Source organism: Meriones unguiculatus, chromosome 8 (genome assembly GCF_030254825.1).
Source record: "Meriones unguiculatus strain TT.TT164.6M chromosome 8, Bangor_MerUng_6.1, whole genome shotgun sequence".
Classification (NCBI taxonomy): domain Eukaryota; kingdom Metazoa; phylum Chordata; class Mammalia; order Rodentia; family Muridae; genus Meriones; species Meriones unguiculatus.
In genome coordinates, this window is record NC_083356.1 from 121,480,221 (window position 1) to 121,691,444 (window position 211,224).

The 211,224-nt window shown below is 42.6% G+C and overlaps 2 protein-coding genes and 1 long non-coding RNA gene across 3 annotated transcripts; 2 read left to right on the top strand and 1 right to left on the bottom strand.

Annotated features, from left to right (window-relative positions):
- The first annotated feature begins 5,447 nt into the window (after nucleotides 1-5,447).
- Tlk1 (tousled like kinase 1) lies at nucleotides 5,448-113,247 on the top strand. The gene is made up of 20 exons (XM_021639229.2): nucleotides 5,448-5,593; nucleotides 39,912-40,030; nucleotides 53,167-53,238; nucleotides 67,101-67,176; nucleotides 70,672-70,718; nucleotides 72,360-72,455; nucleotides 74,998-75,087; nucleotides 76,238-76,330; nucleotides 80,943-81,053; nucleotides 81,330-81,466; nucleotides 84,449-84,637; nucleotides 87,325-87,391; nucleotides 99,277-99,374; nucleotides 101,665-101,746; nucleotides 104,018-104,199; nucleotides 104,387-104,556; nucleotides 104,938-105,073; nucleotides 107,677-107,788; nucleotides 108,852-108,959; nucleotides 111,467-113,247. Exons 1-20 carry the CDS (start codon nucleotides 5,452-5,454, stop codon nucleotides 111,641-111,643), a joined length of 2,304 nt encoding a protein of 767 aa, XP_021494904.1. The 5' UTR covers nucleotides 5,448-5,451; the 3' UTR covers nucleotides 111,644-113,247.
- Nucleotides 113,248-132,589: 19,342 nt separating this feature from the next.
- Gorasp2 (golgi reassembly stacking protein 2) lies at nucleotides 132,590-164,224 on the bottom strand. The gene is made up of 10 exons (XM_021639223.2): nucleotides 163,976-164,224; nucleotides 146,694-146,774; nucleotides 145,207-145,410; nucleotides 144,492-144,578; nucleotides 143,659-143,789; nucleotides 140,424-140,556; nucleotides 139,367-139,490; nucleotides 135,709-135,795; nucleotides 135,037-135,156; nucleotides 132,590-133,664 (listed from the first exon to the last, which is right to left on the bottom strand). Exons 1-10 carry the CDS (start codon nucleotides 164,036-164,038, stop codon nucleotides 133,330-133,332), a joined length of 1,365 nt encoding a protein of 454 aa, XP_021494898.1. The 5' UTR covers nucleotides 164,039-164,224; the 3' UTR covers nucleotides 132,590-133,329.
- A 5,524-nt stretch (nucleotides 164,225-169,748) lies between these two features.
- LOC132656072 (uncharacterized) lies at nucleotides 169,749-175,409 on the top strand. The gene is made up of 3 exons (XR_009594019.1): nucleotides 169,749-169,928; nucleotides 171,701-171,949; nucleotides 172,726-175,409. It is a non-coding gene; the product is annotated as an uncharacterized LOC132656072 (long non-coding RNA).
- The last annotated feature ends 35,815 nt before the right edge of the window (nucleotides 175,410-211,224 follow it).

Consider the following 211,224-nt stretch of genomic DNA (forward strand, 5'->3'; position numbering starts at 1 on the left):
TAATTTATGGACTCAAAGGGGCTGGTACTGCCAGATTTAGTCAATGAAAGCCCAGGATATTCAGTTAAATTCAAGTATCAAAGAATCAAGATTCTTTTTTTTTTTGAATTATGATCATTTATTACAATTTATTCAATTTGTATCCCCCTCCCTCCTCTCCTACCAATCCCACCCTCCCTCCCTCTTCTTCCCCTATGTCCCTCCCCTAGTCCACTGATAGGGGAGGTTTTCTTCCCCTTCTATCTGACCCTAGCATATCAGGACTGGTTTCATAGTCTTCCTCTGTGGTCTGGCAAGGCTGCTCCCCCTCCCCCCAGGGACATGCTCAGAGAGTCAGCCACTGAGTTCATTCCAGAGACAGCCCCTGCTCCAAGTTACTAAGAAACCCACTTGGAAGACTGAGCTGCCATGGGCTATATCTGAGCAGGGGGTCTAGGCAAACTCCATGCATGGTCCTTGGTTGGTATCTGTCTCTGCAGGACCCCTGGGCCCAGATTTTTTTTGGCTCTGTTAGTCTCCTTGCACAGCTCCTGTTCCCTAGAATCATAATTCTTAATGTAAGGATGTTTCATGCAAAATTTATATTTTTATAAATGAAATCAATCTGACTTATTTTTGCCTGTTTCCTTCCTTCCTTCTCTCCTTCCTTCCTTTCTTCCTCTCTTTCTTTCTTTCTTTTTGCTTTTTGTTTTGAGATAGGTTCTATTTCTATAGCCCTGGCTGTCTTGGAACTCACTGTGTAGACCAGGCTGGCTCAAACTCACAGAGATTCACCTACCTCTGCCTCCCTAGTGCTTCTGTGAACTTTACCAAACTACAAATATTAGTCAGTGACAGTGACTGAGGGATGATAAAACACTTCTCTTCCTTCCTCTGATGGATGGTCAACCCAGATGATTATGAGGTTAGCCCAGAGGCTCAAGGGCTTGCTGACTAGTTATGTATACAACACATTGGCTCAACTGATATTTATCACTAAGTATGTGCTAGGCTGGTGCCAGATTCCAGAAATATAATTGTAAACCTGACAGCCAGGGTCCTTACCCTCACTGAGTTTTAGGCACAGGGGTGGGAGTAGGGGGGAAGAAGTCAGAGGACCATGAAGAATATTCTGAGGGATCAGTAGTCTGTTGGCTGATAGCTTAAGAACCAGCTCTGATGGGGAGAGGAAGCTGGTTTGTGGGTTTTGTTTACTTTGCAGGTAGGAATATCCGCCCCCCCCTGCCCCATAGCTGATTTAAAGCTGCAGTTCTGACACCATTGAACACTTAGATGGGAATTGAGGCGCACATTCCGTGCTCAGGGTGATAGGAACCTGCTCCAGCATCCCACTGAATGAAGTACTTACAAACGACATCTCCATTCAGGGTCTGGTTCATTTGTTGCTGGTTTGGGGAAAAGGATTCAGGTGGCATAGAAATCGATTTTTTTGAAATTTAAATTGAAAAGGAATCAACTATTAGGAGGTATGAAATGTGTTATTATTATGGCTTTTTTTTTTTTTAAGACAGGGTTTCTCTGTGTAGCCCTGGCTATCCTGGATCCTGGAACTCACTCTGCAGACCAGGCTGGCCTCAACCTCAGAGATCCTCCCGCCTCCGCCTCCTAAGTGCTGGGGTTAAAGGCATGTGCCACCACCGCCCAGAAAAAAGAAAAAAAATTACATCAATAGTATTGAATCTTTTAAAAATAATTATACTTCCAAATACAAATGGAAGAGTCTAATAGGCATAGCTGAAAATTAGTCAGTCTATAAATGAAGACTCAGGTCTCTGACCTTCCCTCAGGACACCCTTGGAGACCTGTCCTCCTTTGCTTCCTCACCTTTTTATTGAGCCTCATAAACCCATGGTTTCACAAGATTGACAGAACCCTTGGCCTGGGCCAGATTCTCTTCTAGAGGCTTCAGAATTCAGCCAGTGTCCAGGACACGGGACCTCCTTCTACCTCCTCCCTGTTCTTTCTGGGACGGGTTCCTGCCTTCTCTTAAATGCTATGCTGACACTAGTGTTTACAAGCTGGCTTTCTTTCTAGGAATATTTCAGTCAGGAAGACTGCCCCCTACCCCCCAAATCCTAACCCTATCAGTGATGTGTTTCTGCTGTTGAGATCTCTCTTCCAACCCTCAGTGGCGATGTCCTCTTCAGTCCGAATTTGGACTCTTCTGACATCTCTGTATTTTTCCTGTCATGCAATCTATTTACCGTGGCCATTCAGCAGACTTTTCTGAATGCCTATGTGTTGACACATGTGTAAGGTACATGAATGGTGAAATCTAGCTGGCATAATTATTTTAAATGATTACACACACACACACACACACACACACACACAAACATTTGCAAGACAGATTCTTGATATATGAGCCAGCTGACCTTGGATTCTTGACCCTCCTGGCTCGGCTGCCAAGGAGCTGGGGGTTAAGCGGGCACCAACTGTACACAGCTTATGAAACTACCTGTTTATATTTTTATCTAGAGACATTTTATGCTTAGGTTACTTAAAAGTCATTTAATGAACTTTTCCTGAATAGAAAACCATACAATTTGTTGCACACAATTTGGGGGAAGGACAGAGGCAGAGACAGCAATGGTATAACCCACAGCCTACCCTAGTCATTAACTTTTTGAGGTACAGCCTTCTAGCCATTTTTTTTCTTGGTATAAACTTATAAATAGAATTCATATCCACTTTTTACTCACTATTACACAGTATGAATATTCTATCATTGCCCTTTGGTGTTTTTTTTAAGGACATGAGTTTAGATGATGAATGGCATTACATTTTGAAGTGAAGGCAGCTTTTCTGATTAGCCACTTATTATTGGTGATGTTGGTGAGTGTTATCTTCGTCATAAGCTACAAGAAGGCAAGGACGGAATAAGTAATTGTCCTTCTCAGGCAGCAGCCACAAGCAAAATAAAACTGGAATAACCTGCTTATGTATGTGCTGTGTTCCTTTGGTCACCATTAAACAAAACGAAACAAACACCCCCCATCCTCTCCCTTCCCCCCCCCCCCCCACTGCATAAAACCCAACTCGGCTGGCAACAAGGCCAGTGTTGGCTCTGGACAATGTTGTCAGGAAGGAATCTGTATCCAGTCTACTCAAAGCAATCCTCCTGCCTCAGCCATCCAAGTGCTGAGATTAAAGATGTGAGCCACCTTGCCTGTCTGCCTTGGGGATTATTTACAGTTTATGAGGATTTGAACTCTGAATTAAAGTCCTGGGGTTGGTAGAAGTCTCCCAGTGACCCTAACCTTATTGTTATAGATGGGAAAGAAAGAAGGATTTTTTGTTTCTACTTGCTGACATTAATGTCAGGTCTCTTCACTTCTTTCGTGTCCTGTGTTCTTTATGATACAATCTGCAGCCTAAGCTTACTCTTAAAATATAGAAAGAGGGGCTGGGATAGATGTGTTTGCCTAGCACATGTGAAGCTTGATCCCCAGCATACAAAGATCAAGCAAACAGAAAGAGCATACCTCTGTTTACCCATCATATAAGGTCATAGCTATGTAACCAAGAAAACGGATGGTGTGTGTCCATGCAAAGACTTGTGCATGAGTGTTCTTGGAAGTGTTAACAGTGGAAGGTATGAAGTGTGATAATATTCATACAAGAGAATGTAACCACGTGGCTATTAAAAGAATTCTGTTCAGAGAAACCAGACAGAATAAACACTGTGCAGGTAATCTCAAATTCAAGAAAATTCAAAATACTCTGTAGCACAGAGTTCTGAGGGGGATGTTAGTGGAGCCGGGAGGAACCTCAAAAGGGTAGGTGGAAGAGGGGTGGGAAGGCAACAGATGCGCACCACTTCAGAGCTCTATGCACCATACAGCGTGAACCAAAGGCCTGCACTCTACACCGAGGCCATTCTACTTCAATAACGTTGTTCAGTTTGCGACAGCTCTTAGGTTTCCAAAGCAGAACGTGGCTGAGAACACAAGAATCTGAAGCCCAGCGCCAGTCCAGTGACTTCTGGAGATAAGTGACAACCAAGGCGCTATTCTGGGGTGATAGTTTATCTGAAGAAAACATTACTATGAGAAATGCAAAGTCATAAAAATAAAAAATAGAAATGACATTTTTGTCCCCCCTGGTAATCATGTCATTTCCTTATGCCCGCACGGTTGCTCTGTAGCGTAATCTTTTTAGTGTTCTATTCAATTTGGTTGTTTAAAAGAGAGCAATAACCTTGTATTTTTTTTCCTGGACTACTAGACTGTTCTTTTATGAACAAGATGGCCAGCCGCTGGTGTGTGTACATGGGTGTGCAGAAAGCTACGTTTTATCTATAAATTTTAGCAAACGCTGTAATTTGTTTTGGGAATTCGTCGTCAATACTCAACAGCGGCACCAGAGAACTGGAAATTTCTAGAAACCATGCCTTCTTCAAGATGAACGCTAGAGTTTTTTGTTTTTTTTGTTTTTTTTTTTTTAACATGAACTCAGTAGTTAAATTTTTCTACTTCGATTTTCCACTTCTGTGAAAACAAAGAACAGCTCTCCCCCACACATGGGGCTACCCCACCGGCAGGCTTTCTCAATTCCTTCGGTAGATTGTTTTTAAGGAAAGTTTTCTCTCCTTAGGTCTTTTATTCCGTGACGACTCCTGTTTTGCAGACGGGTGAGCGCACGCTGGCTCTTTTTCTCTCTCTCTTTTTTTTTCCCTCCCCCGATGGGCAAGAGGCAACTCTCAACTTTTCAGTTCCATTTTGAGACTCCGGAGCAGGGACGGCGAAAGCAGAGGCGGCTCGGGCAGCCTGGGTGTGGGGCGCGCGCCGGGGCGGGCGCGCCGCGGCGAGGTGGGGGAGGCAGGTGGCAGCGGGGGCGCGCCTCCCTCCGGCCGGCCCCGCGCACGCGCCCCGCCGCCCGGCGCCGCGGGTCCCTTGCCTCCCCGCGCGCTCGCGCCCCGCCCGCCCCCGCCCCGCCCGCCCGCCCGGGCTGGGCCCTCCCCCCGCGCCTCCCTCCCCCGCCGGCCCCGCGGCCGCCGCCGCCGCTACCGGAGGCGCAGGAGCCTCGCGATAGTGTTGGCCCTGGCGGCGCGTGACGCCGCCGCCGCCGCCGCCGCCCGTAACTGATGCGGAGGCCACCCCGCCGCCTCCGCCGCCGCCACCCACCGCCCGCCGCCGCCCGGGCGACGCCGGGGCCCGACGCACTGCAGAGGTGCCGGCAGGTTCCGCCCGCGGAAGTGGCCTCGGCCGGCGCGGCCCGCGCTCCGCCCGCGCCCCGGCCCCGGCCCCGCGGCCCCGGCCCCTCGCCTCCCCTCGGCGCTGCCCTCCCCGCCTGCCCTCCGCCCGGCGCGCTCCCCCGGCGGCGCGGCGCTCGCCTCCCAGCCCTCGCGCCCGCGCTCGCCCTCAGCGCGGCCCCCGCCATGACGGAGGCGGGTGCCGGTGCCGCCGCCGTCGTCGCAGGGGGGGAGTCGGGCTCCCAGAAAGTAGCTTGATGAGTGTCCAAAGTAGCAGTGGAAGTTTGGAGGGGCCGCCATCTTGGTCCCGGCTCTCCACGTCTCCAACCCCGGGCTCGGCGGCGGCGGCGGCCAGGTCCCTGCTGAATCACACGCCGCCATCCGGGAGGCCCAGGGAAGGTAAGCGCCGCCGCGCCCTCCCCCCTCCCTCCCGCGGGCTCCCTCGGCCCGCGCGGACCCCGGGCTGGGGTCGGGGGGTGGGTGGCGGTTCGCGGGCCGGAGGCCTGCCCCGGCCCGCTCGGCCTCCCGGCCTCGGGGCTCGGCCGCCCGCGCCCCGGCGCTGCAGCCTGGGCGCGCGAGCCCCCTCCCCTCGCCCGCCCTCCTCCCCCGGAGGCGGTCCCCGCGCCGCCGGCCGGGCCGCCCGGGCCCCGGGAGGATGCCCCTCGGCCGCCGCCGGAATGCTCGGGGCCGCCCGGGACCCGACTCGGATCCCCAGCGCGGCCCCCGAGAGCGATCCCAGCGGCAGGGCGACTCGCGGGCAAGGCTGCCCGAGCCACCCCTCCAGATGGTTGCAACTTTCCTCCCTCCCTCCCTTCCTTCCCTCCCCGGCGGCTCCTGCGCGTTCGTGCGGTCTGCCCGCGGGTTGCGAGTAGGCTCGTGTTCTTCCCCGCCGGCGGTTGTGGGTTTTGTTTTTTTTTGTGTGTGTGGGAAATTCCTGCGGGAAGGTTTCTGCTAAACACGCACCCGAGATCGGTTACAATTGTTTTCTAAGTTTTCTGGCTTCCTGCAGGCAAGTGTTCTACCAGCAGATGTAGCAGTCACACAGCTAGTAAGGCATCGAGTGCTTTTTGACTAAAAATTTGAACTTGCTGCATTTAACTTTAACTATACTACGTAAAATGGGATTTTTGGAAGAGCAGATGTGCATCGGATCTATTTTAACGCGCTTTTGTCTGGAAAATGCGGAGCCGTATTCGTTAGCTGTTGGTAAATGGGTTGTTGGGTCTCAGTTGTCTCTCAGGGAGATTATCGGCACCTTTAAAAAAAAAAAGAAGAAAACGTTTGGAAGTCCAGCAGTCTAGTGAATGTCGTAAAGAAATTCAGAGCTTCGGTTCATGCAGGAGTCGTTAGGATTAATGTATTTTGAAAATATGTCCATATTTATTATCCGGAACCTCGGTAATTGCTAATCAAATGTTTCATGCCCGGATCCAGTGGTTCAGGCAATAGCATTCTTTGTCATTTTGTTCCCGTGAGCATGTGTGAAAGTGACAATAGGCTCAAAGATTGACATGAATATGCGCTAGAAAATTGATGGGAAGGTATGATTTATGGCATCCATTAAACATGTCGACTGCATCGACAGACATTTTCCCCTTTCAGCCCACCCTGACACTGATTTTTCATCAGTAGAAGATAAAAGCCTATTTATTGAATGACTTACATTTAATACATCTGAGTTTTTCTTTCTGCACTTGAAAATTCATAAGATGTTTATGTGCATGTATAAACTTGAAAATTTGTAGGTAGATGGTTTAAAGTATGTTTTGTAAATAGGGCAGTTGGTGCTTGTAGCATATTTCCACTCTAGTTTCATTAAGATGCCTAATGATAGTCTGAGTTTCGAAAGACTGTCTTGGTTTCTAAAGTGCCATACCTTTGAAAAAATAATTCCCCATTCATTTCTCGAGTGTTTATTGAGCCATTACTATGAGCCAGAACCTTTATGAGGTAATCTGCTAAGGGCAAGGTGTTGGTGTAACAGTTGACATCTGTTATCAGTCCTGGGAATTTGGCAGCCACCAAATTCAGATGGACTTTCTGAGGAAGATCAGCTCTAGCTAAACTTCTCATCATATGTGTGCTGATCTGCACAGTTCCTGACGTTGACAAATTCTGAGTGGTTGGAATAATTTAACTCAAAGTTCCAAATAGCCAGAACACTCTACCCCCAGCAGTTTTGTTTACGGTTTTTGTGTTTTGTTGTTTGTTGTTGTTGTTGACCTAAGGTAGAGTGTCTCAGTTAAGACTTGAAGTTGTGGGATGTGGTTTTGTGAAAGTTATGTTTGACATCAAATTTTCCTTCCTTCCCTCCGGCCTTCCCTGTTGGACCTTACATAAAGTGGGTGAGTGCTCTGCTGAAGGACTACACCCCAGCCCTTATAAGGTCATTGTGGGACATTTTTTATTTATTAACCACCATGTAATTAAAAGTGTTAATCCCACCCTCTATTCTTTTTGGCTCCATGTTCTTGGGTTTTACCAGTGTCAGCAGGAATTATTTATAGGAAGCCCCAAGGATTAAGATGGAAATGTTTATCATTGAGTGGAGTCTCAGTTTTGATATAAGTGTTTAGTTCCTTTTGCAGGTATATATGTTAATATGCTGCATAAATTAAGTCAGAACTTTTGACTTCAGAGATGTTAGTGGAACTTGAATGTTGAGGGAATATATCAAGAAGAGTACAGTTTTGCTTCTTGAAAACCTCAACTAAATTAACTTGAAATTACAGAACGTGAAGTTCATAAGGTACTTAGGTACATGTATATTTGTGAACTCTGTCAGTTTTTTTTTTTTTTTAGACAGTTTCTTTGTATAGCCTTGTAGACCATGCTGGCCTTGAACTCACAGCTGTCTGCCTGCCTCTGCCTCCCTGAGTGCTGGGTTATAGTCATGTGCCATCATGCCCATCTCAGTTATTTAATTTTTAAATCTTTATGTGAGTGTTTTCTCTGTGTTTATGTATGTGCCACATGTATACCTATTGCTGAGGAGGTCAGAAGAGGGTCTTGGATCCCTTGGAACTGGAGTAACAGACGGTTGTGAGCTGCCATGTAGGTGCTATGTAAGAGCAGCAAGTGTTTGCAACTACTGAGCCATATCTCTTCCTTCCTCCCCACCCCCCTCAATTGGACATGGTGGGATACCTTTAATCCCAGCAGTCTGGCAGTAGAGGCAAGAAATCTTTGAGTCGACATACAGAGTCCGACACAGCCATGTAGAGAGAACCTGTCCCAAAAGACAACAAAAGAAAGATACATATTTCAAGGAAAGGTCAATTTGTTGAAATCTGGTAGCTGGGTTGTGTGCCAGCTAAATAAGCAGATTGAGTTTTATTCCTTGCCTTTTGCATGTTAACATACGGTTACTTTTTGAATTTATTATTGCTATGAATCAAATAATTGATTATTGACAGTACCCTTTCTTCCTCACCAGTCTTACTAGTTCTGAGTAACTTTACTTTCTTGTGAATAGTGCAAATGTTAGTGATGGACAGCACCACAGAGCAGCTAATTTCCGTGTTTGCATGAAGGGTTTAAATTGAGGTGTCTGAGTACCTGTAGGGACCTGTTAAGAATAAGATGTGGGCTTGCAATTCCCTGAAACCGCCAGCTAGATGAGGGCAGCCGTGTTTATCTTTTAGGGTTCTAGCTCAAGAGCTAGTATATATTGGAGCCATAGAAAAGAAAACCCAGGATAGAGGGCTGGAAATCAGAGATGCTATGCTTTTATAAACTTTTTGGTCTCAGCATGCCTTTATTCTGTTTAACATTACTAAGGATCCCAAATACATATTTTGTTTTGTTTTTTTGAGACAGGGTTTCTCTGTATAGCTCTGGCAGTCCTGGACTTACTCTATTAGACCAGACTGGCCTCGAACTCATAGAGATCTGCCTGCCTCTGCTTCTAAAGTGCTAGGATTAAAGGCCTGTGCCACCACTGCCTGGCTCCAAATAGATTATTTTAGTAATAATAATTACTGTATGATAATTACATAATAAGAATTATTATTAATGGCTGTATTTGCAATATTAAAACTGGGAATTTCAAAAGTTTTGATTAATTTTAAATATAAGCCAGTTACATGTTAAGTGAAATTTTGGTGAAAAAAAATACGATCTGAAATGAAAAAAATTAGCATAGCTAGTGGTTTTGTTCTGTATTTTTGCGTGATTTTTTTTGGCTCACTAGAAGAACAGCTGGATTTTGCTTCTGCTTTATATCTGTTGTGATATGTTTTGATTGAGGTGTATACAGTACTTAGCCTTTTCAGAATGACTTTTCTGATAATACACCAAAAATCTACACGTGGCAGATTTTTTAAAAAGATTACTGGCAATGTGGAAGTACTCTGTACTCCAGAAGTGTCTGTGAGAAGCCTCAGAAAGTCAGTGGGTCATGTATTCAGCCCATGATAACTTAGGAGGGAGAAATATGGGAGACATATATTTCAAAAACCATTAACAGAAAATAGATTCATTCTCCTAGTCTAGAAAGAACAGAGGTAATTCAGCAGGTGAAATCGTTGAAGGTAAATTTTGGACAAGAACACAAGACCTGTGTAGCTGCTAAGCCGCCAGTCTTGTCCAACAAGGGGAAGAAGTGCTAACCCTGAAGAATGTGATGTAGACTGCGGAGATAGTGGGGGTGCAGGCTCTTAGATTGGTGCTCTTGCGTTTAACAAGTTAGGGTTCCATCCAATTTAAAAATACAAACATTCTGGCATTCTCTCTTCTTTAAGGATCCCTAATTATAGTTAAGCAGTACTTATATCCCCATGAATGTTTGGGGTGTTCTCAAGGCAGTAGTAAGAAACTATTGTTGGTTTTATTATTCTTCTACATTTTGTTGTGATTTTCCTCTGAGGGTTTTCTGGAGTCAACAGGATCAGTCTTGTTGAAATGTTGCTAAGTTCCTTGTAAAATATAATAAGCTCTGAAGACATTTAGAGAACTGAGTACTGCTAATGGAACAGTTTAGTAAAGTGTAATACCCTGAGCCCAGGATTTTAGAATACTTTCGGGGGCCAGTTTTCAATTTTGAAAGAGAAATTAGCAGTATAGTTGAGTCTTTTGTTCGTATGATTGCTTATATGATTTTAAAAGTAATATGCTTAAGCTGTTTAATGCTTGTGAAAATGAGGAAACATGGAAGAAAATGTTTAAATTAATCTCTCTTGAATTAAACAATATACATTAAATATAACCTGAATATAAAATAAAATCAAGAATTTTAATTTTATATTCTGAGGGTTCTGCTTGTAATATTACTATTTACAACAGTTCATTTTTTAATTTTACATGGAACGTAATTCTCTCTGTATGTTGGATGTTTAGGCATTGGGAAGTCAGGCATACTTCTCACATTTTAACACTATGTCTGTGTGTGGTTGTGTATGTGAATGTTTGCTCATTGAAGAGGTGGGGGGCAGGCTTGCACACATCTGTGCGTACAAAAGCCAGGGTGTCCAATTTGTGAGAGTTAACAGTTACTGGCCTTTACCTACTATGTTACCTGGGTTCTGGGAGCACGCTAGTCCTAATTGTGTAACCTGTGAGCCATCTCTTCAGCCCCTCCTACCATTGCTGAGGTCAATTAAGTAACTGTAATGACACCTCCAGCTTGAGACTTCACTTAAAATCCATTTCCTTTTTGTTACTGTTATTGGAGACAGGGTTTCCCTGGTAGCTCTGGCTGTCCTGGAACTCTTTGTAGAGCAGGCTGACCTTCAGCTCACAGAGATCCTCCTGCCTCTGCTCTTGAGCACTGGCATTAAAAGCTTGCACCACCATGTCCTGCTAAGGTCTGTTTTGTTTTGTTCTTTTCTATTTTTTTTTTTTTTCCTTCAAGACAGGGTTTCTCTGTGTAGCCCTGGCTGTCCTGGACTCGCTTAGTCTAGGCTGGCCTCCAATCTACAGAGGTTTGCCTGCTTCTGCCTCCCAAGTGCTGGGATTACAGGTGTGTGCCACTGTGTCTGAATGATAAGTCTTCTTTTAAAAAATAATTTCTATGTTGAAACACTTTGGAATATACTAAAAGTTACTTAAATATATTCTGTGTACGTAAATATATTCATCTGTGTACGTAAATGTGTAAGGAAGACAATGAGTTGGTTGCTTCTCAGCAAGTATTTCTGGAATGTACCTCAGCCTGACCTTTGGTTTGCCTCTAGGTAAGAGGGTGGCATGGATAGAAATAAAATAATTAAATTTTGCCTATGCTATTTCTCCCTATACTAATTCATTTAATCTCTTAACACAGAGTTCTGTTCAATTGCTCTTCGTTTTACAGGTGAGAACACTAAAGCAGAAAAGTAAAGGTATGTGCCCTGTCTGGCCTGCTAACCAATGTGATTACCAGGCTAGGATTCAAAATAAGGCTTTGGGGTATAATCACTAAGTATAGTGCCTAAAAGGAAATTTGGTTTTGATTAATTTCTTTAGCTCTTTTTTTCTCTCCCATTTTTAATACAAAATCTTTTTGAGGTTCGTTCAGTTTACAAATAAACCTTTGTTAATTTTGACTTATATACATGCATGAAGATATGATCCAACAACCCACCCTCCCGAGTTTAGAAAGCTGTACTAGCTGTACATGCTATTTTTTAGAAAGATAAATTTAGAGCACTCATGGAAAATGCTAGAAGTACATTAATAGAAAAATCTCTTCGTGTTTGATAATCTAATTTGGAGTTCAATTTATCTTAATATTTTGGCCTTAATAAACCTCAGGGGTTGTAGCAGATAAACATTTGAACAAAGCATTTTCCTTGTAAAGGAAGAGGCACAATCCCCTTGTGCAGGCTGTGTGTGACCTGGTGGCTGAGGCTCTGGACAAAGCCATAATGCTTTTTGGCAGATCTTTGACTTTTGCTAATATTCAATATGGGCGGAGAAAGCTTTACATGTAGTCTGGGCTAGCTATGCAGCCTTTTTTTTTTTTTTTTTTTTAATTGTAGCTTTAATTCTAATTTTGCTTTAAAAATTCTTTGGCAAATCTAATGAGAGGTTGAATGGGTTGATAGAAAGCGAAAGTCTAGGGTAGAAATATCTACTGAGCAAATCCAGGAGGTAGGTGAATTTAGAATAAAGTCTTCCCAATGTAGCTTCATCCTTAGGTCTGATATTTGGTGACTTTGAGGAAGGCAAATCATTCTTTTGCTTAAATAAATGTTATATTCTCCAGACTCATTACAAAGCCAAATAGATAGTTTTCATAAATGACTTACAGTGTTTTGTCATGTTATGTGGATAGGTACAGATTTCTAAACTGTACCTTTCCTTAGAAACTAATTAACTGGAGAGAACACCAAGCTGCCTTTCACTTCAAATTCTGAAGGCCTGTCTGAGAAGTGTTGGTAGGAAGTGTGTAATTCCATGGTTTCCACTCACAGTGTGCGTGCCTCCCTTTTGATGATAAATGTAGTGCCACTGGGGAAGGGCAGAGAGGGTCATGGGAGGCTAATAATAACCATCCTGTCTTAGGAGACCGGAGGTATGTGGGCTTTTTTTGTTTCGTTTTTCATGAGTAGTGTGTATCACTGAAAATGCTTTTTTTCCCCTGCAAAGAAGTGTTTTGCTAAACATCGCTGTAATCAGTCAAGTTTGTATACTTTTAAAAATGACTTAATTTAACTAAAGATATCAATGCTTCTCAGTGTATTGGGCTCTTGGTAAATCAGAACTCATTTACTTCTGACAGCCAAAGAAAGTGAATACCATTAATATCCCTGTTTACAGATGAGGAGGTATGTACAGAGGTTCAGAGAAATGGAGGAATGTCTTAGTACACAGAAGTTTAGCAGAGCGAAGACTCAATCTGGACTACACTGAAATGCCTGGTCTTAGTGGTTACCTGTCTGAAAGTGAACTGTTTCTCCCAAGCTAGTGTGTTAGCAATTGTGTTTTAGTGACTAGTTTTGTTTTGAGATATGGTTTCACCATGTAGCTCTTGACTGGTCTGGAACTTGCTAAGTAGATGAGTCTGGTCTTGAACTCAGAGATCTGCCTGCCTCTACCTCCAGAGCCTTGTGATTAGAGTTGTGTGCCTCATGGTTTTTGTTTTTGTCTTTGTTTTAGAGGCTGGCTTTCATTTTGAGGTCTTTTGTGCTTTAGCATTTAAGTACTGGGATTAAAGGCATATGCCACATTCCCAGCTTAGTCATGATTTTTAAAAAAATACTTGTGTTCACAACAACATCTTTATTCATACAACTGGGAATTGTGTCTGGAGGAGTGTGGAGTGACTTGAGAATCAACTAGATCCAAGATCTCAGATATTATTGTGTCTCTCTGTTTCCATTTCTGGATTTTCTAGCTTCTTGCTTCTGGAATTCCAAGCATTTACCTGTAGATTAGCAACCACAAGTGAAAGACAACATTTTCTTTGAAATATACACATGTCAAATTTTGGTTACTGCTCATCTACTTGAATTGCCAATTCCTTAACTCTCTTGGGACCCAGGAGGCATGATATAGGAATAGTAGCCAGTAAGGTTTTGGATAGGGTAAGAGAGCTATAGCAGGCAGTCTCTTGAGATTACATGAAAGGAGTGAGGTGCAGTTTTCCTGAGGAAAAGATGATGATAACAACAACTAATATAGGGGCTTATTTGATTACTTCTTTTTATCTTAATTGTTTTTTTGTAGCTATTTTAAAGACATCGATATAATGATAGTAAAGCTTTAAAAATTTTTAGAAGACTAGATTCAAACCATCAGTGGGTTTTGGTAAATTGCTGTGATGATTTGGTAAATTACCAAAATCTTGTCTTTTTGGTTTTGGTTTTTGTGTTTTAGCTCCTGTGGCAGCATCTCATACAAACACAGTATGAGATGGACCTGTGTTTATAAGCTAGGGTAGGGTTCAGCCCTTCCAAGAACACCAGGCTTAAGTATTAATGTGTGCCTTGCACTTAACCAGAATTGCCCACTCAAGACTGTACAAGTTTATAATCTTTATCAGTGCTTTGTTAGAGTTGCTTCAGGTATTTCTAACTGTCAGTTTAACTAAGTTTTATAATTTTAAAGGTTAATAAGTGGCAACATACTGCAAACTCTCAGGCACTCCTGCTCTTCTCAGTATTCCTACTCGAGCATCATAGTTGTGGCCTTGACGTAATCAAGGCAGTTGACGAGTATATACGGCCCCTTACGATTGGGCTGCCTGGTCTTCTGTCAGTGTTTGTATGGGACTCACATGGCCCAAGGAATACATTTCTTAGTGCATTCCCTATGTTAAGTAGTATATGACTGTATCTATTTTTTGAACCTTGATACTATGTGTAAAAAGTATTTTCACATAGAAAGTTAATGTAAGATAATGGTTTTAAACATATAATTTGTGTTGAATCCCGTACCAGTTACTGTAGTCTCTTAATTTCACTAATCTATAGATTTCCTCCATGCATCTCCCTCGGTCCCTTCCCTCTAGGCAGAGTCTAGCTTAGTAGTCCAGTCCAGCCTCAAGTTCATGATTTGTACCTCAGCTTCCCAAGTATTAGGATTATAGATGTGCACCAGCCATGCCTAGCAGTCCCTGTTGTGTTTTTTTTTTTTTAATGGTGTGAGAATTGATCCCATTTGAAACATGGTTATGCTATTTATTACTAAGCTCTAGAGCAATAACCTTTAAAGCACAAGGAGGGCTTCTGCTGTCACTTACTCACACTTGCACCAACAGATGCTTGATTAGATCTTTAGTTTTGTAGGCAGTATGATGGGGTTAGGTGTGTTTTCCCATTAGTTCTTACATGTGTGATCTTGGGCATATCGCTATACTGTTGTTGGTGGGAATATTTATTTTGTTTATTTTATTTGTGTGTGTGTGTGTGTGTGTGTGTGTGTGTGTGTGTGTGGAGTTAAGCCAGCACCCTTTACAAGGTAATTAGTAATCCCCTAGAACAGGTACTTTTATGCACATTAGAATTTAGACACAGGTGAAAAATCTTTGAACCTAGTATCTGTACACATTTTCTGTTTCTCTTTTTATCAGACTGCTTGCATTACTTATAATTCACTTGGTGTCCCCCTCTTGTCTGGTCACTACGACCGAGGTGGTCTGTGTAGCTCTTGTAGGCTTCACACTGCACAGCCTGCCTTGACATACCTCATGTCCATTGAGTCTCTGTTGCTTCCCTGCTTTGATGCTGCAATGAATTCTGCCTCTGGAGATGAGGTCTCTCCTGGAAAAAAGGGAGGGAGAGAACGAGGGAGTGTGTGTGTGTATGTGTGTGTGTGTGTGTATGTGTATCTTGTCTAGAGAACAACTTTCCATCTTGTTGAGGGAGGGTCTCTCTTGTTTCCCCTGGGCAAGTGCTCATTGAATTCCAGGCTGTTTGGCCCCTGAGCTTCTGGGCCAGTCTCTTGTCACTGACTCCCATAATGCCGACATTACAGATACATATCATTGACTCTGACTTTTTATGTAGGTTCCAGGGCTTGAACATAGGTCATTAGGTTTGTGTAATGAGCACTTTTATCTGAAGAGCCAAATATTTTTTGAAAAAATGCATTCAGCAAGTAGTTTTTAAACTGGAGCCTAGTTCTGAGAATAAGATGCATCAAAGTCAGGTCTGTCCTTGAAGAACTTGTGTGCATCTGTTGAGGGAGACTGACTTGCAAAGCCTTTAAATGGTAGGCTGGATAATCTGTGCGTTACCAGCTTTGACTTTTGTTGTGAACAGGAATTAGTGTGTAATTGTAGGATATGCTATAGCAAGCTGTTAAATTCATCGATCATTTGGTTGCTTGAAATAAACTTAAGCAAAAGAGATGAGTAGGATTTGGGACAGTTGGGAATTGAAGAGGCACAGCTCCTTTCCAGTGAGGCAAGTTAAGTTCTGTAAAACTGAGTCGGGAGGAAGTAACTGAACTTCTGGCACAGAGGTCTGAACAAATGCCCCTTAGAGAAGGGAGGTTTAACTGTTGTTAAACAGTATGTTGTTTCAGCTGCTAGACCTGGATCACTAGTGAGATTGGACTTAATTGATGTTTGTATCAAAATCCTCTTGTCAGTTTTTCTTAACATCTGTATTTCAGACGTTAGAATAAATGGTGTTGATGTCACCCCTTGCTACATCAGATGGAAACAGTTCTTTTTTATTTTCCAATGTACAAAGCTTTATGCCTTTATTGAACTCAGCTCCAATTTTTCTTTGACATTTTTAAGTTGTTGGTCTCTAAAGTTCAAATACTCGTACTGTAATTCAATTCATTTTGTTTTTAAAGTTATGTAGTGTGTTACCTTTCAGATAAAGCATAACCTTACAGAAATGCTCACAAAGTAATGCTCAGTGAGTCGTTACAGACCCTGACCTGTGTAACTGCTACTCACAGAAGAAATAAAAGCCAACCATCACGAGGTACAGCCTTCTCTGTACTGTTCTGACATAGTTAAGTTCATATTTGTATGAACTTCATATAATAACACTCCCATAGTATACAATTCAAGTCCAGCTGGTTAACACCAGGATTTGTAGGATTTATCTGTGTAAGTCTGATACTCATGTTTATTCCTCAAGTACTTGCTTGAGAAATTATGATTTTATGTACTCTGTATAGTTCTTTACTATTATTAATAGTGTTCCTTCTTTTAGGAAGATGTGTATTTGTGGTGCTGGTGGGCAAATGTGCATGCTAAGCAAAGTAGGCGCTGCTGAACTGAGGCTGCAGCTCCCTGAATAATGTCCTTTGTTTGTTTGTTGTTTGTTTGTTTGTTTGTTTTGGTCTTTTTGAGACAGGGTTTCTGTGTTTTGTAGCCTGGGCTTTCCTGGAATTTGGTCTGTAAATTTGGGCTTGGCCTCAGAATTAGAGAACCTGCCTCTGCCTCTGCCTCCCGAGTGCTGGAATCAAAGGTGTGTGCTAGCACAGCCTGGCTTTCTAATTGTGTTTTAAGACATGCATATCCGTTCTCTTGGTGTACTATTAATGTCTGTTTAATACATACTTACCAGCAAAGTTACTGGATTATAGACTCTGTTTGCCTTTAGAAGGTTCTGCTAGCTTTCTAAAATGTTCCACATTCGCATGAATAGTGTATGAGATTTCCCACTGTTCAGCATCCCTACCAACAACTGGGATTACCAGTGTGATTCACTTTAACAATTTGATGGATGTGGAGTGGTGTTTCTTTGTGGTTTTAATTTTCATTTAAAACATTTTTATTATTAAACAGACTTTATTTTTAGAGCAGTTTGAGCATAGGTACAAAGATTTCCCAGACACCTGCTTTTCCCAGCACACGTGACGTCCTCTCCCGTTCTCTTAAGTCACATCAGAGCGGCATGTTTTTGCAGTTGCTGACCCTCCCCAGGCTTGTAATTACTGCTCACAATACATTACATTTTTTAGATGTGGAAGGGTGCCACTTTTTCATGAAGTTTATTAGACTCTTGGGTATCTCTTACAGAGTGTAGATTTGTTATTTTTACTGTGGTTTCTTTTCCCGTTTTCATTTTGTGTGGCGTGCATATATGTGTGTATATGTTCTTGCATTATGTGGGGGTACATGAAGAGGGTATAGTTGGGGGGAATCATTCTCTTCCATCTTAACAATTGAGACCTCTTAGTAAAATCTGGAACTCTCAGTATAGCTGGTTTTACTAGCCAGCCTATTATGGGAATCCCGTCTCCAGGGGTCTTCCAAAGCTGGAATTGCAGGTTAGCTACTGGGGATCTGACTCCATTGCTCATGCTTACCCATTGATGACTTCCAGCATCCTAACCAGTGAGCCATCTCTCCACTCTGTGTTGGTCTTTCTATTTGAATAGGACAGCAGCTGTAACTTCAGGGCTAGTTCACTCATCCAGTGTGTTTGTTGGAGACCCTTGGCTTGAATTTTGAATGTGTGTATGCATGTAGGAATTATATTTCGAAGAACTCTTTAAAAAATATTCTTTGACAGTTTCATACATATTTGGAGTATATCCTCCCAACTCCCTCTCTAACTCAGTCTAAGAACTCATTTAAAATTTTTACTTTCATGTATATTTACTTTATATGTTTAAATATTTACGTGTGTACATACATACAGCAAATTTGTGAAGGTCAGAGGACAGCTTGTGTTAATAGGTTTTCTCTTTCTATCCATGTGGGTTCCCTTGGTTAAATCAGGTTATCAGGCTTGGTGGCAGGGCACCTTAATATACTGAACCAGGAAACATATCCCTGCAATTTGTCCTTTGTGTTTTTTAAAAATGTTTTTAATGTAGCCATTTGTAGCATTTAAGATTTCTTCATTGTATTGATTTGATTTGTGTAACAAATTCTGGTAATGTTCTCTTTTTGTTTTAATTCATCTCTATTTTCTCTGATTTCTTTTGACCCATTGGCTATTTTAGAGTCTGTTAGTTTCCAGATGATTGTGAATTCCCCATAGTGCTTTTTTTGTAACTGTTTTTTAAATTTCTACTGTGGTTGTAGAACATCTTTTCAATTTGTTGATGTTTATAGAATATATGGTCTGTAGTATTTGTCCTGGTGGTTTTGTGAACTTGACACAAATTGGGGTCATCTGAGGAGAGAGAACTTCAGTTGAGAAAATGCCTCCTTAGGATGGCCTGTGGGCAAGCCTGTAGGTTATTTTCTTGCTTAATGATTGATGTAGAAGGGCTTAGCCACTGTGGGCAGTGCTGTCCCGAGGCTGGTGGTCCTGAGGCGTAGAAGGAAGTTGCCTCTCTTCCAGCTGAGGTTTCCCTCTTTCTGGTCTGCCATGTTGTGAGGAGTCCCAGCCACAAACTCCCACCACTGTAAGCTCCACCATGCCTTGTCTGTCATGATGGACCATTTTAAAACCAACAGCCAAAATAAATCATTCTCTGCCCCTCTCTCACCTCCCTAGACAGTGTCTCTCTGTATAGCCCTGGCTATCCTGGAACTCACCATGTAGACCAGGCTGGCCTCAACTCACAGAGATCAACCTTCTTCTGCCTTCTGAATTGTTAAAGGGATTAAAAGGTGTGCTTCTCTTTTCCCAGCTTCATTGCTCTCTAAGTTACTTGTCAAATATTTGGTGACAGTTATGAGGAAAGTAATACATACTCCTTTGTTGGTTTTTCTGCACATTTGCTTGTTAATTATTGAAATTATTGAAAGTCCGGTATTGCAGTCTCCTAGTTATTGCTGTTGGAGTTTCCATTTCTCCTTTTAATGTTTGGGTTTTACTCTGTTTTGGGGGTTCATTGTAAGGTGGACTCATGTTAATTACGGAGTCTTCCAGCTGGAACTACTGTTTAATTGCTGTGTTTCGTGCCTTTAACATTGAGCTATTGTGAAGAGCTGTATGATCTGATAATTGTGCATTCTGATTGTTCGAAATGTATGCCTCTTCCATTCAGTTACTTCTATCCTGTTTGTGTCTTTGAGTATAAAGTGTCTTTTGTAGACAGCATTTTAGTTGGGTCTTGTTCTTTTTAATCTATTCACATTTAGAGTTATTTACATGCTTTGGTTTATGTTTATTTTACTTTTTTATTTTTTGCTTGTGTGACTTTTTTGTTCTTAATTATTTTCTTTACTATTACTTTATTAGCATTAAATTAATGCTAATAACTTAAAGATATTCTTTAGTGATCTCTCTAGGATTTATATTGAACATTGTAGTGTTATTAGAACCTTTAACTGTGTCTGTTCTCCCATATTTGTTATACGTATTAACCCTAACGTGCATGGTTACAATTATTCATAGAGCCTTAATGCTTTTTAAAGAAATTAGGGTAAGAAAAGAATACACATTCATATTTGTAATTTTTTGTACTAGGTTTATTACTTAACATTTTTACTTACATTCATTTCTTTGAATATTTGAATTTATTATCAGTATTCTTTGAATGTTGAAATTATTATTCTGTATTATTTCCATACTTCAACATAGTTTGTTCTTATATTGCTTTTGTTTGTTCAGGTGTTTCTGAGGGAGCCTTATGTGATTTAGGCTGTCTTGAACTCATGGTATAGCTAAGAAAACTCTGAACTGATCTTTCTGCCTCTGTGTCTTCCAAGTGATAGGATTACAGGCATGTGCTACCATGCCTGGCTTACTATGTTTTTATATGTGATAGATCTGACAACATAATTGTGTGTGTGTGTGTGTGTGTGTGTGTGTGTGTGCACATTTGCTGTTTTAACTCAGATGATGAAGTTATACTTCTACTTGGCCTATGTAATTAACCTTCCCTGGCACTCTTGCTTTTTTTCTTTTTTCTTTCTTTTTTTTTCAAAACAGGGTTTCTCTTCGTAGCCGTGGCCAGGCTGGCCTCGAACTCAGAGATCCGCCTGCCTCTGCCTCCCAGAGCGCTGGGATTACAGGTGTGTGCCACCGTGCCCTGCTGCACTCCTGCTTTTTCATGGCAGTTTTGAGTTACCCTCTGTGTAGCAAGGACAGGCTCTCATTTCTCTGCCAGCTCCAGCTCACTGCTCACTCTCTCTAAGAAATTTTAAATTCCAATTATTTTGTAGTTAAGCTTCAGAAATCTAGTTTTAAAATAATTTTGTTTTCATTTCTCTTTTTCATGTGAGGAAGTAATGTTATAAAAGCTTTTTTTTTTAAATTCTTAAAACCATGGTTTCTTTCCTTTGAATATCATGGCTGCTTTGAACCCTCTTTAATCCAATACTGGGCCATCTCACCATTGAGTAGGGCTTACGCTTTCCTTTTTCTTTGAATGTTCTTGTATTGGCAATTGAACGCTGAGTTTTGAAGACTCTGTTTCTCTCTCAGCCCTGGGACTGTTGCTGTTTACCTGCCCATCTGCTGAAGTGCTTGGCTGGAGTGGTTACCCAGACTTTGTCTTCTGTGCGGAGCACAGCCTGTGACGTTGCTTCTCAGAGGGTGCTGTTCTGGATGTGCAGTCTCCATAATGGAGAGATGGCTACTGCGCTGGCCCTGCTCTGTTTGAGCAGCTCTTGATTTCTCCCTTTGGTTTTTAGCTAGGTTACTTTTGTTGCTGGATTGCTCAGCTGTCAGCTCTGCTAATTACTCCGCTTTTCATCAACATCTTAGAGCTTAAATTGCTCCAGTCTGACCCAATTAAAGTTAGGCATTTCGGCAGAAGCCAAACACTGCCAGGCTTTTATATTATAGCTGGGCTTACCTCAAGAGGACTTTTTACTACCTCTTTGCAGAGACTTAACTACAGTTCTCTTGTTAAACTGACAGCTGTTCTTGAGTTTGACATTTTGCTGCTGCTGTCATTGAACTGCCAGTTTCTTTTTACCTGTTCACTCTAAAGCTCTCTACAGTTTGTTTTGTTTTTTTGTTTTTAACAATTTCCTTAGGAATGAACTTCCCCAGTTTGTTTGAAAAAGAGGGCGCCCACATGTGGCACTGCAGTGTCTTCTGGTTTTGTGCATCACCACCTCAAACCTGTGCCTACCTTTAGTGAAGCTGGGAGTGGAAGCAGCAGAAGTGCCACTGCCCACTTAGGAGTAGGGCACCGATGGTAACCCCTGTTCTTCTCAGCCTAGCTCTCAAGAAAAAACAAACCTCTGTCCTGCCAGTGAGTGTCTGGAGCCCAGGGTTGTTGCTCTGTGCTCTGCTGTATCTGAAGTAGAACTTCTGCCTTCCAAATGGGGATTGGTTAAATAAAGGAGCCCCATTCATTCTTCTGTTCCTTGCCTACGTGGACTTTACAATGGGAAGCTGGCCAGCAGGGGCAAAGTGGAAAAAGATTCCAGCAGCCTTCCCCTCCTACAGGGGAACTGTGCTGGGGACCTTCCTAGTGTAGGACTTAGCACTGAGTCAAAAGGAAGGAACAGAGTTGGCTTATAGGAAGTGTGTCACAGATGCTTTTTCATTTCACCTTCTCAAACAGAATTTTGTCACAGTTCTATGACATTTTAGAGGAGAGTTGATTTACTGAGTTTCTGAAGTCTCATCTTTGTGTCTTCATCTATGTTGTTGTGATTAACTTTTGTGTGTTGTGATGTAGGAGTTGGTTTTATTTCCATAAGCCTATCCTGTTACACCAGCTCCTTTTTCATCCTGCTGTTTTTCATAGTGCTACCTGTTTTATACATGAAATGTCTGTACCTGGCTGTTGCTGTGAACTGTGTCATTTGTTCTTTTGTGAGTACCATGTCTTCATGTAGTGTCTTAATACACTTGATGGCTAATAAAACAATCTTACCTGCTTTTTGGTCTGCAGAATTCTGAAGCTACTGCCTGTTTTTGTTCTCTGATGATTCAGTTGAATATAAATCTAGATATGCTGCAGAGGGATTTTATAGTTGTTACAGAATAATTGACTTTAAAAAGTAATATGATGAAGCTGAAAAGGAAAGCAGAGTTGAGATGCAACACAGAGTTCAGAGAAAGCTGTCTTCTTTCCCTCTTGCTAATGTTTAGTTTTGAAACAGGGCCTTCCTTTATAGCTGAGACTGGTCTCAAGCTGATTCGGGAAGATGTAACTCTGAACTAGAAATGCAGGTGGCCCATAGAAGATGTGTGGCCAGACTCTGCTACTTTGTGGGTTTTGTCTTTCTTTCACCCTTCTCCACCCCTTTTCTTTCACTCCTTCAACTCCCAAATACTAGATAAGAGAGAAAAAAGGATAGAGAGGAGAGGAAAGAGAACTTTGAATAAAGAGATCCCTGGAAACGGGTGACATTATGGTTAGACTGCTGATTAGAGGCTTTGCGCTCCTTGGGGCAAGTTTGACCTTTACCACCAGGATATCTGATTTCTTGTTGTTGTTTGTTCTTTGGGCATGATTGTTTAATAGACCGTGACCATTAGCAACCAACAACCAGACAACAACCCACCCTGCATCTTGGGGCCCTAACATTTATATACTCTCTGAAAAGTCTCCAGAATTTCAAACATCACACAAAATCAGAAACTGCTGCCGGCAAAATCATGTCCCCAATAGAGCACGAGGCAAATCACAGTCAACTGCTGCAAAGCAGCCCCATATCTCCACTCCTGGGATTAAAGCAAAAACATATTCTTATAATATTTCTGTTTTTTAAAGAAACCAAAATTCTAAAATTCTCAGTATAAAGAAAAGTCCAACTCCCAGTTGATGTATGGAAATGGAGTCCTTGGGCCTATGAGCTGAGTTATGGCAGCATTCTGAGTTTGGAAGGACATGCCCCTCTGTAATCATTACTTTTGGTACTGTTGGAATGCCTGTCAGAATACTGTTGTAATCAGAATACCTGACAGGAACAGCTTATGAAAGGAAACAGTTTGGTGCAGGGTTCAGAACATTGTAGTCTGTCATGGCAGGGTGGCTGCACATTGGCTGATAAGAGACATGGCAGCAGCTTTCCACCAGGTGGGCCTAAACACGCCACAGCTTTCAGTTGGAGACTGAGCACATGAGCTTTAGGGGCCTATTTTAAATTCACCCTGTAACATCTCTGTGGCAGCTTAACAGAGATACAGCCTAGTTGCCATTGATACCATATTTGTGAACCTGTAAGCAGAACATTGTGATAACTTAAAATTGTGGCAATAGAAAATTTGTATGGACTTCTGATTTTCTTCAGGATTGTATTGGTTAATTTTGGCTCTTGGAAATTATACAAAAAACAAAAACAGAAAAACATGAACCTATTTGAGATTACATACTAAATTTACAGACCATTTTTAAAAATAATGAGTATTCCAAGTCATATATAAATGCATATCCCATTTCTGTTAATAATTTATAATTTCTCCATAATGATCACATAATTATTGTTATGCTTGTAGGTGTTTTATGCCTTTCAATGTGATTATAAGTTATATCTTCTTTGACATTATTTTTAGTTTATTGCTGATAATGTAGAAACAGTATTTTTTGTTGACTTCATAACTAGTAGCTTTGCTTATAATTCTTTTACTCCCAAGCTCATTTGCATTTATGTCAGATTATATGGGGGCTGTGAAGGGTGATCATTTCATCTTTTGCAGTTTGTAGTCTTTGTTATTCTAGATTTATGTCATTGACTCAGTGTTGAGCCTATGTGTTGTAATGGACCCATTATCTTGTATTTCACCATTTTTTTAGTATTTTGCAATTTAATGTTTTGGTGGTTTTGGTCTGTCCTTTAGATGAAGGAAATTCCTTTGTGTTCCTAATTTATGGCTCTTGTTTAAATAATGAGTGTTTTCATTAAAAGCTTCTGCACCTCTGTAAATGTTTTTTTATTTCCTCAGATGAGGGGATGAGATGAGAACCGTTCCCAAGCCCTTCTAGGTCTTTCTGAACTCTCGGGGGCTAGTTGAACTCAGCTTTTCTGGCCTAAACGCCTCTCCAAGCTGACTGATTGAAACTGGTTTCTCTTGGCTTTTGACTGAATTGCCCTGCCTGGCCTAAAACCAATTCTGCAATATGTTTTAATCTCTGGCTCCTTCTCATTTGCTGGTTTGTTCTGTCTTCACCTGTGTCTAGCTTGTTCCCTCTGCAACCTGTCTCTGTCAGATTGTCCCAGTAAGAAACTCTTGCTAAAAACTCCCCTTCTCTGCACTGCACTCCTTGCACTGCACTCCTTGCACTGCTCCTAAGTAGCCTCTCTTTCCTGTCTGTTCTCCTGAGAGTTGGGTGTAGCCCATCTCTGACTCATTCTGTCAAATCTTTCTCTGATCTGTCACTTTGTCAGCCCCTCAATTAGATGTCACTTTCAAATGTGGCTGCTTACTTCTATAAACTTAATTTACCTTCATTGTTGGGATTAAAGGTGTGGACTAAGGGCGTGTCTGAATTCTAGCCAGATCATGCTGGAATTCATAGCATGTCTGCATTCCAGCTGGATAACATAGACCTAGAAGGTCTTTGAATGTGATCCCTTGCCAGAGCAGCCATGTTGCTGGATTAAAGTTTCTCTACACATCTATTTAGATAAATAACTTTTTCTAAGTCTTTCAGATGATGTCATATGAGGTTGGGATAAGTATGTATGTATGTGTGTGTCGCTGTGAAAAATATCTGAGAGAAACATCGTAAAGAAGATTTATTTTGGTTCATGGTTGCAGAACATGCAACCTGGTATGGTATGATGGGGAATCACGAGAGAACCCACTCTCCTTTTTCCCTCCTTTTCATCCAAGCCCCAGCCTCTAGGATGATGCCACCAATATTCTGGTGGGTTTTCCTCTTGGTACTTAGTACTCTCAGGATAGGAGTCCTTTTCTTAACTCTTAGGCACTTTTCAACCTACTCAAGCTGACAAGATTAACCCCTTTGGCATGGAATTGCTATTGCTCATTATAAAACCTACTTTGCATTCCTGAACCAGCATACTTTTGAAATTATTACTACTTATCTGCAAATTGCTGCATAGTTTTCTTATTTTTTTTTGTTAGGGATTTTTATACCTATATTCATGAAGTAGATTTGCAATTTCCTTTTATATAAATTTCTATGTCAGATTTTGTGTTATGGTAACACTTTGGGGGGCGGTAGTTCAAGACAGGGTTTTTCTGTGTAGCCTTGGCTCCCTTGGAACTCTTGGCTCTCTTTAGACCAGACTGGCCTAAAACTCAGAGATCTGCGTGCCTCTGCCTCTCAAGTGCTGGGATTACAGGTGTGTGCCACCACTGCCCGATTGTAACACTTTCTCCATAAAAATGAATTGAGAAATAAATTTTGCTTTTACCATTATTGCAGAGTCTATGAACAGCATTCTATTTTCCTTTAGTTTTGATAGTTTATTGGCCTAGCCCTCCAGGTCTGGACATTCTCTGGAGATGTTAAAAATAATGCTGTCACTTTCTCTTAATGTCTTTAGACTCTTGGAAGTTTTATTTTTTTGTGTCAATTTTTATTCACAAAAAAGTGTATATTTAGGAATTTCTGCTTTTTTTTTTTAAGGAAAATTGAAATGTGTCTATAAAATTGTAGCTGTTCCTCGTGTTTTCTTGAAGTTGTGTGTACTTGCTATCTGTGTCTGGTTTCTTTCCTCGAGTATACTGTTAGCAGCTCTTAGTCTCACTCAGGAATCCATGTTCAGCTCTGTTCATTATTCCTCCTTGGTTTTCTGTTTGAGTTTCATTCTAGCTTTGGTTGAAAAGTACAATTTTCATTGCATTTTGTCTTTTTCTGAGAAGATTGTTTTCTTCCATTTTAAAATGTAACTTTTGGGGCCCACAAAATGACTCGAAAAGCCTGAGTTTGATCCCTAGGACGGAGGAAAGAACCAGTTTCTGCAAATTGTCTTGTGACTTCCACATGTGCACTGTGGCACACTTTCTCCCTCTCCAAATACAGAAATGTAAAAAATTTTTAGAAACAGAATACAGCTCTTGACATGGGCTTTGGCTGGGGTCATGGGGCAGAATCAGCAAATGCAGATCAGGGCCCTCACATGAGTGATTGCTGTTCTTCCTGTGGGGAATGGCATGTTCACACAGTCATCCACATCATGTAGCCTCGGACACACGGTGCTGGGGATGCTTCAGAAGTGCGATGGACTGACTCAGTCATGGCTTTACCATGCACAGGCTATGGTGCCCATGGTCCAGCCTGCGTTCCTGCTCTTTGTGCTCCTCGTGAAGCCAGGACCTAAAAGCTAGTTGTGGTTTTTATCCTCTCCCTTCTTTGAAGCCCTTTGGCTTAATTTGCTGCTCTTTTTCTAGACTCTGGTAAATGTTCAGCTCTTGGTTTTCTGAATGCCTCCTCTCATATTTGGGGTTTATAAAGTTCTTGAATTGTGGGTTTAATGCCTCCCACAAAACACAGTTGACTTTTAAAAGAAACTTTTTTTTTCTTTACAATTTATTCATTATATATCCAGTTGACTCTTAAGCTCTGTACTTCAGCGTTGTTCTTTCTCAGATTTTGATGTGCTAGGTGGGTGGGTGTTGTGTTGTGTTGTGTTGTGTTGTTCTGGGTGGGTAGATGTTGTGTGCTGGGTGGGTAGGTGTTGTGTTGTGCTGGTGGGTAGGTGTTAGTGGGTTTGTGTGTGTTGCATTTTATTCATTTGAAAACATTCTGTAATTTCCATTTATTTTTAATAAAATATTTTCATTAATTATTTGAGAATTTCATATAATGTATTTTGATAGTATCCCCCCACATTTTCTGTCTGTCTGTCTGTCTCTCTTGGTTTTTTGAGATAGGGTTTCCCTGTGTAGGCTTGGCTGGCCTGGACTTGATCTCTTGACCACAGGTCCGCCTTCCTCTGCCTTCCCAAGTGCTCCTATTACAGGCGTGCACCACCACACCCGGCTCATACACTTTTTCTCTTAATTCCCCCAGTCCCTTCCCACTCTTTGTGTCATCTTTTGTTGTTTAGATAACATCAATTCCAATTGGTACTGCCCATAAACTAATGGGAGGGGGGGGTCATCCACTGAAGTGTGGTTGGCCTGGCAGGGTCCATACTCTTTTAAAAAATGATTCTTCCTTTTCCGGAAGCCATCCATAGCTGCTCAGTTAGGCGGAGGCTCATGAGCCTCTCGGCCCCTCCATGCTAGATGTTGACTGACCTGATTTTCATCCAGGTCTTGTGCAGGCAACTGCAGCTGCTGTGAGCTCATGAGTGCAGTGGTCCTGTCAAGTCCAGAAGATGTTTGCTTGGGCTCTCCCAGACCTTCCGCTCTTAGTCTTACTTTCCCTTCCCTCAGGAGGGACAGGCTTTTTTTTTGGGGGGGGGGTTGTTTTTGCCTTTTTGTGTTACGTGCGTGTGCATGTGTGATAGGGTCTCATTTGTGGCTAGGCGCCTCACTGACACTGCACTGTGACCAGTTGTGAGTTTCTTCATTTCCCACTCTCCGCTGCACAAAGACACTTCTGATGAGGCCTGAGAGCTGCACTAATATATGGGTATGGAGAGAGAAATTTAGAAGCCAGCTTGCTACACTGTCCATTTAGCAGAGTTAACAACAGTAGGCTCATCTCTGGGGCCTGAGCTCTCCAAGTATGGGAGAGCTCAGACTTACAGTACCAGGGAGGTAGTTCTTCCTCGGGAGTGGGCTTTAAATCCAGCCAGAAAGCTGTATTTTCTTGGGGGGGGGGTTGTCTCCAGGACACCTGAATAACAGCTTGAGAGGTGGTGTCCCACACTTGACCCTGAGCATTTTATTTGGCAATCCATGGCTTTTTGGGAGAAATGTCCCCTGTGTAGACTCCACTTGAACTTTCTTATATAAAAACACACACTTGCGCGCACACACATGCACACCACCCCTACACACGTGCGCAAACTCCCCTGCCTATCTGCCTCACTTACAAAATGATTCTTCAGTGTCTGGGACCCGGAAGCTGACTCTCATGCCTCCTTGGTGAGTAGATTGGTCTACTTTACCTAAAATCTCTAGAGTATTATTAATACACAAGTTAGTTTTCAAATTTGAGTAATTTTTTTTTATCACTTCCTTTTTTTATTTTTTGTTTAGGTTGCCTTTAGGTTGGACCGGTTGTCCAGACCGGTCAGCTTGTCACTGCTTAGCTATCTGGAATTGTAGGATTAATTTGAGGTAGAGATGCTTTTTCCTTTAATATCTTGACATAATTTGTGAAGTCTTTTTGGGGGCAATCACGTTATGCCAATAAAGTTACTTTGTGAATAGTCCTTCCTTTGTGGGTCAGTTATAATGACGCTGATTATGGTGAACATAATGCTGAAGACATGGAACGCATCACACCACCTTCTTAAAATAGCAGTCAATTCGGTCATTGTCTAAAGGTCCTGAGCTTTTAGAAGCGTTTGAAAATGAATATGATACATTACAGTCCTTATTTCTAGTGTTCTGAGCCTTTTCCATCACTTAAGAAAATACAAAAGTAATACATACTTTTCATAAAAGTGTTTATTAGTTGTCTCTGTTTGCTGGTTTTGAGATTGAACCCAGAGCTTCATATTTTTATCAGTTCTCAGAGGGAATAGAGAGAGAGAGAGAGAGACAGACAGACAGACAGACAGAGGGAGGGACAGAATATGTTTACTGTCTTAGAGATTGAATCCAGGGTGTTATGCCCGCTTGGCATATACACACCACCTCAGTAAATCTTCACCCTGTTGCACATTTTAATTAATCATACTTTTCTAAATTTGTGTAAAGTAAAAATGACTTTTAGGCCTAAAGTTTTTGGATTTAGTAGTTAGTGTAAAGTCTGTATTTATTAGGAGAAGCCTAAGAGCTTAATAACTGATCTTTTATTTTAAAGACCGTGGATTACCTCACTTTCTACAGGCAGCATCCTTAGCTATTAGGACTTGGTGGTGAATGCACCTGGAATTCCAGCATGGCAGCAGAGGCAGTGTTAGGAAGATTGCTGCAGGTTCAAGGCCAGCTTGGCTTACATAGCAAGTAAGCTATGTAGCAGTCCAGCCAGCTAGATAGCAGGACTCAGTCTCAAACAATAGCAGAAGCCCTCTGTTGAGCTTTACCTTCATAATCTGAGTGGCTAGCATCAGGAGAATCGGCTGGGCCTAGTGGTAGAGGCTGGTCATCCCAGTTACTCAGTAAAGTCAAGGCCAGCTTGAGCACTTGGTGAGACTCTGACTTAAATAGTAAAAAGAGCCAGGAGCATAGCTTGGTAGGTGGACTCTTGCCCATCATTTGGGAGCCTGGGTTCAATCCCATCCAAGCAGAAGAAAGAAAAGGAAACAAATACTGTAGAGTGAGGGAATAACCCCTTAGGCACTGCTTATGGGAATCTAATAAATAGTTCAGCTCTTGTGGAAACAGCATGGAATTTCCTTTAAAAACAAAACAGAACTAGAACTGCCATATGATCTGCTAGAGCACTTGATTACACACTTGAGGGAGTAAAAAGGTCAGCATGTAATTGATACCTACACACCCAGGTTTATCAGTGACAGTATTCACAACAGATAGAATACTTTAGGATCAGCCTGAGTGTCTACCAGTTGATGGATGGACAAAGAAGGTATGCCATATAAACACAGTAGACTTTAATTTCACCATAACGAATGCAATTATGTTATTTGAAAGATATAGATTGATCTTGATATTGATATTGATATATCAATAGATAGCATCTAGATAGCATCATATGAAGAAAAATGAACATTTTCTTTTATATACTCCAGATTAAAATGCCTACAGACAAATCTGAATAAGAGACGTGAAAGTAGGGACCCTTGAGGAGTAGTTTGGGATGTAGTAAGAGGATATAGAATGGTATATAAGCAAAATATATGATATACATGTGTGAAAATTTCGTAGTGCAACATTTTTGGTATGCTAATTTAAAACAGTCAGTTGTACTTGTACCTACATCTTGGTGATTAAAGTAAAATAAAAGGCTACTTTAAAAACTAAAACTGTGACTTTATTTTTCAAAAAGGTACTGTATTGAATCAGTGTTTTTGATAGTTAATTTATTTCTGATCATCATCCCTTACTTTGGAATTAGATATGAGTTTTCAAACCTTTGTGGGGTGGAGGAGGTGAGAATCATAGCCATAGTCTTGTGTGTGTTGTACCACTGAACTGCACCTTGGATCCTGAAACAGCTTTGTTTTGTCTCTCTCTTTTCTCTGTTTCTCTCTCGTTCTTTCTCACCTCTTTCTTTCCTTTCTTCTCTCTTTCTCTCTTTTCCTTTTCTTTCCTTCTTTCTTCCTTCTTTCTCTCTCTTTCTTTTCTTGAAGTTCTCCATTAACTCAGGCAGTGTAGCCTCAAACTTTATAGGTTTCCCAGGAGGACCCTCCTATTTCAGCTCCCGAATGCTAGAATTACAGGTATGCGCCACTATGCCCATTTTATGTGGTGTTGGGGGAGAATTCAGAACCTCATGCATGCTAGGCAAGCACTCAATTAGTTGAGCACATCTCTAGACCAAACTAGGTTTTTTTGTTTGTTTGTTTTTGTTTTTGAGGAGCAACTGCTCTTTGTGTTACAGTGTGAGTAGAGCCATAGGTAGCAGAAAAATGGGTTTGCCATGTAAAAAAATGAAATCTCATTTATGGACATGGGAATTTGAGATTTATACATGAAACAAAATAGTTGATCTCCTTCCAAGGCTATTAGTGAGTAGGTATTTGTCTTTTCATAGATACAGTAAAGTCAAGAACCAAAATTGCTAACCTCTTTTTGGTATAACAGTGCAAGTACAAGTGCAGGTGTTAATTGTATTAAAACATTTAATTGTAGTGAGAAATATATGATATACAGTTTACTGTCTGTATTATTTCTAGGTTTAGTACTGATGAGTATATGTGGTTTTATTGTTGAACAGCTATTTCCAGATTGTTTTTATCTTGCGAAGCTGTATCTCTGCCGTTAAACCCATGACTGCTCATTCTCCCCTAGCCCCAGCCCCTAGCACTCACTGCACTATTATCCTCCTTTTGGCTTATTTTATGTAGTGTAATGTCTTCAAAGGTTTGTCATATTGCAGCACATGTCAATTTCCCATTTGTTAGGTTGTTGTCCTACAGTATCTTTATTCATCGATCTACCAAAGATATTTATGATGTTTCCACCTCTTACAGTAGTGCTATTTATTGTGAGGTATACTGTAACAGAATCTTTATAAGCTTTGACCAGCATTTAGTTCCTTAGCTCACGTCCTAACCAATCCCAATCTGTTTTTTTCTTGTGAGTTAAACTTGTTTGATTCTGTGTGTACCTGGTATTTATCTTTCTTTGCCTGGCCTGTGTCACTTAGCAGATGTCTTAGGTAGGTTTGTTCATGCTTGCCTGTTGAAAAGGATTTTTCTAAAAGGCTAAACAGTGTATCTGTTGAGGGATACTTAGGTTGATTCTGTGACTTGTCTGTTGTGGACAGTGTTGCAGTAAAAATGGGAATGGAAATGGGTCTGACGTTGGTTTCTGTTCATTTGCATACATACGTGTGGAATTGCATACTCCACACGGCAGTGAAACAGTGCTCCAGTCCTACCTCAGCTCTGTACGCTGCACTCTGCTGTGTCCACGCCTTTTCTTACCATCTCGCGCTCTTTGCTGATGACGATTGCGACTGCCATAGTGCAGACTTCTGAATGTCTGTCCTTACTGCTGGATAAGCAAGTCCTGACAGCGACACTCACCATCATTCTTATTTTCACCTCTAAAGCAAACCAAATTCAGGATCTCTAACAAAAGAAATCTTGCTGAGGAGAGGCCCAGGTTGGAAAGTGTTTGCCTTACAAGCTTGAAGTCTTGAGTTTGGACACCTGTTACTCACATAAGAAGCCAGCTGCAGAACTGCACATGTGTAATCCAGGGCTGGGGGCTGGAGACAGCAGGATTCTTGGGGATTCCTGGTGACCAGTTAGCCACCCAGCCAGATTCAGGGAGGGATCCTATCTCACCCACCCCAGATGGAGAAACAGCGATGCTGAGTACCATGTCTGAGAGCACACAGATACCAATACTAAGTTCATCGTGTAGTGTGGTTTGTGTTTGTTTGGGGGGTTGTGTTTTTGGTGAAGAATTGCTACTCTTATTTTCTCGTTTAAAACATTCAGGCTTTATTTTCCAAAAGTGTAAAGCTTGCTTTTTTTTGGGGGGGGGGTATTGGATTTTAGGAACTTGATAAGTTTTTAAATATATGATTGCTAGTTATGAAAAATAAGCTCAAACTGGGAATTGGATAAGAATTTTTATGCACGTTCTTTCATTTAGCAGTAGTTATCACATAATGAACCTTTTTTTCACTTTAAAGTTATAAATATCAGGAATTACTATAATGCATAATCTGTATTGTTGGATAACGAAGGGGAAAGAAAGAGTGAGAGAAAAATAAGTCAGAATGCACACTCTGGTTTTCATTGGTTGCTAGGGCTTACAGGTGGGGTTTAACTTGAATTAATGTGCATTTTGCATTTTTGTCGGCAATTCTGTATTCTTTATTAAGGTTAAGGGTCCATAGAGAACAAAATAAAATTGCTTGTTTTTAAAATAAAAATACATAACTCTTTTGCTCATAGCAAACAAGTTGGCATTGTGAAATAAATCTTGTCAAGAAAGTATGACAATTTGAAAGAGAAATATTTTTAAATGATTGTATAGGTATGCCTATACCTCTGAGGAATGGGACCTAGGAGATGATCTTGGGGGGGGGCTTTTTATATTTTTATTGTTTAATAAGTAACTTAGTTTAAAAGTAAGGAAAGACACAGAAGCAGAAAAAAAATCGCTGAGTGTGTGAAGATAAGGTCCAGCTGACTTTTCAGTCTGTTTCTACTGACTCTGTGTTTGGAGAGTATTCCTTCTCCCAGCACAATTGTACACTCCTCTTTGTCTCTATTTCTCCACTCTTTCTGTCATACATACACACAGACTTCTTCTAGAGTCTTCTTTTGGAATAAAGGTGTTCTTGGTTGAGTGTCTATAACCTTTAACAGATGGCCATATACTATAACCTCTTTTTCACTTTCCTTGTTTCTAAAATGGGACTGTGTTAATATCAAAATAAGATCTAGTATAAACGTGTATCTGTATATTCATGTTTGAATGCGTAAGAGAGGAAATTAAAATTGTAAGCCTGAGGCTAGCGAAAAAGGATCTTGGTTAATTATCTTACATGACATTAGAGATATTAAGCATTAAAATCTATGCTATTCTACCCACTAGGATTTCAGACCCCAGGGAAAAAGCTGGAAGGAGCATACATTATAAGGAAAAATTATGAGTGTATTGTATGTGCTGGTATACACCTGTATGTTAGCATGTGCATAGGTGCATTTTATTGAATGAACCCTAAGTGACAGGTTTAGTTCAAAATACAAACTTGTTTTACTGTAGCATATCTATAAATTTTGTTTGGTTATGTTTCTATTAAATCTAAGAATGCTGAAACCGGGGAGTAAGGAATCTGACCAAGCCTACACAGTGTTAAGAGTGTGTGTTGTGTGTGCCATGGCACATGTGGAGGTCAAACGACGACTTCCAGTCTAGGTTCTTGCTCTATCTACTATTTCAGGCTTCTGGAGCTCCCAACTCAGGTCTTCAGGCCTGGCTCTCAAGTGCTCAACTACCTCCTCAGCCCCTCTGTGACTTTAGTTTTTGATGAAAGAAAGATTAGTCACCAGACATTTTTATATTAATAAGGGATGAAATTTAAATTAGTTTTTAAAAGTCATATCTAGAGAAGCAGAAATCCAGTGTATTGCCTCTGACTCAATCTGTGGAGTTAGGTCTCAGCATATCTTAATCTTTTCCTGTGAAGGGTACAAGAACAGTGTTTAAAGTGATAGAGCGTTTTTACTCAGAGTGCGTCTAGAGGAGACTGTCTTCTCACTATGGGCTTATATAATTGAACATAAACAATAGATTCAGTGGCTGTTAAGACTTTATCATTTGGTTAAATTCTTGCTTTATGTGTGTGTAATCTCTCTTTCCCTCCCTCCCTCCCTCTCTCTTTCTCCGTCTCTTTCTCCCTCTGTGCGTGTGTGCGTAGGTAGGGGGTAGGTATATATGGCTCAGAGATAGTTTACTAGAACAGAATTAAGTGAACAAACAGACTTTGCTTGTATAAAATGTGACATTTCTAGGAGATACAGCTCTCAATAAACTGTCTGATCTGGCTCTAACAATCTTTTCAATCCCCCTTTTCCAGAATGTTCGCCAAGTCTTAGGCAAGGGAGTATGTTGTAGAGGGATCAGTTATGGCTTTCTATAATGATCTGATGCCTGTTACAAAGAGAAGGGCTTATTTATTATGTATTTCTTTTGGACAGATGAGAACCACACTTCTCTGGTTAGACCCTGGCAAATGTTTTAAGACACTAGTCAGAATTAACCCTGAAGTATTAAAAAAAATTGTTACTTCATTCTTGTTTCTATACTTTGAAGTGCATTAAGATGAGCAAAAGGAGATAACTTAAATGCAATATTTTATTAAACTGATTTCTTATTTTTATTCTGGTTTTCCTTTTTATTAAATGTCCTCAGCCTTATCAGGCATTATGTGAAAAACATTGATAGAAGAAAAACTTAAGTATAAATGATCATATCAGGCTGATCTTAATAATCTGAAAGTTTTCAGATCTAACAATCAGAAAAATCAGAAAGTTAACAATCTGGAATGAATTACTAGTTTTTGGACTTCAGGAAGTTTGAAGTTTTAAAGTGACGGTAATATGTCAAAGACATGCTTTCTAAATATTTTGATTTTATTTTGACTGTTGAAGACTAGGTAACAAAAAAATCACGCGTTGAAAGTGGTATTATTGTAAGTTATGCTGCTTGACCATAGTGCACCCTCCGTGGTATACCTTCAATGCCATTCTGGGACGCCATGCTTCGCGATAGCTGGTGATCATGGGGTGAAAGACACAGGCAGAGAGGAGAGAGGGGCACAGCGCAGTGCTCGGCAGGTCAAGTTATGTGCTTCACTTCTGTTCTCGGAGTCTGTTTTGATTCTGTATAATGCTGTTGATCTCTCTTTTGGGTAGTCTCAGCTCTTGCTGTTTTTACAATTTGGAGTTTCCAACTATAAATCTGAGAAATAGGCTAGTAAAAATGATGGTATGCCGCATAGCATAGCTAGAGAATGTTCTTTTTGTTGGTGGTGCCTTTTTTCAGACAGGGTCTTGCCGGGTAGCTCAGGCTGGCTTTGAACTTGGGATCCTCTTGCCTTGATCTCTAGAATTGTAGATTACTAGCAGGTACTACTAGGCTATTCCTTAAGAACTATTAATGGCAGCCGGGCGTGGTGGTGCACGCCTTTAATCCCATCCCTCAGGAAGGAAGAGGCAGGCATGTCTGGGTTCTAGGCCAGCTTGATCTACAAAGTGAGTCTAGGACAGCCAAGGCTATACGGAGAAAACCTATCTCGAAAACAAGCAAAAACAAACAAGTTAATGTCTTTAGTATGTTCTATAATTTTTTACAAAGTATAAACACTTACTATATGGGAAATAACTTAATGAATTGTGGCATTGTTACTTTTTCTTTCAACGTTTTTACCCTTGTAATTGAATACTGAACACTTGAGTGTTATTGACAGCTTGGATTAGATTGAAGTCTTTGAAATGTGCTCTCAGATAGTTGTCAGCAAACTCTGTATTTCTGTATTTTAAATATGCTTTAAAGGATCAAAAGAAGGACAGTACTGAAACTTCAGTTTCGTTGTCTACAGATAGTGTTAAATCTTCCCAAAATTTATGACTGTTTCTTTTTGTGTTACAGTGGCAAAGATGAGTAGTTGTGACAGAGACCATACATTGTAATTCTCATAACTTTATATTGCTCTTAGATTGTAAATTTTAGTGATATAGTTATAGTGTGACAGCATGCTGAGTGCTATGGCTGTTGTTGGTCTGTTATTTGTTTTCTTTATTACTAGTTCATGTCCATCAAAACAAGAGAAAATGGATGTTGAGTGATGTGTGTGTTTGCGTGTACACACAGATCCCTGTTAGCACATATGTTCTGGAACTAAAGCCCAAGTGTTGTACACGTTAAATATGTACTCTACCATGGAACTACACCCTTACATTTTCCTTATTATGCAGTAACAGTAAAATTGGGATAGAATAATATATGTTGGCATCACCAGAGTAAACATACTGCAGCATTCCCAGCTTCTGGGTTTATAATTGGAAATTTTGAAATGAAGTATCCTATCATGGCATCATCATTTCCTCCTAAAAATAAAAATGGAAAAAAAAAAGTGAAGTTACCATTAAAACAAGTTTCCAATGGACTCATTTGCTAGCTGAGCAGAGTCATTTACTGATGTTGAGTTAATTAAATTCTTGGATCACGGAAGTCAAAAACGGTATGTCCAGAGACTTGTTTAAAACTCTTAGCTTTTTGGCAAGAATAATTGATTTTTACGTGTAAGGACCTCTGGGGTGGCTTTGGTAGTCAATGAAAAAGCTCAGTTTATAGTGGCTCCTGGCTCTCCAGGGGCTGGCAGGTGTTATTGATGCTTCTCAGGTATTTGCTAGAGAACTCAAGTTTAAAGTTGCAGAACAATTAACCTTGTGAATGTTCTTTGTGGAGCACTTAGAGACAAGTGTTTTCAAAGTTGAGGGAACACATAGGCAACAAAGGAAGTGCAACTTACCAAGCTGTGCTACAGTGGATAGTGTTAAGTATGCACGGAACAGAAAAATTTCTGCAGATTCACAAAACTGATAAAAACTGTCAGATGTTCAAAGCCTATGGTTGCTCAGTGTGTTAAGCATCAGCAAGTCCTTTGCAGAAAATGTGACTCACTATAGTGAATGCCATTCACTATCATGGAGTTAAACTAGCGTTGTTTCCACAAATGCTTGTGAAGAGCAAAAGCCAAGTATCCTGACTGGCTTGGTGATGGTAAAGTATTTTGTTTGTTTTTACAGTTGTTTAAAGGCTGAAATTGAAGTTTTTATGGTCAAAGATGGTCAGTTACTATTATCAAATATGGTTTACTTTTGAAAGTTGTTTTTTCTTCAGATTTAATTGAATGTTATTTTAAATGAAAATAACATTAAATTAGATGATAAAATAATGCATACATGCCAGACATGGTGGCACACGCCTTTAATCCTACGCTCAGGAGGCAGAGGCAGGTGAGTTCAAGGCCAGCCTAGTCTACAGAGTGAGTTCCAGACAGCTAAGGCTACACAGAGAAACCCTGTCTCAAATAAACCAACCAACCAAGTAGGTATATCTACCTAAGATAGATAAAACAGTGCACATTTAGTGACGTGTGTTGCACTTTGATACACTCTGAGTGCCATCAAAGAAGGCAGATGTTCAGTCCTGCACAGATCTACTGGGTATAGTTTCAGCCCTCTTGAGAGCCTTGTGGCCTCCATGGGCACCTTCATGCATGTGGTGCACACGCATACACTCAGGTACATGTACGCAGAAAGTGAAAACAAATAAGATCTAAGAATGTGATTGATAGTGAAAACATAAAATCCTAAGTGAAGCTCGTGGGCTTCAGAGTGGCCATTCTAACCATAGAAGCTTATTACTAGTATAGCTAGGGCCTGGGTGAGTGAACATTAATCTAGCTGGATCATATTTTTATTTATGAGTTTATTACAACAAAGTTTTGTTTTTCGAGACAGGGTTTCTTAACAGTCCTGGATGTCCTGCACTCTCTTTGTAGATTAGGCTGGTCTCAAACTCACCTGACTCTGCCTCCAGAGTGCTGGGATTAAATGGGTGTGCCACCATGCCTGGCAAACAGTGATTTTTATGTTAGAAGCTTAATTTCTTTAAAAAAAAAAAAAGATAAATACATAGAAACTCATTTCAGATCAGTATTTATGGGTGAATGTTCGCAAGAAATCTTGGGAATAGGAGACCCTAGTAAGTGGTGTAATCTGTTTCCCCAGAGAGTCCATTCTTATCAGCAGATGAGTATTTTCCAATGGGTATTTGAGTTTTGTCCATGAAGCTTGTGGAAACCTTTTCTCTTGTTATGTAAATGTGTATATGATTTTGCCTGTTGGCCTACAGAAATTGAAATACTTAGAGGATTTCTCTCTTTAAATGAAAAAATGTTGCAAATCTTTGGGTGACAGTGTAGCTTCTCAGATATAGAGTGCTCACAGGGCCTTATTAAAATGCAAGGTCTGGACTGCAGAGGGACCACTCTTAGCAGAGCCGGTTTCATGTGAGCTAACAAGTCTCTGGTGTTGTAGGTGGATTTTCAGGCACTGCCAGTGCACTCGTAAAACACCTGTTCTGTGCCAGAATCTGTGCTGGGGCACTCCCATATATTCCATCTTTAAAAAGTCTTTGAAAGGGTTAGAAACTAAGGAAGCGAGGCAGCATGGGGTGCCTGTTTTGGTTTAATGACTCCCTCCCCTTGTGCATATTAACTTATGGTAAGGTTTAGGTCCTAGAAGAACCTACACATACGCAAAAACAGTGGGAAATAAAGTAGCTAGTTACTCCCTGGCTGGTCCTGAACTAAGGCGAGCCTGTTGTCTTCCTAAGTGCTGGTGCATTAGCAAACAGGTATTAGAGCAAAGGAGAGTATGGAAAATGCAGATGCTTTAGAAACATTTTCTCCTAGTCTTCTACTTCTCTTTTCATCTGAAATGTCTTTTATACTAACAGACCTTTAAAAGTTTGATAATGTCCAATTCATTAGTTTTTAAAAATTAAAATGTTTTAATTGTAATACATATTATAACATAAATTTCTTCCTTTTTTCAAAGTACTAAGGATTGGATCTAAGGCTCAAGTATGCTAGGCAAATGCTCCCTTTGTAGTTCACTTCTGACTCACAACTAATATTGTGTCCTTCCCACCTCTTATTAGACTAGAATTGGCATTGTAAGGGATTCTTCAGTTTTTGAGATGACGTATATGACCCCATGCTACCTTGAGCTCTCTGTGTAGCCTAGGCTAGCCTTGAACTCATGACCTTTCTGCCTTAGCCTCCTTAATGTTAGGTTTGTATGTATGTGCCATACCTGGCTTAGATAGGATCTTATTACTCTGCTACAGTAGGCCATCGTTTCATGGAACATCTTTATGTAATGTGCCTGTGTACTGAATTGGGTGTATTGTGGTCTGTGGTCAAAACTATAAATCTATTATAAGATGTTTTATTAAATGGGGTGCACCTTTTAAAAATTATAGTTTGCGTGTGTGTATTTTAAGACAGGGTTTCTCTGTGTAGCTTTGACTGTCCTGGACTTACTTTGTAGACCAGGCTGGCCTTTAACTCTGAGCAATCTTCCTGCCTCTGTCTTTCTGAGTGCTGGGATCAAAGGCATGCACCACCACGCCTGGCTAAGTCATAGTTCCTTAATCTGTTTATTGCGTTCGTTTGTAAATTTTATATTGTAAACTCACTTTGTGTAATGTGTGTGTGTGCAGGTGCATATACACATGTGTATGTGTTGCTTTTGTCTTAATAGGTGCAATGGATGAGCTTCACAGTCTGGATCCAAGAAGGCAGGAATTATTGGAAGCGAGATTTACTGGAGTTGCAACTGGGAGCACGGGGAGTACAGGGAGTTGCAGTGTTGGTGCGAAAGTAAGTAAAATTTTAATCTCATTTAAAGTCTTTTCTTTGTGTTAAGTGGTCAAGAACATATTTAATAGGGCTGTTGAGCTGTCTTGACCACCAGAGTTCAAGCCCCAGGACTCTCATGTTGGAAGGAGAAAACCCAAGTCTTACATCTTGTCCATTGGCCACCATAATGTGTGCACCCCCCCAATATAAAACATCTTTTGTGCAGGAGCTATATATATATATTATATTAGCATATATATGCTAATGAGAAACATTACTCTTTAAGGTTTTTATAATGCGTAGAAGAAAAATTAGTATTTAGAAACTTGATTTCTTTTTATTTGCTGTGCAGAAGATTTCTATAGTAATGCAGTTGTGTTCAGTAAATCTTGCTGTTATTTTTTGAGCAAAATGTCCTTGCCTATACTCTGCTGAAGCAGTTTCTAATGTGAGGTCTTACATGAAATTCTTCACTCCGTTTTGAATTGATTTTTGCATAGAGAGGGAGGAATCATGTTTCCTCATTAAATTTGAATATACATTCTTTCTCTCCAACATACATTTTTAGCACCTTTGTTGAAAATCACATGGCTGTACCTGTGTGGGCTTCTGTGTTCTGTTTCATTGATCTGTGCATGTTAGTCTCAGTAGCATATTGCATCTGTTAACAGGTCTGTAGTATAATTTGAAATTGGATATTGTGATACCTCCAGCCTTTTTTTTTTCTTTTCCCCTTCTTTCCTGCTTAGAGTGTCTTTGGCTACCTGATGTCATATTTTCAAATGAGTTGTAGGATTTTTTTTCCTCTTTCTGTGAAGAATGTGCTTGTCTTTTGATGGAGGATTATGAGGAATATATAGATTATGTTTTGGTAACATAGCATTTTCACACTATTATGCTAGTCCTTGAGCTCTGTTTTGTATTGTCACCAGTTTTTCTTTAATGTTTTCATTGTGGATTTCTTTCACCTCCTTGGTTAGGTCTGTCTATCTATCATTTATCTACCTATCAGCATATACACATGTTTAAAATTTTTACACCATGTTATCTCATCATGAATTTTACTGTGTTCTTGATTTCCTTCTTAGTGTTTGTTGTTGATATATTAAAAAGCTACTGGTTTGTATGTAGGACATATGTCCTGATACTTTGCTAAAAGTCTATCAAAAGTAAGAGCTTTCTGGAGGCTTTGGAGTCGGACCTGTTATCTCTAAAAGGAGTGATTTGAGTAAGTTCCTTGCCGACTCAGGACTTCTTTGTTTCTTGCTCTTGTTTTATAATTGGCTAATAATTCAACTACCATATTGAATAAGTGCAGTGGTGGAAACCTGTCTTGTTACTGATTTTAGAGGAAAGACTCCGTTTTTTCCGTATTAGTGTAATGTCTTAGAATCAGCCGTTACAATGTTGCAGTATGACCCCCTTTGCTGTTAGTTTCAGCATTGTTCATGAAAGGATGTTGAACTTTGTCCAAAGAACTTTTCCACATCTGTTGAGACTGCTGTGATTTCCGTCCCTGGGTCTATTCAAAGCTGCATTACCTATTCTGATGTGTGTGTGTTAAATCATCTTTTATTCTTCTCATGGTAATTTCATGTTTGTTATTTTGAGAAACTACCGTACTGTTTTCCAGCTGTTTTTTAAATCCTCATCAGCAGTGTACAAGGAGTATGGTTTCTCTATCCTTGTCAGTACTTGGTTATTATCTCTCTTAGTATAGCATTCTGGTTGGTGTATAAAGCAATACCGTATAACTTCTCCTTGTTGACAACTTAGTTCTCTGCTGATCTATGCTTTTTTCCTCAACCACACTTCAGTGTATTTTTGTGGTACATTTTAAAAGTGAAGTTTTGGTAGGAATTACAGATGAATATTTAGGTTAGTTTAAGTATTGCAGTCTTAGTAAGTTATCTAGTCTATGGCATAAATGTCCTTACATTGTTTAGGTATCTTGTTTTCTTTTAATGATGTTTTGTGGCTTTTGGTGTGTGTGTGTGTGTGTGTGTGTATACCACTTGCATTTGTTTAAATTTCTGATTTTCTCCTTCTTTTTCACAGTAGTATTTATTAAAGGTATTCAGTTTTGTTTTGTTTCTCTTTTAATGGAATTATCCTCTTCACTTTATTTTTCAGGTGTTTATTGCTGTTGAATAAAAAGTACAGTTGAATTTTGTGCATGGCTCTTGTGTCCTGTAACCTGGTTGAACATACTTATTAGCTCTGCTAGTTTTACCAACAACAATAAGCTTAGAGTTACTCAGTGTTCCCATGTACATGATACTGTAGGCAGAAGAGCAACTCATGCCACTTGTCAGATGTTCCAAGAGGCCCTGGGATTGACATCCATCACCATAGGTTTAGCCAAAAGAAAAAGTTCAGTTCCTATTTCCTCGTCAGTGTGGTTGAGTCACTGATGGCCCAGTGTTCTCCTGCTTGATTAAACATGACAGCTACTACATCTACCCCACAGACCCTCTCTTAAGAAAGAGTAGCAGCATGAACTATGTCTTAGAGTACAGCTGCTGTTTTATTTTACTGTTGAGTTATTCCCATAGGGAGAGAGAATTTGGAATGTGTGTGCACTTAGGATGTCATTTTCCTAGCTTGCTGGGTTTTCTGAAAGGCACATCTGATTGCGTGCCGAATTTCTCAGAAACGTAAATGGTTTCACGTAGTTTTTGAGTTTTGATTCCTGCCTTATCTTGTGGACCAATTTTATGCTTCTCCTCTCCGTTTTTCATCACACTTATACTTTTATCTAGTCTAACAAACTGATGTCTTCAGCAGGTTTTTCCTGTCTTTTTTTTTTTTTTTTAACATGCAGTTGACCTTGTTCCACATGGCCATGACCAGTTCTGATATCAGACTCGGCACTGTCTTAGATGAGGCAGTGTCCTGAGTGTTCCTCTGACTGCCTGATTGCCTAATCACAAATGTGCTGTATCTGAGCTTACTTTATTATGTGACATTTTAATTGTTTATTTTCTACTAGACTAATAAAATGTTGAGGACAAAGACTTGTGTATCTTAGTTTAGGGGATGAAATAACTTGAGTTCAAAGCAGGCCAGGTGTGGTGGTACTTGGGGAGGCAGAGGCAGGCAGGTCTCTTGTGACTTCCAGGCCAGCCTGGTCTATAAAGCAGTCCAGGACAGCCAAGGCTACAAAGAGAAACCCTGTCTCATTCGAAACAGGGCTGGAGATGGCTGAGTGGTTAAGTGGTTACTGTCTGCCTCCAGAGTATCTGCGTTTGATTCCTAGCACAGCACACATGGAGGCTCATAACAGTCTATAGCTCTAGTCCTAGGGGCTCTGATGCCCTCTTCTGTTTCCTGTGGGCAGGCATGCAAGTGATGCACAGTCATACATGCAGGCAAAACATACCTACATCTAAAATAAAATTTAAAAACATTTGACTTAAAAAATAGAAGTAAAAATGGTATGCCTGGTTCTAATCTGGTTTTGGGAATGATGGAGATTAAGTTTATTTAAAGTAGTTTGTTTTGAGTTTTTCTTTCCTTGTGGTGGACATTAAAGTGACGGCGTCATACATGCTAGACGAGCACTCTGCCACTGAGCTGTACGCCCATCCCGAGAAGATTTGTTTTAAGACTTGAATTGATTCCAAAAGTATTTGAATAGTACCTGGACTTAGCACAGGATCATGCAGCCTTCTAAGCTTATTCTTTATTATTCTCTTACCGGTAGCCAGAGCTAGCAAGGTTTCTGGAAGTGAAATAGAGCTAGTATTTGGTTTACTAATAATATTCTTTACCTGTAAGCTGATGGTATCAGATAAGAATAAAAACCAAAGTTATCTATTTAATATGTGTGTATAGGGAAGTCAGGGTCTAACACATGCTAGGCAAGCTGTCTACATTTAAACTGTCTGCCCAGCATTCTCAGTATATATTTTAAATTATTCATTATGGCCAGGTGATGGTGGTGCACACCTTTATTCTCAGCACATGGAAGGCAGAGGCAGGTGGATCTCTGTGAGTTTGAAGCCAGCCTGGTCTACAGAGTGAGCTCCAAGTCAGCCAGGGCTACGCAGAGAAACCCTGTCCCTAAACAAACAAACAAACAAACAAACAAAAAAAGTGTTTGTTATGTGTAATGTTTCATTTAGTGTTCTTAGTCTGCAGACAGAATTATATACCTGCCTCAGATATTTTAGTCATTCTAATAAGCCAGAGAAGAGCAGGCGTAGTGAGTAACTTGGTTATGTAGGCCTATTTGGTTTTACACATTAATCATCTATCTAGTTCATGGGAGTTAATAGAGTTGTTAGAATATTTTGTAAATTAAACCTACATTTCAAAAATTCTGTTAAAATATGAAATGTTCTAACTAAATCCATTAGCATAGTTGATGGATTTTTTTTTTCTTCCTTTCTTATTTTATTGTTGTTGTTTTGAGACAGAGTTTTTTCCTTTATAGGCTGTCCTTGAACTAGTTTTGTAGACCAGGCTGACCTTAAACTCTTAGATTGCTTGCCTTTGCCTCCCAGGTGCTGGGGTTAAAGGTGTATACCACTATGCCCAGCAACTGAAAGATATTTTAAAGTAGTATGTCAATGAACTGAAGACATCTAAGGAAATGGGAGCATTTCAGCAGATTTTTTCTTACATTTATAGGCGCAGACTGAAATCTAAGCTTCTACATTTACTATTTAAAATTAATTGAAAACTAACAGGACTAGCGCAATAATAGATGAATAATTTGGTAGCTCGCAGAGCTAAGAACAGAAAAATGACAGTGCCTATTGAAACTGCAGATAGGAACTGAAGCCCAGTACATTTTACAAGTTAATGCTAGTCAGAACACCTGGCTAAGATGGACAGGTCATCTTGATGAATTGGTGATTTCATTTTCTTTTTAGTCTACTTCAAATTTTTTGCTAAGCCATTTTGAAGTATTTACATTTTATACCAATCATTGGATTTTATTTACAAAAAAAGAAGGTAGTTTTAGCTGTCTTGAGGGGAAGAGGTTTGGTAGACTGTGGGACAATTCACAGAATTGTTCCGAGGCTGAGAAGATGAGTCTTGGACAGAAGGCAGGGCAACTCTGGTCACCTTGGTCCAAAAGCTTTTCTGATTGTGGTGTCCTTCCAGGGTCCCAGCCCCTGAAGTAACCCCTTCACCTCCACCCTGTGCTTACATCGTTCTAAGATCTCAAGCTCTAGGGCAGCAGTTCTCAATCCTATGGTTCGCCCCTTGGGTAAACCTCTATCTCCAAAAATCTTTACATTATGATTTGTAATAGTAGCAAAATTAGAGTTATGAACTAACAATGAAAATAATTTTATGGTTGGGGTCACCACAACATGAAGAACTGTATGTTAACGGGTCACAGTGTTAGGAAAGTTGAGAACCTCTGTTCTAGGAGGAAGAGTTATCACACGGCTTTTGCATTTTCTCTTTTAACTATAGGTATGGGTCAGAAATATATATAAGAAGGATCTTCTTTAGAATGTCTGTGTACTTAGGTTAATTTATAGGCCTACCAAAAATAGAAGGCAGCATAAAACAAAACAACCTTTGATGCTTGTTTGACCCCAAATCAGAGTGGAGGCTGAGTACGAAGATAGGAAGTGTTAATTGTGTTTTATGTCATAAGATTTAAGTTTTGAACTAAAAAATTGAGACAGTGCTTTTTAGGGAAGCAAGAAATGTTTATATTGGATTAGCATGGTTGATGGGGGCATCTGTTGGTGAGGTACAGCATTGCATTCAGTTCTTACACTTACGTGAGCGGGGGCGTGGGCGCATATGCATTCCCCCTCCCCCCGAATTTTCATATGGTCTGTATAGCAGTAGTGGAATTTGGATAACTTTCCGTACAGGGCCAAGTAGTAAATATGAATTCTGCCATGAATGCTTTACTTTGTCATTGTTGCAGTCAAAGAGACAGAGACAAAATGTCATTCACTGTGTGTGACTGATTATATTACAGTGAAACTTTGTTAAAATAGGTGGTAGGTTATGGTTTGATAATCCCTAGTTTCTAGCAGATCAGACCAGTAGAACTTTGTGGAATAGGATGATGGTCCTTTTTAATATTTCTATGGCCTAATTTATGCTTACTGTCTACATAAGGACTTAATAAGTAATTTTCCTTCCTTCCTTCCTTCCTTCCTTCCTTCCTTCCTTCCTTCCTTCCTTCCTTCCTTCCTTCCTTCCTTTCTTTCCTGTGCTGTGCTGTGGTGTGGTGTGGTGTGGTGTGGTGTGGTGTGGTGTGGTGTGGTGTGGTGTGGTGTGGTGTGGTGTGGTGTGGTGTGGTGTGGTGTGTATGTGGGGAGGCCAGAAGACAGCTTTGGAAGTTGATCTTTCTTGGTACTCACATGTGGACTTAAAATGTGGAGGCATTTAAATGAGGAAGCTAATTTTTAAAATTTAGTTTTAGTGGTCTCAGTTTAAAAATTGTCTTCTAGTTTAAGCATTCTTCAAAGTCTTGACAGGATTACCACTGAAAGCATTACAGAATTACACATCAGTAGCTGTCATGGAAATGCAAATCAGAACTGTGATGGGATATCATTTCACCCTAATCAGAATGGCTATAGCCAGAAAAGTGGAAATAACATGCTGGCAGTGATGGGAACAAAAAGAAATTCTTAGTCCCTGCCTGTGAGAATGTAAATTAGGATGGTCATTATGGAGAACCATCTTCAGAAAAACTAAGTCTGTAGGATGGACTAGCTGTCTTGCTTCTAGAATATACCCAAAGGAAATGAAGTCAGTATACCAGAGATATCTGAATGCTGATGTTTATTATAACACTAATAACTACTGTAGTAAATCAACTAAGATATGCATTGATTGAATAATACACACACACACACACACAAGAACTTTTTTCAATGATAAAATGAAATCCCAGGGCTGGAGAGATGGCTCAGTGGTTAACAACCTTACATACTCTTCCAGAGGACCCCAATTCAATTCCTAGCACTCACATGGCAGTTCACAATCATGTGTAACTCTAGTCCAAAAAGATCTAACACCATCTTCTGGACTCTGTGGGGACTGCACACATGTTCAAAGTCATACATTCAGCAAATACTCATCCATGTAAAATGAAAGTAAATGCCAGGACTGCGATGGCTCAGTGAGCAGTGGCTGCTTTTTCGGAGGGCCCAGGTGGGCTGCCAGCATCTACATGTGTCCCACAGCTTCCTGTAACTCTGGTTTCAGAGAATGTGATGCGTTCTTTTGTACACTTGGGTGCACATATGACAAGCTGGCACACACATACACACAAAAATAAAAATAAGTAGGCATCCAAAAAGATAAACATTTGCCATTTGTGCCAAAACTGGCAGAACTAGAGGACATTGTTAGGTGAAATAAGCCAGATGCAGAGGAACAAGTATTGCATGTTCTCTGTGCTATGTGGAAACAAGAATTGATCTCAAAGAAGAATTACTAAAAGGAAGAAAAGAGGGAGAGTGAGTAATGGTAAGCTGGGAAGGAAAGGAGTCGTAGGTTCTGATATCCTCTCGTGCAGGAAGGCTGACTCTGATTTGTAGCATCTGATTTGTACTTTGTATGGAACTGTGAGAAAGGAGCCACAACAGGTGATCAGGAATTGGAAGTAACTCCCCTGCACTGGCCTGTATGGAGATACTGCTTTGTGCCCATAACTTTGTTAATAACATTAAGTCAAAATTAAATATGTAAGTAACTTTAAAAAGGTTCCTTGCAGAAAGGAGTTACATTGGAGTTGGGAAAATATTCTTTTTACAGTGTAACAGAATTATTTTCCCTTGATTAGTTGTGGAACAATAATGCACTTAGACTGTCATACTGTTTCAAATATTCTGTATAGAGAACTTACAGGTTGCTTCTGTTGAGTAGCAGAATATATGGTTGTTTAATAAAATGTTTTAAAGATAGCTGCAATCTAATTTTTAAAACCAAAGAACAAAAGTATTAAGTAAACTACTTCCTGGCACAGGGCACTGTTGAATATACAGAAAAAAAAATGCATATTAGTTTGGGTGCAGAAGGTAAAGTTAAGAATACTTAGGAAGAAATTGTTAGTTTTACTACCCAAGGAATCTGTGCTAAGATTCTTAACATTTAAATAATTGACCTTAAATAGGAATATCTAGAACCAAATGCTATGGCCACATCTGTAATCCAAGCATCTGAGAGGCGAAGGCAGTATAATTTTCCATTATAATCAACATAGTGGTGACGGAGCCGCTGAAATCAATAGCGACTCAAAACTAGTCCTCCTAGTACATAGGGAATGACTCAGTGTGTTTGCTTACACAGCCTACTTGGTTGCATGACTCAGCTCAGTCATGTTACCGCCATAAAGGCTATACTCTGCTGCAGAAGAAAATCCCAAAGAAGTGACAGATGAGGATACGCGGGTCATGTCACGTGTATGTCTTTCCAAAATTAGCAATATTTTTACAGATCAACAAATGAAAAGTAAAATTTTAAAAGATATTCTGTACAAGAACATGAAAATTATAAGGTACTTCAGAATAAATCTGACAAGAGAAACTTGACAGTTTCACCAAGGGCTACAAAGTGCAGAGAAAAGGTGGCCGAGTGAATGAGGGCTGTAGTTCTTATGAGTGGGAAGACTCCACCTGATAATGATGTCACTTCTTCGTAACTTTTCCTGTAGATCAGTGCAATGTTGGTTAAAAATTGCAGTATCTGAGGGAAGGTAAAAATGAATAAACTTGCAAAATGTGTATGAGAATGTAAAGGTAAAGACGCCGCGGCATGGTAACCTGGCTTGTGAATTCGAGGCGGCCAGGCTGCGTGACTTACCAAGGTCGCAGTTAAGGGCAGCGCTGAGCTAGGGGAGTTGTACTGTTAGATGCGGAGGAGTGTGGCAGGTCAAGCCCCTTGTGCTACTAACACCATTGTGGAAGTTACCCAAACAATCAGTCCAGCAACAGAGCCATTACAGACTGACTTTGTGTTGTCGAAGGCAAGGACTTAACTCTTAAATCACCCAGTCTGCTCCCTTACAGAAATAAATACGCAGCCCGACCTCATCTAATTTTGTTAGTATTAGTACTTTAATTTATGGTTAAATTGCTGTTTCAGTGCATATATTTTTCAACTATTCCTAGCTGAACCTGTTGGCTCCATTACTGTATTTTCTTTGTAAAGCTTTTGTTTTCTCCACAGCTAACAGTTATTTATTGGGTTAGTGTAATCCATGTACTTCTCAGCAGAGAGGTGCAGGCATCATTTAAAAATACTAATTATTTTTCCCTTCTTTCCCCTTGTTCTGTAAGTCTCTCCCCTGAAGTATTTCATTCATTTTTTCTTAGGCTATTTGCTCTGTTCCTGGGATGTGTTTTCCTAGACTCTCTCTTCTAACCCTGAGTATTTGTTTCTGTTTGCTTTGTGTTTGAGCTCCTGCTCCCTATATCCGACATCTTAGTCTTGGGGTATGTCTTTGTTTTGGTAGGGCATATTTTCCACTTACTTCCTTTGGAAAGGGACATGGGGAATGTTTTCAGACTGTGCTTATTTTCCTCCTGTGATTTTTTTTTTTTTTTTTGTCATTATCTGGGAATAGAATTCTAGGTTGGAAATTTCTCAAATTTGAAGCATTGTTCTATTGTCTTTTAGCTTTCCATGTTATTGCTTATTACTCTGGTACAATTCTGATTTCTGATCCTTGTGAATGAATTGCTTCTCTGAAGCATTTCAGGATGTTGTATTTATCTCTAGCACTTAGTCTTCATAACATGAACCTTGAGCTTGCTTGGTTCAGCAGAAGCAGCCTTCCATTTTAAAGGTTTATTTGCTTTAAAAAATAAACTTGTTTTTAATTATGCATGTTGTGTGGATTCTTATAGAGGCCAAAAGATGGCATTGGCTCCTCTGGACCTGGAGTTACAGGAGGTTGTTAGTTACCCCAACATGTGTGCTGGGAACTAAACTCAGATCTTCCGCAAGAGCCGTGCATGCCACTGAGCCGTCTCTTCAGCCCTTCTTTCTAACTTAAAATTCATGCTTTCCAGTTTTAGAAAAGGTTGGTTCATCGTCATTTTCATCACAGTCATCATCATAATCATTGTGGTCATCCTTCCCTTCCTCCTTTTCCTCCATCATACAGATCAGGTACTAACTAGAGGCATGGGTGCAATTTACATGCAAAATTTTTAATTTTATCTTTGTGGTTCTTTATTTTCTACATAGTTCTCCTTCCTTCATAGCCTCTGTTGTGTCCAGAAATCATTTTTTCTAACCAATGAAGTTACAGCTTTTGATCCAACTTGTAGTTGCTCTGGGGCAGTTCTTATGTCCAAATTCAGGACAGTATTATTTTCATTTGAATCTGTATCTATAGTCTGCTGAGAATCTGTTGCTCTTTAGGACAGTGCAGATGGTACAAACACAATATCCCACAATTGTTTATGTATGTATTCTTTATCAGTAAACAAATCATACTCTATTGCTTCCCCTCAGTGCTCAGAGGGTCAGTTTTTCATTGTGGTTGTCTGAGCAGGTAGTTCCTGATTGTATTCAGTGTCTTAAAACTCACTTGCAATGGTGGTGGTGATGGTGGTGGTGGTGGTGATGGTGGTGGTGGTGCACGCCTTTAGTCCCAGAGGCAGAGGTGGCAGATCTCTGAGCTCCAGGCCAGCCTGGTCTACAGAGTGAGTTCCCAGACAGCCAAGGTTACACAGAAAAACCTTGTCTCAAAAAACAAAAACAAGCAAAATCACCTTCACTGGATATAGAATGTACTCATAATTGCTTTTCTTCAGTGTTTTCTTCTGGCATAAAACACATAAAACCTTTGGAAAACTTGGCATTCTTCTGAGTTGATATTCATAGGTATGTGTTATGTCTTCCTAATCGACTATAAATTAAAATATTGTCAGGAAATACCCCTTAAATTATAATTTTTATTATTTTCTCCTTTTACTAGTCTTTTAAGTACTTTCCTTTCTCTCTGTTAAATTGCCAGTGCTTCCCTAGTTGTTTTCTCTCGGTCTTTTTATTTGGTCCATGAGTTGGCTCTGTGGGTAAAAGTACTTGTTGCCAAGCCCAACAACCTACATTCAATCCCTGGTACCCTCGGGGTAGGCAGAGAGTCCTTGACCTTTACATATCACTGCCACACACACACACAGGCGAAGCAAATAAACCTAATAAATAGAAGTCCTTTTTATTGTATTCCGTGTGATTTCAAAACATCCTTGTGACCTTAGGGCTTTCTTAAAGCACCATATACTGTGGTGATTGCATGTTCCTTACTGATAATATTTTTGAACCTTCCCTGAGTTCTGTCACTTTTTCATGTTTAAAGAACAGATTGTAGTGTTCTTCCTTCTTAAACCATTTTTGTAATGCTGTTGTTTCACTTTGAAATAGTGGGTTTTCACCTATTTTGTGGGTATTTTTGTTAATTTGGGCCCTTATTGCACCTTGTAGTAACCTTATATGATTGATTCACTTTGTTTGCTTTTTGAGAACTCAGGTGGCCTGAACAATAAGGTGGTTCAGCATGGCTTTTCCCCCAGGGTTCCCTTCCTCTGCTGCTGGTTTTTAGGTTTATTCCAAAACTGAGGCATTTCCTATCTTTTTTTTCTAGTCTCTGCATTCAGAAATTTGTGTGTGTTTACAAATGTGAGTTCAGGTGTGTATGTTTGTGGAGAGATCAGTGCCAGTGTCGTCCTCAGTCACTACACACCTTTAAACATTTTTGTTTTTAATACTGTTTGGATATTTTGCCTGCATGTATGTCTGTTCATCGCTTGCATGCCTGGTTCCTGCAAGGACCAGAAGAATGAGCCAGATCCTTCGGAATTGGAGTTACAGATGGTTCTGAATTACTGTGTGGATGCTGGGAATTAAACGTGGGACATCCGGCTAATGCCTGAGTCATCTCTCTAGCCTCCCACCTATTGTTCAGACCACACTCTCAGTGAACCTGGAATGCCTTTGTTTGAATAGACTGCTTGGCCAGCAAGCCCCAGGGATGCTCCTGTGTCTGCCTTAGTAGTGTTGAGGTGTCAGGTGTGTGCTGCACTGTGTCTAGAGGTTATGTAGGTGTTGGGATTGAATTCAGGTCCTCATACTTACACAAGCAGTTTGCCAACTGAGCCGTCTCAAAAACTCCTTGAATCTTAATCATGTCAGCTGCCATTCCATGTTGATAGCTTTAAACAGTGTTCATAACATGCAGTAACTCAGAGTTGTCACCAGAAATTTGTTTATAAATAATTAGGCCAGTTTGTAACTTTTTTGTTTGTTGGCTTTTGTTTTTTCAAGACAAGGTTTCTCTGTGTAGCCTTGGCTGTCCTGGACTTGCTTTGTGGACCAGGCTAGCCTGGAGCTCACAGAGATCTATCTGAGTCTGCCTCTGGAATGCTGGGATCACTGGCAGGCAACACCACCCCCAGTTGCCACTTTGTAACTTAACAGTAAGATTTGTGGCTAGTCTTAGGAATGAGAGGGAAATCTGAGGATCAGTTAGTTTGCATTTGTGTGGCAACCTGTCATCATCCTCTGGTCAGAATTCCTGTGAGGATGGATTCAAGACACTGACCCTGCTACAGGAGTTCACAAAATGCTAAGCATTGTAGAAGCATGCTGGAAGGGGGGCAGATAATCAGCCTACCAATAGAAAGCTTTTATCTGTTCGTCATTGTCCAGAAAGTGGGGACACTTGAGCAAAGCAGTTAAGACTGTCAAAGTAGTTAAGAGTTTAATTAAATCAAAACAGAACAACAAGGCACAGAGTGTGATTCTTATAATGCCAGAGATGATGGATGATGCCTTACATTGGCTGTTATGTGTGAGACACGGAATGTGATTGTTGTGACTGAGGCATATGGATGATGCTTTCCTTACATTGGCAGGCGACTTTATTCATCCTGTATCCTAGCCATAGCCCAGTTTCTTTGCTTTTGAAATGATGTTGTAAAAAAGTCACCAATACAAGTAAGATGCTGAAACAGCACAATTTTGGTAGCTTGACAAATCATTCTAGACATTTGTAGCATTGAGAGCATGGTATTTGTTACATTTACCTTGCTTGCCTGTCTTCCTTGATTAGAGAAATCATACTTGATTTTCATATGTATAAAGATTGATTTTATACCTTATAGTATGTTTCTTTAAAATCCCTCCTAATTTTCACCTTTAAAAATCTTTCACAGGCTTCAACAAACAATGAAAGTTCTAATCACAGTTTTGGAAGCTTAGGATCTCTAAGTGACAAAGAGTCAGAGGTAAGTAATTTTATTTTAAATGTGCTGGGAAAATAAAAACTGGAATTGTCTTTTAAATGAGTGTCCCTCCCTCCCCCTAACAACCCTGGTACTGAAGGTTAATATTTTAAAGTTTTCTTTTAGAACTTTTTCATGTAGTGTTTCCCCAACCCCGGGTGGGGCTGATAGGGAGTGGGGGTGGCCTTAATGAAGCAAACATTTAGATTAAGGATTATATTTGCCATTAGACTATAGTTTTTTGATTCTGCAGCTTAATTTGCACATGAATAATATGAAGGCATTGTCAAAAGAAGACCAGCCATTTACAGTTTATACAGTGAAGATGGGTTTGCAATATGCTGCGTTTCATAGTTAAAATTATTATTTTAGAACTTACCATCTTAGTTTCATCTTTATGAGGGTTTGTGTACTTTTCTAGTTTTAAAAATACATCTTTCTTCTTTGTAGACTTTCTTGTGGAGTCAAGCTGATGGTTTTCATTTTGCATATTTTTTTAAATGATAAATCCCCTCACTAGTACCAATTTACTGACCTCACCAAGAAAGTAGGTGGTATTTAGAAGTGGACATTTGGGTCCACGGTATGGTCCATTCTGTGCATGATATACTCAATGGCGTCTCTGAAAATGGTGGACACGAATGTGTTTGGGTTTAGCACTCGTGTTTTGGTACAATGACTTTTTGTGAGTCTAGCCTTTCTCTTCCTGGGTTATACAGTTCTGTCCATTAATTTTAACCACTTTGTGTATGTATGCGTGCATGTACATGTTTGTGTTTCCCTGTCGATGTAACACGTTTGTACTTGGTTCCTTTAGTCTTTTCTGCCAATAGGCCGTTAACACTCAGAAATTCTTACTGCGTTTGGCTTCCTTGTTCCATGCAGAGAGAAACTCGCAGGCGGCATCTTTGTAGCTGTGTGTTGTTGAGAGAGCTAAGAACCTGTAGGGAGGCAGTTTTGTGCAGTTGTACAGGCAACCCTGCACTCCACAGGAGTGTGGCATAGGGTTCTCACTCATCAGGCTTTCCCTTCCACAGAGACAACTGGCAGGCAGCTGAAAGGACTGTGCAAGTGACGGGACTTTATCTCCAGTAGGTTCCCTTGAGGTAAGCGTTAGTTGCCCCTGTAGCTTCAGTGGCCGCAGGTTAGTTTTTCAGATTAGCACATGTGTACTACGACCTTTAAAATAGCTTAGTCCTAACCCAGGTTGAGTTGAAACAAAATAAAACAACTTATCAAGAATATTTTTACTTTATTTCTTCTGGACTTTGGAATATTCTTGATATTTTTCGTAGATGAGTGTATTCAGTAATCTTACATGTTCTTTCATAATCTTGTGTTATGAAGAGCAATAAAGTAACTTTAGATGTATTTCCTTTCTGTTATATGTTTGTTTGGTTCTTTAATAGCAAAGTACAGTAAAAGTTAGGTTCCCTATATAAGATCTTCATAGGAAATAAAGTATTTTTGTGTTTCTTTAATTACCAGTCACAATGCAGATTATAGATCAAATATTTAGATTCTTTTAGAGGAATTAATCTATTAATAAAAATTTTCTTTAAAGAATTCCATGGCTGCCAGGCCATGATAGCACACACCTTTAATCCCAGCACTTGGGAGGCAGAGTCAGGCGGATCTCTGTGAGCTCGAGGCTAGCCTGGTCTATAGAGAGTGTTCCAGGATAGCCAGGGCTACATAGAGAAACCCTGTCTCAGAGTGGGGGTTGGGGATGGGGAATTCCATTGCTATATTTTTAATTGCATTTTAACTAGCTGTATTACTTGTACAGAAATTTATTTGCATAGACGTTTTGACATTTGGGGCAGCATTAGAAAATCTTGAAAAATTACTTGGCTTTTGCTGTCCTGTGCTCTGTGTGGGATTTTTACAAACTGATAGTTAAGCCTAGTGGCATAGTATTTTGACATTTCTTCAGATTGTACATATTCTCTAATAGTCAAAGAAGTGACTTTCATTATTTGTTCTACATTTCCTTGTCAGAGTTGCTTATCTGGAATACAAATCTCAGGTTTTATCTCTATAGCAGGAACCTTAATTAATTTCCTTGAGATGAAATTTTATACATACCAAATACTGATGTTCCTAGGTCATGATTGAAGGTCCTGGGCGTAGGTGATTGTGAGGTAGAAGAATTCTTCTGCATTAAATACCCGGAGTAGTAAAATGCAGGGAATATCCCCGTCTCTCAGCATCACTTGCCTTTTTGGTAACCTGCTTCCTGTACTGCTGGGCTACAATCCCAGCACCGTAATCCATTTAAAAGCAGTAGTGTTTATTTCTGCAAGCAGATAGTACTACTAGCAGGTTTGTTTGTGTTTTTTTTTAATTAGCTGTCCTCTCACCTAACAATACCCTAACCTCAGTTATTTTAGCTTTTCCTTCTGGTGTTTACTTACAAATTTGGATAGAAATGTGTGCATATCCTGCTTTGGTTTACCAGTTGAATATTATCTGTTTTTTTAGTGGTTAGGATTTTAATTCACTCTTTCCTAAATTGTTTTCTGTTCACATACCCAGAATCATATTTTCTGTCTTATTACTGTTAAAACTGGAAAGTACCTCATAGTCAATATTAGATTGATTGAATATACTTTAATTTATACTATTCATTTCAGTTCATCTATGTGTTATTTAATATGCATATAGGATTTATTTTTAGATGTATGATGCAGAATAAAAACCTTTTGTGGGGGCTAGGGAGATGGCTCAGTGGCTAAAGCACTGGCTGTGTAATGATGAGGATCCAAATTCAAATCCCTAGGAGCCACATAAAATCCAGATGTGGTATCATGTGCCTGCAGTCCCAGTGTTCCTGTGGTGAGATGGGAGTTGGAGAGAGGGTAAACCTCAGAAGCATAAACAAGGTGGGAGGTGAGGACTGACTCCCAGGCTGTCCCCTGACCTCCACAAGTGTGTATGTGCTGACATTCTCACACACGTAACCACCCCCCCCCAAAAAAAAAAACCTTTCGTGGGGGTTGGAAAGTTGCACATTAGTAAAGTGCACTGTGCAAAAATCCGGAGTTTGAATTCTCAGTACCCACATAAAAAATGGGCATGGTAGCATGTCTTTAACCCGTATGCTCAGAGACAGATCCAGGGAGTTTGCTAACTATCTAGTCTAACCAATCAGTGAGCTCCAGGTTCAGGGAGAGACCTCATCTCAAAAAATAAGGTAAAGAATGAAGAAGACAACTGGCATTGACTTCTGACCCCTCTCTGTACTTTTACACCTGCCTGCACATGTACCCACACACATGTCACACACAAATACTTTGCTCTTTGTAGGGTGGGTACTTGTTAGTAAGGTTCTGGGTTTCCTTTCATCCACATCATCCTAGGTCTATTAAACAAGCTTCAGAAGTCCAATGTCAGCGTTTATTGTGTATCAGTTGTCTGCTCATTTAGCCTGACCATGGAATATGAGAATGAATATGATTTCTCTGCCTTCAAATGAAATTAGCATTTGGGAGGAGGCAAACATACATTTAAATACTGTTTTGTGAGCAGTGTGAGTACAAGGTACTAGGGGAGCACAGGTGGGCAACCTTCAATTCTGCCTACTTGTAAGGGCACCTAAGAGTACCAGAGGTGGTTTTTTGGTTTTTTTTTTTTTTTTACCAAGCAGCCTAACATTTAATGGTTTGGACACTTCTAGTATGGAATCCTGGCAGACAGGAACCACATTTTAGAGACCCTGGAATTTCACAGTGAGGAATTTGGAGGTTAGGTTATGGGAGAACCAACCTGGAAGTGGGAGAAACAAACAGAAAGTAAAGAATAGACAGACCCCTCTGCTCTCAAGGCGGAGGGTGGGATCTGAGGGAGATGAGACTTGAACCCGGGGAGATGACTGCAGCAGTGCAGCCTTCTTCATAAACTGTCACTCTGCGGCTTGAGGAATGAGCTGCAGTGCTGGACTTCAGACTCTCTCCCTTTGCCCCCAGATCCTTCGAGTTTGCTGGAAGCTACTCACTGTCACCACCCAGGGCATTTTTTTTTTTTCTTTTTTTAAACTTTAATGTGTAGTGAGTCCCCAGATGCTTAGGGCAATAGTTCTGCAGCATTTGTTTTGGTTTTATAGGCTCTTGCATCCTACTAGACTTAAAAAAGAATGAGTAGAATTTGATATTGAGAAAGAGAAGGGAAGGGAAGGAACTTGGGGTGATTTAAAGTGAGGTGGATGTTTCTGCAGGCAGCTAACTAGAGCTGAATACCTACAAGTGTGTGGCATGGGTGTTAATAGAGGCTTAGGTACAGACAACCACATCTTAAAGTGTAGCCTGAGGGCTCCTGCTTCCTTAAATGTGCTTCAGGGAGGCTTTTTGTCAGTGTGCTAACACATTACTTTCTTTTTCTTTAATTTTCTTAGAGTTTATAGACTATGTGACACATGGTGGTGACATCACACTGGCAATTTATGCATTATGTATTTGGATGTCTTGGTGTGACAGAACTCTTGAAATGATAAATTCTGATATTTGTATCTCACCCAAATGGGTTTGGGTTTACTAGCTGTTTTCTTATTACTGTGGTAGAAGTAAAGAAGGGCTTTGCCTCAACCTGCACATCTTAGGGTTTGGCTTGTCAGGAGAGGTGGAAAATGAAGACAATGACAGAGGAAAGTTGGGATCGGGTGGGCTGTGTGTTTTGTTGGAGATATACCAGAATCAGCCCAGAAAACTGAGCACGTTTATTTTATACATCTGAATGGAAGAGGCAGGTTTATTGGATGTGGGTGATGGAGGAGGTGGGGTTATTGCATAGGACTGAAGAGGCAAGTTTAGTTAATCTTAGGGCTGTCTGTGGGGAAGCAGGCTTAGGCTGTGTCACATTTTGTACACATACTATCACCATCTGCACATGGATCAGGATTGGGGTCATTGACATACTCATTCAAATGTGGGACTGTCATTAGTTATCATTTCCATAAAAGTGGGAAGGGCATGTTTATCAGCCTCCTGGGGTGGTGTTCTTTCCCCAGGCTTCTCAGTTTCAGTACCCAGGTTACCCTTGGGAGTATTCTTGGAGACTCTGCTATACTCTTTTTATTCAATGTTGATTTCTTCACACTTTGAAATAATAGTTTTTTAGGCACTTATTTAGCAAGAAAACAAAAATTTGTTAATTATTACCTTTTATAAAGTGTGTGATATGGCTGGTTTACTGTTCACAGGCAGAAAAAACTTCTAAGTTGATTGAATACAAAACTAATTGGAAGAGAAAAGTAAGATTGTTTTAATTGAAAGTTCAGCCTCATATAGTATTTGATATATTCTAGTAGGTGATCAGGAAATGCTTCTTGAAAGAACAAGTAAACGTCCCTGTCAGCCCATCTCCTTCACGAAAGATCTTCATCCCTCTTTGTCAGCACATCTGTGCCATTTATCTCAGCGTTTAAACGAGACCAGTGTGTTACGTTCATCTAAAGAATCCACTTTTAGGTCTCAAGATTGAGCTCTACTGCTCTTCCATATTAAGCATCCCAACAAACTTCTGAAATGTAGTTTACAGCTATCAGTATTTGCCGATTTAGGAATTTAAAAAAAAAATTGTAAGACCAAGATGCACAGGTACATAGTTCATAAATGATCAGTAAAAGCCATCCTGTCTTTACAGCCTCTGAAATGCTCCTGTTAAGTTCATGAGTGAGTGGGAGCTCAGTGCCAGCTATAAATGATTCTTAGACTCGTACCAGGGTGAGGTTTGTGAGGCTTGGCTTTTTATACTGGGTAGTTAGGGGGGCCAGAGGAGATTGTCCTGTACGGTCAATAAGGGTATTTGCAGAGTCTCTTCAGCTCGTTTGCACTGTGGTAGCCAGAATGCCTTCAGGTATTGCCAAGTACTGTTTGAGAGTGGGAGGGAAATTTCTTTTGATAAAGGTCTACTCACTACTCACAGAGGTGAAGGAATTTAAAGCATGTGAACCATGGAGGTGAATCAGAACTATCTAAAATTTAAATCACCAGTTGTGCAAACAAGCTCACAGAGTGTCACTTGTCCATAGCCACAGACATATGAATTAATGATAAAAATTCTAATTCAAAAACCTGTCTCATTGTAAGATGATGTTCTCAACTGTAGGAGCGTGGGGAGCTGCGTCCTGATAGCTAAGGGAGGGTGGAGCTTACCTTAGCATAATCACCCTAATTAGTCTTCTGAAAACATGGTATTTTAGAGTACAGAATCTTTGGCTTTGAGATAATTTGTAGCAGTTGTCAGATATGCCAGCCCAAGTAACATCTAGAATAAGAGCACTCACAGGTGTTAATTTCAGACACGTGACTCTTAGGTTTTAAGGGCTTTGATCTCAGGCTGCTATTGCTGAGAATTTTGTTTTCAATATTCTTTAAAGATACTAGAAAAATGCATTTCATGGCAGCAAAATATAATGAATATTTTACTAATGTTCCTTATTTCTCATTTTCTAAAATAATTGAGTAACCATGACAACCTGTTGCCCAGTGAACTTGCTGTGGCCTGATTAGTTTTCTGTTATATGGCACAATTTTTGCGCTAATTATACCAGAAGATTATAAGCAGTAGTAAGAGTAGTAGTAGTGGTGGTGGTGGTGGTGGTGGTATTTTACTTTATGTATATCGTGTTTTGCCTTTATCTGTAATCTGTGCACCAAGGACATGCCTGGTGCTGTGAGAGGCCAGAAAAGGATATTAGATACCCTGAAATTGGAGTTCCTTATGGTTGTGAGCCAGTATGTGGGGGCTGGACATGATCTTGGGTCCTCTGCAAGAGCAGCTTGTACTCGTAGTTGTTGAACCATCTCTTTAGCCTAGGAGTAGTATTCTTAATTTTAGAGACTATGAAATGCATATCACAAAAGAAATTCATAATTTACTTAGTTTAATAGATAGCCTGATGTTTCTCCAGTGACACAACATAATCACTCCCAGAGTTTTTAAGGTGTTTTCTAGAAATAGTTAAGTTTGGAATGGAGACTGTTTAGAAATAAAAGCTTTGTAAATTATTGAAAATCATTGTCAGTAGATACATAGTAGAACTATTAAAAATAAGACTGAGCCAGGTACGGTGGCACATTTCTGTAATCCCAGCACTCAGAGAGGCAGAGGCAGGTGGATCTCTGAGTCTGAGGCCAGCCTTGTCAGAAAACGACAGGACAACCAAGGATACACAGAGAAACCCTGTCTTGAAGCAAACAAACAAAAGAAGGATCTGTCTCTCTCTCTCTCTCTCTCTCTCTCTCTCATATACACACACTCACAAGATAAATGAAATGTGCTGTAGAGAAAATACAGTGGTGTGTGTGTGAATGAGAATTGAAGTTAAGAGTAACTTAACTTGGAAAAATCTACTCCTGAGATGTACACCTGTCTAGTTTTTCATTGTGTACAGATCTTGAAATGTGGTAATTAATATTGTTAAGTATAGGTTGATACTGCCTTTGAAATTAAATTATCAATTGTGCATAGTCTACATTTGATCTTAGTCAAAGGCTGAGAAGCAGTTCATACTCTCTTACACATCATTTACACTTAAAAATATCACAGAGTGGGTCTGATGGCTCACTGGTTAAGAACACTTGATACTTTTGAGAAGACCCAGGTTCAGTTCCCAGCACCCACATGATAGCTCACATTATCAGCAATTCCAGTTCCTGAGGATCTGGCCTCTACATGATACATGCAAGAAACCACCCAGAAAGTAAATACATAAAGAAAAAAAAATTTTTTTAGAGAAATAATGTGTTTGTGATGTGTGTATGTGTAGAACTAGGAACTTATGCTTAAGGTGTTGACTGTGTGTGCAAGACAGTTACCATTTCCTGTGTATCACAATGGGACAAAATTGAAGCCACTGTTCTGAATTTTGCTATTGTAATTACTCTCGTAATATCAAGACTTCAGGGTAAATTATCTCAAGTTATTGCTTCCCAAACTCACCCAACTCATCTCTCACAAAACTGTTCTTCATCTATGGCTGTTTGATTCTGCTTTTGTGGCCTGAAAGCTGCTGACAAGATAATTTGAATAAAGAAGAAAGTTCAACTTGATTCTAATTTTATGGTGCGTTCTACTAAGCAGAGTCTTAAAGGGAAAGCCAGAGAAAAGAAAATGTCAGTAAACAGTTATGCTGCATAACAAAAAGAAAATGGCACACTAAATTACCAAATCACTCTTCACTAATACTGGAAACTTAGTCTGTTCTTTTTAACACAGGAATTCAGTTTCAAGTGGTCCAGGTAAAGGGTTGGGTTAGAGTGAGGCCAGCAAGTAGTGTGGCTGTGAGAACTCGAGTAAAGTAACCTTTCAGCGTAGACTTTCTTTTGGTGGTTGGGGTGCTAGGCGTGTATGAGGAAAGCGAAGTGTTCAGGATCTTAAGAAAACATCTGTTGTCTTTTTAGTTGAATAGTTACCCTTCTTGCTGGAGCTCTCCCACTTCAACACCATGACGTATCACCTGATGGAAACAGGGTAGCATAAATAGATTGCACTCAGAGTTGCTCATCCGTTCGTTTACAAGATTCCAAAACATTGTATTTATAAACTTTCACAGTAGATTTTTGGAGTTAGCAGTGTATCAGAGATTTCCTTTGAGGGGGTCAAAGTTTCATGCAAAGATTTCTAGATAATAGTTAATTATAAAGTTTTGTTTCTTTTTCAAAGATGGAATATTCAAGTTCTAGTTCATTAGTAGCTGAAACTATCTTTGAATTAGAATGTCTGTATTTCATGATAGGTTTTTTTTAAAATGTAAGTAAAATACAAGGAAGCAAGAAAAAATTTTATAATAGAATTTGCTGTATTCTAATAAATGTCTTAAAGTTTAGAGAAAAAAAATACCTTTTAGGAAATATTTAACATGTATGGATGCTCTGTTTGCATGTATGTCTGTATGCCACATGTGAATGTGATGCCTGCAAAGGTGAGAAGAGGATGTCACGTCAGATAGCTGTGAGCCTTCATGGGTGCTGGGAACTGAATCCTGGTCCTCTGAAAGAGCAGCCAGTGCTTTTAATACTGAGAGATTATATACAGAGAAACAGATCTCATATACAGGGCACCAGATCTCATTATAGATTCTGTGAGCCACCATGTGGGTGCTGGGAATTGAACTGAGGACCTCTGGAAGAGCAGCCAGTGCTCTTAATCTCTGAGCCACCTCTCTAGCTCAGGTTAAGAGATTTCTCCAGCCATGAAAACAGAATATCTTACAAATTTGACATTCTTGGGGAGGGGACATTAGTTTGCATTGACTTTTTTTTTTTTTAAGGATCTAGGTTTTGATATGTGCCATCATAAAGATATTTCTCAGTCATTATCCTGTCTCAATGTAGTTTAACAAATTCTGCCCCAAAATGTAGTTAAGAATTGAACACTGGGTGTGGTGCTGGGTGGCTTAATGGTTACGAGCCCTTGTTGCTCTTGTAGAGGACCCTAGTTCAGTTTTCCGTATCTGTACAGTAGCTTACAATAATCTATAATTCCAGTTCCAGGGAATCGAATTCAGTCTGTGACCTCTGCAGGCAACAGGCATGCACATGGTGCACATACGTACATGCAAGCAAAACACCCACACACATAAACAAAAATGAAAAAAAAGATGGAATGCTATTCGCAGCAACTGTGGGCAAAAGTGGTTCATGACATCGTCCTTGAATTTGGAGTGGATATGAATCATTTAGACAGGCGATGAATTGTACTTTTGAGGCAGTTGTTGGCTTGAGGAATATTTCACTAACGATAGTTAATATTAGTATAACTTTTTGTGTGTTTTAAAGTGTTTCTAATTTCTTAAATAATTTAATTGGAAAGAAAATTAAATGTAGCCCTGTTAGCTATAGTGATTTTATTACGACTTTATCTGCCTGTTTAGCTAGGCTTCGTGGCCTATAGCTAAGAGAGAGAAAAACTGTATTATCTACCTTCTTTCTGTTGATGCGCTGTATCTTCACACACGGTAATTCCTTGTATGATGTATTTATGCTTATAATTCTAACAGTCTTTCTCATCTGAGGCTTGTAGATAGATATTTATATGTAATATAAATTATAGATGATTATATAATTATTGTATATGTAACTATGATTTATGCCCCTCATTTTGCTACAGCACTAGGATTATTTTTTCTTACCTTAAACTTTATTTGCATTGAAGAAAGACAATTTCATCTTTAGCATAAACCAAGAAATCACATGGTTAGCTATAAAACCTTTATTTAATAAACTTTAACCTGGGCTGGAGAGGCGGCTCAGAGTTCAAGAGCACTGGCTGCTTAAATTCCAGAGGTCCTGAGTTCAATTCCCAGTATTCACATGGTGGCTTACATGCATCTATGAGATCTGGTGGTACATGCAGGAAGAACACTGCATACATAATACATAGATAGGTAGGTAGGTAGATAGATAGATAGATAAGTCTTTAAAGAAGCCAAACACTAACCTACAAATGAAAGAGTAGCACCCATTAATTATATCACCTCTAGTGTGCTTTAAAGTTTGTCTATGTTTTTCAAACAGATTTTTAACTGCTAGAAAACGCTATGTAAGTTTATACATATCAGTTGAAATGCCAGAGTAATGGCTCTCAAACCTGGCATTTGTAAAGCTAAGCTATTTTTACCAGCACTAGTCTTTTCTTCATTTTCTCCTAGCCACTGTTCTACTGTCTATTGGAATTCTTGGGCTTTTTATAATCATGTATTATTTTCACCTCGTTCTATAACCAATCCAACTTTACCTTCTCTGTCAATCTTTTCTGAGGTCAGCTACAGTGGTGTTATTTGAGAAAGGTAGAAAAGGAAAGAAAATAAGCAGCATATTAAGCAAGAGCAATAATAAATTTGAAAAGTTCTATAGAGTATTTGATCAATGCAAATTTACATGTTATGTAAATACACAGGTGGTGTCATTGATGTCTTTGGATTGCTTCAAGGAAACCGTGGGGTGTGAGAGTAGTTTTAAAAGTCACAATCTGCTTCTTCAAAGGAGAGCTGATAGAATCAATATATTAAAGTAAGATGCACACATTTGCAGTTGTGGGTAGCATAAGATGGAGCTCTGTAGGTTAGAGCTCAGCTATCTTCTCCTTCAATAATTACTCAGCACAGTCTTATTCCCTTCAGACATCTGAGGAACAGTTTGAAAATTGCAGATAATAATATTCTGAACTTTGTCAGTGATGAGCCACTGTAGTGTTTAAATATGTGTGGAGTTTTGCACATTTTGCGCTCATTCTAAATCCTCAAACAGGCCTATGTACACATGAATGACTTGGAATTGACAGTGGTAGACTTCATTGAGGATTTTTATTTTGTTAAATATCAATATTACTCAGATTACTTATATTTAAACCCAACTATTCTATGCACATTTGCATTAAGGTTGTTGGCCTAAACTGTAGGTTCTGTGACTAAGTATTAATATATATATATATATATAGCTAAGTGTGCCCATAAATAGAACATGTTTTGTACATCCTACAAATTAACTTGTAAACGTATTAGGGCAGAAGCTGCTAATCCTTTTACATTATGACGCATTTTGAAACTGTGTGGACAGGGGATGATAAATACAGTACTTGTTGATATAAAAAGAATTGATGTCAGCTGGGCATGGTTCCACACGCCTGTGATCCTAGCACTTGGGTAGGCAGAGGCAGGCAGATCTCTGTGAGTTGGAGGCTAGCCTGGTCTACAAAGCAAGTCCAGGACAGCCAGGGCTACACAGTGAGACCCTGTCGCAAAAAACAAAAACAGAACAACAACAACAACAAGAATTAATGACAGTATGTGTGCTGACGTCATGGTGTGCCAGTGCTGTGTTGCCAGTTCCCACGCTCCTACAAAACTGACAGTACTGCATTTAGGGCTGGTAAGAAAAATGGACTTGTGGCATAACACGATAGTAATTACAGTCCGTGATGGATCAAGAGTTTCTCAGTCTATTCAGAAACCCATGATCTTGGTCTGTTAAGCTATTACATTCCATACAACTCCCAAGTGTGTTCTCACGAGGGACATGGCAGGAGGTTAGAGGCCTGCGTTCAGTAGCAACATATAACCTAAGTGTACGTGGCTCCTGTCTGTCTTTCACTCACTTACTTCATACAATCCTTCTGGATCTTACCACTTGTTTCCAATCTCTTGTACATTATAGTTTAAAAGTTTTTACACGTGTCTATTTTTTTTCTCTTGTCATTTTTCAAGCGCCCATTTCATGAGATAAACCTCTTGGTTTTCCTGTGTACTGTAATCACAAGAACACTCCTCCGCCTCCTTTAAAGGAATTGACCCTTTCCCCCCAAAGCCTTTACTAAGTACTACTTTCTGTCTTTAAAAAAAGCAAAACAAAACAAAACAAAACAAATAACCTTTCAATAGTCTAAGATGCTTATTGCGTGAACTGTATAATGAATGTTTTCTCAAACATATTTGTGAATTTGTACATAATATACCACAATCCCACCCCAGCCCTTTTGTGATAGCCAGAGTATATTGTTTGCCCTCACGAAATCTTTGTCCCCTAGTTCTCAGACTAGTGTTCCTTGGAGTGAGCCATTTAACACTGTACTTTCTAACTAAAAAAAGGCTGATTCTAATATTACTTTTAGGATTAAATTTTTATGATTTTTGTTGTTTTTAGTCAAAATCTAAAGCTAGAATTCAAATAGAACCTTGGTGTGCTTTAAACTTAGCATAACATTAACCTTCTCTGAAAATTTGTATTTTCTTGGGTGTTAGGTGTATCTGTTATAGGTTAGGTTAGGTGAGGTGGCACATACCTTTAATCCCAGCACTCAAGAGGTAGAGACAGGAGGATCACTGTAAGTTTAAGACCAATCAGGTCTACATAGAAAGTTTCAGGACAAATAAGGTTATGCATTGAGCATCCCCTCCCCCAATACTTATCTGTTGACATAGATTGTTGGAAGGAATATGAACAAATTATTTATTGGGGACTTGCTTTTATTTTAATACAAGGTTAAGATTCTTTATAAAGATGTTGACAAAAGTGTTAGTTTATGTAGTACTTGAAATAAAAGTAGATTGACAGGATTTCCTTAAAAATCTATGGTTTATAAAATAAAAAACTTATAGGTGGTGCATGACAGTTAAATATGCAGTAATGTGTTCAAATACCTGTAGTTAATTCAGTTAATTTTTGATCCAGGTCAATGTAGCATGTTGAGTAGAGGAAATTGAAAGAACATTTGGACTTTGAGATTGCACTAAATTAAATTCCGTTTTGACTCTAGCTTTATAGCACTAGTAGCGCACACCTCACACAAGTAGTCATTCATAGTAATAACTACATGCTGGCCTATAGTGAAGGGGCGAGGGGGAGGGAAGATGGCTCTTTGTCTTTAAGAATTCAGAGCGAGAGCTTGCTGTGGTGGTGCAAGCAGGTGGATGTCTGCCTGTCTCCCCGCTAAACATAATCTATGAGTGTGCTTACCATAATTGTTCTTGAGTAGAATTGCTAGGCATTCAGGTAAATGGTCTCTTAGTTTGAGTTAGATATATCAGTTTGTGTTTTGTCTCTATTTTCTTATCGAAGCTTACTTATGGACTAAGTATGTATGAATAATAAAAAAACAGGAAAAGTTAAATTTTTCTCTCTTCTGCACTTAAGAGTATCAGGGACTAATTATTCTCAGACTTCTCACTTTTTCTTAAGCCAGATTCTGTAAATGTGAGTTTAGTTATATCTTCTAAATAAATTGCATGTCAGTGATTACATTTGCATCCTGTGGGCACTGTTGAATGTTTTATTTGTCCTCAAAAGTAAAAATGATTTTTATATTGACAGTAATAATTTTGCATATTTAAGAACATAATTTAAAATGTGTCAACTTATTTTCCTTAGACACCAGAGAAGAAACAATCTGAGTCATCCAGGGGAAGAAAGAGAAAAGCAGAAAATCAGAATGAAAGTAGTCAGGGTAAGCAGACTCCGTCTTTCTTCAGAGACTGTGCACACTTACAACTCACTACTCTGATTTTTAACTAATTAGGATGGTAACTGTTGAATAAGTGGCGTTGTGGTTTGCAGATTTTGTATCTGGTATGTATTCTCTGTATTTATGATGGCTTAGGACTGTACTTCTCATAGAAATAGTAAAAACTCGAAACTACAGGCCTTTGTACTGTGTCGTTAGCTCACGGTTAGTGGTTGTGAGCTTTGGCACTTCCATGTTGATTTGGGTGTAAGAGTCTGGTAAGCATTTCTTTATCTCCTTTTATTTTTCCTTTTTCATATTAAATACAATATTAAAATGGCTTCTTTAAAAAAATACAAGCTTTACATTTAACTTTAAAACAAGCAATCTGTTCTCTTTTAAAAAATTTTAAGAATAGATTCTAATTAAAGCATCTGTGTTTTATAATGCTCATTTTTCATTCTTGTATATATAAACTTGTGATATAAACTTAAGTTATTTTGTTAGACTATACATGATCTCTAAAATTGTGTGTGTGTGTGTGTGTGTGGTGCTTGTGCATGTGTGTTTGCAGGTGAGTGTGTCTGTTCATGTGTACAGGGGCCAGATTCCTCTGTCACTTTCTGCCTATTTCTTTGAGGTAGGGTCTCTCCTTGAACCTAAGGCTCATTTTTCTTGATTGGGCTGGAAGCCAGCAAGCCCCAGCAATCCTCCTGTTCCCACCCTGCTTGGAGCTGGAATTTGTAAGGGGCCTGGTTTGTTATGTGGGTGCTGAGACCCATCAGTTCTAGGACTTAACTTGATCATGTAGTAAGCACTTTTAGTCACTGAGCCAACACTCTGGCCCAGAAGACATGGTTTCATATCACAAACTGATATTATTTGATTTGGGCCCTGAAAAGATAGATAGAAACTTGGGCCCCTCGGTCATTTGTATTGGTGATTTTATGCATAGGAATTGCATGTTTTGGGGCCAGTCTTTAGGCTTATGAGCTGCCTTGCCATTCTACACATGGCACTGGAGTCAAAGGGTGTTTGTTGTTTGCAGCAGTTGTCTTGGGCCTCTTTAAGGTGTGTGGTATGTTGGATCTCAGCTTTCAGTTGCTCCGTTTTGTCTTGGAATAGGCCCTCCAGCCTGTGGCTAGGGAACATGTAACTTCATTGTAAAGGAACATTAACTCATTTCAGCAACAGACTCAGAAAGTAAACTTCCAAATAGGGTGAGGCGTCTGCGTTGGTTTAGCTATCTTGTCTTTAAGAACTAGTGTAAAACATTGAGGTGGCCATTGAGATTGCTTAGTTAAAGACACTTGCCACCATGCCTGATGACTTGAGCTCAGTCCTTGGCGCTTACATGATAGAACAAGAGAACCAAGTCCTGCAAGTGACCTCTGACCTCCACATGTATACTGCGTGCCACTCCTTACCCCTCACACTTCCAGACACTAAGTACATTGAATAAGAGTGCAGGCCTTTTAAGTGTCTGGTCTGCTGCCCACAAAAATGCCTGGTGTTCTTGGTGAAGATGGTTGTCTAAATTGGATCTCCTCATTTTTTCCTCACTGAGCATTTGCTTTAGAATGACCCTGGCTTATTTTCTCTTCCACCCCACCCTTCTGTGAAGTGAGTTTCAAGCCCAGAGGCAAACCTACCATGTCACCTCATGACTGTTAAGTCGTGTTTCCATTCCATAAGCAGTGATATATAATAGAAGTGCTGTATAATAGAAGTGCTGTTGCTTTAGGAAATCAGACCGCCTCTGAAACCAACAGTGGGGTAACTTTCTCCTTGACAATAATGGACCTTGGAGGAGTGGTTCTTGGTTAAAATCAACTTCTGATGAGGGAAATACCAATCGGGAGTGCAGCTAGATAGGAGCAGGCTCCTCCTGAAATGAGATGTCATATATATGGGAAAGGATATAATGTATGCATATAAATTTGGGCTCTAGTAGAGAAAAAGAATTAGGGAAATAACTTCTAGGTAGGCAACACACATCTTTTCTTCACTAACAGATAGTGTCTCTTCCAAATCTTCAGGGATGTTATCAGAGACACAAAGAGCATCTGTTTAGGATAAAGACTGACTGCTAAATCAATTGATATGAAAGTGTTGGTCACAGTTCTGGATAGCATTTGTTGTCCTGAGTCCTCACAGTGTCTGGCCCTCAAGATGTGTTTGTTGTGCTGATAAGAGAGCTCCGTTGATAAACTCTCTTTGTAGACCAGGCTGCTTTACAGAGATCCTCTTGCCTCTGACTGCCCAAGTGCTGGGATTAAAGGCATGTGACACCACCACCACCACCACCAGGCATAAAAGACTTATTATTAAGAAAGGTAGTATTTTCACACCTTTAATCCCAGCACTTGGGAGGCAGAGGCAGGAGGATTTCTAAGTTTGACGCCAACTTAGAAATCTACAGAGTGAATTCCAGGACACCTAGGGCTGCACAGAGAAATCCTTTCTTCAAGGGGAGAAAAAAAAAATCCTTTAAAACTAATGGAAACTCGGGCTGGAGAGATGGCTCAGGTTAAGAGCACTGGCTGTTCTTCCAAAGGTCCCAAGTTCAATTCCCAGCAACCACATGGCTCCTAACCATCTGTAATGAAATCTGGTGTTCTTTTCTGGCCTGCAGGCATACATGCAGGCAGACTACTTTGAAAATAATAAATGAATCTTAGAAAAAGAAAAAAAAAGTGTAAGGAATGGTGTGACCTGTGATGACCCTACTTATCAATATGGTTATAAGAACAGCTTTTAAAATGTGGACTTTTAAAACATACATCCTGTTAATTTACAACAAACACATTTTAGATGAAGTGAGACCCTAACTCAAAAAAGAAAAAATGAAAAGAAAAATCAAAACATATTTTACAAAATAATATGACAATAACTATGTTGTCTGTCCAGCAGACTAAATTTGTGTTTGTATCAATCAAAGCTGGTTTTCATCATCGTTATTAATAAAGTGTGGCTTAGTTTGTCAAATACAAACTAATTTGTCTTTTCGGTTTATTGATTTTTAATAAGGAATATTAGTAATGTTTTGAAGATTAAGTTCCATTTGCTGAGGGTGTGGCCATGCTGCTCAGTGGTAGAGTACCCTTAGCATAACTGAAGCCCTGGGTTCAGTCCCCAGCAATCTCTCTCCAACAAGGAAAGGAGAAGGTGGGAGGATAGAGAAGGGAAGAGGGGTGTGAGAGAAGGAAGCAGGGAGTCCTTAATGTTATTTGTCTGAGTTTTCAGGAAGTGCCACACTTCCATAAATTGGTATGTATCTATTAAACTGTGGTTTGATGAGGTTTTATAAATGTTTAAAGACTTAGTATTTTTAATACTCTTACCTTATTTAAATGCCATACACTTTTAAACTAAATAGTTTTTATATGCTTTTAATTAAATAACTTGTGTTTTAATTTGACACTTTTCTCTTTTTGATGTAATAAACGGTAATAACGACTGTCTTTTAAATCTATGCATTTCAAAAATATATTTTAGGAAAAAGTATTGGAGGACGTGGCCACAAGATTAGTGACTATTTTGAGGTAAGTTTGTTAAGAATTATTTCTAGTTCCTAATTCAGTAAAGTTGTTCTGCAAGTTGATAATCTTTTCTTTGAAGCACAAGGTCAGCTTTTGAGAAGAATATTAGTATTTCTTTCCTCGGAACATTGAAACATGAGAAAATTTCAGAGCACTTTCTTACATTCTTACTTAAGTGAGTCATACTGTAGGTAAACTTAGCTCTAGTGTTCTCTTTGCAGATGGAGAAACTAAAGACAAGTAAAGTAGCTGCCCAGATGATAGAATAAATTGGAGTAACAGAGTAGAACCTGTGATCTTACTATGTCATTTCAACATGGGCTTTATCATCTAATGGCAACATTAGATGAACCCTATGGGTAGAGGTTAAAAGGTTAAGAGGCCCTGAGAAAAAAAAAAGTTATGTTTTTAGTCTTTCTTAATCTAGACTATTTCCTTGATTCTGCATACTTTAGGTTTCCAGTTCCTATTTGAAAGTACTGATTTGCTTGTTAAAACAACAAATGTTACTACTTCAGTAGAAAAACCTGTCTTCACTATTGAGTGAGAGCAGAATTGGCTGATTAAGACAACAGATAAGTTCGGACAGCACATATCTCCAGAAATTTGTTTATTTGTTTTGTGGGAGAGGGAGTAGTGTTTTTGTTTGTTTGTTTGTTTTGGAGGTTAAAAGAATCTAGTGTAAAACTGTTTCTAGCCCCAAATTATCAACTGCTCTTTAGTTGAGTTGAACCACTCAAGGTGAATATCATAAAGAACTTGTAGGGGTGAAATCAAATAATCATAGGCTCTTGAATGCTATTGTGTGCTGGATGATAAGCTAAACACTAGATAAATTGAGTAAAGAAAAATCCTTGGGTTGCAAGAAGTTGTTTCGTGAACACACTAGCCAGTTCCCATTTCTGCCATTCATATCAAACTTAAGTTAAAATTATAAAAGATGGCATAGACAGTAAAGTCTGCCCCAAGAGGAACCGTGCAGCAGTCAACTGTCTATTTCTTCTGTTCTCGCCTCAGAAGCCTGAGCTAGGGAGAAAGCCCTGTGGGCAGGCTGCTGGCTTTAGTGTGCAATGGAGGCATGCACTTCATGAGAAGGAATGGCGTTTGTCCTATATAATCATTTTATGTAATGCACTGAATATTTGGATATCATAACAGATCCTGTGAATAATGATTCTAAGATGGTCATGTTCACAGAAACCACATAAAAATTTTTACATTTCTTGGGATTAGAGACTTTTTGGTTTCCTTTAAATAATAATTTAAATAATTTTCCTTTAAATAATAATAGGGAAACTTTGCTGATCTTTTGAGGAACCAGATAAATATGTTCATTTTGGGGGTGATTTATTTGTCTTTGACACAGTAACAAGTTGTAGCCAGAAGATAAAAGTAGTGAGTTGTCATTGTTATATCATGTAGTCTTAGGTTTTATATAGCTGACCTTGCTCTTGCTTTTTCTGGACCCACTTAAATGACTGATTTTATCTGAAGCAAAGTATAATTAGGTCTGGAGATATAGACCATCTGTGTGAGGCTCTGGGTTCACGCTCCTGCACTAGAAATAAAGTAAGATATATTTGAGTTAATTCCTTAGTGCCAAGTCTAAAATAGTGACTGTGCTTTCCTATTTCTTTTTCTCAGTACCAAGGTGGAAATGGCTCGAGTCCAGTAAGAGGCATACCTCCTGCAATCCGTTCTCCACAAAACTCACACTCACATTCCACTCCTTCCTCATCTGTAAGCTTTTACTATTCAAGGTTTTAATGCATTGTCTTTGTCTTGGAGGTTATATATATTGAATAACTTATAATGTATTCTTTTTGTTGGTACTGCTTTTGTTTGTTTGTTTGTTTGTGTTCGAGACAGGGTTTATCTGTGTAGCCTTGGCTTTGTAGACCAGGCTGGCCTTGAACTCACAGAGATCCTCCTACCTCTGCCTCTTTGAGTGCTGAGGTTGCAGGTGTGAGCCACTGCACCTGGCTTGTTGACACTTTCCTATAGTCAAATTTGTGTTTTAAAAAGGAGATCACGGGGGCTGGAGAGATGGCTCAGAGGTTAAGAGCACTGGTTGCTCTTCCAGAGGTTTTGAGTTCAATTCCCGGCAACCACATGATGTCTCACAACCATCTACAATGAGATTTGGTACCCTCTTCTGGCTTGCATGCATACATTCAGGCAAAATACTGTATACATAATAAATAAATCTTAAAAAAAAAAAAGGAGATCACTTCAGTGACAGTTGAATCTTCTTTAATGATCTGATTCTTCTGGAACTTTTATTTTTGAAAATGAGTGTCTTGGCCAGGCATTGTGTTGCATGCCTGTTATCCCAGCACTTAAAAGAGAGGGAAATATGAGTAAGATTTCAAGGTCAGGGCTAGAGAGATGTCTTCTTGGTTAAGAAAGCACTGTCTGTGGCTGTTCTTCTAGAAGACTAAGATTTGATTCCTCACAAACATCTCTAACTCCAGTACCAGGGCATCTGAAAACACTTTCTGGCTTCCGTAGGTAGAGAGAGAGATAAAAATTTTAAAATCAAGAAACTTAGAGTCATAGCTATACAGAGAGTTGGGCTGTCCTGGGCTACTTGGGAGCCTGTCTCAGAATTTTAAGAAATGAGTTTTAAGCTGAAGCTTTCCTAGATTAATTGATTGTATGTATTCAAGAAGTGTTATTAAAAAAAAACAAAAACCTTGTAGAGCCTGTGGAGTAAGGTAAATACTATAGCATCTCTATATTCAGTTACTAATTTCTGATTTTTAACTTTGTTATTGATTACATTTAACATGAAAATAATCATGAATCATTTAGAGCAATTCTTTTTTTAATTAATTATTTATTCACATTACATCCTAATTGTAGCCCTTCTCCTTCCCTTTTCACCCTAAAAAATTATAATTTATTGACATCCCAGTTGTAGCTCCCTCCCTCATCTCCCAGTCCCATCCCTCCTCCTTCTCCCCTATCCTCCTCCCCTATTCCTCAAAAAGGGGGAATCCTCCTCCTGTACCATCTGACCCCAGCCTATCAAGTCTCATTAGGATTGCCTGCATCCTCTGTAGCCTGGCAAGCCTCCCCCAACCCCTACCACCACCAGGGGGAAGTGATCAAAGAGCAGGCAACAGAGTCCATGTCAGAGACAGCCCCTACTCCCCTTACTAGGGAACCCACTTGCAGACTGACCTACCTGTTGGGTACATCTGAGCAGGGGTTCTAGGTCCTCTCCATATGTGGTCCTGGCTTGGTCCATCTGTGGACGTTGACTATTTAGCTAGAACAATAACATTGGCTTTCAGTATTTGAAAACAAATTATAAGTTGGTAAAAACCAGACTTTCTCTTACTTGTTTAAGCACCCTTTCATTATTTCCTATATCTTCTACTCATTGTCTGTTAGACTTGCCTAGTTATGTCTTACTCATTTTGTTGCTTGGGATACAATACATTGCCATTTGGGAAGGAAGGCTTAAGACTCAACTGTGAAAGCGGATGCAGCATTGATGCAGTGTTGCCATCCACTGTTTTCAGATTTAAACCATGAAACTCGTTAATGAATAAAATTTTAAAGTACTTATAACCATGTATTATGATTCTAGTACTAAAATGTCCGTATTCAGACTTAAGATTCCTTCCTCTCTCCTTCCCTCCCTCTTCTCCCCTTCACTCTCCCTTTCTTTCTCTGTCTCTCCCTCATCTTGTTCTCTCTTTCCCTCTCCCTTCCTTTCTCTCCAGCTGTCTCTTCAGGGTCTCTATATGCCTAGCCTGGGAGCTACCTGGGATTATACACATGAGCTACTGTGTTTCAGTGATTTCTTCTTTTAGTCAGGATAATATTTTTAATACTTTTGTTCCAGGCCATACTTTGTTTATAAAGCACTAAGCTTTTATGGATCTGAGTAATCCCCTTTAGGTCAAGGAATGTAAGGCTGTTCACACTGGCTCTCATACAGGAGATTCTCAAGAATGCTTGTTGAATAAATGATGACCAAGAGTTTTAAAAAGGTATTACAAGATAAATATCTTCAGAAAGCCAGGTGTGGTAGTGCATGCCTTTAAATCCCAGTACTCAGGAGCCAGAGGCAGGCAGATCTCAGTGAGTTTGGGACCAGCCTGCTCTACATATTAAGTTCCAGGACTGCCAAAACTGTTGTACAGAGAGACACTATTTCAGCACCCCATCCCACCCCAAAAAAGAAAAGAAATCTTCAGAAATGTTAGGTAATTGTTGCTGAGTAGAAATGTCTTTTTCCCTGAGGTAGAAATTTTACCATATTTTTCAGGTTCGACCGAATAGTCCTTCTCCTACTGCATTAGCTTTTGGGGACCACCCTGCTGTACAACCAAAGCAGTTATCCTTTAAGATCATTCAGGTAAGTGATAGTTTTACAATTTTGCTATGACAGTTAGGAAACTTCTGACCATGTTTATATTAACAATTAAAATATTTATGGTTTGTTTTAGATAGAATTGTAAAGTAAAATTAAACGTAAGAGCTGACTAAACCAAGCATTTGTAGGTAGGAGGAACTGAAGCATTCATCTTACCATGAGCCTGCAAATGTCTCAGGCAATAAAATAACCAGAGCGGGCACCACATGTCAGTTTTGCTTACTGAAGGGCTTTGAACCTGCATCCAAGTACACATGTATAGTGGATGTCTTCATGATGTTGCTGTGTTGGTTGTAAGTGAATACCATAGAAGACATCTTAGTGTCTATGTTTATACCATTTAGAAAAAAATAACATCTTGGACATAGTAATTTCATTATTATTACTATTAACATTCAGTTTTATGAATTTTAAACATATCACACTTTGGGGGAGGTTTTTATTTTTTGTTTCTGCTTTGCTTTTGGTGCTGAGGATTGAATTTGGGCCCCAGTGCAAGTAATAGGCAGATACTCTGCCACGAAACTGTACACCTAGTCCTAGTTGTTTGTTTGTTCTTTCGTTCATTCATTCATTCATTTTACATGGGGCAGTTTCTGACTAATGCCTTTTCAGACTTGAGATTAGAGAGTTGATGTGTTGATTGAGCACCTTGCCTCCACAACTATATTTCCTTTAGACTTCCTGGGTCACACATAAAGTGCTCTTGTGCATGTATCAAAACTTTCTCTGAGCTGACGGTGGTGCCGCATTGTTCTTTTAATCCCAGCACCCTGGAGGCAGAGGCAGGTAGATCTCTTGAGTTCAAGGCTAGCCTGATCAAAACATATCCATCATATAAATATGAGCAGTTTTTACTTGTCAGGTATAAACAGATTAAAAACTGGTTTTACAAAGATACACTGGAGTAATGTATATGTGAAACATCTGTGTATGCACTTTAATAAATTTTACACAAAATTTTCAGCATTTACACTTCAGAAGCTTAAAATTACACTAAGATATCTGGGGATGTCTTTTTACATACCACAGACTATTGTTTTTGGTTGTTTGAAATTGGTAAAATATGCCTTCACGTTTATGCTTAATAGTGTATATGATAGAGTTAATAAAATATCTTTCTTTCATTTAGACTGATCTTACAATGCTGAAATTGGCAGCATTAGAAAGTAATAAAAATCAGGACCTGGAAAAAAAGGAAGGTCGGATAGATGATTTGCTCAGGGTAAGTAATATGTCATGGAGAGGAAATTATGCAACTTATTTTGGCAGCAGTGAAACTATTGAGAAAATACTAAATATGACAAAGTGTTCTGTATTTCAAAACTAAACTTTTCTACTACTAAATGGATGTGATTGAAATCCACCTTATGGGCTAGAAAGATGGCTCAACTGTTTGCCTCTGCAATCACCTCTACACCTATATACAGATACACACACTAACTAAAGCACAAACAAATGTTGAAAATACCCACTTTATAGTCAACATACTTTATTAGTTCTATGAGTGTGAATTTAGAAATTGTTGAAGAGATAGAAGTAGGTTTGTAAATTTTCTTTGATCATCTACCTCCAGACAGATACTCACTTACTGTTAAATAGTTTATTGCTCTCTGCCTGACATTTGATACCACTGAGGAAGGACTTACTACCATAGTCCTGTGAGATTTTTAATGAAACCTTTATTTTAAAAAATAAATTCAGGGATTGGTGAGTTTGCTCAGTGGTGGCTCTGGTGGCACACACCTGTAATGTTAATGCCCTGGGAGGCAGAAGCAGGCAGATCTCTGTGAGATCGAACCCAGCCTTTGTAAACCAGCTTTTGTAAACCAGTCCAGGACAGCCAAAGCTACACACAAAGAAACCTTGTCTCCAGGGGGAAAAAAAAAAAAGAAATAAATAAAGAGAACGCTTGCTGCTTACACAGAGCCCTTGGTTTGGGTTCCCAGAATCCACCTGGTAGCTCACAACTCTCTGTAACTCCAGCTGCAAGGATTTGAAGCACGCTGGCCACCGTGGGCACCTCATGCATGTGCACCGATATACATGCCAGCAATATGCGTACATATACACACTTACACAGAAAATAAAGCTGTAAGGTATTTGGCAAGTGACTTTGCAAATAAAGGTGCTTGCTATGCAAGCCTGAAGACCTAAGTTTTATCTCCAGAACTTACATAAAGGTGGAAGGAGAGAACTGACTTCACAAAGTTGTGATTTGCACACAAACACGAAGGCACATGCATTCACGCACTCATACACATACATTGTGCACATACACAATAAAATCTAAAAGCAGACCCAAAAGTATACTTAGAGTAAGGCATAAGGCAGGTTTTCTTGTCCTTTGCCACTCATTAGGATCACAGAAGTACTAATGTTGAACCCTACCAGTGTGGAGTTCTGATTAAATTGACATGATGTAGCTTGGATGTTGATAATTTTAAAAGCTTCTATCAACTGTTGTGATTTAAACCAGCACTCAGAGCCAGTGGCTTAAAAAATTAATAAAACCAACATCCATCATGCCATTGTACCTTTGGAACATTGCTGTCACATCTCTTACTGCTGACCACTCTCCTGGCATCAGTCATACATCATCATTCCTCTGTGCTTCTTTGTAGTTATGTTGGATATGTGTGTGTGTATTTTGTGTGTGCATGTTCATGTGTGTGCGTGTGTCCCCACCTGCTTTGAGATAGGGTCTTTCATCGGCCCAAAGCCCAGCAGTTAGACTAGACGAGCTGGCTGCTGGCTGTATTCTTCTCTAGTGCTGGGACTACAAGCCCCTACTATGCGTTCTGGGGATCAAACTCAGATCCTTGGACTTGCATGCTCTTTAATGACTGAGCCATCTTCCCAGCCACTGTGTAGACTTTCTTTTTAACAAATTCTTACTTGTTAAAATTGTCATATATGGATCCTTTGCTCTTTGTTTTTACTGAACATTATATGTGAGAAACACACCCACACTGGTAAATATAACTAGATGTTACTTTTCATTGCTGTGATAAAATGCCTGAGCAAATCAGCCTACAGGAAGATTTATTTTGGCTCACAGTTTTTACAGATTTTAGTCTGTGGTCTCTGGGCTTCAGTTTTCGGGCCCAGAGAAGATAGGGGCATCATAGTATGAGGACCTGGGGCATCATAGTATGGGCCCTTGGTAAGATAGGGGCATCATAGTATGAGGACCTGGGGCAAATCAGCACGTACCAGAACAGAGCAGTATTACTTCACAACAGCCAGGAAACAAAAACAGGAGGGTCAGATAACAGACACACATTTCAAATTTAGCTTCCAGTGGCCGTGTACTTCCTTTACCAGCCTACTGTTAAAGGTTTGCTCGTCTGTAAGTTTATCAAATGGTTAATCCTCGGATGAAGTAAAAGCCCTTTGATTCCATCATGGCACAAGCTCCCATTAGCTGTCAGCCATCCCTTGAGTGCTTGAGCCTCTGGGGTGATTTTATAGATCCAGCCACCACGCTGCGGTTTGCTTCTCCCTGTTCCTGAACTAAGGCACTAAGGAAGCATCCTTCAGCTCTGGGCTGAGGCTTTGTCTCTGACTCTTCTAATACAAAGAATTCTGCCAAGCATTTGTCAGTACGTGGCTCCTAGGACAAATGCAGGATTTTGCTGTTGTGAGCATAGGAAACAGGAATAGACGAGAGCACAGGGTGTGGGCATCCTGTACATTATGACACCAGAATTTAATGTAACAACTGTTGCTTATTGTGTGCCAGGCCCTCAAATACTCTTCTTCCTGAGGGCTGATGAACAGCTGTAATGTGGCATCTTGTGTTTTTGTTACACATTTCTGTTGACTGGCTGGTGTTCAGCATCTTTTAAAAAACATTTTTAAAAATAATTAGTAGATATTTGTCTTGTTTTCTGTGAAATAAGTAAAGATATAGGGTCTCATCATAGCTTAGCTGAGGCTGGCCTTGAATTCCAGATCCACCTATATCCCCAGTGCTAGAATTAGATAGAGGGGTGTGCGTGTGTTGGTGATCAAACCTAGGACCGCACACATGCTAGGCAAGTGCTATACCACTGAACTATCCTTAGCCATTTTTTCACTTTTTATTAGACTGGTTCTTTCTTATTTTTTGGTTTTTAGTTTTTTTTTGTATGTTGGATTCTTCTACTTTCTGAGATGTCTTTTCATTACATCATGCTGTCTTTTGATGATTAATTTTGTTTTTACATATTAAGTGCCTTAGACTTATACTTTGTATATACTAAATTATCAAATATACCAAAGAACTGATTATAAGATATTCTTCAGGGCTGGAGAGATGGCTCAGAGGTTAAGAGCACTGGCTGTTCTTCCAGAGGTCCTGAGTTCAATTCCCAGCAACCACATGGTGGCTCACAACCATCTGTAATGAGATCTGGTGCCCTCCTCTGATATGCAGGCATACATGCAGACAGAATATTGTATACATAATAAATAAAAATAAATCTTAAAAAAAATATATATATATGTGTATATATATATATATATATATATTCTCCAATGAAGAATAAACCATGTGTTTGAACAGAGCAAGGAAGGATGTATATGGGTGGTTGAAGGAAGAAGGGGGAAGGGAGAAATGTAACTATAATCTCATTTTTTTTAAGTAAAAATAATTTTTTTGATCATTTGGTATAATTTGGTGATCTCACTAAAATTAGTTTGTGGTATAGTGTGGAACAGGGATTTCTTCCTATATAGCCAGTTATCCACTTGAATTAAAAAGTTAATTCCTATACTTCAGGCTCCACCATTAAATCTTATTTCTAGGTGCAGTGCACCTACTTCTGTCCTGTGTCTTGTTTTGTTTTGTGTATTACTAAATCAGCCCTGAAACACTATTTAGCATTTAGCAGCGTCTTTGTTAGTAGCACAGTATAAACAGCAGCACTTCACATGAGATAGAAATGTGTTTTGGAAAAGAACAAAAGTGACAGCAACCTAGATATAATTGCCCAACAGTTTCAAGAGACCTTGGCTTCTTTAGCAGTTTGCTTTTTGTCTTTAGTGCATGACTTCCATCTTAAAGGTCACCTCTGGGTCCAAAATAAAAATAGTCACAATCACAGTGTCTGTGTTCTAAGCAGAGACCAGGAAAAAGAGAACTACAAAAAGTACAATTCTGTGTGCAGCCTTTTTGAATATTTACTGAATTTACTTACTTTTCTTTTTAAGAGAAGCTGGTAACTAGTCTTTTAGCTAGGTACGTATGATTTCAGAATTAAAATTTTATTTCCATTATTATAAAAGAAGGAGATTAGAGAGATTGTAATTACTGTGGCTTTATATTAAGGCTTTTTCTTTGTTTTGTTTTGGTGAGACAGGGTTTTCTTATGTAGCCTTGGCTATCCTGGAACTCATTCTGTAGACCAGGTTGGTCTTGAACTCAAGATCAAACTGCCTCTGCCAACCAAGTGCTGGGATTAAAGCTGTGTGCCACCACCACCTGGCTATATTAAATCTTGAAATGTAGTGTGAAAGACGAAATTTACATTCCCTCTTAAATGTGTTATACATACAATACATACCACATTTTATTTTTAGCTGAAGTACATTATACTTGCTCATTTAGAAATAAGGGAACTGAACTTAGATTCAGATTATGTAGCCAAAACTATATACCTTGGAATATACATGTAAATATCTAGAATGTGTGTATAAATTTTCTGTGTTTTTACTATGTAGTTAAATTAATGTTTAGTGGTAAATAACTTTTGGTATTTTTCTTACCTAGATAACTTATTCAAAATGCTAAAACCATTGCTAAGATATTCATACACTGAGTCTAGACCTTTCATTTTCTACTCATGTTGTAGGCCAACTGTGATCTCAGGCGGCAAATAGATGATCAACAAAAATTACTTGAAAAATACAAGGAACGATTAAATAAGTGTATATCAATGAGCAAGAAGCTTCTTATTGAAAAGGTGAGTCATTACCAAATTTCCCTTTTCCCCAGTAGCTTGCTTTGCCTTGCATGCTTTTATAGTTTGAATAAATAGCTTGCCGGTGATGGCACATGCCTTCAATCACTGCACTGGGGTTGCAGAGACAGGTGGATCTCTTGAGTTCAGGGCCAGCCTGGGCTACAGAGTGAGTTCCAGGACACCCAGGGCTACACAGAGAAACCCTGTCTCGAAAATTTTTTCACAAGGCGGGGGGATTTTGAATGAATATAATTGATGATTTTTCCTCATTTTCAGAGTACACAAGAAAAATTGTCAAGCAGAGAGAAGAGTATGCAAGATCGGTTACGCCTTGGGCACTTTACAACAGTTAGACATGGCGCTTCTTTTACAGAACAATGGACAGATGGTTTTGCATTTCAAAATCTTGTGAAGTTAGTAATGGTTACATTTTAAAGTTTTTATTTTTAAATATGTGTACATATTTGTGTACTCGTGTGTATGTGTGCACACGTGTGTATGTGCGTTATTCTTACTAGAAGAGAAATTTTATGAGTGCCTGTGTTTCCTGGAATTCTTTTTTGGGATTCTCTGTGTGTAACTTTTGCTCTCTTGGACTCAATTTGTAGACCAGGCTGGCCTCGAACTCACGAAGATGTGCCTGCCTCTGCCTCTCTGAGTCCTGGGACTACAGGCATGTACTACCATGCCTACCTCCTGGAATTCTTTTTTTTTTTTTTTTCTTTCTCCTTTTTAAATTTTATCTGTCTGTCTGTCTTTCTATCTCAATTTATTCACTTTGTATCCCGCCTGTAGCCCTCCCCATCTCCTCCAAGTTCCACCTATCCTCCCTCTTCTTTCCCAATGCCGTTCCCTAGTCTCCTGATAGGGGAGGACCTCCTTCCCTTCTCTCTGACCCTAGGCTGTCAGATAGTCTCATCAAGGCTGGCTGCATCATCTTCCTGTGTGGCCTGGTAAGGCTGCAACTCCCAGGGGGAGGTGATCAGAGAACCTGCCACTGAGTCCATGTCAGAGATGGCCCCTGCTGGAATTCATTTTTAATGAGCCTTGCTGTGTTACTAAAGTTGGCCTTGAATTCCTGAACTTAACTGGTCCTGCATGTTGGGACTGCAGGTACACACCACCATGTCCACCTTTTTAAAAACTCTTGTGTCCTTCCCCTACCTTAAGTATTAAAAAAAATCAGCACTACCTGATTTTTTTTTGCCTCAGCACAGTACCTCACACATTAGTTGACCTGAACATACAGCTTTAGGGTTTCAGTGGTAAACTTTAAAACAAAGAAATTGTCAGTACTTTTGGTTTTTGTTTTGTTTGTTTGTTTTTAAGTTCATATGGTGATAGGTAAGGGAGTGTTGGCTGTGTGGCTGGGAAGAGACCAGATCCTAGCTTTTGTTTTTTGCCTTGAAACATTTTAAATACCTAGAGAGTAGGAGTGTCAGTGTCTGCCTAGCTTTCCAGGAGCACAGCCTGTTTCACATAGTATCAAATTAGTGTTACTGTTTCACACACGTAATCACAAAGTGGCCTTGTCTTGTCCCCTGGTTTATTAAGCTTTTGCTGGAGACAGCTGTGCTAGGTACTAGCTTATCAGGGTGAAAGACAAAGTCTCTGCAAAGCTAATGAGTTTGAGGGTTAGTTCTGTCTGTTAAAAGTTAGAATGTAGTATATGTGATCAGAATTGAGATACTAAGTAACTTAATAATACAGAAATAATATTTGGAAAAAGATAAATTATTGACAGTTAAGATGGACAGATATTCAATAGGGAGAGATATTGTTTATACTTGATAAAATGCTGAATGCAAAAGTAGCAAGAAATGGGTTTGAGATGAAAACCATAATTTTTAATATTTTGTGAGCAAGAATCTCTGCTACTAAACTCAACCCTGACTGTCATACAGTTATGTAAATTATTAAGGTATAAATTATTAAGGGCTGGAGAAGATAACTCGGTAGTTAAGAGCACTGGCTGCTCTTCCAGAGGACCCAGGTTCAATTCCCAGCACTCACATGGCCACTCATAACCATCTTTAATTCCAGTCCCAGTGCATCAGTGTTCTCTTTTGGCTCCAGCAGGCACCAAGAATGCACATGACACACAGACATACATACAGGCAAAGTACCCATACACATAAAATAAAAATAGTGGAAAAATAATTTAAGAAATAAAACATTAATTATGGCAGTAGTTGCATTTTCTCATAGAAATTATTTGCGTATTCTGTCACTGATAAGAACTGATTGAGGACCTGTGCTGTTACACGATGTTTACATTCATTGTTAAAACCCAGAGTGCTTAGAAAATGAGAAGAGAAATGAATAAATGAAAAGTTAGGAACGTGTTAGTGAATAATTTCTGAACCCGCTTGTGATCCCTGAATAAGCATTAACTTTTTATTTGCTCTAGGCTCTTTAGGTGTACTCATAGCTGCTCTTCTAGAGTACATTTAAAGTTCAGTTTTAATTGTTTCTGTTTGTGGTTCTGGGGGTCTGACTGAACAGCCCACACATACTGGACAAGTGCCCCACTACCGTGCTGTATCCCTGGCCTTCAGGTTGGCTGTTCATTGAGTCAGGGTACAGATCATTCCTTCATCCAGATTTTCTATTTTGGTTCTTGATATTTTTCACTCTTATCTTAGCTCTGCTGCCTCACTAAGGCCACAGAAAAAGAATGTGAAGAATGAATACTTCAGCCACAAAGTCAGCTGTGGGGTCCCTGTTTGAAGGGTGGACTGGGGCAGACCATTTAGCTTGCTCTGAATCTCAGTAATATGACCATGTAGAGCTGCACCATTTTTTTCCTGACACGATAGGAGACCTCAAGGGAACATGGTTACTGTCAGAATGAACATACTATGTAGTAGGTTTACAGGTTCCTCTGTTGGTATTGGGATGCCCATCAGGGAAAAGCACTAGCCCCAAGCCTGATGAGCTGAGGATCTGAGAGCCAGGGTTTGATTCCCAGCATGCAGATGGTGGCTCACAACCTATTTTGCAACTGCCATTCTAGGGCAACCGATACCGTCATCTGACCTCTAGGGGCACCAGACACTCTGGTGATGCTCGTAGGTACACACAGGCAGCACACTCAGCTGGTTCTGGTGGTGCACACTTTTAATTTCAGCACTCGGGAGGCAGAGGCAGGTAGGTCTCTGTGAGTTCTAGACCAGCCAAGGCTACACAGTAAGATACTGTCTAAACTACAAATAAATAAACCACTCATACACATTAAATGATTTAAGTAAATATTTAAAAATTTTAAAAAGAGTGGGACCAAAAGAATACAGACTTATATTATGAAATTGTTTCTTATGGTGTATTTTTTTTTCACGTTTTAATTGTGGAAAGTAATGGGAGATTACTATGGCCTTTTTTATTCATTTACACAGGCAACAAGAATGGGTGAATCAACAAAGGGAAGATATTGAACGGCAGAGGAAGCTTCTAGCCAAACGCAAACCTCCCACAGCTAATAATTCTCAGGCGCCTGCTACCAATTCTGAACCCAAACAAAGGAAAACCAAGGCGGTCAACGGAGCGGAGAATGATCCCTTCGTTAGGCCAAACTTACCACAACTGTAAGCCTCTTTTAAATTTCTTGCATACATCGTTAGCAGTGAGCAGGAGTGCTAATAATGATGTTATACGTAATTAATACTCAAAAGCAAAAATAGTCAGGAAAGATGTTAATTGAAAAGGTGAGTGGGTTCTACCCCTCTTGTGTATGGGACTCAGTTGGCTGTATCAGTCTAATGTTCAAATTAATGTACCTTTTAAGTACTGTTGGTGTTGTTTATTTTCTGAACCTATAAACCCAGTTCACAGGTAGTTAACAGATATTTGTTCCTTTTCTGCTTTCTGATTTTTCTGTGTCAATTATTCTTTGTAATTCAACAGACAGAGATGCTTAAAATAGTTACATGCTTATAGAAAATTTGGTAAGTTGTCCAAAAATGTGAGTGAAGATGTAGGTAACCTTTTTTAGTGTAGATGCATTGTCGTTTCCTCTGTTTAAAGACAGTGCTTGGACCCTCACCCTGCCATGTCAGGACTTCTGAAAGCAGTGTGCAAAGCAAAGTGCTCATTACATTACAAACATCAGTGCCATTTGGCCACACACTTGCTCTTGTCTTGAGGTTTAGGAACAGCTCATTTAAAGACTGTGTGAAATGAGACCTGTGGGATGTTGTGCTTCAGCAGTGTGGAGCCCAGAGGCCTCCTCCACATGCATATTGTCTTGTGTTTTCACACTAGTTTCCCCCAATCTCTTCCTTGCTAGTCATTCATCTTTGTCTTCCCTTTCTCTCCCCTCTACTCCATTTTTGTTGCGTTCTTTGCTTTCCTCTTTATCGCCCTATGTTGACTGGCTGATCTTTAATTTCTGGGCTCAGGTGGACCTCTTGCTTCAGGCTTCCAAAAATCTTGACACTACATGTACAGACCACCATGCCCAGCTTCTCCAAAATCCATCTCAAGGGACCTGAGAGATGGCTCAGAGTATTGTTAAGAGTTAAGATGGTTAAGAGTATTGTCTGCACTTCTGAGTTCAATTCCCAGCAATCACTTGGTAGCTCACTACCATCTATATTGGGATCCAATGCTCTCTTCTGGCGTGCAGGTCCTCATGCAGATAACATTCATATGCATAAAAATAAATAATTTAAAAAAAAATCTTTTAAAAAATTCATCTCAAAATCACTTCTTCAAGTCATTCCTAATTTTCTTCTACAATTAGTACACTAGACTGTTGGCTTAAAAAAAAAACAAGCAGGGGCTGACATGAACTCAGTAGCAGGCTCTTTGATCACTTCTGGGGGTGGGGGTGGGGGCGCACGGCCTTGCCAGGCCACAGAGGAAGACAGTGCAGCCAGTCCTGATGAGAGGTGATGGGCTAGGGTCAGCTAGAAGGGGAAGAGGTCCTCCCCTATCAGTGGACTAGGGGAGGGGCATGGGAGAGAAGAGGGAGGGTGGGTGGGACTGGGAGAAGGGGGGGTCACAGCCGGGATACAGAGTGAATAAATTGTAATAAATAATAAATTAAAAAAAACCAACAGGACCTATTAGCAACAGAGTAGCTATCTTAAAAGCTTTGGCTTTTAACTCTATCCCTAAAGACTAGTCCTTTCATTGTCTGAAGATGTGGTCCTTTAACTGTTCTGTCGACACCTAGACTTTCAACTGTGCCCCTATAAACACCTGCCCCTTTAAGTTCTGCAGCAGTATTTTTTATAGTTCTTCACATAAAAATCTATTTTGTTTTGCTTTGTTTTTTCCCCTGAGACAGGGTTTCTCTGTGTAGCCTTAGCTGTCCTCAACCCACTTTGTAGACCAGGCTGGCCTCAAACTCAGATCCACCTGCCTCTGTGTCTACAAGTGCTAGGATTACAGGCACGTGCAACCATGCCTGACTCACATAAAAGTCATTAACTTCCGGATTTAAATTTATTCCTAGATCTTCTCTTTGGCTTCTGTTGAATGCTGTTGAAATTGTCAGTCCCCTATGGCTGTTTGTTTCTAGAAACAAGCATGTGTAGAAACTATGACTTCTATTTGTTGTCTCATACCTTAGAGCATTGCAGAATTTATTTAATGGGCTTTTATCCTTATGCTTTTCTTTGTTTTTTTTGTTTGTTTTTAATATGTAGAATCATGTCATCTGTTAAGATATTTTTAATTCTTTCTGTACGGTTAGGACACAAATTCTAGTCTCCAGGTCCCTTCCTGATCTGGCTTCCACTTGATGGTCTTCTTTTTCTTCCTTTTGCATACTAAGAACATTCTAAGGACCTTTGCACTTGCTGTAACCTGTGTCTGAGATGCCCTCCCCATGGCTAATAACCAGAGCAAACGAAATAGTCATTATCATGCCATCTTTTGTTTTTTCTTCGTAGTACATGCTATTTAAAAATTTTTCCCATTGAATTGTTTCTTTTTCTACCTTTTTTTATCCTTGCTGCTGATTGTAAGCTCAAAACAGAATATAAGAAGAAACTGTCTTCCTTTCTGTACATATGTCCTTAGATTCCATAGCATCACTTGATTAATGACACCTGTTGTATAGTAGTTAATTACTCCAGCCCAAAATGTTAAATCTATGCTGAAGAGTATCTTAAAGGGGTTTTGTGACTTCTATTATTTTACGCTTTAGTTTATCAGTATTTCAAGTTCAGTATTTGTTTTTTTTTTAATCATGTTTTGTTGGTTTTTAATTTTAAAAAGTACTAAGCATTAATCTCAATATAAAATTAAATTTCACTTTTGACAGGCTGACTCTGGCAGAATATCATGAACAAGAGGAAATTTTCAAGCTTAGACTAGGACATCTCAAAAAGGTACGTTGCAGCCCATGATGCTTTTCTAGTTTGTTACCAAGACTGTGGAGAATTGCATTCATTTCTTTGACTTAATTCTTAATTCATTCAATAGTAATTTTTAAATGTTTTTATTAAAATATATGAATAGGAAATTTTATAACCAGTTGATCCAGTATGATGTGATAAAACTGAGAAAAATGGTTGCTATGTGTTAAGTTTTTGTTTTTGTATCACTTTACACTTGTTTATAAGTTTTGAAACTATAATTCTGTTGTTTTTATAGCTCTAATTTTGATGCAGCTCATTTCCAAATATAGTAGAGATCTTTTTTCTCTTCAAAATGAAGTTTTGAACAGACTGAAAATTTTCTTCCATTCAGCCTTTTATTTTACTTGTTACATATCAGTTGTTTGACTTTTTAAATAGGATGACGTATAGATACAGTTGAACTAAGTGAAGAAAGTGTCTATGAAGTCATCTCTGGGAGTTGGGTGGGCCGGACCGTGGTAGATGCAGCTGCTGGTGAACTACATACTCAGCCCTGTTTGACACATTACCTGTATGCCACTTGGTTAGAGCATGCAGAAAACTCAGAAAGCATCAGCCTAAACTATGAATCAGTGAGTCCCAAAATGATTTATGTTGGCCCTCTTTTGTTTCCCTGATGTCCTTCTACTCTGTTGTGATGGTTCAGTTTCCCCATGTTCTTTGAGATAAATAGACAGCTGCAGTCTTGTCCAAAGCAGACAGAACTGCAGATAGAATTGTAGCAATAGTACAACCATTAATGAACTGTGAGGTACAGCTGAGTCACAAGTATTTTTATGTCCATCTACGCTGTTTTGATAAAAGGAGGAATGTTTGATTCCTCATATAAAAATTCACCAAGGGCAAGTAAAATAGATCAGCAGGTAAAGGTGCCTGGAAACCCAAGGTCTGCATGATGGGAGAAGCAGAATGATTCCATCCACCTGTCCTTTGACCTCCACATTTGTGCTGTGGCATGTATGGTTTATGCACAAAGGAACACACAACTAAAAATAAAATTCCATAAGCATTTTAATGCCTTAGTTGAAACATAGGTGTTTTTTGGTGAGCCCTTGATAATAAAGGGCTACTGTGGTATGGTTGCTTATTCTGTGGCTGAGGAAATGCTTAGTCACAGTGCTGCTGAGGCTGTGTGTTAATACTTAGCTACTGGTGAGTGGATGCTGCTGTGCTACTGAAGGTGCACTTAGAGCTGTGTCTGGAGGTCACTGGTCACACATGTGGTGGTACATTTAAATTACCCTTCACATGACATTTTCTATCTGCCTTATTCAGCTAAAACTAAAACTTAACAGCAGTTAAAGTCAGCATTACTGTATGTGGGTTGTTTTTGTTGTTGTCCTTTTTTAATAAACTTTTGAAAGCTTTCAGGTTTACATTTTGGCAGTTGATTTTTGAGTTTAAAGTTTTCTTGGTACTTTGAAAATATTTGCTGTCTATGACCAATGCTTAAAGTCTACCTCCATGTCTCATTACTACCATAATAATTTTCTGTGCATTTTCCCAATTTATATATCAGATTTGCTGAATCTTAGATTTCTAGCATCTTCTATTCAACCAGTTCCCAACATGACCCCCACCCCCTTATTTCTCTGCGATGAAGTATTTTGGGAGAAAGTGTCAATTCACAGTACTGAAAGACTTAAGTATTTACAGCTCTTAGGGACTGTTTTGGGTGAGAAGAATGATAGTGTTTATAAAGGCAGTTGCTGGCAATTCATAGAGATAATAAAACTGAGCAAGTAATGTCACCTTAGAGAGCAACTAAATAGGAGCTGCCTGCTTAAAACGGGGTATTTATGCTTTAGTTATTCCATTAGAAATAAGCACGAACTTGATTTGTATTAAAAATAGGTTCCTAAGCACAGCTAGAAAGTAGGTCATTCTGGTGTGTGTGTGTGAGAGAGAGAGAGAGACAGAGACAGATAGAGTGTGTGAGACCAACAAACAGAGACTCAACATACAAAGGGTGGTCTTGGTTCAAGAGAAAATTTTGTTTTATTGGTTCCCAAGCTCCTGGATTTGGTGCTGGTAGAGCAAACCTCAACTGTGAATATTTAGCTTTTGCCATAGGCTGGGCTGTTCTGGTAGTGAGTACTTGAAGTTTGTGGGATCTACTAAGTAAATAGCAGATCAGATAAGGGTGTAGATTTGGAGCCGGGCATGTTAGAGTAGCAAAGATCTCTCTCGGATCCCTCCTCCTGCTGCCCTTCTCTTTTCTTCCTCTCTCTCCCAGAAATAAACTCTTAACGTAAAGTAGAATTATTATATTAGCCGTAAATTATAAGCATATTTCTTGTTAAGGAATCCAACACCATAAGAATTTAGAATAGAAACAGCATTTTAAGTGTAAAATTGATACTTTGTGTTGTAGTTCATAATTTGTTCATATGCATTTCATATTTAATGGTAATTAAAGAGGTAAACAATATAGAGAAGCTTATTTACTATTAAATGAATCATTTTCAGCTTATATCTATGCAACTCTAGAGTCTTAGAAAATAAAATTTTAAAGTGTGATAAAGTCAATAGGAACCTTTAAAAGTATGTGGCTTAAAGTGAATAAATCAAATTTGCCACCAAAACTTTACTTAAGTGCCAAGTATTGTCTTCTAGGATTATGAAGGTCACTCTGTATTATCTCACGGTATATCAAGAATTCTTAAGCCAGGCACAGCGGCACACTCCTGTATCCCTAGAACATAGGCAACTGCAGTGGGAGGAGTCACCAAGCACCCTCTACACAGTGAGGGTGTGTAGACCCACTTGTGTCTCAAAAAAACAAAACAACCCCTCCTCCAAAAAAAAAAAAAAGCCAAAATGCTGTGTATGAGGCCTGGGTTCCAGCCTCAGTAATGTGCACAAAAGGTTTTTAAATATTTATGATAAGAATTGAGTTTTCAGGAGTCTACGCAGTCATTGCTCTCATGTTCATATGTCGTTCATTTTACTCTGTCTGATGCAGGCATGATTCTCAGGCCTCAATGGAATTGCACATACTATGTTCTTTCTTGCCTCTTTCTTTCTTTCTCTCTCTCTCTCTCTTTTATGACATTGTAATAACTTGCCCTTCCTCCCTCCTTCGTTCCCATTCACACTCCTCCTCTCTCTCTACCAAGCCCTGGTTGTCCTGAACTACCATGTAGACCAGGCTGGCCTTGAACTCAGGATCTGCCCATCTCTGCCTCCCGAGTGCTGGAATTACAGGTGTGCACTGCTGCACCCAGTTGTAATAACTCTCAAGTGAGCATCAGCTTTAGCTTTCTGAATGACGCGTGCTTTAAATGGATTAACTCAGGCAGTGGACAACAAGCCAGCTAGCTTCTCCTTGCCTCTGTTTCAGTGGCTATTTTCATATACTGTTCTAGATTCTTTTTTAATGTGTTGTAGACATATAACAAGTAGATTATGTGTGTTGAGAAGAGTGAACTCACAGGTAGTTTTTGTTGTCTGCATCTTAGAATAGAGTGAGTTTGCTTGTCCCTTTGTTCTGGGGAAATGTGCTGTTTCAGTTTGTCACAGAGAAGAACACTTTTGTTGTTTTTCACATTCTTTCTCTTTCACAGATCCTTCCTTTGAAATTAAACTAGAAAAGTGTTTTCTTTTTTGTTATTAACTGATATATTTTTCACTCTAAATCTATTTCAAAGGTTATTAAAGAAACCTCCTCCTTTCCCCTTCAAGTACAAACACTTTGAAATAAGTTTAAATTGTTTTTAATCAATTTATTTATTTTTATGTGTTTGAGGATTTTGCCTGTACTTCTGTACACCATGTCTGTGCAGAGCCCTAGGAGGCTAGCAGGTCATTGTGTCCCTGGTCGACAGTTACGAGTTGTCACTTGAGAGCCGAGATTGAGCCCAAGTCCTCTGGAAGAGATGCCAGTCCCCCTAACCACTGAGCCACCACTCCAGCCCCAGATTTTTTATTCCTTTCCCCCTCCACTGTATGTGCATGCATTCATGCATGCATGATGTGTGTTCATGCGTGGGTGTGGGTGTGGGTGTGATCACGAGAGGAGGTCAGAAGATGGCTTTTAAGAGTGGTTTTTCTCCATTTGCCATTTGAGTCCTGAAAGCAAACAGAGGCAGACTGAGACTGGTGCTTTACCTGGTGAGCTGTCTTTTCTGCCCTCAAGTAACTTTCTAATAATATCTTAAGATCACATAGAACAGAACTGTATAGTTAAAATATATGAAGACTACATTTTTTCTGAAATGATTTCAAGGGAAAGTACTCATTTTTGCTACCAGTAAATATGTAAACTACCTATAGCTAGTGCGTGCTAAAACCTTGTTACAAAGAATAACTTTCTGTTTTCAAAAAGGCAACTAGAGGCCAGGGAGAGAGCCCAGTAGGTAAGATGCGCAGTACATGATCATGAGCTGAGGGAGGTCTGGGCTCAGCAGTACATCTGTACTCCCAGGTGGGCCCTTCGAGTTCCCAAGCCACCAGCATAGCTGAGTTGGTGAACTCTAGGCTCAGTGAGAGACCCTGTCTCAAACACTTAGGTGGGTTGTGGAGAGATGGCCCAGAAGGCAACATTGTTCACTATGCCAGTGTGAAGAGCCGAGTTCAGTACCCCAAACCCCCACATAAAGGTAGAAGGAGTGATCTAGTTCTACAGTCACCTCCAGACACACGCCCCTTCACCCAGTGTCTCTCTCTCTCACTTAAATATTAGACAGTAAAGCTGAAAGTGATTGAAAAAGACCCAAGTGTCAGCCTCTGACTTATGTTAGCACAGACGTGCACCTGCACACATGTACACACACGGCAAAGTAACAACTCACCATAAAATTTTCTCTGCCCCATGTGAAATCTAGGGATTTAGGAGTGTCATCAAACCACTAACTTGTTGCTCCTGTGTTGATACTAGCCTTTGCTAGCTCTCATGATGGATAAACATTTTTTTCTCTGACTTACAAAGCTCTTGTAGGCTGTTTGTAGAATCAGATAGTTTTTCTGGAATTGAAGATGCCTGTGTTTTCAGTGAAATAACCAGACAATGAAAAAGTTCTGTAAACTGTCTCTCTATTCATAGTATTTAAAAATGTTTTAGAAATTATAGGACCCTAGACTGATAAGGAAATAGAAATTGAAGTTCTCGGGAACAGTTACTGTGTCTTGACACTGCTGTTAGGTTTATAAGGTGAACAGTGTGTGAATATAATTCCTCTTTGTTCTCTAGTTTCTGTTGTGTGTTTTGAGACAGAGCCTCACTGTATTCTCTGGCTGGCCTGGAACTCACAGACTTTTGTCTACCTCTACCTGCCAAGTACTGGAGCTACAGATGTGCGGTAGCACAGCTGCTGCTCTTATTTTCAAATTGATATTTTCAGTATGTGATTATTTGAAGAGAATGCTAGAAAGTTTGATGTATCAATATCAGACACTAAACAGTAAAGTAGGGTTTGGGGAATGAGTGTGTGTGTGTGTGTGAGAGAGAGAGAGAGAGAGAGAGAGAGATTTATAAGACTTTGTTTAGGTGCCAGGAGTTTTATTGGTGAAACATAACCAGTTTGTAGGCAAGAATCATCAGCAGACACAAAGGTATCAGCCTGAAGCAATCAGATAAGCAATTGACAGTCATCTCAATCTCTACTGAAACGGGATCACGTCCAGCATGGCACCTGACACCATTTCTTTCTTTCTTTCTCCTCTGCTCCTTGCGATGTGGCATTCATCTCTCCTTGTGCCTCGTTCTGAAGAGATAGCAGTGTAGCAACAACTGCCACTGACATCCTGTTCTCTGACCGATATTGGCACCTGCAAAGAGAAACAAGCAGTGACAGGCAGCAGCAGCATCAGTACTAACCTCCATGGTGAACTCTTTACAGGCTGAGAACAAGCTCACAGCTCTTTCTCACTCCTCACACGGGAACATGCAGCCAGTTGAAACGGACAAGACTGGATTGCCTACAAGCCTTTTGAACAGTGGAGCATGCAGGGCGGTGGTTTTAGGTGAATTGACCCCACATGCTTTGGTATCTCTTCTGGCCTTTTTAGAATACCTAATATCATCCAAGTTATCAAATCCTTAGTATGAGCACAGAAATGAATTCTGTGACATTTCTTGTCATTTTAGTTTTGAATGAAAATAATGACCAGTATGACATTAGACAGCTTAATCTTTAGTCCTGTTTGTTCACCTCTGCATTTGTGGCCATAAACAAAAGAAGTCTTGAAAATTCTGTCAGTTAAGGCCAACCACAAGCACACTATGTTTCTGTAGCCGTGATGTGGGAGGAGGAGTTTTCAGGGGAATGTTGGTGCAAGTGTGCTGTGCTTGACGAAGTCACATTTAAGCTTAGGAAGAATGTCAGGAGGTGTCTAGCTTCTTGCTGTGTATGGGCAAGAAAGGTACCAAGAAGCATGTTGTAATTCTTCAGTTGACATTTTGTCCTTACTGCTGCTTCCTACTTAAAAATGAGAAGGTTGTGAAGGATGGCTGTTGATCTCTAGCATGGAACCAGCTAGAGATGGAAGCTCTCTGTTTTATGGTCACCTCCATCTGTCCAGAGACTTGGAACAGTCTGGCTTTTGTAATCAGAGCCCTAACTTGGCAGTAGATAATAGTCACTTACCAAAATGAAAATTTGGAGAAAAAGTTTTCTTTCCTTAGTATTTAATACTAATTTACTTGTTGAAGCAATAGGATTTAAACATTTTGTAGGGCTGGGGATGTCCTTACTTGGTAGTGTTTGCCCAGCACACAAGTTCAGGAATGGTAGGGAGTGCTTATTATCCAAGGAGGATCAGGCGGTCAGGGTCGTCCTTTGCTACACAGCGACTTCCAAGCCAGCCTAAGTGTGCAATGCTCTTATCTCAAAGAAAAAGAAAAATAGAAAAGTTGTTGCTGCTATTTAACATTGCAAATCAAGTTTCTCTCACTAAGAGCAGAGTTGTTTAATCTAGAAATTACTGTTTCAAAAGGAGTACGATTTCTTAGCCACTGACCATTTGTAGTCAAAACTATAAATCTATGCCATTTACATGTGCATACACCATGAGTGTCTTAAGGCTGACTCCTTCCCACTGTTGAGTAGAAAGTTAAATCTTTTTATACTGTTTTTGTTTAAAAAAAAAAAAAAACAGTATGTGATCCACCCATATCCTGAAAAAGGTTCAGCAGAAGTAGAAAAGTAGAAAGGACTACACTGTACTCACGGCCTGCTAGGCAGTGACAGCACCCAGGTCAGTATTTAAGGGATTTTGCCCTTATAATACACAGCAATATAGAAGAATAATACTAAATATTATACTTTCAACTTGCCAGTCATTGGGATTCTTACATTTATTTGCAGCAGTTTAGACAGGATTTGCTTTGTTTATGTAAGATGGAGAAACCTATAGAGGAGCAAACCTGTCTTGTAGCATTCATGTCCCAGTTAAAAGTTTCAGTGTGCATATATATATATATATATGTATATATATACATTTGAAGGGAGAGTGAAACACACACTCCACACTCCTACACACACTTCTGTTTTAGGAGGAAGTGAAGTGAGGGAGGAGGAAGACATCGATAAACATTAACAGTATTGGTTGGAGGTGAAGTAGCTAAGGTAAACACACCTCAGAAAGATACCTTTTGTTTTTTCAGTGATGGCAGATGTCCTGATTTCAAATAGGAAATAGAATGGAAAGAAGATGTGTGTAGTTAGAGAAGAAAGTAGACATGAATTCCAGAGCTTTGTGTCTTCTTCCTCCTTTGCTGTCTACACAGTCACACTCAAGTATGACAGTTGAGATAAAGTCAGATGTGCTCTGTATTGGTAATAGCTGGCTGTTGGTTCATATTTCCCCATATCTACATAGTAAGGATACATTTGAAGTAAATTGATTCCATTTCTCCCTCTCTCTCCCTCTCTCTCTCTCTGTGTGTGTGTGTGTGTAATTAAAGAAGTCATGAATTAAAAGGGCTAGGACAGGGGTTGGGGGCAAGAGACTGGAGGGAACATGGCGGAACTCATGAAGCAGGGGATAGTGTGTTGTCAGAAGAGACCAACTCTGAACAAGACTCATTTTTCTGCTGAAGGTATATTGAGAGACAAAATGTTTGGATGAAGTGGCCATTGGACTTGACATGAATTAAAAATATTGGAAAGTAGTATTTTTGAGGGTCATATAATGAGGCAGTATTGAGATCTGCTTTTTAATGACCTTTTGTGATGAATATCAGAATATAAAAAGGTGTTTTAAGGTAGTATGAACCATTGTGGTATATGTTGTTAATTTTTTTTTTTTTTTTTGGCTTAGGAGCCATGTCCTTTTATTTTGTGTTTAATCACCAAATCACCACTCTTTAATGCAATCTGTTCTTACTGACGTTCCTTTCACTCTATAACTGCCTATAGAGACCATTTCATTTCCAGAAATATCTTTGTTTCAAGAGTCTTTCTGCTTTAAATGACTGGTTCGCTATAGTGGTTGATCAAAAATAACAACTTTGTGCATTTATTTTTGAGATAGGATCACATTATGCAGCCTTGGCTGGCCTGAAGCTTGCTCTGTAGTTCGGGCTGGCCTTGAACTCAGAGATCTGCCTATTTCTGCCTCTGTAGTGCTCTGACTAAGGTGTGTGCCACCGTGCCCAGTGAAATGTAGTAGTTGGTTAGGTTCTCTTATTCTAGTAACTAGACCTGTTTGGTTTGGTTTTTGGGAGTTTGAGGATACCTTTCTATGGTGATTAATTGTGAACTCAGATCATCCTCACTTCTGAACCCACTGAAAAAGACTAATGTCCTAGAACAGGCCTTTGGAAGCTATCTGACAGAAGATAATGGTTGTTGAGAATCCTGGAACCATAATACAGCTGGGCCACACCCTTTCTTACGAGAAGAGGTTATTGGACAGTATTGCCTCTAGCATTTGCTTAAACAGCGGCTCTCAGCCTGTGGGTCATGACCCCGCACGGATACTCTGCAGATCAGATATTTACTTCACCATTCATAACAGTAGCAAAGTTGCAGTTCTGAAGTAACAATGAAACAACTTTATGGTTAGGGTCACCACGTCATGAGAAACTGTGTTAAAGGGCTGCAGCATTTGGGAGGTTGGGAACTACTGGCTTCAGAAATGTTTATACTTTGTTGGGCTGCCACAGCCAAGTACCAGACTGGTAGCTTGAGCAACGAAAATGTGTTTTCTTAGTTCTGGAGTGTAGATCAGGGATTGGTGGTGTTTTGTTTTAGTAAGGACTCTCTTTCTAGTTACCACATGGTCTGGGGTATGGATCTTGTTAGGCAGTGATCTCATTTCATAAGCACAGTATGAAACACCACCTTCCTGCCTTCCTCCTAACCCTGATGTGTGCCAAAGACCCAGATAGAATATTAGGAAGTAAGGCCTCTGTGTATGAATTTGAGGGAAACATAAATATTTACTCTATAACAATATACTTTTTCTCAGTGAAATTTGGGGAGAAATTATTAAAGTTGCACAATTGTATTTCCCCTAGAATATGTCCGTTGTTTTGAGGTTTAAGAATTACTAAGTTACCACATGGGAGGTGGAAATATAGTTCAGGCTTCTTTTAGAAACTTTACAGTGTTGGTTACTTCTATTGTCTGAAGACCCGCAGACTATAAAACAAGTGGTAATATGCTCGCCAGTCTCCATGACTCTTGTAATTCTGTAGTTAAGACTAAGCTTCTGGGGCTGGGGAGACGGCTCAGTGGTTAAGAGCACTGGCTGCTCTTCCAGAGGACTTGGGCTCAATTCCCAGCACCCACATGGTGGCTCACAACTGGCTGCTACTCAAGTTTCAGGGGATCCGATGCTTGCTTCTAGCCTTTTCAGGCACCAGGCATGCTTGTGGTACACAGATAGGCATGTGGACAAAACAACCATACACATAAATAAAAAGTTAAAAAAAAAAAACTAAATTTCTGGAAATATACTACTGAAATTGTATCCCAATGTAACAATTCCAAGTAAAATTGCAGCAGGTATTCCAATTGCTATTCTGATAGGCTTAATGTATTTTATCAGACCCTTTGAACTTTTCCTAGCCTTCTAAACGCTAGTCATGTGAAGAGGACAGTCAACCTCTTCTACGGTCTGGAGTTAAAAGAGCTTTACCATTTACCTATCTAAAGGGCTAGTTTTTTTTCTACCTTATGACAAAATTAAGACAACCGTATTACATATTTATTGTTCTAAAGCTTTTAAATTCAGTTTTTGTTTGTACATTGAGTCTTTCATGAATGATGTTGCTCTTAGCACTTGGGATATTTGGAGTGCCGGAGTCCTAAAGCAGAAGATTAAGTTTGAAGCCATTCTAAAATACATAATAAGAGCCTGTCACATAACACACTAAAAAAACATAATAACACACATAAAATAAAATATGACTGAAGCTGTGGCTTCAATGATGATATTCACTGATGAATATCACTGAAGAAAGCCTAAAGGCTAGGAGTGTAGCTCAGTGTTAAAATGCCTGCCTGTCAACCTGTGTTCCCTCCAGCACCAACAGAAAAGACTGATTGAAATAGAAAAACCTTTCAAAAACTCTAGATTGATACTAATTTATATTTATCTTGATAGTTTACATTTGTCATAAAATACCTAATCTGTATCATCTATCTCTGTGAAAACTAGCGATTGAATTACATTGAAGAATAGCAAATGTTCAGGGTGTGGTCAGGTTTCTAGCCTGTTGAATCCAACATTCCAGAGGCCTAAGAAAGGATGCTAATTCAGAGGTGGGAGCTTAGTGAGGGCTTCTTAAAACAACTGAACACACACACACACAGGGAGAGAGGGGCCGAGGAGGGAAGAAGAAAAAGATGCAACTTTCATAGTCACATGGAGTTTAAACATATTTAGATTTAATTTTTTAAAGTCTATGGCATTGTGGGGGGTTAAGTCAGAAGACAACTTGTGACAGTTTTACACAGGCCCCCCCAGGATGATAAGGTCACCAGGCCCTGGATCTAATTTTTTTTTTTTTATGTGTCACTATTTGATTTTGTTCAGAAGATATTTTTAGATTAAGGGTTCTCTCTACGCTGATTATCAATCTGTCATCTATCTATCTGTCTGTCTGTCTGTCTGCTTCTCCCCTGTCTTTCTATAAATATCTCAGACTACACTCAAATTCATAATCATCATTGCCCTAGTCTCTCATATGCTGGAATTATAGATGTGCACCATCACTTCCTAGTCAGAGGTGCTGTGAATGCCAGGGGAGAAGTAAAGGAGCCCACGGAGTAGAGGAAGTGCAACTGTAATATTCAGTAATTACTTCCAGTTTATGCTCTGTACAACAGATTAGTAATTATAGGACATGCATAATATACTGCCATAATTTGTGTTTGTTTACTCAACAAAGACTCTTATTCAAAATATTTTTTAAATTGGACATTTCTAGAAAATTCTATCAAATTTGACACATTTGTATCTGTCCGTAAAGATTATAGGGATTTATCCAAAGAGTGTATATGTATTCCAGATTTTATAAGGTTCTAGCAGCTGCCTTCTTCCCTAATGATTATAGAAATACCTTCATTTGCTTTGTGCTAGTAATTTATTCTCTTAAGTTAAGATTTGGGAACCCATTTGTGTGATGAGCCAGCTTCATACTGCCTTACAGTCAGTCACTCAGGATACAGAATAAATTTGGGCATTTATTAGGTGCACTTGTTGGGTAGAGGGTGGGTCCCCCAATAGGCCTTTTGCTCATCAGTCTCTGAGGCACTGAGAGACCACGCTGGTCTTCTATCTCAGTTGCATTTTGTAATACACTGTTGTTCTTGTCACTGTGAAAATGGATAAAATATTTTACATGGGAAAATGTTTTTATATCATAAACAGAGCTTGTTATAGTTTCTTCTTTTCATCTTCAGGAAGAGGCTGAAATCCAGGCAGAACTGGAACGTTTGGAAAGAGTAAGGAATCTTCACATACGAGAGCTCAAGAGAATAAACAATGAGGACAATTCACAGTAAGTCATCACAGCTGTACCTGACAGGAGTCGTCCTTCCCCTCCACAAAGAAAGAACATAAACATTTTCCTATCTACCAGCTTGGATGCCTGTGTGATCTGCTTCGCAGACACCTTTCCACCCCAGCTCATCCTCCCACCTGAAATACTCCTTTCTGAATATCTGAACCAATTCTGCCTGAACAGAGAGCTCTGTGTTTCACCTCACTTCCCTGTCATTGTCTTTCTTTAATTTTCCATGGTGATTATCAGTATCTGGGATTATAGTTTATTTTTTAGTTATTTATTACCTGTCTCCTCCCCCTAACTTGCAAGCTTCTTGAGCAAGATTATTTTGATCTCCTTGTATCATCAAACCTAGGACAGTGTCTGTTACATGGTAGGCACCTCATAAATATTTCTTGGCTTGTCAAAATTAATGTTATAGGAATCAAGGAAAATTGTTTAAGTTATGTATCTAGGATCACACACTATAAGGAGAAATGGAAAAGAACTACAAATTGTAGTCTCTGATTTAAATCTAATTATCAGAATGAGTACTGTAAGTGGTACATAGAAAAATAAGCTGTGCCAGGCTAGATAGACTTCTACCACTGAGTCTACCACGAGGCCAGGAATGATGGCATGTACCTTTAATCCTAGCATTTGGGGAGGAGAGGCAGGCAGAGCTCTGTGAGTTCAAAGCCAGCCTGGTCTACAAAGTGAGCCAAGGCTGCACAGAGAAACCGTGTCTCAAATAAAACGCAAAACAAAACAACAACAAAAAGATCCCAAGTTTACCAGATCTACATTTATTAGTGTGTAGGAGAGAAATGTATCTGTCAGTGCTTGATCTTTAAGGCTAGCAATGTAATTTAAAGTTTCGTGACTTAATATATATTTTCTCATGTGAAAAGGGAATGCCTTGCTTAGAGAAAGGCCTTTTTGTGATCATCTGTCAATGTGTAATTCGTAAACACAGATCTTTTAGCATGTGAGAGAAATTAAATAGTAGAGAACACCCTAAATTCTACCAGAGCAAAACAAATAGAATAAAATTAATTTAAAATTAACTTACTTTGAAAATTAAGTACAGTATTTGTGCCTATGGCTTAAAAATATAAGAAAGCAAATTGTTACAGTTTTACAGTGTACCTAGTCTAAGCAAAAATCTCTTTGTTTTCTACAGTTTTTCAGGAGAAACTTAAACATTCAGCTGATTTTCAGTAAAATTGTACAAATGCGGTATATTATGCTGGTATTTTAAAGCTGTTGCTGTCAGAGTGTGCATTTTGGAAACTGTTTTCTACGAAGCCCTTCCATGAGTCACCGTTACATGTGTGCAGACAGTGCTCAGTCTGGCTTTTCTGTGTAGCAGCAGGGCTCTCAATGTGACACAGAAGCAGTGGCAGGCTTTGCTTCCTAGGAGCAGGTGAAGACTAAACAAATGACCTTATGTAACTTAGTATGTAGCAGGTGCGATACACATTAGTAACTGTAGGGCACTTTACTTGAGAATGATTGTTATAAGTAAGTCCAGAGACACTAGGATCTAACCAGGAACAAAGACCAGTTAAAAATACAATTTTCTTTTCAAATACAAGTCAGCACTATACAATCTTGATCACTCATTACTCTTCCTTTCATTCTCTCTCTCTTTCTCTCCCTCCCTTCTTCCTTCTTTCCTTTCTTCTTACCTCTTTTTGGTTTTTGTTTGTTTTTTTGAGACAGGGTTTCTCTGTGTAGCCTTGAATGTCCTAGACTCGCGTTGTAGACCAGGCTGGCCTAGAAGTCACTCTGGGATTCCGTCGGGCAGCACCACGCCTGTCTTCATTACTCTCATTATAAAAGTGTGTTTTTGCCATAGAAGTGGTTTATGGGGAATAAGTGTTTCCCATCACATAATTGATTAGAGTGCTGTGTTGGCTAGCTATTGTAGTGTCACTTTGTAAGTTTTGAAGCTTAACATAGGTCGATATTATGTAGAAAGACTGAGTGAATAGAAGCCAGCAGCTGCTGGTTGGTATTTGAAATCAACAGCAAACTAACTGAAATAGACATAGCTAGGAGTAGAGTCAAGAGTGGCATTAAGCGTACTCCTGTGATCCCAGCACTCAGGGATGCAGAAGCAAGTGGATCTCTGTGAGTTCAAGGCTGGTGAGTCTAAGACAGCCAGGGCTACACAGAGAAACCCTGTCTCCCAAAACCAAACTAAACCAAACAAACAAACAAAAAGAATGGGCATTAATGTATACAGAACTTCATGTATTCCTTTAATGTTCCTGAATAGTTTTTTCCCTGCCCTTTTAAGGTTCAAAGATCATCCAACGTTAAATGAAAGATACTTACTGCTTCATCTGCTTGGAAGAGGAGGCTTTAGTGAGGTCTATAAGGTACTGCTCTTTGTTCTTCATGCCGATGGAGGGGGAGGCTTTTCTTTTCTGGTTTTAGACTGACTTTTATTCTTAGTCTCATTAGAAAAAAAAACAGCTTATTGTGGGTTTTGTTGACTTATCTCCAGGGCCTAGGCTGTGTTCTTGCAGGTACACCGTCCTCGTGTGGTCCTCTCAGCCATTCTAACTGAATGTAAGACAGGCTGCAAGAGCGTGCTGTCACCCACACTAAGTCTCCCTCTTCTCAGCTGCCTGGTTCCTCTGTTGGGTTGATCTCACATTTTTATAATTTTGTCATTAAGACTTTTCTCTTTATTCTAGTTTTCCTCTTGCTGTGATAGACATCATGACCAAAAGAAGTTGGGGGGCGGGCAGTTATTTTACACGTCACATGTCACAGTCCTACCCTGAAGGAAATGAAAGCAGGAACTCAAGACAGGCACTGGAAGCAGAGCTGTGGAGGAGTGCTGCTTACTGGCTTGGATCCCCTGGGCTGCACTCACCCTTTTACACAGCCCAAGACCACACGCTCAGGGGTGACCCTGCCCACTGGGCAGTTGATCAAGTCCATCTCCAGTGCGAGTCCCTCAGATAACTTTGGGCTCTGTTGGACTGACAGTGAAGCTAACTAGCAAAGAGTTTCTCTCTGCGTAAGCTAGGAAGGTAGGGGCCCTGGAGACCTTTTTTAATAAACGTGTAAATTACTCAGTGCTTTTTAAAGGGGCATCTTTGCTTGTAAGTCACAATGAAACAAACTGTTAGGCTTTCTTCAACAGCATTTGGTGTTTAAAACATTTATGGGGCCCGGAGAGATGGCTCCACAGTAAGGTCAGGACCTGAGTTCAGTCTCAAACACACTTGTTGGAGAGCTCGCATCTGCCTGAAAGTAACTCCAGCTCAGAGTGATCTGATACCTCAGGCCACTGCAGGCACCTGAACTTGTTTACATAGAAATAAATGTTTATATACTTATCAATTAGCTCACATGGAGGTCAAAATTATGTGAAACTTAAGTACCAGTCACATTCCTGTTCTTGAGCAGTATTTTGAGGGGTGGAGGAGAGACAGTTGGGGAAACTGAATGCAGACTGTATGCCAGATTAGATTAGGAAATATTATTGATATAGTTAGATGTGATGATATGTGCAGGGGTTTTTAAGACCTTATCTTTTAGAGATAAACATTGAAGAATTACCTTTTTTTTTTTTTTTTAACATTACAGGGGGAGTAAGTCAGGTGGCTACAGGTAGTTGATAATAGAGCACGAGCATAACACCCTGGGTTTAGAGTCACACACTGTCTCACCCTAAGGGGATGCTAACATGGTAGAGGGGACAGATGAAATACTAACATTTTTTAACTGGATGATGGGTGCATAAACATTCATTAAGCTCTTTCTCCTGAGTATAAATTGAGCAGTTTCATAATGAAAGAAGTTTTATTCAGTAGTTGAAAAATTATTAAGAACCTACTAATTGGGGCTGGAGTAAAGGCTGAGTGTTACGAGCATTGGTTGTTCTTTCAGAGGACACAGGTTAGATTTCCAGTTCCCACATGGACAGCTCACAGCCATCTGTGACTTCTGTTTCAGTTGTCCTCATACCATCTCTGTCTTCTGCAGCCACTACATGGAGAAGTCACAGATAACAGGGGCAAACACCCATACACACCAAATAAAAACAACTTTAACATAAAAAAAGAAGCTGGGCACTGTGGCACACACCCGTAATTCTAACACTTGGGGAGGTAGAGGCAGGCGGATCTCTGTGAGCTTGAGGACAGCCAAGGCTACACAGAAAAACTCTGTCTCGAAAAACAAACAAACAAAAAATAATAATAATATAATAAAGAACCTATTAATTTTCACAAAAGTAAAAAGCAAGGAGTTGCTAAGAAAAGATATTTAAAAGAATGCTTTTTTCCTCCAACACAGAGAAAACCATCATAGCTGCTTGTGTTACTAGTTGTTCCCTGCAGAACTGCATGTGTAAAGGAGCAGGCTCAGATTAAAAAGAATGTTAGTGTCAAAACTGCTTTATTGTGATTCAAAATATTAGCATTTAAAGAACTTGAATGTGAAAGTTCACATTGAGTTTTGTTTTTTCTGCTTCATCGCAATGATATTTCTATCTTATTTCTTTTAAGTAGTATATTGTTGAACTGTATGTAGTCTTAGAGATGATCACTAGTTATTGCAAAAATTATCACCAAAAAATAAGTCTTTGTAGGGTTTGATTGAGTGCCTTGTAATGGTTTTGCCTTGAATTGTAGGCTTTTGACTTATATGAGCAAAGATACGCTGCTGTGAAGATCCACCAGCTTAATAAAAGCTGGAGAGACGAGAAAAAAGAGAACTACCACAAACATGCCTGTAGAGAGTATCGAATACACAAAGAACTGGACCACCCCAGAATAGTTAAACTCTATGATTACTTCTCCTTGGATACAGATACGTAAGTAAACAAAGATTCCACTCTTAAGAATACTGGTTTTGTTTCTGATCCTGTGGTGGTGGTGGTGGTGGTGCAGATATTCTCATCTATCTGTCTTTGGATTTTCAGTTGTGGATAGTGATTTTCCCCTTTGCCAGAGTAGGTTTCAGGTGGTGCGGGCTCCTGCTGACTGTCCCTTCCTGTGTAGGTTCTGTACAGTGCTGGAGTACTGTGAGGGCAATGACCTGGACTTCTACCTGAAGCAGCACAAGCTGATGTCTGAGAAGGAAGCTCGGTCTATCGTGATGCAGATTGTGAATGCCTTGCGGTATCTCAATGAAATCAAACCTCCTATAATACATTACGACCTGAAGCCAGGTATTTCAGGAAATGTGTTGTATGGGACTGGGTTTCTGTGGGGAGGGGGAGGGGAGAGGTAGAGATTGTGTTTGCTTTTTTGCTTGATTTTTGTAACAGTGTTTCACTATATAGCCTGGGCAGAGGAATTTAGAGGGCATGCTTTCTGAGTGCTAGGATTAAAGGCATGTACCGTAATAACCAGTCCCCAAATACACATTTATTTACTAAACACTACTCTTTTTTATAAAAATTATCTTTTCGCTCATGGATATGGTGTGTGTCCGTGCATGCATCAGCTCTTTACCTAGTTCCACTTAAAATTTCCATGTTTTTTTTTGATCATTTTTCCTCTGCATGCCTGCATATGCATTACTAAAAATAATTCTATTTTGGTTTTAGGAAATATCCTTCTAGTTGATGGAACAGCATGTGGAGAAATCAAAATCACTGACTTTGGTCTGTCCAAGATTATGGATGATGATAGCTATGGTGTTGATGGAATGGACCTGACTTCTCAAGGGGCAGGCACTTACTGGTAAATGGATTAGTAAACACAGCACGCCCACAATCAGTCCCCAGTGTTTTATGAACATTTTATTTTCAGATCTTCTCTCAGATTATTGTGTCGAAGGCATTCATACTAACGCTTGGAATTGAGAGAGAGTCTTGTGGCTAGTATTCTCTTCTCTGCATCACTTACTACAAAGATGGAAAACTGCAAAAAGAGTGGCTCAGCACCCACATGTGACTTTAACGTGTATCAGCCTGGAACTTCTAGTGTGGAACAGAATTGATGAGGTTTCTTCTAGGACGTTGAGTGATGCTTCTGATCTGAATAAGTACTTGCGTGGGTGCAGTGTCCTGACTGTCACAAGAACAACTGTGAGCCTCAGACCTTGTCTATAGAGGTTTTGTGATTAAAGTCTTTATAGCAGATACAGAGTTTTTTAGTTTTAGATTATAGATAAACTCAGCGTATTTGTAGTCTTTACACTTAATTCTCAAAGATCTCCTTATGTAGCTATAAATCTAGATGGAACTAATTCCTGGATACAAAAGTCATCCTGAATTTCTCCAGGTGTCTTAGTTAGGGTCACTATTGCTGTCATAAAACACCATGACCGAAAAACGGAAGGAAAGGGTTTGTTTGGCTTACATTTTCCTATCACTGTTCATCACTGAGGAAAGTCAGGGCAAGAACCCAAACTCTGGTGACTTGAGCTTGCATCGGGTTGACGTCAGTTTGACATAAAACTAACCAGGACACTGGGTGTTTACAAAATCCACGGCAGTGAATTGTCAAACTTACTGTCAAGTTATAGACTAACATTTTCAAAATTAACCCAGTCCTCAAAATAAATGAGATTAGCAAGAAGGTAGATTTTATCAGAAGAGATCTACATACTACTCGATTGAACAGGATTGTAGATACCTCAGCAGTGACTGCTGAGGCCCAGGGCAGTCCTCACTGAGTTTGCTCAATCCCATGCTGACCATTCCCCTGAGCTGGTCAGATCCATGCTGAGTTTATCTTCCTGAAGAAGAATTAGTCATATTTGTGGAATATCTACAAGTCACGTGAAAGTATTGCCTAAATGTGGTATGTGCAAAGGAAGGATGAAGTTATTGCTTTCACAGTGTAGAAAATTGTCGCTCAAAATTTTAATCTCTGAAAAAAGTTCATAATCCCAATCGGAAGTTGTTTAGACTTGTTATGAACAAAGCTGTCTTTACAACAAAATTTTTATTTACCTATAGTAAACAAAAAGCGTTCCTTCTCTGTAGAACACTCAGCATTGGTTTCTCTGTCGCAGTGACGTCACTGTTATGGACAGTGGGAGGAAATGGCCCTCTTACACGGGGACCTGAGTCAGAAAATCTTGTTTTAGGGACTGTGTAGGACTGTGTCATGATGCTCTTATGTAGAGACATAGGACTTATTTCTAGGCCATATGGGGTACACACTGTTAATCCCAGCCCTTGAAGGTAGAAGTAGAGATCTCTGTAGTTGTCAGCCAGCCTACGGTGTACAGAATCAGTTCTAGGCCAACCAAGGCTATGTAGTCAGACCTGTTTCACCAACAGTAACAAAGATATTTGGGGACTGGGATGATTCTTTTAGAACATACATTATTGCTTTTATAAAATACTTCTCATCTCTAGAAACAATTTTTGTCAATATCTCATAGGAAAAATGATATTGACAACATTATTATTCCTCCCCCCACTTACTGTTGTCCAGTGCAGTCAAATTTGTCACCTACACAATTGCTGTCCTCAGGGTGGAGAGATGCCTGTTCCTTTCAGCCATACATATAGACATCTTTTGGCGTAGTGTACAACTGAATATTACATGAGGCATGGTTAACTAACTATATTATTTGTTATTACGATTTTTAATTAAAGTTTTGAGTTGAGATGCTTGCATCTCTGATTTTTACCTTTCATATATCAAAATACGAATTTATAAACAACAATTTTAAATTTTAAAAATTAGTCTTTGAATACTTGGTGTTTTTCACACCCTGACTGGTAGTGCAAGGAGAGCTGAGTGCTTCTGCAGGTGGAGCACACCAGTCTCCCCTGCACAGGGAAGGAAGCCATGTTCTCATGGCGGCAACAGAGAAAGCTCACGTGCAGAGGTGAGTGAGTTGGCCTTGACTAACCAGTTTCGGGGAAGAAAGGGAATAATAATGATTGCAGATTTTGAAATCTATATTGTGGATTGGAATAGTTCTGATGTTACAATAAGAGATAGGATATCCTGTTTCACTGGGATAGGTAAGGCTTTGGCTTAAACAAAAGATCTCTGGTATGATGTGTATTTTAGAACAGCCTGCAGTTTAAACTGGCCGAGGAGAGTGGAAGAGTTGGTAGGAGAGTGTTTCTTCTGCTCTTAGAAACTTACTCAGATCATACTGTCATGATCTCTAATGATAATGTTTACTTTAGATCGAAATATGTGTTCTTACAAAGTTGTATTGTGGTTCTGGAGTGAAATGAATGAAAACTTGAACTGATGGTTTTTACATAACTGAGGTTATGTATAAATAAAATAAACATTCTAAGATTTAGAAGGTTTTACACTAAATATTACATCCTTTTTCTCCCCCCCCGCCTCCCCCCCATTACTTACAGGTATTTACCTCCTGAGTGCTTTGTAGTTGGAAAAGAACCACCGAAGATCTCCAACAAGGTTGATGTGTGGTCAGTTGGAGTCATCTTCTTCCAGTGTCTGTATGGGAGAAAAGTAAGTTGTGTCACACCAGCTTCAGCTGTGTGGAAAGAAGTTAAGATGAAGGGTTTTTTTGACATGGTAACTTAGACTCAGTTTAGATACTTCCAAGGCAAGGCACGTATCTTGACTGTTTCCTGGATCAGAATGATCTTGACAGTTGATTGGTTCATCTTTCCTTTTCCTTAGCCTTTCCCTTTCCCAAACATTTTCTGTTGGCAGCTCTGGAGTTAAGCACTTTGCAGTGTCTTTCATTCCTTACACTTTCTCTTAACCCCCACTACCCTGCAAACATACAGCCTGTGTACCATTTCCTCCTATAACTCCTCAGAGAATACCATCAAACTATTTTTCCCAAATCATAAATGCAGGTTGTCATGGATAATGTCTAGTTTACATCCCACCCAGTCTCCATCACTGTGAGACAGCGGTGGAAGAACCGGTCTAGAAATGTGCAGCATAGAAAAACTGTCTTTTTCTGCATTCTGTTGCTGAGATTAACATCCTGACCAAAAGCAACTTAGGCAGGGAGGAATGTACAGGTTGGTTTGCGGGCTACAGTCCACCACCAAGGGAAGCTGGGGTAGAAACCAAAGCAGGAGGTCATGGAGGAGCACTTCTCTGGCTTGTTCAGTTTACCCAGCTCTTTCTGTTTACCCAAGGACCACCTGGCCAGGGTTAGCCCTCTCAAACCAGTTATCAATTAATCAAATGTCCCATAGACATACCCATAGGCTAGCCTAATGGAGGCAGCTCCTCGGTTGAAGTTCCCAAAAGCTATAGCTTGTGATAAGTTGCTAAAAACAGACTAGTCTAGATTCCAAACCCAGGTCTCCTGACTCCAAATCTAGATCCCTTCTCTCCTTCATTGCAGGGCTTATCTGCTGAGAACTGACTGAATAGGCTTTTCCAGCCTGCTTATAGCTATTATCGTGTTTCTGAGAGACCACATTCCCAACTTCCCAGTAACTGAGGACAAGATGTTAAAATAAAAATTATTTTTGTGGTGGGCTCAGTGGTGGTTCTTTGTTTTATATATTTATTTCAATATTTTATTCTTTTTTTTTTTTTTTTAAAGCCATTTGGTCACAATCAATCTCAACAAGACATTCTTCAGGAAAACACAATACTAAAAGCCACAGAAGTCCAGTTCCCTGTAAAACCAGTTGTAAGCAGTGAAGCCAAGGTATTAATCTCATAATGTTTTGTGGAGTGTATGGGCTGTGTTTCCAGTGTGGTCAGTGCTTCGCTAGCCACAATGGCAGGAATGGCTGCTGCAACATGGCTGCTGATCTGCTCTGGAAATGAGCTGCTTCGGCCTTCGGATATGCTGTTCTTCCTCTTTAAGCACTCAAACATGCTTCCTGAGTTCTGTGTGCACAGCAGCTTGCTTTGCTTTGAAAATTAGGGAGAAACCACAACATCTGAACCCTTCATTACTTGTAGGTCTTACTCAGTTTGCCCATCTTATGCTGAGATACTTACGTATATAAAAAGAGGGACTAACGAGATGGCTCAGTGGTTAGGGCACTGGCTGCTCTTCCAGAGGACCCCATCTATTCCCAGCAACTTCACACATTACTGCTGCCTGCGTAACTCCAGTCCTAGGGGATCTGACATCCTGTCTCTACTAGGACACACATGCTTCACTGACATTCACGCAGACAAATACTCATACAAATAAAATAGGAAATTTTGAAAAATAAAAGTATAATAAGAAAGAATAGGTGTAATAGCTACTATTTTTATTTATTATTATTATTATTTTAGTTTTTTAGTTTGGTTTTTTGAGACAAGGATTCTCTGTGTCCTGAATCACTTTGTAGACCAGGCTGGCCTTGAACTCAGAGATCTGCCTGCCTCTGCTGGGATTACAGCTGGGCACCACCGTGCCCAACTCAGCAATGTCTTGTGCTTTTATGCACACTTACTTTTGTGAAGTGAGAAATCAGCCACAGCATGGCAAAAACACCTTGCTTAGAGTCTTGTGCCAAGCACAGCTCTCCTACCAACAGCAGCTATCACAGCTTGTTCTCTGTGCTGTGGTGCACTTAGTTCAGGAGAGTCCACATTCTCAGAAACCCATTCCTAATCTGGGTGTGTCTCCTTGGTGAGAGCCTGAGACCTAGAGCTCATTCAGAAGAAGCCTTCTGTGACCCTGACTACCTGTGCTTCCAGCGGCTTTCCTTCATATGTGAGCATCCCGGTGAAACCACAGAATGCTGTACTTCAGGCCAAGAAACACTGAGCTGTGATCTCAGTGAGGCAGAGGCAGATGGAGCTCTGAATTTGAGGCCAGCCTGATTTTCATTGCAAGTTCTAGTCCAGCCTGCATAGTGAGATTGTGTCTCAAATAATAATCATAAATTGGTCAGGAGGCACCATGTAGTAGTCTGTACCTGTTTTTACGTTGTATAAGCACTACAAGGTGTTTGCAGTCAGTGCTGCCTTTAAAATTAAAGATGCTGACCTCCTGAACTCACATTTCATTGGAAATTACCCTTAAATCTTTATTGGTTTGTTTTTTTATTGTGTTTTCTTAGTTTTTTGGGTTTTTGTTTGTTTGTTTGTTTCTGTTTTTGTTTTTGTTTCTTTTGTTTTGGTTTTTTGAGACAAGGTCTTTGTGTAGACCAGGCTGGCCTCAAACTCAGAGAATTGCCCGCCTCTTCTGGGATTAATTTATGGGTTTGTGTTGCCACAACTGGTTTTGTTTTGTTTTGTTTTGTTTGAGACAGGGTCTCGCTCTAGTCCAGGCCAGCCTTAAATATAACCAAAGCTGGTCCCCTCACAGCAATCTTCCTGTTTTAGGCTCCAAAGGGCTGGCATTTCAGGTGTGAACCTCATTACTTGGTAGTTAGAATAATTTGATAATTTAAATAATAATTTAATAAGCATATTATATACTTAAATGTACATATATTTTAACATAATGGTTTTGGGGTGTGAGGGTTGGTTTGTGGGCTTTTGTTGTTTGTTGATTTTTGAGACAAGGTCTCACTGTACCTCTGGCTGGCCTAGAACTCACTCTGTAGACCAGCTTTCTTTTTAAAAATAAAGATGCAGAGTTGATCTAGGAAATAGAAACCCTAACTGGAGTGCTATGTTCATCTCACCTTCACCTAAAGACAGTCATGCTAAATAAGAAGAAGAAATTAAGGCTCCTTACAATTTGGCCAAACAAAATGATAACAAAATGAAATTAGAGTCAGAATATTGTTTCACAAAAGAAAAAAACGCAAAAGAAATCTTAAACTTTTTTTAGAGGCTAGAAACATGACTCAGTGTTTAAGCACACTGGCTGCTCTTCCAGAGGACCTGGGTCCAGTTCCCAACCCCCACATGGCAGCTGTCGTAACTCCAGTTCTAGGGGATCTGACACCCTCTCACAGACAGACATGCAGGCAAAACATCAGGGCACATGAAATAAAAATAAATTAAAAATAAAGAATTGTGTAAGCAGAAATGGAACTTTCAAGCAATAATAATTGAGTCTATAATGTGGCACCAGTGAGTAACAGTGGAGGGTTCAAATTGGAGTGAAAATATCATCATACCCCAAAAAGTTCTTAAGGTTTGAACTTCATATAAAGTGTGTTCTGTTTATGGTCTTAACTGTGTCCTCGCTTCTGTAGGAGTTGGGTTGGTATTTAGAAGGTAGAAGATCATTTGTGTTGCCCTCTCTGTCTTTTGAAGGCCTTCATAAGACGCTGTTTGGCTTACCGAAAAGAAGATCGATTTGATGTACACCAGCTGGCAAATGACCCATACCTTCTGCCACACATGAGAAGATCAAATTCTTCAGGAAACCTACACATGTCTGGGCTGGCAGCAGCTCCCACACCTCCTTCTTCAAACATAATTACTTATTGACTCTCCTCCAACAGTGGCATGATTTCTTTGATTGGCTTCCAGATGCCTACTTGAATTTGAGTGCATTTGAGTGTTTTTGTTTTTGTTTTTCCACGGGACATGGTTAAGAAGCGTTTGTGAACTAAAACTCTCCCTGGAGTCACTTGTGTGAGAGTGGATCATGGACAGTGGCTGAGTGCGCACTCCTCATGCTCCTGGAGCAGCATGAAACAGGAACACCATGTTACACTAGAAGGAGGACACTGTAAATAACGTTTATAATACCTAAATATATTTGATTGTTACCAGAGAGTTCTAATATGAAGGGTAGTTTTTCATTATTTAAGAACACATGGAAAAATTATGAGACATTTCTAAGACGGGAGCTACAGTGCCTGGTACAGCGTCAGCACTCGGCAGCTGATCTGCAGAAACCAAAGCAAGAACGGAGTGACAGCGGCCGGTGTGTTTTATAACAGAATGTGAGAATTAGGGTTTTGGACAGTTACAGACTTTGTCATTTGCCTATTCTGGCTTTTACCAAGTTGTACCTCGAATCACAAATCCGTGGTCCGCCGCGCCCCCATCCCCCCTTAACTGGTTGTGTTAAAGGGAGAGCTGTCATTTCTGGACACTTTACACCTTTAACACACAGAGCTGCCTATTTCAAATCAGTTCAAGTTACTAAATTATAGTATTTCCAGGGCTTTCAGTGTTTTAGAATTAACAGGCATTTTTCTTTTGTTTCCAGGCCTTGTTCATTAAAATAGGAGACTGTGTGTAACCAAAAGCAGGCCAGTTCTATGCAGGATGATGATAAATTCCCTTCTGGCTCTATTGTAAATTACTGTACAGATGTCATATTACAATTACTGAGTTTCAGCAGCTTATTCTTGTACAAATGTTTAAAAATACGGCTTTTCTAATTGGATATTGTATTTTTTTTAAGTCTTCTTGAAGGCGCTTTAATTGCTGCTAAATGATATTGCTTTTTTGCTAAAAAAAAAAATTGAATGACCTCCTTGAAGGCACAAGTTGACTGTACATCATAGAGAGATATTAAAAGCAGGCATTCATTAACAATCAAGGCATGTGAAATGATCCATGTTGGGCATATTGAGTTCTTTAAATCAGTCTTTTAGGTTCTAGAGCTGTGGAGCACATAGATACTAGATTTATAAATTGTTCATGGTTATTCTACATTTCTAGAAAGCTCTTAGCATCAAGGTGGGATCACGGTCCCATAGAATGTTTCTTGTGGTTTGTACAGATTTGTTAAAATGTGAACATTTTCTAACTGCCTTGTGTAGTAGAAACCAATATTTTTCAGGATGCTGTATTTCATTCTTGTAGGGAATTTTTTTCTTTATTGTCACAGTCGTAATGCTGAGACTTCCATGTGAGTTGTCCACGGTGCAGAAAACAGGCTTTCCCTACCAAACGCCCTTTAGCGTGTACAGCTGAACTGTGGCTCTTACTTGATGTTGCAAGCCATTTTGTTTTTTGTTCTTTGTTTTGTTGTTTTTTTTCCCATTGTACATAGACAACATTGTTTGTTTAAGATGCTGCTGGAATTATAGAGAATGTAGCCAAACAGTAATAAACAATGACAGTTAAAATGTAAAGACTATGAAAATTACATTCAAAGAGAGTTTTCAAGATGTAGGGTACTAACTTAGCTCTTTACTGCCAAAGTTGGTGAGCAGTTTTCTTAAGCGTACTCAAGTATGAAGTGTCATCAGGGCGCATCCTGGAGGCAGCTCACAACCATCAGGAGCACTTTCGGGGTGGGGCTGACTCCTTTGTGGATTAGGATAGGAACCCCTGAGGGCGCTGACACGGTCACTGTGCTCTGGCAGTCACTGAGTGCTTGCAGTTGCTGCCTGTCAGTTTAAAGTTGGACAGCTGAGCGTGTGCTGGCTGAGTGGGACGGGGTCCGATATCAACACATTTTCGAGTGAGTGAGGGGAACCGAGTGTCAGACCCTAAAGGAAGCGAGGCGGGGAGATCTGACTGTGAGGCCAGGTTGAGCTCTAGAAAGACCAGACCACATCTGAAAAACACCAGGAAGGAAAGGGAAGAGAGGAGGAAAACAGAAGGAAATTGTTTCCTTGAGTTCATTTCAGAATCAAGAGGTGTGTGTTGAGGCGGAGGCTGTTGAGATGGCTCACCGAGCCTGTTGACCTGAGTGCTGGAAGGAGAGAATCGCTACACACTAATGTTTAGAAAAAATGTAAGTAAAAGTGTATTGAGATGAATCAGCTTACCCATGTCTTTCAGGTTTTTCCAAACACTTGGGCTAAATGAACCACTTCGCAAGGAAGTGGTGCTTATGGTTAAATAATTTCCATGTTGCTCCGGCAGGTTCAACTCATTTGTTTTAAGGTTTTAGTTGTTTCCTTGTCTTCTGGAGCCAGCACTGACTGCAGGTCAAGCCTGGAGTTGGCGCCCTTGAAAGTCGCCGTACAGGTCGGGGGTGTAGTTCATTGGTAGGGCACTGTACTTAGCTCATGTAGGGTCAGTCCTCAGAATCCCCTCCCCCAAAATGAAACAATAAACACATTGGCTTTAGTAACGCGACTGTTGAGAGGAATGAAGTGCGGAAGCTGTTAGGACGGCGGGGAAGTTGGGGCAGGGCACGTGTGGTTTTTCCTTGTGGTCACCCTCGTTTTCCTATGAAAGAACTTGCGTTCAAATGTGAACAAACTCTTCTGCAAATACCTCATTAGAGGGAGCCAAAATGGTGGGGTCTCAACAAAACATCACTGTATTGTCCAGCTTTTGGTGTTTGCCTTGACCTATTAAATGCACTGTTGATGACTGTTTTGGTGGAAATGTACCTAGCTTATGTTGCTAGTTTAATGATTTAATTACGTTGCTCTCTATGTGTGTGAGATCTTTTTCTAGTTCCACTTTAAATTTCCACGGTTTTTTGATCATTCTTTTTCCTCTGAATACACTAAATTTCAGTGTTCTGAATACTTAACCTAATTCCAAAACTGCTTTGGCAGCTGGTTTCTAAATTGAATTCTTGGATTTTAGTCTGTTCTGTGGTAGTTTCAGGGTGTGCAGCTTGTCCGTTTCAATCTGAGTTGGCTTTCCCATCCAAAACACATCTCCAGTTATTACCTCCCTCCCCCATCCATGTATTCATTTTATTTATCTAGGGTCTGGTTATGTAGCCCAAGCTGGCCTCAAAGTTGACGGCAGTCCTCTTGCCTCGGCCTCCAGAATACTGGGATTTTAGGTGTCTGTTACTTCATCCTGTTTGAAGAAATGTTTTTCAGTAGGAAACATTTGAGTGTGTATAAACCAAATTCAAAATTTGTTTTCATAAAGCCATACCAAAAATTGGCAGGAAGTTTCAGACTAGCAGGGGTTGTGGCCTTCGCCCGAGTCCCCTTGCGCCTTCAGCTCTAGGGTGTGGATGCCTGCACAGGCAGCACTGTCTAGAGGCAACCAAACAGCTAAGTCTTCGCCATTCGGAAGCACAGCGTTGACAGCTGTTGTCTGGGTTCCCCGTCTCCTGCAGAGCTGTGTGGAGTAGAGTTCACTGTGCTCAGAACGGTGCCCAGACGGAGCTTTTTAAAGCTCACCCATCATCTGCTTTCACCGAATGCATAAAAAGCAGTCCACTCAGGTTCCTGTGACAGTTCCAGTTCCTTCAAGAAAAAAGTTGCTTCTCAAGAAAGAGATAATTAGGTTACCAGAGAAAAGAAGGTGAGCAAACATAGGGATTTGAAAGTGACGGGGAAAAAGCAGTTTGGAGGGAAAATAAGCAGTGCCACAGAAGGAGTGGGCCTTGTCAGTTTCGCTGTTCTCGCAGAAGCACCTTGTGCTCTTTAGCTGTCTGCGGAACAGCCGGTGAATTAAGACAGGAGGAGGATCTGCTCTCCAAAAGAAGAAGCCGACGTGACAGCCACGTGTTGAGTGATGCTCAGGTGGGAAGGACAGAAGTTGGGCATAGTGACCCCTGCCTGCAACCTCGGTATCAGGGAGGTGTGGAGGGAGGGGTGTGAGTTGGAGGCCAGGGCCAGCCTGAGCCATAAAGACTGTCCTGGAGGGAGGGAGGGAGGGAGGGAGGGAGGGAGGGAGGGAGGGAGGGAGGAATGGGTGGAGATGATAGACGCAGACATCTATCAGGAACATTGTGAGTTGAAGGCCTGGTTCATGAAGACTGGGAAGAGGGAGGGAGGAGAGAGAATGTCCTTTTGAGGACATTGTTGGTGGCAGTGATCAGGCTCTCCTGCAGACCAGCGCTGTCCCTGCTGTGTTCCCTTGCCTCATGCAGCCACCCATGAGTAGGACCTGTGTGCCCTCCCCAGAGAGGCTTCCCTTCCCATGGAGGAGCAGCTCTAGCTTCTCCCTTCCCACTAGTCTCTTAGCAAGAACTCTGGAACTCTGGAGTGACTCAGTCGGTCGCTCCCTCAAAAGGAAAAGCCCTGGAACTTTGGAGAAGCTTCATCAGTGTGTGCCTCCAAGTCGTAGAACTGGAGCCCATACCACACTCCAGGTGCTCAAGCACAGCCTTCCAAGCAGATCCTGGCCACTGAATGACAGTTTCAAGTGTGTGTACGCTTCAAGGCCCTTAGACTGTTGGGGAAAGCCGTAAGCCTTGGGCCAAACATTGCAAGCCCAGCAGCCTGAGTTAAATGCCTGGTGTTTGCGAGTGTGTTAATACATCCATTCCGCAAGGGACACCCAGGTCTTCTGTAGGACAGGGTAGCCATCAAATTAGACACCAAAGCTGCCAAAAACTGAATGTGCTAACTGTTGGCAGTTGTGTTTTAGGTGTTTCAAATTTTATTTTGTCTAGTAATGAGCATACCTAATTTTTAAATAACTAGGACTAGGATGGTGCCAGGGTGGGGATGGAGGGGTGTCTCCAATTTGGAAGTCCGCTCTGACTTTGCCTTCCATGTTAGTCTATTCTATGATCATAAGTCACTAACCACTATGGGAGGCTTCTGTATCTGTAAAATGTCTACTCGCCCCTGCCTGCCATGAACCCAGCACAGTGAGTTAGCACAGGACCTGAGGATGCGGGAGTACACAAGAGAGGGTTAGAGATTCCCTGATCCCCCATGGAAACCATTGGGAGGCCCCAAGAAGAGATAGGAGTCTGGGCAGCAGCCAGCACCTGCTTTTCCTGTGTCTGTGAACCTGGATCCGGGCATGACTTGAGTTGTAGGCCTGCCTGTGGCTGGCCTCCCCTGCCTGAACACACTCATCAGGAGGCCAAGCACATTCCTGGGGGCACAGCTGGACTCCCCAGACCAATGCTGCTCCCCACTCTGTGCCCTATGGATCTCAAGCCACCACGGACGCTAACACGGTGGCCTTTGGACTAATGCACAATTTTAACTCTCCAGTAGGGATGTGTTTTTCTTCAATTTGCAAAGCTTACCCAGCAGCGGTTTCAACTGAGTCTTTAAAAGAAACTTCGAAGGAACACCGCCCAGAATTATCAGATCGTGCACATCAGATACAGAATTCCCCAGTAGTGATCAGGTTAAGGAATTTAAACAGCATGGAAAGATTATCCTGTGTGTGTATGGAATCAACAGCGGTTTACCTTCAGACATACTTATCTTTGGCTCTGGCCAGCAATGTGTGTGTTTCTGTTTCTTGGAGAGGTTTTGTCTTTGAGGGGGAAAGAACTATGCTAAAGTGTAATGTATATTTTGCTGGCTTTAATTCTAAAGGAAGGCCTTAACTTCTAGTATTAAAGAGGCTGATTCGTAAGGGTGACTTAGAGAAAATAACGGGCTTTCTGGTGTCATGTATGAAACATGCTCATTCTGCCAAATGACCACAGAATGGCTTGTGGCATTTCTAGCTCCGTGGAGCTCACTGTCTCCATTTAACTCCCACATTTCCAGAAGAGACCATCCTTGCAGATGAAAGCGCTTAGGAGAGGCCTCGGTCCTGCGCTGGTTAGGGGGGGTGGGTGAACGCGCCTGCATTCATTTAGTGGCCTGGCACAGGAGACACAAGTAGCAGCGGTCTCGTGTTGAACGTGTAACTTGAGACCTCACAGGGCTTCCTTGCTTGCATCTCAGGCCAGCCATGTTGGCAATAGAACTTCTCCCTTCTGGTTTGGAGAGGTTGGGTGAAACCACGATGGAAACATTGCTCCACTCGTTTGCCGTTACCACAGGATTAAAAGTCAAAGCCAAGCAGGGCTCTGGTCTCTATAAGAAACTGTACTTCCTGCATGCCTTACCCCTTCCTTAATGCACAGGGTACACTTCAGAAGAAAACAAAACAAAACAAACAGTGACAACAGGAGTGTCAGCATGTGACTGTCCCCTGTACCATCAAATGTCGGGGTTTTTCCTCCCCACCCTACACCCCCAGTTTTGAGTTTTATGATGTTATTTTTTCCATTGAATCAAATGGTGTATTTGGATAGGATAAGCTAGAGTTCCAAGTCCCCTCACCGCCCACGAGAAAAGCTTGGTTTTCATTCCATGCAAAGGCATACTTCGGCCTGGTAAGCCTCCTGGCGACTCTCCAAGCCAGCTGTCCTTGGTGCGGGCCCTGGCTGAAGGAAGGATACTTGTGTTCATCACACTTGCTCATTTGGCCGTTCTGTTCACACGCGCTCAGCCACTGGCGAGGAGGAGCAGCCAGGGAGGCCACCTGAGCTCTCAGGGCTCTAACTGGATAGTTCCTGACTACAGTGGAGTCGTAGGGCCCCAAACAGCTTCATGCTGCCGCCGGCTCAGCTTCAGTAGCTTGACACAGAACCTGGTTCCGCATGTAAGCTGTACTTTGAAAAGTCAGATGTCTACGGAGTCTCCGGTACACAGGGTCACAGCCTCCCAGATTTGGGGCACTCGGAGCACGAGGCACTCAGCTGAACGCCTGACCTGGAGGACCCTGGCGCCATCAGTTACAGCAATTGTACACGTTAGGACGCGACAGTGCGCTCTCTCGGCACTGACTCTCGGCTCCGCTGGGATGTGCCCCTCCCTCTGCCATTTGTGTTTGCGGCCTTAGAGCTTCTAGGACTCCGTGAACACAGGATGGGCTGTTATGAGCTTGGCATCCCTTCCCGCTGCGAACATGAAGTTGCTCCTTCTGTGTTTTGATGTCCAGTTACCTCCATGCTAACACATCACTTAGCCTCTCTAGTGACCGCAAATTCAGGAGGACCTTCTCCTTCAGCTTTCACACAAGGAACATTGTGTGGCATGTTTCGTAATGTTCCCTCCATCAAGGCCCAAACAGATCCCCCAACTCCTGGAGACCCGAGCCTAAGAGTGGGATAAACTGAAACCGCCACCCAGATTCCTGCCACATCCTTCAAGAAAGGATTCACGGGAACAAGACGCTGAACTTTAACTGTGTCTGAGGGTCTGGACTAGACCACAGCAAGCTAGAGCTACACCATCTTATAGGTTTGAATGGGGAGAAATGTAGGTCTAGCCTCAGAGAGTAGGTCTAGTCTCATAGTGTGGCAGCAAGAGCGGAGCAGAGCTGGGCCTGGGGACCCCAAAGCTTACCTGACCAAATGACCACACTCTGTGGGCATCTTTTTTCCTTTCTATATAAAAGTATGTTCTCAGAAGTGTTCAAATGTCAGCCTTATCGTCGTCTTTGTCTTGAGCAGCCTTAAGATTCCTGACACAGTTTAGAAACCTTTGAAGTGACATAATGCTGGCCAACACTTCATGATTCATGATGGTGGGGGGAAAATCATCTGATTTTTTTTTTTTTTTCAGAAGAACGATTCTCTTGGAAAATCTAAAGGATCCATTTCTGTTTGCTACCCATCTTTTTGTGGACCCCTGACCCTCCGTTGGGAGGTGAATGAAAAAACTCAGCTGAGATGTCAGAGGCAGAATCCCCGTGGGGTCGTCCTGACAGTTAACCGGGACAGTCACCCCCGCAGGGAGGACAGAGGAGGCTGAAGTCTCTCCGCAGCCTCCCTTGTCTCTTTATGCCTCTGCTTCGTCTAGAGTCGTGGTGCCACACGAAGCCTGAGTGGCACTGGCCCTCTCTGCCCTCTCACCACTTGGAGCTGCGTGCACAGCAGTTCACTGACAGACAACAGCAAACCCAAACGTGGCCCCTGCAATGGGGCCCACGGCGGTCACACAGCAGCCACTGGGCCTCAACTGCTGCTTCTGCCTTGAGGACCAAAGGACACCTGCAGGAGGAGCCTCACCGCTGCAGGCCTTCTGGCCAGAGACTGCCCGCCTGTGGCAGATGAGCAGCATTCACCAGCCTCTTGTGATTTCCACATAGCTCATTGCCCAAGTCAGAAAAGCCTACGAGGTTCTCCAAACCTTCTCTGTCTCTACAAAAGACAAGGTCGGCAGGGCCAGATGGTCTAAGCACCTTAGCCCGGCATTCAAGGCCTTGCAGGACAGTATTCTGCCCGATTCCATCCGCAGCGGTACCCAGCCACGGCCCCTCTCCATCCGCGAAGGGTGTGTCGCCCCAAAACCGCACGTGCTACTTCCCTGCCTGTCTTGAAAGACTCTCTTCCCTCTTCCTGCACCCGAGAGGACGCCCGCCTATCTGTAAACCTCCAGTGGACTGCCTGCACAGACTGTCCCTTACCCATCGCGGGGGCAGAAACTGCTAATTGGCTGGGCGCGGGATGCTCGCCATCGCCTGGCGTCCCAGCGCAGGCGCGGGCAGCGAAGCGGGATGCTGCACCAGATTGGGTCCCGGCCACGCTCCTCACAGATTGGACCCTTTCGGGCGTGTATCCCGGGGCTCCCCGCAACCTCCCCCGAGCCCAGCGACCGTGCTGGAAAGAGCCAGGGAGCCAGAGCACTCCTTCCTCCTTTGCTAGCCACGCCCTGGGCCCTGCAGGGCCGGCCCGTAGACCCCGCGGCCTCCGACGGGGCGCAGCTTTTCCAAGTTCGCAGCGCCACCTGGTGACCGGCAGTGCTCACTGCGGCGCCTTGTTGGGACAGAGCCGAGGCTTGGTCCAGCACAGATCTACATGGATGGATTCAAACTCGCACCTGGATTCAAAGCTTCCCCGCCTGTGAAACTGCAGCCTTCCTAGCCTCGGTTTGAGAATCCTGAGAAGGAAGCCTTGAGGAGAGGCCTGCTGTTTCCGAGGAAAGCGCTTGGGGGCCTGCTCTCAGATTATCACGTCTCTAAATGTGCTCCCTTTTCTCACTAAAATAGTCAAAAAAATAGTTTATCAACATATATTTAAAATATGTGTATTAAACTAGAAAAAAATAGTTTTATTCCATGCACCACAGTTGGTAACACATCCATAGAACCAAGTCTAAAGCCAATGGGCGGGCTCTGTCTCTCCCTCCCTCTTCTCTCTTGCTTGCTCTCTCCGTATCTCTGTCTCTCTGTCCCTCTCTCCTTTCTCTCTTCCTTCTCCCCTTCTCTCTCCATGTCGTCCTCTTCCTCCCTCCCACCTTACCTAGTAAAGACATGAATTTGAAAACACAAACCTCCTTTTTTCACCTTTTATACCTTTTAATATTTGGTTACTCCCCAAAAGAACCAGCCTCAGCAGAGCCCACGGTGATGTGCCTGCTATCAGACCCAGTGAGCTCCAAGCTCCATACTTGGTTCAGAGGAACCTGTCTCGTGCTTTAATTTAGCCTCTAACCAAGCAGATGGCGTTTGTTGTAACACATCCACCCCTTCCTGCCACGGAAGCGCCTGGAGCTGGCCACCAGACTTAAATGAAGCCATGTTACAGGTGTGTGCCTACTGCTCCTGACAGTTAACAGCTTTTCTCCCGAGAACAAGGCCCAAACCATGCTTAGACACAATGAGTACTCCTGCCACCGGGGCCTGTCCCTAGCACAGCTGTTGGCACCAGACAGGGACAGTCTAGCGAGGAATGCTAAACTGATTCCCAAACCTGCCAGCATTGCAGATCCAGCAGCGCAGACGTGTTGGGGAGGCAGCTGCCTCCATGTCTGGCCAACCACAGGCAACCACAGGACCTTAAGATGGGAGAGGGTGACCACCCACAGCCTCTCCAGAAAATACAGCTTCAGAGAGCTAAGGTGGAATCCAGCTTTTCCAGACTTTAAGTGACCATTTCCCCAATGCATACAGTAGCACCACTTCCGCACATCTGTAATTCCAGCGCGGCAGAGGTGGAGGCAGGAGGATCAGAAATTCACCACCACCCTCCGCTACACAGCAAGTTCAAGGGTGGCCTGGGCTACCTGAGACCCTGTTTCAACAATAACAATATCATTATACAGGGATACAGAAGAGAAGAAATGAGATGTCCCTGTAACCTACCCCCCAGTTATCCTAAGTCAAAGGCTTTTTGAAGATGCTTGCCCTGAGCCTCAGGCAGACTTCTTTGTGTTTGCGTGTGCCTATGTGAGCATGCGCACATACATGGGGCCCCACAGGACAGCATTGGCTGTTCTTCACGTGCTGACCGCCTGGTTTTTGAGACAATCCTCTAGCAATCAGCAGGTAGGAGAGGCTGGCTGGCCACCGAGGCTCCACCTGTCACCTGTCTTTGCCTCTCTGGTGCTGAGATTACAAGCACCTGCTACCACGCCTGGCTTTTTTTTTGGGGGGGGGAGGGCTGGAGACAGGGTCTGACTACATGGCCCTACATGGCCTTGCTATGTAAGTGGAACTTGCTAAGTAAAGCAAACTGGCCTCAAACTCACAGAGATGCTCCTTCTGCCTCCAGAGTTCTGGGATTAAAAGTGTGCACCACTATGCCTGGCTATGCCTTTCCTTCTTTTTTTCTTTCTTTCTTTCTCTCTCTCTCTCTCTCTCCTTTCTTTTTTCATGGGTTTCGGGAGTATCAAACTTCATCCTGCTTGCAAGGCAGGCACTGAACCAACTAAACCATCAGCCCTTGTGAGAAGGTGTTTTCTCATCATTCGCTTCTCCCCTGGCACCTGGGAGAAGCCCCCCCCCCCCCCGCCTCCACCCTTCCTCTGGCCTGTCACTCCAGAGTTGGAATAATTCCTTATGCTGCTGCTTCCCTGGTCTTCTACTTAGTCACTTGGTTTGATTTTTCAAGAGGCCAATCTTAGCATTCTGGCGTATCCGCAAGGCTACCATTGGCAGCTAAGCAGTACCTTGGTGGCACTGTTACCCAAGTACCTAACAGTACCTTGGCGGTACTTACCTAAGCTCGTGTTGCAAAGGTCTGCAGCAGAGCTGAAAGGCCTGCTGGTGCTCAGGAAGCAGAGGGCTCCGGGGAAGAGAGAGACACCCTCCTTCTTGAGAGGCGGCATAAAGGATAGGATCGTGCTCTGGGAGAAAATGCTTTGCTGAATTGTTAAAGTACGCTGTGTGTGGAGCTGCTGAAGCACAGTTTCCTTGGAAAAGTCCACAGGTGCCCTCATAGGGCCCGGGAGAACCAAAATGGACTTTCAGAGGAGCGGTTGCAGGCCCCCTGCAGAGACTGCGGAAGCATCATCTGAGTCCAACCCAACCCGAGTGAGTGGAGAGCCTCCATAGGGGCTCCTGATAATCCTGGTGTGTCTTCCTCTTCATATGTCACTCGGGATAGTGTTTTGTGGGTGTAGGGGTGGCTGCATGCTCCATGCAATGGTGGTGAGACAGGCAAAAAGTCTGAACCACCGGAGAGTGGATCAGCCCAAGGTGACTAAGGGGATTATAAAATCTAACAGGGTGTCTGGGCCTTCTTGTGATAGCAGGTTAAATAATACTGCCGTAATAATTATAGGACTAATAAGAAATGTTAGTTAGCCCGCTGCCCATTTATTTTCAACAACTGAAGTTGCTAATGGTTGTGAGCCACCATGTGGGTGCTGAGAATCGAACTCCTGCCCTTTGCAAAAGCAGCAAGTGTTCTTAACCAGCGAGCATCTCTCCAGGCCCGGGGAAGACTTTTAAACAAGGACAAAAAGCGCTTCTTCCGGCTGGACTCGGGAAGCTGTGGATATGGGAGTGTGCGCTGTCAGCCTGAGCGCAGGGGAAGCCGAAAAACTAAGCAATACAACTTCTCATCCCTGCATGGTCTTCGGGGACTCGGTCCCTGCTGGACTGGTTCACAGAGCTTTATCACCGGCTAAGGTCCCCGTGAATATCAGGGATTGGAGGACCACAGAGGACAGACAGGCTGAGGGAACCAAGCACGAGGGCGGCTTGGATTCCCAGTTCACCAGGCCTGACTGATTCAGCAGGGACCTTGGATCTGGTAAAGGGCTTCCGAAGCTTTACTGAACCCCCGGAGGGCTTGTGAGCTATAGAAGAAAGGAGAGGTTCTAGAAAGCCTGTGTGATTTAGACAGACGTGTAAATGAGCTTTGTAAAATGTTAAATCGAAGGGAGTTGAAAGGACGAAGCAGACCAAGGTGTCTATCTGGGTACTCAAAGGCAGATGTATTGTGGCTCTTAGGGACCTCAGCGCTGGGAGGCCTTATGGCCCGAGCAACAGAAGAAAGAGATGACAAAGCAGCGCAACTGAACAATACTCAGCTTGATTGGTGATGGGCAGTTGTTGCCAGAGCATGCAGTGTGTATTTCTCCTCTGCGTGTAGTGGGGGAGGGAGACTGTTCAACTTGAGGTCCTTTTGGCGGCCAGGTGTGGCTGATGGCAGTGGGACCAGGGCCATGATGCTGGCTGGGGGCCTGTCAAAAACCAAGGAGCTGGCTGCCAAAAGTTCCCCGCCCCATGATGGCCACCTGACTCTACCTTAGTCAGTTGCTTCATGCGTGCTCCTGGGGTCTGTATTCACTGGCCTCAGTGTGTCCTCCTTAAGGAGTTTAAACAAAGGCCCTGTGTGAGGCTGAAAGGGACTTCCAGGAGCCATAAGGCTATTGGCTGAAATTCCCAGTGTGCCCATTGCTGTGACAGTGGCATAACTGTTAGGGTGAGACTGAGTGCTTTCTGGTTGGATTTAAGGCCCTCTTCGCAGGACAGAATTCACAGCCGATGTTGTAAGCCAGGGCAAAACCTGTGGTTGAAGTCTAGTGGGGAGCTAACTGCTATCATTTTGTTAAAAAGAGGTGATGTGCACATCAGATTGTCTTCTAAATGTTGCTTTTCATATCTGCAAATAACTACTCTGCCCCAGCCCCTCACGGAGGGAGACCTAAGGGCTGGTACGCTCTTTGAGACTCACCTGGTTAAACTCCTCTAAACAAGAGACTGTTACTGTGGCACGGTGGCTAATACTTAGTCATAAAAGGAAGGAAAAAAGCCAAACAAGCATTTATGTTGCCTTTCCCAGGCCTCAGACAACACTGCAGAAAAGGGAGCAGAAAGAATGTAAGGGGTGGAGTGTGTAGCTATTGCCACACAAATTAAAACACTCATAGGTATCAGGAAGTAAACAAAAGCTGTTAGGATTGAGGAAGCTTCTAAGATCTAGACAATCCACAGGGGCCGCTCCTGAGGGACCACCCGGGAATGAGAAAAACAACTGTGATTATTTGAATTGAAGCCAGGTGCAGATAGCTCTTGACGGGCAGGGTGAACTGTTCTGAGAAAAACCATAAGCAACCAGCTGGAAACTATCTACAACCAGCTGGAAACCATCTTCATGCTATTCTTGCTGACCAATCAACGTACACAGCAAAAGTGGTCTGATTTTCAGGTATAAAAACCCTGTGCTTTGCATGTTCAGGGTCATCTCCTGTCTTTGGAGGGGCGGCCCTATCGAGATAGTAATAAACTTCTTGCTTTTGCATCAAGTTGTGGTCTGTGAGTGTTCCTGGGAAGGGTGCGATCCTGAGCTCCTGAGCATTGAGACTCCAGGTCTTACGCTCCAAGATTATGAAGACAGGTAACAGTGGCTGAGGCGAGGGGGACTGAGCCACCAAACTTCCTGCAACAGAGTAGCGTCCTATGGATTCATCCTCTGTGAGTGGTCACCCACACATGTGCCTGTGAGTCACGCTGACCATCACACACACAGGGGCATCCTAGACTGTCTTAGCTAGTCTAGTCGGTGGTATACGTAAGTTGGCCTTGAACTCCTGATCTTCCTGCCTCTATTTCCCATGTTCTGGGACTACAGGAACGTTTCTCCTCACCTGTGCTGCTGTCCGCAAAGCCCAAGCTCCATTCATGACAGCCAATGAGCTCAAAGATGTCAGGCTTCTGACCTGTGGCCTCTGCCACACTTCCCTGGCAATGCCGCCTCACTGTCCTTCCCAGTGCTTCTCCCGCAAGTGCTTTGCATTCCTCAAACACTGACAAATGGGTCCACTGCGTGTGTGGGTCCCCACGGACTTCCCTAGTGACTCTACGTGGTGATGGTGCTGCAGGTAAAAGATAACTAAAGGTTCTGTTTCCCAGCCTCCTCCAGTTACATTCGGCCACTCAGCTCCTTGTCAGCTGAACCTGTCATAATGCGGTGGGAAACTTCTCTGATCCTGAAAGGATAAGAACGCCCATCTTGGCTGAGTAAGTTCTAGTGGCTGGGTTTCCACCTGCCATCTGACACCATGCCATGACCTTGGGGATGGAAACACATGCAGAGGAAAGAGACAGGATCTCTCTGTGTAGCCCTGCCTGTCCTGGAACTTGTTCTGTAGACCAGGCTGGCTACAAACCCAGTGGCTGCCTCTGCCTCCTATGGAAGCCAAAATGAAGTTGGTAGGCAAAAAGGAGTGCCTATTCTGAGTATGAGCATCAGCCTCTGGTAATTAGAGTTTTACCCCTGGTCTTGGCAAACATGGGCCTTATCTAAAGCTCAGTTTCTCAGAGACTGACCTCAACATTTCTTACAGTGGGGAGTTAATTTATTAACTTGATAATAAATTCTGTGCAACCACGGAAACCAGATAGTAAAGTTTCTGTAACCTTGAGTAAATCCCCGGACTCTTTGCTAAGTGATGCTGTTACTGTGAGATAATTGCTTGTAATCTTTTGCTATGTAAACGCTGTTTAAAGGCTCAAGAAATGGCACCTTGATCAGAATCTTTACTTGGTGTCCTCCTTGTATTAAAGTGTCGCTGCAGGCCAGCGACAGATGGTGCTGAAACCCAGGAACCTGAGACCGAGGACATGCTGAAGCCAGTGAATACGGACCCCAGGAGCACGGGTGAAGCAACTGACTAAGGTAGAGACAGGTGGCCGTCATGGGGCAGGGAAGTAGTAGGATGGGATTTATCAAATCCCTAAAATGCTTTTTCACATTCTTTTTGGGACACTTTTTTCTTCCCTACTTCTTTCAAGTGAGCTCTGACGGAGTCCATAGACTCCTTAGTACTTTCATCTGATTTTTCTGCCTTAAGAGCTTATTTATCAAAGCCCATAATGCAGAAGTTGTAGGTCTAGCTTCTTTTTTTTTTTTTTTAACTTTGCCCCAACTCAGTCCCACATAGCTAAATTTAAACTTCCGCTTTCTGGAAACCAGGGGTAATAATAGTCTACCTGGTCCAAAAAGTCTTGCAAAGTTTTTATTTTAAAATGTATGCCTTGTGTCCTGAGGATTGCCATAGATTTGCTTTTAGTATCCCTTCCATTAATTTTAGAGAACCCATGAAATGTTACCAATGGAGAGTATTGCCACAGGGCATGGCAAATAGTCCTACTTTATGTCAACAATTTGTAGCTAATGCTATTATTCCAGTACAGAAAAAATGGCCTTCTATTTATATCATTCACTATATGGATGATAGTTCCTGTAGCTCAAGATGTTATGGCTTGCTATATACAGATCTATCTGAGGCTCTGTTCTAAGCAGCATTAGAAATTGTGCCAGAGAAGGTACAAACTAGAGATCATTATAGTTATTTAGGTTTTAATTTATTTCCTCTGGCTATTAAACATCAAAAAGTACAAATTAGAAAAGATAATTTAAAGACCCTTAATGACTTTCAGAAATTATTGGGAGATATAAATTGGCTTAGGCCATATCTAAAATTAACCACTGGGCAACTTATGCTATTGTTTAATATTCTTAAAGGGGATGCAGCTCCAACCTCCCCTTGAAAATTGACTTCAGAGGCTCGAGATGCATTATTAATAGTGGAAAAAGCTTTAGAAAATCAATTCGTAACATATTGGGATCCAGATACTCCTCTCCTGTTACTTATATTTCAATCACAGCTCCAACAGGGTTATTATGGCAATCTAATCCTCTATTGTGGATCCACTTGTCAGCTAGTCCCAATAAAGTAATTTTGCCTTATTATGAGGCCATTGCCCAAGTCATTGTGTTGGGATGCACCCAGGCAAGGGCTTACTTTGGAATTAAGCCTTCCAAGACTATTATACCATATACTAAAGCCCAGACTGATTGGCTTTATGCTAATTCAGATGAATGGTTGCTTTCTTTGGCCAGATTTACATGACAACTAGATAACTATTACCTTTCCAATAAGATTATTCAATTTTTTACTTTACGTAGTGTTGTTTTTCCTACCACAGCTAAAAATAAACCTTTAAAAAACGCTTTTCCATTTTTTCTGATGGTAATGCTAAAGGAAAAGCTAGTTATACTGTTAATGGACAAAAAGCTATTTTTCAAGTTCCAGGGTTATCCGCTCAACTTGCAGAATTGGTGGCTATTCATGCAGTTTTACAGTATTTTTCTGAGCCTTTTAATTTGTTTACTGATAGTGCTTATATTGCTCAAACTATTCCTAAGCTTGAAACAGCAAGCCAGAGTCTTTCTACCACTTGGGCTAGACAAATGTTTGCTCAGATTCAAGCACTTATTCAGGCCCGTCATAATCCTTTTGCTATTATTCATGTTAGAGCCCATTCTGGCCTCCCTGGACCTCTTGGTCTAGGCAACCAGACTATTGATGAAGCCTTAGTAGCCTTGGCTCAAGAAACACCCATACAAAAAGCTTAATTGGCTCATGAATTGCATCATCTTAATAGTCAAGTCATTCCTTACATTTAACTTATGGCCTTACCAAAGAACAAGCCAGAGAAATTGTTAAAAAATATAACAATTGTGATGTCTTCCGCTGGGTACCTCATCTTGTGGTTAACCCCTGTGGGCTGACACCAGGTCAGCTATGGCAGATGGATGTGACCCATATTATGGAATTTGGAAAATTAAAATTTATTCATGTAATTATTGATACCTGTACAGGATTTATCTGTTACCTTGCATTCTGGAGAACCTGCACACCACGCTATAGATCATTGTCTGGCCACCTTCACCATTCTTGGCGTGCCACACCACATTAAGACTGACAATGGGCCAGCTTATACCAGCAAGCCCTTTCACATTTTTTGTAAAAAATTAAATACTAAACATGTAACGGGTACCCCTTACAATCCTGTGCACCAAGGCATGGTTGAACGTGCCCATGCCACCATTAAGATGTATTTACAAAAGACAAAAAAGGGGGGATTATGTCCTCCTTGTTCACCCAGGGCTCAATTAAATCATGTACTTTTTATTTTGAATTTTTTAACCTTGGACAAACATGGTAACTCTGCGGCTGAACGTTTTTGGCACCCTGAAACGGCATGCCATTATGCCATGGTTAAATGGAGGGACACCTTGAATAAATACATGACATGGACCCGACCCCGTTTTGACTTGGGACAAGGATATGTTTGTGTTTTTTCGCAGGTTGAAGATGCTGCTCAATGGCTGCTGGAGAGACTGGTGCAACAAGTGGATTACATCAAGGAACAAGCTCATTCCCCGAGTGACAATATTGCTGATTCTGTTGCAGCTGAGTCATCCAGTGAAGGCTGAGTGAAACCTTTGGGCTTTAGTACCCAATCCCCCTGTGCGTGTTAGTGCACCCTTATTTCCTGCCTTATAGTCTAGCAATGACAGCTTAGGTTTGCCTTTTTCTTCTGTGGATACTTCTACGGATATTTCTGGGTTTTATAATTTTACTGATTCAGTTTAAGCTTGCTGGTTCATTCATTGGGCCTTCTTATGTTAAGCTTTACCTTACTTGTGTTCAACTTTGCTATGGAAGACATGCCAATATTTATCGGCTAAAGCCAGATTTCAGGAAATGACTTAATACTGACCTTCGAGTTGCCGCCGGCTATTTTAATTTAAGTGATCAGCCTGCTTCAGTAGAGTTACCTAGGTGCCCCGAAGGGAGTATTTATCCTACCTCATCAGCCCTTGCAGGCATTGAATAAACCCGGATTATGGGTCAGACAACACACTAATCTATCGGCCTCTGCCAACGGCATACCTACGAAATATCCATGGGCAATGGGCCCACATCACTTACGTGGAAAGTCGAGTTGCATGGATATTAGATCTCTCTGCTTTTTGAATATGACCATTGTAGAAAATTGTACTATGCATTTTAATGCTACTACAGGCAAATCTTTGTCAGTAACTCCAGATGTTAAGCTTACTCTTTCTCCTGCTAAGGTTTAAAACTACCTGTTTTCTTTTTACTAGTTAATAGTCCATTGGTATCTGCAGAAATTTTTTCTATAGTCTCTTGCAGAATTTCTTCCTGTGCAGGTGTTGTGGATACCTGCTAGCTTGTGGATACCAGTTGTTTCCCCAGATCATTATCACAGGGTTGGACTTACGACTGTTACTAGGTTTAAAAGGGATTTTGGTATTACCACGGCTATTACAGCAGCTATTCTAGCAGCCCTTGCAGGAGGAGTTACGGCTGCAGTGGCTTTCTCAGAATACCATTACCGATGCAGCATCGAATCAGTTAATATCACAGCTACTGCTTATCAAACTTAATTGCTTGTTAATAATAATTTTCATCAGGCCATTTTGGTTTTGCAACAACAAATAGATTTGTTGTCTGAAGAAGTTGAAGTAGTAAAAAGCATGACTACATATTCCTGTGATCCTCGTTATGGTGAATTCTGTCTTAACCCTTTTCCTGTACCAACATGTCCTTAGCTAGACAACAACTTTCCACTCTTATTAAGAGCCAATGGGTCTCAAAGTATGTACAATTATCTGCTCAGCTTGCTAATGATCTTACTAAGTTACAGGAAATTGTTGTGGAGCCATTGGATATAGACTCTTCCTTCCTAACATGTGTCTGCGAACATTTAAAGAAGCTACTTGATCCATCATGGATTTTCATTTATGCATGTTTGGCTGGTCTGGTACTATTCATCTTTGTAATTGCCAGATGACACCACGCACAAAATCCTTTTGGCCATTGAACAGCAGCATGCTGTTAATCCCCTGCCCCAAGTAGGGGCTTGGCTTGTCCAGCTCAAACATCAGCTTTAGCCTCTCCTTTCCTGTGCTTGGGCCAGTTAGTCAATGATGGGTACACACGGATCCAATGGATATCAGCCTAAGACAGGAAATCCCCCTATAAGCAGAATTCTCCCATGACAGGTAAGAATTCATTCGAATTTGTCCACCTAAGACAGGCATGGTCCTTTTATTTTTAATTTGAAAGGGAGGAACTGTGGCAGCCAAAATGAAGTTGGTAGCCAAAAAGGAGTGCCTATTGCTGTTTGGTGCTAAGTCTGAGCAGCAGCCTCTGGTAATTAAGAGTTTTAACCCCTGGCCTTGGCAAACATGGCCTTTATCTAAAGCTGTTTCTCAGAGACTAACCTCAACATTCCTTACAATGGGGAGTTCTGTCCCTGATAACTAGTAATTCTGTGCAACCATGGAAACCAGATAGTAAAGTTTGTGTAACCTTGAGTAAATCCCCAGACTCTTTGCTAAGTGATGCTGTTACTCTGAGGTAATTGCTTGTAATCTTTTGCTATGTAAGCGCTGTTTAAAGGCTCAAGAAATGGCACCTTGATCAGAATCTTGACTTGGTGTCCTCCTTGTGTTGCCCTGCTCTTTTTCCCCCAGTCCTCACTTAGGTGGTATTCAAGTGTCGCTGCAGGCCAGTGACAGCCTCCCAAAGATTGAAGTGCACCACCACCAATGCCTGGCTAGAAACTTACCTGAATGGGAGAAAGGAACTGTATTGTTTTAATCTCTGTACTCTGAGAATCTCTTAGGTAACACAACCTAATCCAATGTTCTTTCTCATTAGAGATCCTTTCTCTTGAGATCCTTAGCATTTGCTCACAGGATTCTGTGTCCCCAACCCCTATCAGGTGCTGTCATATAGCCCCACCATTGTGACTATAGCACTTAAGCTGGGGCCCCACAAGCTTCCTTGCTGGCTTGTCACAGGGGTGAGTGGCACACCACCCATGAGTCTTAAATCTATGCTTTTAGAACCTAATATAGGTCTACCACGGCCTACAAATTACTGGAACTAAGGCAGTGGCCAAGCATGTACCCAGCATGCTCCCTGCTCTGGGTTTAATCCCCAATACCAATTAGGAGGCTGATGTTTCCCTGAAGAGAATACTCAAATTTTCTATTTCAAGTAGTCACTGGGCCACTCTGGGCCAGCACCCCCTACCCCATGGGTGCTGAGTCCTCCCCCAGAGTCTGGGGCTTCATATACTTTAACAGACATCTTCCCCAAAAAGATGGTCCAGGACTATCCTTTCCAAACGATAGCTTAACTCACTAAGGTTAAAGACCACGTCACTGGAGAAACTGCTGTTTAATCATTTTATACAGCGTGAAAACTGCTCACTTGCTTTGACTGTCTTAACAGCTACTGTATTTTTCTTTAATGTGTGCAAGAGTGTACAGACCAGAGGTCTATGTCAGATGTCCTCCTTAGTCACTCTCCACATTGTTTTTTTTTTTTTTTTTTTTTTTTTTTTTTGAGACAGGGTTTCTCACTGAACTGGAGTTTGCCAATTGGGCTCACAAGCTGCCAGAGAGCTTCAGGGATGCCCAGCGCTTGGGACTGCCGGAGCCTTCAACACTCAACTTGAGGCCTACATGCAGATCTAGCAATGCATCCTGGGAGAGGTTTTTGGTTGTATCAGCAACAGCCACTGCTCAGGGTGAGTGTCTTTATACTAGTACCAGATCGACAGCCAAGGAACCACTTCAATCTTATTTCCAATAGGGGGCTATCGGGCACACATCACCCAGGAAAGCATTCCACTTGATTTCGCATCTCCTGGAAACTGAGAAGCTCACACCGTAAGCTGACTGCAGAGATGTGAGGCACATGTGAAGTATACGTGTGTCCTTTAGATATAACACAAGGAGAAGGTGAAGGGACTGAAATTTATTGCTGTCTGCTCCCCCAGGGTGGCTGCCCAGTGCAGCTTCCTTTATCCTTCTCAAATGCCATCTTACTGCAGGCATCTAAAGCAACAGCAGCAGCTACAAAATGGTGTCTGAGTAATTCTGAGTTCAAAACAAGATCTGTGTACAGGCAGAATAAAAAGATGTTCAGTTAACAGTGTGCTGTGCAACCGGAACAAAACATCCTCAGCTGAGAGCTCTGTGCAAACCTTACTAGAGAAGCGACTCACAGAGACCAACGGTAAATTCTTGTTTCCTTTTGCAGCTTAGTGGGGTGGTCTGTTCTTGCAAATGACTTACAAAGTACAAGAACTGTTGTATGTGGGCACTAGGCATAAGAGATTTCATTTCCTTACACAAGGCGTAGCAGTGGGACAGGGAACCTGGTGGACACCCTGCCATCTCTTGCCCAAAGATGTACATCCAAGAATGGCAGTAGATGCCTGGCAGCAAGCCACCCATAACAACTTTTTGGCTGTTAGAATACAAGCACATTCTCACATCCCCTCCCTGGCTGTGAGTCCCCAACTTGGTGAGAGACAAGGCCTCGGCCTCTTGCGTAGTTTCCCCTTAGAATTATGTACAGGACGCCTACAGATATGGTACAAACTAGTTATGAAATCAATGGTAGTTTGCGATTCCAGACATGATCCCGTGGTTAAATAAATAGACCACGTCGGTTCTGAAGATTGGTTCCAAGTTAAGAAGACTCGGAAGCATTTGCATCCATAGCTGCAGAAACGGGCTTCTCGGTGGCTGGGGTGGAGTCGCTGACTATGTCCTCAACAGTGGTGGGGACCTTGGAAGCAGGGGACATCACATCCACAGTGAGTGAGGAGGCGTCTGCCTTTGCAGTAGTCATGACAGGGTCAGAAGGTGGGCCCGTGGCAGGGAGGGAAGACAGCGGCTCTCCTGCGCTGGCTGCAGAAGAACCCTCTGGAACCAAAGGGAATGGCGGGAGAAACTCGGACGGCATGGGGAGAGGTGCAATGCCAGGTAAGTTTCGGGGAGGCAAGGAGGGGAGAGACGGCAGACCTAGGGCAGAAACAGCAGAGGTCACATAGCCTCCCAGCAACCAGTGCGCTGCTATCAAGCACCTCTAGTTGGCCCTCGTTAAGAACCCGGAGCTGAGGGAGGACCACACAGCCACCTCTGCTGGCCTCTAAGCTGGAAGCCAGGGCCAAAAGCTTCCCACTTCCAAGCTCACGTGCCTCAGCTCTGCACTTAGGGTACCTGCTGAATGGAGAACAGATCCTTCCAGAAGGATGGAAAGCAGCACCATGGCCTTCAAGGGAGCTGGCTGTATGTGAGGTACAGATTCCTGCTTCCAGGCAAGATGCTGCCTCTTGTTAGCTAGCAGGAAGGAGCCACGGAGGAGCAGCGAGGGCCACCTCACGGAAGCTGCCCTGCACCTGGGGAGGCCCTGAGACCAATAACTATTTATGCTGGTTTTGATGGGTTATTCTGGAGATTTTCAAAGCAGAGAGAGCAAAGGTAGGCTGACTGTACAGTGTATGTCAGGTACTGCTGGCTGGAAAAACTGTTCCTACTCTTGGAGGCTTACTGCATTTAAGGACAGGGTACCAATGATATGGGCACCAGGGAAAAGCAGCAGTGAAGTGTGGTAAACATAGCTGGGGTTTTGCAGGGTCACTTGTTCTTCAGCCCTGGCACTGAAGATGAGTTGAGCTGATTGTAAAAATTGCAAATCTGCCAGAAATGTGACAATGACAACTAATATTCAGTATAGGATGATCACTACAGTGACAAATGGGCAGTCACCAAGTCATCAGACTTGGGTGCTGCTGTTTCCTGCTCACCTGGGCATAAGATCTGAGAGCCACCTGCTAACAGCTACTCCTCTCCGTTGCTACTATAAAGGCAGCTTCAACAATGGAGAACACTTAGCTGGCATGGGTGTAGACCTGTGATTCTAGCACCTGAGCCTCTGAGACAGTAGGTTAATGCATTTGAGACAGGCCATCCACACAGTGAGACCCCAGTTTTGGAAAAATAAAAAATAACGGGACTGGACTGCATGGAGCAGGTGCCAGCATTCTCCATGGCTGCATCTTCTAAACAGGAAACAGAAGGAGGGAATTCGTGCATCTCAAGTAGGTGACTCATGCCATGTAAATTCAGTGCATGGGGCCACTCCACTGTACTCTCTGACAGCCTGTCTGGGCCAAACCTGTCAGGGTGTTGAGAGAGAAAGGTAGGAGGCAGCAGGCTGAGCCATAGACTTCTTTCTGTCCTCTTCTTCACAGAAAAGATGAGTGCTGATTACAAGTAGCTGGCTCCTGTCACACTGATTTGCTCTTTCTGGAAAAGACTGAACTGGAGGCCTCACTTTCCTGAACACAGTTTTTATTAGCAATGTCCTAGGAGGGTAAGGCATGCAACATACCCGGGTTCCCGAGCTCCGGCAAGCTGACCCCTGGCATGATGTGTGGAGCAGGGAGGCTGAAGTTGGAGAGGCTGGGGAGGTTGGGGAGGCTAGGCAGCCCTGCTGGCAAAGGCATCAGACCTGAGCAGAGGGAGAGACAGCACAAGGCAGATCACTCACCTGGGAAGGAGACAAAAGTACTCCCTCCTTCAAAATCCCAACAGCAGGGTTCACTTCATGTACGGTGACGTCATATCAGAATGCCGTAGGCAACAACTCAATCTCAGAGCATGTTCTTGTATCTAACCAATCAGGCTGTGAAACCAAGGAATGCTCCCAAGACCCTGGCCCAGAGTGATTGTGCCCAGTGGTCCACACACACTAATTACTGAAGTTACATAGCATTGTCATCAGGTCGACAGCCGCACTTGGTTGGCACTGGAAACACTAAGGAGAATCCACACAGGTTCCACATTTGGCCTTCTCAGCCAGGCAGCCACAACAGCCACCAGGAAGTTCTACATGCGCACAGGTGGGAGGGGAGACAGGGGGACTGCCAGGCTGAGCAGCGCCTGTTTCCTGGCCTGCTGAGGGCAGCACCCGTTCTGTCCCAGAGCTGTGCAGTGATAATATGAGACAAAGGATGTGAGAAGCAAATAGCATTACTAAACAAGTGTCTGGCCTGCTACTTACTTGGTAACGTGGTAGCTGGGTTCATTGGTGGCACGGAAGCAAGGGACTGGTTAACCGGCGGAGGCAACAATGGTACAGTTGGTACACCTAAAACAGAACAAACCAACTCTACTGCCAGAAAAGGAAGAGACCGTATGCAGGAGGACACTGTTCAGCTCTTTACCACGGCCAGCTCCCAACCCTTGGCTACAGCCTGTGCTATGTACCCCCTCAGAGCTGACCCACCAATGTCTGGCCCTGACCGACATCTTAGCTGCAGCCTGGTGAGGGGTGAGAAAGCTGTGCAGCCACTCCCACATAAGCTCACTGGACAAGAAGTCTGCTACTGGCCTAAGATGGGATAGACTGAGGGTGGGCTCGCCATGCAAACGGGACTGCTGGAGAGCCTCATGCCCTAGAAACAGTGGAACCTGGTCTGTGAACGAGAACACTGAGAAATGTCTCAGCAGACAAAGAAGACCTGGATTTCCTGAGGTAAAGAAAATGACTAGGTTCTTTAACCTTAGGCTCCCACACAGTCAACCCATTCTCACAATTTATCCCACAGCAGCAACAAAGGCTTGTGGCAGCGCCCTCCATGTCCAAGGATCGGCAGGCTGCCGCCTGCTGCAGGCTGTCCGCTGGCGTCACCTTGCTCAAGGGGAAGGTCTTCTGCTGTCGCAACAGCAGTAATCCACACGGACACCCCTAACTGAAAATCCGAGATAACCCCAAAGACGAAGCTTTCTTTTTGAGAGCCAATGTTCCTCTTTGAGTGGAAAATTCCACACCTGACCCGTGTAAAGGATGGAGGTCAAAACACAGGCACACTGGAAATACAGTACAGAATGATCTTCAAGCTACATGCGTGTATTTGAAACAAATCAAAACTCATGTCTGGACTTAGGTTCTAACTGTAGGGTGTCTCATAACACCTGCTGCTTCAGTGCTCCAGGCAGAGGTACTCAAGCCATTATGCTGAGTACCGAATTAGGCTTCTGTGATACAGAGATGTTTAAACAGGTGGGAGGAGTGCGCTGTTCCTGAAAGGATGAGCCAACTGTACGCAACTATCTTATGTACTTATGTATAAAGTGTTTTCCTGAAGAAACTGAGGCACACAAAAGAGGACAGAGGGGTCGGGAGGGGAGAGAGAAACAGAAAACAATAAAACAAAGCCTAGCCATAGCACTGGCAAGAGTTCTACGAACTTAGAACTGCTTAAGTCCAGTATGGGAAACGTCGTTCTTTCCTGGACATAGGTATAGCATCGCTATTTTGATATTGCTGTCACAAATCTTGGCTTTAAGAAAATGAAAACAGGTTGGAGGGATAGCTCAATGGTGACGAGCACTTGTTGCCATTGCAGAGGACCTTGGTTCGGTTCCCAGGAACCACATGGTGGCTCACAACCATCTGTAACTCCAATTCCAGGGATCTGATGTCTTCTCTGACTTCCAAGAGCATAGGGATCATGTGTCCTGCACATACACACGAAGGCAAAACATTTGTACATATTTAAAAATGAAGGAAATAAAATAGGGGGGGATTTGCTTCAAATTCTATTTCCAAATAAAACCTTTTACATTCTATTTCATTTCTTTTAAAGGGTAAATCATTCTTTGTATCAAAACAACACGGGCTGAATGTGAGCCAGAAGTTGTGGCCGGGCTATGACTGGGCTCCTGGGAGCTCCAACAACTGATAGGTTTGGAGAAGAGTGTTCTTTGCTGTTATCAGATTTTTTTTTTAATTGTATCTATTTTACATGTATGAGTGTTTTGCCTGCATAGATATCTGTCTACCTTATGTGTATACTGTCCTCAGAAAGCAGAAGATTGTGTTGGATACCCTGGAAGTTACAGACAGTTGTGATCTGCCATGTGGGTGCTGGAAATTGGACTTCAGTCCTCTGGAGGAGCAGCCAGTGCCCTTAACTACTGAGCCTTCTCTCCAGCCCCTACCAGGTTTAAAAAGGAGCTGGGTGACTGGCTGGTGAGTTCATGTTTTCTAGCTAGAGGGCACCACTGTCTGCTTCAAACTGTTTTTGAACCCAAGGCCTTATCAGTGGGAAGAAACAGAAAGCACAGCCTTTTAGAGGAGGAAACACAAAACAAGTCAAAACTACGGCTTGTAAGTGGCAATAGACTTTCTGTAGAAAATCAAGCAAGGAAGTGGGGACAGGGCAGACGAGAGGTGTGTACCAAAAAAGCCAGAGTAACACCATTAATATTCTAAAAATTTCCTAAAATGTCTACAGAAAACTAAAAAAACAAAAGCACCGACCAACACACTTTGCTATGTGCACAGTTACTATGTAGAGTTCTCTGAGAACAAGAAGTCAAGATGGAAAACACATCTACAGGAAACTGCTTCTGACATGTCACTGTGTTAACACTTTAGTCTCTGAAATTCACGTGCTCAACAGTGAAAACTTTAGTAGTGTCTTTTTAAATTGACCTGATGGTTTGTGTACAAGCATCGCTTCATTCGTTTGATAAGGGAGGAGTCCAAATGAAGAGTCAATTTCTCCTGAAGTCATTCTCAGGAGGGTAGAGGTGCTTGGCCACAGGCAGCCCCACCTACCAAATCTACTCAGGAATGAACTAGGTCATCTGAAGGGTGTAGGAAGTCAGTGTAGCATTAGAGAAGAACCCCATTTAAAGAGATGGAGCAGACCCCCCACAGCTGTGACTGGGATTGTGTCTGGTGACACGGACATCTGACTGCATTCAGGAGAGCCACCTGCCTGTGGTAATGACTACACACCCTCTCAGAAGCAGAAATGATTCTGAAAAGTGGCAGAATTTAAACTAAGGTGACCAGACATCATACCTTCCCCATCACTGCTTCTTGATGAGAAGTGTAATCTGCAACAAAGTGGGACTAAGAATTCTGAATACAAAGAGCTAAATGAGCTAAAACAGCAAAAAGAGATGTATTTCATAAGTAAGTCTGTATTTCCTAAGTTTGGTTAGTGCTTACAGACTACAATACAGTCACTATATAATGAACTTTAGACACTATGAAGAGGAGAAACCAGAAAACAGGAGATGGGAAACTGAAAACAAGCTGTCAGGATCGAGTGACTCCACGGATCAGCACACAACAGAAATGTGATCTCATACCAACTCAAGAGACTTGCACACCAGGGTCCAGGCTGCCTCATTCAGGAAGCCAAATGGAAACACCTGACAGCTCTCAACTAGTGAGTGGGATAGGAACTGTGACGCGCCATACTGTAAAGCATGATTCAGTGAATACAAGGAATGAACTGCTAATATATACGGCACTAGCCACGATCCTTAACAACGTTACACTAGGAACACACAGTCGTCACAAGACCTAAATATTATAGGAACCGTCCTCACTGGGCGGCAAGATCAGTCGCTGCCTCTCAGCAGTCAGAAAGTAGGGTGTGACTAGAATCGAGTGGAGGGTTGCTCTGGGACCTGGGGGCAATAAAAAAGTCCAAGTTTACTGAGGTGCTGGTTGGATAACCCTGCAAATAACTGAGATCCACTTAAAGTGCGTGAGTTGAATGGCATGGAAATTCTCTCTTCATAAAGCTGTTAAAGACAACATTAAACCACAACAAAAGATGTGCGTGGAGTGGTACAAGGTGTGAAGGCTGCTCAGGGAGCATGCTCTGTATCCCTGCACTGAGAACAGGACATACCTGTACTGAGAACACTGCTGCCGGCTGGTGGGGCTGAGCTAACGCAAAGTCCAGACAGACTCTGCTCAATTCCTGCAGTTCCCGGTGCTGACAGCGACGGGGGACTAACTGAGGACAGCTGGACCTAGAAAAAAAAAGGGGGGGTGTTGGGGGAGAGAATTACTTATAACTTAGTTGAGAAAGCAGTTGGAAATCTTAACACCAGGGTTCTCCAGCTTTCTAGCCTCCTCCATGTATTCCTTCCTCTCTCACTGCCATCTCTCTCTCTCAGGAATCTGGTATCTAGCACCCCAGAGTCCCTGTATTCACAGTGTCACTTCTGATACTCTCAAGACTGCATTCTACCCTGTCCCCGGCTGCCACATGACACGCTGGTTTTCACATACTAACCTGTCTGGGTAGTAGGCACCAATTAGTGGGTGGAAGAATGGAAACATGGAACTACCTGGGCTCTGGCCCTGGGCCTTGCAGGCATGGGGAGCAAGAGGAGGAGGAATTTCTCAGCAGCCTCTTTCTCCAGAATTGGGGAAGGCTGAACTGAGACAGTACGGAGATGGCAACAAGAGCAGCAAGCAGATGCAGAAGACCTGAGTGTGGGTCCCTACATCCACACTGGACAAAAATAACTCCAACTCCTTGGACACACACACACCACCACCAAGAAAAAAAAAACAACAAAAACCAAACCTAGCCCTGCCTTTACATTTTCTTTTCTGGTGTGTCATTTTTATGTGGCCATGTAGACAGAAGTAACCACCTGGGCTATCTTCCTAAGATACCATTAAAAACCCTGCAAGCCCACACAACCCCTTGACAATTTTTGTCACCTTCCACTGCGCTCAGCTGCCCTCTGTGCTAATGCTCTCACATCTATCACCTAGTTAGTCCTGTGTTCTCTCAAGGCCAGCAGCACACCTGACCTCCCTCCAGGTGTAGAGAACCTCTCAAATTCAACACGATGCTAAGGGGTATCCCATCACTGCCAGCCTCAACTGCAGCCACCAACACTGACCGTGTGTCCACACACAGAAATGACCATGCAGTAAAATGACCTTACCTCCGTAAACCCATCCTTAAGTGGAGTAACGGGTGTACCAGTCATCTGTCCTGGAAGGGAAATCTTCTTTCCTTCTTCAAAGGGGCGTGTAGGTATTCGGTGCAAGTAGCCATAGCCAATGCCACATCCAAGGCTAAAAAAAATTTTTCTTATTGTTAAAAAATACAACTTTGAAACATATAAGCCCATGCATTTTTCTCTCCTCCTTTACTTTGAGACATGGTCTCATGCGGTCTCCTGATCCTAATGTCTTTACCTGTATTTCCATTCCTTTAAATACTGCCATCTTCCCCGAGGTCCCTGGCATCCACTCCAGACACTACTCTTAGTTCCTGTTTTCCCTCAAACATTTACCACCATTCAACACATGGCCTGTCTGCTGTTTACTAACGGCCTCCCTCAAAACACTAAGGCCTGTAGAAACAGTCTTTGCTTTTTATCGCCTCAACCGTTCCCGGCACTAGGCAGACATCTAAGAATTAGCTGCTGCATCAATCGCACCGCGCCTGCCCACTGAAGAGCTCTGAACGCATCTACATGGTATCATTTGAAGAGTACAGCACAGACCATATATATATATATATATATATATATATATATATATATATATGATGGTAATTTCTTCTCATTTTTCTTGCCGCTGCCATCAGAGGTAACTTTCTGTTAACTCAATTCTTCCTCTTCCTGTAGGGAATCCCTGCTGTCTGTGTGCAGTGCTCCTGGCCTATTAAGCAGTGCTCTATTCTGCCCGATCCATCAATGCGACTCATGGCCAAAGCCCGCTGATTAACCTCTGCCCAGAGCTAAAAATCTTGGAAGTAACATAAAAACTAAAAAACAGGTTCACTGTTTCATCAGTGGAACGCTAGAGATGCTTGACGTTCTGCTTCTTCCACACCTGGGTCTTTGCCTGTCTCTTGATGACATGAGCTAATCCATATGAATGTATACTTACTATGGTAAGTGCTGTTTCCCACACTTTGCAGCCAATCAATGCTTGCTTACATAGTATCACAGTTCAACAGCTCAGAGTAAGCCAAGTCTTGACCATTGATTTAAGGTTTTGACAACTTAAGGTTCCAGTCTATGTTTCCACCATGATCTCTATTTCCAAAGCTCCTGGCACTTGGAGAGCTGCCGTGCATGGACACCTCTATCTCTCTCCCGTCATGGTATACGTGTCACCTCTGTGGGCCCCTCAACTCCCAAAAGCTGCTGGAGTGGGCCCTGGCCAACTTCAGCTCTTCCTTATCCCAATCTGATTGTCACAGTGATGCTTTACAGTTCAAAATTACACTTCCATTTTTCTTATCATCAAAGCTATAATTTCTCTCAAATTTAGAAGAAAGATTAAGTCATTTATATTGGTCAATGATAGCCTTTTGGGCATAATCACATTTGAAAAGCAAGGTTTTTATGTTTTTTGTTTTGTTTTTGTTTTTTGCTGGAGGACAGCATTTGGATGGGAGCAAGAGGGTATGTAGCTCAAGTTGGTCTTGAACTCACAATTCTGCCATGTCAGCTTTCTGAGCACTGGGTGGGCACCACCACACTGGCTTACACAGTGCCTGCTGGTCAAAATAACTAGGTAATGACAGAGAAAGAGCTTGCAGAAACAGCAAGATCTGCTGCAAATTCAAGAGAGGCTTGAAATGAAGAGCGGCTGAGAAGACACAGTCAGCTTCTGAGGAGGGGGGGGAAGAGGCAGGGCACACTTGAGAAAGCGGCCGACAGGAACTGTCTAAAGAGATACCCAGAAATGGTACTAAACTACACAAAAGACAGTCTGCTAAGGAAAGGAATGGCTGTGTGAATGGACAGGGGACAGTCAGTGTCACTAAAGATGAAAGAATAAGCAATGTCCTTTTCTGCGAGCCTCACTGCCCACAAAACTGTTTCCTTTTCCTGGCTTTTGCCCCATGCCCATCAAGTACTCTTTGGTTCTAATCTGATGCTGAGCATCCTCCTGTGACGGTCAGCTCTAACTGTCAGCTTGAGTCTCAGTGAGCCTCTGTGCAGATCAGGCTGGCAGTGTGGGTCTCTGGGGATTGTTAACTGTGCATTAGACCTGTCCGCTGCAGGTGACCTACGTTTCCTTGGTTTGGGTCCCTGGTGCATGTAAGAGCAGCAAAGCACTGAGCATATCACATCATCTTCTCGCTATGGCTGTGCTGTGCCTCGATGTCGCAAGCTCCTGCTACTGTGACGTCTCTAGAGTCATGGGCTGTAACCCGAACTTGTGAGATAAAATAACTGCTCTATCCCCATAAGGTGCTCTTTGCCAGGATATTTTATCCCAGCAAGAGAAGGAAAAGTATAAAACTCCAGGAGAAAGGCCCTTTTGTGTTGTGAAACAAAAATTTGGCACCCAAATGGACACAGCGGCTTCTTTGCACATTTATTTATATGCAGTAACCCTTCTAAAGTGGATTTAAAAAAAAAAATTTTTTTTTGAGGCAGAGTGTCTTACGTTGTCCAGGATGATCCTGAACGTATGATACTTCTGCTTCTACTTCCTGAATGCTGTGATTAAAGCACTGTGTGCAATGTCTGGTTTTTGCAGTGCTGGGGATCAAAGCCAGAGCTTTGTGCTCCTTAGGCAAGCAATAGCAACTGAGCTGCACCCGAGCCGCTGAGGTAGATCAATTAATTATGAATGCCTAGAGAAGATCTTATTTCTGGGCGTTTGGAGGCCTGAACGGTAGACAATGACCACGTCCTGCCGCAGACAGGCCAGACGCCTCACAGACACTCCTCTCACTTTTCGTGACTTGCAACAACTTAGAATTCCGAGGTTCACTCAAGAACCTTGGGTAGCGAACTACAAATACTGTGAGGACAGAGAGCCCTCCACGCAGCAAGGAGACCACACAGATCCAGCGGAGGCGGAGCATGTGCAGTTTAACTCTGCCTAGGATTTTCTGTAATCACGATTCACACTTGATAATCTGTCAGATTAGAAAGGCAGTTAGCTCTTAGGCCAGAGACAGCAAAGCAAAGCAAAACAAATGTGCTATAAAATAGGTGCTATTCTCCCTAGTCATGTACTTTAAAAAACTGAATTATTAATTTGACTACTCTACATCAATTCTTTTTTCAGAGTTTTAATAGAAATCAAGATGTTAAAATATTTAAAAATAAAAACCATTCTTTTACAACACAGTAAAAGAAAAGTTGTAACACACTTGACGGCTGAGATTACACAGCCGTCATTTCACTTTGGGAACGCCCTTACCTGCCTTCTCCGCCCCACGCAGAGTTTGGTGTAATGATCACTTCTCGGCAGTTGTCAGTGTCTGTGTTGTACACGTAGAGTTTCAGGGGCTTTGCTTCATGCGTCTCAATGAGGCTGAACAGGTCTTCAGACTGCACACCATTAAGAGAAAAAGCCTGAAGGGGCTGTACTTGAGGACAGTGGGTCTCAACATCTGGCTCCTATCAGTCAGCTGAGCACCCTCCTAAAAGAACTCAGCTTCAGGGCCCTACCTTAGACACAGGGATCACAATTTAATGCCAACTGGCCAAGCAGAGCCTAATTTAATGTACAGAGTAATTCAAGCAAGTCCACCAGAGCCAGGCATGAGCCAGTTCCCAAGACCTCTCAGTGTTCTTCCCCGGGCTCTACGGTGGCTGCCTTTACTTTATTATGAAAGCCTCAGGTGCCTTCGTTTTCTGTATTTTGATTTTGTATGTACTTCCACCAGCTAAGACAACGAAAAGGATCTGACCAACACCGCTGAGCTAAGGGAGAATCTGCAGCACTGCCGAGATGAACAAGTCCCATCAAGACAAATGAGACCTGCTGGAGGAAGGCCTCTGCAGGTGTCTGTGTGCTACACAAAGGAGCTGTTCAGGGACATGATGTTTTCCTCAAGCTACACCTAAGGAGACAACATCCAGATGTCCCATTTAACACCTTCAGGCATAAGGTGTCTTAATCGACGCTACAGAGGTTTTAACTCTAAATGCAAAGCGTGTCTATGGGCTGAACTCAAGAGCAGAGAGGGTGTGGTGTAACTCACCACCAGCGCTCACAGTAACCTTCCTTACCAGGCAGTGCTCTAATACCTCATTCATGACGGTGTCGGCTCCGATGATGTAGTCACTGTGAGGCCTCAGTCCTGCCAGTGCTGCTGGGGAATTTGACTCCACTTCCTAGGGTGACACAGATACAACCCAACTCAACACACAGAAAGCAATTTTCCAAGTTTCAGAGTGACAGCTCTTAATTATAGTGACTGATAGTGACTGAAGAATCCCCAATATTCTTAGAGATAATGTTAGATCTAAGAAACTAGAGAATATACCTGTATTTTAAATTTCCAACCACAAAAACTGTATCATGTTTAATACATAAAATATTTCTGTAACTGTCTGCAATATAAACTCTTTGGATTGTCTTCTTTGAATTAATAATAATCCGTAAACATTCATTGCTGCTGATTTTCAAAAATGAAAAAAACATAACAATATCTCTACAATACAATTCCTAATAATATCTGTACAATTTGATACACCCCTAATTATACACCGTATAACACAATCCCTAATAATACCCCCTACAACACAACCCCTAATAATACTCCATACAATACAACCCCTTAAAAATGCCCCCTACAACACAACCCCTAACAATAATACCCCGTACAACACAGCCCCTAATAATAATCTCACACACACACACACAAAAGTCTCTACAGTCTTGCCAACCTGGAGAAGACCAGCATCCCTCCAGCGTCTACACTGCGCTCACACCCCCAGGGGCAGTTCATGGTGTACCTACCAGCACATGCCAAACGTTTTCGTTGGCACCATCGAAGCTACAGAAACGGATGCTCACTCCCAACAAACCCTGGCCGCCCCACAGGTTGCTGGGTGTGACTGAGGTCTCCCGGAGCTCTAGGGTTTTGCTGCTATAGATGAGCATTTTTACAGGCTTTTCAACGTTGGCTTTTAGTAGATCCTTAAGAGTGTCATTGTCTTTATTCTACAAACACACAGAGACCATAGTCTTTAATAAACAAAAATAATAGTAATTATTACTTAAGCATTCTCATAAAAGTAATAAGAATATCAGTATAAATATAAACTTATCAGGCAAAATTATTTTTTTAACATTCAAATGTTTCTCCAAGTTAAAGAATGTCAGGAAATGAAGGACTCTGATCATTAGCTAAGCTGACATTTGTAATAGCTGACATTGAACATTCCAACCCAATGCTAGAGTGAGCAAACAACTCAGTGAAAACAAAATATGAGGTAACAAAGTTACAATGACTTTGTTTTTAAAATCTAAAACACTGCTGACCTTAAAGTCTTATTTTGGACCCTCCTTTCCAATATATGCTCTATTGTTTATTAAGAACAAAAAGCAAGAAGTGAAATAATGTTAATATTTCATTAAACAAAGGTCATCATGTCAGAAACACTGCCAAATTGTCAGCAAAAACTTAATAGGACCATTATAAAACTGAGCCAGCCAAATAGATAGTCATAAAAATTCCCTTTGCAAAGGTTACATAATTTATTTTCCAAAGAACTGTATTACCAGTAAACTGAAGGCAGTTTAGAAAAAGCAGTTTTTTGAGAACAACTTTTTCTTTTGTAATTTTTGAGAATTACTCTAAAAAATGTCTGTATCATGGGACTCAGATCCAAGAAAATGGACAAAGAAGTTTCCTAGTCCATTTGTCAATAGCTTAGAAAAAAAAAAAAATCAAACTTCAGTATCTAATGTACAAATCTGGAGTGATTCTGTTTTTGTGAGAAGACGTGACGCTTTTATGTTCATTAGCATCATTCTTGTGAAAATTTAAACATGCTGGGCACAGCGGCAGATGCCTTTAGCCCCAGGACTCAGGACGTAAAGGCAGGTAGATCTCTGTGAGTTCCAGGGCTACATAGTGAGACCCTGTCTCAAAGAAACAAAACAAACAGAATTTAAAGATATTATGATTGTGTGCACACCTGATTGTGTGTGTGAGACAGAGAGAGAGAGAGAGAGAGCTCATGCTCGGCAGGGCACATGTGGAGGTAAAGGAACTTCTGGGTAATCAGTTTCCTCCTATCTTTGCATGTGTTCCAGGGACTGAATTCAGGTGCTGAGACTGCTGGGGCAAGAGCCTTCACGCAATGAGAAATCCCAATAGCCCCTAATATGATTATTTCTAAAAGGTGTCGATACATACCCAACCTAGAAAATTAGGAAAAATTCCACTTTGAAGAAAATTACAAAGTTCTATATATAAAACCATAAAAAGCCAAACTTACTAATCTCGAACCGTTAATAGAAACAATAAAATCAAAGAAAGGCTCCAGTCCAGCTCTGTGTCCTGGGGAGTTTTCCTGTACCTGTAAAAGGAATACTTGAAATAAATACTTGAAAATGAAAAGCAGAGGCGGGGGCAGAATCCACAGGCGATGCGGTGAACAATCAGCGCCGCAACACTTTCATTCCTTGCGTACCACTCAGCTCAACACCCACAGAGGAGCAATGGCAGGGCAGGCAGCTGGCCTTGCAGGGCATCAAGGAGGACGAGGGGAGCGGCTCTCAGGCCTCTAATCACAAACCTAACAGAGTGGGGACTAGCATCGACAGGAAGTCCTAAAAGGGAAGATCTGTGGATTAACTACCAAACTGTCGAAATTCACAGCGATATTGACCGCCGGCAACAGAGATATAACCAATAAACCCCAAAGTGAATACAATTAATTTCGCACCTGCCTTCCAAAGTATTTTCGCAAGTGTGTAACTCTGTTGTTTAGGACAGGCCCTTACTCTGCAGACCAGGCTGGCCTCATGCTCGGGCACCTACTGGGGCAAAGGTGTATGCTGGCATACCTGCCACTGCATCATGGAATTTTTAATCTGCTTGAAGTCATTAACACTGTCAAAACTACCCTAGAAATGAAGTTTGTACGCCGATTTTCTGTAAGAGACTATACAGTTTTTGTTTGTTTGTTTTGTTGGTCCAGGCTGGTCTGAACTGCCAGCAATCTTCCTGCCTTGGTCTCCCTAAGTGCTGGGGTTCCAGGAATGAGGCACCACACCATGAGCTTTAGAGCACATGGCTCTTATGGGCATTCCGAGGCTATGCAAATTACAGTTCACACACAAGCATAAGCACAGGAAACCATAGCTATGCCTACAGGGACATCCAGAACAGCACTCCACTTCTGAGTCAATGTTCCCTCTTTCCTCTCTATGGTTATTTGAGACAGGATTTCTCTGTGAAGAATGTCCGGGAACTCACTCTGTAGAAAAGGCTGGCCTCAAACTCAGAGATCTGCCTGCCTTTGTCTCCTGAGTGCTGGGAATACAGGTGTTATCAAAACGGCTAAAAGTCAAAATAGCAAATAGATTTCTCCTCAAATGGCAGCTCTAAAGGCAGAGGATGACTTCCTGGAGCAGGCTGCACATGCTTGTAGTGTCAGCACCCGGGGAGCCAGGGAAAGAGAACTGTTAGGCTGAGGGCCAGCATAGGCCACACAGGAGAGAGAGAGAGAGAAAGAGAGAGAGAGAGAGAGAGAGAGAGAGAGAGAGAGAGAGATGCTATACTATACCAAACCAAGCCAAACAGATCCAGTTGTAGCTGGGGAGAGGGTGAAGACACATCTACTTACTAGTCCTAGCCCCTGCAACAAGTGATGTGAAATGTCCCACGTCGGAAAAAGCTAAGTTAACCTTTGGGCACCCTCAGGATGACTTTTGTCTTTTAACTAGGTCCACGCCTAATTTGATTATCTAAATATGAATCGTCTAAACATGGCTTCTAAATGGCCACTGATAGCACCTGTCTAGAAGCCAACTAGTTTACTAATGAACTTGGGGTTTCTTTCCTGAAAAGTTTATCTTTTAGTTTAAAAGAGCCAAGGAAAGTACTTTTGCAATATCATCAGCTTCCAAAGATGACCCCACACTGCTTCCTAGACTGCGGCCCCGCCCACCCTCACAACATAATAGGGTTTAAAGTATCTGTTTGAAATGGAAAGCTTCCAATATCAGGAGTAGCCTTCCTGTAACTCAAAAGACTCAATAGTTTAGTCTGAATTCAAAAGAAATAAACAACCCTTTATATTTTTCCATTTCATTTGCTACAAACATTGATTTCATCTGTTTTTAATGGACCTTGAAATTAATTTCTTTCTCAGATTTACTATACACCACTGGAGCCCAGCACAAATTAGGGCATGTAGATAACTTAATTACTGCTAGGACACCAGCAGAGGGAGCGCTGGAAATCGATCTCTGGGTAGTACGCCATCTGTCACAGCATGGGAAATAGGGCCTGCAAGACTTAGGGGCACTGGAGCTCTGCATGGGTACTAACAAGACTCTCCTCAGCAGCTGATGACTACTTCCGTACTTTCTGCTCCTTGAACCACCTTGACTGCTCACCTATCTTCTGCTTCTTTCAAACCCACCATAATGAAAACAAACAAAACAAAACTATATGTACCTGTTTCCACAGACCATTTTACACTTACTACTGGGCCAAATATTATACTATCGTAATTTAAGATATATAGGTTAAATTTAAAATTTGAAGACTAAAAAAAAGTGTAATGAAAAGATAAGAGCTTCAGAGTGGACTGAGATATCTATTGTTTTGATGCTTTTTCGGGTGTTTTTGTTTTGTTTTTAGATAGTCTCACTATGTAGCCTTGGCTAAATGCCTGGAATAGACCAGTACTGAGATTAGAGATGTGTGGCACCACCCCCAGCTAGGGCTGACACTTTAAAAAAAAATTTTTTTTTATTATCATTAATTACAATTTATTCAATTTGTATACTGGCTGTGTCTCCCCAGGCCCCCCCCCCCCCGTTTCTTCCTAATTCCACCCTCCCTCCCTCTTCTCCACCCATGCCCCTTGGCCAGTCCACTAATAGGGGAGGTACTCCTCCCTTTCTATTTGACCCTAGCCTATCAGGTCTCATCAGGACTGGTTGCATTGTCTTCTTCTGTGGCATGGCAAGGCTGCTCCCCACCCAGGAGGAGGTGTGATCAGAGAGCCTGTCACTGAGTTCATGACAGAGAAAGCTCCTGCTCTCCTTATTAGGGAACCCACTTGGAGACCGAGTCTATGGGTTATATCTGAGCCGGGGGTTTTCGGTCCTCTCCATGCATTGTCCTTTGTTGGGGTATCAGTCTCTGCAGGGGCCCCGGGCTCAGTTTTATTGGCTCTGTTGATCTCCTTTTGGAGCTGTTTTAAGTCATAAATTTGTCCACTTAATGACTGTGTGTGTGACCTCAATAAAGTTTATTTGCCTCTCTGGGACTCCGTTTTCTCATTTGCAGGTACAGGACAATGTTGTCTACTGTATGAAAACACTGTAAAGATGCAATGAGGTCAAGCTGATGAAGTGGCCTCTGAGCTCCAGCTGAGGACAGGGCCATCCAGATGGGAAGCCCATCTCCCTACCAGCAGTCACCTGGTAAATCTCTACAACCTACCAGCACCTGGATACTAACTTACTCTTTCAGCCACGTATTAAATAAAGCCTGCTACTCTTTACACAAGTAAGTAGATTTGTGAAGGGGTAGGGGATTTGGGAAGGGGAGACTCATTTAATAAGACTGCCTCTCAAAAACTGAATGCAGACAGATGGCAGATCAAAAGTAAAAGAAAAACAATAACGCTCATAGAAAGCAAAGCAGGATATCTGAGACTTTCCAGAATGCAAAGACTTCCAAAAATGTACACAAAAAGCAGTAATCATCTATTTAAAAAGTGACAAAATACACAACTAAGCGAAACAAATACTCACTGCTTTGGAGAATATAAAAAGGGACAGCCACTGCATTAGTCTGTCAAATCCTCAAAATGTTAAGCACACAGTTATGATACGATTAGCAATTCCATTTCTAAGTATAAACGAAGGAAATGAAAATATCCACACAAAAACCTTAACAAAAATTTCCTAACAGTATTATCCAAAATCTTTAAAAGTAAAAACTCCCCAAACATCCCTCAACTAATGAATGCATAAACAAAGTGTGACAGTCTGACCACCAGAAGGAATGAAACGCTGCACTAATGCGCAGTCTGACACGGACGAACCTTGAAGGCATTACGCTAACTCAGGCCAGTTAGAAGGGCCAGGCACCGCATCGCGCCAATTATGAACTTCCCGGAGCCCACGACGACAAATGGGAGGTCAGCAGCTGCTCAAGGTAGTGAACTTGAGGAACGGGGAGTCCTTACTAACGGACATGGGTTTCTTTCTGTGGTCACAAAATGATCCCTGGAAACAGATGGTGAGGATGGCTGCACTCAGAATACACTACAAACAGCAAAGCACATGCTTTAAAAGACTGGACTCCATGGTAAGCAAATTATATCTCAATAAGGATGCTTTTAAAAGGCAACAACGAAGAAACAGATAAATAACTTTAGCTGATACTAAACAATGAGACTAACTATAAAAATGACTTGACGTCAGCGGTCACCGAGGAAATGCAAACCAGGCCATGACGCAGCATCGCACAGCTATCAGGAGGTCCCGACCAAGAACCATGGAGATCCCTAAGGGTGAATGAGGTGCACACTCAGAGAGCTCAACCATTGCTAGTGGGCTTGTCTACTAATACTGAAAACATGTACAGCTTTTGACCCAGCAGTCCACTCTTAACGTGTGTTCCCAAAGAAACAGGTATGCAAATGTCTCTAAAAGGCCCAGTACAAAGTTCACAACAGTGCTGCTATTTGTAATAGTCCCAAACTGAAGGTTATACAAATGCCCGTCAACAGCAGATTGGCAGATTAAGAAAATCTGGCATATTCTCAACACTAATAGTACTAAAATGCAACCTGGATAAAGCAATATTTAGGGAAAGAAGATATATAGAAATGAGTGCATATTATGTACAGTTCAAGAATAGGTCAACTAACTGCCATTGCTACATGTGAGTGTAGTAGACAGAATCCACCCTGTCTGGGGAGGGATGGGGGGGTGCTACTGGAAGGGGCATGCTGTTCAAGAGTTGTTTGTAAAAATTCACCAAGCAATACATTTTAATGGACTCTTTTAATGTTACACCCTAAGGCAATCTCCCTCTATCTGAAAACACTACAGAAATGAAATTACTATAATTTAAGACCATGTCCACACCTCACCTTCATGCAAAGTGTGAGAACCTGCAACTATGTTAAAAAAAAAAAAAAAAAGACTCTGAGCAGTCAATGTAAAGGCCACAAAACAAAAAATAAAAACTTGCTCTAATGCTCATTTTTCACAACATTCAGGGCCACTTGTTGATGGACACTTACTTTACCCAATCTACAAGTCTGAGCTCCAACCCATCAAAACAACAAGCAAACGTCCTGAGAAGAGGCTGCTGCGTCACTTAGCACTTACTGCGAGCTCACGTAAAAGCTAGATTCGTGTATTACATACAAGGTAGAAACGAGCTGGGCGTGGTGGTACACACCTGTAATCCCAGCACTCAGGGAGGCAGGGGCAGGCCGACCTCTCGAGTCTACAAAGTCAGTCAAGGACAGCCAGGGCTACACAGAGAAATTGTCTCGGGGCAGGGATAGGTAGAAATGTGAAGGTGTCTTGTGCAAAGTACAAGGTTAGGCCAGCTGCTGCTCCAGCCTTAGCGCTGAAGGTGTTTCCCTAAGTGTGTATATGGGGACTTCCGATACGGTGGCCACTAAACATCAGCCCATCCACAAAGCTCCTGGCTAGTGAAACTACGACCTGCGATTGAAATTTCATTTAACTAACTAAACACAGCCACAAGTGGCTCCTCTACCGGACAGCACAAACCTACATGGCAATGACAAGAACCCATTTCAACAGAGCACAGTTAGTACATGGTCCTGAAGGTTTACTCACTGGGACAGCATTTGCCACAAACAAGACTGGAGAGGGCAGCATTGTAGTGTTATATGTGATGCTGGGGAGGGGAGGGATGACACATTTTGAACACCTGTGAATTTCAACAAGTTGTTCTGAAGAGCTTCATAAAGACTATATTGTTCTAACCATCTAGATTCTGGAAAAGACAAGACACAGAGACACTGACCAGTGATTGCTAGGATGAAATGTTCTAGATCTTGTTCCTATTCCACAAAACAGAGAAACATGATATTGTAAACGAGCCAAGTTTTTTTTTTTATCACATTAGTATGAAGGGGCTAGAGAAATGGCTCAGTAGTTAAGAGCAATGGTTCCTCTTCCAGAGGGCTCAAGTTCAAGTCCCAGCACCTACATGACAGTGTTTAACCATCTGGCTGCAGCTGCAGGTCTGACACCACCCTCTTACAGTCCCAGTGGACACTGCATACATGTGGTATACAAAAATACAGGCACATATACAGCTGAAACACCCACACACAGAAAAGAAAAATAAAGTCAGCGTTCTCATTATAGGAAGTGGAGGAAGGATCATGGGTTCAAGGTCATCCTCAGCTACACTGTGAGTTGAGGCTAGTCTGGGAAACACAAGACACTGGTTTCCAAACATTTTAACCTCTGTGATTCCTTACTATAAAACTCAAAGTAATTAAAATGGTAGCAACCAAATTGATAAAACAAAAAACAAACCCATAAACTGTGTCTAAAAGTTGGAATTTGAATCATTTATTTCTAAACAAGTGATCCCTAATGCACTGTCCGGCTACTGTAAGTTTCCACAGGTCATAAAATCCATTAGGTTGTTAGAATATGAAGAAATACCAAAGACAAACAGAATAGCCAACACACCAAAAATTCACTACATGATAAGGGCATTTTTCATGGCACAAAATATTCTGCATTAGTGGTACTCTGAGCTGAAAAAAAAATTGAAATTGAAAAATCGCCTTGTACAGTAGCACTAGTTTTTTGCCCATGGATATATATTATAATATAAATATTATAATTATATAATATAATTATAAAAGCTTTCAACTTTCCCTTTTCACATTTGTCTATTTTGTGTGACTCTGGGTGTGTGCATGCCACGGCATGTCTGTGACGGTGAGAGGACAGCTTATGAGAGCCTGTCCTCTCCATCCACCACGCGGCTTTCTCGGACTGAAGGCTGGTGGCCAGGCTTTGTAGTCAGCGCCTCTACTCGCTGAGTCCTCCCTCCAGCCTTCTACTTGCCACTTTTCTCTTCTGATCTTCTATTAAAGTTCTACCAAACTTACCCTGAAGCAGTCGGCCCATCACCCTCCTGCACACAGACTTCATTTGTTGTCTGATTCCTTCCCAGCAAAGCATTTTTGTCAGTACTTTGTTGGTATAATGTTCTTTTGAAATGTATACACCTGACCCTTGTTCATCAAATGCTGATTTCTCCCCTCCCCCCCACTCTGGTTTCAATCCAGATATTGCATTGTGATACTTATGCTAAGCATCCTGTCTCAACTTTGCATAAACATCCAATATAAAACAACCAGCCACAATGTTGGGCAATAAAGAGGAAGGAGTAGGCGGGAGAGAGGAGCCAGAGGACAGGAAGGTGGAAGGCAGAGGAGGAGGAGAGAAGGGCAGACGAAAGTGAGGAGAGCAGAGCTGGAGGACAGATCTGGGAACGACGTAGAGAATGAACCAGACCTAAGATTTCACAAAAAGCAAGTATAATGGGTAAAATCTAAATGTTAGGAAACTATGAGGGCTTGGAGGTTTAAGAGGGAGTAACTATTGCCCAGCATTGTGTTCTAGGTTAACAAAATAAACCCAGTCTCTGTGTGGTGATTTGGTTATACAGGATTAACAGCAAGCTTTACCGGAAGAAAAGGTCTCAAGAACATGACCCCAGAAGCCTACTTCCTTCAGCTAGACCTGACCTCCAACCTTTCACCATAATCCATCATAATGAATTTATCAGTATGCAATGCATAGCCTGCCAGAGGTGTGCCTAGAATCGCCTTACATGACAGTTAGAATCGAGTAACACCTAACCTACTGCTTCTTCTCTGGGATTAAGAACGTCACAGGGCTGGAGAGATGGCTCAGTGGTTAAGAGCACAGGCTGTTCTTCCAGAGAACCCAGATTCAATTCCCAGCACCTGCATGACAGCTCACAACTGTCTATAACTCCAGTTCCAGGGGATCTGACACCCTCAACAGTCATTTATGTAGGCAGAACACCAATGCACATAAAAAATAAAAAGGAATTATCAAAACATTTCAACTTCAGTCACTCCACATTTATCTCCCACTCCCAGTTGGGAGAGGGGTATTAGAGGGGAGTCTCACAATAACACAAGTTTGGGTGGAGGTAGGTACCGGGAATTCTTCATGCATGCAGCTGCTGTATACACAATGGCTACTGCAGAGCAACAGGTGACTTATAGGTACAGCAGGCTAAGTGGGGAACAACTGTCTTTTTATTATTTTATCACCTTCCTTGTTTATATTTCAAAGTTTATTATTTAAAAAAGTTGTCAATTAAAATAAAAAGATCATACACAGAAATTAACTAGACCAAAACACTATGCAATTAGATGAATGTCTATACAGTTGGAGTGACCATTCAGAACAAACGCTACACACTGGGTTGTATAGTTTATTAACAAATATAACAGTGCTTTTATTATTTTACTTTATGTGTATGGCTGTTTTGCCTGGTGCCTGCAGAAGCTTGGATTTGTGAGCCTGTGAACCGCCACATGGGTGATGAAAATCAAACCTGGGTCCTCTGGATGAGCAGCTGTGAGTGTACAGGTGATTCAGCTGGTCTGCCTTTGGGGTCCTAGCAATTGCTTATGTCATCACCTGTTGAGCAGCTGCAAGCCAGGTGCACCAGGTGTGTGCAGGATTTAAGGACCCCTACCTCGCCTTTCTCTCTACTCCAGCCTCTCTCTGTTCCCACTCTTTCTCTGCCCTCATGGCTCAGTCTCTACCCCTTTCTCTCCCTTTCCCAGTAACCCTCCTTTATACCAGATCTGTTGTATGGTATAATTCCTCAGGAGGTACCCCATTGCCGCATCATCATCGATCTTAACAGCAGTCAGTGCTCTTAAGCTCTGAGCCATCTCTCCAGCCACTAATGTATTTGGATGCTCTTGTCCTCCAACAAGAGTGAAAATCCGGTTAGAACAAGACACGCAGTTGGCTTTATCTCTCCGTTCAGGACTCAGGTTCATGACCTGTCTCCAGCCCTGCCCCCTCTCCTAATATCTGGCTTTTCTTGTTCTCTTTCCTATAGGATATTCTGTATCTACATGCACATTTGTCATTGTATACACATATACAAACATTGTTGCCTAGGTTCTGCATCAGAACATAGGGTTTTTTGTCTTTTTCCTTTCTGAGAGTATGTGACCTCATTTAATACCACACATTCTAAGTCTATCCACTCTCCTGGAAATTTTATCACTTATTAAGAGCTGAGTAGTATTCCATTTTATACACACACACGTAGACCAAAATTTGATTAGCCACTCCTCTGTTGATAAACAAAGTAGGCTGACTGCAATTCTTTGCTATAGTACATAAAGCAGCAGTAAATATGGGGATGCAAACAACTCTATGGTACAATCTGGCGTTCTTTACCCTGGAGTGAAATAACCGTTGGAGGATGTTTTTGCGCACTGTGCATACAAATGCTGGTTTCTGTACCTAGAGATCTGGTTACAGTCTGGACGCTGGCTTTTTCATTTTTATGAAGCATCTCCTCACTCAACATTCTGTAAACACTGTTCTCCATCACCCCGATTGGTTAATAAAGAGCTGAACAGCCAATAGCAGGGCAGGAGAGGATAAGGCAGGACTTTCTGATCCCAGTGAGGGGTTCCAGGTGAGGCTGGATGCATCGGAACACAGATGAAGGAGGAATAGCCAGGGTGAGACTAAGATGGCAGGTAATGGGCCACGTGGCTGGGAAGTAGGCAGGCCAGAAATATCAGGTTAGAATTGCTGAGTATCTGCCCAGCTATAATGCCTGAAGCTTTACATAAGCATAATAGGTCTCTGTCATTATTCGGGAGCTAGAAAGGGCATAGAAAAAACGCCATGATTTTACAGTTCTATTTTTAACTTTCTGTGAAATCTCCCAACAGATTCCCACAATAACTGTATTAATTTGCAACCCCAACAGTGAATAAAGGTTCCTTTCTCTCCACATCCTCTCCAACCTTTGTCAGATTTATTGATGTTGGCCACTCTGGCTGGGATAGCTTTGACTTGCATATTCTGAGGGTTAGACATATTGATACCAGTTTTTGCTGTGTGGATGTGCTCGCATCTGAGGAAGTCAGAGGATAACTCAGATGTCTTCCCTTAGGCACTTTCTGTCTCTCTTTTTGAGACAGAGTCTGTCTCTAAGCGACCAGAACTCATCAAGTAGGCTACACTGGCTGGCAGTCAGTCTCAGGGATCTGCCTGCCTCGGCCTCTCCAGTGCTTAGATTACATGTGGGCTGCCACGCCTAGCTCTTTCTATACAGGTGGTGAGGATTAAACTCAGGTCCTCCTGCTCGGCAACCACTGAGAGGAGCTACCTCCCAGCCCAAAAGTATCACAGATTCTTTTTTTTTAAAATAAGATACAGATAAAGTCTGTATGAATGACTGTACCATCATGTCCCCTGGCTCTCAGCGTAAGCATTCTCACTTTTGTACTGACTTAAAAGCAGGAGAGATGCTATAAAATACCTGAGTGTGGTGGGCCCACCTGTAAGTCCAGTTCTCAGGAGGCTGACGGAGGGAGTTACCACAAACTTGAGGCTGGCCCAGGCTATCTAGTGAGTCCCAACCCGGGCTATAAAGTGAGGCCCTGACTAAAAATCAAAACTAAAAAAGGCTAGAAAAGAAATTCTATGCATGTGACCCCCAGAGGACTCACTTCAACTGCACACGTGTGTGTACTTATACGATCATAACAATGGAAGATTTGCAATTGTGACATAATAAAAATGAAACCTAAATGCTGTGGTTATAAAAAACATGATGTATAGTAATGATTCTGCAATAGGATAGAAGATGTTAGGCCTCACTCATCAACAAATTCTCCTCTCATGTTCTTCCAAGTAACTCAAAGGGAATGTTCTAACACTGATCCTATGATGTAATATGTAAACGACAAAGCAATTTTAACTGTTATTTATTAAGCCGCAGTAGTATGCCTATTATTCAGGAGGCTGAGACTTTAGCTCATAATTTCCAACACAAACAGACCCTCACCTCAAACAAAGAATCCCACTGCTGAGGACCAAAAAGAATTGGCAAAAAGACTTGCCCAACTTTCTGGAAAAGGTCTGGAATGGGAACAGAACCTATCCAAATCCCTTAGCTGGACTATTGATTTAGATGTTTTTCTTGGGGAAGGAGAGCTTGCTGTGACCGGGTAAAATCAGATTAACCTCTCTGTGCTTTCTCTAGGTGTGAAGCGAGGCAGTCGACCAGGCAGTCTGTGAGGCCGGAATGCATGCAGAACACCAAATGCAGAGCACCGAGACCGCCTGGGTTCTTGGGGACTCCAGTGAATGCATACACTCAGAGTGGGCAGAGTACTGAGGAAGAGAATGGTGCTCACCTGAGTTTCAGGAAACAATGTCTTCAAAAGCGAAACTTCTTTAAAAGGAACAAGCACCGTATATGCACGTGCTTTAGGGACAAGAATAAAGGGTCAGGTCTGAGCCAAACTTAAACTTTAATTTTTATATTTATTTACTCCATCTATTTTTATTGTGTGTGTGTAAGAGAAAGAGTGTGCAGTGTGCACACACACAATGGGGGTGGAGATCAGAGGACGACTCGTAGGGACCATTTCCCTCTGATGTCCTGTGGGACCCAGGGATCAAGCTCAGGGGGCAGACCCTGTGTCGGCTCAGGTACCCAGCAAGCCACCTTGTGAGTTCCTGCAAACCTGTATTTCAAATAGCAGCATATACAAGGCTAGGCACACAGGCACACAGGCAAAAAGCAGCTACGAGCTGACTGGAAAAACAACAACAACAACAACAACAACACACTACTGAAACTGGAACAACCACTGCGACAGCGGATTTCACAAACCAGGCAACAAGCTAAGTACAATGGAAGAGCTGCCCCAGCACCTTCGCCGAGTCTTCACCACGGTCAGCGTATGCCGTGGAGCAGCTCACCTCATGCACAGGGTGACCAAGGTTTAACACCACTCACTTGTTTTCAGATACTCTCATGTCTAACGTGTGCTGTGGGGCTGGGTAACAAAGGAGGCAGAGGCGCTGCTGTAGCTGCGTTCAGATAGAGACAGGCAGAAGAGGTTCACGGGACTGCTGAGCAAACAGCAGGGCGTGTCTCTGGATGGTCCACTAGAAGGGTCTCTCAGTGTGTCATGTCCACTAGGTGATGTGGTTCCCTATTTTTGAAAATATGTTTCGATGATCTTAAAAGGTGTATATGGGAGGAAGAAAAGAATAAAAGAAAAAAATGAGCACTATTCTTTTTTTCTGGTGTGGAAAACTTATTTGCAATGCCAAAAGGATAACATACAGTGTCTCAGTAAGCACTCTGATCCCGAGTGTCTTTTAAAGAAACAAGTCATCTTATTAGATAATCACATTTCCAAAGGCAATACGTGGCCATATTCCAAAGCACACACTGAGCTTCCTAAGTATGTACCAGTTCACATTTAAAAAAAAAAAAAATCAACAAATCAAATGAATACAGTCCTTTTAGTAGACTATTCAGTGCAGTGGTGTCAGTGGCACTGGCCCAGAAGACCGTGGGACCAGCACTGCACAGAATCCTTACCGAAGCCCCAGGTCACAGAGAGCAGGAGGGCTGGCCAGTGAGGAGCCCAGCAGGACTGGAGATTAACTTACTGAAGACTAAGAAAGTTTATGCTCAGTGATACAATGTTTAAAAGTGCCTAAGTTCATGTGTTGTGTCCCTTGGGCTTTAGAAAACTGGAATGCTCTGCTTCCTCCATTTGAAGGTAGTTTCAAAGATTTATGAATTAAAAAGCTTCTTGGTGTTAAACTGACAAGATCAACTGGGAGAGAGGCAGAATCTGCAGGTGGTACCTGTTTATAAAGAACTCTAATTACATTTGGAAACAACATTAATAGCCCAGCTGTTTGCGAGTTTGTAAAAAAAAGAAAAGTAGCCCCTTGTAGCAGGGCCTCTTTTCATCAGTTAGGGAATCATCACTAAAACAGGGCAGCTCCGACCGCAAATCATCACTAAAACAGGGCAGCTCCGCCCGCGAGTTCCGTTCTCTACAGGACTAACGGGCAGCTACTCTGCATTCTGAAACTAGCACCCAAATGCTGTGGAGTCTGCAGCCAGGCTTGGGTTAGGCCTCTGATTACGTCCCCAAACTGGTGTAAATGCTGGTTCCAGAATGCCCCCAGGGAGCCGATTTTGAGTTACGTGCAGGCCATCTATGAGACTACTCCAAAGATGTGACTTGCAAATAGCTTTGTTGGACTCACTTGATAACAAATGTTAAATCAAAGCAAAAATCTGGCATTCAACATACAGCAACCGCAGGAGGCAATTACAGTAACTTCTAACAAAATCTAGAAGCCCTGACTGACATATTTTCTCCCTTGCATTAGGTTTCAAGGACAGCAATAAAAGTGATACATAGTTCTGCCTGGTGTGGTAGAGCATGCATGTAATCCCAGCACTCTGGGAGGCAGAGGCAGGTGGATCTCTGTGAGTTCGAGGCCAGCCAAGTTTACTAAGTGAGTCTAGACAGCCAGAGCTGCAGAGACCCTTTCCTGGGGGGGGGGGGGGGAGGAGGAGGAGAAGGAAGAAGAGGAAAGTGAAGAAGTGAAGAGGAAGAAGAAAAAGTGATACATAGTTTTAAACCTATTGTTTACATTTTAAAAATAACATTTCTTGAACCCTGTGACACAGTGGCAGGAGAGAACTGACTTCCACAAGCTGTTCTATGAGCTCCATCCAATGTCACAGTGCTCCCCACTGCCCCCAACTGGCCTTGACTACTGAACCTCTCACCCTATCCTCCCAAGTTTAAGGTGTGCATCACTGTGCCTGGCCTAGAACTCAACGTGCTATGTGACCAGGCTGAGCTTAAACTCAAGAGATTTACCTGCCTCTGCCTCCAGAGTGCTTGGAATAAGGGCATGCACTACCAGAGTTCACTTTTGTAAAATGTACTTCCTTTTTTCGTGTCTGAGTGTATAGGCCCGTGGGCACCATGGGCACACAGGGTAGTTTGAGAACAACTTTTGGGAGTCAGTTCTCTTTTTCCACTTTTTGGGTCCTAGAAATTGAACTCACGTTTGTCAACTTGGGTGGCAAGTGCTTTGACTCACTCAAGTATCTCTCCAACTCCCAGAATCCACTTTTATTTTTAAAGATTAATTTTCTTTTTAATTATGTGTGTATGGGATGGGAGTGGTATGTGCTTGTGACAGGCCAGGGGAATCACTGCTACAGCTGTAGTTAGAACCATTTGTAAGCCATCCAATTTGATGCTGGGAACTGAATTTGGGGCTTTTCTAAAGCAGTATACGTGATTTTAATCAGTGAGCCATCTCTTCAGCCCCAACATCCACTTTTAAAAAATAACATTTTGAAAACATTCAGGGTGTTTGAAAAACGTTTCCTTGAAAGCATAGCTTTCTAATTAATGCTTAAGCTCCAAGTTCTTTACCAAGAAATAAGGCTGCTTGAATATTTAGGCTGGACTAACACATCTTCATTTGTTTGTTCTTGTTTTTTGAACAGGGTCTTCATTCTGTAACTAAGTGTGGCCTAACACTCATTCTACACTTGAGCTTGGTCTGAACTTTTGGCAATCCTGCCTTACCTTACAACTGCTGCATTATGGGTGGGGCTAACCACGCCCTGCTCTAATACATATTTTGCCCACACTCTACTTGATTATGCCAGATCACTCAAAGAGGGCCCAGGTAAAGGACAGGAAAATAAAAAGACAAATGCTCCACCAGTATTTGCTTTTAGACAATACAATTATAGGTAACTTTGTTTTATCTTGAAACTTGCATAAATGCGCTCTAAAGAAGAGATAACACAGCGACTTAGGAAAGCAAAGATCAGTATTTACAGAACATTAAAATTCTGTAATTTTGAAAATGTATACTTTAAGTGTAGTTAAGGTACAGGGCAGTGGTGCATTTCTTTAATTTTATTTTTATTATTTTATTTTATTTTTTTGTGGTGCATGTTTTTAATCCCAGCGCTCAGGAGGCAGAGGCAGGCATTATTATCTCTGTGAGTTCAAGGCCAGCCTAGTCTACAAAGCAAGTCCAGGACCGCCAAGGCTATACAGAGAAACCCTGGCTAGGGAAAAAAAAAAAGAGGAAAAAAAAGAAAAGAAAGAAAGAACTTAAGGTTCTCAGCATATCCTTTTAAAAGACCAGAAAATCTGTGTTCAACACCAGGAGGTGCTAGCTAACCCCATGCTCCTATGAAGCTCAAGTCAATGATCCTCAAAGTTACTTCACAGTATGTATCATATGAACCCAGTGAGAACACAAAGAAGCAGAGACCTGAGGAAAACACGGCAGGGATGGGAAGAGATGCTTCTGTACGCATAAAACACACTGGCTGGCCACGAGAAACTCCTGCGGTGGATAGTCACCGCAGGATAACAAGCTGAATATATAATGTGATCACAACTGCACTGAACCAGGCAGGAAGGCAGAATATAGAACACCTAATAGCACAGACCGGAAGCCAGAAATACACAATACCGCTTAGAGCATTGCTGGATCTGTTTCAGCTTGTCGAAGAGTTGTAAAGCAGAACTGAACAGTAAGCACTGAAAACAGTCTCTCAATGGAGAGTTTACGTTATCATGTGGACTCCGGAAGTAATAGTAAGACAGCAGCAGGTACGGGCATCAGAACAGTGAATGGGGTTTTTGCCACTGACATGTACATGGCCGGTGAACTGGTTATCAAAGAAAATGAAATTAGATCAGTTCAAACGTGTGAGTTTATCTCGGGATTTTCTTGCCGCAGACACACTGGTTCACAAGTTCAGTATTCTATAGTGTTGTGTCCCCCCATCCGCTTAGACAGTAACAGAGGGAAGGAAGAAAATAGTTCTCTTTCCTCTGAAAGTAGAGGTTAAAAAAGATGAGTGACAGGATTAGGGAAAGGGTTATGAAATCCTCATGACATGATCACAGAAGCTCCCTTTGATAAAAACCCTCTCCAGAATAATTTCCTATTTTGCAACATTTGTGCTCCAGATGCAGACTGGTAACTGAGGCCCCTTACACTTCTAAAACTCTGGAAAGAGAGCAGTGACATATCCGTCCTACTGACTATGTTCACACAGAAATCCTTAGAAGCGCACCTATAAAGAAAACATACTCTTCCAGAGGAATGAGGTCATTAAACCGGAGTCCTGTTGACATTAAGATTTGTCTCTTAAGACCCTAAAGGCTTTTTCCCCTACTCATTAACACTAATGTGGCTTTCTAGGTTTCCCTGGTGTTTATCATTACAAAAAATACTACAGTTCCCTAAGGATTCATGGCCACGGTCTGCCACTCCTGAGAATCAGCTAGTAACAGGATAACATACCTCACAAGAGACAACTCAAAATCAGACCAGATTTTAAATAAATAAACAAGTAAATAAAAAGCACTGCTATCAGTTGTCTTCTGAATCCTGGATGAGGCAGTTCTCTTCCTATTTTCCCTATTAGTGTGGGATTTAGGAGTTTGGTCGGTTGAAGGGAATAGGAAAGTAAAACCGCTTATGGAGAAACACCATGGAAAAACAAACTAACCTACCTAGCAAGAGCCGGGTTTAGAGAAGCTGGGTGGAACGGAGAGGCCATCAGAAAGGATGTGGGTTACTTTAGAATGTTATCTCATTCAGAACATGAGACCCAGGGCAGAAAATGAAGGTAGCAAGCACACTCTCGGGGAAGATTGTCTTGCTTGGGAACCTAACACCTTTTGACACTGTACTTTCCCTAAATGGCGAGGCAGACTGAGGCCACTCTGTTCACAGTTCATGTTAAGCACTCACACAGGTGTCACCGCATTCCTGGTTGCAGGAGGAAAAGGACCATTCACAAAGAGGATGTGTCTTTGCCCTCTGGTATCTGACGCTGTGTTCCCCTATCAAACTTGGTTATTTTGGAAACGTTCCTCCCAGTGACTTTTTACTAGACTGACCTAAACCTTAATCTCCCTTTTTCATTTTGGGAACAAGAACGGAAGTTCCTCTCCTCCAGGAAATGTTGAAGAGATCTGGAAGGGTCAGGAGCGACCCGGAACGGAAAAGTCCTATCAAATATCAAGTAAATTCAAGTCCGGCAAATCTAGTTGGAGGCCATTTGGCCGCCTTTTCCTGCCCAGGTGGCCTTTCCAAACACCCAGGGGGCGCCGAGGGGAAACCGACACCTGCCGTGGCACCCCCGCTTGGTCTGTGGCTCGGCCGGCTACCGTCCCCGGGAACCCAGGCACGGGCTCCGGCCCCGCGGGAGGCGGTGTGGCCCCTGCTCTTCCCAACTCCGAGGCTCGGGTCAGGGCGCGGCGAGGCCATGCGGAGGGCCGGGAGCCAGGGTGGCGGGTCCCCGGGCCACGTCGCCGGCAGCCGCGCCCAGGACGCTCCGCGGTCTCGGGCCTGGCCGCCCCGGCGTCCCCCAGGCCTCCGGCCCCGCAGCCCTTACCCGTAAGACGTGGTAGCCCTCCGTGCCGCCGCCCGGGATCTCGACGCTCTGCGAGGAGCCCATGGCGGCGGGCGATCCGTACGGCCCGGCCGGCTCAGCGCTGCTCCGCCTCGCGCACCGCCCGCTCCGCGACTCCGCGTAGCACTTGGGACGTGGCACTCGCAGCCGCCCGAGCCGGGCCGCACAGCCCGCCGGGAGATCGTCGCCGGGCAGCCAGGGCCGCAGCGACGCCGCAAACAGCGCCCCCTTCCGGGAGCCGACGAGAACGGCACGGGGCGGGCCGGCGGGCGGCGGACGGGGAGGAACCTAGGAGGGCGCGCGAGAAAGCGGAAGTACAGCTTCGAGCTCGACGCCGGGCTACGGGGGTCCGGAGCAGACAAGACTCATCTAGGAGCGCTTCGAGCGTTCCCGGCAAAGAGGTTGCTGGGTTGCAGCGCCTCCTGGCGGCCAGAGGCAGAAAAGAAAGGGAACAAACGCCAAACATGCCGGGCATTCGGGTTGTTTTAAGCCTTGTTTAATAAGATTGTATACCTGAGGGTAGTTCGCAGTGGCTTTCTTGGGTTGGAAATATCAAGTATTCTCCGCTCACTTTTAGTTTTTTTTTGTTGTTGTTGTTTTATAAAGAATGGTGTTCTCTGAAATAACATCTGTCCCAAGTTTTGTTGTTTTTCTCCTTGTCCTCATAGAACACTTCGGAGCTACGCCAGAGAGGGAAGCAAGGTTGGATTTCCTTGGAATTTTGCCTGTTGCCCCAACGCACCTCTCTTAAGTAGCAAAGTCTGATCCTTTTGCTCCCCCACTACCAGATACAAGGGTCAGTTTGACTCCCGGTGATGGTGTGCTATCCAGGTGCCATCCAATTAGCTGCCTTCAGCATTTGGCAATGTAAACTACCATTGAGGGCGAAGGATTCTGATCCCAATTGATTTTTAATAAGTTACCCACACACACCTTCAGTTAGATGGTCCAGCTTAAAGGACAGAGGAACGAAAGGCTCCAGTGCTCAAAGGCCTGGCCATTAGCCCGTGGAGGTGTAGGAACCTTTAAGAGATGGGGTCAAGTGGAGGTTCACTGGGGCTTACCCTTAAAGTAGATACTAGGACCCTGCCCCTTCCTTCCTTTCTTTGCTTCACATCTGCCCGGAGATGAACGGTTTTGCCCCCAAATAAGGGCGCCAGTAACTATGAACTGAAACCACAAGCCAAATAAATCTTTCTTCCTTTAATTATCTGAGGTGTTTTGTCCTGTGGTAAAAAGCTAACAGAAGGCCAATCTGAAAAAATTCCTGGGAGAGGAAGCTTCAAAGTGTTTGCTGCTCAGTCATGTAAATGGGAGTTCAGATCCCAGAAGCCACATCAGGCTGTTTATAACATTTATAACTTCAGTTCGGCCTCTTCTGGTTTCCTGGTAAACACACACACACACACACACACACACCACAGCTTTTTTTTTTTTTTTTTAAGAAATTGACCAATTAGCTGTAAAGGCAATGCTCTGGTGTGTTTTGTTTTGAGCTGGGATCTTGTGTTTTTCTGATTAGTTTTAAATCTCTGATTTTCAGGGACCCTCCTGCCTCAGCGCTTGAGTAGCTGAGATATGCCACCATGCCTGGCTTGTAAAGGGCATTTTGGGTTCAACTGGAGAAACTTGAATATGGTTGTTAAAGTATCAGGCTTAGAAGAGAAATATTTATTTTTATGAAAGGAAAGTTAATTATTGGGGGGAGCTGTCTAGAAGACAGGCTGAGCCTATAGGCATATGAAATCATTTTTAAAAAATAAAGTAAATATTAGCTCGTTCCTCTACATATGACTATCTGGGATGATATGGACCAAGGGCTCAGAGTATTGACCTCTGAGTGGTAACAGAAATTTTGTTTGTTTTTGTCTTGGCTGGTTTTATATTCTATAATGCTCACGGAATGCCTTTTTAAATAATATTTTTTTCTTTAAAAGTTGAAGATGAAATACCATTTCTCTCTTTGCTGCTAATAAACCAATTATCATATCCATAGAAGGTCTGACAAGCACATAATTGAATAAATGAAAGCTCAGTCAGGCAGCTTCTCAAGAGCAGGGAGTGCAGTGGAGTTGGCTCCATGTTGCTAATATTTACCAGAATGCCTGGCCACTAATACAGTGAATACATATTTAATACAAGACAATGAATATAACGAGTGGGTTTGTTGATAATGATCTTATCCTGCTGGGCAGTTCATAATCTACTTCATGGTGCCGATATGCTAAGTTGGCAAAGTTTTAGATTAGGGGTCGGGAAATGGCTCAGTGGGTGAAAGCGTTTGCTTCATGAGTAGAAAGACCTGAGCGCAGACCTCCAGAATCCACATAAAAAGCCCGTCCACTGCTGCAGGAGTCCATTATGGCAGGAAGCAGAGACAGAAAGATCTCAGGGGCTTGCTGGCTGCCAGCCTAGCTCCACGGTCATAGAGACCCTGCTTCAAGGAATGAGAGAGAGAGAGAGAGACAGACAGACAGACAGACAGACAGACAGATAGGCAGACAGACAAAGACGGGAGGGGGTTGGACCAGTTTTTCTTAAATATTCGCCACAGTTTGCAGACTCCAGCAGTGGATCTTTGGTAGACCATAAGCAAGCCCAGCTGTTTTTTGTCAGTTTTTTCTAGAGAAACAGAATCAGGAGACCGGGTATTAAATTGGAATATATATTTTTATGTAAATTTGGATATATGTGCACATATATAAATACGTTGGATTAAAAGAGTAACCAGAGAAGAATCACTCCTAAGAGTGAGAACTCAGTAGTCATTTGGTCCTGAACACTAAATGTCTCAACAATTAGTGTAGTCCCATGATGGCTGTCTCTCACAAGGGGTTGACAAGCAGTGGTCACTCCATCCACAAGGCAGGATGCTTCAGTGGTCCCAGTCTGCTGCCAGAAGCCAGGAAGGTTCCTAGGGAGCTGCTGGTCCCTAGTCCATGATGAAAGCTTGGAAACTTTCAATGTGAGTGAAGGAATCAGAGCAGCAGCAGGAGGAGAAGGATGAGGGCAAATCAACTCCACGGCAAGAGGAAAGTCCAAGAAAACAAGAATAGACATGATCTCCCTTCTGACTCCCAGTGTTTATCTGGCTTATCCACGCAGTTCTCTGCATTTGTAGGAAGAGAAACCCTGTCTTTCATGGCCCATTTTGAATGAATTTCTTCACCCCTCAGTTCAGAGCAGCTCTCTCTCATTCTGTGTTCTTGGAACAGGTAGATCTTTCATTTCTGGTAAGACCATGGTCATCACCGCAGGCTTGTCTTTCTCCTGAGCTAAGAATCCTATGGGGGGGGGGGAACAGGGATGTAGCTCAGTGTTAGAGTATGGAGGGGGTGCAGTATGATTGCATCTGTTCACTTTTAGATTGCGAATGTACTGTTAGTATTTGTCAGTTAGTGTTAGCGTGTGCAAATTCCCTGCTTCCATCTCTTACTTTCCCAAATAAGTACATTTAAAATATGATCGATTTGAACTAACTGCGTGTTCAGAATAGCTTCACAGTTACTCTGGCTCCTCTTTCTGCCTCGCCAAAACATCTATTATGTCTTCAGTGGCACTTACTAGCAAGTGAGGCAGAGAGTTGAGAATTTGAAAAAATATAACCATCACTCCTGTTCCTGGTACCAGTTTGCCTTCTTCATTTAGCTGGGAAATAGGCTTAAATGGAAGGCAAAGAATAAGATCCCAAGGATGCTGCCAAAGCTAATGTAAATAAATGTTACGTGGTGGAGGAGAACACATGGGGAATTACTGTCTGCACTGGTCACAGTCTGAGTAAGAATCTGCTGCAGGCAAGCTGGCATTTTGAAACATCACAGGCAGCAGAAAAGTGAGGTCCAGCAAAAAATGAAACAAACAAACAAAAAAAACAAATACCCACAGGCTAAAACCAATCAGACCAGAAGCAATTTACTTCTGTAGAACCAGCATTCACAAGTTGCATCTGGGTTTGGTTAATTCTGAATTATCATGAATAAGTAGCTCATGATGAAAGGGCTGCTTTTCATCATATTGATGAATGCAGCCTTATCTCCCTGCCCATAACCTGGGAACAGCTGGCTCCCGATGTATGGACAGCAACCCTTCCTGAGTGGATCAGATAAGGGGGTCATTTCACAGGCAACCCCTTCCTAATGTAGTCTGCTTTGCTACTTAGCAAAATAGTCATGTTAACCCCACAGGAGTCCAGCCACCACTGCCTGGGTCACAGGAGAACTTATGACCTTCAGGTAATGCCTAACTCCGATTAACAAGGATCCCAGGAAGTGGCATTTTATCAGGATTTCTGCCCCATAGAACGCAGGAGAGTGAGAGCTGGGCTGAGCTGATGAACAGATTGCTGTCTGGGAACTGGCAAATGCAAAGAGAAACACAATGTTCACGGATTTGCATATTAGAATGACAGCTGTGGCTGGTGTTCGCCTGCGTGTGTGGTGGTGACAGAGGACTGACAGAAAACAGCTTCTCAGGAAGCAGCGTTGAAGGGGTGCTGGTTGGTGTGAGTGCAATGTTAATAGGGAGCGATAGAGGGTTGGCTTTCTACCCTGGGTGGTTATCAGGAACTAGAAAAATGTAAAAGTCAGCGTGCTTTAGAGGTGAGTTTCTGGTGATTCTGACACGCAGCAAGCTTGAGAACCTCCTTACTAAAGCAATGCCGAATAAACCTGAGCTGATTTAACACACAGGATGGATCCCGTGGGAAACTGAATGGTCATCAGACTCAGATTGTACTGATCTTCTCGTGTTCCTTTGATTGTTCCTTATTGTCAAGGTTATTTATTTCATGAGGCAAAGTCTCAGTGTGTAGCTCAAGCTGATTTGGAAGTCACTGTGCAGCTCAGGCGGGTCTTGAACTCACAGTTGTGCCTCAGCCTCCCAAGGTGAGAGGAGTGTGCTACCATGCTTGGCTCGTTTATTTATTTTTGGAGCAAGCTGTTATCTTGGAACTGTTCTTAAAGTCACAGAAAAGTCGTGGACAGTACACACAGTTCCCACGTGCTCTGCACTGTTTTTCCGATTGTTAATCTTATGTCAACATCGAGCTTTTGTTAACCCCAGGAATCCCGCATTTACATCATGAACTGAAGCCTATGCTTTTTTCCACATTTTCCCGTTTCACAACCTATATCACAGTTATTGGTCCCACGTCCTTTTGTCTTCTCTGGCTTGTGACTATGCCTTAAGCTTCCCCATTTTTCATGACCACGACAGTTTCAAAAAGCCTTGCTCAGACATTTTAAAGCATATATTCCATTTGAGCATGTCTGCTGTTTTTCTCATGATTAGACCGGGGTTACGGGTTCTCCCGAACTACACTAGAGAAGGGAAGTCCGTGCTCTCCGTTGTATCAGGATTCTGTGCTGTGAACCTGGGTTCCTGTTGGCCATGTTACCCACCCACTTTACAACGCTGTCTGCCTTTATGGTTCTGACAGTCAGACTCCAGACCAGGAGCTTGCAGGTTCTCCGTTTCTTATACAAGGATTGAAGCAAAGGCACACACACAGATTTACAGAGCAGCAATGCAACTATTCAAAAGCGAAGGCATGGTACAAATCAGAGAGAAATACGCTGCCAAGAGTGTCTGCAGCCACGTGACAATGCTCAAAGGCTCTGATTGGAGGCTTCCTTTTATGGGGTTCAAAAAAAGTACTTGTCTGGTTGCTAAGGGTTGTAGTGCTGGGTGGTTCTCTGTGTTGATTGACAAGCCCCTTCCCATGGTGCATCTGAGTTCAGTTATACACATGCCCAATTATGCATAGGAAAATACGGTAAATAGGAGATTCTCCCTAAAATTTCATGTAGAAGACAATTTTGTCCTACTGCCGTTGTACCCCCTAAGCCGATTTAGACTGGACTGGCTTCCCTAACCTCCTGCCTGAAGGAAGCACTAAAGCGGGATTGAATAGAAACCGTGACTGACAGTTGCTGAGGTGAGGAGGAAGTTGGTTCTTTGTTCGGAGCGAGGTGTGCATGTTGCTTGATGTAGGAGAGTGTCCTCTGTTTTGAGAAACTTTGCTAGGAGAGGGTGTGAGGGTGTGTGTGTGTGTGTGCGTGTGTGCATCGTACATGCGGGTAAGGGTCCTAAGCTGCCAAATGCATTATAGAAGAGGGCTCCGTTCATCCCCCAAGCCCAGGGGCGTTCCAGGTTATTAAACTACTCCATATGCTGTCCTGTCTGGTTACTAGGAAGTCACTATTTACTCTTTCCCAAGGAAGCAAGTCACCGTGTCTAGACGCCCTCAAGGAGTGAGGAGCGTACATGCTGGGCGAAGAGACATTATGTGATTAAATTATCTAAAGTTCTGTAGGGAAGTTTTCTCTTTGTCATTTATTTATGTCCAAATGGCCCCAAGTCTGCTTATTTTATACTCAGCACTGTTATTCTTTGCTGGTGGAGTGAAAAATGGCAGGCTTTGTCGCCTGAGTTGTACCTGTGTCTCCTGCCTAATCACTCCTCCCTTTAACTGTGTGGAACCACTAATCTTTCTTCTATCCTTATACTTTCATAATTTTGCCTTTTCCAGACTAGCACCATCCAACACATAGCCTTTTAGGTCTGGTTTCTTTTATTTCGAAAAATTCACTTAAGATCCATGTGTGAAGCCAGATGCTAATACCTTTAACATAGTGGTTTTCGAGGTGGAGGAAGCAGGAGGAAAAGTTCAAGGCCAGGTTAGGCTGCATAGTGAATCTGAGGACAGACTGGGCTATAGAGACCCTGTCTTAATATTAGTTAACCAATACATAAACGATTTTCTTTTAAAAAGGAGACAAAGCGAAAGAAAAGCCTGGTATGGTGGCATGCACCTGTAATCTCAGCACTTGGGAGGTAGAGTTAGGGAGTTCAAGGTCATCCTCAGCTGTTCAGCAAGTTCGAGACCACCCTGAGTTATTTGAGACCATGCCTTAAAAGGAATGGTGCATACAGTCAAGCAAAAAATCAATACTCTGTGAACTCTATTGCATGCTTATCACTGACTGGCATTCTGCTCTGTGGATGTGTTTATTTTGCCTTGCCATTCACCTGTTGAAGGATACATAGTTTCCAGTCTTGTTTTGTTTATTCATCAATGAAGCTGCCATCGAAATCATGTACATGTTTTGGTGTGGACACACTTTTTCATTCACTTGAGTTAAAATGAAGGATAGATTTTTTGGGGGGGGTTCTATTTGGCTAAGTGTGTATTTAACTTTAGAAACAACTGCAGACTCTCTTTGTATTTTATGTGTTTGGGGTTTGTTTGTTTGTTTGTTTTTGTGCATTCCCATCTGCATAACACTTCCTTGCTTGGTGCCAAGTAGGCCAGAGAGGGTGTCACATTCCCTGGATCTGGAATTACAGACGAATGTGAGCTGCCATGTGGGTCTTGGGAATCAAACCCTGGGTCCTCTAGAAGAGCAGCCAGTGCTCTTAACGGCTTGGCCATCTCTCCAGACAGAAGCTGTCTTTTAAAGTGTCTATCCTTGGGGCTGGACAGACGGCTCAGCAGTTAAGAGCACTTGTTCTTGCAGAGAAGCCAAGTTCAACTTCCAACACCCATGTGATAGCTCACAGCCATGAGGAACTCCAGCTCCAGGGGACCCAACACCCTCCTCCACCTCAGGCACCAGGCACGCATGTGGTGCACGTATCTACACCAAGGCAAAACACTCACACATGTTAAACAAGAAAAAAAAAAATAAGTAGCTTTACTTGAACCAGGTGTGGTGGCTCATGCCTTCAATCCCAGCACCACAGAGGCAACAGGAGATGCAAGCGGAACTCTGGGAGTCTGCAGTGAGTCTGCAGTCAGCTGGCTTACATAGCAAGCTCCAAGTCATCTGCTACGGATACTAGCGAGACCATACCTAAAAAAAAGGAGGAGGAAGGAGATGGGGAAGAAAGATACTGGACGAAATGGCTGTACTGACTTATGTAAATCATTTATGGAAACCAGTCCACTTGCAAGAGGTGAGCAACCCCGTCACTCTGCACCCTCAGCAACATTTGCTGTTTATCACTTTGTGCGTGTGTGTGTCGTTGGTTGTTGGTGTCGTCGTCAAGGAGTCAACCGAGTGCTTTGAGCCTAGGCAATTGCTGTACCACTGATCTACACCCTCAGCTGTTTTGGGGAGGTTGACTATTCAAGTAGGTGTGTAGGAGCAGCTAATTTCCATCTCCCTGAGGATCCGTGTGATTAAGCACCCTTTCGTGGGTTAATTGCCATCCTAATATTCCCTGTTGAGGCATCCATTTAGATTTTTCCCTATATTTAAATGAGGTTGTTTAGTTTTGTATTGTTTAGTTTTTATGGGTTATTTGTATATTCTGGATGTGACTCTTTACCAAGCATGTGACTTATAAATATTTCCCTAGCTTTCGTACTCCTAACGGTATCCATCACAAAACAAAACTTTTAAATTTTGATAAAGTCCAATTTATCATATTTTGCTATTAATGTAAACACTGAACACCAAACCAAGATTATGAAGGTTTTCTCCTTGGTTTTCTTTTTTTGTTTGTTTGTTTGCTTATTTTTATTTATTTATTTTTGAGATAGGGTCTCACTGTGTAGCCCTGGCTGACCTTTGAACTCACAGAAATATACCTGTTCCTGCCTCCCTTGCGCCGGGATTAAAGAACCTAATTATACATAGCTCATCTTGACATCCCATTGTTCTTATTACCATGTATGTTTTTACCCAAAACCTTTATTGTTCAAAGTAGCCTGTCTGGCTTTTTTGCAGATGAAAGCCGGCATATCGCAGCCTTGGCAGACCTGGCTCTTTCAACTGCCCGCCCCGCGCTGAGTCTTAACAGCCACGTTGCCCGATTTGAGGGACTCTTGCTCCCAGTGATTATTACCTGTGGGTCCTTTGAAGATGAAAGGCACAGACAGAACTCAGCAATTAGTGCCGCGGGAACTCTAATGACCTATGCCTGACACTTACCTTCCTTGCATGATGAGCTGTTTCGGCGTTTTTCTCCCTTGATATTGCGAAGACATGAAAGTCCATGAGCTGCGCCAAATCCTATCGGATCGTGGAGAAAGTCAACAGTTGTGCTACCGTGTTGGCGGGGGGTGAAGCTTATGTTGTCATCTCAGGCTATTTATTCCTCCCTCCTTCTGTATCGCCGGACAATGTCAAGGGGCTTTCAGGGCACAAAGGGCCCGAGAAGACAGTATTCCTCCTGGTGCCTGAAAACCCCGAGGGGATTCCTGGTTTCCTGTTAAGACGAAACTCTTCCTTTCCGCGATGCTGTTAACAAGCGATTTTCTCTTGGAGGATACGATGGGGGCGCATCTGGGGTTATAACAATTTCTCAGTTTGATAACTATGATGTGAGTCATTTTCTCTTCTATCGGTCTCAAAAGATCTTTTTTTAATTTAATCACTTTACCCCCTGAGCCCAGCCCTCTTTTTCCTCTCCTCCCAGTCCTGCCCCCGTCCCCCCTTCTCCTTCTTCTCAGAGAAGGGGGGCCCTAAGGGGTACAGACCCAACCATGCACCGACTTGAGCCATTTTTTGAGAAGTGTTCTGTGAGCCAGCAAGATGGCTCAGCGCGTGGAGGTGCTTGCTACCAAGCGGGACCAACCTTTGACCCCTGGGAGCCACGTGATCGAAGGAGAGAGCTGACTCCCCAAAATTGTCTTCTGATATCCGCTAATGTACTGTGGGACCCATGTGCCCCTCACCTGTCTCCAAATAAATAAATAAATAATATGTGATAAAAATAAAAAAGAAAGTGTACTGAAATATAACTGGATCAGAGTGACATTATGAACAAGAAAAACAGTGAACTGCTCCAGTGTGGACAGAATGGTTTGTTTGTTTTTTTTTTTTTTTTGCAAATATTGATGCATTATTAGTAATGCTAAATTATTGATGTAACCAAGTATCACAAGATCATTCCTCCATAGCCAGAATGAACTGGGCAGGGTTTAAGAGAAATGGCAGTAGTGGAGGACATGGGAAATGGGTATTTCGATTCCTTTCTAAATGGTCTGGCCACCAGGATTGTCAAATGTGGTTTCACAAGAAGAGTTTAGACTCAAAGTCCTTATACGAAATACATCACTTTCAGCAACGAATTAACATGGTTTTAAAGAGCCAATATTTGGTGAACCAAAAGAACAAAGACCAAACAAATACATCTTGCAGATGTCTATAGAGGGAAGGCTGGACAGACATGTCTGCAGGCATTCAGGTCCTCGTCTGTGATTCAGATACTCTTCTGCGCTACTGCCGTGGTCTGACTGTGAAACGTCCCCCTCTGGTTCCTGTGTTTGAACACTTGGTTGCCAGCTAATATTACTGTTTGGGAGGGTTACAGAAACTTCAGGAAGTGGAGCCCTGCTGGAGGAATGGAAGTGTGTCACTTGGGAGGCAGGCTTTGCAGTTTTACAGCTGGGCTCTATTTCCTGGTCTCTGTCTACTTCCTGTGTGCGGGTGAAGTGTGATCAGTCTGCTTCCTGACTGCCAGCCTGGCCACATCCTCCTGCTGCCATGCTTTCCGTGCTAAGATGGACTGTATCCGGTCTGGAACCGTAAGCCCAAATAAACTCTTCCCAAACTTAGTTTTTGTCAGGTCAGGGTATTGTAATTTTTTTTTTTTTTTTTTTTATCACAGCAACAGAAAAGCAACTAATACAGGCAGGGAGTTAATAACTGTTGGTGTCTTTTAATGATTGCAATAACAACACCTTAAACTTGTTAGACTGGCCAACGACATTGCCATTTATTTTGGGGAGCAGTGTCAAACTCTTCTGGTTTGATCCTATGGCAAGGACTTTAATTCTCTTCTTTCAGGGGAAGGAGGGGAGAGAGTGCATTGACTCAGTCACAGAAGCTGACATGTAGCAGAACCAGCAGCAGCAATTTTGAGCCCAAGTCCAGAAGTCCTTTCTGCACTTACAACCTCAGAGGTGCCATGACTTCCGTGTGCTTGCTGACTACCATGCCTTCTTATTCCCTCCGACAGTTTCATAGCTTTTCATGACCCTCCCACATCAATGGGCTTAATTAAGGTAACCTCTTATAAACCGGTCCACAGGCAAACCCTAGGCAGGCAATCTGTCTTGAGACTGTCGTCCCCCAGTGCTCCTGAGTTGTCAAGCTGACAAAACTTAACCATCACAGGAAGTGATGTCTGAATGCTTCTTAAGCAGTACCTATTCTGTTCTTTGTTAAAGCATATCATTTCATCCATTAGTGCTGGGATGAGGCTCCGGCCTCGTGTGTACTAGGTAAGTGCTCTCTCTCTCTCTGAACCACCTCCCCAGCCCCTTTCGTTTCTCTCTAACCTACCATTGAAACATCCAAAAGGTGGTGAGCGTCAGAGCAGCCTTCCTCTTGGTTAGATGGCCATCGGTACTTACCTTGATGCTTGCTTGAAGTGTTTGTTCACGCGTCTGTCATGTTAAGGTAATTTCCCACTAATCTTGCTTAAAGTTTTATTAAAAAAGCTGCCAAAGTATTTCAAGTGCATTTTAAAACACATTCCTAGTATTTTTTTCATTTAACTTGTGATATTTTTTTTTCCAAAAAAGAAGCTATTCTATTTTGCCACGAAGCGTTCCGTATTTAAAAAAAAGCCTTTGGGTGGTATGATTATTAAATTATTAATACTAAGCTTGTATATGTGACTTGTAGTACAGTATTTCCTCAGTACAGTATTTAGAAAAGTTTAAATCTATAGCCGAAATTGCTATGTAGTTCCTTTTTTAATTTATTGGATTTAATGATGCCTTGCCTGTTGCATTGTCTCTCCTGATGGAAACCGTATTTCTAATTGCTTGTGTGTCAGCAACTAGAGAGCAGGGACCAGGTCATGTTTGATTTCCTGTCTTTTCTGTCAAGCACGGTGCTTAAGGACATGATAGGCACTTGATAAATCTGTGTTGAATGGTGAGAGGAACAGCATTTGGGCACACTTTCCTACAGCCCAGGTTTCCCCAGTGTCTGACGTCTGCCGTGTATTATCTTCATAACTCATGCACCGGTCCCAGTAACTTAGTGTTCCCCCTTTTACTAGTTCCCTGGCAGAAATACATTATTGAATTTTGTGCTGTAGCTAAAATGAATCAGCTAGAGATACCTGAACCGACCTGGATGTATCTTAGAGATGTTACACCAGAGAAAAAAGTATTGGCATCATTTGGATGTGTGCTAAGTGCTCGGGGCAATCAGGAAGTGGTGAAATCTTTAAAAGGGGGTCTGATGGAAGGTTGAGGTCCTTGGAAATGCACCCTTGGACAATACTGTGAGATGTTCGTCCCTTTTTTCTTTCACATCTGTGCCATGTCGTGTGCAGTTCTGTTCTACTGTATGATTTTTTTTTTTTTTTTTTTTTTTTTTTTTTTTTGCCATACTAGGCTGCCAAACCACAGGTCCAAAATCAATGGCACCAATTATGGATTGAACCTGTGAAACAAAAAGACACCTTTTTTCTTTGTGCTTTGATTTGATCCTCGGTCATTTTGTTAGGCACCGGTATCCATTTTGCACTGTTGTCTGTAAACTACTGATCTGTGTAACATTGCTGCACACTGTTCAGTATCGAGGGCTTCAAACCATGTGAACGACACACATGTGGCTCATTGGTCATTGGCTTCTGATTTGTCAACTCAAGGCACTGGAGGGGGTCTGGAAAACAGCAGAGAGAGAGATACCATCTTTTTTCATTTGTTTGTTTCTGTTTCTGGCAGTACTTCCAGCATGACGACACCATCAGCAGGAGGAGGTAGCAAAGAGCCTCTGTGGCTATTTTAGCAGTGCCATGCCGACCTGGCTACACTGAGATTGATTCCAAAGGTTCAGAAAAGGCTGGAGAAGCAAATGGGATAATGGGGTTGCTATAATTTCCTCTATTTGGCCTCCAGGTTAATTCCTTCAGTGTTTAGAAACTGGGTGGTACGAACTACCTCACCAGACCACCCTGACCTCTGGCTTTTAGTTAGTTTAGGACAATGGGAAACATTGGCAAGAGGGCAAAGGTCAGAGCACCTGCCTATGACTCATGCGCTACAGTGGCACCCACCACTGATCCTTCTTGTCACCAACTCTGTGTCCTGTTAATTTTTCAAGCATTGTGTCCACAGTCAGGGAGCAGAGAGAGATGAATGCAGCTGCTTAGCTCACTTCCTCCCTCTTCTACAATCAGAACCTTAGGGAATGGTGCCACTCACAGTGGGCAGGTCTTTCCACAGCAACCTATTTGAGGTAATCTCCAGCTCCTGAAAGGCCAGCCCAGCAGCACCTAGTTAATCCTAGATCTCATCAAGATGACCACTGAAATTAGGTTAATCATCACCAAACCTGAGGATATGGATTCTGGCTCTGGGGTCAGTTTGCAGTTGAGATAAATTAAGGAATTGAGTTCCTCATTCATAATGATAAGAACAACAGTGTCACCTTACAGGCCTGTTGTCATAATCGGCAAGAATAACATATGATAACATCCCAGCCTGCTACTTAGGGCCCTCAGTGGATCACAGATGCCTTCCCTGTGAATCAGGAACAAGGCCTGGTCACATAAACTGCTGCAGTGATGCTTTTGCTGTGCCCCAAGGAGGCTGCTTTCACTGTAATGTAAAAAAATATATATATATGTGAGTTCCTTCTCTGAATACTTATGGAAGACGTTCAATGTAGAGAGCTTTTAAAAATGTGAGACTATGGGGCTGGAGAGATGGCTCAGTGGTTAAGAGCACTGCCTGTTCTTCCCAAAGGACCAGGGTTCAATTCCCAGCACTCACATGGCAGCTCGCAACTGTCCATTTCCAAGGGATCAGACACATTCTTACTAATGCACATAAAATAAAATTAAGTAAATTATTTTTAAAAATGTGAGAATATACATGGATACAAGTTAAAATGTTGCTGTGATTCTGACATAACTTACAAATGAATATTGGTATTGAAGACTAGACTAACAGTGTTGATGTTCTGTAACATAATAAACGGTAAACATTTCACTCTGTCGGAGTCCTGTTGCTTCTGGCTGAGTTAACATTCTAATGGCTAGACTAGAGTTCACTTATTTATTACATGGCCTGGGTTGTTTGTTGTTGTTGTTGTTGTTTCTCTACTGTTTAATTTCCACAATTAATGTTATAGTGGATACCCTTGCTGATATATTGCTGAACTCTTTGGAGAAAATATTTGTGGAAATTTTGGTTAAATGTTGTGTATGTTTTATGACTTAAAGCACACACACACAGAGGGAGGGAGGGAGAGAGAGAGAGAGAGATCTCTTATGGATGGATATCATGGAAAGGAGTATCTAGCTATGGTGAGGAGTGCTATTTTTCCCCAAATACTGCTTTTAAAAAGAGTAGCTGGAACAGACATAAGTCTGCAACAGTGGGTTAACCACATTGGTGAGCAAAGACTATGAGGGTCGTGCCCTAGAGCAGAGGGCTCGCACTGGCCGTTGGAAGCACACGTTGACAGACTGCGCGCAGAGAGATTCTAATTCAGCTTTTTAAGCGCCAGCTTCTACTTAGCCAGATGTAAACAGCAGCCGGAGGTGATCTGGTAACTAGATCTGTGGCTTTTCTGACTGTTCAGCCCATGGCGACTCGGTTGTAAAGACAATGTAATACAAACCAAGTGCTGCGCCCCTGCCAGCGACCGGATGTGGCTTTCCTGTGTCCTGGATACTTTGTACCTTTTCTCCCTCTGGTTTGTGGGTCTTACGTCCACTCTCAACTGGTTAAATGGGGAGGAGAAAGATACGTATCAGCTACCAAGGCCTTCTACTCTCTTGTTAATTAATTTCTGCAATAAAAACCCACTGGCACCTGCCAGCTTCAGACTACAATGAAGCCAATGAATTTGAAAAATAATTAAAGCTAATGAGCTGCTCCTCTGATAGGATGCGGAAAACTTAACAGCCATCATTAGAGAGAAGCGCATCGTGAGGAAGTGTCAGTTACTGACAACCAGGACTCCTTCCCCTTGTGCTGAGAGAGGACCCTGCCCATATGGGAATGCCATGCTCCATTGAGTCAGAAAAGCGTCTCGAGGCTTACAAGCTGAGAGTGAACGAAGGCCAAGTGCTAATCTGGGAAATGTCTCCCCAAGGCTGAACCGTGAGACCCATCTCCCTAGCTCCCAACCCCATGGTGTCAGAATGCTGGTAAGAATCCACGACAGTCGCCCCCGAGCTCCATGAGCCCCAAAGCAGGCTGCCTAACTCTGTACCTCTACATAATAAAAATAAGGTTTGGAATTAAGGTTATGGAGATGCCAGATCCTAAATGGACAAAGGTTGTCTGGGAGTTGAGTCTGTCTGGATGGCTTCAGTGGAAATTGCTTGGAAGCCACTGGAGAGAGTCTAGCAACATGGGCTTGGGAGCTGCCTTGGTGGCTGGGAGGAAGCCGTGGGTCTGATTAGTGCCTGTTCTGCATTCTAGGGTCTGTGTTCTATTGTGAGGTAATTGGTGTAGGGGACAGTCAGGCCTTCTTTCATGCTTCTTAATGGAAATGAATTTATTTTGACTCATATTCAAATAATATACATCAAAACCTTCAGCTCACAAAACTAAAGTACTCTTTTTTTTTTTTTTTTTGTTCCCAAAATAAATGCATTCAGGCTTAAAAGTGGATGAGTGTTAAAATGAACTAAATCTCAATACAGGTAGAACCTGGCTTTGCATTCATTGAAAATCTGAAATACTGAAGACAATTTTAAAGTTGTTATTTTGGACTCCAGCTGTCGATAGTACTTTAGAATATAACATAGGCCATCAAAGTAAGGTTTATTTTTGTTTTGCTCATTAAATTAATTATCTTTGTTGTTGTTGAAACAGGGCTTCTTTCTGTGCTATGGCCTGCATGGCTCAGCGGTCCTAGAGATCTGACCGGGAATAACAGGAGACTAAAAAAGACAGACACAGTAAGGCAACGCTGGGATCAGGTGGGCCATGAGCCTGGATGGAGCCAGCAGCTGGCTACTCACTATTTATTATATAAAGCATGAATGGGGGTGGGCTTAGCTGTCTCAGTATGGGGGCTCTGCAGGGAGGCAGGCTCAGGGGGCTGGGATCTTGCAGACAGATAAGTGAGAAAGCTTGGTCAACACCCATGCTGTTTTGTGTTTTTAGCAAAGCACCAACTGTTTTGTCAAGGAGAAGCTCCTGCCATTTCCCTAAGCCTGACCCAGGGAAGACTTTCTATTTCCACGAGTCTAAGGCATGCTTATGTTATAAATGTTCAATCCTATGGAAGTATACTTGTCCCCCTTACCTCTGTATCCTAAGCTGGCCTTAAATTTGAGGCAATCCTCCTGCCTCAGTCTCCCAAGTGTTAGGATTACAGGTATGAGAACCAGGCAGTGGTGGCATACACCTTTAATTCCAGTACTCAGAAGGCAGAGGCGGGTGGGTCTTTGAGTTTGAGGCCAGCCTGGTCTACAGTATAGCCAGGGAAACCCTGGCTCAGAGAAACCCCCTCTCAAACAAGCAAGCAAACAAACAAAGGACAACAGGCATGAGCCACTGAACCTGGCTTCTAAGGTTTTAATTTGTAAACTTAATCATTATTATACTACATGTATGAGAAATCAGGAGATTTCTGCGCGCTAAACCATGACCCAAGGCTTTTCTAGCCTCTAGAGTTTGTTTTACGTTCAGTAAAAGCACTCTGCCAAACTGGCCGGGCAGAGTTCCTTTCGCCACACATCACTCTGCAGTGTCTGAGTCTTTCTCAGTCCAGTGACTTCCCCTTTCATTCTGAATCATTTTTAGGGCATTTTTTTCCAACCGTAAATCTCAAGTCCCATGCTACGGACAGAGTGCATTACTCAGCGAAGCCGACAAAAGGAATGGTGACCAAGCCGCTTCACTCTCGGACAGTGGGTGTTTCATTCAATTTCAAGAGAATAAAAGGCCTTACGCTCAGAGCAGTGCCCACCGGCACTGACCTCTGGGAATCTTTTCCTTCCTCAGTGTCCTGAGGTTTTTCCAGGAGCAGAGATCACAAACAAAGATGAGATGCAAGCTTTAAACAAAGCTTGAAGCGAGTCAGAAGTCAGAACTCGAGGCCGCTTTAGTTATCCCATGATGGACCAGGCCCCACTCGGAACAGCCAGGCTGGGGTCGAGGAGCCACATCACCCTGCAGCTGCTCAACACCCAGCTCTCACGTGACTCAGGAGTGGCATTTGAGGCCTTACCTTTGCGGCCCCCTCACCCACAAAACAGGTGACGTCTGGAGAGGTGCTGTGACAGCGGTAGATAATTTGCAACGTCATACCCAGTGTGACGACGGTTCCCCATAATGTCTGACAAATGGACGGCCTGGCGGGCCCAGCCGTTGTCATCATTGTTCTGTATTTTTAACTGAGTGATGGCATAACCCCGAGGTGGATACTGTGCGTGTACCCTTACTGTATGCACGAAGCAGCCGAGGCACGGAGCAGCCTGTGCTTAATGTCAGGCTTATGTCATAGCTCATGTGAACGCAGGCAGTTTGGCTCTGTTCATGTTCTCGGCTATTATACTGCATTACTTCACTGCTGTAGTTCTGAATAAAAGAGCTGGAATGTAAAGGACAAAATGTATACGATTGTTTAAATTTAGAGCTACTTAGTGAACGTATATGGGGTAAGCTGTGTTCTCCGAGTCCCCTATAAACACTTGTTTTCCTAATTGTTCAAAGAAGGAGGTAGACTAACAACAGAATCCATGCTGTCAGTGAACCTGGGGTTGGGAGAGGAAGAGAAGACTGAGTTTAGCTTGGCCATGAAGTTGGGGGGGGGCATGAGGGGGTGGTAAATTGTCAGTCTAAAGCAGAAAGTTCCTGGTTCGGGTGGCCTGAGACGGGTACACTAACTTAGCATTTGGGAGTCCTCATTTGAGCTAACTGAATGTTAAGTCCAGACCTTACCACGGCGACCCAGCCCTGACATCGTATTTGGAAGCGAGCAGCAGCAGCAGCAGGGAATTGCCTTGATGGAAATCGAGGATCCTAAGGTCCCAAGTCATTGTGTGGTTTCCAGCAAGCTGTGCTAGGAAAGTTAATTAAACCTAGGAATTGAATTTTTCTTTCTTTCTTTTTTTTTTTTCCAAAAGAAATGACCGTTGAGTGTTAATCAGCTGTAAAGAAGAGAGCAGAAAGCCAAGGGGATCCATAAAAAAGCTCTGCCCTGTAAGCACAGTTGCTTCACCTCTGACCTCCGGAGCTGAGAAAGGATTTGGCTCCAGCAATATTCTCTGGGAAGCTAGCAGCTTGAACTGCTGCCATGAGCAAATGAGTTTTCTCTGCTGAGAATGAATTCTCCTGAACTGCTGAAGCAAAGGTCTGTGTCCTGGGTGGCTATTATTTATTTGCTGAAGACACTTGGAGATATCCCCTACTGTCTACCCTGGGTCTGGAAGCTGTGGGCCGTGGTACTTAGCCTCAGGTCTGATGGAACAACACTCTCAGAAAGGAGAAAGTGGTGGGGTGAGGGATATCAAATGTGGGAAATGCCTACAAATACAGGCCTCAAAGTGAGCAAGTCATAAGAAAGAGGGCCTTATTTACTGTCCTGTCTCCCATCTTTTTTTTATTTTTTATTTTTAATTCTATTCTTATTAATTACAGTTTATTCACTTTGTATCCCAGCTGTAGCCTCCTCCCTCATCCCCTCCCAATACCACCTTCCCTCCCTCTTCTTCTCCTATGCCCATCCCCCAGTCCAAATGATAGGGGAAGGTCCTCCTCCCCTTCCATCTGACTCTAGTCTATCAGGTCTCATCAGGACTGGCTTCATTGTCTTCCTCTGTGGACTGGTAAGGCTGCTCCCCCCTCAGGTGGAGGTAATCAAAGAGCCAGCCACTGAGTTCATGTTAGAGACAGTCCCTGTTCCTATTACTGGGGAACCCTCTTGGACACTGAGCTGCCATGGGCTACATTTGTGCAGGAGTTCTAGGTTACTTCTATGCATGGTCCTTGTTTGGAGTACCAGTCTCACAAAAGACCCCTGTGCCCAGATATTTTGGTTCTGTTGCTCTCCTTGTGAAGCTCCTATTCCCTCCAGGTCTTTTTATTTCCCCCTTCTTTCATAAGGGTCCCTGCACTCTGCCCCTATGAGTCTCACCATATGATAAGTACACTGCTGGGTAGAGTCTTTCAGAGGCCCTCTGTGGTAGGCTCCTTTCCTGTTGCCTCTTTTCTCCCTCTTCCAATGTCAGTCCCATTTCCCTTTCTGGATGAAGACTGAGCATCTTACCCTTTGATTGTGCATGCAGAAGTGGCGTTGCGGGGCTGGACTCCAGTGGTTCTGAGACTTTCTCTGAGTTAGCAGCAGTCAGTTAGTAGCAGTGAGATGCTACGGGCTTACGTCCCAAAGTCCCGATGTCTCTTGAGTCAATAGTGTGGTGCTTTTGCATTAAGCTGTAATAACATAGATCACTGTGAAAATGGCCTCACGTCCCACTGTCACCTTCACTACGTGGCACGGAACCTTTGGTGCCTTAGCCTGTGTGTGTGTGTGGGGGGGTGGAGCATGGGGGAGAGTCGGCTGGAACCCGGCTTCTGTCGATTCCCCGAGCTCCAGAGAAGCTAGGGTGTGTTGCGTCTGTGAATGGCGTCCTCATTTCCTGTGTCCACAGATGAACTATGATCTGAGGAAACCTCCCCCTCCCTCCCTCGACTCCTATCATGCTGAGTATTGTGTGTTTCCTAACTATTCCGGGTGAAACGCCCAAAGTCTTCTGGCTGCTTGTCCTGGCTCAGTGTACTAAAAAAAAAAAAAAAAAAAAAAAAAAAAAAGTTGATAAAAACAACCAACCAGCCAGCTAGCCAACACAACCTAAAATCATAAAAAGCAGGTGAGTATCAGTATTGAGGTCACATATTTTGCAGACAACCCCAGCCTCCCATAACTCACTGCCTTTTCTCCTCCACTTTTATGAGTCGGGGAGTCACCACGTAACCCAGGCTGACCTCACATTCACAATTTTTCCTTTTTAGGAATCTTCCTTGAGGAAACAAGGTTTATAGGGGTGATCGGTAGAGAACAGCCAAGACTTTGGTAAAATAAATCTTGGTACAGTCTTAGAATGCTATGTTTGAAATGGCTACATACAGATACCACAAACACAGAAAAAGGTTCTGAATATTGAGGAATATTCACTTTTCTCTTTTGCTTTGAGCATTGTGCTTGGTGAAAAAGTACTATGGAATAATTAATATGGTGCAAGTTGGTTTTAAAGGTGATTTCTAATATTATTATGGGTTGGGCCAGCGCTAACTCAGCAGTTAAAGGCGCTTGCAGTGCACATCTGAGTTCAATCCTCAGCACCCATACAAAGATGGGGAGAGTTGTCCTCTGACTGCACGAGTAAGCACATGTGCATGCACACATACCCCAATAATAATAATAATAATAATAATAATAATAAATGATGATGTCTGGAAAATACATACAAAATACTAACAGGGGGCTGGAGAGATGGCTACAAGCTGAATGTAGTGGCACATGTCTTTAATCCTAAAACTTGGGAGGCAGAGGCAGAGGGCAGGGGCAGAGGGCAGAGGGCAGAGAGGCAGAGAGCAGAGGATAGAGGGCAGAGAGGCAGGCAGATCTCTGTGAGCTGGAAGCCAGCCTGGTCTACACAGGGAGTTCCAGGAAAGCCAGGGCTACGGGAGAAACCATGTCTGAGAAACAGAGAGGGGGAGGGAGAGAGAGGAGAGGAAGAGAAAGGAAGGGAGAGAGTGCACAGGCTGCTGTTTCAGAGAACTTGGGTTAGAGTCACTGGGTGTCAGTCCCACATGGCAGTCGTGAACCATCTGTAGCTACTTCTGGACTCCTTGGGTACTGCAAGGATGTGGCACACAGACACACAAGCAAGCAAAACACCTGTACACATAAACAAACATAAATAAGTATTAAAAATATTAACAATGGTAAAGTAAGATTATAGAAAACTTATATTTTAATCTTTTTACTAATATGCCAATGTAGCTTTTGAACAAAGTATATGAGTTATTTGATTAATAAAATAATTGCTATAATTAATAATATTATAGTGGATAAAGAAAATTTGGTAAGAAAGTATATCTTAACTGTTTTCACATATACACTCATGTAACTGTTTGAGATGAGAGGTTTATCAACCAACTTGGTTGTAGCCATCATTTCATGAGAAATACACATATCACATCGCCACGTGGATACCTTCTACAGATACAATGTTATTTGCCAATTATGCTTCAAAAAGATGGAAAAATAATTGTATAATACAGTGAAAGCATAGATGCTATTCCAAATGAGAAGGTCCACAAATTATAATACCTGGGACTGGAGAGATGGCTCATCATTTAAAAGCACTGACTCCTTTTCCAGAGGTCCCAGGTTCAATTCTCAGCACACACACACGGCAGCTCACAACCATCTGTAAGTCCAATTCCAGAAGATTCTGATGGCCTCTGTGGGTGCCAGGAAGATATACATGCTAGAAGAATACCCGTGTACATAAAACAAAATTAATAATAACTATATTTTTAAAAGAACTCCAAGCACCATATTTATGAATGAGTGTGCTGAAGCAGGGAGAAAAAAACAGTCAGATTGCAGGCTCAGTCCAGGAGCTCAGATCTCTTTCTAAATCCCCAGTGAGGGGCCAAACCCAGGGGTGTTTCCTAGAGCACCATGGGACTTGTGCAACCTGGGGTGGGGGCACACAGGAGAGCTCAGAACCGCCCAGATCACTGCCTGCTCAACAGCTGAGAGAAATCTCTCAGAGCCTGAGAATTTCCTCACCCGGCTCCCTCGTGAGCTGTGCTTTCCGCCATTTGCCGCGGGAAGTCTACGCTGGAGAATGCTGTTCTGAAGACCTCCCCGTGGCAGGGGGTCGATGACATCTTTCATGAGGAAGGTGACCCACTAGGCACCACACGTAATTAAACAGGCCCCACAGCTCTGAGAAGACCCATAGGACCATCCTCCATGCAGTGCACGTTGGACTAAATTAATAGATCAGCTGGGATCGATAAAAGGGAAAATATTAGAGTCTTGCTATTGTGTGCCCTTGGTGGAGAGGCCCTGCTGGCTCGGCTTTGGGATCTCGGTGACATTCGGCATTGATTTCCGCATCTTAACATCTTTATAGGAGACAATTAGGCTGAGTGTGTTGAAACCCTTGAGACAGCCTGCCATCCACCTTCCCTGTCCACTTTCGCCTTTATTCTCACTCCTCATCTCTGCTTTCTCCTATGGTCTTGGACTCCAATCTAGAAAGTTTTAAAATCGTTTTCTTCTGGTCTGGCAGAGGACCATCCTGCCCTCTTTGGGCTGTGTAAAGGGATGTTTTCAGTTTAATAGTGAAACTGAGCTGACCTGGCATGTGCTTCTTCATCCTCAGGTTACTGAGCTGACCTGGCATGTGCTTCTTCATCCTCAGGTTTTGTTACTCGGACTTTTCTTTTCTCCTCCTTTTCAGGGAGCCCTGGGCCAGCAAGCTCCATCGTTGAGAACGTCCCCCGATGATGGGGCCCAGCTTTGTCAGCCTGGATGAGGAACAGGCTGTATATAAGGGAAGGATTCACACTATCTGGCTGAAACTGAGATTGGTTCCTTGTCTGGGAACAGTCCCTCGAGGTCCAGAGTCTGTGATGGCTTTCAGTGATTGTCGACTTGACAGCTATAAGGTCTAGAATTACCTTAGAGACAAATCCCCAGGCAACGCTGTGAGAGATTTTGTAGAGTAGGTTAGTTGAAGTGGGTCAAACCCATCCTAACTGCAGAACAGAACAAAAAGGAGACAGCAAACTGAGGGCCAGAATCCACTTCTCTCTCCTCTTCCACTGTGATAAACTACACCTTGGGAATGTGAATCCAAAGGAGCCCTTCCTTCCCTTAGTTACTTTTGTGGTTTTCTTTTTTTGATTTCCTTTTTAATTGTGTGTGTGTGTGTGTGTGTGTATGTATGTATGTATGTATGTATGCATCTATGTATGTAGTATGTGTGTGTGTGGGGGTGCACACAAGTCAAGTGCCCTGGAACTGGAGTTATGGGCAGCTGCCCACTAGAATGAAGGGAACTGAATTGAAGTCCTCTGAGAGTATCACATTCTCCTTAACCATGGAGCCATCTCTCCAACTCCCTTGTAATGTATTTTCATTACAACAATGATAAACCTAACCAACCCACGTTTTTCCTTGTGTGCTCAGAAACAGCCTGCTCTAATTTTGTTTGTTTGTTTTGTTTTTTGAGACAGGGTTTCTCTGTGTTGCCTTGGACGTCCTGGAATCACTCTGTAGACTAGGTTGGCCTCGAACTCAGAGATTCACCTGCCTCTGCCTCCCTGAGTGCTGGGATTAAAGACATACGCCACCGTGCCCAGCAGCCTGCTCTAATTTTATTTGCTATCTTCTGCAAAGTCCTGGTCAATTCACCATCCAAGGCAGCTGAGGGAGAGACAACTGTCTCAACTTATTCTAGGCAGCAGGAAGGACTAGCAGAAGCGACACTGAAACTGGTGAAAATGTCTTCTTCAGGAGGCTTTCCTCCTTCCTACTTTAATCCAGAATACATTTCAATTGCAATTTAACTTGTAAAAGAAAGATATTTCTCTATTCCTTCTTTCATCTCTCTCTCTCTGTGTGAATATGTGTGAGGTGAGAGTGAAAGTGTGTGAGTGAATTCGGAGCTTAGGGGACAGGCCAGGGTGTCATCTCCCAGAGACTTCACCAGCTAGATCCCTCTTCCCAGCTCCTCCCCCATTTCCCGTTCTCGATGGAGCAACCACCTTATTATGCCTTGAAATCATTCCAATCAAAGTCACCTCAGATCCCATCAGAGCAAAATATTAATCCCCAAGAGAGCCAAATGCTGCTCATTCTCCTTCTTCTGCTGTTATTTATTGTAATGTGTGTGTGTGTGTGTGTGTGTGTGTGTGCAGGTGTACACATGTTCACGAAGGTCAGAATTGCGCACCCCCTATTCCTCCTTTTTCTCCTCCTCCTTTGAGACAAAGTTTCACTCTGCAGCCTTGGTGGACTTAGAGCTCCCTGTGTAGGCCAGGCTGGCCCCAGACCCACAGAGCTCTATCAGTTTCTGCCTCCTGAGGGCTGGGATTAAAGCCATGGGCTACCATGTCCAGTTCCTATTGTTTTTTATAAATTCCAACTTTACTGAAAAAAGCTGACAGGTGGAGAGGGAACTTGCCACTCTTTCTATTTAATGCTATAAAGAACTTCCAATAATTTAGTTATCCAACACACAACTCAAACCCATATTAGTTTATCATTCTTAAAATTGGAGATCACTTAGCAGTCTTATAGTTGTTTTCTAGTTTTTATTACATTTATTTATTTGTTTGTATGTGTGGGGGGGACAGTGGGTGGGTGCCCACGCTACAGCACATGTGTAAAAGTCAGAGGTCAGAGGTCAGAAGACTGTGCAGGAATCAGTTCTTTCCTTCCAGCAGATGGGGCCTTGGAGTTGAATTCAGGTCCTTAGGTTTGGCAGCGAATTCTTTTACCCACTAAGTTATCTTGCTTTATGCGCACTCTTTTAGAAGAAGAAATGAGATGGTGGGCGGAATCCTTGCGGGGCCTCAGGGACTGACCTAACTGGGGTGACAAACACACAGAAGGAAACCTGGAGCAGGTGGACTGGGCTCTCTTATGGAGAAGCCTGAGCATCCCCGAAGCTGGACCGGGAAGCAGGGTGGTTACATATAGATAAAGAAGGAGGCGGGGATGGTGGTTTCCAGACCAAGGAGGCAGGCTTAGCTAAGCCAGGTGGGAGCCATCTACGGGGTGTGTGTGTGTGTGCGTGTGTGTGTGTGTCAGCCTTTAGGTTGTAAATGTCCTTGGGGAGAAAGCTGTGGAGGCCGTTTTCTGCACATGCTATCAAGACCCACACACAGACCAGAGGAAGCCTCTGTGCTCACCCAGGGAGGAGGATTTGCCGTTTACCACGGGTCTGAGGTGATACTGGGTGGTGGAAGAAAGCATGCTGGGCAATAAGCGAGCAAGCCATAGGGAGCAAGCCTTAAGCAGTACTCCTTCCTGGCCTCTGCTTCAGTTCCTGCCTCCTGGCTCATACCTTGAAGTTCCTGCACTGACTTCCCTCAGAGATAGACAGTGGTGGAAAAGCACACACCAAATAAATCTCCCCCCACCCCAAGTTGCTTTAGGTCATGCTGTTAATCACAGCAATAGGAAGCAAGCAAAAAGCATTCCACTAGCAGGATTCTTTTTTTCTGGAAGCAGTTCGCTTAATGCCAAGGCTTGATGGAATAGCTATGGAGGTTGCTGAGGAAGCAACATTTAACCTCTTAAGAGGTCTCCATAGCACAGTGCGTGCTTTAGGCTGCCTTCCAGCTCTGTACCCCATGGCAGATTTCCGGACTATAGTTTTCCCAAGAACCCTGTGCGCAGACAACTGGCCACAGGCTTGTGATTGTCATATCTTGAGCAAAAGAGATGATCTGAACCTCAGAAGTTGCTCTAGGAATGAAAGGGGAAGGGCACAGAGGTCAGTCCCAGGGCCTGTGGATACTCTGCTGTGTGGTCCTCCACACGTGGAGCATAGGACAAGCCTGTGTATAACCGAGCGAGGAAAGTGGCCCAGTGTAAGACAGTGGAGCAGAGGCCCAGCTCCCGAGGTGTAATGGGAAAGGGAAGGAAAGGAAGGGATAGATGGCCATCCATCTATCTAGCCGTATCACCCTGAGCTGTGCTCATGGGAGGCTATTCTCAGTTTACAGGCTTAGTCCCTGTAAGGTCTGAGGATAGTCATCTTGTCTATGGTGGCCATTATGGATGGAGTGGGGGTCCCCCAAGTCTGTAGCTATCCTGGGGCGCTCTACAGACGGGAGGGGGAAGCCAGATAAAATCTGCATATGCAGGCTTGGGGAAGAAGCATGCTGGGTGTTTTGGGTTGGGCTGTGCTGGAAGGAATCTTAGGTGAGCAGGGCAGGAGAGGGAGAGCCGCTTTCATCACTCGCAGAAGAGACCTCAGAACTCTCCAATGGACGGATGCGCTTTTTCTAACATTGTGGGATTAGAGCAAATCCTATCACTATAAATAGGCTGGAAATAGGTCAATCCGTGAGATGACAGAAAGCTGGCTCAGTAGCCCTGGAGAGCTGGTCCCTGGCATTCTCCATCACCAGCCAAGTGGCCTGACCATGGTCTTTTCACTAAGTGGCTTGTGACAGCAGAACCACCTGGGCTCAGGGGCTCTTTTTATTCAATGAGCATCTATCTGGTCCCTTTAAAGAGCTAGAAACACCCCAGAAAAGGCATTACGCTTACTGCAAATGAGGAAAGTGAATCTGGATTTGCCAACCCTGTACTTATGCGCTGGACTGTCAGCTATGGCCCTGGTTGTAACTAATGAAACCACTCAGCTACACTATTTATTCCACAAGTATCCCTGAGGATATAAGTTCCTGGAGGGACAATGGAAAGATATTAATAAGAACCCTCAACCAAATAAGTAAATAACCATAAAATCAGTAGTAAATAAGACCAGGGCACTGAGGAAATGGGGGGAGGACAGAAGGACATGGTCAAAACTGGGTGTCTGAGGAAGTTCTCCTTAAGCATCAACTAAAAGATGAGGAGCTGCTATTTGGGCGAGGGCACCTCAGAAAATGGGACTATCCTAGGGCGAGGCTGTGAGAAGGTAAACGCATAGGCAGGGCACAATGAGCTCAGAGAACGGGGGCTAAGCATGATGATGACTGACAGGAGGCTAAGCCACGTGGACCCCAGGGTGGCTTTGTAACAATTCACCCCAAAGCTTAAAACAATAAGCATTTATTATTCTGGAAATTTCTATGGGTCAGGAGTTTGGGAGCAGCTTTGCTGAACGATTTGGGCTTGGAGCCTCACTAGTTTCTAACCAGAAGGTTGGCCCTATGCCCCCAATACAGCCAGACACATTTGTGTCTTCCTGCAATCTCAGAATTGACTGAATAGTAATGAATTAACAAGGTTTAGAAGTTTCAGTGACAATTATTTGTCATATGATTCTCCCTCCCTTGTTAATCTGGTTAACGTGAATGCATTTTTTTCCAGTCTTAATTACTGTTAACTCATATTGCACAGCACACAGTATAATATATATGTGTGTGTGTGTATATATATATATATATATCATATATATACACTGACATATATATATATGTGTGTGTGTGTGTGTTTATGTGTTTAAGAGAGAGTCTGCAGAAGCCAGATGTGGGGTCACACACCTTTAATCCCAGCACTATGGAGGAAGAGGCAGGTGGATCTCTGAGTTTGAGGCTAGCCTGGTCTACAGAGTTAAGTTCCAGGACAGCCAGGGCCACACAGAAAAGAAACCCTGTCTCAAAGAACCAAGAGAGAGGTGCAGGAAGGCATAGGAGGCAAAGAGTCCCATCGTGAGGTGAAAGGTTAAAGCGGCCCCAGGGCAGGAAACAGCAGGCTCAGGTCCAGGATCAGCTCAGAGAACAAAGCAGATGGGCAGGTAGTCAAGTACACCATGTCAGGAGCAGGGGATGGAACCAAGCCAAAGGCCCGGGGATGGGGGACCTCTGCTCGACAGGCCTTGGATGCACACACCATGGATCAGGTGGAAGGTTGGTGTGGGGCCACGCCATCCCAGAGTGGTGTGTCTGTCACTCTGTGGGGTCCAGGGACTTTTTTTTTTTTTTTAAAGATTTATTTATTTTTTTTATGTATATGAGTGTTCTATCTGCATTTACATCTGCCAGAAGAAGGAATCAGTTCACATTATAGATGGTTGTGAGCCACCATGTGGTTGCTGGGAATTGAACTCATGACCATTGGAAGAGCAGACAGTGCTCTTAACCACTGAGCCATCTCTCCAGCCCCCAGGGACTTCTTATACCCCTTCCTTGGTCTGCCATGCCCGGTAAGTTCTTGAGCCCATTTCCCCTGATACGATTTTGGCATACTTGTGCCGGCTAGTTCCATGTCAACATGACACAACCAAGAGTCGTTTAAGAGAAGGAAACCCCAATTGAGAAAATGCCTCCATAAGACACATCTGTATGGCATTTTCTTAATTAGTAATTGATGGGGGAGGGCCCAGCCCATTGTGGGTGGAGCCATCTCTGGGCTGGTGATCCTGGGTTCTATAAGAAAGCAGGCTGAGTAAGTCCTGGGGACCATTCCAATAAACAGCACTCTTCTGTGGCTTCTTCATCAGCTCTTGCCTCTAGGTTCCTGCCCTGCTTGAATTCCTGTCTTGACTTCTTTCAGTGATGAACAGTGATGTGGAAGTGTAAGCCAAATAAAACCCTTTCCTCCCCAAGATGCTTTTGGTCATGGTGTCTCTGAATGATAAACAACGAAAAAAAAAAAAAAAAAAAAAGGAAAGACATAACTGCTCCTAGGAAAGGTTTAATATAGATAGAAAAGGAAAGCATAGCCAGAGGCAGAGCACATAGACGAGTCCAGAGTGAATATGACCTTAAGCTGGATCATGTAAGGGGAGGGGAGAGAGGAGGGCCAGACCAAGAAGCCAGGAGAGAGTAGACCAAAAGGACCAGGTAAACAAAATGCCTGGGCTATATAGGGCCTGGGTTACTTAGAGAAGGGCAGCCCAGCCCCTGGGGTGGAGAAGTTTAGGGTAGGAACAGAGTCTGGCAGCCAGGAGGGCCCTGTAACAGGGAGAACCTGGTGGCCAACATCTGCTTTGAGACATTCAATAAGCACCTCAGCCATTTGCCCCAGGTTTGAGACCTAATATCTTCTAGGGCAACGCACAGGCTGGAAAACCGCTTTATACACTATGTAGTAACTTTGAGTACCACCGGAACAACACCAAGCCTGCAGCCATCTAAAGGCGAGGTTGGCAGGAAGGCTACCTCCTGGGGGAGTTCCTCAGGTGACCCACAGGAGGAGCAGGCTGATGGGGAGGCCCAGCCTTTCAAGCTGGGCATCTCCACAGACTGGGCAAGTGTCATAAGGCTACCAAGTCTGGATGGCTCTAGACCAGTGGAGGTACAGGAGAGCAAGGTGGCTTGATGGGAGGGTCACGTGTTCTGCTTTCATAAAGCGGCACCAAGAACCACACTCAGCTCCAGCCTGTTCTAGTTGTGACTTGAGTCACATTCAAGAGGGTTGGACGTTGTCAGCTTTCACCCTTTGGAGGGAGGAGGGTCAAAGAATGCGTAGACGCATTTGAAGAGCACAGGGTAAGTCCTGAGAAGAAACCTTCTGGGCAGAGCCGAGGGCACGGCGGTCACACTTCTGGGAACTCGTGGGACTCAAGCACAGGCACAGAGACCCAGCTCTTGGTCTCATTTCCAAATTCCTGAGACAACGAATTGGACTGGGAAGACATTGGCCAGGTGTCCCCAGGCTTGTCCAATCTGCAGAGGCAGTGGAGATGTGGAGAGTAAACGTGGCTGCCAACGGCCTGCTACACGGGAAGAAGGTGAGGAAGGAAGTTACCGGAGCGGGAGGGAGTGCCGAGCAGAATTAGTGTCTGAACCTTTCGACTGACTGTTCGTGTCTCCACTTTGTCAGTTTACCCCTCACAGGCAGTATGTGAATGAGATCTTGCTCCTAGGGATCCTGAAAGGGAAGTAGATCTTGCTTGTTAAAATAGCCCCAAGAAAGGACTCATGATGCATTTTATTGGGATGCTTTTGGAGACTGTTAAATAAAATGGTTTAGTCATAAAACAGTTGGAGTTAATCAGTGGAATAAAAATATGAGTGCCGTTAAGGGGAGGCTCGCGAGTGTAAGTCCTATTCAAATTAGAGGTGGGAGCCTAACGCTAGCAGTGAGACAGAGCCAGGGACAAAGACCTCATGAACACAGTACACTGGTCTCTCAGGGCAACCTGCCAGTGGACGGTAGGAGCTTTTATTTTGGAGTGGCCGCTACAGACACCAAGGGCGCGGAAGATCAAATCCTGACTGCGACTGAAAGCAAGGCGCCTCCTGTTTTTCTGGCCGGAAGTCCAGAGAGTGGTTTACAGGTGCAGGGAGGTAGCCTGGGAAGGGAATGCCTGTGACGTCAGACTCTGAAGCCACGCCCCCGGGGCTGATTTTTAGGGTGCAGATATCATTGGGAAAAGTCTCATTGATGCCCAGAGACGCAGATAGCAGAGGCAGGCTTTTCTCACCCTTGCTGGGTCTAAAGGTGGGTGGAGGAGGAAGCTGGGAGGAGGAGGGTCCCAGGACCAGACTGCTCTTTGAGTACCTCTTTTTGAACGAGGAAATACGCACATTTTCAGCACAAAACATGTCTGGAGAAAGTCTGCTATGGTCGAGCTTGAAAAAGAAAAGCGATGGACGGACGATACTGCCTTCACATTTTTAAATGTTATAAAAATGTAAAGTTACTAAAGCTTGTGTGTCTGTTTGACTGTGTCCTTGGGGAGGGCACAGGCCACGTGCATGTGTGGAGGTCAGAGATCAACGGTCTGGAGTTTGCTCTGGAGTAGGTCCCAGGGAGCCAACTCAGGTACCTCAGCCATTCACCTGGCTCTTCATTTAGAGAGCGTTCACATGAGCGTATGTTAATTCTATATGGCAATGGGTTTCATCATGACAATTTCTTACATATGTGATAATGTATTTAGATCAGATTACCCGTTACTCTCTCTTGCTCCCTTTCCTCCTCCTCCATTCAGTATTTCCCTTTTCCTAAGTCGTTCTCCTGTTAGTTTGCTCCTTTTTTCTTTCCTTCTCTCCCTTTCTTTCTCTTCTTTCTTCCTTTCTTTCTTCTCTTTTTCCTCTCTTTCCTCCTCCTTCCTTGGTGTTGGGGAACCCAGTGAGAGTGGTTATAGCACTGAAGAAATGTCTCTTCATCCTCCATCAACTGTTGACTGCCTAAGGATCTTCAAGGAGGGGTGTGGCCCAATCAGGTAACCTCAGCTGCTTTGGGCTCAGAGCACAGCAGCCAAACCATGCCCAGAAGTCGGTGTTCCCCCACCCCACTTCCTGTTGCTAAATGCAAGAAATATTTTAGTGAGCTTCATCTATAGAAAATAAAGATTTCCTTGAAAGCAGGCTATAGCAACAAATTCTGATCCAGGATCAGGTTGCCGAGAGGAGCAGAAGCAGATTCAAGGCAGCTTTGATGGGAAGACAGAACTGGGTTTGTCCTGAAGTAGCTGCTGGGCACTGACTTAGAGTCATCCTTGCAGACCACTGTGTTTGCAGAATAAACCGAATCTCAGAAATCTTCCCTTTAGTTTTACTTGCTCTAATAGCGTCTGTGAGCCGAGGCAACTCATCTAATTAAGTGTACTTGTATAGGCAGGTGTTCCCATTAGAGAAATAAAAATCAATGGAAGATTGTGTTAATTTTCACAGCCAGCAATATTGGCCCACATTATTGGACTGTTATATACTTAGTTTGCTGTCTATTTATCTGTTGGTTACTTTTAATGATACCATCAAGTGTAATTATCAAGTAATCTTCAGGGCATAAAAAGAAGCTTCATTCAGTTCCTTGGTAATAACAGTTATTACTGTACTCTCTGCAAACAACTAGATAGTTACTTGAAACATCGGAAGAGTTTCCCAATCCAGAGAACTGCAAATTACAGAGTAATGATTCTATGTAACTCCAGTCGTAATTTCAATGTAATTGGTAGACTACGAATAACTATGAATCGTGGCACAAACACAACCTCTTTGCAGGAAACATGCACAGTTATGTGTGGTTGTTTCTGTTTTTGTGATGAAACACTAAGACCAAAAAGCATGTTGTAGAGGAAAGAGTTTACTTGGCTCATACTTCCATATCAAGGAAGGAAGCCAGGACAGGAGCTCAAACAGGGCAGGAACCTGGAGGCAGGAGCTGATGCAGAGTCCATGGTGGGCTGCTGCTTACTGACTTGCTTACAAGTCAGTAAGGTTTAGTTCATTATTACCATGGTGGGAGGCATGGTTGCATGCAGGCAGATATGGTGATGGAGAAGTAGCTAAGAGTTCTATCTCTGGATCCACAGGCAGCAGGAAGAGTAAGCCACTGGGTCTAGCTTAGGCTTTTGAAACCTCAAAACCCATCCCCAGTGACACACTTCCTCTAACAAGGACACACCTCCTAATCCTTCTCAAGTATTGCCACTCCCTGATGACTAAGCAGTCAATAAATGAACCTATGAGAGCCATTCTTTTGTTTTTTAATTTATTCACTATGTGTATGATGTTCTGCCTGCATGTACAGCTGCACGCCAGAAGAGGGCACCAGATCTCACTAGACATGATTGTGAGCCACCATGTGGTTGCTGGGAATTGAACTCAGTACCCCTGGAAGAACAGCCAGTGCTCTTGACCTCTGAGCCACCTCCCCAGCCTCACAAGAGCCATTCTTATTCAAACCACCCAATGGTATGCCCCAGAAATACAAACCCAACACTGGATGCTAATCTAGATAAATATTAGAGTCCATTCCCCCTGGGATGAATGTCATCTATTTGAGATGCTGTAGTAAAACTGAACTTCAAAAATACAATTTTTGTTGTTGTTGTTCTAAAATAACTTGTGTGGTTTGGTATGAAATGTTCCCCCTGGCTCCACATATTGAGGGCTTGGATACCAGCTGATGGGCTTCTGAGAAGTGACTGAATCCTGAGGGCTCTGACCTAGCAAATAGGTTAACTTCATCCTATGATGGTGTTTGTCTGGAGGTGATGAAAGTTAGGGCGTGTGACTCAGTTGAGGAAAGAAGTCACTGGTGAGAGGGTGTCCTGAGGGGGGCTATGTCTTACCTCTGTTTCTTCTTAGGTTTCCTATTCTCTGCTTCCGGTGACAAGAACTGCTTTGCCCCGACCCCCATCAGGACAGACTGAACTTTTTGAGATAGGAAAATGAGCAACTCTTCCTTTAAACGGTCTCTTGGGCGATTTGCCACAAAGGTGGGAAAAGCAACACAGTGCTGAAAGCTGAAGGGAATGAGGGGGCTTCCTGGAGTATGGCTTGCTGGAGCAGAGGGTTGTTAGAGATGACTGGCACCGACTAAAATGAGGATCCACATGCTCCCCAACCCCATTGCCCTACTAACATAAGAAAACTCAGCTTTTGGTTTTAATGTGCAGATGCCTGGTCATTGTCTGAGCTTAAGATTGCCCAGCAGCAACTCAAGGCTAGGTTTGATCACGGGGTAGCTTATAAGAAAGGTAGTCTCTGGAGCATCAGCAGAGACGTGGGATGAGGTGGTGAGGACAGAAGGCGAGGATGTGAATAACACACATGGCTGTGGGCAGGTGACAGAAGCTTGGGTCCACTGGGAACCTGGAGCCCATGAAGGAATGGACTGAGCGCTATCCCCGGCAGAGGTGAGGAGGCAGCAGCAGGTCAGAGCATTCCCTTTCCCAGCTGATTGTGGAAGAAATAGAAGCGAAGGCTCCTCATCTATAAAATGATGGTCTTGGGTGGATGCGCTCACTAGTCAAAGCCTCGGCCCCGGTAAGCGGTCATTGGTAACGTTCAAGCTTTTGTCTTGTATGGAGTTTCTAGCTTCCTTCCTGTAACTTGTTTTCACGGCTTCTATCCTGCTTCCTGAAGCCACCAACACCACTAAAAGGCAGCCATTGTCTTCTTCCCTTCCTCAAGCCTCGTCCAAACGAAACATCCCAGGTCTCCGCAAACACTCCCAGGGGTTGGCTTATGTGAGTGAGTGCCTTCCCATCTAGGCTGCTTGTCAGACCATTTCAATCGCCTGGCTGTTCCTTCCTCTCCAGGTGGCTCCCAGTCCACACGTGGTTCCCCCAGGGTGGAGGACAATGAAGCTAGTGTCCTGTGCTGGACAGTGCACTCCGAAGTACCGGCCAGAGATTTCTCTGAGTCCTGTGTCAGCCAAGATGCAGGGTCGGGTTCAGCCACTATGTCCTCAACACTCTTTTGGCTTGAATGTCTTTGAGCCTCTTCCTCCTTCTATGATTGTGCAGCTGATGTACTTTGGCATGTCCTGTTGGCATAGATTCTGTCAGCATGACAGCCCAGGGACTAAATGAATGAGTCTATTCATGTTGATGGTTTTGCTGTGTTCTTGTAAGACAGGGTTTTGCTTTGTGGCCCTGGCTGGTCGGGAACTCACATGTAGGCCAGGCTGGCCTTATACTCACAGAGATCTGCCTGCTTCTGCCTCCTGAGTGCTGGAGCTAAAGATGTGTTTCATCGTGCCCAGCTTTCTCTTCTTTTTGAAACACAGTTGAAGTGGGATGTTGGCTGAGAGTACTTGTGGCCTCCAGGAATTGGTGATTGGACACAAAGATGCATTGGCTACCTCACACCCTAGAGAAAGCCATCAGCCATTGGATTAGAGTTTTCCCTAAGAAATTAAGCTGTGGTTGCCTGGCTCTTGTGATTCACCCATTATTCAGGCTGTCAGCCCCACTCATTGTAACTAGTGATTACCGCTTTAGTCATAGGGAGCAAAGGAATTCTCCCTCTCTACCCCGCCCCCCCTTAAAAAAAAACCAAAAACCTTTTATTCTTCCCTTATACATTTTACAGCCCAACAGCAGTCACACCTGCTCCATTCCTTCCAGGCCTTTCCCTCACCTCCTCTCTTCCCCTGATCAACTCCCTCTCTATTTCCCTTCCAAAGAAAGAAAGGAAGGAAGGAAGGAAAAAGGAAAAAAGAAAGGAAGGAAGGAAGGAAAAAGGAAAAAAGAAAGGAAGGAAGGAAGGAAGGAAGGAAAGGAAGGAAGGAAGGAAGGAAGAAAGAAAGAAAGAAAGAAAGAAAGAAAGAAAGAAGGAAAGAAAGAAAGGAAGGAAGGAAGGAAGGAAGGAAGGAAGGAAGGAAGGAAGGAAGAAAAAGAGCGTGCCTCCTAGGGCTATCCACTGAATTTGGCCTAACAAGATACAGTAAGACTGGGCACAAACTCTTATACTCTTATATCATGGCTGGCTGAGGCAACCCAGTAGGAGGGAAAGAGTCCCAAGCACAGACAAAAGATACCTCCCTCCCGAAACACACACACACACACACACACACTCACTCCCATTCTTGGGAGTCCCACAAGAACACCAAGCTGCACAACCATAAGGCATATGCAGAGGACCTGGCTCAGACCGACACAGGGTCAGCGTTGGTTTCCTCAGTCTCTGTGAGCCCCTGTGAGGCCTGCTTAGTTGACTCAGTGGCCTGCGCTCTCATGGTAACCTTGACCCCTCTGGCATCTGAAATCCTTCTTCTGTGAGGAACCCCTCTTCTGTGGGGTTGTTCTGGCTCTGCCTAGTGTTTGGCTGTGGGTCTCTGCATCTGCTCCCATTGGTTGCTGGATGTCCCCCCTTTGATGCCAATTGGCCTAGGCACTGACTTATGAGTACAGCAGACTATCATTAGAATCCTTTCATTGTTTTTTGTTTGTTTGTTTCATGGTTTTTATTTTGTCTTGTTTTGTGTTTTTAGAACCAGTCATGTTTTTGTTCTGTCCTGGGTCTCTGGGCTGTCTCAGCCTCTGGTTCCTGGCCCTCCAGGCAGTGTCAGACGTGGGCTCCCTCCTGTGGTGTGGGCCACAGGTTGGTCCAGTCATGGACTGGCCATTCCCCCAGATCTGCACCCCCATTGCCCCGGAACTACTCGCAGGCAGGACAGATTGAGGGTGGAAGGCTTTGTGGCTGGGTTGATGTCCCCGTCCCACTGGTAGAAGCCCTGCCTGGTTTTAGAAGGTGGTCAGTTTGGCTCCGTATTCCCCACTGCTGGGAGACTTTGCCAGGGTCACTCTCATAGACCCTAAGGAGTTTCCTCTGCTCTGGGTTTCCACATTCACCCCAGGTGCCCCCTCTAATTCTAGTCATCTCTCCCATCCCCTGCTTGATCCTTCTTGTTCCCATTCCCACCTGCCCCTAATTACTCAAAAAAAAATCTATTCTATTTCCTCTTCCCGGAGAGATCCCAGAGTAATCAAACTGAGGGCAGAAATCAATAAATTAGAAACAAAGAGAACAATAAGAAGAATCAATGAAACAAAGAATGGTTCTTTGAGAAAATCGATTAGAAAGACAAACCTTTACCCAAACCAACTAAAAGAGAGAGATAATTTCCAAAGTAACAAAATCAGAAACAAAAAGGGGGACATAACAGCAGACATCGAGGAAATACAGAGAATTATTAGGTCATACTTTTAAAAGCCTGTACTCCACAGAATTAGAAAATCTAAAAGAAATGGATAATCTTTGCAACAGATACCGCTCACCAAAGTTAAACCAAAATCAGATAGGTAAATCTTTCTCCTTCTAAGGTAAATAATGGAAAAGAATTCCAAGAGATTCACTCGCAGACATTGGGGAGACCACTGCTTAGGCATAGACATGTGGATTAGTCATGTACCAAGTTCTAAGTAGAAGAACCGAGAAAGGCAGAGTGATGGCAGGGTCAAAAGAACGGGGCTACTGCAGAGGAGTCACTTCCGCTGGTAATGTGACCAGGATGTAACTGGTCAAATCCACTCTGATGAGGGTAAACTATGGCTAAACAAAACGGCTGAGAGGTGTTGGAGAAACTGAGTCATGTGGGCAGCTGTGGCCAGTAGGGGGTGGTCCTTGCTTTGAACCCATGTATTCTACCAGAAAGTCGGGGTCTATAGCCACCAGAGGAAAGCCACCACAGCACCTGCTTGAGTACAGAGAAAGGCAGATGGTACCGTGTTCTAGCCTTTCATGCCAGGAGAGATGAGGGGAGGGTGGAGGAACAGTACCCTTGACTCCACTTCAGCTTGCCGGATTCATAGCTGGTAGGTGACAGGTGATGGTTTCAACCCAGAGTGATGCTGGAACTTTAGACTTACAGACTTTTAGTAAACAGACATGACCAGGAGGTTGAAGAAACTACCCACAATATTGCTAGGATGCCCGTTATCCTGTGGGCAGTGAGATAAATCCTAATAGTTGGAGGAGAAGGGACACTCAAGTTGTATGAACTGACTTGAAAATTCTTCATAAAATGATTGTGCCATGTGACTTTTAGGGCACCCTCTGTGACATTCAGCTCAGGTGGTGCTGGCTTTAGCTTCCTATTGCTGCACAGCAGACTCTCGTGACCATAGCAACTTACAGCCCACCCCTTCTTCCTCTGACAGTTCTGTAGGTCTGGTTGGGCTTGGCTGGACTACCCAGTTTCATTCTCACACTTGAGATGACATCTGGGCTGGCTTCCCATGTGGATGCTCTTGGCTTCAGAGATTCCTTGCCTACTTGTTCGGGCTGTTGAAGGAATCCAGCCGCTTGCGGTCTACGGCCTCTGTTTCCTTGCTGCTGTTAGTCAAGGGATGCCTTTGGCTACTGAGTCAATGAGCATCCTTCTAGCCCAATCCCCTCTGTGGTCAAAACAGTCACTGTGCCACGATTTCTCCCTCACCTGCATCTCTTTAAATTATGCTTTTGAGGACTCATGTGGCTACAGCAGTTTCATCTGTATAATCCAAACTAGTCTCTGCATTTTTATGTGTTTACTATTTTGTGTGTGTATGAGCATTCAGGGTTAACTCCAGGGGATCTTCTATTGCTTTCTACATTTTTTTTTTTTTTTTGGAGACAGGGTCTCTCACTGAACCCACAAGTCACAGATTGTCCAGACTGGCTGGCTAACAAGCTCCAGAGAACCTATCTTTCTCAGCCTGCTCAATGCCAGGGCTGCTGACATGTGCCACCACCCCCAGCTTTTTATGTGCATGGCGGGGACCTGGCCCCAGGGCCTCATGCATGCACAGCAAACATTTTACCCACCGAACCCACCCCTAGTCTCCCTATTTTAGGGTAGCTTGGTTGTTTAATTTGCTGGTTAGAATATGGACAGGTGCACTACTCGCGGGTGACTGGAGTTTACACCTGCTGTAACAAAACAGAGGAAGCTTGCATCTCTGGGGATACCGTAAAGCGGAGCCACACTGGACTGCTCATTTCTAGACATATAAGAGACACGCTTCTCTTTGCCTATGCTGCCTCCTACACCCCCGCTTTCCACTCCTGCACCTCAACCCAATGCTAATGGATATGTCCCTAGAGTCACAGCTTGATCACAAACTACTAAATTCGTTTAGTGTTTCCTGGCTGACATTCTCAAGAGAACAATATCTCTTTGCAGCTCTGTCAGGCCCAGAGGTCTGGAATTGTATTTTCTAGTCTACCTCACAAAGAGGCAAAAAAAAAAAAAAAAAAAAAGTGTGTGTTTACAAACTGAAGACCTTAAAGAGCCCCCATTCTCACATTTCCGCCTTCCCTTTCCCTGTCAGCCATCTGTAAGGCCCTAGGAGGTGAGGGAGCAATTACATAGGAGGAGACTGGGAACCTCAGTGCAGCCAGCATTTCCTAGTATAGTGCAAATGCGTATCTCTTGTATCTCGGAGCCTCCCTCCTGCCTGTAGATTGGCCGCCTGTGGCACCAATTGTGGAAAGGGCTGACAGAGGTTGGTGGTGTGACCCTGTTGGGAACCACGACACCACTTAGTAGCTGATACGCTCCCTAATCTTTCCAAAGAAAACAGCAACTGTATTTTTGGACATTTTGTTTGTTTGTTTGTTTGGTTTGGTTTTTTGAGACAGGATTTTTCTGTGTAGCCCTGGCTGTCCTGGAACTCACTCTGTAGACCAGGCTGACCTCAAACAGAGATCCACCCGCCTCTGCCTCCCCAGTGCTGGGATAAAGGTGTGCGCCATCATTGCCTGGCTTTGGGCGTCTTTTAATTGTATCACAAGCTCACTTTAGACTTCATGACATAGCCCTTAGGCTCAGACTCCAATGGACCTCTGAGGACTTCCTCAGGCCCAGAATGCACACATCATATATGCAGTATCTCGTGAGTCCCGGGAGATGGAGATTAGCAGCAGTGTCAACGCTGATACTCCGGCCTTGGATAATAACGGCCTTCCAAAAGTCAAGCTTCTCTCCCAAGCACCACTGAGATCCTATTGTCCTCCTCAGACTCCCGGCGTTTCTGTCAGCACCCACAGACAGCTGTAACCTTAAGTCTTTGCTCTCTCCCACCTCTCAGGCTCCCCGACACGCCTGGCTTTCTTCCATCAATCCTAACCAGCCTAACACATCTTCCCCGGTGTGATAGGCAGGCTTTGATGCGCTAAATCACGTCTCCCGTTCCTGCACGCGGAAGATGATGTGCCCTGTCAATCACTAGAGGGCCTCGTTCAGACTGCCCGTGGGTAGCTCATTTTCCCACTAGGTGGCGCCCTTGGAGCCCGAGGAAAAGATGTGAACGGGGGTGGGGATGGGGTGGGGTGCGTCTTTTCTATTAAGGCACAAAGGAAAGATTCTTTTGCTTTGCTTTTCCCCATTTATTCCACCCTCTAACATCACCGCCATCCCCACCCCCCAATCTAAAAAGTAGCATTGAAACAAGGCACCTTTCTATTCTCCCTCCCAGGGGAAGCCCAGGCCTGCAGTAAAAGCAAGAGGCTGAATGAAGTTTTGCTTCAGTCTGAAACCAGTTCCATTGGCTGGCGGGCTGTAATTGGAGCTCACAGGCACCTCCCTTCTACCCCTTTCTTTCGGCTCGTTTTCCCGAAGGCCAGGAGCTTAAGAAGCTTAGACAGGGATCTCCTTTCTTTGCGTTCTATGCCCCCTTCTCTGTCTCTCTCTCTGTTCTCTCCGTTCTCAATTTACTTTGGAAGGAGGAACAGTGGGAGAAGAAAATGTCCACTGTTGGCTAAGCAGGATTTCTCTGCAGGGACAGCACAGCGCGAGTGGCTGAGCCCTTTGGCCTGAGTGGGACGTTTGTTCCGTTCGCTCCTACTGAAAACAGAAGGATGCCAGTAAAGGATGCAGCCACTTCCAGGGAGTTCAAAGACTGTTGTACTTTAAATGAGGTTTTAAGTGTCGGGGGAGGGGATCAGGGGGCTAGAATTTTGCCTCTGAGTTTCTGAGGATAGTCTTATACAACAAAGTACCTTCCCACAGTCAAAATCTGCCTGGGAGTGAAACTAAATCCACAACTGTAGCAGCAGGGCCCCAGAGAAACGGCTCAAGCCCACCCGGTGCTCCCAGCCTTACATGGTAGAACATAGTTTTGGAGGTTCCAGTCCCCAAGGGTCACTTGATTCACGCAGAGAAAGGCATAAAGGGACCCCACCAATTTTCTTTTGCTCTTTCCTTCCAATGTGAGAGCCCAATAATCATCTCTCTTCCTTTGCTAACAAAGTGATGGAGACTGGCCATTTTTGTGTGCTTTTGTTCTCCACAGGTTGAGAGGAAATCCTTTCAGCTTCTGGGCAGACTGAACACCACCACCAGGGAACAAAGATGCTGGCCGAGTCTGCCATGGCTGTAAATTAGTTATGAACATGTCGAGCAATCTTATCGGAGTGGGATCAAGGGCAAACTGGCTTTGTCTCCCAGCCCCTGGAGTTACTGAGTCTTTCTCACTAGTGAGCAGGCCCTGTGGTGAGGACTTAGACCCTGTAACTCCTGCTCTGTCTCCTGCGAGGACAGACATTCCGGCCTTTTAAAGCTGACTACTCTTCTGCCCTGCCAGGCTCTTGACTCAGAGAGGCAGGGCTGATCTGCTCCTCTCCCCTTGTTCCTCACCTCACAGTGAAGACACGTGCCTCCTCTGGGACCTTCTCCCTCAGCCTCCAGGCTCTAGCTGCTCCAGGATGTTAGATCCTAGCTCAAAACCATGATCTCTCCGAGAAGGTGGTGAAGTTAGAAGGCTGGCTCAAGGCCCTGGCTGTTGTTTGAAGGGTCAGTGTGCCCTTTCCTGTAGGTTGGCAGCACTCTTTAGAATATGGGGTGTGCTGACCACCCTTTGGTCTCCATTACCAGATTCAAAACACCAATATGGGGGTACCGGGAACACCTCACTTGTTAACAGGCTTCTGGGTATGAAATCTACTTTTTCATATATCACACCTATGCTCTGAGGACTAGGATTGCAGGGAGACCGTGAGACCTTGCTGAACTGGCGCACCACAACACTGGGGCAGGCGAGCAGAGGGAATGGTTTTGCATCTGTGACTCCACTTGGCTTGAGCCTCACACATGCCTCTTTCTAAAAGATGTTCTTGCTATCCCGGACCCTCTGCTGCATATGCTATGAACTTACTCCTCCCTGAACAAGGCACAGTGCCCCCAAGGACCCCCACCTGTGTTGAGCCACAGGTACACGCCTCCTCAAACAGTGAAGTAAGTTTCTCCTCGCCTTAATAATCATCTGGGTTTGAACTGATTGGCCTGCTCTTTGCTCACCTCCCCCTGAGGGGAGAGCAACCTTACCAGGCCACAGAGGAAGACAGTGGAGCTACTCCTGATGAGACCTGATAGGCTAGGATCAGAAGGAAGGAGAGGAAGACCTCCTCTATCAGTGGACTTGGGGAGGAGCATGTGTGGAGAAGGGAGAGGGAGGGTGGGATTGGAGGAAAAGAGGGAGGGGGCCACGAGGGGATACAAAGTGAATAAAGTACAATTAATTAAAATTAAAATAAAAAGTGGAAAGAAGGAAAACAAACAAACAAACAAAAAAGGAACAAAACAAAACAAAATAATCATCCGGCTTAAAAATATTCTACTCAGTTGTATGTGGGCATGAAAGTAGGGAGGCTGATCTGACCTCAACTGGTTTTAGGTGTTCAATAAGGCAAGTTGTGTCCTCAAAGTGAACTATTGGGGAGAACCCCTTATTTGCCTTCTTATACCTTCATATAATTGGGCATATAAATGATTAAGATCGGATGCATTGTGCAAGAGGACATTCACAGTACAAAGGGGCCCTTGTCTTAGCTACTTTTCTATTTTTGTGATTGAAAACACCATGACCAAGGTAACTTATGAGAGAAAGCACTACATTTGGAGCTCACAGTTTCAGAGAATAGGAGTCCGTGGCAATCAGGGCAGGGAGCATGGCAGCAAGCAGGCTGGCATGGCATTTGACACTGAGAGCTTACATCTTGATCTGTAAGCAGGAAGTAGAGAGAGCTAACTAGGAACAGTCAACACTGGTTCCCAGTTGGACACATTCCCTCCAACAAGGCGACACCTCCTAATCCTTCCCAAAGAGTTCCACCAACTGGGGCCCGAGCCTTCAAATATATGACCCTATTTGGGGTGGGGCATTTCATTTGAACTACCGAAAGTACGTTCACTCATGTGGCCTGCTGTCAGTCTTGATGTGTATTTCTTTCTAATCAGTACCATTGCTTCATCTTGAATAAAGTTACCTTGCTGCCACGTTTGTAAGTTATTTTGGTTCCTTGAATAAAAGGCCAAGAACCTGGGAACACCCATCCTGGCTCCTGACTGCTGGTAACCCCGCATGCTCCTATCCCATCTGCCTGTTTCTCATGCTAGCTGGAGTGGCCAGGGGGATGCTAAGATGGTCACCTTGTCCTGCACGTGAGCAGGAAGACGGTATATCCTTTCCACCTGGTTCTCTTCTCTTCAGACCTGGAATTATATTCGTGGGTGGGAAACACACATCCTGACAGGTGAAGCAAGCATCATTAAAGGTTTTTTTTTTTTTTAAAAAAAAACAATCTTAGCTTAATAAGGCAAGTTCTGAGCAAGGAGAATGCCTTTTACCTCAGAACCGTTGGACTCAGCTCCCGAAGACATCTCACTATAGTCTTCATTTCCACTGTGGCCCCTAAAGCTATGGCCAGCCTGTACCTCACGTTTCTCAGATCCTAGGGAAGCAGTCTTCCAGATTTCCGGCACTAATTCTTGGGGGTAATCTGTCTCCCTCTTTCAAGCACATCTCAGCAGGGTGCTTGCAGTTGGTAATCACAGATTCCCACCCGCGCTGACTTGTCATCCCCCGTCATGAGTAACTGCATTTTCCTCAGATGAGCTTCCTGTCAGACAGTGCCGTGACCTTCCCCATGATCAAGTCAGATGCCGTCCACAGGTCAGTAGTCTGAGTAATGAGCACAAAGGTGCTGCAGCCTTATCCCTGGAAGCTGGCTTCAGAAGATACCACTGCGCAAGGGAGGGGGCGGGGTTAAGGTAAAAAGAGCAGGGAAGGGGTGCAGGGATAGCGCCCTGAGCTAAAGGATGCAGGCTGCCCCTGCAAGCAGAGAAGGACACTAAACAGAGTCTCCCAAAGCCTCCAGAAGGAACACAGATCCACCTGCCTCTGCATCCTGAGTGCTGGGATTAAAGGTGTGCTGTGCCTCTGTTTTAAACTAGTAAAATTGCGGCAATTAGTTGCAGCAAGAGCCTGCCAGATAACTTCAGTCCTTGCTGGAGAATGCTGGTGTGAATGATGTGGATTTGCAAGGTGGGGGGAAATCACAGCTCCAACTTTCCTCTCGAGCCCTGGATCAGGAAGGTCTCAAGTGTTCCTGGACTCCACAGGGGCCTGAGGCTTTGTGGCTACAGGTCAAGAATGTCACCAGCTGGCCTAGGGGTGAAGCGCCCTGACTGGCCATACCTGGAACCAGAGAGTGGGTTTGCCTTTCCAAACTTCTTTGGGGAAGAAGGAAGACCAGACACTATGTAAAGTAAAATGAAAACAGTGTAACAACCATAACAACCCTCGCTCAAATAGGTCTGCCATGGGTAACTGGAAAGCCAGAGGAGGTTTGAGGGACTTTTACTGGAATAGGAAAATCTCTTCCGTATATAAAGCCCCATTCATCTGCTTCTGATACGGTGAGGTCCCCTGCATTCATTTGCTGTATAAAGCATCCTTTGCTGTGATGAAAGATGTAAGATGCCGCATGTAAGAGTGGTGCACATACATGGTTGCCTTACTGTGTGAACGATAACAGAGCCCCTCAGTGCTAGGAAGCAGAGCCTTTTGGTGAGACGAGAATGCTCCCCGCTGAAAACAGTCTACCTCAGCTAGCACCTACATTCTCCATCTGGCCGGGCACCCAGATGCCTAGTTCAAGCCTGCCTCACATGTAAGCTGGGAAGCAAATTCAGAGGCCCACCCTAAGGCAGCGGCTGCTAACAGGCTGCAACAGAGCCACACGAAGATCAAGGAAAAAGGAAACAGCTCACATGAAAGGCCTAAGATCTAAGAGCAGTCACGCAATCAAAGGTAGTGGGAAATGCATGGGTGCCTCCAAGCAAAAGCCAGCTCAGCAAGGTTATTACTGTACAAACTACAGGTTGAAAGAGACTTAAACGACTGGGTGACGCTGCCGTGTAGAATGGGAGGCAGGCAGACAGACGGACAAGTCCCCAGGCTCTCATCTATTGGTGTGAAGAGAACAAAAACTGTGAAACAGCAAAGAGACAGGCCGCCTTCATGTCTACAGTAACCAGAGAGCCAGAGTACCACTGGGAGGGTTGTGGGGAATGGAACAAGCGCCATAAAGTAACTAGCAATGAATCTAAATCTTTGGGCCAGAAAGGAGAAGGGAAACAAAAAGCCAGAAAAAGTATACTCGGTGGGATGGCTCAGCAGGTAAAGGCCTGTCCCCAGGACCCACCGGGTGGAGGGTGGAGGGTGGAGGGTGGGGGGAAGGGGGAGGGAGGAAGGGGGCGAAGGAAGGGAACTGACTTTTATAATTCCCACTCACGAGCTACAGTGTGTGCGCCCCTGCACCCCTGTGCATGCCTGCCCTGCACACAAAAGTATTACATTTTAAACATTTAATGAAAAGGGAATGGGAAAGGCAAAGGATGTGATGCAAAATAAGAGCAGAATATGTCAGAAATCACACCAGGCCATGTGAGTGACAGCCTTCACTTAAGAGACAGACATGATGGAAAAATGAAAAATATCCAGTTATAAGCTATTTATACAAAGCAAATAAAAAAACACAAGGTCATAGAAGTTAATATTCTTATAAAGAAAATATATCAGGCAAATACTGGCATGAAGAAATATGGTATAGCTGTATCAGTATCAGGCCAAACAGATAAGACAATTAAAAAAAAAAAAAGATTGGTTATTACACAATGGCCAAACAGACAATAAAAAAAAAAATTGGTTACTACACAGTAATAAAGGTTTTTGTTGTTGTTGTTGTTGTTTGTTTGTTTGTTTTTCCCCCCAGATTGGGTCTTACTATATAGCCTTGACTAGTCTGTAGCTTATCATGTAGGCTGACCTGGAAGTCACAGAGATCCGTCTGTCTTTGTCTCCTGAGGGCCTGGATTAAAGACATGTGCCACCAAACTCAAATGTGATAAGAGTGTTAATTCACTAGAATAAAAGTAAAAAACAGAAACCTACTTAGAGCTAATAATGGAGCAAAATTGAGAAACTGTAAGGAAAATTTGACAAAAACATCATATTTAGAATAAAATAGTAACAGAATATTTCGTGCTAAGCTTGTAATGTATAAATGGCCGAGTCCTGATAGAAACATATATATGTGTGTATGTGTGTACACACATGTGCACAGACATTAAAAGAAGGAAGCAAGTATAACAATCAGAAATAAATACAAGTGTCATCATGGCCAGCGGTACCAAGGCTTTTGAGTATTACAAAACTCTCTGACTTTAAGAACATTATCCCAATTGCAATTCTGTTCCTTTGGAGACCCGTTAGAGTTCCTTTAGAGAATTGTTGCTTTATGCAACCTTGAAAAGGTGTTAGTATTCTTTAAATTGATATACAGAGTCGATGAAATTCCAATAAAAATTTCAGCAGGAATAATTTTGTGCAACTTGATGAATTGGTCCTAAAATTTATATGAAAGACTAAAGGACTAATCACAGGCCTTTCACTCTCGAAGAAGAACCAAACATAAAAATCAATTCAAGGTATCAAGGTTGACTAAAGATTTAAACACAAAGAGGCATCAATCCTCAAAGCCTAGAAGTCAATACCTGGGGATGCCTTTGAGACTTCGTGACAGGAAAGAACTCCTTAAGGATGATGTACAAAAACAGAAACCACCAATAAAAGCATTGGAAACTTCATTAAATTAAATGTGAAAATGTAGGCTTTTCAAAAAGAGTATTAACTGAGTGAAAGGCAACCCCCAGATTAGGAGAAGATGTTTGCCAAACATATAATTTAGAAAAGAATTAGAAGCGAGGCCTAGTGTGGCTCATGCCTGCCATCCCAGCACTCAGGTTGCAGAGGCAGGAAGTTCATGAGTTTCAGGTCAGCCTGGGCTACATAGCAAGATCTTGTCTCAAAGCAAAATAAAACGGAACAAGTACTGGAGAGATATAAAGACCACCTAAAAGGAAAAGGAGGAGCCATCTCAATCGAAAACTTGGCAAAGGGCAAGAGTCTGTTAGATCACAAATGAGTCAATAAAAACGGGGAAAGATGTCCACCTCTATTTGCAGTCAGGGAAGACTATAAACCCACAGTGAAACACTATCTCAGAATCTCCTGTATGGGCCAGGGAATTATCTACAACAACAAAAGCTTTGGTTTGGGGTCGGGGAGGTGATTTAAGTGTGTGGCCAGCACAAGTAGAAGAACAAATAGCAACTGTGTAGACACAGCAAAACATCGTCAAATCAGAGCTTACCACATCCAAGAGGAACAGCTGGAGCAGCCAGTCAGAGAGCAGTGCGCTGGGTAGTTTATGTTCACTTGACACAAGCCAGCATCGCTGGAAAGGAAGGAACCTCAGTTCAATGCCTCCACAAGATCTGGCTGTATGGCATTTTCTTCATTAGGGATTGCTGGAGGAGGGCCCAGCCCTTCGTGGGCGGTGCCATCATTGGGCTGGTGGTCCTGGGTGCCATAAGAATGCGGGCTGAACACTCTTCCACGACCTCTGCATCGGCTCCTGCCTCAGGTTCCTGACGTGTTTGAGTTCTTTCCTGTCTTGGATTCCCTCGACAGACCCGTGATTTGTGAGCCAAATAAACCCTTTCGACCCCAAGCTGCTTCGGGGCTTGTTGCATCACAGCTGTAGCAATTCCAACTGAGGCACTCGGAGAAGGCAAAAGTAGAAAGGGGAAAGTGAACGACAAGAGGCAAGCATCAGATTGTAACATCAAGAGGGGCACTTGCAACATCTCACAGAAATAAACTCGGGGAGCTCCATCAAAGCAGTCGGCTGGGGCTCCTCAGTAGGTCTCGGCTGGAGAGTTTTCTCTCACCCTTGAGCTTCCAGCTCCTCATCACCAGTGCCAGCATTTTCACACTAGGGTAACCAACAGTCGCCTCTGTTAAGAACGGTTTGCTTTTCTAGCTGTTCTCAGGGAGACGATGGTCTTCACACCCTTAGCTTTCCCATCTCCCTGTCTTAGACTTGGGGTTCCACACTGCCCCAGGGCAGAGGGTTCTGGAGGGCAGTTGCAATAAACAGGCCTGAGTCTGGAATGAGAGAGGGCCTCCTGGCTTGCCGAGTCCACTTTTGAGAAGCTCAAGCAGCACACAACAACTGACCTGTCTGGTGAAGATTCTGTCCTAAGAGTGCAATGTTTTAGGTCACGTGACAGTGA

What these genes read in the sequence shown, in the direction of transcription:
- Tlk1 (XM_021639229.2), top strand. Translation starts at nt 5,452, where the DNA reads ATGAGTGTCCAAAGTAGCAGTGGAAGTTTGGAGGGGCCGCCATCTTGG. An exon ending in GTTGCAGTGTTGGTGCGAAA is followed by an intron (nt 40,031 to 53,166) that starts GTAAGTAAAATT and finishes AATCTTTCACAG; the next exon opens with GCTTCAACAAACAATGAAAG. An exon ending in ACATTACGACCTGAAGCCAG is followed by an intron (nt 104,557 to 104,937) that starts GTATTTCAGGAA and finishes TTTTGGTTTTAG; the next exon opens with GAAATATCCTTCTAGTTGAT.
- Gorasp2 (XM_021639223.2), bottom strand. Translation starts at nt 164,038, where the DNA reads ATGGGCTCCTCGCAGAGCGTCGAGATCCCGGGCGGCGGCACGGAGGGC. An exon ending in CTATTAACGGTTCGAGATTA is followed by an intron (nt 145,411 to 146,693) that starts GTAAGTTTGGCT and finishes GTGTGTTTGTAG; the next exon opens with AATAAAGACAATGACACTCT. An exon ending in GCCGGAGCTCGGGAACCCGG is followed by an intron (nt 133,665 to 135,036) that starts GTATGTTGCATG and finishes TTTCTGCCCTAG; the next exon opens with GTCTGCCGTCTCTCCCCTCC.